The sequence below is a fragment of the Chionomys nivalis genome, chromosome 4 (genome assembly GCF_950005125.1).
Source record: "Chionomys nivalis chromosome 4, mChiNiv1.1, whole genome shotgun sequence".
Lineage (NCBI taxonomy): Eukaryota > Metazoa > Chordata > Mammalia > Rodentia > Cricetidae > Chionomys > Chionomys nivalis.
Genome location: NC_080089.1, coordinates 15075877 through 15310387, shown reverse-complemented (window position 1 = coordinate 15310387; position 234511 = coordinate 15075877). Strand labels below are relative to the sequence as shown.

At 44.7% G+C, this 234511-nt stretch overlaps 5 protein-coding genes and 1 pseudogene across 8 annotated transcripts; 3 read left to right on the top strand and 3 right to left on the bottom strand.

Moving 5' to 3' along the window:
- Window positions 1-72517: 72517 nt before the first annotated feature.
- On the top strand, window positions 72518-74645 carry Izumo1r (IZUMO1 receptor, JUNO). 2 transcript variants are annotated; one of them, XM_057768628.1, is made up of 4 exons: window positions 72518-72655; window positions 73250-73438; window positions 74097-74232; window positions 74369-74645. In XM_057768628.1, exons 1-4 carry the CDS (start codon window positions 72518-72520, stop codon window positions 74635-74637), a joined length of 732 nt encoding a protein of 243 aa, XP_057624611.1. In that variant the 3' UTR covers window positions 74638-74645. The 2 variants fall into 2 exon arrangements, with proteins under 2 accessions (XP_057624611.1, XP_057624612.1); XM_057768629.1 differs by having other exon boundaries at window positions 73250-73453.
- Window positions 74646-118171: 43526 nt separating this feature from the next.
- Window positions 118172-129321, bottom strand: Gpr83 (G protein-coupled receptor 83). Its single transcript, XM_057767898.1, has 4 exons — window positions 128597-129321; window positions 124011-124136; window positions 122204-122337; window positions 118172-120716 (listed from the first exon to the last, which is right to left on the bottom strand). Exons 1-4 carry the CDS (start codon window positions 128978-128980, stop codon window positions 120092-120094), a joined length of 1269 nt encoding a protein of 422 aa, XP_057623881.1. The 5' UTR covers window positions 128981-129321; the 3' UTR covers window positions 118172-120091.
- A 2346-nt stretch (window positions 129322-131667) lies between these two features.
- On the bottom strand, window positions 131668-133148 carry LOC130872649 (39S ribosomal protein L32, mitochondrial-like; annotated as a pseudogene).
- Mre11 (MRE11 homolog, double strand break repair nuclease) lies at window positions 132459-203045 on the bottom strand. 3 transcript variants are annotated; one of them, XR_009057019.1, is made up of 21 exons: window positions 202912-203045; window positions 202168-202280; window positions 200632-200764; window positions 197031-197191; window positions 192125-192212; window positions 190612-190753; window positions 187781-187895; window positions 184265-184450; window positions 182901-183072; window positions 179608-179688; window positions 178887-179013; window positions 176760-176863; window positions 175481-175654; window positions 173340-173402; window positions 166516-166735; window positions 165192-165257; window positions 162506-162564; window positions 161235-161299; window positions 154626-154701; window positions 149554-151904; window positions 132459-132486 (listed from the first exon to the last, which is right to left on the bottom strand). XR_009057019.1 is itself a non-coding variant. In XM_057768203.1 (20 exons), the coding sequence occupies exons 2-20, from the start codon at window positions 202185-202187 to the stop codon at window positions 151848-151850; spliced, it is 2109 nt and encodes a 702-aa protein (XP_057624186.1). In that variant the 5' UTR covers window positions 202188-202280; window positions 202912-203045; the 3' UTR covers window positions 148830-151847. The 3 variants fall into 3 exon arrangements, 2 of the variants coding, with proteins under 2 accessions (XP_057624187.1, XP_057624186.1); XM_057768203.1 differs by lacking the exon at window positions 132459-132486 and having other exon boundaries at window positions 148830-151904; XM_057768204.1 differs by lacking the exons at window positions 132459-132486; window positions 202168-202280; window positions 202912-203045 and having other exon boundaries at window positions 148828-151904; window positions 197031-197172; window positions 200632-200736.
- A 103-nt stretch (window positions 203046-203148) lies between these two features.
- Ankrd49 (ankyrin repeat domain 49) lies at window positions 203149-208048 on the top strand. The gene is made up of 3 exons (XM_057767601.1): window positions 203149-203191; window positions 204831-205177; window positions 206230-208048. Exons 2-3 carry the CDS (start codon window positions 204920-204922, stop codon window positions 206689-206691), a joined length of 720 nt encoding a protein of 239 aa, XP_057623584.1. The 5' UTR covers window positions 203149-203191; window positions 204831-204919; the 3' UTR covers window positions 206692-208048.
- Window positions 208049-217442: 9394 nt separating this feature from the next.
- Window positions 217443-234176, top strand: C4H11orf97 (chromosome 4 C11orf97 homolog). The gene is made up of 4 exons (XM_057768632.1): window positions 217443-217704; window positions 220729-220833; window positions 231553-231678; window positions 233771-234176. Exons 1-4 carry the CDS (start codon window positions 217581-217583, stop codon window positions 233773-233775), a joined length of 360 nt encoding a protein of 119 aa, XP_057624615.1. The 5' UTR covers window positions 217443-217580; the 3' UTR covers window positions 233776-234176.
- Window positions 234177-234511: the final 335 nt, after the last annotated feature.

Genomic DNA, 234511 nt, shown 5'->3' with positions numbered 1-234511 from the left:
CTAAAGGTGTTTATTAGCTATAGTAGTTCCCTGGTAGATTGTTGGGGGTCACTTATAATATAATTGGTAAATAATGATATTTTGACTTCTTCCTTTCCAGTTCATATCCCCTTGATCATCTTCAGTTGTCTTATTGTTCCAGATAGAACTTCAAGTACTATACTGAGTAGATATGGAGAAAAAGGGCAGCCTTGCTTGTTCCTGATTTTAGTGAAACTGCTTTGAGTTTATTTTCATTTAATTTGATGTTGGCTATCAGCTTGCAATAAATTGCCTTCATCATGTTTAGGTGTGCTCCTTGTATCTCCAATACTTTTATCATGATGGGTGTTGGATTTTGTCAAATGCTTTTTTTTTTCTTGGCATCTACTGAAATTATCATGTGGGTTTTCATTTGTTTGTCTGTTTTTTAGTTTGTTTATATGGTGGGTTACATTGACTGGTCTTCCTTTGTTGAACCATCACTGCTTTTCTGGGATGAAGCTTACTTGGTCATTGTTAAGTTTCTCTGCCAAAGCAATAATCCAAATTAAACCAAATCCGACCAAATTAGGAAAAGCCCAGGTTTAATGGGTGCCAGTGCTCCAGGGTGGTCCCGGGAAAACATGGAGATGGGGAAAGGAGAACTGGAAGGATCACATGTTCATTCTCTGGGAGGCAGTTTAAATAGCCTATGGGAGTGGTCTTGGTCCTCCCTGGGGAGGAGTCACCATTTGGTAGGCTTTCTTGGAGGTAGAGTCTGGACTATGACCACTTCCAGGGGAAGGGGCTTGGAACTTTCCATCAAACATTTTAGACTCCTTGTATATATGGATGCCAGGGAACTGGAATGACACTTCCAATTAGTCATGATGGATGATTCTTTTGATATATTCTTGAATTCATTTTTTGTTGGGGACCAGCCTTAGCAAAAGCACCTCTGTACCAGAGGGTGTTCCAGTCAATACTGAAATTGTCTTGTTTAATTTTCCATACACTTTTATACCCCAATACAAAAGGGAAGAAGGCAACAAAAGACTTTTTTTAGCATGATACAAAGGACAACTCAAGCACTTAATTGCATTAACACTTTGAATCATCAAGTCATTCTGTTGTTTAGACAGTGAAGCCACCATAGACCAAGTATCCCAAAGGCAGCCACTCCCCAGGTAACCTCATATTACAAAAGAAGGAGCAAAAGTACACTTGCACATCAGGATGGAAATAGGCTCACATTTTGGGGCCCTCAGGTTTTTGAGTATTTTATTGAGTATTCTTGTATCTATGTTCATAAGGGAAAATAGTCTATAATTCTCTTTCCTTCTTGAGTCTTTGTATAGTTTGAGTATCAGGGTAACTGTGGCCTCATAAAATGAATTTGGCAATGTTTCTTCTGTTTCTATTTTGTGGAATAATTTTAGGAGTATTGGTGTTAACTCTTCTTTTAAGGTCTGGTAGAATTCTGCACTTAAACTGTCCCTGGGCTTTTTTTTTTAAGTTGGGAGACTTTTAATGACTGCTTCTATTTCTTAAGGTTATAGATTTATTTAAATTGTTTTTCTGAGCTTGAATTAACTTTGGTAGTGGTATCTATTGAGGAAAAAGTATCCATTTCTTTTAGAATTTCCAGTTTCGTGAAGTACAAGTTTTTAAAGTATGACCTAATGATTCTAAGGATTTCCTCAGTGCCTGTTGTTATGTTCCCCGTTTCATTTCTGATTTTATTAACTTGGATATTCTCTCTCTGTCTTTTAGTTAGTTTGAATACGGGTTTGCCTATCTTGTTGATTTTCTCAAAGAACCAACTCATTTTTTTAATTGACTCTTTGTATTGTTCTCTTTGTTTCCATTTCATTGATTTCAGCCCAGTTTGATTATTCCCTGCCATCTACTCCTCTTGGGTGTGTTTATCTTTTTGTTGTTGTCCTACAGCTTTCAAGTGTGCTGTTAAGTTGTAAGTATGAGAGCTCTCCAATTTTTTTTTAATGTGGGCACTTATTGCTATGAACTTTCCTCTTAACACTGCTCTCATTGTGTCCTATAAGCTTGAGTATGTTGTGTATTCATTTTCATTGAATTCTTGAAAGTCTTTAATTTCTTTCTTATTTTTGTCTTGACCTAGTTTTCATTCAGTAGAGAATTATTCAGTTTCGGTGAGTTTGCAGGCTTTCTGTTGAAATTCAGCTTTAGTCTGTGGTGACCTGATAGGATACAGGGAATTATTTCAGTTTTCTTGAATCTGTTAAAACCAGCTTTGTGAACGAGAATGTAGTCCGTTTTGAAGAAAGTCCAATGAAGTGCTGAGGAAAGGTATGCTATTTTGTGTTTGCGTGAAATATTTTGAAAATATCTGTTGTGTTCATTTGGTTTATAACATCTGTTAGCTCTAGTGTTTCTCTACTTAGGTTTTGGCTGAATGACCTACCTGTTCATTGGTGAGAGTGGGATGTTGATGTCTCCCACTATCAATAAATGATTTAAACTTTTGTTGCAGTATATTTTATCATACTGTGTGAAGATATGTTGCTGTTTTATGTTGCCTGCCTAAGGCACCTGATTGGTTTAATAAAGAATTGAATGGCTGATAGCCAGGCAGAAAAGGATAAGTGAGACTTCTGGGGAGAGAGAGGAACTTGAGGGAAGAAATCAAGACTGAGAGATGCCAGCAAGACACAGAGGGAGTTGGACATACAGAATGGAGGGAAAGTAAAAAGCCATGTGGCAAAATGTAGATAAAAGAAATAGGTTAGGGGCTGGAGTGATGACTCAGTGGTTAAGAGCATTGACTGTTCTTCCAGAGGACCTGAGTTCAATTCCCAGCAACTACATGGTGGCTCACAAACATCTGTAATGAGATCTAGCACCTTCTTCTGGCCTGTAGGCATACATGGAGGCAGAATGTTGTATACATAATAAATAAATAAATTTTTTTTTAAAAAAAGAAATAGGTTAGTTTAAATTATAAGAGCTAGTTGGGAGCAAGACTAAGCTAAAGGCCAAACTTTCATAATCAATAATAAATCTCCATGTCATTACTGGGGAGCTGGCAGCCCAAAAGAAAGTCCAACAAGAAAGACCTGCTCCAAACTTTAGTAATGTTTCTTTTACAAACATGCAAGCTCTTGCATTTGGGGTACAGATATTATGAATGGAAGCATCATCTTGTTGACCTTTTCCTTTGATGAGTATGAAGTATTCTTCCCCATCTCTCGATTAATTTTGGTCTGAAGTCTATTTTGTTGGTTATGAGAATGGCTACACTAGCTCGCTTCTTAGCTGCGTTTGCTTAGGAAATCTTTTTCTAAGCCTTTACTCCGAGATAATTGTTGTGCCCAAATCCGTGAAATCCTTGCAAAAGCCAACAAGGAGACCGAGTAAAAACAAAGAGCCTTTATTTTATGCAAGTTTGCAAACTCGGTTTCTCTGCATGTCCAGTATATTGGAATAAACGGAGAGCCCCAAGTTCAGTTAGAATAGGGTTTTATAGTAGTAGAGGTAGAGTTGAGAGGTTTCTGAGGTTCAGGACCCTTGATTGACTGACATTTGTCTAGGGTGTCCTGTGAGTGTGTGCTGGCAAGTGGTCCTATCTACAGCAGTTGGAATGTTAGGCATTTTCTTTGGATGATCTGTTTTTGGGTGGTGCTTAGGTAATCTTAGCTTGTGGCTTTTCGGCAACCAGACACTGTTTCAGGGTAAACTACTGAGACCCAGGCCTCTTATTAAATTTATCGATGGATGAATCCTACTCCGGCAGGTGATAATGGTTGGAAGTAAAGAATTTCCTTGGGGGTGACCTGCCCATACTTAGCTTATCATGACTGGCTCCCACATTTCCCTCTTCACAAGCACTGATGACAGGACCCAACCTTGGGTCCTGCTTGCCCCTGGCTTTAAGGAGGCATGGAACAATTTAAATTAATAAATCTATTAATTGACAACTCTGTACTTTTTTTTTAGTGTATCAACAGGAACTATAGGTAGTTATCTTGTCCCCCATGCCAGGGAGTTCCCCTTTGTCTCAGCCTTTTAACCTGTTTTGGGCAGGGGGCATGGGACAATGTGTTTCTTTCTGCAACTACATCAAGTTGACATTAGGGCGTTGTTACCCAGGCCCAAGTAGGTTGAAAGGCTAGTCAAAGGTAGGGAGGAAATTCAGGCAATGGGGCACTCATCAGACTTCGTTGAAGGAACAGGGAGTGTTCGTATCAGCTGGACAGGTCCACATCAACTTTTAGGAAGTTTAGGGCTCACTGCCATTCAGAGCAGGTTGTAGTCAGCAACTGATGCTTAGATGCGTCTGCCAGCCAAGGCTATGGAGATAAGTTTAACCTGGGAACAGAAAATAAAGATTAGAAAAAGAGCAGATAAAAGGTGTCTGTAAACAGAAGGAATAGATTCATACCTTTGAGTCTAGCAAAAACTACAGATTTTGATTAGAAGCATGTTTATTTTTCTGCTGTCTAGAGAACCATGTATGGTTTGGACAGAGATGCCTTTGGCCTGATGAGAAACACCTTTAAGTTCATATTTAAATGGCAGCCAGAATAGATCTAAACTCTTGAGTTTTTGACCCTCACAGTAAGTAGTCATTGCTCTATCAGTTCATTAGAACTATACCATGGGGGGGGGGGAGAATTAGAAACATTTTTGGTATCTTAACCTTTATTTATGTCTTAAGTCAGTTTTTAGACCCTCAAAGCTTATGAACTTTTATATTCTCAGACCTTAAAACATTTTTTAATGAACTAACAAGCTGGCTGTACCTTTGTGGAAGAATCTGGATACTTTTTGCTATTAAACTGACATTATAACTGCCCTAGCCATTAATACTATCAGAGATTTCAGAAGGATAAATAAAGTGTATCTGAGTACAGGCCAAGTAGTTTCTGAATCTATTAAAAATGACAGGGACCAGAGTCCATACACAGTTAGTCATACCCAGGTCTCCATAGCATTGGAGGCAGAAATATCCAGAACAGCAGTCTTACTGTCTCAGCCAGGCCCATAAGGTGAACCTTTTCTTTTCTGTGGAAGAGGGACATGGAAAAGACTGACTTTATTTTGTCTAGGCAAAAGTGGTGCTATCAATTCTCCAAGGTCCTGCTGTTTGTCCACAGTCTGGACTGGGTCCTGGCAGCAGGTGTTACACTAGGGCATCTCGCCCAGTGGTCAGCGTCATCATAATCCAGGTGGAGACTCATGGTGTCCCATAGCCTTCTTTGGAGACCTTGGGTTACTGCTAGGATCTCGGAGTCTCTGTCTAATATAATAAGATTTTTGATCATTATTTTAAATGCCATGTTCTGCAGATCTCTGAAGTATGAGGGCTGCCTAGGTATGTCTGCTTAGACAAACTTTGTTTCTCATTATTTGTCTTAAGTTTGACGTTGAAAGCTATACAGGGAATTAAATAAGGCTTATTCCTGTAACTAATTATATCAGTACTTTAAAGATGACTGACTAACTTCTATTTTTTTTTTTTCGAGACGGGGTTTCTCTGTGGCTTTGGAGCCTGTCCTGGAACTTGCTCTGTAGACCAGGCTGGTCTCGAACTCACAGAGATCCGCCTGCCTCTGCCTCCCGCGTGCTGGGATTAAAGGCGTGCGCCACCATCGCCCGGCCTAACTTCTATTTCCTAACAGTCTATAATAAGTTAGCAGCTTTTACAAGACTAGAACTCCACACTAATGATTTTGTATTAAAGCTAATAAAGAAACTGAATTAGTCATTCCAAGAGTAAACACAGAACAAGTTTGTATCTAGCTGTTAATGCTGTCTCCTGCAAAGGCAAAGAAGAGGCCCCAGGGTGAAATGGGAACAGGAGGGCGTCTAAGAGCTAGCATTGCCCTAGGGCAAACTGAGACTCAGGTCTCCCTTCCTGCTGATCTATAGAATCCATCTTGGCAGGGGTGTCCAAGTTGCCCTGGGAAAGCTGCTCTAGGTCCTACATTTCCCCCTTCACACATACTGATGACAGGACTCAATCAGAGCTCAGGGGGGTCATACGGGAACTTCAATACCATCAGTTGAACAATATTGACCCATTCTTGAACAGTCTGTTGATAAGAAGAAGCAAGATCATTAGAGATCTGTTAGAGGAGACCAGCTGAACAAGTTTTCATCCAGCTTCCCTGTGAGCGTTCTGTTCTCTGTCATTAACAGGGCCATTGAATCTCTATTTACCCCAGAGTGATTGACATAGAAGCAACATTCTTTCCCCAGAAGAGGAGGTCCAAACCTCTTAGTATCAATACAAAAATTTATGACTCAGTTTACCCAAATAGCTTAAACCTAGCAAAATTAGCAAAGATAAGGAGGCTAAACATACACTTTTAAGTCAATAGACCTTGAACAAAGAAATATATTTTTAAATCATTAGTTAATATTTTAATGCTTTTACCTTTTAATATAGCTTTCTATGTTACAGTGATCCTCTCATTACAAATTTTTTCTCTTGTTATTTTACAACTGCAGTTTCGCCTGTGCTGTGAATCTCAGTTTGAACATCTGACATGCAGGTGGTCCGAGACTATCACCGAACAACAATCTCTAAAAGATTGAGATTCATAGCCTTGGACACTATTCCAAATCCTCTACCAAACTGCTTAGGTCATGGTCTTCTGCAACACAAGAAAAGAACAATTTTGTTTCTGGTTAGCTTTTGGTGCTTATGGCTCTGATCCTAATTTTTAGTCTTTTATTTTAAGTTTAAATATTAACAATATAAAACATAATATTATGCAAAAATCTATTTCAATTCAAACTATCCTGGAGATTTGTGAGGCCCACTCCACATGGTCACCTTTAGTCAAGATGGTGTTGAAGTCATGTGGCATCCATTTTTTTAACTCTAGCAAAATGGCAGTCCAAAATTTAAAATGGAATTATGTCTTATGGTTTTTCTTAAATTACCCATGTATAGATTTTAAGTAAATAAAACATGGGTCTAACAAAGGAAGAGCCATAATCCAATTCAAGAGTCAGCTGTTCAATAAAAAACAGCATATAGCAGTTTTAACATTATCTATACCGAAAAGTCATCTGAATTTATGCTAACCCAAATCCAGTAACCAGAGCTCAGTGATAAATTTCTGAAGTCAGGCCCGTAAATGTGACCACAGCAGTGATGGGCGGCAAAGACAGCAAAAATAGTCAGACCATTTCTGTCTCAGCTCCCTGCTTGCAAGAAAACTTAGACAAACTTTTCAACAAAACAAGTGCGTTTAGTATTTGCATGTATGAGAAACCAGTGCAAACATAGTTCACATCCCCTTTTGACCTTTTATAACTTTTTATATACCTTTAATCCATTTTCCTCTCTTTATTTTTTTAGTCTCCTGCTTTCTCCCTTGCTTTTCAGATGACACACCAGAGTCTCTCTTGCTTTCTAGACAACATAAAAACTCTTACTGAAGTCTTTCTTGTGGTTTCCCTCAGTGGTTTATGATATATTATATGACTACAATATTTTCTTGCATGAGATTTCCTGTTCAGTGTAACTTTGTAGTGTCTAAACTGGCGGGATGCTGTAACATTTGTGTTGGGGATACCTTCTTCTTCGGAGTGCTAACACTTACACTCTCCTTTCACAATTACTTGTTAAACAATTGTTATTCCGATATGGTTTCCCAGTCTTTATTTGACTGGCAGACTCTTTATGATGCAATTTAGCATGTTTCTTGGCTCCCTTTTGATTTCCTGTCAGCAACTGAGTAGCGGCGGTTAGGCCTACGCTTGTGGGTGAGTGTTTGAGGCTGTTTCACAAATAAGCTAAGCCCGACAATCTCACAAGTCCATACTTAGTCCTGTTATTAACTGAACACCTCCTAGGAGACCAGCCCCACTGTCGCCAGGAATACCATGGAAAAAATGAACAAGAATGTCTGCCTCTGGGGACTGCATTTTAGTTCAGAGAGTCATAAGGTGCAAGGAAAATGACCAACAAATGCCAAACGTAAAACACTCCACAAGTTAAAGTCCTGTCACTTGCATTGACTCTGGCAATATTCAGAGACTCCCCAAACCACCAACTTGCCATGACTTCTGTGAGTGACACCCTTCTAAAAAGGAAGTCAGTCACCTGGGACCCCAGTACTCTCTTGAAGAAGAGAACAAATCATGAGCTCCTGGGAAGGACCCCAGCAATGCTTCTTTGAGAGGAAATACCATGTTTTAACCTTCGGGGCATTTTTGTCTTGTTTTGTTCCCCTGTCTAAGTGTGATTTCTGAGGAGGCAGTGTCTGGAGGATTTCCTGGTAAGGCGCTGTCTTGCTCTTCTCTCTCAGAAGCACATCAGTTGCCCACTGAGATGCTAAGTTTCTCTAGAGTTGTGGATCCTCCCAGGTCTCTGCCTGAGGAGCAAGATCAGGAATTGGAGGGTGGGTTTTCCACTGCATCTTCACTGGGAAGATGTTGAGTGGTCACCAGAGAAAGGTTCTAATTTCCAAAGCCTCGAGTACTCAGAAGGGTCTTCTGCATACCCTGGGCAGAGACTCTGGGGTCTTCAATGAGCATGCTGGCCACAAAGTATCCTTGTAAAAAGAGTCTGCTTTTGGGGAACAGTACGCACCTAGAGACTGACAACTTCATCATCGGCCCGAAGATGTCTGGAACAGGAGAGATTGTGGGCCCCTCTCTCAGGAGAGCAGAGCTGGGTCACTATGGCACCTTCACACTGCTTTTGGTGACACTTCTGTGGAACCTGAGCTCTTTGGGAGTAAGCAGGAGGAAACACATAAACCTCAATTTCTTATTTCCAGTTGGAAACACTCCCTTCAGAGCTCACACACATTAAGGGAAGGTCCTATGGGGGTGTTTTTTACCCCCAGAAGATGGAGTTATCACAAAAAAAATGATGTCACATGCAAAAGAAGGTGACAATGCATAACATCAGGATACTGCAAACAAACCCATAATCAAGAGCAAGAGGGTGGGAGGAAGGGGGTAAAGAGAGGAGGAAGAGGAAGAAGAGAAGGAGGAGGAGGAGCAGGAGGAGGAGCAGGAGGATGAGAAATATAAGGAAAAGGAGGAAGTAATTGGTTCAGACTCAGGACTGGAAGTGCAGCCACAGAGGGCAGTTGTATTTCTGTCTGTGTGTGTGAATGTTTTCATTGACTGAGCATGGGAGGAACTGGTTTCTGGTTGAGATTTAAAGACTGCATTACAAAACAAAACTCACGCTTGGTGCCACTAATTGGGCCAAAAGCCTGTAGCTGTCTAGATCATCCATCCTAGAAGGAAACCTACTATTTTTATTCCAGTAAATGGACATGATAATAAACTACCCCTAAATACTTTTCTTTATGCTCATAGAAGCCTCGTTTGCAGTAGATAGGAAGATAGAAGCCTCTTTGACAGTAGATAGAGATTAATTACCAACCAAGAGTCAGAGAATTGGAGACCATGGAGTGCTCATTCTAAATGGGACATCTGTATTACAGTTCTCTTCCTGAAACAGAGGTCGTCACTGACAGAGAGAAAAAAAGAGTCTAAGAGCCAGAGGTAGCGAAACAGTTTCTGCTTGATGTGTCAAGGCTGTCGTATACAAACACACAAGACCTGCCAAAGTCTCTGCATGGATGAGGGAGGAGCTCAAGAAGCCCTCTCCCATCTGAGGCTCTAATGGTGATTGGTGGCTGCTCGGGGAGGAAAAGTCAGCTTTCTTCAGGGATTCAGGACATGAGAGACCCACGCCCCTGTAGAGGTGCCTACACCCACGCCCCTGTAGAGGTGCCCACACCCACGCCCCTGTAGAGGTGCCCACACCCACGCTCCTCTATCTGTGCTTACACCCACGCTCCTCTATCTGTGCCCACACCCACGCTCCTGTAGAGGTGCCTACATCCACGCTCCTCTATCTGTGCCCACACCCACGCTCCTCTATCTGTGACTACACCCACGCTCCTGTAGAGGTGCCCACACCCACGCTCCTCTATCTGTGCCTACACCCACGCTCCTGTAGAGGTGCCTACATCCACGCTCCTCTATCTGTGCCTACACCCACGCTCCTTTATCTGTGCCTATACCCACGCTCCTGTAGAGGTGCCCACACCCACGCTCCTCTATCTGTGCCTACGCCCATGCTCCTGTATCTGTGCCTACACCCACGCTCCTCTATCTGTGCCTACACCCATACTCCTGTATCTGTGCCTACACCCACGCCCCTGTAGAGGTGTCTACACTCACGCCCCTGTAGAGGTGCCTACACCCACGCCCCTGTAGAGGTGTGGGCACAGATACAGGTAGCCTACAGGTGGCCTACAGGTGGCCTGTAGAGGTGTGGGCACAGATACAGGTGGCCTATACCCACGCTCCTCTATCTGTGCCCACACCCATGCTCCTGTAGAGGTGCCCATACCCATGCACAAGCAGGCAGCACCAAATGGAGTTGATGGGTTTTAAAGAGAGAAAGCCGTGAAGTTGGAAGAGGAAGTGGTGGGATATGAGAGGAATTGGAGGGGAGAGGCCAGGACGTATTTGATTAAAAGTACACTATTCACGGCCAGGCGGTGGTGGCACACGCCTTTAATCCCAGCACTCGGGAGGCAGGCGATCTCTGTGAGTTCGAGGCCAGCCTGGTCTACAAGAGCTAGTTCCAGGTCAGGCACCAAAGCTACAGAGAAACCCTGTCTCAAAAAACCAAAAAAAAAAAAAAAAAAAAAAAAAAGTACACTATTCACATGTATGAAATCCTCAGACAATAAAAAGGAAACATCTATGTTATGCTGTGGTGACCCACGGCCATAAAATCTTTCCATCACTACTTCAGAACTGTGATCTTGTTGCCCTTGTGGATGGTCGTGTAAGTATCTGATCCACAGGATATCAGATAGGTGACCTCCAAAATGCCCTGACTCGAGGGTTGAGAACCACGGCCCTGGCATGTGGAGGCAGAAGCCTGGCTGTGAAGACACAGCAGATGTGAGAGCCTGAAGAAGACAGTGTGCAGACTGGAGAGGGAAATTTCTAGCATGGTACCCCAGCCCGCTTCTGGGAAAAGCAGTAATTGGAAAACCATAATTGCGACAGCACACTCTGCAGGCACACAGACAGGGGTGCGTGAAGCTTTCGCTCTTCCTTCTCCCCCCGCCGCTTACCCCCCTGCTCTGCCTTGAGGAAATGAGAAAACAAAGAGGTTGGCAGGGCAACCAAGGTCTTCTTAATCTTGGAAACTTTTAAATCTTGAACCTTGAAAACTCAAAGCCTCCTTTCCTACTCTAGCAAGAAATCAGAGGAGAAGAAACGAGCTGAAGACAGTACTGAGTGTACCCTAGATGTTTAAGATGTATTATTTGTGAATACGAAGGCTTAGTGTGAGTTATGTAAACAGATTTGCCCGGCTTTGAAGAATAGGCAGTAATTGTACTAATTTAGCTGGAGCTATAATAAACATTTGCATCATTTGTATATGGTTCCTGCTTGAAATTTTGCACTACTGAACAGCACAGCAATTGTTCACGGTAGGCATTTAAAAGACGTATTCAGTCAGTATTTTATTATATGTTGGCTATGTGTTGCTGTGCTGTGTCGTGGGACAATAGATGCACACACCTACCAGCATGCTCCCTGCCTGCGCTGCACTTAGATTTGAGAACTTGTAGTAGAACAGTCTATAAAAAGGACCCAAGGGAAGCATCAGAGCAGAGGGAACAGTGAGTGGAAGGGCACAAGGTTTAGAAGAAGAAGGACGGTCCCAGCAGAGAGAGCGTTGTCTTCAAAGTCCTAGACAAGACGTCCAGGGACCAGTCTACAGAAAGCGAAAGCCACTGTGATGGACGGAAGGGACATTGGTCAATTAGCAAGAGGACAGGATGAGGCAATGCCCAGGTTCCAGTCCTGGCCTCGTTATCTCCATTGGTAAAGTCCTGACTTGGGGCTCACACTCATGCTGCCCCTTGTTTGAGGCTAAATCTCTGCCTTGTTGCCACCAGTCTGTAATGTTCTGTCAGTCACTATTGTTAAAGAGATTTTTCAGGAGGGAAATGTAAACAAAGACTCTTGTCCGGGTGTAAGCTATGTGCAGAGGTGAAAGAAATGTAAATCAAGACTCTCCCCCGGGTGTAAGATATGTGCTGAGGTGAAAGGTTTTCTTCTGTTCAGGGAGAAAGCAGTTCAAATGGAAACCCGAAGAACAAGTGCACCGTGAGTCAGGAACACACAAGTGCACACGTGAGTAGGGGAAGCTGAGGTGGGTTTTGGTCACGGAAGAGGGAGGTCAGACAGAACTTGCTTGTGTCTAAGTACTGTTTGGCATGGCTACGGCCCACAGCCTTGTAAAAAGAGCTTGCTTTTGATAGCAGTGGGAATTAGTGGCCTGGAAGAGGCATCTTCTGAGCAAGGGCAGCTCCACAGACTCAGTTGCTCCTCTCCTGGCCTTCATTTCTTTGAAGATGGTCATCGTGTTCCTTGACAGCTTTCCTCAGTACAATCAGTTGAAGCTCCCTCTGGTGATGTTGAATGATATACTATCCCCTCTCCTCTCTGTCCTGGTTCCCTGTCGACAGACTCCACCTCCCATCAGCCCCCTCCGTCACATCAGCCCCCCCTCAATACGACAGAGAGATTTCTTTTTGTAAAAAAATAATTTATTTATTTTTATTTTATGTGCATTGGTGTTTTGCCTCATGCATGTCTCTGTGAGGGTGTTAGATCTTGGAGTTATAGACAGTTGTGAGACTTATTATTTATGAAAGCCTGGCCTTTAGCTTAGGCTGTCTCAACTAGCTCTTATAACCTAATCCATTTATATCGATCTACATTCTGTTTTGTGGCATTACTTCTCTTTCATCTTGCACCTCCTGTTTGCATCTGGCTGGCGATTCCACCCTTCTTCTTCCCAGAATCCTCTCTGTCCCTGGAAGTCTCACCTAACCTCTTCCTAGCTATTGGTCATTCAGCTTTTTATTAGACCAATCACAGCAATGCATTTTCATATAGTGTACAAATATCCCACAGCAGTTCCTCAGCTGAGGCATCAGCGGGTCAATGAACAAACAAGAGCTATTTCTCACACTTCCGGGGCTGAGTCTAAGCTCACAATACTAACAGATTCTCTGTCTGCTGAGGACCCACTTCCTGCTTCACAGGACACTCTTCCTTGTATCTATACGTAGGTAGTGGGAGAAGCTGGGGTTTCCAGGGAGTTTCACCCCAAAATATGGCACTCTGGTGTTATGCTTTGGATTTTAAATGTCCTCCCAAAGCCCATGCATCACTGATTAACTTTCTCCATATGGATTTTGGATGAAGGGATACATTTGGACCATGGCACTCACTTGTGAGTACCAATCAACATCTTAACACCTCCATCAAGGCGTGGCAAGGTCTTTAGAAAATGATTGTCATGATTGTGTTTGGTCTCATGAATGAATTAGGCCACTTATGATTCATAGCTGAAGGGCTTTCAGACTTTGTTATGAACAATTTCTTTCCCTTTGTATCCATATGTTTATTTTTTAAAGCTATTACACATACACACACACATACACAAACATACACACACCAGATAGGAAGCAATCATATTAAGCACTCATGACTTTTTTCTTTTATTTAAAGAATACTATCTAAATTAGCAGTCTCTTTAGAATTTTCCATATGTAAATTGTGTTTAAGTCCTTGTAATCTAGGACAGTAAACATGGGAAAAAAGCAAAACAAAACATTATTTAAAGGAACTTGGAAGGTGATCATATTAGTTTCGTTGCCATTGTTCTTGAGTCTTGTTACTCTAACTCAAGATTAAAACAAAGCCAAACATTAAGATAAATAGAATAAAATAAAATAAACCATCTTAGAGGTCAGTGTTGCCTCCTGAGTTTAATAGAAACTAGATACAAATGATAAGCAGAGGACTTGGTAAGACTGAGCAGCTTTATGGGTGCTCCCTTCTCAGAACGATGTCCATATCCTAACTAACCACGTTCCCCAGTTAAAGGAGGCTGCCAGATGCCCTGTGCCAGACTTAGAGATGCTCATGTCTAGCTGTGATGTCAACAAACGGAACCTGGATTTCACTCAGGTTTGGCTCATGTTGTCCCCGCTCTGGACATGCAGCGGGTGCCTCGGTGGAGACATCCCTTGCTGCTAAGGCTCTGCCAAGAGGCTTCTACAAGACTCAGATAAACAGTTTCTGGTCCACAGTCCAGCCAGCTACAAAGTTATGCTGCATCTCATCAGACCAAACTTATGTTAACCATGACGTCGGGGACCTTTCCTCATCAATCTTGTCTTTTGTTTTCCATGAGACTACAGTAGAGGAAATCAGGTGACTTAAGTCAGCAGATGAAAGGCTCGTGAACTTGCGAATCAGACAAATGGCATCTCTGCAGCTCTAGAGTGTAATCTTATAGTAGACGACGATGACCAAAAGAAAAAGAAAAAAAACCACATCATCATTCTCCTTGATACCTATAACAAAGCCTGCCAAGGATTTTCTCCCCTATTCTCTTCCTATAACAAGGGCAAAACTGCCAGAGCTATTTTTCTAACTGTGCTCTCAGTAGAAATTGCAGTACTCATATGACCAGCTCCAGAGATACTCAGTGACCACCAAATGGCTGGTTTATGCTCTGGACCATTGCCATCATTTGAAATTCATTGTGGCTCCTTAGAGACACCCTCTCTGCTGCCCCTCCATTGTGGAACTTTGGTCAACTCAAAGCACCTAAGAGTGATCATTAGCCCTGAAATCTCTAGTAGAGGTTAGGGTGACCTCTGGGAGGGGGAAAGAGAGATCAGGATTTAGACAGACTCCTAAATCTGTAGGTAGGCAGACAGAAAGAGGGGTCGTGGCTAGGTAAGAAAGGTGGTGAATTTCCAAGATGGTCAGCTTTTTCCTTACCTTCCTGACTTGAAACAAAAGCCTGGTAGCTTAAAACAAAGGCCATGTAGGTTTTTGTCTCCCGCTAGCAGGCTCAACAAGTTCAAGGACACACCCACAGCAGCTCTGAGGAAAACTCTTTGGAGGCTTTAGAACCCCCTGCTCTTGAGAAGAGACTATAATTTTGTGGGTTCCTGAGTCCCACTCTGCTTCACAGAGAATCTTTTTCTCTGTGTGTTCACTGGATGTGTTTGCTTCCCCAGCCTTCCTTCAGCTGTGATTCTCTTTCAAATGATTGACATCTCTCCGCTGTTGCTTGTTGCACTTCAGATTTTTCCTACCTGTTAATTTTTAAAATTTAAACAATATATCCTGTTTACCATTTTCTCTCTGTTTACTCTTCCAAGTTCTTCCCAACCTCCCCTCCTCTCTGAATCCATTTCCTTTCTGTCTCTCATTAGGAAAGAACAGGCTTCTAAGAGATAGCAACCATACATGACAAAATTAAATATACTAAGAAGACAAAAACTATCACATCTAGGCTAGACCAGGCAACTCAACAGAAGAAAAAGGGCCCCAAGAGTAGGAACAAGAATCAGAGACCCACTCATTCACACACTGACCAGATGCAAAACCCCTATACTGTATAGTTCCAAGACCCCAAAGACTGTATCACTGTTACATTATAGCTTAGATGGCGCCACATGTTTGTGGAGGAGGGGAACATTCAGATCATTCCCTTCAATATCTCAGTGACACCTTAAACATCATAAAATACTTAAAGACTGTCTTGTTGAGCTAATTTTAAGCAAACTGAGGCTTCAAAATTAAATTTGGAATGCTTCATTTTTATTGATTTGTCTTTCAGCTAGCTGAATTCTTTTGTCTTGATGTCTTGTTATATTGGACCCAATTTCCTATCTTCCTGGGCACAAAACTAGGCATATCTCCTGAATTTTCTGTGGCTATTGTGAGATCATATGATTATGCTCTTGCCCAGGAGAGACAAGAAGTAAGGTGCATTGCTTCTGGGCAGACACAGGAAGAGATACATTTGTCAGTGTCTCTGTCTCTATCTACCAGCTGAATGGGAAAAACTCTGGCTTTCATGAGGAGTATAGATTCCCAGTGGGAACACGTGTGGGTCACCACATGTTGGTGCTGAAGGATGCTGGGCATGCCATCCCTCTGAACTGCATGAGAGAGAAAGGTGAAATTGTATTGTTCTAGCTGACGGAAGCTTAAGTCACACTGACTACAATGAAAAGAAGCAGTGGCCTTTCTGGTCTTGAATCTCTCTACTACCTACTTTCCTTGAGAAACCAACAAGGGTTCCACAATTTCATCCTCTTTCAGAATGGTGAGAAATATCCTGCTAGGAGAGGAGCATGGTCACTCAGGTGAATCTGAGCTCTCCTGAAACCCTCCCCTTTATTTGTCTACATCCTCTAGCTAAGTTAGTCCTTCCATTTCTGGCTTGACTTCATTCTTAGCAGAAGGGAATACATAGATCTGGAACTTGTGTGTTCTCTCTGCAATGGCAATGCTATAGCATCTGAGAATCATTCTTTTCTTTGGTAACAAGACACTACACATGTGTCTTCCATTCTGCTGAGTAGCAGATCGAGCCAGCTTCCTGACATAGGTCTAGAGCAACAGGCCTTTTTCATTTTTTTCAGAAGATTTTGGCATAATGAGGCAGGAGGGAGAGCCATCCCTAGCACCTGCATCTTTCATAAAGGAAGTCCAACACTGACCTGACCTGAGGTCCCATGCTTGATAATTCAGTTAATGGAATCTTAAAATCATTGCATTGGTGCTGTGACTCACATATCTTTATTCTCTGGTAGGTCACATTGACATAACATTCTCATGCTAACTGGCCCTCAGGAAAACCACCGCTGAGAGTAGTCATTTCCTAAGCACAGGTCGCAATTAAAAGCTACCAATGAAGCCAGTCACTCGGCACTCATTCATGACAACCTCAAGAGCTTTTAGTCTCATAGTCATTTAGTTGAATGGTAGAAGCATTGGTGTGCTTGCTACAATACCTTGGTTTCAATTAATCCAACAATGCTTTCCATTTTGTTTTTTTCCAGGTCATTTATTGTTTTCTTGTATCATTTGAGGTACTTTATGTAGGTCACTTCAAATATCGCCTTTCAAATACAATGTCAACCATATGTTTATAGATTTCACATTGTCTTGTGCTGTGGGAACTTCTTCAGCCAATAGCCTGGCCCACTTTGGTCGTGGTCTCATGTACTATAAATGCAGATATAAAGCATGTGTGGGTCTCTTAGTTGCTGGATTTGATTCCAGTTCCCAATGCGCAGAGAGGACTACCAATCACTACTCTTTCTATGAGTTTGTCCTCAGATAAATAAACCTTTGTCATACTCCATTCCAAGCTATTGTGGAACTCTTTTGTATGCCAACAAATTGGTGCCCAAGGTGGGGTATGAACCCATGATCCTGAGATTAAGTGCATGCATGATATAATTAAAAAGACTTTCAAACCTTGCCAAGATAGGGTAAGATGGTTTTTCAAATTTTCTTGCCTCTGAAAACGGTCTGTAAGTTTGCCTTAGCCAAAGTTGGTTACCCCAACATTGCAAATGAGACTTTGGGTGATTGCCCAGGTAGTTGGTTATCTCTGTCATTTCTTGCACCTTTTGCAAGTTGCTTGTTTGCACTTCCTGTTTACTCAAGTGATATTATTTTCCTTCTCAGGCCTTTGATGAGGTTGAAGACTAGATAGTCACACTTATTTTCTTCTCATAACTAAGCCAAGCCATTTTTAATATAAGACTTAGACATTTTAGGATAGGATAACTATTGAAGCATTTGGCATATGTTTCTTATTTGATGTTGTTCATGTTGGTTGTAATTCTAATTTTTATATATGCTTTTGCCTCTTCCCTGGACAATACTTGATATTTGTTATTATTGTGTATAATTTTGTACTAGGTTTACAACTCTCTTATTTAGACAAAAGGGGAAGGCACTGTGGGAACTCCTTCAGCCAATAGCCTGTGAGATACCCACCCACTTGGGGCTTGGTCTCATATACTATAAATGCAGGCACAGGACCCTTTGGCTGATAAATTGATTCCAGTTCCCAGTTCACAGAGAGGACTGCCAATCACTACTCTTTTTATGAGTTTATTCCCAGATAAATAAGCCTTTGTTATACTCCATTCTGGGCTATTGTTGGACTCTTTTGTACACCAATATTCTCCTATTTTTATAGAAAGTTCTGTAGACATACCCATTGTATGTAAAGACATTAAGTTTCTGACTATTGTATGCTCAACAATATGCTACTCCCTGCTGGAAATAGACTACAGCTCTGATTTTCTTTTCTTTTCTTTTCTTTTCTTTTTTTTAAAAAATTTAACTTCTTTATTGATTCTTTTGAAGTTTCACATCATATACCTCAATTCTGCTCATCTCTTGATCCCCCCATATACCCCTCACCTCTGCAGTATCCCCCACAAGACAAAGTAAGCAAGCAAACAAAAGCAACCCCCTCCAAATCAAGCCAAAATGAAAACAACAATGATGAAACCCCCTTTGTTTCTCCTGTCCTATCTCTCCAACACCTCTTCATTCATTCTGGTGGCATTTGGGGGCCTCAGTGTGTCATCTGTATACCCTTTTGTCCTATCAGCTTTACTAGCAAATGCTCATTAAAATGAGTGGTTGGTCTGGTTCAAGTCCTCTGGTTTCTGTTACAGCATCATCACTGGAGCCTCACCAAAACTCCTTTGGGATGTCCTGTTGCTACCCTGAGTCTTGGAGATCCTGCAGGTATTGTTTCATAAGTCTAGTCCCTTCACGAGCTCCAGCAGGTCCTAGATAGGGTAGATGCTAGGGTGAGCCAACCCAAGGCCTGGCTATGGGCCTGAGGGGTATCTGAGTCAGTCCAGGCCACTGGGGCCACCCTCCTCAGCCAAAGGGGCAGGGTCAACTCCCCTACTCAGGGTTGGTTCACCCTTGCCCGTGATGAGGGGTGGGGCCATATCTCCTTAGTGCAGGGGAGCAGCTCTCTTGCTGTAGTGCCCATTAAGTGGCAAGGCCAGCTTTCCCAGGGCCAGCGAAGGGTGGAGCCAGCTCAGCATGACCCTCTGATTTCATCTTGCATGGTTCCTTCTGAGGTGACATGAGCCACAGACCTCACTCACCTGCAGCTGTGCCATGGACCCAGACATGGCCCATGGTAGCAGCTTGGATATGGATGACATCCTGACTCTGGGTGGAAGCAACAGCCCCCTCAGATTAGGATGGTTCTGGCAGCCTCGGGTTGTGGTCCCATCCTGGGCTTCTATGTGATCTTTGGTGGCAATACAGTACTTGGACTTCAGCACAGCCCCACACCCTGTAAGACCATGAAACCAGACATGGTCCTCGACAGCAGCTGGGTCTGGATGTCACTACTGTCCCAGATGGCATTACAGGCCACTCAGATCTGCACAAGCCATAGCAGTAGTATAGCCCCTGGACACCAACATAGCCCTTGGTCTGTGCTGCCTTCCACAGTACATCAGCACAGACCCCAGCTGCAATGCAGCTGTGCACCCTAATATGGCCCTCAGCTGCAGCTCTGACTCAGATGTTATCATGACATTGAGTAGCAGTGTGGAGTTCACAATGATTCAGAAACATTAGGCACCTACCCCACATCTTCTTTTGCATGACCTTTGCCCATATTCTCTTTAGTTATGAGAAGAACATTTGGTTAAAAAATTGACAAGACCCCAACTGTGCCTGACAGTTCTGTAGCCTGGTCTGACTGTGAAACCCCTGGCAGTGGGACCAGGATCTGTCTTTAGTGCATGCATTGACTTTTTAAAGCCCATTCCATATGGTGGATGCCTAGACAGCTCTGAAAACTCCCAACATTCAAATCCAACTCCACGAAGTCAGACATTAAATCATATTCTTGGGGAGGAGGCTGTGGTACTGATATTTTCAGGAAGTTCCTCTGAGTGTCTTTTATGTGCAGCTGAGGTTAAGAATCACAGCTCTAAGGACAACCTTACATTGGCTGCTCAGCAAAACAGCCCTACTCAAACACCACCCGGAATACAGTCTCCCGTAGTGACTGTTGTACTGTATGTCTTAGTCGTGAGCCGATTGTCCCCTGCAGCCCTGGTTTGACCTCTCACCCCTGCCAGACTCTCCAGGGCCTTCATCTCATCTTTCCTTGATCCTCCTAAAGACTCACCTGGCTTTGTGTGATGTGATCAAAGCTCTCAATTAGTTCAGGACATAGGAGATTTCAAACTTATTAAAGTCAGGGCTGCATCTGCGTCCAGGTTGGTGTCTGAGGGCTAGGATGCATGCAGATTCGAGTGACCTGCACTGCTGCTGGATCTGGGAGCCACACAAATATTGAAGATGAGGCCACCAAAGTTAGATGAGCAGAGGTAACTTCATCCCATCACCACGGGGTACCAGAACGTCTAACTAGTTAGGGACATGGGCACGTCGGGATCTAACTCCATGACCCTGACCAGAGAGAGTAGCCCCTTTTAAAAGCAATAAAGCCATAAGTAGAGGCGTCAGGGGTGATATAAGAAAGAATTTTTACAATTTTTACTTGCCTCATCTGCCTATCACCCCACTGGGTGATGATTCTATCCTAACTCATAAACTCTTTCCTGAGAAGAAAATATCAAAAGACCCTGGAGGTAGGAAGGCAAGGTTTTGGTTAGCTTTGAAGGACCAATGATTCTCTCGTCATAAGAGGCTTATATAGCTGTAGAGTCAAGAGGCTAGGGCACCTGCAGGCTCTTTGCCAAAGGAAATGTTCCCACCTAAGGGAGGGGAGGCAATGAAGTATTTTACTTCTTGATTAAGACTTGTTCCGGGCCGCACAGTAGAAGAACTTATGTTTTCAGAATTAATGAACACATAAGGAACACCCTATGTTCTTCTATGCTGAGTTAGATGATGTGTCCTGCTATCCAGTGTCCTAGATAACTTCAGCTGTCAATTTGACAGAACCTAGAATTATCTAGGAAGAGAATTTCAGTTATTTATTACCAAGACCATGGCCTATGGGCATGTCTGTGAGGGACTGATGTGGGAGTTCCCAGCCAACCATGGGGAGCTACATTCCCTAGGTAGGTGATTCTGAATTGTACAAGAAAGCTAAAGGGGTATAAACCTACTTGTGAGCCAGAAAGCAGCATCTTCGATGGTTCCTGCTGTTCTCCCATGGCTGTGAAGTTACGTGTTCAGAGACAATGTTGCATGGAATCACAAGCATGTCAGCCTTGAAGCTCCTGGCTTGATGGACCTCAGTGATGGACTGTGCCCAGGATTATAGGCCACACAAACCTTTCTCCTGCTGTTTCTTATGGGCAGGGGGATTTATCACTGTGACAGCAAGGAAACTAGGTCATCACATAGAACACACAGGGCGTTTTCAGCTCTTTTCCTCCTTACATCCTTAGCACCTCTGTATAACACTGGGACCAGTTGCCGGAAATGCAACAGGATTGGCTGCACTCTTTGGAGCTCAAGGAGAAGTGGTTGCTGTCATTAATTCAGCATTTACAATAGCCTGAGCACCTAATAATACATTTTAGATTTCTTTAACTTTTAATTATGTGTTTGTGTGTGTGTGTGTGTGTGTGTGTGTGTGTTTGCATGTGTGTATGGTGGGCGGTGTGTGTACATTAGTGCAGGTGCTCACAGAACCAGAGGTGCCAGAGCCTTCTGGACCTGGAGTTACAGACATCTGTGAACTTCAGACTTGAATGCTGGGTCTAGGCCTAGGGTCCTCTGTAAGAGCAGCAGGAGCTCGTAAGAATTGAGCCATCTCTTCAGTTTGACTATGCTTTTAGGGTCTTGATATTCCAACTAACTCTTGTAAGTCCAGGCCCCAATGGTTTCTGTAAGAACAGATCCAGAGGTGTAAATGTCAAGTCTAGGTCTACCAGGCCCAGAGTTCTGATCTCTCTGTATCCATCTGGCTGGTATTATCCCCTATGACTGACTGTAGCTCTCTATCAGAACTTCTGTTCATGTCAGAGAGTACAAGCCAGGCACTTTAAAGATAAAACCAAACATCCAGGGCTGGAGAGATAGCTCTGTGGGAAAAGTACCCACTGGAGGCATGACCTGGAGGCTTCTCCAGAACCCATAGAAAAGCCTAGTGGGGCAGCAATCACCTGAAACCCCAGCATACTGGTGATTAGCAGCCAATCGGTGAGCTCCAGAGCCAGTGGAAGATCTGGTCTCATAAAGTAGAGAACAACAGAGGAAGACCCCCTGTAACTGGACTTTCTCTGCCCCACTAGCCAACTCCACAGTAATGACACAGAGACTTCTCATCAGTCGTGAAAGCTTGGCCTACAGCCTGTCGTGTTTCCTCTGCATCTAGCTGGCGACTCCCCCTTCTTCTTCCCATAATTTTTTGTCCTGAAAATCCTGCCTCACTATTGGCTGTTCAGCTATTTATCAAACCAGTCACAGTGACATATATTCACATAGTGTAAAGAAATATTCCATAACAACACCCAGTGTCAACCCCTGGCCTCCACATATGCATGCACAGCACACAGACATGGACACATACGTATAATACACACACACACACACACACACACACACACACACATGAGCAGTCTTTTGCTTAGAATAATTCTAAATGTTCAGAAAATTTTCAGAGTAAAGAGGGGACCCACAAGTCCTGCTGTGGGACAATGGTTTATACCATGTCAATTGTATTTTAATAAAATGCTGATTGACCAGTAGCCAGGCAGGAAGTATAGGAGGGACAATCAGGCAGGGTGACAAGAACAGGAGAATTCTGGGAAGAGGAAAGCTTGATCTGCAGTTTTGACCCAGCCACAGAAGAAGTAAGATGTGACTGCCTCGCTGAATAATGTACCGAGCCACATGGCTAACAATAGACAAGAATAATGGGCTAATATAAGTTATAAGAGTTAATAAGAAGCCTGAACTAATGGGCCAGTCAGTTTATAACTAATGCAGACCTCTGTGTGATTTCTTTTGGGACTTAACGATTGTGAGAACCGGGCAAGACAGAAACCCCAACAACAAAGTCCCTCAGCTAGTTCCCCTAGATGAGAAGATCTTACTTTTGTCAAGGCCATGACGCACACCTAGGCAATTGCTATGATCTAAACTTGGTGTTTGTAGAGTTCGCCAGGTTCCCATGCCTGGTCTCTTTCTGATTCAGAATCCAGTCCATGGGACATGACTCTTACTGTTTCTCTGGTCTCCTCTCACAGAGAGGGCTTGTGTGCTCCCTTCTCACACCAGATTGTGTAGAGTGCTCAGTGTATGTCAGGTGCTGAGAATGGCAGAGACAAGAACTAGACAAATGGTGGAGAGAAACAGTACACAACAGTCACCAAATGCACTGTGCCTTACATCATTGATACAGGACAAAAGGGACACATAGGTGACGAGGTGGATAGTCACCTAGTGTCACAGTGTTTAAAGAGGGATAAAAGGAGCCATGTCAGGCGATGCATGCCTGTCATCCCAGCACTTGAGGGGCTAAGGCAGGAGGGTTGCAGGCTAGAGGATATCCTGGGCTACAGTCTCAAAAAACAAACCAACACAACAGTTTAATGAGGACGTGGTTAGGGATGACATCACAGCCATGTGTGCGAGCTTTAGAGGAAGGAGGGGCAGAGAGGGCACGGAGAACCTGGAAGTAATAAACAGGGCGCAACTGGTGAGAGAAAGGACATGTTTCCAGGAGGGTCTGAAGTTCGGGCTCATGCTAGGAAGTGGTAGAAAGGTAGTTTGAAATCAAAATTTTCATGAGTAGCATAATAAGACGTGCTCACTCGAGTGAGCTGCAGCTGAGAGAGGACTCAGCAGGTCTAGTGCTGGCCCTCATCATACTCTGCAGGGCTGGGAATAACACGCACACAACAGTTCCTAGCTACAACATGGAGTCCAAGTGTGTCTTTATAACACAGGATCTAAAAGTGGTCCTCTGTCCCTGTGAACCCCTATCAGAAGGACCAGGTTGAAGAGAGGAAGAAAAGGGAAGAAAGGGGAGGGAAGGAGAGAAGTGGGGGTGGCAGTGCATAGGAGAGGAATGGTGGGGGTCATGAGGGAACCGCAAGACTAAGGAAACCTAAAGGCATGGAAATCATCTATATCCCACTTTCAGTGATGTCACATGATGTACAACTGTCAAAAATCACCCCCCCCCGGAGAATCTGAGATTCATACATCTCCAGGTTCGTGTATTGAACCAGACAGGACCAAGAATCCGAGATCCATACATCTTCAGGTTCGTGTATTAAACCAGATTGGAGGCCGGGTGGTGGTGGCGCACGCCTTTAATCCCAGCACTTGGGAGGCAGAGGCAAGCAGATCTCTATGAGTTCGAGACCAGCCTGGTCTACAAGAGCTAGTTCCAGGACAGGCTCCAAAAAAACCACAGAAAAAACAAAACAAACAAACAAACAAAAAAAACAAAAACAAACAAACAAACAAACCCCAAAACAGACTGGAGGTGGCTTCTAAAAGATCCTGGATTCCTGGAAGTCACATCTTGGAGTAATGTCTCACCCTGAAATGTGGGCTAGACTTGGTGACTCACTTCCGGTGGTCAAATACAGCAAAATGGATGACCTGCTGCTTCTAGGATGAGATCACACACTGACTCACCCTCGCTCTGTCACTGTGTTCTTTGCTCGTTCTATAAGGGCTCCTTGTGAGAATCCTGTAGGGACTCAAATGAGGAGATTGGTGCGCTGGACAACAGCCAGCAGGAGTTCAAGCCTAGAGTGAAGTTTGAGCCTTGAGCTGAGGACCCAGTTCCCAGTGGTGTTCTGGTTGCAACATTGTGAGAGACTGTTGCGGGATATTCATTAAAGATGTGTTACATTTGTTAATCCTGTGGAACGTTTGTTTTAATGTTGCAAAGATGTGTTGCCTTGTTTATGTTGCATTGGTTTAATTATGTGAAACTGTTTCTTTGCCTGTCTAAAACACCAGACGGTCTAATAAAGAGCTGAACAGCCGAAAGCGGGGCAGGAGAAAGGCTAGGCAGGACTGGCGGGGAGAGAACAAATAGGAGAAATCTGGGAGGAGAAATAAGAAGAACAAGAACAAGGAGAGGAGGAGGCTAGGGCCCAGCCACCCAGCCAGCCATGGAGTAAGAGGGAAAGTAAGGTATAAAGAAGTAGAGAAACATAAAAGCCCAGAGGCAAAAGGTAGATGGGATAATTTAAGTTAAGAAAAGCTGGCTAGAAACAAGCCAAGCTAAGGTTGGGCATTTATAAATAATAATAAGCCTCCCTGTGTTTTATTTGGGAGCTGGGTGGCAGGCCCCACAAAACAGCAAAGAGCCAAAAGGGTAAAAGATTAAAAAAAAAAAAAAAAAAAAACACCAAGAGATCTTAAGTAGTTTTAACCCAGCAGGGTTGTCCCTAGTTTCCAAACACGGGAAACTGTGGTGTAAAAACTATGCTTTTCAGCCAATGCACTGTATGGCCATTTGTCCCGTGGCAAAGAATAATGAGTGTGTGAGTGGAATTATATTTAATGTTTAAAATGCTATTAAAGGGCCAGCAAGAAAACTTACTTGCCGTGCAAGCTTGACCACTTGCGTTCGAGCTCCCAACCCCCCATAAAGATGGACAGAGAGAGCTGGCTTTGCAAACCTGTCATCTGACCTCCATACATGGCTACAAGTGTACCCCGCCCTATCAGGCACGTGTACACAATAATAAATAAGCTAATTAAATGCTGTAAAGGGAAGGTGAAGCACATCCTTGTGGCACACGCCCCTGTTCTCTTCCTGTTCCCAGGATCTGCTTCAGTGAGCTGCCTACCTCAGCTCTTCCTTGGAAAGCCTTCTTCCAGAACAGCGATTAGATCAGACAAAATCACTAGGAAGCTTGAAAGCATTTGCAAGCCTTTCACGGGAAGGGAGAGAGGGTCTCTGCACTCCCAGCTCTGAGGGGTGGAGCTATCCAGTAGTCCTCCCCTTTGTCCCAGCACCCTCTGCATCCTCACCTCCCTGAACTGGTGGGTGAGGGGAAATACATCCTCCCCCAGCATCAGTCTAGCAGGAGAGACAGAGCTTTAGAGCCCACCAGCCCTGGCTTCTCTTGCTTTAATAAATCCTGAATTCTCTTTGAGGTTTTTGGGATCTTATCTGCGGAGCAAAGGTAACTGTGGTATCGCCTTGAGGGCAGAAACTCACAGCAACCAGCACAGATTCATCTCTGCTGAAGGTCCTGCAGAGCCTACTCTCCAGCTTGTGGTGTCCTTGCAGGTGTGAGCACTTTAGGAAGTTGGGATACATGGAACTTTTCAGGTCACACAGGGGCGTGCCTTTGGCAAGATATGGGGACCCTAGTCCCTCCTTTCTCTTTACTTTTTAGTTTCCCTCAGCTTTCTCCTCCACAGCCGGTGATGACAAACCACTCTTCATCAGGCCCCAGAGCAGTCATGCTAGCCAGTCAGGAAACCTTTGAAGCTGCGGTCACAGCAAACTTTCCATCTTTTTAAAATGGATTACCATCTCAAAGGCATCGAGGAAGAGAGGAGCCTGATTCAAAGGGAAACATTATATGGTGTTCTGAAGAAGAAAAAGAAAATAAAAGCCCACAAGGACAGAAAACACAGCAATGGATGTGAGGCTGGAGGTGAAGGAGGGACCACAGGGGGGTGTGGGAGGTTTGGGGGACAGGCTGGGTTGAACCTTGGATGTGCTTGTCACAAACCGCACAAAGGAAGGCGGATCTTGCTATATGTAAACTGTACTTCATAAATCTGCCTTTTTCAGTAATAAAGGGTTGCGTCCTTTCTGTCTTAGGACAAGAAGGTTGGAGGATGGTAACAGGTTAGGGCTAACCTGAACTACAGAGAGACTGTCCCCCAAAATAATTAAAAAATAAAATATAAAATAAAATGATGGCAGAAGTGTAGGGTGCTGACACCTCAGTTCTCCAGGACTCCTCACCAAGGCAGCTGTGTACATGTGTGTCAGATGTCTGAGTTTGCCAAGGCTAGGCACGGCGCTACTCAACCCAGACTTGGTTTGCCATACCCTTTCTTTCTCAGCCACTAAGTCTGTTGCCAATGCCTCCCCACCTGTGTAGAAGTGTGGCTTTGGACACTCAGCTCAGCCTCCAAAGGATAAATGACCACTGTTAGCTTTAGGACACGAAGAGCCAGCACGGTTGTCACAGTGCTGAAATAAAGGTAACAGCCTACCCTGGTTCCCAGCATCGTCATCAGTGAAGGATTCTGGAGACACAGTGTTTTTATCCATCATCAATGTCTGCATGAGTTAGGAGCACTTCCATGTATTTCACTCGAAGCCAGTCAATATATGTCGACATACTTCAGAGCAATGCCCCACAAATCAAATCGATTTCTTCTAGGCTGCCTCCCTACATAGTGAGGCACCTCCCCACCATCTTACTGGGGAAACGAGGAGGTGGACTTGTGAGCTTTTCCTTGAACCAAAGGTGAGAAATGAACAGAATAGAGCGAGGGAGCCTATTAATCTTCTTAAAGTTGCTTCAGGGATGGTCCCAGCCAGAAGCCTTCATCTCCATGGAAACCACCAAAAGCAGTTGGGACAAAAGGGACATGAAATCAGAGCAAAGAAAGGATTTGCTATATTTTAAACAAGATTGAATATAAGGTTGGCTGGCTAAAATGTCTGAGGATCTTCCAGGCTTGGGGGCGAAGCCCTGAGTTACCCAGGACCAGCAAAAGCATCTTGGCTTGGGAGATGGCAGCTTGCCAAGACATTTTACCCTCTTCAGCCTTATAGTTTGCTGAAGGGATCTGAGCAGGATCGTAGGAGTGTGGAAGCCAAAGACCCAAGCATGAGACAAGAAAAGGAGGAGGAAGGGATGTGGTCTGTCTCTGAAGCTCCACAGATGCCCTGTGCTTGTCTCCACAGTGACAAGGACCATGCCATTGCAATAGCTGCTTGCTTCTCGTGGCCATCACAAGATTGAGAATAATGGTATATGGAGGACACTGTTGTATAAGACTCACTCACAGCTTAGCCTTGCTACTACCATAACAGGGGTAGCTGACCCTTACAAAATAGCCATGATGGTCAGACCTGTGGGGCAGCATGCCAGGAACGCTCTCGGTTCTTCACACGTTACCTTCTTCTTGCTGTGACAAGGCATCAGACAAAAGTGACTCAAGGAAGGGAGGGTTTATTTTGGCTCACAGTTCAGGAGTTCACAGTCCACTGTGACAGCATCAGCAGTTAGGAAGCAGGTTCAGAAGGATGCTGAGCTCAGCTTGCTTTCTCCTTTACTCAGGGTCCCAGCCACTGGTTGCTACTGCTCACATTCAGGGTGAGTTCTCCTCAGCCAAGCCTTCCTCTTAACAACTTCGTGAGCACACCCAAAGGTGTGTTTCCGTGTGATTCCAAATGCAGGCAAGCAGACAATGCAGATGGACCATCATCCCTTTCTAAATTCTCATTGTGATTCTTAGACCCAGTGTACAGTAGAGCAGTTGGAGCCATAGAGGGTTGAGAGGCTTACCCAAGGTCATGCATTGAGTAGGTCTCAAAGCTGGGATTTGAACCCAGGTCATCTGCTCCAGACAATGTTCTTCAGCCTGTACTAACATATTCAATTCAGGCCTGTCATAGTGTGTCCTCACCCTTCTTTCTCGTTATCTCAATAATCTCACCCCCCTCTGCAGTTTCTGCTACCATGTAGTTCTAAGTCTGTATAAGGCCTGAAGAATTTCATAAGGTCAGTTTCCTCCTGGTAGCTGTTGTCCGTGTCTTCTGTACATGTGTGGTATGGGGGGAGGGAAGAGAAATATAGTCTTTCTATTTCTTTCACACATGCGTGTGCATGGATTCTATTCCTTATTTTCTCCTCCCTTCAGGGTACAATTGACCAGCAAAAATGTCCCTATTCTTTGTCCCTCTACCCAAAGTTCTCAGATTCCTGCATTGAAAATGAAATCAGATTTTTAGAACAAATCCCCATGGGAGATAGACTGGCTAGGCCAGGCTTTAATTTCCTTGGCCAGCCGAGCAGGACCAAGCCTTTGTTCATTCAGACTCCAGTCCTGTTATCTTTCATTTTCCCAAACTGATAACAACAGTACATCTGGCTAACCCACAGGCTAAAATTGACACATTTCCTGATAAGATTTAAGGTCTTAAAGTCTCATAGAAATGTCCCCCATGCCTGAGCAGCTTCCTTCTGCTTCTCTCTAGAGTCTCTTCCACCAGGAGAAGATACTCTTTGAAGGGTGTTAGAGAACTCAGCTGGACAATAGCAGCATTCCATGTGTTAGTGCTTACCTATTAACTTCTCCCCAGACACTGCTTGCTGGGGGATTCCTGAATTAAGCTCATTCCTAATTCATAATTCATGAGTTCAAGCTATACAAACCCACACCGATGTGCTGGGGACTGAACTCTTGGTCTTTCTGAACAAGAGTGACTTAAAGTCAGTGTGGCAAGCAGTGCCATAAGACGAGTGACAGCAAGCCAGCTGGGGCAGGATGGGGTGGGGGAAGGCTGTGTGCACACAGCTACAAGCAAAGCCATGAACTGCCCTAGGAGAAGCACATATATGCAGGGAGGAAAGCAAGAGCTGTGCAGAGCCCAAGGCCCCTGAACACAGACCATGACTCAGGACCACTCTCCTGGGAGCATGCATTTGAAAACTTTCACCATGCAATAATTTTAATCTTTTCTTTTCTGCTTATTAGCTAGCAAGTGTCTAAACCCTTTTTTTAAAAAAAGTTGTATGGACATTGGAATTTCTCTGTAGATTGTCTAAGTTTATTTTATTTAGTTAATCTGTGAATGTGTTGAAATAAATTAAAGTCAGTTTTTGTGTTCCTTGTTGCCTGTGATACTCTTTGCCACAGAGATTTTCTAAGTTCAGTCTGATCAGATTTAATAATGCTGTGCTTTGGGAAGATACCTTCCAAGTCTTGAAAAAGCTCCAGGAACTGTCCATCGCAACTTGAGTCTCATCTTCAACAGCATTACACGATGTCTTCAAGGACATTTTTAACCCAAAGTTCCAAAAACTTTCCCTGTTCCTCCAGTTCTAAAGGCCAATCATGTTAACAGCCACACTTCCTACCAATCTTCTGTCTTAGTCCTTTTCTTATTGCTATGATAAAATGCCCTGACAAAGCCACCTGAGAGAAGGGGGTGCTGAACTTACAGTTCCACGGAGCACAATCCATCAGGAAGGCATGGTGTGGGGGCAGAGGTTAGCACCAGGAAAGACAGAGGAAACAGGAAGCCAGGTTGGGCTATCAAGTCTCCAAGACCCACCCCCAGTGACCCACTTCCTCCACTGAGGCTAGACCCCAGCACTGGTTCCACCCTGTGGGTCTTGGCTGATTTAGGGGTTGAAACACAGATATTTACATTATGATTCATAACAGCAGCAAAGAAAACAACTTTATAGTTGGGGTCACCACAATATGAGGAACTGCATTAAAGGATCCCAATATTATGAAGGTTGAGAATCATTGGAAAATCCACATCCTTCCCAAAGAGTGCCACTAATTAAAAACCGAGTGTTTAGACCCATGAGCCTGGAGTGAGGGAATGGACTTAAGGAAAACCCTACTGTATGGTATCTCTGATGAGCTGTCGAAGTCAACTGATAAAATTCTATTTAGCATTGGTTTCCTTTTCCTTTTTCCTTTTTTTTTTTAAAAAGTTTTTTCTCTTCTTTTGTTTGCTTGTTTGTTTTTATCAAGACAGGATTTCTCTGAGTAGCCCTGGCTGTCCTATAACTCAATTTATAGACCAGGCTGGGGTCAAACTCACAGAGATCTGCCTCCCAAGTACTGGGATTAAAGGGGTATGCCATCAACACCAGGCGTTTTTCTTTTTCAGTTGTTTTTATGCACAAGGAATAGTTTTACTTGATGGGATTTAATGGAAAAATACATATGATTTTTAAAAAGTCTTTTTGATGGTTCTTAACACAAATGTGAACTAAGATGGCTCGAATGAGTACCAGCCTGAGCAATCATCCACACGCAGCCATGACTTCTGACGTCCACACCGAGTTTGTTTGGGACACTTGATAAAGAAGCACCTTCTTACCTCAGATACCAGAGTACACAGCACACCGCAGCAGAGCAAGAATCCTTTCTGCTTCAGACAAGATCTACTTCAGGGGAAGTTCCATTCAGGGTTTGCACACACAGATATTTCCTGAGCAGGAAATGACTTGAGTTGTTGCGATGCAGCTGCCTCTGAGCCATCAAGTGGCCACAGAACTGTTAGTTATCACTAAACCTTTGGTTGCATTCGTTTGATCGATCCATGCTGGGTTGTTGTACTCACTGGGCTGTGAAGTTCATGGCCACACAACTGATTTGACATTAGATGAATTCACAAGGAATGAAACTCTTTTCCTAAACATCAGTTTCTCCCTGCAGTGAGTTTCGCTTAGAATGCAGAGGGACTGCTCACAGCCGGGTAGCACATTCTCTATCTGCGGGGTTCATTGTTTTAAGACAAGAGACAGTAATGGGACAGATGCCACATAAACATCTGGCACAAGCGACGATGATGGGACTGGTGCCACTTAAGCACCCAACACAAATGTACTTGGCTTTGCCAGTTTTATCTCCTAGATAAAGAATTCCTCCAAAAGTATGACCAAGGAAGGTAAAATGTTCAACAAGTCTTCTAGAACAAACACCTTTCAGAAAGAATCAAAATGCAGTATTACTTCACTTTCTTTCCTTGTTCTTTCAGTCTGGTTTGGGCTCTTACATTTTTTAAAAAGATTCACAATTTTGTTTTTCATGTTGTTGCTTCTTTCGTGTTTTCTTACTTTCTTTACCTGGAATGGTCCATCTTTTCTTCACTGGACATCTCTGTTTCCCCGGGCCACAGGGAGACAACTTCCAGTGAATCACTTCTGGGAGGTGACTCTGGGAACTCTCGTCCAGTCTCTAAAGATACAATTAGGTGACCACCTAAGTGAATGAACTTATTGCTCAGATTTGTCCTTTTTCACGACAGAGAAGTATTCTCTGGTGTGCAAACATCGCAGTTTTTGCACATGGCTTTACCTATGGACGGATATTTTGGTTGCTTCTAGGTTTTTGCTGTTATATATGAAGCTACCCTGAGAACCTATTATAATGATTATGTGAGCTAGAGACCTTGGCAGGGTGAGAGCCCAGAAGCCTCAAGGTGCCCTGTCGTGCAGACCCAGCTTAAGTGAGGAGTTTATTGAGAGAAGGGGGAAGGAGAGGGAAGAGAGAAAGAGACAGAGACAGAGAAGGACAGAGAGACAGAGAGATGCACAGAGAAAAAGGGCAAGAGGAGGAAGAGAGAGAAGTAGGTGGAGTTTTGCCTTTTCAAGAGACAGGATACCGGCTGCCCACCATGCAGGCGTGATGCAGGGACAACAGCAGAAGAGAATCACTCTGCACGGTCCCCAAAGGGAGCGGCCAGATGTGCCAGGATGCTAACACCTGTAGCATGTGTTCCTGTGTTCAGGATACTTATTTCTCTGGCAATTAGAATTTGTCATTTAAACCATAAATATATGTTTAATTTTGTAATAAATGCCTACACTGTTTCCAAAGTGGAGATACTATGCTAAATTCTGACTAGCAATGAGGCTTGCAGTTTCTCCACCTCCTTGACAACACTTAATATTGCTCATATTTTTTTTCTAAAAAAAAAAAAAAACCCAGCATATCACTATGTAGACTAAGCTGGCCTCAAACTCAGAGATCCTCCTGCCTCTACCTCCTGAGTGCTAAGGCTAAAGGCGTGTGCCGCCACGCCAGGCTTGCTCATGTTTTACATCTTGATCACATGAAGTGACATCTTGGTACAGTTTTAATTCCTGTTCCTTGCTGGTTAATCTTGATCATATGCTCATGTGGATGTTGGACATTCATGTATTTTTTTCTTTGCAAAAGGCTAAGATGCTCTTATATCTCTTTATTTGATGAAATTTCTACGCAGGTAGTTTGTCCATATTTATGTGCTATTTTCTTACTGTTAAGTTGTAAGAATAACCTAATCACAAAGAAGTTCTTTTTTTCTCCATCTGGACTCTTGCTTTGAAATGTTTCTGGTATCTGCCAGCGTGTAGAAGACAGTTTTGATGAAGGCTAGTTTCTCTATGACTTCTTTCCTCTTTGCCCTACATAGGGAAGAGTTTTCACATGTAAGGCAGTGAAAGTTGTTTCCTGCATTTTCTTCTCAAGCTTCATAGTACAAACTTTTAGATTTGGGTTCATCACTCATTCCCAGGTAATTTTTAAATTTTTGGGAGTTTCATACATGAGTGTTATAGTCCCAATGTTTCTACCCTCTTCTACCCAGATCCTCCCATGCTCCCCTGACTTTCTCTCAAATTCATGACCTCTCTTCATTAATTAGTTCTATTGTAATTTTAAAATCTCCATGAAGAGAAGTCACACCATTTAACAAGGCTCACATAGGAGGTTCATTTGAAGAAGAGAGAGAATGGGTAGAGAGGGGAGTAGAGCGGGGACAGACCAGTCCCTGGAGACAAAAGTGGCGAGAGAGAGAGAGAGAGAGAGAGAGAGAGAGAGAGAGAGAGAGGGCAAGACCCACCTTTTAAAAGGGAATGTAGAAATGTGCCCAGGAAGTGCTCTTAGTGGCTGCAGTTGAGGATGTATCCTGTCAGGACCCTAAGGGCAGGCCAGTGCACATGCCTGAATACTAATAATTACTGGAATGCATGTATGTACCTATATATGTAAGTATGTAGGTAAATAGGTAGGTAGGTAGGTAGGTGTCTATGTATATATAGCCTGCTGGGTCCCTTCAGCATTGCTCATATACGTATGTGTTTAGGGTGGCCCTTTGGGTCTGGGTAACCTGTCAGGGTGCTCATCCCTAGAGAAGACTGCCTCTCCCCCCCCCCCCATTAATTGCTGTCTAGTTCTGTATTGCAAGGGTCAGTCAAAGAAAGGGGATCACTCCAAAATGTAATTCAGGCTTTAACAACAGCCGCAAGGGAGCCAGCTCTGATGAACTGACTCTTGACTTTGCTAAAGCCTCCTTTATTGTTACACAAATTATACCTGTAGCAAATCGATTTCCAAACCAAAACCTCTTATCTGGAGTTGCTTGAAATAACCATTTACCTAAGCAATTCTCAGTCAGGCATGAGACCTTCTGGTGTGCCAGGCACTATCAAGACTAAGTTATATAAAGACTCTGTAATTCTCTCAAAAAAGCAACTCAGATAACAACCCCTGACATTAAACAAAAAGTAGTTTAAAGCTTAGGTTTATGACTCCTGAATTCAAACCAGATGCAAATGCTCTGTGGAGTCTCTGACTACAGAGCCTGTAGCCCTTCATGTGATGGGATTGCTGTGAGAGATTTTCCCTATCGGTGTTGGCATATCATGCAGTATTGCTATTATTTTTGAAACTTCATCAGTACAATGTCTCAGTCATATATAGAAGACACTTTCTCCAGCAGAAGTCTGTGGGGTCCTGGGGTTGCATAAATAATGGGTATCAGACCACTGAAGTCTATTAACCAGAAGCAAACTTTATTCTAAACACTATAGGACACAAAAACTTCTAGCTAGCTAGGGCCACAGACAGAATTTGGGCTTCTGACTCGGTGACAAAGAGAGGTGGTTTCAAGTCTCTTCATACAGTAAAAACCATACACCAGGTAGTGGTTAACGGAACTCTTACCATTTTGAGGTTAGGCCTTGAGTCACATGACATTCTGAGATTCACAGATTTTGATGACAGTATGTCAGTTTTAGATATGTGCGAAAGCCTGTGGCTTTCTGGACACAGCCACGTTTCCCCGTGGCTGAAAGGAATGTAGGGCTGAGGGCCATGTAGAGTAACTGCTCAGGTGAACCTTTGTCCACAGCAACTGTCAGCTTCAAATTTCCTGACGTGTAGGGATGTGTTCTGGCTCTTACAATCTTTCTACCTCTCTTCCATAGTGTCTCTTGAGCCTGACGTGTAGGGATGTGTTGCAGATTCATCAGCTGGGTGCGAGCATTGCTGTCTGTTATTCTCCACGTTTTGACAGTTGTAGGTTTCTGCAGTTGTCTTTATCTGTGGAAAAAAATAGCTTTGCTGGTGGAGATGAGAGCTACACTTACCTGGAGCACAAGAATAAGTTTTTAGGATGCAGTTCGAAACAATACCAGTCTGATTATCACTTTTAGGCATATGCCCAATGTTTCAAGAAAGTGGTATGAATAGGTTCTTCTCTAGGAGCTGTGTTCTCAACAGCCTCGAGTTGGCCAGATTTATAGTACCAGCTCCTTTCAAATCACTTCTATTTGTCAGGCCTTATGTCCAATTACATAGCAGCTGGTTACCCTCAATGTGTAAGTGACCCTGATGGGTGCACAAAAAAGTACTTGTATTGCTTTTATTGATTAATGGATAAAGAAACAGCTTAGGCCGATGATAGGATAGAATATAGCTAGGCAGGAAAATTAAACTGAATGCTGGGAGAAAGAAGGTGGAGTCAGAGAGATGCCATGTAGCCCCTGGGGGAGAAAGGCACCTGCATGCCATTACCGGTAAACCACGAGCCTCATGGTAACATATAAAATAATAAAAATAGGTTAATTTAAGAAAATGAGCTAGCTGAAAATATGCTTAAGATACTGGCCAAACAGTATTGAAATGAATATAGCTTCTGTGCTATTATTTTGGGTCTGAGCTGCCGGGAAACAAACAAGCAGCCTCCACCAACAAGGGTGTGGCTACTTAATATTCCTTGTGGGAGGACCCTCCATTGATATCTCTTAGTAGGCTGAGAATTATTTATAAGTAGGCATTGTGAAAACAAATTTTTCTTTGTCTTTTTCTTGTAAAGGTATAGTGATAAAAGTCTTTTAAGTTGATAACTATAGGAAGCCACTCTTTAGGCAATAGGAAAGGTGAAGGAATTCCAGAATGTAGAAGCCCATTGGTTGAATCACTTTATTAACAGCTCTTAGATCTGTTACCATTCTCCATTTTTCAGATTTCTTTTTAACAACAAATACAGGAGAATTCCAAGAGCTGGTTGATTCTTCAATATGCTGAGCATCTAGTTGTTCCTTTACCAGCTGTTCTAAAGCCTGCAGTTTCTCTTCCACTAAACGTCACTGTTTAGAAGCTAAATAAGAAGGTGAACCCAAGGAAAAACATATAGGCATCCTCCTGAACATTAAACTTCATCGGGCAATGAAAGGAGACAGAGACAGAGACCCACATTGGAGCACCAGACTGAAATCTCAAGGTCCAAATCAGGAGCAGGAGAGAGAGCATGAGCAAGAAACTCAGGACCGCGAGGGGTGCACCCACACACTGAGACAATGGGGATGTTCTATCAGGAACTCACCAAGGCCAGCTGGCCTGGGTCTGAAAAAGCATGGGATAAAACCGGACTCGCTGAACATAGTGGACAATGAGGACTACTGAGAACTCAAGAACAATGGCAATGGGTTTTTGATCCTACTGCACGTACTGGCTTTGTGGGAGCCTAGGCAGTTTGGATGCTCACCGTACTAGACCTGGATGGAGGTGGGTGGTCCTTGGACTTCCCATAGGGCAGGGAACCCTGATTGCTCTTTGGGTTGACGAGGGAGGGGGACTTGATGGGGAGGGGGAGGGAAATGGGAGGTGGTGGTGGGGAGGAGGAGGCAGAAATCTTTAATAAATAAATAAATTCATTAATTAAAAAAACTGCAAAAAAAAGTCACTGTTTAACCCATAATGGTTCCTTAGTTAACCATTTTAAAGGTAGGGCCATTAGTACCTCTAAAGGTTCGCTAGTTGTTTTGTGGTTTTGTACAGCCTGCATGGTTGGTGACTGTTTTTTATAGTACCTTATAATATCCTTCCCAGAAACATGAGTTGCTTATGTTCCATTTCTGATGCTGCAAGAATGTTATTCTGGGTATTCCATTGCTGCAACAGATCATGACCCCATAGATTCACTGGTATATTAGCCACATATGGCCTCTGCCTTCCCCTCTGTCCTTCTTGTCCTATACATTCAACCCACCTCTTGCTTTGTTTCACTTGAGTTAGGGTTCCACTTCCTAAGAATTGAATATCTTCCTCTTGAAGAGGTCAATTCAGATGCCAAGATTCTGGAGTAATAATAGTCACATCTGCACCCCTGTCCAGTAATCCTTCAATTGCAATGTTATTTATTCATACTCTCAGCTTTGGTTTTTGATCACTTACGGAAGTCTGCCAAAATATATGTTTCCTGTTTTCTATTTGAATTTTTGATTCATCCTCCATGTTTATTCTATCATCCAGAGCAGTGTTTTTTTTTTTTTTTACAACAAGCACTGGATTTTTTCAAATTTTCCTGGGGAGGTGTATCCTCCACAGTGACTGGGAATGACTGGACCACTTTTGACCTGGGGGCATACAAGATGCCCCCCCAAGGAGTTTCTCCATGGTAACAGGTTGCCTTGATTGTATTTTCTTGATCTACATTCATTGGTCCAATGTTGGCCTTTGCCACATATTCTACATAATCCAGAATATTGAGACCTTCTGTTTTTGTCATTCCCAGAGGAGACATTATTTCTAGGAATGCCTCATCTACAATTCCTTCGCAGATGTCCTATTCTACTACATTTAAGACATTTGGTATTTTGATGTCTCTTCATGCCTCCAGAAACTGCTTTTCTTACCCATGCCTCAGTATTATAGTCACATGACTCAACATTGATTTTGTTCAGGATCCACTGGTGTTGATATGACCTTTAAAGGTCCAAGTATCTTTTTGCATTCTAAGTTGGCATTTTCAAAAGCCAGATATTCAATAAGTATTCATCTAGCTTCTAGATCTGTTACCCCTATTTGTACAGCTTTAATTAATCTTTGTAAAAAGTCACGAAAGAGTTCTCTTGGGCCTTTCATGACCTTCATATTCAATTCAATTATTCGCCCGCCCAGATGCCAAGAAAAAAGAAATGAAAACAATCACGGGGAAGACATTTTCATCCCGCTAACGCTTGGGAACTGAGGAGAAAGCTCTGTTGATGGAAGGCTGGACCACTTGCTACTGGATAATCGTAGCCCTTCATGTTGCACCTCTCCAGGTTCTTAAGGGATTCTCCGTTTGGGTTCCATTTTGTACGAGTTTGGCAAATAATCCGCAGAAACGAGCTGTGCTTGCAAGGACTTCATAGTTCCCAAGAATTTAAGAGAAAAAAATTTCCACTTGATCAACTTAATTCCCTTCTTTTATTTTTTCCTCCCTCACTCCCCTTCCTTTTCCCCTTTTCCAAACTGTTTGCTTTGCAATATGTTACTGGTAATGAGTTGCAGATAATGCAGTCTTAACTTGTTTTCTTCTAAGTATTTGTGTTCAAAACTCCTGTATCTAAAGAAATATGGTTGGGGTCATTAATAAAGAAAATCTTTCTATCTTAAAAAAAAAATATTCTTTCTAGTTTTTAAATCCTGTTCCAAGCATTCAAGGCTGCTGTATGGCATAGGGACAAGATCTGTTCATTATAAACAACTTGACTCTGTGGATCAGTATAACGGCCCTCACCAAGAATTTTATCTTGGGAAGCCTCCGATCCTTTGACTCTACCTTGCTGTTCTAGGGCTTTAGCCTCCTCTCTCCAAAAGCACTTCCACTGTAACTGTGTCTCATCTTCTAGCACCACTGAGACTAATTAAAGTCAAACATGTGGAGTAACCCTATTGCTTGAAGCCTATGTTTTTATCATCTCCCTAACAAATGGCAATGCATGCCATAAGATACTACTGCTTACTTAATATCTCATAGATCCTTTATACCTATAGCTTCCCATTTATATCCTGTATATCCATTTGTGTATTGAGTATTTGCTGGCTTTTCAGAAGTAATAAGAGGATAAGTAGCTGAAACTCCTGTAAGTCATCTCTGACTCTGAGAGGTACTGGTGATGCTAAATCCTTTGCCTGTACTTCTTCTCCTTGCTTACCAGTTCTGACAAGAACCTCAGTCAATTCAAATCTTTTTATCACTGTCTTCTGTAAAGCCTGAATCTCTTGACCTGTGAATATTTCCAATGAGTTTATCAAATCAACTAATTTCTGGTTCTCATTCTGCACATGTAATTCCAAGTTTATAAATTTTTCCATTAATGATATCTTCTCATCCTTAGAGATTATTTGGATGGTGTATAGATTGTCTTCCTGGAGGGATGTTCTATCTGCTAGCTTATCATAACTTTGTAACAGATTTTGATTGTAAATTTCAACAGTATGAATTTTTTAGATAATCTCTCAGTACCCTTTTGTAGGGTTTCATAACCCATTGACATGGATTGAATTTTGCCTGTCAAATTAAGGTTATTATTTTCAATAGTATGAATCCTATCAGCTAAAGACTCTCTTTTTCCTAAAAGCTTTTTATTTTTGACTCTGTTAGCAAACCATTTCTTTAAGGATATAATATGAAGAACAAAGTTAATAGCCTCCATGATGACAAAAATATATGTACAAAGTAGCTCATATAGATCTTGCAGAAGCAGAATTCCATCCATAGTAGAATCAAAAAAGTTGCTAAATTCCTATATGGTGATATTATCTGCAATTATCTTGGGGTTGGTTTACAATTTTCAAATTTATTTATTTATTAATCAAATTAACTTACCTCCATATTAATTTTTGGAAAATGTTGTAGGTGTAATACCCTTGATTGGTCAGCAGGTGTCACAGTTGTGGCAGTAAGGCAGGTCCTAGATCAGTACCTGAATTACCTGAGACTTAATTATTAACAAATTTAGTTAATTACTTAAGAGCAGCATATTCATATATGGAGAAGGTTTGAGTTGGGCAGAATATCAAGGAACTCAGAGCTTGCAGGCAGTCATGAACCACAAGGTTACTGGCTGGAGTTTGAATCAGGCATTCACAGATCAGAACTGGGAACACAAGCCAGAGGAGCCCCTGCTCCCAAGCGGGCCTGGCAGAAGACAGAGAAGCCATGGAGAATTTTAGGCAAAAATCCAGTTGACAGCAAGTCAGCCACTTAGGTGGGACTAAGCCAATCAGGTTGGGTGAAGGGAAACTGCCAAGTCACCACATGGCCAGCCAAAAGGTGTGCAGTTGCATGCCAGAGGGGTAGTTCAACTGTGGGGAGGGGTAGTTCAGCTATGTGGGGTTGGAGAAGGCTGCAGATGGGGGTCTGGATAGGGTCCAGCAATGGTGTGGACTCTGGCCATGTGGGCACCAGTTTATTGGCATGCAAAAGAGTTCCACAATAGCCCAGAATGGAGTATAACACAGGTTTATTTATCTGGGGATAAACTCACAGAAAGATTAGTGACCTGTAGTCTTTTTCATGTTCTGGGAACTAGTACTGAATCCAACAGCCAAGGGGCTCACACACAATTTTCATCTGCATTTATAATACATGAGACCATGCTCAACGTGGGCTGGCATCTTAAAGGCTATAGGCTGAATGAGTTTCCACAGCAGTGGTCCTATTGTACCATTATAAATATCCTGGTGAGCTGGACATTCTATTAATATATAATCCATAAAAATTATTAATGAAGCATTTTGCATTCTTTTATACTAAATATTTGAAATCAGCTCTATGCTTAGTGAACATCTCAGTTTGAACCAGTCACATTCTGACTCCTGGGTGCTTCATGTGGACAGCAGCTATGGTTTGTGTGAAGGATGCTGGCCCAACGTTCTCAGGTGTATTTCTATTCACTGAATTGTAATGTGTCTGTGTGTAGTATGATGCACAATGAAGTATATATAGATACATACACACACTACACACACATGTATGTATAACTAAGTAAAACTGAGACGATGATACACAATGGATATTCCATGTGGTCCAATGTAGTACTTTGAACATATATGGCCCCTATAAGCTCATCAGAGTAGCACCAGTAGGTGTGGTTTATTGGAGTGGATATAGCCTTGCTGGAGGAGATGTGTCACTATGGGGACAGGCTTTGAGGTTTCCTCACAGAGTACCACCCAGTGAGTCAGTCAACTTCCTGTTGCCCCTGAGTCAAGATGCATGACTCTCAGCTCCAGCAATACACCAGCCTGGCGCTGCCACTCTTCCTGCCATGATGGCAATGGACTAAACCTCTGAAACTGTAACCCACCCCTTCAATTAAATGTTTTCTCTTATAAGAGTTATGGTGGTCATGGTATCTCTTCATAACATAAAAACCTAACTAAGACAAAAATTGGTACCACACCTGGGATATTGCTATGATGGGCCAGGTCATATGTTTGTTTGGAGGAATTTGGACTTCAGTATTTTGGGTTAGGAAAGCAGTGGGGTGCTTTGAGCACTGCTTAATGGGGCATACTAGTGGGAGCATGGAAGACAGTGGTGCTGAGTGTGATCTGGTGAACTGTGGGGCTCACTCAAGAGGTTTCAGAGGAGAAGAATTTTAGTATGTTGCCTAGACATTTTTCTTGTGATATCTTGGTGAAGAAAGTGGCTGTCTTCTGTCCTTGTCCAAGTTTTGGATTAATTCCATTGGCAGAAGAACACAGATTTGCCAATGCCTTGTTTTTAAACTTCTAAAACTAAGAAACAACAGATTTCTGATATTTCTAAGCAACAAGTTTGTGGCACACCACTAAGGTGGCCTTAGGAACAATGATTACTTTTTTATTGACTTGAATCTATTGAATTCTTCCTTCCATTCTTCTTCATCCTTAAATGTCACCTTATCATTTCTAATTTTCTCTTTAAAATGTTGCACTAATTTTTTAAAATATTTGTTTATTTATTATGTATACAATAGTCTGTCTGTGTGTATGTCTGCAGGCCAGAAGGGGGCACCAGACCTTATTACAGATGGTTGTGAGCCACCATGTGGTTGCTAGGAATTGAACTCAGGACCTTTGGAAGAGCAGGCAATGCTCTTAACCACTGAGCCATCTCTCCAGTCCCTGTTGCACTAATTTTTAAAACCTAAAATAAAATTCTTTAAGTCTGACTAATAATATTTAACGGTGCCCTTCTGTACAAAGCTTGAATTCCTCAGCATGGCCTTCAAGGCCCTTCGTGTTTCAGATGGTGGCTTCTCTTCAGTCTAATGCTTAGTGTGTGTTCACATCTGGGGCTGTTTGTACACCCTTCACAGTATCACTCCAACATGAGATACACACTGTATCTTGTCCACCTAGTGAGCTGCAGCTTTTCCATATCAGCCATCAGATGGGAGCTCACTGAGAAGCCTTTTCTAACCCCTTCCCTACAGCCCAGGCAGGGTGTCATATTTCTTCCTCTGCAGTGCACACACAGCACCAGACACAGTCAGACATCCCTGACAGCAACACCTCCAGTGGCTGTTTGGCAGGAGACATGCCACTTTCATTTCTATATCCTCAGGATTGCTACACTTGACCCATGCAGACGCCAAGTGAGTATCTGTTGAGTGAGTGAACCAATGAGAAGGCAGAGAATGATCTTCAAAGTCCACATTGGATATTCAACTGAGAAGCCCTTGAAAAAGTATTATCCAGCTAAGGTCACATGATCTTTGATATTTAAAATTCGATGTAGAAAACAAATCAATTTTTGTCATTTGATATAGAGATGGAAATAAAAAGCAGCATCATTTCAACCATAAATCCTGACCTTTAAGTCATACAATGAATGATGCCTGCTCACCTGAGATATCTCTGAAACATCTTTACTTTGGCACATAATCTGTTTGGAAATTTCTAGAACAAAGAGACAGAGACTATGTCTTCACTCCAGGTTAATCAGACTTGACTCTGCCTTCAAAGAAGGAAGCAGGGTCCTCCATGTCACTCCTGAAAAATGTCCGTGTTCACATATGGCTTGGGGGGAGGGAGCGTGGGGTTCTTGAGGACTTTACTGAACAGAATCAATTAGGAGGATGGCACTTCAGAGGCAACGAAGCACCTACAAGCTCGCCACTGTAATGGGCTTTCTTCTTTGCTTACCCAACCATGCAGTCACCTATGTGAGATGAATGTCACCTGCCAAGGGACAATCTTCCCCATCAGAGGAAAAGCACCTGCTGACATTGTGTAGATGAGGGATTTTTGGCATAAGTGGCTTTCAGGTGATGTCTCCCTTTATGAACTGACATGTCTTTTGCACCCATCCCTTCCATTGCTGTCTTTAGACCTGGGGTGAGCTACTCCAGGGAGGTGATGGAGATTCCTAATCTGTCTCTCTCTGTAGCCAGACAGCATGTTCTGCCCAGGGCTCTGGTTGCCTTACATGGACCATCACCTTCCTCCTGCCTACCTGGCCCCATCAATTTCTCCATCTATATTCTGGCCCCAGACCCTCTTTTGAGACAAAAACTTCAAGGCTTTCCTTGAGAAGAAACTTCCTGGCTTTGAGTCAACCTCTGTGGAAGCCCCTGGCTGGTCGTTAACTTGGACATGCAGCTAGCTTCCCAGAGATCTCACTTCTCCTTCTTAGGTATGATTTTCCTTTCACTGATGTGCAAGGATCCTCAGATCAGACAGCTGCCAAGCAGTTTAGATAGTAGAGGCTTTCAACAATGGGGTGATCACATGTGAGCTATAAGTTGGTAGTTAAGCGATCTCTCCCACGCACCATGCTTCTGGTAGAGCTGGGGTAGGGCTGAGTGGATGGGCCCTCGGTAGGGTGCCCCTTGTCTTCACTGCCTTCTACATCCACTCAACAGTTGTCACTTTGCCCTTGACAGGATGGCCATAGCACTGTAACCTGGGAACTCATCACAGAGATTTGTGTGAACTTAATCCTTTGTGAATCAATCTAGCGGCAGAGGGCAAGAGCAATCAGCAGTACTGGGCAGAAGGCTGAGAATGTCCATGAGCTGTGGAGAAGGCAAACTGTGACTGTCTCCATCATGCCTATTGGATGGCATGAAAGCGTCAGATAAACACCTGATCAGAAATTAGAAACCTGAGGCCAGAGAGATGGCTCAGCAATTAAGAGCAAGGTACGCTCTTTCAGGAGATCTGGGTTCAATTTCCAACACCCATATAGAGGATAATAACTGTCTGTAACTCCAGTTTCAGAGCATCTAACATCTTCTTCTGATCTCTGTGGGCACTACATGTATGTAGTACATGTATGGGTAGGCAAACACACATACAATAATAATAAATTTTAAAAACTAAGACATTAGAAATCATCTAGAGCGACAGTTCTCAACCTGTGGGTTGCATACATTTGGGCAGTCACGTATCGGATATCCTGCATATCAGATATTTATGTTATGACTGATAACAGCAGCAAAATTATAGTTATGGAGTAGCAATGAAATAATTTTATGGTTGGGAGTCACAACATCATGAGGAACTGCATTTAAGGGTCCCAGCATTAGGAAGGTTGAGAAGCACTGTGGTAGAGGGAACCAGCAAACATGAAGAGGAGACTCAGAGCGCTGCTGGATGAAGACAGATCCTAAGCACTGGGCATTAGAGACTCAGAGCGCTGCTGGATGAAGAAGGAGGTTCCAAGCACTGGGAGTATTTATCCTTAGAGGAAAGATGAATCTGGGTACCGGTATGACTTCCCTGTGACAGATGAGTGGAGTCATCACGCGGGCTTCCAGAGACAGAGACTGGCCTCAACTGGATGTTATAAGGAAGATGTTTCTAGCTCAACAGAAGGAAAGATGCTCCGACAATTCAGGATGGATAATCTCACACCATCAGCCACTTACCGAGCAGCTCTGATGTTGTAGACACTGAATGAAGTGTTTCATATGTTTTATTAAATCTGCACTTTCAGTCAGGACAGCAAACAGCTCTCACATGAAGCCCACTGGGATAACAGGAAGGAATCATCAAATGAAATCCATTTACAATACCCTGAGGGCCACGGAGGCCTGGGGCTGGATGAGTAAACAGGGAGTAGATTTCCAGGGCATACAGGGCAGGCAGGTGTCCCAGAACAGAGGGCTTTGCTGGAAGAGCACCCTTCAGGGAAAGAGGCTGCAGAGGCGGGAGTTGTATCCCCCATGGGGACTCAGAATTAGCAGGAAAGAGATTAGGGAGAGAGGTGGAGCCTAATCACTGAACAGTTTGGCCACTTGCTCAAGCACATTTCTGTCCCCTGGATTTTCGGGGACAAGTCACCTCCCGGCAGCCATGGACCTCAGTTTTGGGTTTTGTGACTGATCACAGTAAAGCTCCTCCTATCTTATATAGAGAGCACTGGTGTTCTTGTCCGGGCTCCACACACCGTATGTGGTCACCTTTCACCTAACAGCTAACATACTGTGTACATACGCAAACAGCTCCCAGCCAACCCTGCTCATGGGGACAATCACCTTGCTGGAGAAATGATGAAGGACTCATGTCAATTGTCCCCCCAAACAGCCTTCTCCTTTCTTTCTTAGTGCATCAGGATCATAAGCATTTTGAGGAGCAATACCCGATTGATAGAAGAAGAGGGACCAAGATCACAAAACAAAATAGAGCCAAAGGGGCTGGAGAGATGCCTGCAGGCATGTGAGCCTGAGCTCAACACTCAGAACCCATGCCCAGAAAAACCAGGCTTGGTGAGGGAGAGACAGGCGGATCCCTGGGGGTTGCTGACCAGCCATCATAGTCCACGTGAGCTTCTAGCCAGTGAGAGACCGTGTGTCAAAGCCAAGGTGCATGGTACCTGAGGAATGACAACCGAAGTTGTCCTGTGGTTTCTATGTGATTGCACACATGTATATAAATACATGCATGCACACCAAAACAAAACAACTGTTCAGAGTTTGGAACAAAAGCTTAAAAAGAAAACCTACTATCAGAAGAAACATGTACGATGAGATAAAAAACACTTAAAACCACTTTTATTAAGAATCTCACAAATCTGAAGTGAGATATCTGTCTGTGGAACATGAGCAGGCTGCATTAAAAATGGGATATTTAGAAAATAATTGCTTTGGAATTAGAAATGTAATTTCTGCTATAAAAATTTAATAGCTGCACTAGATAATAGAATTAAGGGAAACTGTCAGGAGCCTGAGCAAAAGAAAGGAGTTCTAGAGAGAAGACACAACAGGCTAAATGGGGTCTCAACATCCGCCTAGAAAAGCAGTCTAGGGAATAAAAAGAGCATCAAGGTGAAGAGAAAAGGACACAGAGAAGGACGGGTGTCTGTGGTATAAAGTATCTCTGTCGGAAGCTACACAAATAGGGGGTCCGTAGATGGCTTGGGGGAGGCATAGTGCTTACTCTCTGTGCATGTGGGCCAGAGTTAAGATTCACACCCTTCACCAAGAGTAACCAAGACTGGGTGGGCAGAGACAGATGGGCAGGGTGAGTCTCACCGGCTAACCCATCTAGACAAAATGACAAGACCCAGATTCAGTGAGAGACCATGTGTGAACATAGGTGGAGTGATGGAGGGAGGCATTCAGCATGAGCCTCAGCCCTCCCTGTGCATATTCATGTGTGCATGAGTATACTTCTTGCACATGTGCGCATACACACCTGTGAAAATAAATGAAAAATAGATTCAATTATGTAAATTTTCACATAGTTTCTACTTCCATAAGGAAAAACAAAAGCTTCCTTAAGCTCATACAGAACGACCCTCTCCCAGAAGAGCAAGCCTTAAGCTGGTGGGACATTGGAGCTGGTGGTGGAACCAGCTGGAAGTGCTGAGAGAATGACCTGAGCTGCTGCCTTCCCAGTGCTGACTGTCCCCACGTGTGCTTCGAGATAAGGTGGAGACACACGGAGCATCTAAGTCCTCCATAGCGGAAAGCTACAACTGACCAAATGAAGAGGCCCAGAAGGAGCCAAGGCCTGCAGCACACCCAGGCAGAACACAGCTCCGGGGCCTTCCTAGTCCCCGGGAACTGCTGTATCTGGCTCAGGTAGCACTCCATTCCAGAAGGCTCTGTTGATGCCTTTGTCCTCCTCCTTTCTCTAGTGCCTTTCCCAGAAGCCTACTCAGAACAAAGGAGTGGTTGTAAGTACAGCATGTTCCAGAATGTTCCCTGAAGGGCTGGGTGAACCTGAGCTGAGGTTCCCATGAGTGCCCTCTCTCCAACATGTGTACGGCTCCTTCCCTAAGCCAGCTCTGCCTCAAGACAGTAAGATAAGGGCTTGTTTGAGGATATTCAGGTGTCGGGGATGAGCTCCCATGGTCTTTCCAAAACAAAACAAAATAAATTTGGGATTTACTTGGAAATTGAACATTGAAGCTCGAAAAGAATGTAATGAAAAAGGAATTATTCTGAGAAAGCAATAAAAAGGCCAACTAGAAGAAGATGCATAGGAAGCTTTTGAACAATTGGTTCAAGTGAGAATTTAAATAAAAAGACTCCAAGAAACAAGTGGTCTGAAGCCTTGGAAGCATGTAGTTATTTACTAAGGAAGGCACATTTTTCTCTCGATAAAACTAAAAGGAAGAACCTTTCAAAACCAAGGAAAACACACACAAGAAAGACCCACACAAAGGAGCAGCAAAGAAAACAGCATGCTTCTGACTAGGTGGGATTCAACAGAGTCCATTAGACTAGTGGCATGGGATTTTCTAAGTATTTGGCTTATAATAAGCTTTATGTAACTATAACATTGGCCGAGATATTTTGCTTTTGGAACAAATCTGCAGGCAAAGCAGGAGAGACTTAGTTCTAAGTGTAGGGAGGGGTTGAGGAGAAGTCAGCACATAAAGTGCCTGCTGCCTGCTTCACAAAGTTTGAGTTAGAAACTTGGGTGGGTGTGGTAGTAGCCTGTAACCCAGTGGTTGGGCAGAGACAAGAAATTGCCCAGAGCAAGACAGTTGACCAGAGCAGCTCAAAGGAAGAGTGAGAGACCCTGTCTCTATACATAATATGGAGCGTGACAAGGAAAACACCTAGGGCAACCTCAGGACACACAGCATCATGTGTTTATATACTACTCACACAGATATACACACAAAGCCATAATAAAAGTACAAATAGAATTCAAGTGGTGCAATCTTATAAAAAATGATTCCCTGCAAGTGACAAGGTGGAGGCAGGAGATGGGCCACGGCTCGGGGGGCTGAACTCCTTACTCCTTCTTCCCCAGGACCTGCTTGCTGTCTCATCTCAGGTGCCCTGGTGCAGAGCTAAGATCTGAGTGTGCTGTGTGCTGGTTTAGTCTGCAGTGACTCAACAGTGCACTGCACACTCTCACCTGTGAGTCGGGTCTCGCCCGCACAAGCTCATAGGATCTCAATGGGAACAGTACCAGAGGCCAAAGCTCACCCTCTGGCAGAAGGAAGCCATGGGCTTCTAACTACAACTACATTGAAAAACATTTAAGATTCAAGTCCTTTATCTATATCACACCCCACACCCCCAAAAGGCTCAGGGACCATTGCCAGAGACGGGGTGAACAAACTGTAAGAGCCAGAGGTCAGGGAGGACCATGACAAAACTGTGCCCACTGGACACAACAGGGCCTCCGCATTCATGAACACACAGCCGGTTGACAGTCCAGCATGGGGTAAGGAGGATCTCAAGAGCCTCCATCCCTCACTGAGGAGCTATTGACAGCTGATGAAAGTCAGATTTCTTTAAGGTCGTGCTCCCTGGTAAATGGGCCACACTTTGGGGGGTGACCCATGAGCATATGAGCTGAGTACAAGCAGGTCTTGGTGAAGTTCTCTAAAAGAAAGGAGGGCTGGAAAGACGGCTCCGCAGTTTAGAACATTGGATGTCCTTCCAGAGATGTAGGTTAATTCTTAGTGCCCACATGGTGTCTTATAACCATCCATGACTCCAGTTCCAGGGGATTCAACATCCACTTCAGGACTCTATGGGCACCAGGTATTCACGTGGTGCACATACATACATACTTACAGGCAAGACATTCGAATACATAAATGAAAAAAACATTTTGAAGAGGATGTGAAGTTGGGAGGGGATTGAGGGTGGATCTAGGATTTAGGAAAAGTGATGGGAGGTGAATATGATCAAGGTGTACTGTATGGCATTCTCATAAAACAAAATACACTGTATACACATGACAGTCTCAAGAAACAAAATATACTGTATGTATACATGACATTCTCAAAAAAAGACTAGAATATTTTAAAAAGAATTTAGTTTCTTAGTCTGTCATGCTCAGATCGCAGGGTCTCCCCCCAAACCACCAAGGAGTCTGAACTCATACACAAAAACAAAGAGCCTATATTCAAGCTTAAGTTTGTACCCTCCCTCCGTGTGTTCAATCCAGCAGTACCAAGCTGGGGCGGGTAGGGTTTTTCTTTGTTTTTTTTGTTTGTTTGTTTTGTTTTGTTTTTATCATAGTAGAGGTTGGGGGTGAGAGGATTTTAAAAGTTTAAGATTCTGAAGCCGGGTGGTGGTGGCACGCGGCCTTTAATCCCAGCACTCGGGAGGCAGAGGCAGGCGGATCTCTGTGAGTTCAAGGCCAGCCTGGTCTTCAAGAACTAGTTCCAGGACAGGAACCAAAAGCTACAGAGAAACCCTGTCTCGAAAATCAAAAAAAAAAAGTTTAGGATTCTGGATTGGCTGACATGTGTCTAGGGGTGTCCTGGTGAAAGGGAATGGGTATGTGTTGGATTAAGGCATCTAGTGATCCTCTCTACAACATTTGGAACCCTAGGTATTGCCTTTGAATCAGTAGGTATTTTCCCTTGAATGCTGATAGGCCTGTTCCAGAGTGGTCTCAGTTGGTGGTCCCTCCTGGAACCATGTGTTGCCTCAGGGTAGACTGAAACTCAGCCCTACTCTTTGACCGGCTTCTATTGAGCCTGTCATGGCAACAAGGTAGCCAGGCTTCCCTGGGCCCTACAAGTCCAATTTATAGAGTTATGAACTTTTCCAGGGGTCAAGCAGAGGCCCCAAGGGTTTAGACAGAGCCAGTTTCAGGGAGATCAATGCAGAAGGACCTAGAAATCCTGAGGTGGGTCAGCAGTGAACCAGGAGTGAGGGTCAGGATGAACAGAACAAAGGGGCAGCTTCGAAGGCCAGCTTGGTACAGTGTAGAAGCCAAAGGAATCTCAGTGAAGGGTTTTAAAGTTAGGCTGGTCCTGGGCATGTCTGTGAGGGATCTTCTTAATTGGTCTGATTGCAGGAGGAAGACCCACTCTGAATGTGGGCAGCACCATTGCGCAGGCCAGAGCCTGGACAGAACAAAAGGAGAAAGCCAGATGAGGACTAGTATACGCACACACGTTAATTCCTCGCTCTCTCCTCCTCACCCTTGGCAATACAACCTGTTCTCTCAGGCTCCTGCCACTGTCATTTCCTGCCATGATGGGCTGCAATTGCAGCTTTTGTCCAGGAACGTTTTGTAGCAATAAGATCCCCCAGCAGGGAAATGAAGGTACGAGGTGGATGGTTCAGAGGTGGCTGTCAACGGTTGAGGACAGATGTTCAGCGGCACTACAGAGAGGTTAGGGGGCTGAGGGGGCTCAACTTCAGAGTCCGTAGAGCATGCAGAACCTGACCTGTGACCAGGAAACCATAAAAGCACCCCACTGACTTATGAATGCTCCTTTGAGCTACCTAAGTCTTGGAAACCTCAGCTGTCTTCATCTTTCCAGCTGGGACTCTCCAGGGGTCATTTCTGCCCTTGGGGGCAGCTCTGGTTCACAGCTCCTGCAAACTGAAGGGAAAAGGTTTTCCAGATTTACCCACCAGAAGCAGGAACCACCCCACTTTCCTCAGAGAGCCTCTGAGGTGCCATAGTGGCCCTTATCTGCAATCCTGGCTGCCACTTAGGAGGTGGAGGCAGGAGGATCAGGACTTCAAGGCATGCTATTCTATACAGCAAGTTCAAAGCCAGCCTGGACTACAGGAGCCTGAAAACAGCAAAACAAAGAGGCCTAACTGTCAGAGTCCTCCCACATTGGCCTCTCCCTTCCCGTGCTAGCCTGACACGCCGCATGAAGACCTGGGTTCAATTCCTAGCAGGGGATAAACCAAGAGCTGTACCCTTAAAGGAGAGAAAACAATTAACAAGAATATTGGCAAGCCCCTCACTGGGTTGTAATGAGGAATTATGATGCTTACGACGCAGAAAGTGCCTGACTCAGCGTGGGATACATGGTACAGAAGGTCGTGTTTCCCAGGAGATGCACAGCCGCAGTTGGGTGAAACAGTCTTGCCTTTGTTTCCCAGTAGAAAAATGATGAAACTCCAAAAACCAGCTGTCTTCACAGTCTAGTCCAGCCAAGAGTCTTGTCAGCAGCTGTGTGTGTTCAGTGGACCAAGGCTTTCAGGCAGGTGACTCTCCTGTCTGTCACATGTTAATCTGTGGCAAGAACTTGAAGTCCCTTGGGGGTTCCTCTTCTATCCCCCTTGATTGTCCTGTTCGTGTCTCTGTGCAGGCAGATGCCCAGAGAGCACTAGGTCCAGAATATGGTGGTTTTCTATCTAGCTCCAGGCTACTTCCCTGCACTATTTCATAAGCACTCACTAACCCAGCAGAACCTGCACCCCCGACACACACACAGGCAAACAAGAGCTCCAGCTGCTGCTTCTGCTCTGGAGTCACCTGTGCCCCCCCCCCCCCAGACTTGCAGAGACTTCGCAGCGTGTGAGAGCAGAGAAAGCCATGGCTCCTCACCCGGGAGATGCCTGGGAGAGAAGACACTGTAGGAAGTCTGCTTCTTCCTTTCTATTCTTGTGGCAGTCTATTTTTAGAGATGCCAGGATTTCAAACACATGCTTTGGCTAATAATGCTGACAGTTTAAATACCGCATAGTGCTTAAGGCAAGATTTGAATTTATATAGAATTTGATATCCGTTTGGTTCCACAATTTATCAGTTGTGTGACCCGGCTACTTAAATCTGTCTCATCTAAAGTTTGTCAGTTAGGTTACATCTAAAAATAGGTAATCAATGTTGTTGGCATAGGCTGTATTAACTATTAAATGTAATGATATTTGTGACATTTTTAGCAATATAATAGACTTTAAAGTAGTGTTTAATAAACTGTAGTTATTATTAGCAGTGAAATTTATACATTTCCAAGTTGTTTGTATCTTATTCTACATGAAATTATTTTTAATGCCATGCTGTCAAATATAAAACTGTTATTTCCACTAGACCTAATTTGCTTCCACAGCACAGTTATTCTTATATTACCAACTGTGTACCAAGACACAGAGCTAAACCTCCTCTGTGACCACAGGGGCGTCTCAGATCACAGAGATTTTATTTATGGTCATGTTCCCCCTGAAAGGACCCTCAGCCCAACCTTACAGAGCTGTGGAAATACATGAGTCTTCTTCATACACCCAGAAGCCAGGAGAACAGTTTTAACTTGCTGAAAACTCCTCAATAAATTACACTCTGGCTTACAACCTCATTGAGGAGTTTTGAGATCGTCCAGCTGGGAAGCAAATAAAAGCTCAAAAGAGCCTCTAGGGAACCTCCCCAAAGCTCACACCTCCTGGGAGGCACCAGACCGAGAGTCCCCATGATGCTGCCATCAGAGGTTAGCAGAGTGGCAGCTGATGAAGGCCGCCCTGCCTGAGCTCCAGGACACAGAGCAATGGAAAAACTGCCAGGCACAGCTTCAGTGTGAGCAGCACAGAGGCCCTGGAGCCAGGCATCACCAACTTCAACAGACTTCTAAAGCGCTGCTGCTGTTGCAGGACAGCAGGGACTAGAGAAAACTATACCAAGATTAACATGGGAAAGAGGACAGAAGACTGGAAGCCTGCAGGAGAAAAGCCCTCTACACAACCAGAAGGGGAGAGGCAGGCACCAGGCATAGGTCGATCAAGGGCTAGACTCGCTGTGTGGCGGGATCTTTTTCTACTCTGTCCTCAGTTTATTAACCACTCCCATTCATAGGCATGCTTTTCTCTTTCTAGTTGACTATCGACTTCTAACCATGGTGCACTCCTTTGTTATGTACCGTGAGAGCCAAGAATGAGACGCTCCCTGAATGTGGTCTTTGCTCAGCACTAAACTCTTTTCCTTTCTTTTTTTGGGATACTGGCACAAACCTACGCGTGCTTCCCTAGACACACGGGCCCTTTTCAGGGTTTCTCTGACCCCATGCCTCACTGAAGAGGCAGGACTTTTTTCCTCCATCTCTGCCCCTCTAGCAGGGATTTTAAACTTGCCTTTGTTATTGTTTTCCTCTCCAACTTTGATAAGACTGTTGTTGAGTTTCCATCTGAGTTGACTTTTTAAATTCTTTTATTAATAATAACAAAGCAGTCTGTCTACAGTACCAGGCAGTCTCCACACATTATTCCATTTATTCCCCGTCGACTGCTGTCTGGCATGTGGGGATTGCCACCAATTTACAGATGGAAACCTGAGGCCCAGAAGGGTAACTTATCAATGGCCAGACAGTCAAGGACAAACCCACAACTTCAGCACCCGATTTCTGATCCCCCATGCTTCCTCCTTGGCTAAGTGATCCATCACTACAAGCAGTCATTGAGATAACCTAGCAATGACGCTTTTCACGCATCCTAAACACACATATTGTAGAGAAAGAGACCACGTATATAAGACTGTCTGCCGACCTGAGGCCTGTAGTTTTTATGATTGCATGTGGAGAAGCCACCAAAGCTCTTCATATCCCTGCTACAATTACACAGTCCCCCCAACTCTACCCTCCCCTGTCATTGACATTTCGGGCTGCCTTTGGCCAAAGGAGAGGAAGCCATTAGAGATGGTATTAAAAACCAATGGCCAAAAAGTTACAGAGAATCACCAGGTTTGCTGGGCTACTTCCCCATTGCAACTTTCTTCACAAGGACAGATTATAAAAACATGGAAGATATCATAACGAGTATTATGAAGGGGTGCGGAAATCAAGATGCTAACTGTGGGACATCCCTGCAAGCCTCATGGTCTGCAGTAAAATGATACAGGGAGGCTGAGGATGAAACTCGGCTCAACAAAGCAGTCAGTGGTGGGTCAAAACTTTCGGAGTCTGACATCAAGTTATTCATTTCTTACACATTTAAACTGTAAAACCTGGGGAAAATGTTTCCACGTGACAATAATCACAACAAAGCTTTAGGCATGGCTGCATCAAAGCATCCTCTCTTTAGCAAAGGGCCTGTGTCCTTTCCCACAAGAATGGGCTCTATTGACTGAGAAACAGTGCTCAGGAGTCTGCACCTAGGGAGGAAGGGGTTGTAATAAGCATAATAGCAAATTCTTTTCAAAGTACATGAGACCTCTTTCATGAAGATGAGCTCGATTGATTGCGAGACAATGCTCAGGATTCTGGGGGATCAGTAAAGTCTGGCTTTATAGAATTGCAGAGATTACCAGGTATTAACATATCCATTTCCAGCCTTCTAGGAAAACAGGTGCCAATTTCTTCTGTCAAAGAAAAGAGCCTTCGTGTTTAATGATTCTGGCTTCTAGTGCTATCTGTAAACTCATGCCCTCTACAGGAAACTGTCATGAGTCAGCATCCTAAGTCACACACAAAAAGAATCAAGACGAGGCACACCCAAATCTCTTTCTCTTCCCCCATGCACCCTTTCGTAGGGGTCTTGAAGCAAGAGTGTCTGTCTCTTGTGAGCCTCAGAGGGTTAGAGGAACCGTGAGCTGTGGGGAAAGGGATGAGAAGGAAGTCATTGTTTGCTAAGCTTCCAGGCCCACAATAAACATTAATTTATTGAATCCTTAAATGATTTTTTTAAAATTACACATATCTGTGTCTCTGTGCATCTTTTTGCATGTCTATGTATGTGTCTATATCTATATGTGTGTGTATGTGTATCTATCTGTGTTTGTCTGAGGTTGTCTCTGCGTGTATGTGTGTGTCTCTGTATGTGTGTGTATGTCTGTATGTGTTTGTATGCCTGTGTGTGTATATGTCTGTGTATATGTGTGCATATGTCTGTGTGTATCTATGTCTATGTGTGGATGTGCTTGTGTGTCTGTGTGCCTCTGTGTGTGCATACCCATGTGTAAGTGTGAGTATACCACAGCATGCACATGTAAGTCAAGTTGTCAAACTGACGGCAAGCGTCTTTGCTGACTAAACCAAATCCCTGGCCCTTAATGTTATTAAGTGGACTTTAAAGCCAGTATAATTGACCAGGCACTATAGACGAGGACACCAAGCTCAAAGAGATCTAATCAGTTTCCCAATACCACATGTGACACAAGCAGAATCCAAATCCAGTTGGTGATACCAACACAGCTCAGGAAGGTGCCACCCATGGAGCTGACATGGGCTGAAGGCTGGGCTTACACTGAGCAGTATTTGTTTTCTTAGATTGGAGTCCATGCATCTGGGTCAACGGCTGGACCAGCCAGTCGTGCAGGTCATTCTCTGTGGTAGAGCTCACCCTCTGCAGAGTTATAACCCAGGGCCGCGGAGGTCACACAACAGCAAAGCACTTGGTGGCTGTTGCTGCGCTCCTATGTTTAGTTGTTGACAACCTTTCCTTCATCCCTTGTGCTGCGCGCTTGTCACTTCCTCCTTGGTGGCTGAAGTAGTGAGAAAATGTATTTGAGTCTGGCAATAACTTGCTGTAGCTGTTTCAACTCAAATCCACCATGTTCTCTGCCCAGCTGACCTGTGCCCTCCTACTCTGGGCTGGTCGGATTGGGTCATAGCTTCCTTCCACTTTCAGCCCATCAGAGAGGCAGATGAGGCCCCTGGACCACGGCGTCACTCCTCGTGTGTGTGTGAAGCTGTATCCTGCACACAATCTCCCCCCACCCAAAGCTGAGCCACAGCAGACAAACAGCTTATGTCAGAGTGGAAGTCGACACCAGAGCCCAGGAGGTCTGCTTACTCCATCCTCCCCTGGGGATTACCTCCCTCTTGAAACACAGTTCAAGCATGTCCACCAAGAACATTAAGTCCCCAGTCCATAAACGTTCGACTTGATGACAGCCCTCCAGGCTTTCTGGAAAGCAGAGCCGAGCATTGTCACCGTTGCTTCTCCCTGGGACACTGCCAGGGCCTGCTCTGTCTGTGTAGGACAGGTTGGGGTGTCTGCTGTGCCTTCATGGAAATCTGAGGCAGACATGGAGCAAGCTTGTAGACACGTGACTTTAGGAAAACCCACAGAGCGTCCCTGAAGCACATTCAGGGTATGCGGGGCAAAGGCGATGAAAGGCTGGGACAGCACCTGCAGACCTCTATGGTTCCCACGTAGGTGAAGAAGGACAAACAGTGCCGGCATAGGGCTGCTTAGCCTGCCCAGGCCCCTGCAGTCTGCCTGACTGCTCAGTCACTAACTATGGATTCTTCTGTGAGCTCCACCCTGGCCACAGCACCCACCCATCCTTTCCTTCAGTCTACAGTCAGCATTTTTATCTCTAGAGAGAATTTGGGGAAGCCCCATCATGGGCTGGTCTGTGCCTGGTGAGTGCTAAGGAATTCATGAAAGCCAAGCTGCTCCCTTCTTTTCTTTCCTATAGAAAGCCAGCAAGTATTCAGCTTATATCTTGCCTGAGCTTCGCATCTCCCTGTTCAGAGTCCCCTGGGAAGTGATGGTCACTGATAACACTTACTCTGCCCTTCAAGTGGTAAGCAGTGCCTGCTTTCTTAAGTCATTTTTCTTCTGTCTTATAAGAATGTGGGCAGATAAGAAATCTTAGCTATAGGGGCTTCTGCAAGCTGCCTGATATCACATTCCTACTGTTGAGAGGGGCTTGAGACTTGGATGCAGGTCAGTGGACCCAAAGCCCCCTTCTTAACCACCGCACCATCTACATAATGAGGAAGCAGTGGCCATAGAGAACATGCGAATGTGGATGATGCTTTTTCTGCTCTAATGATGGGATTGTAAGCCTCCTGGAGCCGTCTCTAATGGAAACCGGTGAAGTTATTCATTCCTCACTGCAATCATTAGCAGCCATTGTCCAAGTCAGCTTGGCTCAGTCTCTGTGAAAGGAAAAAAAACACACTTTTTCCAGAGGAGATGAAGGCAGAATCCAATGAGAACAGTGGGAAATTGGATGTTCTGGGAATAAAATCCCTTTTATTTTCTGGTAGCTTTCGTAAGGAGAGGGAGGGCTGAGCCAGTGCTCAAAGAGGAGCTGGGGTTTGCAGAAATGGAGGAGATGCTGAACAAGAGGGCTGAGAAAAAGCAGTCTGAGAAACAAAAAGAAAAAACAACTGTCAAGGGGTGAAATAGGCTGGGGACTGCTGTGTACATGGCCTGAGAGGAAACAAGAAAAGGCAAACAGCTAAAGCTGAGGTGGAACAAGAAGCAAGGCTTCAACTACAGGGCTGGGAAGAAAGAGAAGCAAATGGAGCTGTTCAAATGCCACCCCTTCCTCCTCCTTCTCCTCTTCCTCCTCCTCTCCCTCCTCCTCCTCCTTCTCCTCCTCCTCCTTTTCCTCCTCCTCCTCTTCCTTCTCCTTTCCCTCCTATTCATCCTCTCCTTCTCCTCTTCTCCCTTTTCCTCCTCCTCCTCTTCCTCCTCCTTCTTGTCTTCCTTCTCCTCTCCCTCCTCCTCCTCCTTCTCCTCTTCTTCCTTTTCCTTCTCCTCCTCCTTCTCGGCTTCCTTCTCCTCTCCCTCCTCCTCCTCCTTCTCCCTCTCCCCCTTTTTCTCCTCCTCCTTTTCCTCCTCCTACTTCTCCTCCTCTCCCTCCTCCTTCTTCTCCTTCTCCTCCTCCTCTTTCTCCTCCTCATTCACCATTTCCTCCTCCTTCTCCTCCTCCTCTCCCTCCTCCTCCTCCTTCTCTTCCTCCCCCTTTTCCTCCTCCTCCTCCTTCTCCTCCTCTCCCTCCTCCTTCTTCTCCTCCTCCTCCTCTTTCTCCTCCTTCTTCACCATTTCCTCCTCCTCCTCCTCCTCCTCCTCCTCCTCCTCCTCTTTCACCTTTTTCTCATTTTCTCTCACTCTCACTCTTTGACCTCTCTTCTCTCTCTTCTCCTTACTCTCTCTGTACTAGACACATTTAAAATATGATTTTACTCTGAAGCACACTGTAGTTTGAAGAGTAGCATAATAAACAGAGAAGCAAACATATCCCCACTGTGTATTGTCAAGAAGAATTAAGAGCCCCTGGGTGCCATAAATGCAATCCCTCTTATGACAGGGAGGCTTATGAAATGTATTGCCACCTATATGTCCAGGCAGAGCTACTGAAACCCAGGCTGAAGAGAGAAAGAGAAGGGAAAGAGAGAAGGGTGAATGTTTTTGTTACTGTTCTATTGCTGTGAAGAGACATCACGACCAAGGCAACTATTATAAGAGAAAAACAGTTAATTGGGGCTGGCTTACAGTTTCAGAAGTTCAGTCCATTGTCATCATGGAAGAAAACATGGTAGCATGCAGGCAGACACTGGAGCATTAGCTGAGAACTACATTCTGATCTTAGGCAGAGAGAGAGAGACAGAGACAGAGAGACAGAGACAGAGAGACAGAGAGAGAGACAGAGAGACACAGAGAGAGAGAGACAGAGAGACAGAGACAGAGAGACAGAGAGAGAGAAAGAAACTCTAGGTTTGGGTTTCAAAGTCCATTCCCAGGGATAGACTTCCTCCAACAAGGCCACACTTCTTTATCCTTCTAATCCTTTCAAATAGTGCCACTCCCTGGTGACTAAGCATTCAAATGTATGAGCCTATGGGGCCATTCTTATTCAAATCACCACAGAAAAGAAGGAGAAATGGACAGAAAGGAGATTTAAATACCATAGCTGATAAGTCACTGAGGCCAATTTTAAATACAGCATATAGCATACCATCCTGAAAAGCATTTATAAATGGGTCACTCCGTAAACATAGTTAAACCACCACAAGTCGGAATGGCATGCCTGTCTAACCCAAAGTTTATGCTAGCAATTAAGCTGTGTGTTACTGTGGTATTGGGTATTGTGAAGGGAAAAGCCACATGGCTGCCTAGAGGAGTGGAGCCCTGGGGCTTCCACTCAAACCCACCCAGAACATCTCTGTAGCTAAGCTTTGGGTTTCCCCTGGGATTTCGTGTGAAGAATAGGGACACCTCCTAGAGAGCGATTTGTTCCTCTTGCCCTTCTTGTTACCACATTGTCCCCTAAGTTAGTCTCTGTAAAATTTACAGGCTAGTTACTAATCAATAAACATATTAAAATGAATTGGATTGACATTAAGTGTCTGGATCCCAGGAACAGTCCACATTGCCTAGAAAGCCCCAGTGCCCTGTGCTGATGAATGCTGGATTAACAGTGTAGATAGCTATGTTCTCTACATGTCCCCCTCATCCACGCAGTGTGATGCTCCTCATCCCCTCTGTGAGAACCAGCTTACTATCCCAGATGCACTGTTTCCTTAATCCTGTGCTGTTCGTTCATGTCTGGCTGCCTACTCAGAGTGGTCATTCCAGTTGGCATCTATACAAATGTCCTGCACTCAACAAATGTGGATCTGGATGACACAGTAGGACCTGTATCACCTGATGTGCCATTCTGGTGGCTTTGCTGGATTACTCTGCCAACTCCTGTGTCATAATCCTATAAGAGATGCAACACTGAGTCTCTGTTCACGGTTCTGAATCAACAAAGCCGACAATGACTTTAGCTCACACGTGGCAAGTGGAATAAGGGCTGGACTGTATCAAAATTCAAATATCTGACCCCATCAGCCTCTCTGGTTTGTTGTTGCTTCTGAGAAAGGGACCTATAGGTCCTCAAAAAAAGGAAAATGGGGACATGTCATCTCCTTGTCCAACCCATGTACACACTTGTGTCTCCTCTGTCTCTCCCCCATGCCCAGTGTACACATGCAGGTACATGTTTTGAATGTGTGCACAGCATGTGGATGTCAGAAGACGACCTCAGATCTCATTCCCCCATTCCCACATTTTTGTCTGAAGCAGGGTATTTCATTGGCCTGGAACTTTACCAAGAGGGCTAGGCTAGGTGAGCTCCAAGGGTAAGCCAGCCTCTACCCCACACCTTGCCATTGCTGAGATCACAAGTGCATGCCACCTCGTAGATTAGAGATCCTAATTTGAGTCCTCATGCAAGCAATTTACATCTAAGGCATCTTCCCAGTCTGTGTGTCTCTCTTATCCCTGATGGCCCTACAGTGTTAGGTCATGACTTCTCATCACCCTGATGGGGGATTATGCTTCAACTTGCCCAGCTTTCTGGTTTTTAATATACTGGGCACAGTGTTATGGATGTAGTTGATTCTAGAATGGTCTTCTCTTAGACCATCACATAGTTCAGTCCTGTTGATCATTATGGGTAAATACCTCCTCCCCAGAAAGACCTTGTAATCCTCAAATGGAATCAGTTGCAACATAAGGAAGCTATCATGACATCAATGTCTTAGTCAGGGTTTCTACTGCTGTAAAAAGACATCATGGCCATGGAAACTCTTATAAAGGAATACATTTAATGAGGCAGCTTACAGTTCAGAGATTTATTCCATTATCATTATGGTAGGAACATGGTAGCAGGCAGGCAGACATGGTGCTGGAAAAGTAGCTGAGAATTCTACATCTTGCACAGGCAACAGGAAGTGAACTGAGTCACTGCATGTAGCTTGAGCATATATGAGACCTCACAGCCACCCCCACAGCAACACAGTTCCTCACATAAGACCATACCTTCTGCAAAAAGTCACAACTCCTAGTGCCACTCTTTATGAGCTTATGGGGACTAATTGTATTCAAACTATCATAATCAACTATTTGATCTTTTATTTTTTGGTTCTGAGAGTTGAACCCAGAGCCTGGTACATATGAGCAAGCTCTATACCACTGAGCCACATTCCCACCTTTCAACTGCCTAACATGCTACCACATATCATTGTTTTTCTGTTTCTTGCAGACCCCCTAGCTTATTTGAAACTCATCCACCGGAATGCACATGCAGTGGGTGAAAACAGTTTGTTACCCAGTCCCCTCCCTTGTATTTAGTGCCTAAGGCAGCACTTGCTACATGGATAGAATTTATGCAGTTTTAATAATAAACAATCCATGAGACAAACTGTGATCTGCATTTTCTTTTCCTGCTCCTTCTGGAGAGAAATGAGAAGATGGGTCAGGCAGGGGGAGAGAAGCAGAGGCACTGTAATTACAGAAAGATAGGGCTGACATCTCTGTTGACAGTGCCAGTCAAAGCACTAGTACACTGGGCCCAGCTGCATTTGACTCTCTCTGGAGGAGTTCTGAGTGCTAACCAATGGGCAGGCTTCTTATGGAGTAGGTGTGTCTTTGGGCCAAGGGAAAACAGCTCTACCATTCATTCACCCACAAAGACCTGGCTTAGGACAAAGGCCTGGAGTTCTGATAGGTAGCCCCCTCGCACTTGCTCAGCTGGAAAGTTCAGACTGTAAAGCTGGGCGGGGAATGTATTCTAAAGAAAGTGTGTCCCAGGAAGTACGGGGGCGGGGGGAGGCTCATTTCCAAGGATAATGAAATGTATGCCCTGACAATGCTGAAGCATGAATGGGCAGCCTGTATACGGCTGTTCTGTTGAACTTGTCCATATTGGGTTTCATGGTCTAAGTTGATAAGGGTGATTCTTCCTCAGGAGGGCACCAGATCTCAACACACATGGTTGTGAGCCACCATGTGGTTGCTGGGAATTGATCTCAGAACCTCTGGAAGAGCAGGCAGTGCTCTTAACTGCTGAGCCATCTCTCTCATTTCTGATACCTGAACTCAAATGGAGGCCTGGGCCAGGCAAAGTGGCAGTGATGTTTACAGAGAACTCCAGTGACTCAGTGGCCTCATTCTTTATCTGTCCCACTGTGGGGGCTGCTTGCCACTGGATCCCATTACTATTCAGATTAGGAAGGCAGATGCTGAGAATTAGCAGAGAAACATGATGTATCTAATGCCTTTAGCTCAGAACCCACAGAATTTTTTTTTTTTTTTTTTTTTTTGGTTTTTTCGAGACAGGGTTTCTCTGTGGTTTTGAAGCCTGTCCTGGAACTAGCTCTTGTAGACCAGGCTGGTCTCGAACTCAGAGATCCGCTTGCCTCTGCCTCCCAAGTGCTGGGATTAAAGGCGTGTACCACCACCGCCCAGCTCAGAAAATTATTTTAAGAAAATAAGCAGAAAAGAAAAAAATTACAAAATAAAAAGTCTACTAGGATTGAAATGATGAGTTTTGGGGTCTTCAGAACAGGGAGCAGAATTAAAGAAGCTTCTTACAAAGGGAGAAGGACTGGAGGGGACAAAGACCAACAACTGTTTTTCTAAGCTTTTGCTTCATTGAATATTGAACAAAGCCTTCAGCTATTTTATTTTGAGACTATGCCATCCACCTTACAGACTTTTGTTTCCTTGGGTGTGATTCCAAAACTAAAGGGAGGCAGTTGAGCTACAGAGATGCTGCAGAGGAAGGAGCATTGTGGGAGACTCAGCCCAGAGCAGAGCGTGTGATAATGGGCTTCATAAATACTAGTTAAGGAAATCTTCCTCTAGCTAAAAATTCTACTGTGAGTTCAGACAATTTCTTTTTCTTTCTCCTCTTTATCTTGATTCTATCTTCTTGATTTCCTTAGCTCAATAGAGCAACAATTCCAGCCAGCAGAGGTCCCGCTGCCGGGCCCTTAAACAAGCACTTTAACAGAGCTCTTACTACTCTTGCTGGTGGTGGCCTACACTCTAAATTTCACAGACGATTATACTACCAGGGAGAGAAAGAAAATCAAAGAAATTTTGCCTGTTAGTAAGCCTTTGAATACAAGTGGCAGAAATCCAACTTGGAATATAGGAGCCTTTGTCCCCCAAATGAATCTTTGCAGTATTGGATGTCCCATAAGAGGGTTGGGAAATCTGAGGTGCTTCTGGGTGTTGGGAAGTGACACCAGGAGCCAAATGCTGTCAGAATCACCTATACCTGATCTTTCTCTTACAATCATTCTTTCTCTTTCATATTTTCTTTTGATACTAGGCAGACATGAACATAGTTTTATGAAAGGTAAAGTCAGTCAGGCAGTCAGTATCAGTCAATGATCTTGTCAGTCAGAATTCATTAGTGTTACTCAGGCATTGAAGTTAGTCAAATATTGTCAGTTATTGTCAGTCAGTCAGTGTCATCAGGCTGTGTCAGTCAGTCAGTGTCAATCATTGTCAGTCAGTCAGTCAGTCAGTGTCAATCATTGTCAGTCAGTAATTGTCAATCACTGTCAGTCAGTGTCAATCATTGTCAGTCAGTTAGTGTCAGTTATTGTCAGTTGGTCAGTGTCAGTCATTGTCAGTCACTGTCAGTCAGTCAGTGTCAATCACTGTCAGTCATTGTCAGTCAGTCAGTGTCAGTCATTGTCAGTCAGTGTCAATCACTGTCAGTCAGTGTCAGTGACTGTCAGTCAGTCACTATCAGTCAGTCAGTGTCAGTCAGTGTCAGTCAGTCAGTGTCAGTCATTGTCAGTTAGTGTCAGTCATTGTCAGTCAGGATCAGTCAGGGTCAGTTAGGCAGTTGGTGTTAGTCAGTCAGGGTCAGTCAGTGTCATCAGGCTGTGTCAGTCAGTCAGTGTCAATCACTGTCAGTCAGCCAGTGTCAGTCATTGTCAGTTAGCGTCAGTCATTGTCAGTCAGGATCAGTCAGGGTCAGTTAGGCAGTTGGTGTTAGTCAGTCAGGGTCAGTCAAAATAATAACTGGGCTCTAACTAGGAAGGTGATGAAAATAAATACAAAGGAGGGAGAAGGGTGAAGCAACAGAAAGGATGCCCAAAAAAGTCCTAAGGAATCATACTCTTAGCTGGTTACCCAATCCCAAATGGTTAACCTTGAAAACATACACTCAAGTAATATTATACTGACTGGGTAGCTTATACTTATGTATTAGGAATATCAATATCTATATCAACTTTTATAGATATAGACATATATGTATAAATATGTATGCATAAAAAATAATTAATGCAAAAGAGACTGTGACTCTTAAAGGAGCAAGGAGGTATATATGGAAGGGTTTGCGGGGGGGGGGGGAGCGAAAGTGACAATGATGTAATTACTATAGTTTCAAAAAATAAAAAAATCATCGTAAGTCTTAAATGCTAAAGGAGAATTCAATGCACCTTTCCTCCTTTTAATAAGAATAAGAAGAACAAGAGTTTTACAGAGAGATTTGTACCAAATGGAACATTCCATTGTTCATGACTACATTAACAACACACAAAATATCTCATGGTAACAGCTACAATAGTTTGATTTTAAAATGGGACAAAAGCCCAGACAAATGGATCCACAAATCATCAGAGCACACACTTTTCCTTAAGCCATATTTAATATCCAAATAAAGCCAACCAAGGGCTATTTCCAGTTAGGATGACACGGAAACCCAGTGGACACCTGGGAAGGCACTGGCCCTTCCCAGGGAAGAAATACAGACCCACGAGCAGCAATCCCCCTTTCCTCTGATGTCTGCCAGCACAAACACTATGATATCAACTAAACCATTACGACAGTTTGGTGGTAAATTTTGGTGGACACAAAACTAAGCAACTTGTTTCACCTCTCCAAGGCCACCTGTAAACTGTATTTATAATTTCTTTTGTTAACACATCCATTCATCCAGCAACCATGGTGCCAATCAGTACTGTGTTGTACCCACCACACATCATTCATATATGACCCAATCTTTACTCCCCAGGAGGCAGACAGGCAAGGACATCACAGCCACTTTCCCTTTGTGCCTGACGTGGGTAAGGCAAGGGTGTTTGGACAGACACAGCCCTGCTCCTTCCAAAGGACACATTCACCCATTTGTGGAGATGGTTTCATCAGACAAATTCCAGATTCAAAACAGACCACCATGCCAGGGACTTCCCACACAGCTGAGGATATGTGCCTTGCTTTGTCTTCAAGAACAGTTCAGCAAGGTGACTCAATGGATCCTCTTATGCCCTGTATCCGTGGAAACCAGACACCCCACTGGGTTTGAGCAGAAACACAGAATCCTCAGCTCAAATATAAGGGACACTGAGCAAGTGAAAAGTCTGTCTTCATAAACGGAGTCATTGAATATTTATAACCATTCATATTTTCTGGCATTTTAAGTCTCATAACAACAAAAAGCTATTCAAGAGTTTCAGGTCTCAAAAGATGCTCCTGCAGAGTCGAGGATCACAAGACTCACTTTTCTAGGAATGGAAACTACTTAACGATTGCTCTACAGGGTGATTTACCCACAGACTCTTAGCGAGTTCATTTCCAGCTGTCCTGTCGTCTATGCTTGCCATGAAACCTGATGAAGTGAGTTCAGTCTCTGGAGCCCACATGATGGAAAGCAAGAACCAACCCTTTGCAAGTTGTCCTCTGACCTCCACACTCATGCTGTGGCAGTGCGCATACACATAATCAATCTATCAATAAACACACAAGTACGTGTAAATTTAAAAATCTTTACCATTTTATTCTTTTTGTTTGTTTGTTTGTTTTTTGAGACAGGGTTTCTCTGTAGCTTTGGAGCCTGTCCTGGAACTCCCTTTGTAGACCAGGCTGGCCTCGAACTCACAGAGATCTGCCTGCCTCTGCCTCCCGAGTGCTGGGATTAAAGGCGTGCGCCACCACCGCCCGGCTTTTTACCATTTTATTCTTATAAGCTACAAAATACATTGTGAAATTTCTCTGTCATTTACCATGTATAACAGAGACATAAAGAATAAAAACAAATCTGAAAAGGTATGTATTTACTTTCTTACCCATGAAATATTAGCTAATTCCATTCTTCAAACTTGAAATTGTGTATGTGCCTAAGGAAAAATAAATGAGTCATTTGCTGAGCTGTGGAGATGAACCTGATAGCTCCTCCCAGAGACAGGTTCAGGGTGCATTGAGAAGGCAGGGACAGAAAGGCACTTAAAAGTAAAAAGCAGGAACTCTATAGGCTATCAACACACACACACACACACACACACACACACACACACACACACCATGTACTGTGGCCAAATACAAAAGATTGGCTATCTGAGAACTTTTGCTGGTAGCTTCTTGGTTTAAAAAAAATAAATCATAGGATCTTTTGTACAAAAATAATCTCTTGCTCAGTTAACAATATTCACCGTGCTTCCACCAGTAAAGCTGCTAGGTTGGCAAGCTGTCTAGTGCCCAGGAGCTCAGAGCCCAGAGGCCAGCACATCCACCTGTGCTTGCTCAAGAGCAGAGTGGCTGGTTCATAATATAGGTAACACTGAGGGCCACGGGAGTATCAGGAGGACTCCTAACTCAGATGTGGGTTTCTCCAACTAAGTCCTGGAAATAAGGAGTCAACTGAAAAAAAAAATGCTGTGGGTACATCCAGGACAAGAAAGGAATTTCCCACGTGGAAAGGAATCACATGAGGACCCAATAGAAAGTACCACAGAGAGCCCATTTAGTCGTACTGTGGGATCCTGTCTCCTTATACTAGAAGCACAAGGCTGTGGCTTTGATCCTAAAGCTAATACCTAAAGCTCAGGTCCCTGGGATGGTAGAGAAGGTGAGTAGAGGGAGGGTATGGAGGTGATAAGGGTCAGCCTTTGGGTGACCATGCCTAAATGGGGCCACTGGGCTGTTGACAGTGGCTTTCTGTCCTGCCCGGTTCCTCAGAGGCTTACATTAAATATAAACTGGTTGGCCTATTAGCTCAGGTTTATTAACTAACTCTTGCATCTTAAGTTAGCCCATAATTCTTGTCTGTGTTAGCCATGTGACTTGGTACCTTATATCAGTGAGGCATTCTCATCTTGCTTCCTCTTGGTCTGGGTGACGACTACAGACTGACTCTTTCCTCTTCCCAGGATTCTTCTGTTCTGGTTGCCCCAACACTACTTCCTGTCTGGTCAGTCGCCCTGCCTATACTTCCTGCCTGGCTACTGGTCAATGAGCATTTTATTAAAATACAAGTAACAAATCTTAACAAAGTACAAGATCATTGTCCCACAGCACTGGGCTGAATGTGCTGTGCCCATCTGAAGTCATCCCAGTCTAGCATCACAAGTGTGGGAATGTTTCAAGATCCTCAGGAAAAGACTCGAGGATGGAACTTGGAAAAAATGTTTCAATGGTGCCACACTGATGGGTTAGTGCCCCGTCCAAACACATTTTAGTTTCGAGTATACTACGCTGGCAGAATAGAACCTTTGCTATACAGAATGTCCAGGGTGGTCACAAAGGAGGTTGCACTAGGGAGGGTCAAAGGCAGGCTTTCTGAAGAGTAGAACACCAGAATGGAGCCCTGTAGGGCAAACAGCTGGTGAAGAAGCAGGGTCAGGTTTTCCTGGCAAACAGCCTTGCAGGTGCAAAGACAGAGAGCAGCATGGTGAATGCATAGGATGGGGATGGGAAGGGAGGGGAGGTTTCCATAGTAACCAGTGTCTGGACCATGTTAAAACACTGACATACAAAGGGAGAAGAGTCCATAGTATCTATAGGCTTCTGGGGAGTAGAGGAAGGAGCCCCATTAACGAGCCCAGGAAAGCAGATTGAGTGGGAAAGTGATACGAGAAGTGGGGTTTGAGGAGCTGGGAGAAGAGTGGAATGTCACTGGGGGTCTGGGAAGATGAGATGTTGTTGGGGGCTGTGGACCCCCCAGACCTGATTTCTTGTAAACAACTTGTCTGCAGCTGCTCTGAGCAGAACAACTTGTTTTCCTGTGTTTGCAGCTGCTCTGAGCACAAGACAGGGGAGTGGGTTCTGGTGGCGGCAGCTGAAAGCTCCCGAGAGCTGGGGCGTGGCCAGAGCACTATGTAAGCTGCCCCCGAACACAATAAAGGGGGCATTCTTGTATCAAGGATGACCCGTGTCCCCATGTCTCTTTGTCTGTGTGTCTTTGTGTGATTATATCTCCAGGCCCCTTTCCCGGCTCACGAACCATACCACAGTATGGCATAGCTCATAGCGCGTAGAGTAGACACGGGCTTTACAAGATATTATGGGCCAGGAATTGAGAGTGTGGCTTAAGTACCCATACACAGAAAATCAAGAAGTCATGCTGGAGGCCAGAAGGCCCAGAAAGATGGGAAGAGGCCCTAGGGCAGGGCTCATGGGAGAAAATGGAGTGTCCCAAGGGATGAGGATGCTGAGATGTGGGTGGGAAACAAGGAGAATATAGAGTCCTGTGGAGCAAAGATGAGGCAGGGGGATTACCTTAGTCAAAAGCTACTGATACGGGTCAAATGAGTTCTCAAGCCTTGCCCTTCAGATCATCCTTCTATTAGAACGCTGGTGTTTTCCATCTGCCGTCCCTCTACGCGAATGCTCTTCAGTACCTGGTAGGCTTCACACTCATTTCCGGTTTGTGATTAGACCTAAAGCATAGCCGTTTTCAAGTGGTGATGAGAGGCCCAGCATTAAACAGAGAATGAGTGTGTGGGGCGAGGGAGGAAAATTGCAGGAGAGGGCAAGGGAGGGAAGGAGGAGAGGGGGAGAGGAAGGGGAAGTGAGAAGAGGGTAGCGTGATGAATGCGGTGGGGGACAGAGGAGAATCGGAACAGAGGAGGACGGGAAGGAAGAGGAAGTGAAAAGGAGGCTGGGGCACAGCTCAGTGGGGACATGAGAAAGGCTCTCAATTCAATCCTTAGTACTGCAAAAAAAATTAATAAGTAAGTTGTCTCATAGTTTGAATTAAACAAAAAAGAAGGAAGAAAGGATGAAAGGAGACAGGAGAGAAACCGAGGGAAAAGGATGGCTCAGACTATGAAGAAAAGGAGAGAGGGATGGAGAGGAGAGAGGAGCAGAGAGGCGAGGAGGACATATTAAACTAGAGAACCGTCTGAACCAGTGCTGATGCTGTTCTCCTAAGACAGTCTTTATGGACTGTCCGCTCTAGATCAGGCTGTGTCTGCACGACAGTCTTTATGGACTGTCCGCTCTAGATCAGGCTGTGTCTGCCCGGCTGAGTCCTGACGACAGGTAGGGGAGGCTCAGGTTGGCTGGTGTCCATGGTGGCAGAAGGCAGCTTTGAGAACAGAGCTAGAAAGGGGACAGAAGACCCAGGAAAGCATCTCCCCAGTCCCCGGGACCACGGAGCTTCCTGGCTGGCAGGGGAGGAGCAAGCTGTTCCTTCTGGGAGCCAGAACTAAGAGGAAATCCCAACACTGAGGTTGAGCGGGCAATGAGAGCATAAGGCAAGGAGTCACCTTTCGGGAGCAGGACAGTTACAGATTTAGAATAATCAAATGTTCTGGAATGTGGGGGCTGGCAGCATGACTCGGAGGATGCAAGCGTTTGTTATGGAGTCTGACAGCCTGAGTTCAATCGGTGAAACCCAGGTGGAGGTGGAACCAACTTTACAAAGTTGTCCCCTGACCTGGACACACATTCGGGGGCACCCATGCCACACCCACTCACAACACACACAAACACAATCATAAATTCTAAAATAAAAAAATGGACCATGGAGTAGAATAGAAAAGTAAATTGGGATTAAAAAGGGCCCACGCACCACGGAGTCTTATCTTAATGTATACAAAGATTTTAAATGTGAGAGGACTAGGGATGTGTTTGAATTACTCAGAAGCACGCTAATTTCCTGCTTTGAGATGCTCATGGAATGTTCTTGATATCCCTCAAGAACGAGATGCGCGATTGGCTCAAAAACACCCTCAAAGGAAAAGGGATTGTGTGAGATCAAAGTGATAGGTCAGGACTCACTGCAAAATCCTCTCAACTTCCCTTCTGTTTGGAAGGTTTTGTAAGAAAGCCCTGTAGAGTTTATCATCCTAGCTCTTGCATGGATATTGTCTTGGAGGAATCAGGGAGCCAGGTTGGAGCATCCAAGTGTGACTCTGGCTGCAGGGAGAAGCAGGAGGGCATTTGGATGGACAAAGGAGAGTTGGATGGCGCTCTCAGCCCAAGTTACAAACTTGTTAAAGACCTTTAATTATTAAGAGGATGGGGAGCGAGCTCAAGAGTTAGAACCCTGAGCTGCCTATAGGCCTTGCTGCTGTCTCTGACTTCCGAGTCCCCTGGGGAACCCTAGCTTTTCTGTCTGTCTTCAAACTCAGTGCTTTGGATGACCTGGTAAATGGTGGGAGGACAGGACAGCCATCACCATCCAGCATTCCTTGCGGCCCCAAAGGAGAGAGACTTCAGGTCACTCCATCCACTGTCCTCCTCCCCACATCCTTCAGAATAGCCCGAGCCCACCTCACCTCTTCCCCTTGCCATCTCATCATTCTGTTGTTTTCAGCTGCTTTTGAGTGGCTCCATCCACAGCCGGCCCCGATTTAGCAGCCTTCGGTCAGAAACAGATTTCTCTGGAAGGCTCAGCCACAATAAGGCAAAATGAGCTCTGCTCAAGGACCTCAAACTGCTTCTCTAGGGACAGATGCGGGGCTAATGGCTCTCTTGAAAGGCAGCCTCTGCAGTTGCCCCTCCCTCCCTCCGCCTGCATCCACGCTGGCTATAATTTCGACTCATTTCCTACAGCTTTGTCTTGGCGGTGGCTAGCCAGTTCCTCCTTGTCCCTGTCCCCTCCCTGTGAAGGCCAGTTTTCCATTTCAGTAATGACTGTGTGACTCATTTCTGGATTCTTGCTCTTGCCACATGCACAGCCATTTAGAACTTAACGTTCAACACCATTCTCTTACTTGTCAAGGCTTGCTGCTCCTTGGGCGTCTATGAAGAAAAGGACATGCGTGCCTGTCTCTACCGCCACTGTGGACACCGATACAAAGAGACCCACCCAGGAGATATGCCTTTCCATCCAGTGTCTGACTCTCAGCTCTGCTGAAGACAGTATGTGGAAGTTGGATTGGTGACCACACTGCCCGGTCCCTTCCCCCCAAATGCCAGCACATAGCTCCCATTCACACACAATCTGACTGTGGCATCTGACTTCTTTTTAAAAGAAGACTCGAGACCTAGACAGTTCGTACCCCTCAGTCCTGAAGGTCTCCCCCTCACTTGGTTCATAAGTGTTAGCTGTGAAGTCAAACAAGCGTAGTCCAGATCCCAGTTCATTCTCTGAGCCTGTTTCCCCTACCTTTGAAAGAGCACGCTTACTTGGGGGATTCTTGCAGGCAGTAAGTTAGACTGCATGCCAGTGCCTTAGCCTCCAGCCCCATGATTAACCCTTGGGGATGCTCAGTACTCAGTACCACCTCCCCCACTCACTTCCACACATGATCAATATGCTTTGCATACTGACTGGAAGCCGAATGTCACTGACTGTATTTTGTCTTCCTCGGTGGAAAACACAAGTGTTTGTTTTTATTTTATTTATTTAGTATAAAACTCAGTGAATTGACTACTTCTCCTTTGGAGACAGAACATAAGAAAGAAACAAAGATACGGGCATCACCTCCAATGGGACCTTTGGGGCCGAGGTCACAAACCACACACTGTGCAAATGCATGCTGTCCCTGTGCGTGCCTAGGGCTGGCTTTTGTTTCAACTTTGCTGCTTAAACCCTTGGTTCTCCAGGACTCCTGCTTTCTCCTCGCGCTGTGTGCTCTGCAGCTGGCTCCTGATGCTGTGAGAGGTACCAGGTGGAACAGAACAGGGGCGAGGAAGGGAGCTTCAGAGAACAAAAGATAGAAGGAAAGCTGCTAGGATTCCCCTGCGCCAAGACCTTCTCGTGACCTCTCTTCCCCAACAGTCCCTGCCAACAACTCTCATCACAGAGCAGCAGAGAAGCTAATCAGCCCCAGGTTCTCAGGGGTTAGAAGCAGTGCTGAGAGGTGAGCTTGCTGCTGGCTGCAGGGATCTCTGGTTTCTCCACAAGATAAACCCTTGGTTGCTCGGCGGCTGCTCAGCTCCAAGCCTTGCTGCCCTCTGCACCTGTATCTTGTAGGAACTGAAGAGGGATATAAAGGCAGCGGGTGGTGAGGCCTCAGCCTGCACCGGGAGAGCCCTGCCTTGAATGTGAGTGTAAAAAGAATGCCCAAAGGGCTGGAGTCTCCCCTCCATCTTCCCTTCCTGGTCTTTGAGAATTTTTGTTCTCTTTGCAAACTTGGAGCTGACGCTGTGGGGGAGAAGAGTCTTGGATTTAGAATTGAGAATGGGTTCCTCAGTAAAGTCTGGGTCGCCAATCCCTAGGATGTCTGGGGTACTCAACTCAGGCTAGACTGCCTATGTCTAGGGCAGGTTTCCACTAGACCTAGGGGACAGAAAGAGGAGCTGCGAGGTCCCGTGTGGGTGAGCTGAATGGTGCATTCCTGAAGCAGGGTGCTCCTTGGCTACAGCAGAGAGGAATCTCCCTGTCCATCCCCCATCCCTCTACGTTGCTAATACACCCCAGAAGAGAACTGGGAATGAAATATGATAGCAGAATTCCCAGCACTGGCTGGCCCCAGCCTGATGCTTAGGGAAGCATTGAGATAGATGGGGCTGGTTGAAGTGAGCTTCTGCTCTGAGGAAAGGGCTCTAGTTGAAGGGACAGGGTGGGGATAAGCTACTCTTAGGAGCTGTGGGCCTGGTGTGTGCCCTTCCTAGGGAATAGAAGTAGGATTGGCACTTGATGGCTTAGGCTTGCGTTGGCCGCCCCACCGTGTTCTTTGGTCACAAGGAGAATCTGCTTGCTTACTGGGGACTGGTACTTGGCCAACAGACTGGCTGTGGGCTGGGATCAAAGCTCTAGACTCCCAGTCCATACATCACTGAGTTAGCAGAGCTGTATCTAAGTGTAGAAGGGCTTGGAGCCGTTACCTACCTGCCCTCCTCTTCAGAGATTTTTTTTTTTTCCCGTTTTCTTTTCTTTGCCCTGTTGCTGGTTTGGTTTCTGCATCTCTGCAATGGTTGGTAGTGGGTATCAGATCCAGGTATGATTTCACCTGCCCTGACATTCTATAATGCTGCTCTACACAGAAAGTTCTAAGAGCAGCCAGAATGTTCCAGCGACCTAAGGAAGCCTTGGCGCCCCCACGCCATCTTTAGTGCCTGGTGTTTTGGAGGGATTGGGATGGCTGTCCTCTATCACAGGCTTTTCTCTGCAGCAGGCCATGGCACAATGGTGGCAAATCCTCTTGGGATTGTGGACGGTCATGCCCACCTCGTCAGGGGACAAGCCAGTCAACATCTGCATGAATGCCAAGCACCACAAGCGAGAGCCTGGCCCAGAAGACAAGCTCTACTTGGAGGTACAGGGACAGGAGATGGCCCAGGGGTGGCTTCTTAGGTTTATGAAAGAAGGAATACAGGCAAGGTGGTCCCTGTACTCCATCAGCCCTGATCATCTGGTTCCTTAGTCTGGATTTCTTTCCTGAGCTGCTCTGGTCACTTGGGAAACAGGTCATGCGGTGATCCCAGAAGCCCTGTTGACCAACCAAGGGTCAGTGCAAGCCTTCCTGCCAACGTGTCCTGGCTAGACACAGGACTTAGTGTGTGTCCTGGTCGGTCTCCTAAAGACAAAACAGGGCTATGGGAAGAGGAATGTTCCTTCTACCCATCATCATAACCAGGTTCCTGACTCTCCATGGGACTTCTTTCTGTTTGCTTTCCTGGATTTATTTCCTCCCTGGAGCTGACATCAGGAAGCTATGTTCTGTGGCAGGTAGACAAAGCAGAAGAGGTCAGTGGTCAGATGCCTCCTGTTCTTCAGGGCCATGTTGACAGATACCAGAGTCCCTGCTCTACAGAGGTGTTCAAGATGTCCCTTCTCCTGACACCTTCTGCCCAAGGCCCTCAACCTCCACCTCTTACCCACTGCCTGCCGCTTCTTCCTCCATCTCCAGTGCGTTCCCTGGAAGGACAATGCCTGCTGCACGCTCACCACAAGCTGGGAAGCCCACCTGGATGAGTCCTTGCTCTTTAACTTCAGCATGATGCACTGTGGACTGCTGACCCCCATATGTCACAAGCACTTCATCCAGGCCATCTGCTTTCATGAGTGTTCCCCCAACCTGGGGCCTTGGATCCAGCCGGTGAGCAGGCGGGAGGCAGACCCGTGCAATTCCCTTCCATTCATCCTAGGCGAGTAGGACTAGGAGATAAGAGCAGAGCCAGAGGCCTGGGAAAGGGATGAAGAGGGAGCTGCCTCTGTCCCTGGAGGATAGCATGGGGACACTGTCTGATGTGGGCAATAGGATGAGATGCACCTGAGTGTGACTTCCAATCCCTACTTACACACTGGATAGCCGGGGACAAATAGCCACTCAGCTTCACAGTTCTCATTTAAATAATAATAATAATAATAAATACCTCAGACTAGGAGATGGCTCTGTCAGTAGAGCACTTGCCACACGAGCGTGAGGACCCGAGTTCAATCCTCGGACCCCATATAAAAAACTAGGTGTGGAGGTGAGCTGTTGTAATCTCAGCACTCCAGAGGCAGAGGCAGGTGGGTCCCCGGGCTTGCTGCCAGCCAACCTAGCCTGCTTGGTGAGCTCTGGGAGTGAGAGACACCGTCTCTAAGCCAACGGGGACGGGCCCTGAATAACAGCACTGGAGACTATCCTCTGGCCTCCACTCAGACACACACACCTGCACGTCCAGAATGCGCACACGTGCACAAGAGAAAGAATAATACGCAAGGACCGTATAAAGGATTAGCTATCTCCGCCTCTCTCTTCCTGCACCCAGGTGGCCCCGAACAGGCAAGAAGAACGGGTTTGGGGCGCGCCACTGTGCTGGGAGGATTGTGAGGAGTGGTGGAAAGACTGCAGCTCATCTTTCACTTGCAAATCCAACTGGCATAGTGGCTGGGACTGGAGTCAGGGTAAGTGGACTGACTGGGTCCTTGGGGGCCATCAACCTGGGTGAGGATGCAAGCCTTCTTCTATCCCCCCATGATGATGGGGACATGGAAGAGAAGGGACAATGGGAAGTGAGGAAACCATCCTCAACCCCTACAGGGAAAAACCGCTGCCCGGTACAGGCGCCCTGCCGCCCTTTCTCGGATGTATTCCCCACCCCCACTGATCTGTGTGAGAAGATCTGGGGCAACACATTCAAGGCCAGTTCTGAGCACAGGAAGAGCGGCCGGTGTCTGCAGAAGTGGTTTGAGCCCACCCAGGGCAACCCTAACGTGGAAGTGGCCCTCCACTTTGCCGGCTCTGCCTCAGCCCGGGAGCTGTCTTACAGCCTCTCAGCCTTCTCTCTGTACCTGCTGCTCCATTCCTGAGGGTCCCCTCTCCTACCCACATCCCTTGATCCTGCCTGGTCCTGGCCATGTCCTTCCTCAGACTGTTCCGGGTGAGAGCAGGCTGGTGCCTGAACTTCCCGTGCATCCAGGGTCCCCTTCACTGCTTGGCTCTGCCTCCACTGGCCAGGACGGCTACTGGTATCCAGCAGTCTAAGGTGACTGGTTTTCCCTGCCTTTAGGAAAGGTACTACTAAAGGACTTCCCGCACTTCTCACCATGTCCACACCCATGCTGTTTGCCACACAACAGGCAATACTGACAGCCAAGTGACCTGTCCTGCTGTGGCACCATCAGTAAAATGACAGGGAAACTCTCCATTCCATGTGTCACTCTGTTCCAGTCCCATGAGTACAAACCCAAGATCTATAAAGAGGGAGCTGATTTGTCCTCAGTAAGATTTTAATTTGATTACTAATTTCCTTGATTATTAATGGGGTAAGGATTTTTAAAATATTAATTGGTCATTTGGAATGTTTCTCTGTCACACTGTGTGTGTGTGTGTTCATCCCTTCCCTCTGTCTCTCCCCCTCCCTTTTCTTGAAAAATACTCTCATGTATCCCAGGTTAGCCTAGAACTCAAGGATGACATTAAACTTCTGGTCTTCTTGCATCCCACCGTCCAATTGCTGGGATTGTGCACATATGCCACCACCCCTGGTTTCATGCTGTGCTGGAGAGCTAACCCAGGGTTCTGCACAGGCTAGGCAAGCACTCTACCAGCTGAGCCACATTCCAGCCCCTCCTCCTCTTCCTCCACAGTCACAGCATTCTAGTCTTGAACTTTGGACCCTTGAGCTCTGTCTAAGCTGACTTTTCCACTGTTATTGTCCTTTCCCCCAGTTGAGAACCGAACCTAGGGTCTTACGCTTGCTAGGCACACACAAGATCTTTCCGCTTGCTCTGGAACATTTGGTAATTCTTTTGGTCTTTGTGTAACACAGATTTGACTTCTCCCCCATGGAGAGGAGTGAGGCACTGGACTGGATGATTTAATTTACAAAACCAGGAAAGGAGGGACATCCAGGAGCCCCATTTACTGTATCATGGAAGGAGCAATAGCCAGCAGAATGAGACAGAAGCGCAGAATTAACAGCAGAAGGGCCATTGGCTTCAAGTCTCTCCTATGAGCAGACTCAGTGTGGATGTGCACACTAGGGGTCTTTCAGAGCCTGAAGCTGACCCCTCCCAGCACCAGATGGTGACTTCCCTGTCACGTGTGTGTGTGTGTGTGTGTGAGAGAGAGAGAGAGAGAGAGAGAGAGAGAGAGAGAGAGAGCAGGAGATTGTCTCAAGACTGCTGGTTCTTGTCTGACACAAACTCTGTTCATCAATAAACTCAGCATGCATCCTTCCTGTGCTTGCTTATTTATGAAACAAATGTGTCCCAGGAGAACACTAGAATCACGAAACCAAGCATAGAGCTCAGTTGATAAGAGAGGACAGATGGCAGCAATGGTGGGAACAAACTTGTATATGGGATGTCTGGAGGAAAGGACCCAGCTAGACGGGTACTGAGAGGGCTTCACCGAAGCAAGACTTGAATTCCTGCAGACAACAGAAAGTTCTCAAAGCACGGTGAGGCAAAAAGTATATATGCCTTCAAAATTGCATATAGGGAGACAGGCTTGGTGGCATGCACCGTGGCATCTGAGGCAGAAGGATTGCTGCAAATTTGAAGGTAGCCAACATATAATATAGGAACACCCCTCCTCCATCTGTCTCTTCAGATCGGAGGACTATGGGAATGCAATCTGAGGGAGTCTCGCTCATACAGTCAAGAGCTTAATGATTTCTGAAGTGTTTTTAGATATAACTGTAAAATTCACAGGAGTAGAGAGTTAAGACTGAGGTGAAGAAAACAAGACCCGTCCTGTTAAATAGTCAGATGGCCACTTGCTGCACAGGAAGTATTCTAAGCGTGCAGCATGTCATTTGAATTTCATGGAAGCCTTGATGCATGGCCCTTGTCTCTGTTTCTCGGATTAGAACATGGCCAAGTATAACTCACAGCTCCAGCAGACCCTAAATTCAGTTAACCCCAAAAGTTCCACCTGATTTCACAACTTTAGCCTACATTCCCAGTCCTAGCCAACTTCTATTTCCAACTGACCCCCATCTCCAGCTGACCGCCCATCTCCAGCTGACCGCCATCTCCAGCTGAAACCCCATCTCCAGCTGAACCCCCATCTCCAGCTGACCCCATCTCCAGCTGATCCCCCATCTCCAGCTGAACCCCCACTTCTCCAGCTGATCCCCCATCTCCAACTGATCCCCCATCTCCAGCTGACCCCATCTCCAGCTGATCCCCCATCTCCAGTTGATCCCCTGTTTCCAGCTGAACCCTCCTTCTCCAGCTGATCCCCCTTCTCCAGCTGATCCCCCTTCTCCTGCTGATTCCAGGCTCGAGTTTGCACTGACCATCCTGGCCTCCAGTGGCCTGAAGTGGAACCGATGTTAATAGGGGAGCAAGGGTAGAGATGGGGGACAAACCCAGGAGAGTTCATGGTGGCTAAGAGAGACAGATTCCTGCCCTCTTTTACTTTTGGGATAGTGGACGTTTTCATCAAAAGAGAAGAGAACTGTTGAATTTCAAATTGTTTTGACCAGGGAGCCAGCTAACACACATGGGCCCAAGGACTTCCAACACATGCTCAGAGACCCAGCCACCCCACCTCCCTCTACTCCAGGCCTATGGCTGAAGGTGCCCACTCATGACTGTTTATCTACACAGAGTTCATTTTAACACCTCTCTTCCGCTATACATTCAGGCCACCTTGTCACACTCTGTCCTGCTAGCTTCTTGAATTCATCTTCTACTCTCTCATTTCAGCAGTCCATGTTTAATTATTTCTAGTAATGTTTTCTGTTCCCTAGTTTCCCACAGACTGCTGTTTTGGGTTTTGTGGGTGTAATATCTTCTCAAGTCTCACTGAAGATCTAATTAAAATTTTTTTCAAAAGCTTGGCTCCAGTCTCTAAGAGACGCACTTCCCCCAAGGTTGCTCTGTTCTGTTCTCTGATGTTTTCCGTGCACAGCGGCAGGTTTTCCAAGTCGGGTGACTTTGGCTTTCTGTCTACATTTAAGAATGAAGGCTGGGGTCATTTTGTAAAGCTGATTTGATTTCCTGCATGGTTGTCTATATGCCGCTGGGAAATTCTAGATGTGGCCTGGGGCTGTCCGCTGGAAGACTCCACTTAAGAGCACAGAGAGGAACAAAGGTCACCCAGAAGGGTCCCAGCAGAGGCTGTTCATTCAGGGCACGCTATGTAAGATGGTTGCAGCTGTTATAGCTTGCATTTTGGCAGGGAATCGAAGGCTTTGGGTCTGCCCTGAAATGTGTGCCACTGGCAGGGGATGCTGGACATGAGGTAGTCTGAGTCCCGTATGACCGGGTGAAATAATATTTGGATTTTAACTACTTGGTTCCAATTGGAATCATGGATTTAAAAACCAGGATAGGCCTGAGGGGTGACCCAGTGGTCAAGAGCACTCAATGTACAATCATGGGGTCCAGAATTCACACCCCTCCACCTACGGAACAAGTCAGGCACCTCACAAGCACCTTTAATCCTAGCTCAGAGGGACCCCAAACCCCTCTCTGGCCTCCGTCTATTCTCACGTGTGTACATGCCCACATACATGTACTCATACACCATCCCCACCCACACAAATCATGAAAAGCTAGGGAAATTAGCAGTTACCCATCCGGCGCTTGCTGCTTGTGTGACAGGAATGCAGACGTTCTGAAGAAACACTGTGTCCATCCTTCTGTCTATCAGACTTCTGAAACTGATCACCACCAACATGGGATTTCCCTAGGAACGGCATGCTGGGAGGAGAAACAGGCTGTAGCCTGATGCCAGTCCCAGGAGGAACTTGTCTCCTAGAAGGAGATGTCACACAGTTCTGACACCTTCACAGATCACCATGTAGGGAAGAGCGGAGCAGAGACAAGAGTGTGTGGAACTACTCCTTGACCGTGACTTCTTGGATGCTTCCTGCTCTCGGTTTAAACCGAAACCTCGTGCCAGGGCTGCAAAGGCGGACTTGGCCGAGAGGTGTTACGGGGCCCCTCTGCTCTGAGTGCATCTCCTTCCGGGGACTCTCAGCGCATCTGTCTCCTAAGTGGCCAGGTGAGGAGAAGACAGGATTCCTGTCCTTGGAGACTGATATTTTAGTGAAAGGTTGTGTAAAAAGGTAATAAAACAATGTTTAAAACCTTCAAGGACCCTTCTTCCTTCTGTCCCCTTTCCTCTTTGGGCACATAACACCATCCAGCTCAGTCTGTCTGGCGCTGGGGGCAAATCCTCAGGGCAAGTGGGCGGGCGAGACCTCCTTTGTTTCACTGGCCCGCCTGCACCAACCAAGGTAGGCGCTTTGTTTACGAACTGCCCAGCCTGCACGGAGATCTGGTCTCGGCACCAGGAGAGACAGCAGTGCGGTGAGTTTGTGACCAGCGGCGGCGGAAGCAGCCCTGGACAGGGAACTCTGAAGTTCCTCATCCCCCTCCCTATACTCCCTGGGCTCCCTGAAGGGGCTCTATACCCCGCATACTGCCTCTCTCTTCTTGTCCCACCCAGCTTGCATCCAGAACCCTTCTTCCTTCTGCCCCCTTTCCTCTTTGGGCACATAACACCATCCAGCTCAGTCTGTCTGGCGCTGGGGGCAAATCCTCAGGGCAAGTAGGCAGAGGAGACTTCCTTTGTTTCACTGGCCTGCCTGCAACAAGCAAGGAGAGACATCACTGGAGCACCAGGAGAGCTATCACTGCAGAGAGCCATCACTGGGAGGGTACATCAGTAGGCAAGGAGACCTGATCCGGTAAAAGAAGATCCATAGGGGAGCATTCGGAGAAAGAGATGGGCAGGCGCCAATGCAAGAATTCACCTAACAATCTGAAAAACTATATGAAACCACCAGAACACAGCGACCTCCCAACAGGAGGACATGAACACCTTAATCATGAAGAAGTAGATAAAATTGACTTTATGAAAGTGATTGACGCCCTTAAACAACATGTAAAAAATGCCCTTATAGAAATGGATGAGAAGTATAACAGAAAGTTTGAAGAATTGAGTAAATCAGTGAATGATACCCTAGGAAACCAAGGAAAAACAATCAAACAGATAATGGAAACAGTTCAAGACTTAAAAACTGAAATGGAGGCAAAGAAGAAAACACAAAAGGAAGGCCAGCTGGACAGGGAAAATCTAGGTAAATGAATAGAGACTACAGAAGCAAGCATAACCAACAGAATACAAGAGATAGAAGAAAGAATCTCAGATTCTGAAGATACCATAGAGAAAATAAACACGCTGATCAAAGAAAACAGCAAGGCCAACAAATTCTCATCACAAAACATTCAGGAAATATGGGACACAATAAAAAGACCAAACCTAAGAATAATAGGAATAGAAGAAGGAGAAGAAGCGCAGCTCAACGGTCCAGAAAATATATTTAATAAAATTATAGAAGAAAACTTTCCCAACCTAAAGAAAGATATACCTATGAAGGTTCAAGAAGCATACAGAACACCGAATAGGCTGGATCAAAAAAAAAACATCCTCTCGCCATATAATAATCAAAACATAAAGCATACAGAATAAAGAAAGAATACTAAGAGCAGCAAAGGAAAAAGGCCAAGTTACTTATAAAGGTAAACCTATCAGACTTACACCTGACTTCTCTATGGAAACCATGAAAGCCAGAAGGTCCTGGATAGGTGTACTGCAGAAACTAAGAGACCATGGATGCAAGCCCAGACTACTATACCCAGCCAAGCTTTCGTTCACTATAAATGGAGAAAACAAAATTTTCCAGGATAAAAACAAATTTAAACAATACGTAGCCACAAATCCAGCCTCACAGAAAGTAATAGAAGGAAAATCACTAACCAAGGAGTCCAACAATGACCACAATATCTCAGACATCTAATGACCCTTCACCAGCGCAACACAAAGAAGGGGAACACACAAAATTTACAACTTAAAAAATGACCGGAGTTAACAACCACTGGTCATTAATATCACTTAATGTCAATGGACGCAACTCTCCTATAAAAAGGCACAGACTAAGAGATTGGATACGAAAACAGGATCCAACATTCTGCTGTTTACAAGAAACACACCTCAACCACAAAGACAGGCACCTACTCAGAGTAAAGGGTTGGGATAAGGCTTATCAAGTAAATGGACCTAAGAAACAAGCAGGGGTGGCCATACTAATTTCTAACAAAGTTGACTTCAAACTTAAATCAATCAGGAGAGACGGAGAGGGACATTTTCTACTCATAACAGGAACAATTCATCAGGATGAAGTCTCAATCCTGAATATCTATGCCCCTAATATAAAAGCACCCACGTACGTAAAAGAAACATTGTTAAAACTCAAGGCAGCCATCAAACCGCACACATTAATAGTAGGAGACTTTAATACTCCTCTCTCACCAATGGACAGGTCAATTAGACAGAAACCTAACAGAGAAATAAGAGAATTAATGGAGGTAATGAATCAAATGGACTTAACAGACATCTATAGAATATTCCACCCAAATAGGAAAGAATATACCTTCTTCTCTGCAGCTCATGGAACCTTCTCAAAAATCGACCACATACTCGGTAACAAAGCAAACATCCACAGTTACAAAAAAATATTAATAACCACCTGTATCTTATCAGATCACCATGGATTAAAGCTAGAATTCAGCAACAATGCTACCCCCAGAAAGCCCACAAACTCATGGAAACTGAATAGTCAACTACTGAACCATACCTGGATTAAGGAAGAAATAAAGAAAGAAATTAAACTCTTCCTTGAAGACAATGAAAATAAAGAAACAACGTACTCAAACCTATGGGACACTATGAAAGCAGTCCTGAGAGGAAAGTTCATAGCACTAACTGCCCACTTAAAGAAAACAGAGAAAGCACACATTGGAGACTTAACAGCCCACCTGAAAGCTCTAGAAAAAAAAGAAGCAGACTCACCTAGAAGGGGTAGAAGACTGGAAATAATCAAACTGAGGGCTGAAATCAACAAAATAGAAACACAGAAAACAATTGAAGGAATCAATGAATCAAAAAGCTGGTTCCTGGAGAAAATCAACAAGATTGATAAACCCCTATCCAAACTAATCAAACGGCAGAGAGAGAATTTGCAAATTAATAAGATCAGAAATGAAAAGGGGGACATAACCACAGACACAGAGGAAATTCAGAGAATCATTAGATCTTACTACAAAAGCCTGTATGCCACAAAACTGGAAAATGTAAAAGAAATGGACGCTTTTTTAGATAAATACCATATACCAAAGTTAAACCAGGACCAGGTGAACAACCTAAATAGACCTGTTAGTCGTGAAGAATTAGAAGCTGTTATCAAAAACCTCCCTTCCAAAAAAAGTCCAGGACCAGATGGTTTCAATGCGGAATTCTACCAGAACTTCCAAGAAGACCTAATACCTATTCTCCTTAATGTATTTCACAATATAGAAACAGAAGAGTCATTGCCAAATTCCTTTTATGAAGCTACAGTTACCCTGATACCAAAACCACACAAAGACCCAACCAAGAAAGAGAATTACAGGCCAATCTCACTCATGAACATCGACGCAAAAATCCTCAACAAAATTCTGGCAAACCGAATCCAAGAACACATTAGAAAAATTATCCATTATGATCAAGTAGGCTTCATACCAGAGATGCAGGGCTGGTTTAACATACGCAAATCTATCAATGTAATCCATCATATAAATAAACTGAAAGAAAAAAACCATATGATCGTTTCATTAGATGCTGAAAAAGCATTTGACAAAATTCAACATCCCTTTATGATAAAAGTCTTGGAGAGATTAGGGATACAAGGGTCATACCTAAATATAATTAAAGCTATATACAGCAAGCCGACAGCTAATATCAAATTAAATGGAGAGAAACTTAAAGCCATCCCACTAAAATCAGGAACACGCCAAGGCTGTCCACTCTCTCCATTCCTCTTCAATATAGTTCTCGAAGTTTTAGCAATAGCAATAAGACAACATAAGGGGATAAAGGGGATTCAAATTGGAAAGGAAGAAGTTAAACTTGCATTATTTGCAGATGATATGATAGTGTACATGAGCGACCCCAAAAACTCCTCCAAAGAACTCCTACAGCTGATAAACGCCTTTAGTAATGTGGCAGGATACAAGATCAACTCCAAAAAATCAGTCGCCCTCTTATACACAAAGGATATGGAAGCAGAGAGAGAAATAAGAGAATCATCACCTTTCACGATAGCCACAAACAGCATAAAATATCTTGGGGTAACTCTAACCAAGGAAGTGAAAGATCTATTTGACAAAAACTTTAAGGCATTGAAGAAAGAAATTGAAGAGGATACCAGAAAATGGAAGGATCTCCCTTGCTCCTGGATTGGGAGGATCAACATATTAAAAATGGCAATTCTACCAAAGGCAATTTATAGATTCAATGCAATCCCCATTAAAATCCCATCAAAATTCTTCACAGATCTTGAAAGGACAATAATCAACTTTATATGGAGAAACAAAAAACCCAGGATAGCCAAAACAATCTTATACAATAAAGGAACTTCTGGAGGCATTACCATCCCTGACTTCAAACTCTATTACAGAGCTACAGTAATGAAAACAGCGTGGTACTGGCATAAAAACAGAGAAGTCGACCAATGGAATCGTATAGAAGACCCGGATTTTAACCCACAAACCTATGAACAACTGATTTTCGATAAAGGAGCTAAAAGTATACAATGGAAGAAAGAAAGCATCTTCAACAAATGGTGCTGGCACAATTGGATGTCAACCTGTAGAAGAATGAAAATAGACCCATATCTATCACCATGCACAAAACTCAAGTCCAAATGGATCAAAGACCTCAATATCAATCTGAACACACTGAACCTGATAGAAGAGAAAATGGGAAGTACCCTACAACATATGGGCACTGGAGATTGCTTCCTATGTATAACCCCAGCAGCACAGACATTAAGGGCAACATTGAATAAATGGGACCTCCTGAAACTGAGAAGCTTCTGTAAAGCAAAGGACACTGTCATTAAGACAAAAAGACAGCCTACTGACTGGGAGAAGATCTTCACCAACCCCGCAACAGACAAAGGTCTGATCTCCAAAATATATAAAGAACTCAAGAAACTAGACTTTAAAAGGATAATTAACCCAATTAAAAAATGGGGCACTGAACTGAACAGAGAATTCTCAACAGAAGAAGTTAAAATGGCCAAAAGATACTTAAGGTCATGCTCAACCTCCTTAGCGATCAGAGAAATGCAAATCAAAACAACTTTGAGATATCATCTTACACCTGTCAGAATGGCTAAAATCAAAAACACCAAGGATAGCCTTTGCTGGAGAGGTTGTGGAGAAAGGGGTACCCTCATCCATTGCTGGTGGGACTGCAAACTTGTGTAACCACTTTGGAAATCAGTTTGGTGGTTTCTCAGAAAAATTGGGATCAACCTACCCCTGGACCCAGCAATACCACTCTTGGGAATATACCCAAGAGATGCCCTATCATATGACAAAAGCATTTGTCCAACTATGTTCATAGCAGCATTATTTGTAATAGCCAGAACCTGGAAGCAACCTAGATGCCCTTCAATGGAAGAATGGATGAAGAAAGTGTGGAATATATACACATTAGAGTACTACTCTGCGGTAAAAAACAATGACTTCTCGAACTTTGCATGCAAATGGATGGAAATAGAAAATACGATCCTGAGTGAGGTAACCCAGACCCAAAAAGAAGAACATGGGATGTACTCACTCATAATTGGTTTCTAGCCATGGATAGGGGCCACTGAGTCTATAATTTGTGATCCTAAAGAAGCTAAACAAGAGGGTAAACCCAAGGAAAAACATATAGATATCCTCCCAGCTATGGGAAATAGACATGACTGATGGGCAAAAAATTGGAATCTTGGGGGTGGGGTGGGATGGGGATGAGGGGTGATGGGGAGGGAAAAGTGTGAAGGAGAGGATGAGGGGAACTGGGGAAATCGGGGTGATTGGGGATAAAGGAAGGTTGGATAGGGGAGCAGGGAAACTCATACCTTAGGTAAGGGAGCCACCTAAGGGTTGGCAAGAGACTTGAACTTGGAATGGCTACCAGATGCCCAGGGCAATGTCCCCAGTTAGTTCATTGGGGCACCTGAGGATAGGGAACCCGAAATGAACCTATCCTATAATCATACTGATGAATATCTTGCATATCGCCATAGAACCTTCATCTAGCGATGGATGGAGATAGAGCCAGAGACCCACACTGGAGCACCGGACTGAGCTCCCAAGGTTATAATGAGGAGCAGAAGGAGAGAGAACATGAACAAGGATGTCAGGACCATGAGGGGTGCACCCAACCACTGAGACTGTGGGGCCGATCTATTGGGAGCTCACCAAGGCCAGCTGGACTGCTACTGAAAAAACATGGGATAAAACCGGACTCTCAGAATGTGGTGGACAATGAGAGCTGACGAGAGGCCAAGGAGAATGGCACAGGAACTTTCATCTGGCGATAGATCGAGAGAGAGACAGAGACCCAAATTGGAGCAACGGTCTGAGCTCTTAAGGTCCAAATGAGGAGCAGAAGGAGGGAGAACATGAGCAAGGAAATTAGGACCACGAGGCGTGCATCCACCCACTGTGACAGTGGAACTGATCTATTGGGAGCTCTCCAAGGCCAGCTGGACTGGGACTGAATAAGCATGGGTTGAAACTGGACTCTCTGAACATGGCGGACAATGAAGGCTGATGAGAAGCCAAGGGCAATGGCACTAGGTTTCGATCCTAATACATGAACTGGCTTTGTGGGAGCTTAGCCTGTTTGGATGCTCACCTTCCTGGGCCTGGATGGAAGTGGGAGGACCTTGGTCTTCCTGTAGGGCAGGGAATTTGGACTGCTCTTCAGTATCGAGAGGGAGGGGGAATGGACTGGGGGGAGGAGAAGAGGAGTGGGGATGGGGGAGGGGAGTGGGGGGAGGGGGCAATGTGTGGGAGGAGGGGGAGGGAAATGGGAAACGGGGAGCAGTTGGAAATTTTAATTAAAAAAGAATAAAAAAAAAAAGAAAAAAAAACCTTCAAGGACTATAGACAAGGACCTATAGGGAAAGGATCACGGGGGACCCTGGGAGGGTAAAGCCAGTCCTGGGCAGAGGATGCATCCAGAGCTGAGCACAGGTCAGTGGGGCATCTCTATGGAGATGGACAAAGACAGAAAATATTTAAAAGGGGTCTCAGAATGAAATGCTTCTGACTCAATTAGCACCAGGCTTTGGCCGTCTGCTGAGGTTAGACACTCAAACTTGGGCCCTTGGGGGCTTTCTGGCCACAATGTAAGGTCTGGGCAGCTGTCCTCATGGCTGACTTTCCGAGTTCACAGCCCAGACAGCTTATCTTTCCTCAACCGTATGGTGAGAATAAACTTCCTAGAGGGCCAAACTCCACCCAAGGGTGAGATTCAGAAGGCTGGGAGGATTATTTTCAGGGTAGGGACACTTTATACAAAACCTAAAAGTTGGCACTAACAACAGAAAAAGCTAAGGAGATTAAACCGCTCCCGCCTCTCTGAGCCCCACATTGGTCCAGAGAGGCTGTGGCTGGTGGAGGATGCAGAAGCAGCTGCTGCTTGTGATGCTGATGGGCTCCGCTCTCTGTCTGCTTCAGGCAGGAAGGGCCCAGCACTTAGCAGGCCCTGATTACTCCCATTCAGTGGCAAGCTTTGGGAGGGAGGAGCAATTTCTCCTAGGCTAGAATCTGGTACCATAACAAAAGCATCAGCAATCTGGATCAGATCAGAGACCAGAACAAACAGGCAGAAGATAGTTTGGTTCAGCTAACCCTTGGTGGACATAAGTCATGTTCACCTCAGAGTAGCACAATGGCTGCAGGAAGTTGTGGGGTGCAATGGGGTACAAGGGGTTCATTAGTAAATATTTACTGTGTTCAAAGCCCATTTCCCAGCTCTGGGAAGCTGGGAGTACTTCCCAGAATATTTGTGTAACAATTTTAATCAGTGCCCATTCAATAACACATAGCATGCATCATGAATTGTTATCCAGGAGAACAGAGCTCTGATCCCTGAAAAGCTGAATCTGATCAAATAGAAAAAAAATGGGAGTGTCCAGTGGTTGGTTAGATGTTGTGGGCTCAGAGGACACTGGGGTGGACCACTGCCTTATCCTCGGAGAACTGGAGCAGAAAGATTGTCATTGCTAGTCGGAAGATTCCGGCCCTAGAAAGAGGTGTGACACCCTGAATGGCCCTAAACGTCACTAATGATAACTCTCTAAGGCTGACTCCAAAAACCCTTTGCACAGCTGTGGCCAAATGCCTACCTTGATATCACACAACACCGGCACCCTCAAAGCTCACGCCCAAGCAGAGAACCAGAATTTGGTTCCCAGCACCACCTCAGGTCACTTCTAACAATGCTCTCTTCTGGCTTCCTCAGGTACTGCACTCATATGGACAAAACCACACACATATGGCCACAATTAAAACTAAAAAATGAAGTAGAAAAAACAAACAAACAAAAACAAACACCCAGTCATGTTACAGAATAAAAGGCCAATAAACATCATGCTGTTTTAGACAAGTTGAAGAGTTTGTGTAGGGTCACATTCATAACTGTCTCTAGGTGCATGCGGCTTGTGGACTGTAGGCTGGACATGCCTGCTAGCAGGCTTTCTTGTATAGAGCAAGATGTATCACTGCCTTCCTACAAGACTCAATTGCAACTGTCAATCACTGGGAAGAGACAAAGTCCTTTGGAAGAACTGCTTGTTCTAGGAATTTTAGAGAAAGTATAGACCTGTGTAGAATGCCAATAACCAGGACTCTTTGGTTCCTGTCCATTCGTTCCCCCTTGAAAGTCTGCTGTACTTGGCAATAAAATTGCCTTATCTTCTATGTTCCCTCTGAGTTCCTTTAACCAAGAGACATAAGGAGCAGGGAGGCAAGTGGAGCACAGCCAAGGACACTGGTGGGAGATCATGGGTCCCTGCTACAAGGAAGGAAAAAGATGTCCACAGTGCCTCTCTCCTATCTGCTCTCAAAACCCTCGCAGCAAGAAGCATCTCCGAGACATCATCGAGCATCACTAACAATCCCAGAGCGCTGGTAAGGAAACGCTGTAGCCTACGGTGGTATTTCTCTCCACATCATGCCTTGGATCCCGCATCCTTAGCCTACCACATTTCATGGTGCTTCTACCTCATGCTGGGAACATTCACACATAGTGTGCCCATCTGTGCTCCTTCTGTTTTAGAAAATGGTATACTACCCAGACAATCTCTGTCAAAGCTGCAGGAGATGAGAGGACAAGCAACCAGGGCGATGGACAGGTCAGAGTCACTGGCTCTTGAAGCAGGGGGTGGGTGCTCCCGTTTTTCTATCCTACAAATCATGCTAATTGAATGCCAGGAAGAAGGGGTCTCCATGCCACTTCCTCTCCAACAGGACCACTGTTCTAAGAGAACATCCTTCTCGACATCTTGCCTGTAACGAAGTCACTTCTTCAGGCAGGCAAATGAGATCTGCTGAAACCTTATTCCTGTCTTGTTGCCTCCCCTGGGTGGGGATGGAGAACTAAGTTCATCTTCACTGCCTGTGGTGGTTAATATTAGTCCACTCGACAGTATATAGACTCACTGGAGAGACACACCTCTGGGCAAGTCTATGAGCTGTCCTGAATGTGGGTGGCACCATCCGATGGGCTGAGGTCCCAAACTAAATAATAAAAAAGAGAAACAGAGCTGCAGCCAGCTCTCTCTTCTTCCTGACTGCGGTGCAATGTGACCATGTGGAGGGCAGAAAGTCCTTGTCTCTAGGTAAACACTGGGGAAGCCAGAACGTGTTAAACACCCTGCTTTCACCTCCACAGGGAGAAGACACTCGGCAGTCCTCCCAGAATAGTGTGTGTGTGTGTGTGTGTGTGTGTGTGTGTGTGTGTGTGTGTCACAACCTGGTGATCCTTTGCTACCTGTTCAGCTAGGCTCCACTACATCCCCCAGAATATTATATTTGTTATCCCAGACCCTTTTACCCTAAATCTTGATCATTGCCTTTAAGTCCATTAAACCCATCCCTGGGAGGATGTCCTTTGTACTTTACAGTCTAAGGGACTTTTTTGTTATCTTACAGTCAGGGATTGCCTGTCTTCCACAGGCATTATATTCACCTCAGTCGTTCTCCCTAGATCTTTATCTTGAACATGGTTTTGAGTCAACAGCACTCATCTTCACGGAAGAAGCCAGGTGTACTTTATAGAGAGCTTCAGTGCAAACATTACACACAGGACAGAGTTAATTATCAGAAAACTTTCTTCCAAAATGGTTCTGTGCTTAAATGTGGCTAAAATAAAGAAACTAGTGTCAGGCTCTCAAAGTCTTGGCCAGCACTGGTGCCTCAGTTGGGCTGAACCCAGTTTCATTCCTGTCTCTTCAGGGACTGGTTCTCTGCTGGCTGGAAAGCCTGCAGGGAACCCACACGTGTTGGGCACCTCATGCCGGCCACCGCAGCTCCCCTGCCACCATGGACTGTGCTCTCACAGGGCCAGACAGAGTAAAGCCTCCCTTCCTCCAGCTGTCTCTGTCGGGCATTTTGTCACCGCTCTGGAAACGTGACCGATACACACCCCAGAGTCACACAGGGCTCAGATGAGTGGAATCAATTAACCTGGTTTGTCTTTGGAATAGAATGGAGCCTATTTTCCAGACCTTCAGATGTTTTTCTGTTCTCACTGTCCTCTCTCCTTGAGCACCAAACACCCTGGCCCAAGCCTCCCTTTAGGGCAATCCCTCCCTCATGCCCTGGCTGGGCATTGTAGGCCATGATGACTGTCAGCTGCTTTCTCTGACTTTAGCAGAACAGCTTTTGCTATCTGTGGCTCTGCTAGGAATCATGGTGGGAGTAGGAGCCTTGAGACGTGGAATACTGGAGGACATGACAGCAGGAGGAAGATTCCACTCAGCTGCCCGTGATGCCCGCAGCACCTGAGATAGCACACACTTTACCACCTAGAGGACTCACACTCTCCATATCTCACTGTGAACAATTGCAGAAGACAGTTTCTTCTCTGGGGCTGTTTCTTAGGAAGGTGGGGACAGACACCACTCAGGTTACAACCCAGTGCTTTCTGTCACTGTCTGTCAAGGGAGAGTGTCGTAGTTTCATTTGAACCCATGTTTCTCTTTTGAGCCCTTGGGATTCAGCACAAAGAACAGGTTACCTCATTCCCCAGTCCTCCTTCCCCTCGCTATGAATCAGTTGAAGGCACAAGTAAGAAGCAGGCTTTGTCCTCCTAAAATGACCAGCAAGAAGCTCTCCAACACTAGGTGGAAACAAAGATACCCCCAACCCCAGGGGCAAATGAGAACAAACAGGCTGTTTGCTCAGTGGTTGTCATGGCAAGGGCACAGCCCCCACTCCTTGCCAATTGGCAGAGATGCAAAGTCAGGCAGAAGTGGAAAGTCCCACCATTTACGGAAAAAACTATGGGGACCCCTTCAGCATGCTCGGATTTGAGTTTTCTGGGGAAGTCGGAGTCAGGGTGATGGAAAGTGGGGGTCTTATGTGATTGATCTGTCTCTCTGGGTGGGGGCCTTCAGGGAAACAAAGAGTAAGGAAGCTGACATCACCAACCTAGGACCGGAAGTACAGAGCTGTGCTCAGCTTCCAGCTTGGTTGTTCCGATTTCTCATGGTTTGGGGGATGGGGGTACACAATCAGCCATAGCATCAGATAACAAAGTACTCCTGACGTTTGTGACTTAAGCCATTTATTATCCTACATTTTCCCTGGGTGAGAAATCAGAATGTAGTTCAGCTGATCTTCAGGTCAGGGTCTCTGGCAAGGATGTTGTCACCAGGTTCTGTAGTCATCAAGATGCTGAAAACAAAGATAGATGTGAGCAAGGACACCAGGGACCATAAATGTCCTTGGTTCTCCAGCCAGAGACGCTGGAAGGCAGTTCTGACTCCTCTCCTCCTGGAGCACCCTTGCTCGGTCTATAGGTAGTGTTATGATTGACACACCAGTCCAGACACTATCTCCCCCGGATCTCTAGATTTCCCTAGTTATGGCCCATCTCTTAAACAATTTTGGAGTTACCTCCTCAGATGGCAGAAAGTTACCACAGCAGAGGAGACTCATCAGGAGAAAGCTGTGGTATCTGCGTGATCACCATAATGATGAGGACTCAAGGGAAAGCTACGGTGACCTCCTGGTGGTGGCGATAGGGCAATTCTTCTTTCCACAGTTTTCTGGGATTCCTTCACCTCTTTGCTTTTCTATCATTCTTGACTTGTTGGCACTTTAAATTCTACTCGTCAGACAGGGCAAACGATTTCCTATCTGGAGGACCATACGATACCACAATAAGAGAAAATAAGGGAAGAAAGGAAGGTAATTGCATAAACAGCATTAAGAGCTGTTTGGCCTTGGATAGAATGTGACTCATTTGCTGTGCAAAAATCACTCCCTGGAATGAAGGCTGGGTACAGTAAGTACACACTCTCCTATTTTTGCAAAGCCAGTTGTGTTTAGATGTCTGTAAATTAACCTCTGCCCGCAAAACATCAACACACATTAGCACGTATTGTAATCTCAGCCCTCAGAGTTTGGTGCTGTGGTCCCCACCGGTGAATGGAGAGTTGCCAAGCTAGAGTCAAGGTCCCTAAGTGGTAGAGCCTCCCTTCAAGAGAATGTGCAGGGTGCCCATACATGTCTATTTCTCGTCCCCAAAGGCACGAGTCTGTTTAACAGTTAGAATGGCAGACTTATAGAAAGCACCTGTCAGGATGGGTTCAGATAAACAGCAGAGATCTGCCAACGGTCACTCAGATAAAATGAAGGCGTCCATTCCCAGGTCCGTCCAGCACCTCTGGGTTTCCTCTGTCTCTCAGAACAGTATACTGGACAGCAAGTACTGTTGGCTGCTGGCTTCTGGGTCTCAGCTCTCCAGTCTATAGATAAGAAATCAGAGTCCAGGATGGCTGAGTGACTGGACAGACGTGTCTCAGGTAGGTGACCGCTGAGTTTGAAACCAGGCATTCCATTTCATGGCCTTTTCTGAATGTGCCAGCAGGTCCCAGTAGGTCCATCTTGCCAGCAATCAGTTCTGTGCCAGTCCTGACCTGGGTCTTCACTCATTCACCTCCTCACTAACACAATAGGTTCATTTCATTCTTGCCTGAGTTTTTAATGGCTTTGATGATAGAAGTGACAGCCCCTACATGAGATGGCTCAAGTCAGAGTTGACAGAGCATCCCAAAGTCACTTGGGAACTTGCTGTTTGACATGGATGTCTAACTTCTGACATTCCGGCTGTTTTAAATCAAGTGTGCTAAGTGAAGTCTCTGTCTCTTCCTTAGCCTGGAGCCTGCCATGGAGACGCTACAACCCTGGGAACTTCTGGATGGAAAATCACATGACACCTACTGAACAAGCATTCTGAAATCGCAATGGCAGGTTTGCACATCGCAGCTCAGAGGAGCTTCTCGTGCCAGGAGGGGATACCCTGATTCCCCAAGGACAGAAACTCTGTGTCTCTCATCAACCTCACACTGCATATCTGTCTGGGGAGATAGATCGGTCAGTAGAATGCTCACGTTACAAGCATGAGAACCCAAGTTCAATTCCAGGACCCACCTTTTAAAGACTGGGCAAGATGGTACACACATGTAATCCCAGCACTGGGGAGACAGGTGGGTCCCTGGGCACACCTACACACATGTATTCACACACACATACCTCCACACAAATCACATGTATGCACAGACTTGTGGACACATGTGGACACACGTGCTCACACACTAACACATACAAAAGCGTATTTAGTGAGTAGAGGCCCTTCTTGAGTTGTGTGATTTTTTTATCAAGCCATCCAAGCCTGAAACCTGCCTGTGGCAGGTGCAGGTGGCAGGTGGCCTAGGGGCACAGGAACTGGATCTCACATCTAAAGTGGGGGTGATCCTCACTCCAGGAAGCTCTGTTGCCGTAAGATGACTAGATGCTAGGTGCCTTGTCCAGGAGAGGAGAGTCCAGCCAGGTCCTCTGGCCTGGGATCCTTTCACTGCGGGGGCAGGATAATGCCCCTCCCCTCCACGCTTGTCGCACCACACAGCAGGAGCTCGTATCTCTTAACTCCCCAGAACTTAATCATCATCTCTTTGAGGAAAACGATTGCGCCTTTTCAGTTTTACTGCCGCCATCTGTGGCAGATGTAAGTACCCATACTTAATGAATTAATAGCTAAATGGCTGCCTGCCAGGTGCTCATCACTCAGGGCGCGATTTCTGCCCATGCCTCCATCCCCAGCCCTGTTGCCTGCACAGAGCAGAGTAATTGCTCCACAGAAGCACCGCGCTCTCCCAGGTGCACTGTGTTCTGCTGGAGAGCACAAGCTGCCTGCTGCACAGCAGATTTCTCAGCCCCGTGCCTGAGGAGGAATGGTCTGTTTGACTTGCTGTGGCCCGTTGAAGGGCTGAGCTTCACAGACCCGGGGCGTGTCTCAGGAAGGAGCTGTTCCCTGCAGAGTTCTTCCTGGGCTTTCTGTTGCTTTCCAGAAATGGACCAACTCTGTTTATAATAAGATCAGGGAGCACAAGAAATCAGGGCAGACAGGATGCCTGGCATACAGTAGGGATGGCCAAGTGATAGTTAGACAGTCCCTCATTCAATCTTTCTGCTTTCTACTCCCCTGGCACCACTGGGCAGGTGTGGGCCTCTTCCTGCCACCACTGGACAGGTGTGGGCCTCTTCCTGCCTCTACTGGACAGGTATGTGCCCCTTCCTGACACCACTGGACAGGTGTGTGCTTCTCTCTGGAGCGGGTAGTCAACTTAACACATGTCTGAAAATGGAGAGCCCAGTTTAGACATTTTAGACTATTCTGACCTGCCCCTTTAGGAGTTGGGGAAGAAGGCATAGTTTAAGGAGCATATTCTCTCTCTCTCTCTCTCTCCTCTCCTCTCCTCTCCTCTCCTCTCCTCTCCTCTGTTCCATCCTTCTACTCCCCCTCTCCTTCCCCCCTCCTTCCCCCCTCCTTCCCTCCCTCCCTCTCTCCCCGCAGTGCAGTGATCTCTCCTTTCTCTACTGGATAGGGCTCTGCTTTGTGCACTGCCGTCCCACATCTCTGCTCTGTGGTCATTTTCTTCACGGTGGGCTGACACCCTCATTTCTTAGGTGGTGAGACTCCTGATCGAGTCCAAATGCCATCAGAGCTATTAGAATAGCAGGGTAGAGCTTTAAAGAGAGACAGTACAGACGTGTTTGTCAATACTCTGTTTCCCAGACATTTAACAAATAGTCCTTCCCAGTGGTTCTGGGCTGCACACACAGCAGCAGGTCTTCCTTAAAGATAAAACCTAATTTCCTCCCTCAGGCAGCAACAGACTGAGTAGGAGAGTCAGGCAAGCAGGAAGGAGTTTGCAAAGTGCCTTAGAAAACTAGGCATCCCTGCTTCCACAGAAGAAGGGCTCCTATGGTGACCAATCTTCATAGCAGCCTGATTGGCACCCAAAGCATCTAGAGCCTTAGAGATTCACATCTGTGGGTGTGTCAACAGGGGCATTTCCAGATGGAAGAAGACCTATTCCAAATGTGGGCAGCACTGTGCCATGCCACGGGATCTTGGAATTAATAAAAATGGTCAGAGGGAGGCATAGAGACAGCTGAGTGGGTGAAAGCCCTGGTCACATGGCATGTCCGCTGTGGAAGCTCACTGTGGATGGGGAGGGCGGACCAACAGAGATCCACACTCATGTGCATGGACACAGTAATAAGACATTTTCAGTCAGGTGTGGTGGTGCATACCTTTAACCTCAGCATTGCTAAACTAAAGCCCCTTTTGAAGTCACTTTCTGTCGCATCAAGACTAGGAAGAACCAGGATTTCTAGCCTGCTCTCAGGATGTGAGGATGTGATCCCGATTCAACCCTTAACAAACAGGAGGTAAGAGGGTCATGCTGCTGCTGGAGCCATGCTGGTCGGTGGCCTGGGCTTCCACCTGGGGTGATAGTGTCCTCCAGACCTGAGCTGCTGCCGAGGGCCGTGTCTGGGTCTGTGATCCAGCGGCAGCTGGGGTCTCTGTTGATGTCTGTGGCCTGTGCCACTTCAGGGGGCCGTAGGGAGCATTAGTGATGGAATCAGAGGGCTGTGCTGAGTAACCAGAGACTGCATTCATGTTTCCTGGCCGCCCAGACCTGAATAATCACACAGAAACTATACTAATTACAACACTGTTCGACCAAATAGCTTAGGTGTATTCATAACTAGCTCTTATATCTTAATTAATCCATTTCTATTTATCTGTGTATCACCACAAGGCTGTGGCCTGCCAGTAAAGTTCTGGTGTCTTCTCCTTTGGCAGCTACATGATGTCTCTTTGATTCTGCCTACTCTATGTATCTCTGTTCGAATTTCCTGCCTGACTTTACTCTGCTAAGCCACTGATCGAAATGGTTTTATTTACCAACCAATAAAAGTAACACATATACAGAAGGACATCCCACATCAATGCTGAGCTGGCCCTGCCCACCCATTCCCATCTGAGGCATGCGGCCCCAGGGGCCAGGACTGACCAATTCAGCTACCACCCAGGCCCACAGCCAGTCCTTGCATTGGTGTGCACTAACATCTACCCCATCTAAGACCTGTTGGAGCTTGTGAAGGGACTGGTCCTGTGGAATGATACCCGCAGGATCCCCAGGACTCAGGTGGACATGGGACATTCCAGAGGAGTTCTGATGAGGATACAGTGATGGAGTACCAGAAAGCAGAGGCCTTGGACCAGACCAGTGACTCATTGCAATGAGCATTTGCTAGTAAAACTGATTGGGCAAAAGGGTTCACTATGTGACACACTGCTCCCAATGCCACCAGGATGAATGACGAGGTGTTGGAGAGGCGGGAAGATGGAGGAGCAAGGAGGTTTTTGTTTTGTTTTTTTGTTGTTTGCTTGTTTGTTTTGCTTTGTTTTTGGTTTTTAGTTTTTAAAATGTTTCTTTGGGGAGCTCTTCAGATGGGAGGAGAGGATGTGGGGGACTGAGAGGTAAGCAGAATCAGTGTGCATGATGTGAAAAATTCCAAAGAATCAATAAAGAAATTATGCTTTAAAAAATGAGAAGGCGTGCAAAAGTTAATCAAGATGAGATAAACAATTTAAATAGACCTATAACCCCTAGTGAAATAGAAGCAGTCATTAAAAAATCTCCTGAAAGAAAAAAAGGAAGGAAGGAAGGAAGGAAGGAAGGAAGGAAAAAAGAGAGAAAGAAAAAGTACATGCCAGATGGTTCCAGCACAGAATTCTACAAGACTTCCAAAGAAAAGCTAATACCAATACTCCTCAAATTAGTTCAGAAAATAGAAATAGAAGGAACATTGACAAAATCATTTTAAGAGTCCACAGTCATCTTGATACCCAAACCACACAAAGATTCAACAAAGGAAGAAAATTACAGACCAATTTTCCTCATGACCATAGATGCCAAAATACTCAATAAAATACTGGCAAACTGAATCGAAGAACACATAAAAAAATTATCCCCATGATCAAGAAGGCTTCACTCCAGTGATGCAGGGATGGTTCAACATAAGAAAATCAGTCACTGTAATCCAGCGTTTAGGCCGGTCCTCTGGCCTTAACTCTGGCAGACTTCTGCAGCCCAGGCACAGGCCTCACAGTCAGAAGAACAGGTGAGTGGCCCATATGCCAACTGAATGGCCCCACTCCCTAGATTCAATTCCCAAAGACAAATTCCACTGCCCCTGACGTCCTGCCACACCTCTGTCCCCTCCTGTTTCTGTGCCCCTGGCCCCAACTTGGGCACACTTCTGCTCCCCAGGAGCAGACCATGCCATTCAGAAGAACAGGTACAAGCTAAGCAAGCTAGAAAAACACATAGGTGAACTCAGGCAGAGACTCCATGATGGACTGAAGACCACACCCTGCCAGAACCACAGAGAGGCAGCACGCCAGTGGACCTCCTCCACTCACGCAGTGTCCCCAATCCCCACTCCCTTCCTCATCACCATATCCTAACTCCCAACTCGGGCAGAGACGCCTGCTGCACAAAGGCCAAGGTAGCCACTAGAAGTCTAGTTCCCAACTTAGACAAAGACTCCCTACTGGACCAGAGGTCACACCAACCCTCAGAAATCCAGGCCACAAAAACCAAAGACCAAACAAAAACCAAGGAACAAAATACCCATCCAACAAAGACAAACTCAGAAATCAGCATCAAGGCCTATAATCATCCCCAACCCAGATGCATAAATGTCAGAGTAAGAACACAATCACCAGAGTCAGGGTAAGATGGCACCACCAGAACCCAGCTACCCTACAACAGTGAGACCTGAATATTTCAACATAGCTGAAGCCCAAGAAAATGACCATAATCCACCACATAAACAAACTGAAAGGAAAAATGATGTGATCATCTTACTAGATGCTGAAAACACCTTTGACAAAATCCAACACCCCTTCTTGGTAAAAATCTTGGAGAGATTGGGGATAAAAGGGACATACCTAAACATAATAAAGGTAAATTATAGCAAGCCTATAGCCAACATCAAATTAAATGGAGAGAAGCTCAAAGCAATGCCATTAAAATCAGGAACAATACAGGATTGTCCACTCTCCCCATATCTGAAGCGATAAGACAACTGAAGGAGATCAAGGGGCTACAAATTGGAAAGGAAGAAGTCAAAGTATAATTTGCAGATGATATAATAGCATACATAAGAAACCCCAAAAATTATATCAGGGAACTCCAACAGCTGATAAGTGGGTAGATACAAGATTACCTCAAAAAGAAAAAAAAAACCCAACAGTAACAAAACATAACAAAACAAGATAAAGTAAATGAACAAACAAACAAACAAAAAACACAGTAGCCCTCCTATATACAAATGATAAATGGGCTGAGAAAAAAAATCAGGGAAACAACATCCTTCACAATAACCATAAATAATATAAAATATCTTGGGGTAACTATAACCAAGCAAGAGAAAGATTTGTATCACAAAAACTTCAAGCCTTTGAAGAAAGAACAGACAGGGATGTTGATCAATGGCATCAAATTGAAGACCTAGAAGTAAATCCACACACCTATGGACACCAGCTTTTTTGATAAAGAAGCCAGAAACACACTGAATAAGGAAGCACCTTCAACAAATGGTATTAGTCTAACTGAGTGTCAGCATGTAGAAGAACGCAAATAGGTCCGTATCTATCACCCTGCACAAGACTCAATTCCAAGTAGACCAAAGACTTCAACATGAAAGCAGATACACTGAACCTTACAGAAGAGAAATTGGAGAATAGCTTGGAATGCACTGGCACAGGAGACACCTTCCTGAACAGAACACTGATAGTGCAGGCACTAAGACCAACAGCCAATAAATGAAGCCTCCTGAAACTGAAAAGCTTCTGAAAGGCAAAGGACACTGTCAACAGGATAAAATGGCAGCATACAGACAGGGAAACGATCTTCACCAACTCCACATCTGACAGAGGCCCAATGTCCAAAATATATAAAGAATTCAAGAAACTAGACATCAACAAACCAAATAATCCACTTTAAAAAATGGGGTGCAGATCTAAACAGAGAATTTTCAACAAAGGAATCTCAAATGGCTGAGAAACACTTAAAGAAATGTTCGACATCCTTAGCCATCAGGGACGTTCACATCAAAACCACTCTGAGATTCCATTTGTACCTGTCAGAATGGGTAAGATCAACAGCACAAGGTAACATCTCATGCTGGAAAGGATGTGGACAACAGGGACACTCCTGCATTGCTGGTGGGAGTGTAAGCTTGCAAAGCCACTTTGGAAATCAATATGGTGGTTTTCCAGAAAATTGGGAATCCATCCACCTCAAAACCCAGCTATACCAATCTTGGGTATATACTCAAAGGACACACCATACCACAAGCACACGTACTCAACTCTGTTCACAGTAGCTTTATCCATAATAGCCAGAAACTGTAAACAACCTAGATGTCCCTCGATTAAAGAGCGAATAAAGAAAATTGTAGCACATTTATACAGTGGAGTATCAATTACTCAGCTATTAAAAACAATGACATCATGAAATTTGAAGGCAAATGGATGGAACTAGAATAAAAACATCCTGAGCAAGGTAACCCAGACCCAGAAAGACAAACATGGTATGTACTCACTTACAAGTGGACATTAGCTGTTAAGTAAAGGATAATCAGGTTACAATCCACAGACCCAGAGAGGCTAAGTTACAAGGATGGCATAAGAGGAGACACATGGATCTCCTTGGGAAAGGGAAATAGGTTCTATTTTGTGGGTGGCCTGGGGTTGGCTGGGGATGGGAACAGGAGGAATCAGGGTGGGGAGGGATGGCAGGAGAGTGTACTAGGAGAGATGGCTAGAATTGGAGGACCATGTGGAAACCAAGGCAGTGGAAACTCCCTGGAGTCTACAAGGGTGATCCTAGAGAGAACTCCTAGTAATGGGGATATGGAGCCGGATCCAGCCATCTTCTATAGCCAGGAAAGGCTTCCAGCAGCATGACTGCAACACCAACCCAGCCACAAAACCTTTGACCTGCAATCTCTCCTGTCTGCAAGGTGTGCTGGGGTAATGGTGGCTCAGAACCAAACACTAGGCTGAACTAGGGAAAGCCCAAAGAATAGGGAGAATAAGGATTATAGGAGCCAGAGAGGTGGACACCACAAGAACACAACGCACAGAGTCAACCAAGCTTGGCTCGGAGGGACTCAGAGACTGAAGTGACAATCATGGACCCCGTATGGGTCTGAACTAGGTCCCCTGGATATCCCTTATAGTTGTGTAGCTGGGGGTTCTTGTGGGACTCCTAACAGCAAGAGTGGGGTGCCTCTGACTCTTTTGCCCACCCTTGGAACCCTTTTCCTCTTACTGGGAGGTCTGTTTTTTTTTTTTTAAGGGAAATGAAGGAACAGAGGTTCTGGAGTAGGGGGAGTGGGGGAGATCTTCAAGGAGTGGAGGGAGGAGAAACTGTGATCAAGATGTAATGTATGAGCAAAGAGTGAAAAAAAAAAGAAACTAGGCGGTAAAGAAGTAGAAGAGCCTGGTTTGGCTTCAAGGGAAAGGGATGAGTGGTTGCTCCCACACAGAGGCGCCCTGCTATCCAAAGTCCAGAGCATTTAGAGGATTTCAAGTCTGGCTTAGTGGGATCAAAGGCAGGAGGACAGGAAAAAGCTCTTGTAGGCACAGAAAGAGTCTAGGAGGTCCAATAAGGGCCTGTGGGGTCTGGCTTTGAGCCAGTTCAGCACAGCATAGAAAGCCATTGGAAGGCTACAAGACCTGTACAGGAAGGTCAATTTAGGAACCACTGGTTCCCCAGGGAAACAAATGAGGTTCCATGGTACAAACTGAAGGAAATACTCAGGCTCGGATTTGTGCAATTGCCCCTTACACTCTACCTAGCATCCTACTGACTTCGAAATGGTCCAGCCCTGGTGAAAAAGATGAACCAGTGCACAGATTTCCGATTGTCTGCATGGAAGTCGAGGTGAGAGCCTCAAGCTAAGACACAGCACTCACTACATAGAAACACTGACCTCTCCCGTAGTCAGCAGAAGAGCTCACTCCTTGGGATGGTAGTCTCGATAGGCCTTGGCCAGCATGGGAGACAGAAAGATGCTTTTGCTTCTGGTGTGTGTGTGTGTGTGTGTGTGTGTGTGTGTGTGTGTGTGTGTGTTTGGGGAAGGGGTAATCAAAACAGATCTTGGCTCCTCAGCACAGGTCAGAGTCTAGGAGCCATGAGGTCAAGGACAGCATCCATCTATGCCCACTGCACAGGTCAGGGTCTATGCTTCTTAGCATTACCAGCATGCTCTGTAGGAATGGTCATCACCCCTAGTTGACTTGGCTACTCTCTAAACCAACAAGCTCCAAGCTTGAAAAATAAAAAACCCTAAGAATTCCCACACAAAGAGAAAATTAAATACTTGAGAAAAATAAAGCCTCCCAGGGTTGTGAAAAATAATTGCATGCAGTGTTTGTCTCTCAGCTGGTGATGCTGTTTTGGAAAGGCTGTGCAGCCTTTGGGAGGTGGGGCAGAGCTAGGGAAGGGTGGAGCGGTTCAACGTACAGCCACACACTGTCTGGCCTCTCTCTTCTTCCTGGCTGCTGATGACATCAATCAGTCATCTCAACCTGCTGCTGCCTCTGCACCATCAATATGCTCCTGCACCATGATGGACCTTCTCCCCTCGAACCATGAGCCAAAATAATCCCTTTCTTTCTAAAGCTCCTTCTTGTCCAGTGTTTGGCACGGTGATGAATCCTAATAACCAGTACAGAGTGGGGAACCTGGTGGCACAACGCTGGGCACAGCTGGCTTCCTCGGTTTATTTGCCTTCTCCTTTCGTGAACAAAGTCAATGGTCTTCTATCGATAAAGGCCACATCTATGGCATAGCTATTGCCTAGTGCAAGCACTTCTTCTGTTTTCTTTAGTCCTTCAGCAGCCCCGGGGTGCAGAGAGCGACATCGAGGCTCAGGGGAATCCATCTGGCTGCACACAGACTGGAGCAGGTTGTGATGAAGGTGAGCCTTCTCTTGTCTGGCCCTAGCAGGGCACGATGCCCACCCTGCTGTCTCCTGCCTCTCCTGATTCCTGAAATGCAGGAAGAGACACGTGGCTAGCTGTCGCTTCTCCACCGAGGACTCCTCCCAGAGGAGCACATCCAAGGACAAAGAGGCTCAGTGTCCCTGAGGAAGAAATTCCAGGTCTTCAGACTTTACCCAGGGACTGCTCTGAGCAGCCTCCTCTCTGCAGAATAGAATTGCTTCTTGCTATATTTTCAATTCACTGCTTCCTGTTGAGTTTAGTTGGAAAATTAAAACAAATGAAATTAAAGTGTTATTTTAAAATCTTACATTTCCATCCTTCATCAAAAACAACCCCCCTTTCTCTCAACCTTGGCAACAGAAATTCATTTCTTCCCTCCAAGAGAATCCCCAATTGGTAGAAATAAAATGTACTTTTGAATAACAAAATAAAATTTATTCATTGCTCAAAAACCATTTTTTTTCCTCAGGGATAATTCATGGAAAATGGTCTATTATGCTTTCCTGGTGGCTGGCTCCCTGTGTGTATGATTTTTGCATTGCTGCTTCTATTTTCCCATATGCTAAAGTTTGAGGGTATCGCCACATTCCATGGCCCCCCAGATATGTTTCTTTCTAGTTCTGGGGTGATCTACAACCAACTAGTCACAAATAAATTTTCAGTATGAACTTTTCATTATTTTACCTTCAAAGACAAGAAAAACAAATTGCCCTGTCTCACTGACATTAGGCAGTCGATCCTTGACATTTTTTAAAGGCTACTCCCAAGCCTTTGACAAACCTCTGCCGCTAACACGTAAAAACATCCACACTGCTTCTTGATTGCCCTCCAAGTCATACTCGATCAAAGGGCATGCTTCCTGTCTGCGAGCCCCTCATGAATTCTCATTCTGCCTAAATTGAATGCCTTGTCAACGTCACAAATTAGAGACCTTTCTGGCGTTCCCCACTCGGGCTTCTCGTCTCTGACCAAGCACATTGACTTCCTCTTGAAAGTCAGCATAGATGCTGTTTGCCCACATTCTCAAAAAGGGTCCATCGAAACAAGTGGTGGGAATGTGATTAATGAAAGGGGAACAGTAGACAAATTGTTCATGAGACTACCCATTACCAGACAAATTGTGGTGCTCACAAATTCATCTGCTGGAGCCCTCACTTCCAGAGTGACTGATGATGGGCCTTTAGGGAGGCAATTATGCTAAAGCCATGAGGTAAACCATAGACAGAAAGGACTCGCGTCCTCATAGAAAGAGGCAGAGGCTCAGGTTCTATCGAGGAAGGTCATGTGAGGACACAGACACATGCCTACAAGCCAGGAAGAAAGGCCTCATCAGATGGCAGCTCTTATAGCTTCCTCTTGGACTTCTGGTCCCCATAACCACAAAAAAACAAGCTTCCATTGTTTGAACCCTTTTGTGTCTCATCAGCCAGAGCAGACTAATCTAACATCACTAAACTTTTTACCAAAATCATTTAACCTACAGAAGTAGGAAGTGGAGAAAGTTTGATGAGAAACAGGTTTGAAAAAATTAAGGAAGTGGAGGAGGGGCTATTAGCGAGCTAGCTCAGGTTGCTGATAGGTCTTTGATTTCTTTTCCAGAGCAATTTGAGATTATAGTAAAGTTGTGTGGAAAATATGAAGATCCCTCATGAACACACACACACGTACACACGCACGCGTGCGCATACACACACACACACACACACACACATACATACATACATATAGACTCCACCATCACCAGCATCCCGGTCTACATAGTTCTTTTGCTCCAATTGATGAACCTGCATAGACATTTCATTACCTACTAAATCCATAGCTTTCATTAGGTTTTATTCTTGGTGATATACATTCTATGGGTTTGGACAAGTGTATCTAATATAGATTTAGTGTTATAGTATCCTATACATCCTGATTCAAGCACGGAAATAAGACTGCCTCCAAGCAATGTAAAAATTTAAGCCAAACTTATCATTAGAAATGAGGTCAAATTCACGGTGGTCGCCAATGTGCACAGCCCAAGTGAAAATAATCTTAAAGCTTCATTCAAATGGGTGAATAATGGAAGGGTTGGGTCGGATAAATCCTTCCAAGCTAATGAATAGAAGTCAGGGAAACAGGCAACAGAGGGAGCTAATCTGATTACATGGATACCACTAGAGCAGTGGTTCTCAACTTGTGGGCCCCCATCCCACAGGGGTCTAATGATCTTTTCACAGGGATCACGTGTCAGCTATCCTACATATCGAATATTTATATTATAATTCATAACAGCAGCAAAATTGCAGTTATGAAGTAGCGATAAAAATAATTTTACAGTTGGGGGTCAGCACATCATGAGGAACTGTATTAAGGGATCGCAGCATTAGGAAGGATGAGAACCACTTCTCTAGAGAAATGCCAGGCAGCAGAAGCCACCCTGAGATGACCTACCCATTGCAATTAGCAAAAGAGCAAAGAGGCCATTATCATAAATACTCAAATAATTTAAAGGAAATGTGTTTATTAACAGATGGATGGTTCTGCAGCAAAACAGAAATTACTTTGAAATCTCAAATGGGAAAAGTGGGATTTACTTAATGGTGACTTTGAGTGGTCAGGCCATGCCTCTAGAGAAACGATGACTTGCAGAGCACAGCTGAGTGACCAACAGAGGGTTGGGCTGGGCGCGGTGGGGCAGGATTGCAGACCCAACACTCAGCAGGCTGAGGCTGTGGTGCTGATGGAGCTATTGGGGAGAGCCTGAGCCCAGGCAGTGCTCACATCCCCAGTAGGCCAATTAAAGCTACAAGTAACACCAGATAAAGGAAATTTATTCAGTCGGGCCAGATATTTGAAAGGAAAATTTCAGAAGATAGAAGACTGCAGAAGGACCCAAACCCTCGGCTTACCATTAAAATGTGCCAACAGCAGAAACTTCCAGGGGCCAGGCTCGACGGAGGAGGAGTTGGGAGCTGAAAATTTTAAGCAGAGAAATCTCAGTGTCCTAAGGCAGCAGAACTCCACTGCATCCTGTCTCTTCTGCAGATAGCAATTACTATTCATCGTATCATATTAGTTAATTATTCTTTTTACAGAAAGAGAGAAAAAGAGATGCCAGCCAAGAATTAGGTATGTTCCACCACTACAAATCATGCTTTGGTCCTTGTGGCCGTGTTCTCACACACACATAAACATGGTTCATCTCAAGCATGCCAGGTCCTTATCATTCGTAAACCACAGTGAATGTGGTGTACCCATAGAACAAAGGAGAAAACCAAACAGGTGTGGCCACTGACAAAAGCCATTTAACACAATTCATGACCCACAAGAAATGAATGGGACACCTTTAGTGAGAGAGAAGGTGTCTAAAACAGTATCAGGCTCAGTAGTGAAAGACGGAATCCTTTGGCCACACACAAGAAACAACTCAGGAAAACTCATGATAAGGCCACTGTGAGCGTGTGTCTAATTCTGGTCCAGGGACCATAGGAGGTTGAGTGAATTCTGACCCCACTGCTTTGGTGGCGGAACAAGAAGAAAGCCGCTGTGGTGGAGTCATCTCAGTGAAGACTGTCCAAGTAGGGTCTATCAGATGTAAACACAGGTTCCATGGACAGAGAGCGGAGCCCAAACTGGGTTGGGGAAAGTCTAGGGGATCTTGTATGGGAAGTTTGTGAAAAGGATTCCTAGTGAACCAGAGGCTGAGGAACAGTGTTCCAGGGACACAAATGTTTGTTTTCTGCCTGTGCATAAAGAGGACTCTGCAAGAGTCTCTAAAGAGTCACTCAAAATATCCACAAAATAACTATCTGCCCACAGCAGAGAGGATGAAGGCACCCCATCATATAAGAGCCCTGTCTCCCTTCCCCCTTTTTGGCTCATTTATGACTAGGGATCGAACAGTCAAGAGTATGTTGAAGGGTGTAAGAGGAGAAACCAACTACATCCATGATCCAGAGAGGCCACAGCTGCAGGCATCAGCAAAGGAAGGAGGACACTTGGCTGAGGATGAAGATCACAGAGCTGATTCTTACCCTCAGCATTTTAATTTCTGAACTTCAACATTTGAAACTGTATATTTGCCTTACTATTTACTTAAGAATAAAAATAGGAACAGTGCTTACAACATGAAAAATACTGTGCATTAAAGAAAATACTGATAAGTCAGACTTTGTTCGGAGCTAGCATTTCTGTTTTGCAAAGGCCGTTAACGGAATGATCATCTGATAATGGGTCAGAGCTGAGAACCTCAGGATGAGCTCATGTGAGACTCAGTGCAAACATGGGTGCAGAAATACTCACAGCTAGTGCTTTGCCTGCTAGAGGCCTTAGAAGCAATGACATCCTAGTAAAAGGGCACACCTAGCATGTCAATAATTGATGCCTACATTTTTTTTTCCAATCAATGGAGCCAGTCCTCCTAGGAAAATAGATAATTCTAGACAAAGGCAAGAAATATGCAAGATGAGTCACAAGCATATCACAGTTTCAGAGATCAGCAAAATTCTAAAGCTGATCCAAAAAGTCACATCCCAACCTAGACCAATGGGAGCATGCCAAACAGACATGGGGCCTGAGGAGAAGAGTTCTAGAAAAGTCTGCAACTACTTAAGCAGTATAATAAATGGACGGCATTGCTACAACCCAAATAGAAAACAATTGCACTGTCTCTAGAGATAGGAAATGATGAGGAAGTAGGAGAAGAGATGACTCTTCCAGGAAGCAGAGTTGTAACTAATGCTTGCAGCCGCTTCATCTTCTCGGAGGTGGAGGGTAACTGGTGCTACTTCACGTGAACTGCACCTAGTAATTCTCTTTAAAGAGACACTGTAAGAATGAATGGGACATAACGAAGACTGCTGTCTCCGTCATTGTTTTTGCTATGAAAAGACACAACTTTTATAAAGGAAAGCATTTACTTGGGGTCTTGCCTACAGTTCTGGAAGGTTAGTCCATTATAATCATGGCAGGGAACATGGTGGTGGGCAGAAAGGCAGAGTACTGGACCAGTAGCTGAGAGTCACACATCCTCATCCTCAGGCAGCGGGCAAGTGGGGTCTGGAGTGGAAGTTTGAAACAAGGTATGTCCTATTCCAACAAGGCCACACCTTCTAATCCTTCCCAGTAGTTTAACAACTGGGAGCCAAGCATCCAAATAGATGACTTTATGGGCACCATTCTTCCTCAAACCATCACAGTCGCAGTGGGAAGCCCTGGGAGCAGAGGCTCAGCGAGACAGCCATGATTAGGATTGGTAGTGATGATTCACATCCAGTGTGCAGCTTTGGTTGGATGTACTGAGAACTCATTTTGGGTCTTTCTCCAATGAAATCATGAGGAATGTCATAGAAATCCCAGTCAAGTGGCATTCTTCACAAGCCCTCAAACAGTGAGGTCATGGAAAACAAGGATAATCTAACACTGCTCTCCAGGAGGCTAAGAATGTAAATGCTATATGGTGTTCTGGTTGGCTCCTGAGATAGAAAATGGTTGTTAAATCCGTAAATGCAAGGCATGATATCGCAGGCCTGCAATCCCAGCACTCAGGAACCTGAGCAAGAGAAAACCTGCAGAAGACTGTCTCAAAACAAAACCTCAAGGAACGTGGAGCATAGACTTGCTAAGAGCGACATATCAATATTAGATCTTTAACTGAGACGCATATGATGTTGGCATTCAGGAAAATTAGTTATGGTATATAAATGAGAATGAACTGTACTAGTTTTATAATTTCCTGAAAGCCAAAAGTTTATTTTTTTAATACAAATGTTTATTTCACAAAGACGTAAAGCCTCTCCATATAGGTATGGGGAAGATGACATAATGAGTAAAACTTAAAATTATGATAAAGCAAGACACTAAAGTTAGAGCAAATCTCAGCACTATTCATCAACATTGTTAATCCACTCATCGGGGCATCTGTGAGAACCTGGTGCCTCCAGTCTACAAAAAGCAATTCTCATCAAAGATGAATGAGGCAAAAGTCACAAAACACAAATCCACCTTCTCCAAGGAGAGCAGGAAAACTAGCCAAGGAATGATAACTACCAACTTGATCACTCAGTGATTTAACACAGAATGATTGTGATGTGGGATTCCCCTCTGTACACTGTGAATATCGTTGGTTAATAAAAAAACTGTCTTGTGCTTTGGGTCTGTAGCAGAGATTTAGGGGAACAGAGCTAGGTGGAAAAATTAAACTAAATGGTGGGAGAAAGGAGGCAGAGTCAAAGAGAAGCCATGGAGCAGCCGCTGGAGACAGATGTGCTGAAACTTTGCTGGTAAGCCATGACCTCGTGGTGATGCACAGATTAATGGAGATGGGTTAAACTAAGATGTAAAAGCTAGCAAATAAGAAGGTAGAGCTAATGGGCCAAGCAGTGATTTAAATAATAAGTTTCTGTGTGATTATTGCAGTTCTGGGTAGCCGGGACATACAAGCAGTCTCCCCTCAACAAATTGCTGCCAATGTGGTTGACTAAAATCCACTTAAAATCCACTTGAGAGGGCTTGAAAAAGTATTCTAGACACAAAAATACAGAGTTTAAGACAGCTTCTTGCTGTTTGCTGGTGGCGTGCCACAGCTCTTTTAAGAGAGGTTTTCTTGACTCAGCAGCAGCAGAAAAAAAGTTGTGGTTTAAAATGCTGGCTTTCTGGGCCATGCTGCTAGTGCAACCTCTGGCTCTTTCAGGAGACTGAGCATTTCAATGGGGTTTGTGAGCAACGTTCTATGGCTTACTTGGTAGCAACATGGACCGGCTGTGTACCTAGATATGGGGCAGTGTGCATGGCTCTCAGAGGCAGTGAGCAGCTCCACCATGCTGGGATGGGTGGGGAAAGCAGGCAGTGCCATATTTCCCCTAGCAATAACACAGCTTACATCTTTAAGAAGCTCTCCTGGACAGTAAAGAATTACAGATACACAATAGGACAGATTCAGACATAAAAGACCTCTAAATGGGCCACAGTGTTGGATAAATGTATGTGGGCTTGGGAGAGAGAAGAAAAAAATAAAGTATAGAGAGTTATAAAAGGAAGTAAATGGTTTAAAAAAAAACACAGTCTTCAAAGAGACAGAGTAAATATTAAAAAGTAATAGAGTAAAAACAAATAAACCACATAAAGATGGACTATATGCAGAGAGTCTTGATTATGTATATTATTGTGTTTTCTTTGAATTTTTGCCTGTGAAGGAGCTAAGTAAGAGAGATATTTCATTGTATAGGCTGTTAAGCTAAACCAGCATGTATATTATAAAGTATCTTGTTTTCAAAATTTGGGTCTAAGAATATGTTGCTTTGGAAAAGAGGTTCTTCTTTTGTTTCCATAGAAGATGAGAACTTGTGGATTTCTTCCAAATTAATGTAGTTTGATGGACCAATCTCCCCTGAAAGGTTGCCTTGTGTTGCAAGGAGAGGGCCACTTATTCATCCCAGCCTCCCAGCTAGCCCCAAATAACAACACAGAAACTGTATTAATTAAATCACTGCTTGGCCCATTATCTCTAGCCTCTTATTGGCTAACTCTCACATCTTGATTTAACCCATTTATATTAATCTGTATATTGCCACATGGCAGTGGATTGCTGGGAGAGATTCTAAACGGCATCCATCTGAGGCAGAGGATCCATGACTTCTCCATGACTCTGCTTTCTTCCTCCCAGCATTCAGTTCTGTCTCCCCGCCTACCCAAGTTCTACCCAATCACCAGGCCCAAAGCAGTTTCTTTATTAACCAACAAAAGCAACAAAATACAGTAGGACCACCTACACCAGCCTTGAACACCCTTCAAAAAATTACATCACCCAATAAAAAGCAGGAAACAGATTGGAGAAGAACTATGCCCATATTCCCAAATATTGTTTATAAATGCTTGTTTACATTTAAAGGAGGATATACTATAGCGATTTGCATTGGTATAGATCTTGATTTATTGATACAAATTTAAGGTCAATTTTGTTTTACTGTATATATACTATATACAAATATATATATATATATATATATATTTCTGCTCTTGATTACAGTATTGTGTTTGTGCAGCTCATTTACAAATGTAATGTATAATTAAGAAATATAGGTTAATAGATAGTCATCTATACTAGTCAAGCTTCTGGTCATGTTAGTTAGATTTTCTAGATATACAGAGATGTATTTCAGATGAATAAGCATTCTTCAATCCTTTCAAAGACTACAGAATATGGCATTTAAAATGTTTAAGAACTTAGGACTTTTCATGACATGAGACACATCTGTTATTAGCAGCATCAATTACTTCAAGAGGAAGATGGGCATCAAAGAGGCTCCTTATGGAGTTGGCTAGCCATTTGGGCAAAAAACTGCTATTGCCTGGATTGCTCATTGATATACAATATAAATTGGACATTCAGGACCCACAGTGAGATGACTGTTGAAGTTGCCTACAGAAGGTGAGATCGTCCTTCGGGGTTCCTGCTTCATCAAAGAGTCTGCTAGACATTCTGCAGGATACAGAAGAAAGTGACTGACAAACTGCCAATACAGGCAGAACTGTCTTATGAAATTTCCTGCTTCACAGAAAAGTCTGGGATATTATGGGCCTGTAGGCTGAAGATGGATGCCCCAATGGTACAGAAGAACTTTGGGTGACTGTCCAGGCAGCAAGATGTCTCTATCAATTCTACAGTTTTGGAAGTTGTTTACAATGTACTTAGGTAATATTATATCCTTCTGGAGTCTTTGATAGAGTTGAAGAATTGATAGTTATAGTTTTCCTTACTTATGATAAAAGATAAAGTAGATATATGTAATTTTACTATGTTAAAGTTAAAACCTTCCTTTCCGTTTAAACAGAAAAGGAGAGGCGATGTGGGATTTCCTCTGTATGCCATGAATATCATTGATTAATAAAGGAACTGCTTTGGGCCTATAGCAGAGCTATAGGGGAACAGAGCTAGGTAGTGAAAACTAAACTGAATGCTGGGAGAAAAGAGGCAGACTCAGAGAGAAGCCATGTAGCCCTGCCAGAGCCAGATGGAGCTTTAGCAGGTAAGCCACAGCTACATGGTGATACACAGATTACTAGAAATGGGTTAAATTAAGACATAAGAGTTAGCCAATAAGAAGATAGAGCTAGTAGGCCAAGCAGTGATTTATTTAACACAATTTCTGTGTGATTATTTTGGGGCTAAGCGACCAGGAACTAACATCCTCCTCCAACATGACTAAACTGTTGCAAGGGATAAAGGGGGAATATGATCTCTAATCGAGGAAAGGAAAGAGAAAGTATAGACACAGTTCACAAATGAACTGTGTAACACCGATTCTGTGTTACACCCTCGGTACAGTTCGTGCGCCATTGTACCGTATGCATACGCGAGTCGGGCAAGGGCCTGGAGATTGAAAGAACACACAAAGAGACCAGGGTCATTTGAAAGGAGATCAGCCAAATGCCGTTTATTCAGACTTGGGGAAGTCCTTAAGTATCTAGCTGCTGCACAAGGACCCCTGCCCAGGCAGGTGGGAAATTACCATATTAACATTGGAGTCAATGTCCTACAGCTAACCACCAGGCGGGGCAGGGAGAGCACAGAAACAAACAGGATGCTTAGTTAGCTGACCATAAACTGTCCACGCAAATGCATCCCAGGAACATGGGCAGACCCGGGCCCTACAGAACTGTGTAGCAAGGGGCTGGAGGTGGTGCAGCAGGTAGAAAGCACTTGATGCTCTTGTAGAGGACCAGATTCCAGTTCCCAGCACCCATACTGGGCAGCTTATCACAGCCTGTAAATCCAACTCCAGAGAGCTATGATGCCTCTGGCCTCAGTACCTCTCCTCTTACACATACACACACACACACACACACACACGCACACACACACGCAAACATGCACACACGTGCACAAACACGCACATAGCACATACACGCAGATACATGCACACACATAGGCACATACACAAAAATCTTAAATAGATATGTAGCTATACTAGGAATATAAAAAAATATTTAAATTTTAAAAAACAAATAAGGGGACTGGAATCTGGTAAAGAAAATGAATCAAAATATTATTAAAAATTACAGAGGATGCAACACAGAAACAAACAAAAATGGAGAGCATGACAAAGAAGCGAGGCATCAGAGAGGATCTGGCTCTGCTAGTGAACCAGCACCTGGAGGGAGGCAGAGGATCGTGAGTTCAAGGTTATCCTGGGCTGCAAATCGAGTCTGAGGCTAGCTTGGAATACATGAGTCTCTGCCTTTGAAAACTAAAGAACAATAAAACAAACAAGAAAAGAAGTAATGAAGATCTAATACAATACAGAAAATAACAAGAGCTACAGAAGAAAAAAACAGGAAGAGCTAATATTTGAGGTGATGTTATCAAGTGAGTTTGAAGAATTTATTAGAAAAGACAAATCCTCAGAGTGGAGAATTAAACAGAGTTCTAAACCAAATAAACTGAAGCAAATAACACATCCACATACTTAGCAGCAGAAGTCCAAAATGTCAAAGATAAAGAGATACATAGATAAATAAATGAAAAGCTGCCTGTGAGGAAGCTGGCAGACATGGTGCATGAAATAAGCCTGGCACAGAAGCAAAGCTACAGCTTGCTGTCCCTCGTTTGTGGCATCTAAACACTGGACTCATAGCTGCAGGGCACAGAGTGGTGGCTGGTGAGGGACACGGGGATGTGAGAGAAATGTGATGTCCATTAAAGGGGACAGAAGTCCATGTCAGGGTGAAAACACCTGGAGACCTGTCACACAGCACGGTGACGTCAGTTAGTACCAGCATACTATGGCCCTGTGGACCTGAGACCTGTTAAAACAGTAGACAGTAGAGAAAGACTCACCACACACAACTGATATCTATGTGAGGCCGTATCTACAGTTTGGTCGATTATCTTTAAATAAGATTAGAAAATTAAAAAACAAAGTAACATAAAACACTCCTACAAACGAATGCCCCTCAAGCAGCTGACCCTTGTCAGCTTCCAGAAGCAGCACAACCAAGTCCTTCCTCTCAGTGCTAGGGATAAGTAACATTCAGCTTTGTGGACACCGTGCATCCCGCGTGGCAGATTTCCGCTGTTGTAACAAAGTCCCTGAGACGGTCAGCTTACAGGAACAAGCTCATTTGAACTGAGTTCAGTCCATTGTTGGCTGGCCTGTGACCGTCAAGCCTGTAGTGAGGCTGTATGTCAAGGTAGGAGTGGGACACGGTGTGGAGCAGAGCACAGGGAGAGCAAGAGCAGGAAGGAACTGGGTGCCCTATGTTCCCAATGACCTAACTTTTGTCTGCTAGGCCCTACCTCCTAAAGGTCCCCACTTCCAGAGAGCACCAGAATCACTAGGGTCAACCCTTCGACACATGATCTGGGGACACAGATGGAAACCATAGCATATTAAACCGTCATTCTAGAATAAAAGGCCCTCCATAGCATATTAAACCGTCATTCTAGAATAAAAGGCCCTCCTCCTTCTGAAGCAAGGGTCTTGCTATGACCTGAGGTAGCCTTGAGTTCTCTTTGTAGCCCAGGTTTGCCTTGAATTAACAACCTTTCTATCTCCCTTTCCCAAATGCTAGGATTCCAGGCATCTGTTACTGTGCTGGTAAGTCTTAAACTTCCAAAGAAATTACTTTCTATCCATCTCTGTCCTGTCAAACGTATCAGATCAGTTTATCTGATGCTCAGTTCCACTTCTTTCTTCTCCTATGGAGGCCAGAACTACAAAACAAAGCAAAATCCCAGACCCTGTGTTCTGACTCGTCATGCCGTGTTCTGGAATGGGGACAGTCATGAAGTTTAGAGAGCAAAGTGAGCTGTAGAAAGGCAATGCTGTGTTCAGGTCAGTGGGCTCTTCCTGCAGACAGAACCTGCATCATGCATGGTAGCTGCGACAGAGGCTTGCTCTCCAAGAGCTGAGTGTTGGTCAAGCAATGCAGTAACCGAGCACATCTCCTCAAGATGCTTCTGCCTGTGTAGCTTCCAAACCTCATTTTCCCATAATCCCGGAAGTCCTGTGACCTCTCTGAGACCCTGTGACAAAGAGCTTTCAGATTTCAACTTTCAAGAGCATGGTGTTATAGCTTTTCCTTGCTGTGATAAAATACCCATGAAAGATAATTTAAGGAGAAAATATTTGGGCTTATGCTTGCAGTGTCTCTCCCCGGCCCTCCGCCATGGCCACTTGGTTCTGTTGCTTTGGGGCCTGTAGTGGGGAAGAACCAGGAGCGCATAATAGAGAGAGCTGCTCCCCTCTTACCATCTGAAGCTAACAGCACAGGTACAGCCCACACTCTTCAAGGTTGTGTCCTTAGTGGCATTCTTTGTCCAAATGACCCCACCTCTCCAATGTCTGCTGCCTCCCTGTGTCACATGCAGCTGTGAACACACTGCAGACTTAATCCATCATAAGATCTGAGTGCTCATGACCTAGTATCACCTGTAGACATCGCTGCCCAGAGGACCAAACCTCCACCACAAGTCAGTCTTCAGGCCCAAGGTGTGTGTGTGTGTGTGTGTGTGTGTGTGTGTGTATGTCCCACAGCAAAACCACTGGTAACAACAGATTTGTTTTCCATGTGGAAGCAGCCTATAAACTTTCAAGAAAGTTGCCTTCTTTCATGGGTTTTGAAGGCATTGAGGAACAGGATGGCATTGCTGGATGAGAGGGCACTGGTACCCATGGCACAAAGGGTTAGCAGCTTTCCTTCTGTCTGATTGGATTTCTGAGGTCATGGGAGCAGGAGAACTGGGCTCCTTTGTATTCCCTGTGTGCCCATGAGTCTGTTCTGGGATCCGAGCTGCCTAGCATAGTTGAAATACTAAATAACTGATTCCAAGCATGAGAGCAGTTGGCACCAGGTTGAAGTCCCCTAAGTCCCTGCTCTCATGAAAACAATGAGCCAATGCCACAGTACATCCTTGAAGAACCACAGAAGCTAGTTAGTGCCAATATTCATTTTTGAGTAGCGTAGAGAGAAAGGAAAACAACAGGTTTTGCAGCAGAAGCTAATGGAACCCTATACTGGTAGGCAGGACTATGGCCCTCCCCCAAATGCCCACCTTTCAATGTCCAGGTCCTGAGTGCATGTCAGAATGAGGGAAGTTATATTCGTAAATGGATTTAAGATTTGGAGTATCCTGGATTACCCAGGGGGGTAGAATACAAGCACACAACCCTGAAAACTGGTGAGGGAAGATCTCAGAAAGAGTCCAAGGGAAATGTGGTCCCAGAAGCAGCTCAGACGCAATGCTGCTGTCTTCAAAATTGGAGGAAGGAAGTCAAGAGCAATGCACATGGCCTCTGGAAGCTCTCAAGCCCAGCAGAAGACAGCGTCCCATGCATGGCAGACTTTGCAGCCCTGGAGAGCAATTTTGTTGTGTAAGCCACTAAGACTATGGTAATTTGTTATAACGGTAATTTAAAACTAATTCAAATGCCTTCAAAATTGCAAGAGAAAATGATTTTAATCCATTACCTAAATTCAGACACACTACTGAATAAGTATGAATTTAAGCCCATTTTCAGACAAATAAGGTCTAAAAAAAATATGAGCTCCTAAGCACCTTTTCTTGGGGAAGATGTAGTCTTTCAAAATAAGAGAACAGACCAAGACAGAGGACCCTAGAAGGTGCTGAGCTTACCCGGTAGCAGGTAGGTAGAAAGGCAGCCCTCAAGAACAGATAGGGTTATTAGCCTGTCAGGGTGGGGACTTGAAGATGCCATGGGAGGTCTGACCGCACAACATAGGCCAGGGGGAGACTTGGTATAACTCTCATGAAGCTCACATCACACAGTGGGATTTTAACTACTGTGAAAGATCGGGGGAGAGTTAGCCACAGTGGCACAGAAGTCAAGAGCAGAGGCAAACTTCAACTCCAAGTGAGGAGGCTGCTCTGAGAAGAAAAAGATGATTGCCTATCCTTGTCATCATGACAGTGAGCTCTCCTTGCCTATCAAAAACAGTTTTACTAATTCTTTGAGAATTTCATACCTCCCTACACCTCCCTCTAACTTTTTCTGTAAACCATCGAATCCAATTTGTACTTCCCATGTACTCTTGGATGTGGGGCCATGCCTGGAGCAGGGTCGACCAACAAGGGCTCACTCTCCCTCACCAGCTGTCAGTCACCAACAACTTTTCAGCTGGGAGCGGGACTTCCCGACTCCCTCCTCCTCCTCACGGGGATTCTGTCCAGTCAGGTCCTGCACAGGGCTTGTGCAGGATTTCATCTGAACAGCTGCCTCATGAGCCTGGGAAAACCCTGTTCCTATGCAGCCCTCAGCCACCTCCGCCTCTCCCAACCTCTCAGGCTCTTCTTCTGAGAAGATCCCTGGGCTTTAGGAGAAAGGGCATGGTTTATCTAAATATTGTAATGATCCAGATATGGGTGTAACATGATTGGAAAGAACAGGGTAGAAAAGTGAAGGCCTGGGCTGTTGGAGGAGGAGGCTGCTTGTTGGTTCCCGGGCGCCCGGCTAGCTTAGGCCTGAAATAACCACACAGAAGCTGTATTAATTAAATCACTGCTTGGCCCATTAGCTCTAGCTTCTTATTGGCTAACTCTTACATATTAATTTAACTCATTTCTATTAATATGTGCATTGCCACGTGGCAGTGACTTAAGGGGCAAAGTTTCAGCATGTCTGTCTCCTGCAGCTCCATGGTGTCTCCCTGGCTCTGCCCCCTCTTTCTCCCAGCATACAGCTTAGCTTTCCCTGCCTAGTTCTGATTGTCCCTGCCATAGGCTCAAAGCAGTTCTTTATTCATTAACCAATAAAAGCAACACATAGACAGAAGGACCTCCCACACCACTCAGCCTGTGGCTCTCTGTTTTCATTGGCTTGCTGTTTGGGCCTTTTATTGGTGGGTTTAGTGGTGTGCAAGCTGCAGGATGCTAACTAGATTTATTGCAGTCCTTGGTCTATAGCACACTCTAAGCAAGAATCCAGTGTGACCTGCTCTTTGCTATCTGGTTAGTGATTTAATTAATTACTTTTAATACTATGATACCCTACTGCCATAAACCAGAGCGAAAACCTGTAGAAGAACCCATATCTAACACTGTGGTCCATGTCCTGTCCTGACATCAGCTCTTCACCCCAACTGTGATACTCAATGTCATGAGTCTCATGTATCTGGTGCCTTTACTGTCTCCTCATATGCAAACTGAGCATCTTAATTCGTGACCAATCTGACAGCATTCCCTGATGGACTGGAAGCAGGTGTATTGTAGAAGTTGTTGAAACCAACCACTTTGCCCCTTCATAGCTGTCTGTGAGACTATTTCCAACAACCCAGGAAAAGACTCAGCCCAGACTTTTCTCATATTAAATACCACTGCTTTGCACCATTTTTCCTCTCTTCCCAAACTACTGCTTGAAATTGGCCCCAGAGGGTATGTGGAGATGCTAAAGATGTTAATGACTGGTCTCTGGCAGCATGAGTCTGCTGCCTTCAGGCTTCACTCTGAGACAGGCCTGCATCCTCAGTGAGCCTTCTTCTCAGATTCCTCGGGGGTCAGGCAGCCATGGTGGGCTCTGCATCAGTTACTTAGTTACTTTGCTTGTTGATGTTGCCGGATGCATGACACAGTAGCTTGAGGAAGGTTTGTTTGGTTTCATAGTTTCAGGATACAGCCCATCATGCAGAGAAGGCTGGGCGGCACATCGCTCCATGGTGGTGAGAGCGGCTTGCTCATATCTCAGCTGATAGGGAAGCAGAGAAGCGGATGCTGGCCCTCCACTAGCTTCCCCTTTCCTCTCTTCAATCAGTCCAGCCCACTCTCCCCGGCCTACACAGTGGATTATGCTGCTCACCTCAGAGTGGGTCTTCCTTCCACAGTAAATTCTCTCTGGAAGACCCTCATAGACACACCAAGAGACCCAGGATGGTTACTGACCTTGGCAGCTTGCCAGAGTCTTATGGGTACCTGCAGCATGGGGATGACTCTTGCCAGGTCTGTGCCCTAGAGGCAGCCATGCCATGCTGCCTGACCCCTGACCCACTGACCCCTGACCCACTGACCCCTGATCCCTCAAGTATTTCCCAAACCATGTAAATCAAGCCCTAGTTTTTAGGGTTGCTAACATATTTTGCCCCCCCCCCGATAAAACCTTGCCATTAAAATATTGGAGAATATGAGATCAAAATAAAAACACAGGCTTCTTTGCTATACTTTCACAGAACTTGACCTCTTAGATGGGGATACTTTTCAGTTTAGACTGTTGTCTTCAGAAAGCTATTTACGTTAGCTGAGCCTCAGTTTCCTTCTCTGAGACACAGAAATACTGATGTCCATCCCATAGAATGCAGGGAGAGAGCAACCATGAGCTTAAAGTCCCTGCCATCCGCTGCCTGAGGAAGCGTCCACACATCCGAGTTCCTATCTCTTTTGTCTTTGGCTTTTCTTTTCTAGGTCATCAGGTCCCCGTCATTGACCTCTGTCTTTAAAACTGACTGTAACCGTCGCATGAGATGGTACCAGGGTGTTTCTCTATAGTGGAACCCCAGGCCTAGTACAGCGTCAGTCACAGCACGCCCAGGGGAGGCAATCTACTGGTGCCACTGGGAGCAGGCTCCTGCAGCAGCTCTGTGTCCTTCTCAGTCACCAGAGACAAACGTTGCTTGGGGTCCAAGCATACATCACAGATGTGTCACCCCCAAAGAGGGCAGGGCAGCTCCTGCCAAAGAGGCAGGGTCTCTCTGTTCTCTTCGCTGTCTCCACGCCCAGACTTCCTAAGCTAAAGGTCTGCGCTTTGCATTGAGAATCTCCTTGTACTCTTCATGTAATCCATGCCAATCCCTGTTTTTAAGGCCACCAACTGTGACACGGTCACCCATCCAAGAAACGCAGCCGGCACACGAAGGAGAGATTTTACTGAGCCTAGAGAGATTTACAATGAAGCACACTTTACAGCAGATTGGAAAAACTCAGGCTTCACAAAGACAGCGCTCACGATTACCAGGTGCGTTTGCTCAGAAGCACGCAGGGACCCAGGACAGGGAGCAGATGGGTGCCAACAGGAGGCCCAGACCTCAGGGCTGACTCTGTGAGGTGGCACTAGCTCTAGCTGCCCGCAGGGAGGTGCGACTAAAGATTTTTCCACAGTTCCCAGGGGAAGACACACTGTAAGTCCCTGCGGTCTGTCCTCAGGCTCCAACATACCCTGACTCTCCTGACTCTCTACAGCTAACATCACAGGGATCAGGACAGACACAGAAGCTGTAGCCCCCTAACCCACTTTAAATTTAGAAGTCTTTTACTGTCCTCCCCAAATCATTTTTAAAAAACTGTATGTATATATAATCTTGGAAATTTTCTAGCATTCTCATGAATAGATTAGTTTAAGAAATTCCCCTCACTCACTACAAGGAAGCAGCTACAACCAAGTTGTGCTTCAGTTAGCAACTGAGAGTTCTAAATGAGACTTGGATGAGACCCTCCTCCCTCAGACCTCAGCGCCACAAAGGTGGAGCTTTCGCTTGTCTCTGCGATGAGACGGGAATCCGAACTAAGCACAGCTGCCACAGAGCTGCCCTGGGCCTGGGGGGGTGGCTAGATTCTGTCCCACCCGACGCGCCACTCTCTGGGAACAAATGCAAGATGAGAAAACTGGCTATCTGGAATGAGATTTCTCTGACAAATGGGCCCTTAAGGAATAGAGCTGCTTTAGGAAGCCTGTAGGTTTTGGAAAATGACAGATGAATTTTTCAGGTGCTGTTGACAGGGAATCTTGTTTCAGGAATTGGTGTGAAAAAAAATTTCATCTTTCAGACAACAAAGAGAAATGTCCTGTCTAGGCGGCTCAGGCAGACGAGGTGTCAAAGCACAGTTATTCCAGCTCATTGGAAAGCAAGTTCCCTCATTACCCGTGAAAGCAGAACCTTCTCTCATTTCGGGGGACAGGGGGAAGGGGTCCTACCTCCCAGTGCCTTGTACCGCTTCTTTTGATGGCTACCGCCTAAGGGAGAGCCAGGCCCCACCCACCATTGGCTGCAAGATGGAGCCAGCCTTTAGCTTGCCCTCCCCTTTTCTCTTCGGTTATGCTGAGGGACCCCACTCATCATGGGGGGGGGTTCAGGAGTACTGTGACGTACCTCCATTTCTTGCTAATTATTAAAGTCTAAATGGACACACAGAGTTCAGAATTTTAAAGCTACAAACATGTACACACAGAGGGCAAAGTTACAAATTCATGGCACACTAATAGGCATTTTTACAGATTGATGGGCTAACAGGGTGATCTTAATTCATTTCTGTACTTTTCTGAACATTTTTTTCCTGAAAATAGTAATGATAAATAATTTCTCTTTATTTTAAGAAGCCAAAATAGGTCCTGTCTGGTCATGGATAGAGTCACGGCCATTGAAGATGTGTGATTACGCTTGGTCCAGTGACTTCTGAAAGCTTTTGTGCCGTTCTTCCTGGCTAGTGAAGCTGTTTTCTGGGCACGTGGATCAGGCCCACCAATAGCTCAGATCGCCTGTGGGTGTTCAGTAGTGGGAGGGCAAGGTGGCAGGTGCCGGGCACCTGGGGGTGGACTGAGTCAGCTCCTGTTGGAGCTGAAGGGGCTCTCAGAGCTCTCTCTCTCTCTCTCTCTCTCTCTCTCTCTCTCTCTCTCTCTCTCTCTCTCTCTCTCTCTCAGATCTGGGCACAACACCTGTGGCACCTTCTAGGTGGTTTGCACATCAGATTGCGGGGGAGTGAGGGGGGCGCTGGACAGGTTTCTAGGAACCCAAGCATCTCACTGCTTCTGTAGGACTTTCCGACACTGAGTATCGAGTCAGTGGTGAGAGGACAGAGCCCTTCCCCACCTCGTCCCGCTTCCCCTAACTCATGGCCACAATGGGCTCCACGGAGGACAGATCTGTCTTCCCAGACTGGATCTGGGTAGAGGGCAGGTGGTGACTGGCTAGCGGAGCCCTCCGGCCCTGGCTCTTCTCTGCCCACGCCACCCTGAAGGAAGGAACTGGGGAGGGCAGCCTGTCTTCCTGAGGCTTGGGTGGCCTCTGGCACATGCTCAGCAAGGCCTTGAGCTCCACCCGGAAGTTCTCATTGAGCCAGCAGTAGATGAAGGGGTTGTAGCAAGTGCTGCTCATGGCAAACCAGTGGAAGGCAAAGTAGAGGGCATTGTTGGTGTGGATGGCCTTGCTGGAGAGCAGGAGGACGTAGCAGTTGAGGGGGAACCAGCAGAGGGCAAAGAGGACCACCACGAGCACCAGCATCTTCACGGTCGTCTTCTTCTTGCGCCGCAGGGCCAGGTACTGCTCTGTGGTCACGTCGCCAATGGTGTTGCACAGCCACAGCTTCTTGGCCACACGGGCATAGGCCACCGAGATGATGAAGAGGGGGAGGAGGTAGAGCAGGATGAAGGTGGCCAGGTCCAGGTACTTCCAGAAGAGGTCAGCCGGCTCTGGGAAGTCCGGCAGGCAGAGGGAGCGCACAATGTCCTCGCTGGACCAAGAAGAGGGAGGGAAAGCATAAGATGGGGACCGGGCAGACTGTGAGTGGGGAAACCAGCATTTCCACTTCCTCCCTACCCCAGGCTGAGCACATCTGCTACAGATGTTTTGACACTGTGGCCTAATCATCCCATCATGCTTCGGTCTCCCCACAAGGTAGGGCCTTTAATAGAGGTAGGAAGACTTCAGACTCCGTGTTTCCTGAACCTAGCATCATGTCTTGCACAAAGTGGGCCCCGCAGAATGAATGAATGGACAAGGAAGGAAGGAAGGAATGAAGGAAGGGAGGGAGGGAGGGAGGGAGGGAGGAAGGAAGGAAGGAAGGAAGGAAGGAAGGAAGGAAGGAAGGGAACAGCAGTGTTTCTGTGCAGAAAGTCAGCTCCTTCTTAGAGTCCCCTTTGTACTCAGTTCTCATCCCAAAGGGAAACCCATGAATCTTTAAAACAGATGGAGGTAGGGAGACTATGTGGGAAGCAGGCCTCTAGAGTTTCTGTGACTTCTTAGCTTTTCACACAGGCTAGGAAGAAACTGAAGGAGGGGTCAGCTGATTCCCAGGAAACTAGCTGAGCCAAATCAAAACCCCACCCCACCCCACCCCACCCCACCCCTGAGCTCACGGTCTGTGCCTATGAACTGCAGGGGTGTGGTGTGAAGGTAGTGAGTAAGGTGTTCAACTCAGATCTCAAACGCTAGCTCCCTTCCACGAGTCTGCATGGAGACAGGCTATAAGGAAGTAGATTGTAGTTTTTAAAGAGAGTGTGGGAAAGAAGGAGTTTCTGGTGAGGACCAAGCTGGGTCTTGGCGGAGACACCTGTCTCAGAATCCTGCCTCAGAAGCTGATGCTCGTGCTTGTTTTGTTTCTAAGTTCTGCGAGACTTGGAATCTTGCTCATTTAAAACAAGGCAGAGGGAGACCCATCTCTGTCTGTGTGAGCACAGGCCTCCTGGTGACAGAGTGGATACCATGTCTGTCTGTGTGAGCCCATGCCTCCTGGTGACAGAGTGGATACCATGTCTCTCTGTGTGAGCCAGCGCCTCCTGGTGGCAGAGTGGAGACCATCTCTGTCTGTGTGAACCAGTGCTTCCTGATGACAGAGTAGAGACCATCTCTGCCTGTGTGAGCCAGCGCCTCCTGGTGGCAGAGTAGAGACCATCTCTGCCTGTGTGAGCCAGCGCCTCCTGGTGGCAGAAGCTGATAACAGCTGCCTTCTCCTCACAAACTGGCTAAAGAATAAGACAGAGCTAAAGTTGAAAAGAGCACAGGGAAAACAACAGAAAGACTAGGCATGGGCTGAGAGATGGTAAGAACGAATCAGTGAGGCCGTAGGCAGTGAGGAGGTGTACCTACAGCTACCAGGAAGAGTCATATCCAGGGGACTCTGGCTGACTCCCTGTGACTGTGGTCCAGGTCCGTTCTGGAGAAGGCCAGTAGGTTACAACCTCCCCTGAGCCCCAGGCTGCTCCTACTGACACGTCTCACCTGTACTTGAAGGTAAACAGTTTCTGGCAGATGGCATGTGGTAGTGAGAAGAAGGTGGCCATGACCCAGATGACAGCAATGTAGATGACACCCTTGGTGATGGAGATCCGAGGCTTCAGGGGATGCATGATGACCTGGAAAACAAGCAAAGGGTGTCTCCACTGAAGTCGGAAGCAGGTAAGAATCCAGGTGGCCCCTGAGCTCAGCTCAGCTCCAGGGGGTCACGTGGGCTCTGTGACTCCTGGCAGTCCCAGGGCCTCTTGGGAGTGAGAAGAGCAGGGTAGGGGTGAGGGGAGGGTACAAACCTGGTAGAAGGGACCCCAGGCTCAACCCCACCTCCTGGAGATCAGTGGTTCCAGACCCTGGATGATATGGCAGGTTCTGACCATGAGGGGTAATCTCCTGTCACTCACTACAGAAGTGTATTTGACAGCACCTATTAAAGCCATTCCTAAATTCCAACACAGACTGGCTTCCATGCATCTTGGAATTGATATTGTGTGGCAGCCAATCAACTCTTCTAAGAGGCTTAAATAAAGATGGACATTAACAGCGTTCCATTTGTGATTGGGCCCTGTGGCAGAGGTACCCCAGGGCTCTGATGGAATTAGTAGGGGTTGACCAGAGGTAGCTGTGTGCAGACTTTTCTCAGCTGACTTTGATGCCTTTGTACTGCATGAAGATTTGATTCTAACATGATCATGGCATTTTGGAAATAGAGATATCTCAAATTTGGACAGTCCATGTCTCTTCTGATGTGCAAACCCCTTCAAGAAGATTCTTATAAAGCTGTCATCCAGAGGCACTTAGATGTGGCTGGTGACATGAGACACTGGGTCATTTATTCCTCCGAGACAATCATTTCTCACAGCGTACGATGCTTTTAGTGTGGGTCTTTGAAATAATTTTTCTGTTGGCCCTTATGCTTCTCAGACCATCTCAAAGTAAACCTTGATTCTCTCTGTCCTAAAGATACTTGCCTCGTGAGTCTGCTTAAATTATCACAGAACAGGACAGTCTAGCGGTCAGAGCATGGCTTGGAGCCAGACAGATGTTGGTCCTCATTTTAGCTTGGTCATGTGATCATGGGAAAGCTGTGTATGTGCATTTCTGAACCTGTTTCCTGACATAACATGAAGAAGAAGGAAGAGGGGGAGGGAAAGTAGAAGAGGCAGCAAAAAAATAATTTGATGGTTGGGGTCACCACGACAGGAGGAAGTGTATTAAAGGGTCACAGCATTAGGAAGGTTGAGAACCACTGAATAGTCAGCAATATGTGCTCATGAATCGTAGCATTAACAAGTACCTGGCCCTTCCTAAATGGATGCCCTTGGGTCCTCTTTGAGTGCCTACCACCCGTGGGCATTGCCCCACATACTCACTCCTGTGCTACCACATCCTACATGCTCCTGCCATCGGGACACCCTGGCTTGTGTTCCTTCTACCCAATCTGGGCCAGAAACTCCATCTCCTACTTGAAAGCTTTCTCTGACCTGTAGTTACTTGCTTCTTCCTTTCCATCTGTAATTCTCTGGGTTTGATTTTCTACCACCAAAATAATTCGTTAAATTTAGAGATGGGAAATGCCAGCAGTGAGTCTTCACTTTGACAACAAAGGGGAAATAACCTTTTGCAACTACCAAAGGGTTTAATATCCCTTGTGTCCTTGCCGGAATTGATCAACAAGGAGACAAGTGCACAGGCTGACAGCTGGGCTGAATGAGTCACTGTCGTGAGAGCTTTCCCTACAGACACCAGGCAGGCATAGTCAGAGGGGGAGGATGGTGCCAGGAGTGGGTGCCCTCACCTGGTGACGGTCCACGGCAATGGCTGTCAGTGTCAGTGCTGAGACATGCAGAGAACAGTACTGGGCAAAGCGGCTGACATGGCACATTCCCTTCCCAAATACCCATGTGCTGTTTACAAAGCGAACCTGCGGGTAGAATACAGACATCAGGGGTGAACAGGGTGGATACAGGCATCAGGGGTGAACAGGGTGGATACAGGCATCAGGGGTGAACAGGGTGGATACAGGCATCATCAGGGGTGAACAGGGTGGATACAGGCATCATCAGGGGTGAACAGGGTGGATACAGGCATCAGGGGTGAACAGGGTGGATACAGGCATCAGGGGTGAACAGGGTGGATACAGGCATCAGGGGTGAACAGGGTGGATACAGGCATCAGGGGTGAACAGGGTGGATACAGGCATCAGGGGTGAACAGGGTGGATACAGGCATCAGGGGTGAACAGGGTGGATACAGGCATCAGAGATGGATAGGATGGATAGGACACAAACGTCAGGGATAGACAGAGTGGATAGAATACAGATGTTGAGGTGGACAGGATGGGTAGATTACAGACATCAGGGGTGGACAGGTTAGTAGAATACAGATGTCAGGGATGGGCAGGATGGACAGAATGCAGACATCAGGGATGGACAGATTATCTGCAGGTGCCAGGATGGATAGACCTTGACTGATACCCAGCTCAACCTCAGTGGTCTCTGAAGAGCATCTCTTCAGGAGGCCGCTTAGCTCTCCCAGTCAAGGAATCTTCCAGCTACTGTGCCGTTAGCACACAGTACATGGCTTTCCCCAACATAACCTATTCTTGATCATTGTCTTCACCAAACCCCAATCATGGCCCTGGGCCATCAGGATCAGAAGAGCTTGGGGAAAGTGCGGGCTCAGGAGGCTAGCCTTTCCACAACTATTCATTGCTGTGCAGCCTTAGCCGATAAACTCTGTTAACCTCAGTTTTCCCTTTTGAAAAAAAAAAATGGTTTCAGAATACTTACCTGAAAGGCTTATTGCAAAATCTGTAAAGATGGGAGAAACTGCCCAGCAAATTGTTAGGAGGTGATTATGAGAAATTGGAAGCTGACATTTTGAAGTGTAATAAAATTCTTGGCTGAATGGAACCTGGTCTAACAGGGAAACGTTTCCAAAAAGTCACAATATAGCATTTTGACTGTGCTCTGTGCTTAGAAGGTGTGTGTGTGTGTGTGTGTGTGTGTGTGTGTGTGGTGTGTGAAGGATCCAACACAGAGTAACACAGTGTGCAAGCGACCCACCACTGAGCTACATTCAGCCTCACGTGCATGACGATCTTGCAGCTGACCACCTGAGCGGAGACACCTGGAAAGGTGAAGGTTAGGGTGGGGAGAAACGGGACCCTTGGGAGGGACAAGGTCCTCCTTCTGCAGCATGCAAGGCTGTGCTCACTCAGACCTGGAGCAGCTCCTATGAGGAGGTCTTGTCCAGGAGAGATGGAGCATCAGTTCTGACCAAGGCACACCTGATCTGGGAGGGGACTGAATGTAGAGAGTACCCCCTAGAGGGTCAGACACAGTGCAAATGAGTCACCAGTGGGAGTGGAGTGGGCAAGGGAAGAGATCGACAGCAGAGACAGGCGTTCTCTCACGACTTGGATTGACAGAGTTTGCCGCTTGCTGCGGTCACCTTAGTGGCCTGGTAGGTGTAAGGCAGATCCGAGGAAGGGCCAGCCTTGACAGATACACAGGTATGCCTCTAATTGGTATCTGAGGAGCATCCTCTCCGGAGGCTTCTTAGCCCTCCCAGCCAAGGAATATTACAGGCACTGTGCTGAAGTATGGGCCACTGGGCTTTCCCCAGCATAGCTGATTCGTTCCCACTCTGGGGTCTCCGAGTCTTCTCTCCTGCACCTGTGAAGCAGGCTCACACTTTCTCACATGAAAATCATGCCTGGTAGAGAGCAGGTGTAAAGTGTGTACAGCACGCCATACTTAGCCAGCACCTCAGCCTCTGAACTGCCGTTCTGACTACACAGGATGTACTTAAGGTGAGCGAGGACTCACATACGTGGAGCCTAGGACAGCGGCCAACAGCTCTGGATCAGGGTCTGTTGGGAAATGAGGAGTGAGGTGTTTGCCTGGCCTGTGTACAGGACAGTTGGGTCGAGTTTGGCTACCTCTCCTCAGGGAAACACAAGACCCAAGGCTTTGCCCTATGCCCTGGAGGAGCCATTGAGGTTACAAAGCAGGTCATCTTTAACCCCTCTGCCTCCCACCCACAATCAGCAAGAGAGCAAACCTAAACTTCCGGTGGGACACCACCCCTTCCCAGCTCCCAGAAACTCCCCACTCTTGATCCTGCCACCATGGGTTCAGGTGGGACACGGCTGCTGGCATGTGGGACTCACCCAGACGAAGACAGATGCTTCAGGAGGCCCAGGCCTGACACACTTGCCCCAGCCTCTCTTTCCGGCCCACCCCACCTTCCCTTGCCCACTCTGATGTGTCTTTGGTTCCTGCACCTCCACCTTCACCCGGTCACTCGGCCATCTCGCAACACAAGGTGCACTTCAATGGCTCCTCCTTCGGGCTTTTCCTGCTCCCTCTCCACTGTGTGTACTGGTCATTCATTTCCACCCAGAAGTTCTGGTTCTTGTACAGCTGTTGAAATGTCACAACCTTTGCAGAGTCTCCTTTGACCTCTGCTGAATCAGGATAAAGGCCTGCCTCCTCCAGACCCCACTGCACTGTCTGCATGTCTCTGTCTTGGGAACTACAAGCAAGCGTTTATTATTGTCTCCGTGATCAGAGAACCAGTCTTCATTCTGGCTGCAGTAAAACGGGCTAGGAAGAGGGGCCCAAGAGGAGGTTACTATCACCAAGCAGTCAAAGGCAATGCCTCTCCGCAGTGAGAAGGCAGAGGGCTTTGAAGATCCCAGTTCTCACCACCTGTGTGCACAGAGCAACACTCTGGACGCTCAACAGGAGCTTGGCCTGGGGAGGTTCCGTGGGTCAGGTTCAAAGCCAGGCTGCTCTATTTTGTCATGTAGGAAGGGCAGAGCCCCTTCTCACAGGAGGTCCCTGGGTCACTCAGCTCTCAGCTTCTTTGTCCCTTCATGTCTATATCCATCCGACCCTGCAGCCCGCCTCTGAACAACAGCGACGAGGCCCTGGAACCTTGCAGCTCTCATCGGAGACCCACCCCAGCTTGCCCTTTCTCTGATAAGAAGGCAAGGGAGGAACCACAGAGAGCCAAGATGCAGCTTTTCTAAGGATCAGCAAGGCACAGAGCATTATCGGGACGCCTTCATGTCCTTGGTCAGTGCCTAGGGGACCCTGAGCAGCCACCGATCGAGCGATTGGTTAGTATAGGCTGAGGGAAGTTGGTGTCTTGGAGCAGTGGGAGCAGAACATGAGTCAGGAGCCCCCACTCCCACTGGCGACTTAGTGCACACGCCAGGGAACGTGAGTGAAAGGAATCAGTTCTCCTGGCTCTGCAGGTGGCCATGGACAAGACCTGGCTTTCTGTGCCTTGGTTTCCTTATCATATTATGCCAATATGCTCTCAGAAGAGAGAGTGGGAGAGAGAATGGGAATGTTTCGAAGATGGAAAATTTGGAAGAACATCACATGGACAAGTGGCTGCAATGATCCATCTTTTTCTGTCTTCATTTGTATGTGAGGTAATAGATGGATAGATAGATAGATAGATAGATAGATAGATAGATAGATAGATAGATATTCATTCTGCTTGGCTAATAGCCCTAATAACACATTATTCCATACATTGAAAGGGATGCAACTCGCTGTAGAGATGAGCTGTCTGTCACTGGGACTGCTCAGCCACACCCTCACTATTTCAAACCGTCCATAAACTCCCTGGTCACTAAGGGGCAAAGCAGCACCTCTGCTGAAGAGCAGGGGCTCAAAGAGGGAGCCACTTGCTTACCCTGTGCAAATGTCCCACACCCCAGGCTCCAGGCCACCTCCATGCTATTCCCTCCCAGAACAAGCGTCCAACAGGGCCTCCCCGTCAAGCCACCAAGGGAACACAGCTGAACCCACCAGCATCCAGAAAGATGCTTCAGGCTCCATCAACAATCGACAGCTGCTGTTCAGACAACCCAGACAGCAGCACTGGGAATGGGTGGGAGGCAGGCTTTGCACAGACTGACTTGAGGGACAAGAAGTGACCTAATAGCCTCTGCTAACATTTCAGGGACCCGATTTATTGTTTGCTCATTTCAAATGCTTGTGACCAGGTAAGTCACACAGTGAATGGGCAATCCTTTAGAGCCAGCTGCAGACACTCGACTCATCGAATCAGTGCTATCAGCTGCAGAAACTCTGGCCTGGAAAGGAAGAGGGAAAAGAAAGAAGGGGAGACAGAGGAGGAAGGAATATTGAGGAGTGACAGGAAAGAAAGGACTCTCAAAGATTAGGACATGAAGACAAAATAAAAGCTGAGGTGACCGAGGATAGGAGGTGGAAGGAGGAGGGTGAGGACTGGAGGTGGTGAGGACCTGGAAGGGACAGAGAGACAGGAGGAGAGAGAGAGAAGAGAGAATAGACCCATGCATCAGGAAAAGAGAAGCCCGGGGAGGGCCTGTCCTTACCAAAGTGAATGGTGTGTTGAGCAACGTGATCATGATGTCTGCCACTGCCAGGTTGACGATGAAGAGGCTGGTGGCAGAATGCATGCGCTGGTTCTTGAAGATGACATGACAGACTAGGACATTGCCGAAGAGCGAGAAGACAATGATGAACGAATAAGCCACGATGAGAAGGGCTTTCACCGTGGGGTTCTGGGACTCGGCCCCGTAGCGTCTCCTGCCCACGAAGTTCTGCCAGTCCGAGAAAGTGTAGTTTGTCCAGAAGTGCGAAGCATTGGTCCCAGTCAGGGATGCCTCCATACTCGGATGCTCAGTGACGACCTGCGGCTGCTCTGTGCCTAGCACGGAGGACAGGAGAAAGAGCAGCAGGACAGGAGGGACCATCATGCCCAGCCACTGCGGTTCTGGACGCAAGGGTCAGACTCCCCGCCGGCTCGGTGCGTGAAGGCTGGGCGTGGGGCGCTCAGCACACCGGGCTACAGGGGTGCGCAAGGCAGAAGGAACCAGGGCGCGAGGGGCGCGGAGCACAGAAGGAGCCCCGACCTCGGAGAAACCTGGACCACGCCGGGTCCCGACTGGAAAGGCCACCGAGATCCGCAGTGAGTCGGGACCGCAGAGGGAACTCCGAAATGCAGAGGGACTCGGATCCTGCTGACTGCCAGCCGCCTCTGTCACCCCAGCCCTCGGTGGCGCTCGCCCGTTCTCGCAGCACTTTTATACCTCTGCTCTCGCAGCGGCCAGTGCGCCTCCGCCTATAGGGCTGTGCAGCGTCTCTTCGCTCCGGTGACGCGCTCAGCTCCAGCCGCCTCTCTTGCGGCACCGCAGTCCCCAGCGCAGCCTGCGCCGGCCCCTGAGCACTGCAGCCCGGACTCGGACCGCCCTCCCTCACGCTCGCCAGCTTTCTTTCTGTACAGTAAATCAGGGAACAGGTGTAAGCAGCCTTGGGGACTATTTGGGGTCACATTGCAAGGCCGGGTTTGTGCAGTCCAAGAATCCACCACGTTGGTCTCCACCTGATCTGTAGCCTTCGCACATTCCCAATACTGAGGTTGTTCCTGATCCAGGTGGATCCTGGGATGCAGCAAATCCTGAAATAGACCTGGAATATTTCCTCTCTAGCTAAACCTTAGACTCACTGCGGGCCTAGTCAAGGCCTGTTGGGAATGTGACATGGTTGCTGATGTCTTTAAAGGAAACTTCAAACACTTCTTGATACACCCAAGAAGCAGAAGGAATAGAGTTTGGCTCTATATACACTCCTCTGGAAAATAGTTGCTTCATTACCATAGAGTTCCGAAAGCTGCCCTCTCTCAACCACCCACCCTCCTGCTTCTCCCGTGAGACTTTTTTTTTTGGGGGGGGGGGGATTTTTCGAGACAGGGTTTCTCTCCCGTGAGACTTCTAAAATTTTGTTTTAAAAAAAAATTATAGTTAGCACACAAAGTAGCGGTTCGCTGTGTGGTTCGCATGGGTATATGTTGTTGTACTTCAGTCCTATTCTTTGCCTGGCTTCTCACCCTTCTTTCCAGTACCCTTCCTCTGGCAAAATATTTCTTCCCGCTTTCAGGCTACACATGCTTTGATTGGCTCTCTTGTTCTTCACTGTCCCTCCATGAGCTACCCAATCTTGATAGACAACCCTCAGCTCCTCATTCTGTCCGTGAACCCCTGGAGATTTTCTAGTGTTGTCTAACTCTGGTAAGCAATCTTCAGGTTGAGACTGGAATACAGATGTCTCCAACACAGGCGCCCTCGGGGTTTTCACTTGGACCCTGAAAAGCAGGCCCCTCCCACCAAGACTTCAGCCTCTCTTGGGTGGACCTTTTCCAGGAGCAGTGAGGGTTGCTCCTGTGCACTCTCACTGTGGCTGCAGGGACACAGACCAAACTCTCTTGCTGAAAAGCAATTTGAAATGGGTCTATTAAATGTCAACATCGTAAAATACAAGACGCACATCCCTGGGTTGGAGAGAGTCCGGGAAGTCTTTCCGTGGTGACCGACACTTAGGAGACAGTCGCAGCAGAGGCAGAAGTGGAAGGATGGAGTTCTCCATGGGAACCATGCGCTCCCAGACGTGGAGGAGATCGGCAGTGATATAGGTGGTGACTGCAGCTACGAAGAGAGGGCAGGGACCCAGACTTAAGGGTGTGCTAGGATAGGGACAGTTCCCTTGAGAGTGATGGCAACGAGTGTAGAACGTGACATGATCTGATCGCATTTTGCAAAGGGCACTTCAGCAAGTGGGGCATGCAGTGTGAAAGGCTGTGGCTTGAAGCAAGTCTGAAGGTTGTCCAAGTGACCTGGGAGTGGAGTCGTCATTTTGCCCTCAAGGTGCTGGCAGGGGGACGAAAAAAGGATGGCAGATTGAGGGAGGAATCAGGACGACTGTCAGATTTTCAGTTTGGTTGAAGCCCAACACAAAACCCATCAAGGAGGGCTGGAGAGATGGCTTAGTGGTTAAGAGCACTGGCTGCTCTTCCAGAGGACTTGAGTTCAATTCCCAGCAACCATGTGGTGGCTCTCACCATCTATAGTGGGACCCAATGCTCTCTTCCAGCATAAAGTTGAACATGTAGATAGAGCACCCATATCCATAAATGGATAAATAAATCTTTAAAGAAAAATAGTAAAGATGTTTTTTTTCTTTATATACTGGAATTTATTAATCCCATTTAAAAAAAATTCTCCAAACAATCTCACAAACATCTACAATGACACTGGAATGTGATTAATGTAAAGTAAGAATTATTACTATTATTTAAGGAAATTACCACAGTATGTTCCATAAAAGCAAATCTTTCAAAGACAATTTTGCTAAAACAACAAAGAAGAAAGTCTCTCTCTCTCTCTCTCTTTTTTTTAAGACTGGGTCTCACTTTGTAGCCCTGGCTGGCCTGGAACTCAAGATCCTCCTGCTTCTACTCCTGAATGCTGGGATTATAGAAGTGTGCGATGGGCCTGGCCTACAACCTTTTCTCATTGATACAAATATCATTTCAAAAATCCGAAAGAATTCAAACAGTCCATATAATTAGCTATGAATTTTATTACTTTTTTATGTTTTGGTCTGGGGAAATTTTAGGTTTAATTAAGACCCAACAGCATTATAGAAACACACATATTAATCCACTACGCCTTTGCATAAATATTGAGTTTATTCAAGAGACACTCTTCAAATTACTTCATTTAAAATTAACAGCTAATAAAGTCAATTTTTAAAATACATTGATATGAAAACAGGCACAACATAAAAGCAAAGACTCCTGATTTTAGAGACTATGAAATTATTATTTTTTAACGTCTTCAATATCAATTCTGGGTGAACCAAGATGGCCTCTTCGTATTTCGTTCAATAATCCTCTTGCCCTGATCATGCTCTCTGATGGTTTCTCTCCCGTGTACAGTACCACAGTCTCTACAGTTGGGGCTTTAAAGGGGCCCCCTTCTTGAGTCCATATTTGTTGTCTGATTTGTGTTATTTCCTTGTGTACTTTCTCATAGCAGTAGCCACAGAGAACATGTTTCTGCTTCAGATGGCCACATTCAGGGCAAACGTCTATATTGTTCTTAATTTTAATAAGCTTCCAGGAGTTTCTTCTCCTACACCGGTTAACTTCAATGGAGCGTCTGTTTTGGGGAGCTGCCATCCAAAAGATACTATCTAAAAAGCTGGAATCCTCTTTGTTTCCACTGGTGTCGTGGGCTGGATCTGTGAGTATGGATGGACCCTGGACTGCTAATGCTGGTGCCCACTGGGGACTGGCAAGGCTGTTCCAGTTCTGCCTTAGTCGCTGCAGCAGCTCCAAGCACCTCCGGAGCGGTCGGGGACGCGCCGGCCACGGGAAGGACAGCAGCAGCAAGGAGATAGCATGTTTCTCACTGGAGAGGGATGCCTGCTGGGCAGTAAAGATGTTTTAAAAAATAAAGATGCCTCCTTTGGTCTCAAGCTTCCTTGGAATTTTAGCCCACATTTCTCCATTATTTTATCAGAAAGTTCCAGAAAATATCTTACTTTCACACTGCATTCACCTTTTAAGCCACTGCATTTGGGAGTAGCATGGTGAGAGGAGGGGTCTCCCAGCTCTGCAGATGAACCTTGTAGGTCCTACAGGGCTAGCAGGTTAGAACAGGGGGATTGTGTATTTGATCACAAGGGAAAGCCATCAGACAGAATAAGTAACAAATGCTTGGTCAAAGCGGGTTTGAGAAGCAGAAGGCCCTGGGTAAGTCAGTTTTGGTGCTGGGAGACAGAAGCTGCACTCTTGTGCTCCAGAGAGATAGGAGATATTGAGGATGCCAAGAGCAGGCATGCAGTTCAAGCCATTTCCTCTTCCTTAAGTAGACAGTATGCACACAGCTAGGCGGGACCTCAGAGCACTCCAGGGTCCACACTTTACCCTGGCCTTTACCAAAGTGAGAGCTTCCCTTGTCTAACTCCACACCAAGGCTGAGTTACTCCATCTTTCTTCAAAGGCTTATTTGCTAATCTGTAAATTACCATCACATAGAGATTAGGGGACACAGGAACTGTTCTTACAGAAGGAGCCAACTCCATTTGTGCATTCTGAATAAAAAAAGTCAAGGATGTGTGTGTGCAGTCAGAATGTGAAAAGGGCCCTTACACTGCTACATCTCTAGTCATAATTACGCAATCAAACATGCCCAAGTGCAGAGTCTAGGGTTCACTTTAAGCTGTCTTGAAGAGTCATAGGCCATCACTTTGCAAGTATGTTTTGACAAAAACTCATATGACACCACACAATGATTCAAAGAGGTGTTTCTAAATTATAACAATAAAAACATTAGAAAGTGTAAACAAAAAATTTTAAAAAATAGTTTTCGGAGAATCACATTGTGGTGGTTTGAATAAGAATGGCCCCCAATTCAAAATATATTTGAATAGCTGGTCAGCAAGGAGTGGCACTACTTGAGAAGGATTGGGAGGTGTGTCCTTGTTGAAATAGGTATGGCACTGTTGAAGGAAGAATGTTGCTAAGGGTGGGCTTTGAGGTTTCAAAAGCCCGTCAACCCCAGTGTCTCTCTCTTCCTGCTGTTTGCAGGCCCAGATGTAGAACTCTCAGCTCCTGCTCCAGAACCATGTCCCCACCATGATGGCAATGAACTAAATGTCTGAAACTGTAAACATGCCCCAAGTAAATGCTCACCTTTGTATGAATTACTGTGCTCATAGTGTCTCTTCACAGCAACACAACCTGAAGACTAAAGTTGTTATTAGGAGTGGGGCTGGCAGGCTTGCTGTGACAAGCTTGACCATGCTGCTTGTTGGTAGAATGTGGACTTTGGGACTTTGGATTAGGAAAGCAATTGAAAACTTTAAACAGAGCTAAATGGACCATACTAGTAGGAGTGTAGAAGATAGTGATGCTGAGAGAAATGTGGATTATGATGACCTAACTCAAGGGGTTCTAGAGAATACTAGGAAGTGGTTTACAGACTATTCTTATGATATTTTGGCAAAGAAAGTGGCTGTTTCTCTCTCTTGTCCTAAAAATCTTCCTGAGTCTAAACTGAAAAGTTTTGGGTTATTGGTGTTGGCAGAGGAGATTTCAAGACAGCCTAGCATTGGCTCTATCATGTGGTTATTAGTGATCTCTTATGCAGATGTATAATGACAAGGAGCAAGCCGAGAAAGGAAAAATACAAAATACACAGTTTGGGGAGAAAAGGAGCACCAGGAAGTGTAACAGAGCTAAATCTAGAGCTAAAAGAGGTAAAGTTTAAAGAAAAGCCTGATACCAAATGGAATAAAGAGAGTGGTAACCTCAGGGCAAGACTCCACCCAGTTGGTTTCCAACTTCCAAAAGGAATTTTAAAAAGCTTAAACACTGAGGGAAATAATTAACAACAGAAAACATGCTGATGAAATTTACCGGGGGGGGGGGGCACATTCCAGCCCCAGCAAGCACCAGAACTTGGCAGCTTCAGACTTGTAGTTCTGGCTTTAGAATCAAGAATACAAGGAAGGGACTGTGGAATCTCCCGTTGAGGCTAAGGAAAGCTACTGAGGCCAGGCATATGTCAGGGGTGCCCCTGCACAAAGATCTAGAGAGGCCATTGCCTGAATCTGGGAAAGTGAAGCCTGGATTGTGTTGGAGACTCCAGGACGTTGGAGATGCCAGACCTGTGAAGGCCTGCCAAGGAGAGCTGCTAGCAGGGAACAGAACCAGCCCAGGAGAGAGAAGCATGCTGTAGCCAGCACAGTTGAAAGGAGTTAGAGATCTAAAGATCTCTTTGGCGTCAAATATGAGATGCAGACTTTGGAGTTTCCGTGGCTGGTTTTCAGTCTTGGTTATTTCCTCATTATGCTCCCTTTTGGAATGGTAATATATATTCTATACCATTGCATGTCAAAATATGTGATTTTTTATTTTGACTTTACTGGGAGTTGCAGTTAAGAGAATGCCATGAGCCTCAGAAGAGACTTTGAACTTCAAACTTTTAAACAATGTTGAGAAGGTTATAGACTAGGGGGACTTTTGAAGTTGGACTGAATATATTTTTGCATTATGATATGGTTACAAGCCTATGGGGAACAGGGGGTAGAATGTGGTAGTTTGAACAAGAATGGCCATTATAGGCTCATATATTTGAATGCTTTGTCATCAGGGAGTGACACTACTTGAGAGGGATCAGGAGGTGGGGCTTGTTGGAGTAGATGTGGAGTAGATGTGGCCTTGTTGGAGGAAGTATGTCACTGAGGGAGGCTTGAGGGTTTTAAAAGCCCATGTCAGATCCAGTGACTCTTTCTTCCTGTTGCCTGTAGATCTGAACGTAGAACTCTCAGCTATTTTCCAACACCATGCTTGCCTGCACACCACCATGCTCCCTTGTCAGAATGACAATGGACTAAATCTCTGAAATTGTAAGCAAGCTCCAATTGAATGCTTTCCTTTATAAGAATTGCATAGTGTCTTTTCACTGACTAAGACACACATCAGTACCCCCAAGGATATCATGATGCCTCTTCAACATCAATGCCTTACTAAAAAACTCAGGTTTAAACTAATAACACTATTTCCAGATCCATCCCATATCAATTGGTGGCAGAGGAAAGAACAAGAAATCGGCATGGTTCCAGGTGTGTGACAGTGACTTGGTTTGTCTATGTTGATGGATTAGAATCCACTAGAGGGACAAAATCATCATGGTGTCTGTGTCTGTGTGCATATGTGTGGATATGAAAAGATATGTCTTAGGTACTTGTCTATTGCTGTGATAAAACATTATGGCCAAGGCAATTTATGTAAGAAACTTTTAATTTGGCTTCATTTCAGAGGGTTAGAGTCCATGATGGTGGAGCAGTAGCTGGAGCTCACATCTTGATGCACAGCCACAAGGCAGAGAAACACACTTCGAAGCCTGTTCCCAGTGATACACCTATTTCTTACCAAACAGTTCCACCAACTGGAGACTAATTATTCAAATATATGAGTCTATAGGAGTCATTCACACTCAAATCACCACAGGGGACTTACTGTATTGGCTCATACGACTAGAGGTGAAGCAAGAACCTGAATAGCTGCTTAGTCCAAGAAGCTAGAAGCGTCAAAATACAGGAACTAATGGTATAGCTCAGTATGAAACTGAAGACCTAGGACGGTCTGAAGACGTGCTGTCTGGAGTCTACAGTGAAAGGCTGAAGAAGTGAGTCTGATGTCCTTAGTGATGGCTGTGGACCAGACACACTCACCCAGGAAGAGTCGAGTTACACCTGCTGCCTGACATCCTCTTGTAGTTCTATCCATCTGGGTGGTCCAGCCTAACGAATGTCCCTACCCACATGCAGGCCTTTCCACATCAGGTCAGTGGCCATTTCAGTCCTCCCTGGAAACGCCACCACAGACACACTCACCAGTGTGCATCTTCCGATCCAATCAAGCTAACAATCACGATTACCCGCCGCAGGTGATAACATTCTTGAAAAGGAACCAGATAAGCCTGAAATACCAAGTTCTGCTGAATAAATGCTCAAATATATGCAAAAAAGTTATATAACCCCCTGACAAGCAAGACACTAGGGCAAGATTATAAGAGTATACCTAGCATACGGAAAAGGAATTATACCTAAGGCCTGCCTATAGTTTGTGAACCCAAATTGAACTGGTTGTGGTTAGAACATTCCACTTGGAGTGAGTCTTAGTTGGCATGGAGATTGCTCCACAGACCAAACTGGTCTCACATGTGTGGGGGATGCTTCTGCCTCTGCCTCCTGAGTGTTATAATTACATATGTGTGCCATCATCTGCATTAATCTGTGATATAGTAATATATAAAACATTGTAGGTGTATGAATGGTGCATGTGGGAGAGGGTTCAGGGTGCCATGGCATATGTGTACAGGGCAAAGGACAACACTGAAGAGTTGGTTCCATCCTTCCACCTTTACTTGGGTCCTAGGGATAGAACTCAAGTCACCAGGGTTGCATGACAGGCATCTTTACACACTCAGTCACCTCACAAGCCCACTCTCCACTTCTATGTGTAAGTTTTATAAATGGTGGCATGACTCTTGGGCCAACTCCCATCAAACTACCTACTCGGTAAAGTAGCATAAGCTGTATACATCCACAGCATGGCCCGGCAGTTTCCAGGGTACCATCATCTGTGATCTGTAGTAGGAGCCCGCTTGTTCATTCCTAGCTGTTCAGTCCCAAAATAATCACACAGAAACCATATTATTTGCAATACTGTTTGGCCAATAGCTTAAGCATATTTCTGGCTAACTCATATCTTAAATTAACCCATCTCTATTAATCTATGTATCACCACGAGGGTGTGGCTTACTGGGTAAAATTCCGGTGTCTGTCTCTGGCGGAGCTACATGGTGTCTCACTGACTCTGTCTTCTTTCTCCCAGCATTTAGCTTAGTTTTCCCCACCTAGCGAAGTTCTGTCTTGCTATAGGTCCAAAGCATTCCTTATTAATCAGTGGTAATCACAGAATACAGAGGAGCAACCCACGTGATTGACTTCTCTTGATTCAAGCCTATCTTTGGGTAACCCCAGGTACCTCTATTGATTTAGCATTCCACCACTCACCAAGACTCAAAACCTGTATCTCATTGGCCATCTCTCTGCAAAGCCCAGACCTGTACTTCACACTGATGGCTGACTGGCCATTTTCCCCTGAAATACTAGTTCTCTTAGCAAGAAGCTGCAAACTAGACTCATCCTCTCCATCTTTCCCTTACTTTCTAATAACTCTCTCTTTTCCAATCTAACCGAGTGAGAATTTAGGGTTAACTGCATCTCATCTATTTCTTGAAGCACTTGAAAATGCTGTTTCTACCTCATGACCTCTGCCTCTGTCACTCAAGAGCCAGAAACAACCTTGTTCATTTTGCATGTGTGCATGCGTGTGTGCATATTTGTATACATGTGAGCACATGTATGGGGGCCAGAAGACAACCTTAGGTGTCATTCTTCTGGCTCTATTCACCTTGGTTTTTGAGACAGGACCATCTTTCTCTGGGACCCGGAACTCACCAAATAGGCTACTTGGACAATAAGTCTCCAGGTCTCCTGTGGTGAGAATCAAACCAACCTTTCTATGTGAGTTCTGGGGCGCTCACGTCCCCACACTTCCATGAGCACTTTGCCAACTGAGTCATCTCTGTGACCCAGTTCCTCTCTTCTTCAAGACCAGTTCTAATGCGGCCTCTTCACTGAAGAATCTCTAAACCCCTTTCCCACCAGAAGGACAGTAGGAGAGGGCCCCCAAATCACTCTGTATGATGACACTAACACAGTAGGGGAGGGCCCCCAAATCACCCTGTATGATAATGCTAACACAAGATCTCGTCTCTTAGTTCCTTTCCTTGTTGTTATCTTGCTGTTGCTACACATCTGTCTTCCCACTACAGTTTTCTCAAGACAAGAACTGCCTTATTCCTAATACCACATTCAGTGCAGAACCCAAGTGGAGCATATCCGGAGGCAGGCTGGGTACCAGGATGCAAACTATCATTTCTGATACTTCGTCTGTCATGAAGGACCCTGTACATTAAGGACTCAGCAGTTAGGAGAACATGCTACCTATGTAAGAGGAGCAGAATTCAAATCCAAGCACCTATAAAAGCTATGGATGTCTGGCACCCCAGAATGGGGAGATGGAGACAGGAAGATGGCTGGGGAGCTGGGAATTACTGGCTGCCAGCTTAGCCAAAACAAACAAACAAACAAACAAACTCTCAAACAAGAAGTTAACCATGAGTTCCAGGTTCATTGAAAGACACTGCTTCAAAGGAGTAAGGTAGAATGGCAGAGGACGTCTGGCTTCCTGTTGAAGCCTCCATGATTATGTATGAATGTGTGCATATGCCATATACACGGACACTCCATACATGCATGCACCAATGCATATACCTCACAATACATCACACACATACACACTTGTACATAAAAAAGTTAAAGAGCTCATAAACTTCCACTTTCTATAAATGACGATTTTCGGATTCTGTTGCTAATGCTGGACATCTCTTCACTAGAGCTTGGATGGAGCAAAGACACAGTCCCTCTAAGGCCATGGAACTGGGGTTGCAAGGAATTACAGATTTCAAGCTGACTGAATATTTTCTCGGCATACGCTCTAATTTTATGCTAATTGCCATTGAGCTATTTTTCTGCTTCAGTTATTCCTGCTGTGTGCTTTGTTTCAAATAAAACCTTCTGAATGTGAAAGAGGATAATTAACCAGGATTTTTAAGCTACTTGAGTAATATTGCGTTTTTCAGAGGAAGAATAGCGATTAAAGTGTTTTTAAAAATGCCAAATCAAAATTTTGTTAAAGCTCTTTCTAGGTGGGGCTAGGATGAGTTAGTGGGTGAAGTCACTTGCTATCAATCCCAAGACCTATGTTCAGCCAGGGGTCCTGTTCCTACAAACTGTTATCTGACCTTCCTGTGGCTCTCTCTCTCTCTTTCTCTCTCTGAACAAATGTAATTTTAAAAATAAAATGTTTTAAGAAGATGTTCTAGAAATCACCAGTGGATTGGGAGATGTGCAGCCATCTCCTGAAGATGAAGCTATAACTGTCATTCGAAAGTTGCTTTTGAAAAAATGCTTTAATAAGACTTTTAAAAACTACCATTTGGGGGCATTAATTCTGAGTTCCAGGAAGCAAAACTTGTCTTTTTTCACATTCATTTTTATAAGACTCATGCTATGACAAAGACTAATTCCAACAATTAGACTTAGGCAGTGGACTGGCAATGGCCACTATGGGCTTGGAGTCTAATGACCATGGTTTAGAGTTAGGAAAGGCTCACCACGCAGCAAACGTGCAGATCAGAATGTGAGTCAGATTCTGGCCCACCAGGCAGACTATTCCAAAAATTCACTTGACATTTTGAAAGACTGTGATTAAAGGGTAGAGTAATGAAATATAATTTAAGTTATGTGAGAAAAACAATACCATTTATATGACACCTAGTGGCTTAATTGCTAAATAAAAATTCTGAACATCAAGTGAGTTCCACAAAGCTGCTGGACCTCGGGCTGGGCTCACCCCACCCTCTGGGACCCGGCTGGACTCACCCTGCCCTCTCCTCCTGGACCCCCGGCTGGGCTCACCCTGCCCTCTCCTCCTGGACCCGGCTGGACTTGCCCCGCCCTCTCCTCCGGGACCTGGCTGGACTCGCCCTGCTCTCTCCTGCACACCAGCCTTGTTACATAGTGTAGCAGCCGGCTCTATGTGGCTCCTCTCACAGCTTTCTTAAGGGCAAGCACCGGCTCCTGCCTTTTATACCATAACTTGGCTTGATGCCCAGCTCAGAGTCAGCTCTCACTAAACACTTAATGTAAGAATACAAGAAAACACAGACGCTGTTAAAAGAAAAGCATGCAAAGTGTCCAGAGAAACCCAGCAGAGCCACTAACTTCACTCTCCCTCCTTGAGAGCAGACGGTGTTCGGCAGGAAGTATTGGAATAAAGTCCTCTCTGCAAGCCTCTGTTGTCTGTGTACTAAAAGCCTCTTTTTCCTACATATAAATGGAATTTATGAAAAAAAGAAAACCCCAAGAAATACCACCAAAGTTCATAAAACAATCCCAGGGCTGGAGAGATGGCCCAGTGGCTGCACTGGGGAAGATAAGTCCACTCTTCAGCATCCATTCCTCTGTAACTCTGCTCCAGGGGACAGTGCTGCCCCCTTGTGTCCTCCCCAGGCACCTGCACACTTATCACTAATATCTGGTGCTCTTTTAATGTTTTTTTTACATATACTAGAAATGTAATTTTATCTGTTTTCTATCAGAGTTAAAATTATTTTTAATCATTCTCCCCATTATCAAGTTTTTCTCGAAGGTTTTAATTAAAAAAATTAAAACTTAAAAGAAATTAAAATTTTCTTTTAAATGGCTGAATAAGCAGGCAGTGCACACCTCTAATCCCAGCACTTGGGAGGTAGAGGCAGGTGTATCTTTGTGAGTTCAAGGCCAGTCTGGTCTACAGGGCTAGCTCCAGGACAGCCAGGGCTACTCAGGGAAACCCTGTGTCAAAAAAAAATGGCTAGACAGTATTTTTATCTTGTGAAATACTGTAGCATAATATAGTTTTCACTGTAATGAATAATCCTTGGTAATGTTTTTATATAATCTCTCTAGACTTGTTATATGAAGACATACATTTCTCTTCCAGTTTCATTCATTTTCTTCCCTCTGGTCTAGATTAGAGGATAGGATAGAGTCCAAAACATAGAATTCTACATAGGGGAGATGAAATGTTCTACAGTTATGATAACTTGTTCAATTGCCTGGTAGGAGGCCAAATATATATATAATATATATATATTATATATATAATATATATGGGGTATATATATTCATACTCTCAGCAGTAGCAGTGTAGGGAGAGGCTGCTCATCCACGAAATAATCACACAGAAACTGTATTAATCAAATCACTGCTTGGCCCATTAGCTCTAGCTTCTTATTGACTAACTCTTACATATTTATCCCATCTCCATTATTTTATTATGAGGTTCATGGCCTACCAGCAAGGTTTCAGCATATCTGTCTCTGGTAGTGGCTCCATGGCTTCTCCTTTGACTCTGCCTTCTTTCTCCCAGCATTCAATTTAGTTTTCCCTGCCTACCTAAGTTTTGCTCAAGACAGTTTCTTTATTAACCAATGGTATTCATAGTATACTGAGGGGAATCCCACGTCAGAGCAGGAGAGAATGCCTCATTCACTTACCCTACCCAATACTTCATCATTGGCTGATTCAGCAAAATGCATTGTAACAGGATGTTTTTATTGATTCCAGGCTCTAAAACCCTTCCTCACCCATAAGCTAATGGTAAGATAGCTAGTCAGTGAGACCTGGGTGTTCGCCTTCCGGTAATTAGAGTTGTGTGATTCATCCAAGTCAGTTTTGGAGTACTACTTCCCCTTAGTCAGTAAAAATATCCACCTTAGTGAGCTTTGTGGTGATCTAGGGCAGGCCTGGCTCAGAGGAAAAACACAGAAAAGGTTTTAGTTGTTTAGACTAAAAGCTGAGGGTCACTGATGGATATTTTCCTAGTGCTTGGGGCACAGCTGGTATTCAATACTGAAGAACAAAACTGTACACTCATTTTTCTTAGTTACAGTTTCTATTGCTGTGAAGAGACACCATTGACCATGGCAACTCTTATAAAAGAAAACATTTCATTAGGACTGGATTATACTTCAGAGGTTTAGTTCATAATCATCATAGTGGAATACGATGGCATGTAGGCAAACTTAGTGCTACAGAAGGAGCTCAAAGCTCTGCATGATTCTCAGGCAACAGGAAGTAAACTATTACATTGGGCATAGCTTGAACATAGAAGACCTCAAAGCCCAGCCTACAGTGACTGACACACTTCCTCCAATAAGGCTATACCTACTCCAACAAAGCACACCTCCTAATACTGCCACTCACTTTGGGGGTCATTTTCTTTCAAACTACCACATTCATGCTATGGTTTGCATCTGAAATGCCTCCCAGAAGCTCCTGTGTGGAAGGCACACAGTAACGTAACATGCGATCCAAGGTGAGTTTCTAGGGATTGGGAGAGATCCATCTTCATCAATGGATTAACCACTGGTGGCTTCAGATCTTCATGGGAGATGGCAGAAATTCTAGGAGGTGGGGCCTGGTTACAGGAGGCAGAACCCTGAGGGACAGGCCCCTGGAGGATATATTTTGTCCCTAGCCTTTTCAGTCACCATGAAATAAGAATTTCCCTATCACACAAATCTCCATGTTTTGCTTCTAAAGAGGCCTAAAACTATGGAGCCAATGGGCCATGGGTTCCAGGCTCTGAAACTGTGAGGGGAAAATAAACTTTTCTTCCTTCATATTTTGTCAGTGGTGGGATGCTCACAGACAAGCAAAGCTGATGTGCTAAGTTGAATTTCACTGCTGACAAAGTCCTAGGCTGGTTAGCTATTTGCATTTCCAGTCTTGTTTCACCTTCATACCCTTTTGTTATTCAGCCAAGCAATGCCACGAACTGTTACTCTTTGAATACAACCTCAAACCAAGACTAATACTTCATATCCAAGAGTTTGATCTAAAGGAATGAGGTAGCCATCTACAAACATACACATTTACTGTTAATCCCAAAGATAGGAGGGAAAGGAGCACTGACCCAAATCATCATGGCCAAACTAATTTGAGCAAGTGATTAATTAAAGCAAGCCTTTAATTCATGTGCACAGGCTGCCTCCCCCTAAGATGGGGTTCAAGAGGTCAGCACTGGATATAAGGAAGACAAGTTTTTATAGCTCAGGGGTAAAGGGGTTTCCAATGGAAGATTTGGTGGGCAAAACTGGTGAGGTTACAGGAGCAGAATCACAATGATAATTAGTCCTAATGATCTCCTGAAACAAAGACATAGTTGCAAGATGGGCATAACAAGGTAGTCATAACAACAGGTAGTCATAGCAACCTTTTGAAAGAAAGGTATGATTGCAAAATGGTTATAAACAACTTTTTGAAACAAAGACGTGTTTGCCATTTCTGGAACAGGCAGTTCAGAACCATTTGTGGTTAAGGTTACAGGTGGGGGATAGGCCAATTCTTGAGAAACAGAGGTTTAACATTTACGAGAATGAACCTAGTTTGTCTTTATTTGAAGATGGCTTGTAAGCCTAAGATGGAGGCAGGCTGGTTCTTCAGAATCCTTCATGCTTCTAGCTCTTTTTAGGTCGTGTAGAATATCACACATTTTTAATATTTAGGGGAAAACCAATAAATGTAATTTCAGGAGAACAAATCACAGAAACATCCTGTGGAAAAATTACCATTAAATACATTTTTAGTGGACAGGCACATGAAGTAATCTCAAGAATCTCTCAGACCTTACCAATTACATACTCTAAACCAGCTAGACACTGCTTACATCTTCAACACTTGTGAGAACTCGAAGAGATAACCAGTGGTTCCAGTTCAGTGTTTAATATGAAGCCCATATCATCTGAAACACCTCTCTCCAAGACACAGCCCTCTCCTTATTCACCTTAAATGGGCCAGGCTCTGCCTTTAGACAGGACTCAAAGGAGCTTTGATTTTCTTTTCTGTTCAAATTTCCTTTTGGATTTGAGGCTAACGTTTTCTGTTATAAGTCATGATAGGTTATGGTACAAACCTCAGTGGACTGGAGGAAGTGCAGCCATATGGGAAGAATGGAACTGGTGTGGTAGCTTATGTCTGTAGCAAAGTTTTTAGTCTAAGGCTGGTCTGGGCTACACTGTGAGACTTTGTTCCAAAAGTGGGATGGGGATATGGAAGAAGCTAGCTGAGAAGCAGCATGCATCTGAGTCCTGACTACACAAACAATGTGACCATCGGCCTCAAGTTCTTGCCCTTATGCTTCTTCTGCCATGATGGACTGTAGATACTCTCAAAAATGGGTCACACTAAACCCTTCCATCTTCAAGGTACCTTGAGTCAGGTATTTGATCAGGGATAAAAATAACTGATACATCAAAGTCTCAAAAGAACAGGGGAGGCTGCAATGCTTCACACACTGGAGGGAGGGAAGGACAGCAAAGCTTCACACAGCTGGAGGGGAGGGAAGATGCAATGTTTCACACAGCTGGAGGGGAGGACAGCAATGTTTCACACAGCTGTAGGGAGGGAGGATGGAATGCTTCACACAGCTGGAGGGAGGGAAGATGCAGTGCTTCACACAGCTGGAGGGAGGATGCAATACTTCACACAGCTGGAGGGGAGGACAGCAATGTTTCACACAGCTGGAGGGGAGGACAGCAATGCTTCACACAGCTGGAGGGAGGGAAGATGCAATGCTTCACACAGCTGGAGGGGAGGATGCAATGCTTCACACAGCTGGAGGGAGGGAAGCCCGACAAGATGTGGCTATGAGAAACTACATAATTCTCTCACCTGGGCTGTGTTGCTAACAGGCAAATGAACATTCGCTGGTCATAGGCCAGGCATGACCAGGCAGCGTTTCAGAGGGAAATGGATAGAGCCCAGTAGGGAAGGAATGCTGCTAAGCCCACATTGTCAGCTTTAGCCCTGGAAACACACTATCTTCTTTGTCAAAAGAGATGTCTAGTAAACCCTGGGAACAAAACCAAGGCTTAAATTAAGCCAACTGCAATTGTCAATAGCTATGAACCATAATAAAACTGAAATACATGAGATTTTGTTAAAACCTTCTATTAGGTCACAGTAGTACAGTAATTATTAAATGTATTTGAAAATGTAGAGTCTAGAAGTCCCAAAGTAGCTTTTAAGAATAAAAACCAAAGTAGCAAAGAGTAGTCTTTCAGTTAAGCACTCATTATAAAACCACATCAGTTAAATGTAATTAATTTCCAACAGCCCGTGAAGAAGGAATAGCATTTTCAAGCGTCAGTGTATACAGGCACTCAATAATAACTGAGACAGGCCAGCAGCACACAGGAAAGTGTGGCCATCTCAACACACGGCGCCAGTGAGCCATTTCTAAGTAAAACAGAATGGATGCAACATGATCCCTACCTCACACCACACATAAAAACCAATTCCCAGGTAAACAACAAAATGTAAAAAGCAAACTTTAGATAGACTCCTAGAAGGCAAATAAAAGAATTGTGGCTTTATGGTAGGGAGGGTCTCCTAAAATAGAATGTAAGAACATTAATCATTAATAAACTAAAATGCAACTATGAAGTTAAATTGTAAAGAAGTAGGAACAAGAGATAAATCTGATTATATTAAACATGAATTATTAGGGGCTGCTGAGATGGGTCGCCGGGTGACAAGCCTGGGTTCAATGTCCAGGACCCTCACGTAGGAGAACCAACTCCTGAAAGCTGTGCTCGGCCTTCTGTGCACATTGGGATAGGCCAGGGCTTTCTGAAAAGGCTCTCAGAGCACAGAAAATATTCCCAAGAACTCATAAATGTGATTATAAGAAAATGTAATACTTTAAAACATGTTTGGCACCTTTAGCCATCAAGGAAATACAAACTAAAAGGGCTTTCTGATTCCATCTCAACCAGTCACAACGGCCACTACCAAGAAACATGGACGAGCGTGTGGGAAAGGGAGCCCTCACTCACGGCTGTGTGGCACTGCAGCGCTCAGCGGAGGACTCTCAAGAACTGAAATCCAAATATTGCATGGCCAGCTGTGGTCCAGAGACTCCTGAACATTCGTGTCCATTGGTCCACAGTCACAGTAACCCGGGAAGAAATCAGCCTGGGGTCTATCAGCAGATGAATGGATAACAAAAAATTTTATCAGCTGTAATTTTTTCAGCTGTAAAGAAAAAAGATTATGACATTTATAGAAAAATGATGTAACTGGAAACAACTGTTGGGTGGAATAGGTCAGAAAGACAGCTGCATTCTCTCTCATGTTGAAGCTATATTGAAAGGTGTGGGCATGGGCATATTTGTGTGTCTGTATATACATGTGTGTATGCATGTGTGTAGACCATGCCTCGACAGGATATCAGAAAGGAGGAAGAGATCTTCAGGGAAGAGAAGTTGGGCAGTGGAATACACATGTTAAGAAGGCTTTAGGGACTAAACAGGGAGGGAGGGGAACAGTGGGGAAGAACAAATGAGAATGCAGGGTAACAACATATATGAAATGCCATGATGAAATTCCTTACCCTGCAATCTAGAAAAAACAATAAACTATAGAAGTAAGCAGAGTGTGGAGCTCAGGGACAGAGCAGCTGCATGGCGTGCACGGCCTAGGGTCCGCACTGAAGAGAAGTAGCCGACACTGATGACACCTTCACTCCTTTAGCGTCAAGTGAGGCAGTGGGCTTACATACAGACTCACTGAAACATACACCCTTGCAATTGGCAACTCTGTAAGGGGAATTCAAGAGACATCAAAAGCTCTTGGACTACTGCCATTTCAAAAAATAAATTCGAAAAATCAGGAAAAGCATAAGATTATCAACAATATTAATATACTTTTATATCAAATGGAAACTAAGATCTCCCCTAAATGGACAAAAATATGACTGAGCAAACTCCTGAGAAAACCAGAAATGGGCCAGACACTTAGTAAGCTCACTCATGAGAATCAAGACTCGGCTGTACCAAGAGCTGTTCGCCACTGCCAGATGGGTTACAAACTAAGAACACTGTTAAAGACTGGGAGGTGAAGGGCACACACAGCCACACACGGCTGCTGTAGCCTCTGTAATGGGAATTCGGCAATACGGGGCAAAACAGTCCCTGCATTTATTCTTCCATTAAGGGACCGAACTTCTAAGAACTTTCGCTAAAGAAGTAACTTCAAAACCTGTGAATACGCTAACACAACACTAACATTTATAACGATAAGAATCAGAGCTATCAGAAAGCACAAACCGAGGACAATAAAATAAACTACTGGTATTTAAAACTAAGTGTATAGCCAAAGCTATAAAAGTAAGGGACATCTGTATAAGATAAGAAGCAATTTCCAGGGCATAATACTCAGACCAAAAAAGGTTTCAGTTATAGCAAAAATCTTCTGTGTACCAAAGGAAAAAAGATAAAATAATTCTAATTATTTTGGAAAAAACACAGAAAAGGCAAACTATAATGGAGCTAGTTAATGACAGGTCACAGGTCGGCAGAAAGGGGTAAGGAAGACCTGAGTATATATTCAGTGGTTCAGAAGTTGAGAAGTATGCTAATGTTTTTATAAAGCCAAAAAAATAAAATGAAACCCTAGAGAGAAGTACGCTGTGAGGGAGCCACTGGGGGCAGCCACTGTGAGCAGTGTGCAGACTGTAGAGCCCATGCCACTGTCACACAGAGGAGAAAGCCTTGCTTCCCGAGAGAACCCCAATGGAAGGGACCGGAAAGCAAGTGGAGAGCTACAACCGACTCCGCAAAGATCGAAGTCATACACGCACCTACTCACACACATGGATCTACCTGTAGATATATACACTTGAATCCTATTCAAGAGAGAAGCAGCTGTCTCACCCTACTAGCTATGCCCGTCCTTGTTTGTACTTCCTGACTCTAGGAAACGTGCTGAGTCAAGTATCCGCCACCAGCACTTCAAAGGCATTCGCAAGTAGAGGACACTAAAGACCGTGCCATGGGAAACACTCCCTTTCAAATGGGCTGGAGCAAGTGTGAAAGCAAACAGGCCTTGTGACAGTTCAGCTGTATTAGAGATGCACAGCAGCTGACAGAACAAAGCGTGGTCTGGGCCACCCCATGAGAGAAGCGACGCTCCACTGCAGCTACCTGACTGTGCAGTGCCCAGGGCCCTTCAGAAACTGCCTTCACCTCTGACCCTCAGGTGCCACACACCGCACCCTTTCATTTGACACACACTGGACAGCGGCTCTGAAATCACCTGCTGGAAACAGTGTGGCTCATCCTTAAAGCAGGCGATGGTACAGAGGTCAACAAGGCAGATGTGGAAAAACCAGGACTCCAGGGTGAGCCATAGCTTGGCAGGAGGTCTCTAGAACATCTGGCTGAAGGGTGGGTGCGTGTGACAAGGAGTTAGAACCAAGTGCCTAATGCCGACAGGTGGTAGCTGAAGGGAGGGACACAGTGAAACATACATTTTGGTGTGATTTCAATGTCTGCACCCCAGAGAGTGTAATGAGATCTAGTAAGCCGCAAGGACACTCCTAACAGCAACAGCCAGTTATGCGCCCGGCTTCACAAAGAGCAAACTAAAACTGTGGAAGTATCAGGTCCAACACACATTAAGTTCAATATGACTGAAAGGAAGACAAGCAAGGGTGAAATGTGGGTACTTTTTATTCAATAAAAATAAATCTTTATAATTCTTTTTGTAATTTTTGTTTGTTTTTCCAGGCAGGATTTCTTGGTATAACAACCCTGACTGTCCGAGAACTCTCTCTGTAGACCAGGCTGGCCTTGAACTTACAGAGATCCACCTGCCTTGTCTCTTCCCAAGTGCTGGGATTAAAGGCATGCACCATCACCACCCAGCTTCTTTTGTAATATTTTAATGTTAGCTCTTAAAGGCCTCAAAACACAACCTGTACTTAAATGTCTGACAGATACAAAAAAAGGCTCAATTTAGAGGAAATGCTCTTTCTAAATAGTCTACCTTAGAAACTTTTTTATCATGCCAGGAGACCACTTTTACTCAATTTTTCCAGTGAAGGATTTTTTTTCCTTTATGAAGGCATCCATTCTTCTTAAACCTTTACATATAATTCATCAAATGAGCCATTCTATGTAATGGGTGGAAACAGGTAAAAATCCAGCCTGCACACACAATCAAGGATAATCACAGCTCGGAGATTCGCTGTGGAAACACCTAAGTGCACCGGCAGCAGAAGCATCCCCTGCAGCTGGAACGCTCTGCCCTGCAGCCACGCTGCTTCCCACCGGCTGCGGCAGCAGCTCCTCCAAGGTCTTACTTCATACTTTAAGGCACAGCTTTTCTATAATTTTCTCATCAGCAATTTTAAAAGTTCATGAAAATAAGTTTTCTATGTTCCTGAACTGAACCTTACCTGCCTAGAGGTTTGACTTGTCAGTAGCTAGAGGCACCGTGCACTCTCCACAGGTACCCACAGGAAACACTGCCAGGGAGAGATGGACTCTTTGGTTAGCACGAAGGACAGGTCTTCCTTCATTGAGGGCCTATCGCATCCTACATGAGCAAATGGAGTGCTCAAAAATCATCTGGAAGTCTGTTGGGAGCCAGCGGGTTCCAAGGCATTCTCAAAGGACAAAGCAAGCCTTGCTGCGTGACCTTGCCCAGAGGCAGACTTGGCAAGGTCTAGGCTGGGGCTGGGACCAGGTCCCTGAAGGAATCAAGGTTTCAGTTCCTGGGAACTTATCTTTTCCCTCTGAAGAGCGAGGAGTATACATTCCAAGGCTGCTGCTCCTCAGTCTGAGGCACCTGAGCTAGCCTGTGTTCCCCTTGTGCAACATGGCTTCATTAGCTTCTTGCTGATTCAGCTCATCGTATGACAGGCTTTCAGCTGTGTCCCATCTTCTCCCAACAAAAACTGGACAGAAGATGCACTTCTTAATAAACTTGCTTGGCATAAAGACGCAGCTTTGCAAGACTTCCTGAGTCCAACTTTCCTATCACCTTTATTTTCTGAACCCCTTTGTACTTAATATACTGCTCGGGTGTGATACATGCTGCTATATGAACAGTGCCCAGGATTCTACCTGCCGGGGCCTCACTTCCCCTTGCAGCTATCAACATCATTTCACACCCTAACCAAGGTTGTCAGTAGCAGAACAGCCTCACTAAACTTGTCTGCAGGGAGTTTTGTGAGCAAATCCTCATGGTCACTCACCTAGAAACCTCCCTGGCACAGGAGACAAGCCAGCAGCTGCCCACTCAGTGTGAGGCAGTGCCACCTCCCCACTCGTGTCCCCCACAGTCCCACACTGCTCTCCTCTCCTCTCCAATCCCAGAAAACCTTGCATTTAAAGTGATGGAGACGTAGGATCTCACAGGCCAGGCCTTTGGCTGTGAAGGCTCTGCTGGCAATCCTGTGCTCCCACATGACGGAGCATGTTCTAAGCAGCTCAAGAGTGCTGCACTGTGATTCCAACTCGGACCACTTCAAGACACTGTGGTCCAGAGGCACTGCCATCTGCCGGGCTCCAATATTCGGTGAGTTCCAGACAGGATTAATTTGACGGTCATGAACACTGGTGTCTATGAAGAACGCCAGGGTGCTGTGCCAGCAGGACCCACATGTTCTCAGGGGTGCTGAGCACACTAGCCTTATGAAACTAAAGGACCAGCAGCGGTGTCCCACTCATCCAGCATGTGGGTGAGGGAATGAGACTATCTAACTCAACTCTGCAGGGGAAATGTTTTTATTTCCTTCCTAAAACAAATATGAAAACATAAACTTGACATAAGCTGTTTCAGTCAGTTTTTGAATTGTCTATTCGGAGATGTTTTCTAGCAACCAAAGCCACAATGAGGCATTGCCAGTGAGAGAGCCTGGCACCGGCACTGGGCAGCTGTATTTCAGTATGTCAGCCTGACCCAACCACAAAGGTCAGCTGGCCGTCCTGCTTTAAAAAAAGCTTTTCAATATTTTTAAGACAGAACATTCTCTAACCCTCTTCTACCTGACGGGTACATGAGAGAGAAAGAAAACGGCACAGATCAATACTGCTCAATGGGAACAGAACCTCAGTCTGCACTACAGTGTGAACTAGGAATAAATGTACTTAACAAAGACCTTATACCAACCATTGAAACACAAAGCCCTCTAGCCCGATTCTTAGTGGCTGATCCTCTAGTGCAGAATTCCACACGCGGTGACAAACACAGGCTTAGGCTGCTCCAAAAAAGGCCTTGCTTTCAGAGATTCAAGAAATAATTAGGACACGAAGGGGCCAGGTCTGTGAGCTCTCTCATCAACTCTGCTAACTGTGGCAGTCTCTGATCATGAGGCAGCACAAAAGAACGGAAGGTTTGTCTCTAATCTGCACTCCAGAAGAGCATCTTAGCAAAACTCTTACAAGCAGTAAACAGTTCCGTCAGCAAGTTAAGGTTCTCGTCACGGCAACACATCCCCAGACAGCGCCAGCAGCCAGATTAAAGACGACAGAGAGCAGCATCTCCTTACCACTGAGCTAGGAAATGCCTTAATGGACTCCCATGGAGGAAGCAATTTAAAGTATAAACCCGATACACTAGTGTCCCGGTCAGCAGACTTTTCAGACTCCTTGTTAACAGCACAGTTAAAGCATCTTCAGCTGTAGTGACGGCATGCAGGGCTTTGATTTCTTCCTGGATCATGATGTTCATGTTCCACTGAAAACATTATCTGCGGTTTCTTCTCAGAGAACTACTGCTCATGAAAGGGTCATCGTCATCGTCCTGAAATGACACAATTCTCTGTGCATTATAATAAAAATCTACTGGGTCTTGTGTGAGAAGGCATGTATCTATAAAACACAGTGCATACAGTTCTCCCAGCCACAAACCTTAATAAAGACAAACAAGGTACAGGACCCAGGACAGACACTATTCAAGTCATTTCTATTCCCTCTGTGAAGTTTTCTCATGCACATGATTTTGTTCTTACTGTTATGTGTATGTGTATGCACACACATGCACGCTGTGTCCTGTCAGGACAACTTCATGGAGCTGGGTTTCTCCACCCACCCTTTGTGGGCTCCAGGGCTCACACTCAGCTGCCAGGCTTGCACAGCAGCAGCTCCACCCACTGAATGTCTTGCTGGCCTCAATTACACTCATCACCATGTTTGCCTTCTTGGATATTCAACCAAGAAACAAGGAAGTCCCAGGGAAAAGCCCCAAGTCTGAAGGACCGTGGTTCCTGTTTCCTGTCACCCACTTCGTAACAGAGTACACTGCTTTCAGCCCAATGGAGAAAAGAGCTGAGCAAAGCGGTCTTTCTGCTTTTGCAGGAAAAAGTATGAGATATATTTCCAGTGTTCCCAGGCCAATAGGATGTAGGCTACAAGCATGGTAAGAATAAATATAAATATCAAACATTAACTAAGAATTTAATGAGAATGAAAACACCTGGAAAGATGGAGTTGGAAAGATGGCTCAGAGGCTGAGAGTACCGGCTGTTCTTTCAGAGGTACTAAGTTCATTTCTCAGCAACCACATGGTGGCTCAGAACCATCTAGAAAGAGACTTAGTGCCCTCTTCTGTCATGCAGACATACATGCATGCAGAATAGTGCATACATAATAAATAAATCAATCTTTAAAACAAGGAAAAAAAAAGAACTAGCTGGATTTGGCGGCACAGATGTGCCATCCCAGCTGCTAAGGAGGCTGAGGTGGGAGGGTCATATGTTCAAGGCCTGTCTAAGCTACAGAGAGAGTTCGAAGCCTTGGTAACTGTGTGAGGCTCTGTCTCAAGGGAAAGAGAAAAAAAATGCTAGAGTTATAGCTCAGTGGTTGAGAGCTTGCCTAGCATATGCCAGACCCAGGGTTCAAATCCAGTCATAAGGCAAAAACAACTAGCAAGCCTTACATAAAGCCTGATTATATAATCTGATGAAAGATATCAGTAGATGGATTGTTCTTTATAGCCACGTATTCAAAAGATAAGTGTTTATAAATTTGATTCCATTAGGATGTTAGTAAAAGCAAGTGGTTATTTAGTATTAGACTTATGACATTAACAAATCCATGTCTTATGAAGTTCTCTAGTGAGAAACGGATGCCTTGAGGATCACAAATTTAACTGTTTTGCTGATTCACTTTCTCTACTATCAAAGGCAGGCCTTGTTAAAGACACAGAAATGAAAGCTGGCAATGTGCCTCTAGTTCTTCTCCGTAGTAGCAAAAGAATACATATACATTTTCTTTTCTTCTGTGTGTATGTTTTCTTGTGCTCAAATGCATCTGCTCATAAGCCCTGGAGTTCCCGCATCCCCACAGCCCAGGACTGGGACATCAGGTCTCGGGTCCTCGTGCTTGGGCAGCAGGCCATGAGGCCGTCCTCTCACCCTTGGGACACTCACTTCCAACTGCTACCCACGGACAGCAGATGTGTGTCTGCTTCCCTACTGGCAGCAACAAGTCACCACTCAATAGGAAGACTGCACTCACAGCCGAGGTGCAGCAAGCCTAACAAGCAATTGCAAACCCACAGCTGAGACACAAGGAACACGACAGCAGCAGCAGAGCGGATCCTTGGAACACAAAGTCAAGGCACACACATACATCATGGACAAACACTAAGAGCGGTTTGCAACCACACAAAATTAATTGGGAAGTCCATGACACAGGGATGTACAGCAGACACAGTCATAGAAGAGAGAGCACAGTAGTGAATGCCAGGGGCTGGGGACAGAAGTAAGGACACTGGGACGTGTTTAAGGGACACACGGTTTTGCAACAACAACAAAAAAAAATTCTTAAGGTCCGTTTTACAACACAAATCTATTTAATACTACCAAGCTTCATTTAAAATGGCTAAGATGTGATTTTTATGTTATGTGTTCTCACTAAATTATATTAAAAAAAAAAAAAAAACTAAATGAAAGTGAAGAGAGGCTCAACGAAAACATCTTCTACAAAGCCTGCAGAGGTCAGTGGCAGCTGTGTGGGAACGGGAAGGCCAGGGTCTGTGTTTCACAGCTATGCCCCTCTGCATTAAACAACAGACGAACACAGGAGAGGCACGTGCACTTCGTCCCGCCCCTTGTGAGTTAAAGCCGTGAGAGCTGGGTAGAGACCAACACTATCCTTGCTGAGTACCTGTGCCGAGCTAGCATCTGCCCAGGCTATGAAACACGGTGGACGCAGGGAACATTTCACCAGCGTAACCTGAAAAGCCCTACACCAGCATCACCCCACTCTCCAAACACAAACAGCAGAAGCTAAAAGAAAAAACCACCCAGCTCTGATCCATTAATGGGACAAATGAGAGCAGAGAGAACTTTGTGCTTTATAGGTAATTACACTGACGGGCACTTATGATTTCCAGCATGACAGGTCCTGGCTACCACGGCTATCACGGAGTCTAAAAATAGAACCTACAATGCTTAGTGAGTGCCCCCACTTACATCTCTACACGGTTAAGGTAAGAAAACGCCAATGACATGACTATTACCTCATCTGATTCAAAGTCAACCCCCTTGGCAGTCTGGCTCTGGGACATCCGTTTGCTAGATGTTGTGCCCGGCCACCTGAGGAAGAGAGAAACAACAAGTGTGAATGAGAACGTTAGAAAAATGCACTCCTAGTTACGTGTTAAAACCCACAGCAACCGCTGAGTACAAACACCACACGGCTCCCTCCCCTCTGATGTCTATAGTAATTTTCTGTATCTGTGAGCACTAAGGGATGATATACCACATATAAGAACTGTGTGTGTCTGCATCCTACAAGCTCTGTTTCTCTGAGAACAGCACTGTTTCTCTACAGTAAACATTGTCTAATAAAGAAACAAAACCTTAATGGTAAAAAAACCAATTCCTAGGCATGTTACCCCCTTTGCACCTAAATTTCCTCATCTGTCAAATCGGGAAATGTTTATTTCTTAAAGAGCTATACGCTTACCACCAGCCACGGTCTGACATGTCACACCACCCAGGCGCTGACACACATCACTGCTGTGGGACCGGCTCCTCCAGAGCTGCAGTGCGAACACATGTTCCCTTCACAGCCACACCGAGGATCTCGGGACAAGCCCACCGCTCCGCAGAGCATCTCCACCACAGCCCACGACACTTGCTCTTTTCCATAAGCACTCACAATCAAGGGAATGAATCACAACTGTCACACAAAATTATGAACTAATTCACTCATCCTTAATGCAGCTGTAGGTGTTCAATCCCTTCCAGGACAATTTAAGTCACCTAAGTCTGCAGCCTTATCAAAATCTGCAATGTCCCATCAGACCTAATAGAATGTGAAAGCAGTTAAATGTTAAAATACAAAAGAAAAGGGGCTACAGATAATTTTCTTTAAAAAAAAATACACACATGATGTATGTGCACCACACGGATCCTCTTGGAAGTAAAGTTACAAATGACTCAAGAGCGAGCCAGCATGTGGATAAGAGGCTGTTGGCAAGGGCGCCAAGGACACTCAACTGTTGAGCTATCTATCCAGCCCCTTAATCATCTTCTTAAGTAGAAATTTTTATTTATTAATTAAGTTTTAAGTGAACAGTATTTGCCCAAAATGTTAATACATAAAAGAAAACAGTGATTCAAAATAGTTTAATAAATATTCCAAGTGAGTCAATTAGGAACTCCAGAACTGAGTAAGTCTACAGCAGTCACTTAAGTGTGCTAGAGTAAGTTCATGCCAGTCAGGTCTATGTCAGCACATATGTATTCAGAATAGGTCCAGCCACATCAGTAATACAGAGGAAGTCCTGCCAGACACATAACACTCCAGAGTGAGTCCAGTCAAACACACAAGTATTCCAGAGTAATTCCGCAACAGCCAACATGAGCACTAGAAGTCCAGCCAGACACAAAAGTACTCCAGAGGAAGTCCAGACATAGAAGAACTTTAGAGCAGTGGTTCTCAACCTTCCTCCTTTAATATAGCTCCTCATGTTGTGGTGACCTCCAACCAATAAATCTCTCATTGTTACGTCATAACTATAATTTTGTTACTGTTATTAATCATGATGTAAATATCTGATATGAACCCAAAGAGGTTGTGATTCACAGGTTGAGAACCTATACTCTATAGACAGTCTAGCCAGGCATACAAGTACTCTAGAGGAAGTGCAGTCAGAAACATAGTACTCTAGAGGAAGTCCAGTCAGACACAGAAGTACTCTAGAGGAAGTGCAGTCAGACACATAGTACTCTAGAGGAAGTCCAGTCAGACACAGAAGTACTCTAGAGGAAGTCCAGTCAGACACACAGTACTCCAGAGGAAGTCCAGTCAGACACAGAAGTACTCTAGAGGAAGTCCAGTCAGACACATAGTACTCTAGAGGAAGTCCAGTCAGACACATAGTACTCTAGAGGAAGTCCAGTCAGACACACAGTACTCTAGAGCAAGTCCAGTCAGACACATAGTACTCTAGAGGAAGTCCAGTCAGACACAGAAGTACTCTAGAGGAAGTCCAGTCAGACACACAGTACTCCAGAGGAAGTCCAGTCAGACACACAGTACTCTAGAGGAAGTCCAGTCAGACACACAGTACTCCAGAGGAAGTCCAGTCAGACACATAGTACTCTAGAGGAAGTCCAGTCAGACACACAGTACTCTAGAGGAAGTCCAGTCAGACACACAGTACTCTAGAGGAAGTCCAGTCAGACACATAGTACTCTAGAGGAAGTCCAGTCAGACACATAGTACTCTAGAGGAAGTCCAGTCAGACACACAGTACTCTAGAAGAAGTCCAGTCAGACACACAGTACTCTAGAAGAAGTCCAGTCAGACACACAGTACTCTAGAGGAAGTCCAGTCAGACACAGAAGTACTCTAGAGGAAGTCCAGTCAGACACACAGTACTCCAGAGGAAGTCCAGTCAGACACAGAAGTACTCTAGAGGAAGTCCAGTCAGACACACAGTACTCCAGAGGAAGTCCAGTCAGACACACAGTACTCTAGAGGAAGTCCAGTCAGACACATAGTACTCTAGAGGAAGTCCAGTCAGACACATAGTACTCTAGAAGAAGTCCAGTCAGACACAGAAGTACTCTAGAAGAAGTCCAGTCAGACACACAGTACTCTAGAGGAAGTCCAGTCAGACACACAGTACTCTAGAGGAAGTCCAGTCAGACACATAGTACTCTAGAGGAAGTCCAGTCAGACACATAGTACTCTAGAGGAAGTCCAGTCAGACACAGAAGTACTCTAGAGGAAGTCCAGTCAGACACACAGTACTCCAGAGGAAGTCCAGTCAGACACACAGTACTCTAGAGGAAGTCCAGTCAGACACACAGTACTCCAGAGGAAGTCCAGTCAGACACACAGTACTCTAGAGGAAGTCCAGTCAGACACAGAAGTACTCTAGAGGAAGTCCAGTCAGACACATAGTACTCTAGAGGAAGTCCAGTCAGACACACAGTACTCTAGAGGAAGTCCAGTCAGACACAGAAGTACTCTAGAGGAAGTCCAGTCAGACACAGAATTACTCTAGAGGAAGTTCAGTCAGACACACAGTACTCTAGAGGAAGTCCAGTCAGACACAGAAGTACTCTAGAGGAAGTCCAGTCAGACACAGAAGTACTCTAGAGGAAGTCCAGTCAGACACACAGTACTCTAGAGGAAGACCAGTCAGACACACAGTACTCTAGAGGAAGTCCAGTCAGACACATAGTACTCTAGAGGAAGTCCAGTCAGACACATAGTACTCTAGAGGAAGTCCAGTCAGACACATAGTACTCTAGAGGAAGTCCAGTCAGACACACAGTACTCTAGAGGAAGTCCAGTCAGACACACAGTACTCTAGAGGAAGTCCAGTCAGACACACAGTACTCTAGAAGAAGTCCAGTCAGACACAGAAGTACTCTAGAGGAAGTCCAGTCAGACACACAGTACTCCAGAGGAAGTCCAGTCAGACACATAGTACTCTAGAGGAGGTCCAGTCAGACACATAGTACTCTAGAGGAAGTCCAGTCAGACACACAGTACTCTAGAGGAAGTCCAGTCAGACACATAGTACTCTAGAGGAAGTCCAGTCAGACACATAGTACTCTAGAGGAAGTCCAGTCAGACACATAGTACTCTAGAGGAAGTCCAGTCAGACACACAGTACTCTAGAGGAAGTCCAGTCAGACACACAGTACTCTAGAGGAAGTCCAGTCAGACACACAGTACTCTAGAAGAAGTCCAGTCAGACACAGAAGTACTCTAGAGGAAGTCCAGTCAGACACACAGTACTCCAGAGGAAGTCCAGTCAGACACATAGTACTCTAGAGGAGGTCCAGTCAGACACATAGTACTCTAGAGGAAGTCCAGTCAGACACATAGTACTCTAGAAGAAGTCCAGTCAGACACACAGTACTCTAGAAGAAGTCCAGTCAGACACACAGTACTCTAGAGGAAGTCCAGTCAGACACACAGTACTCTAGAGGAAGTCCAGTCAGACACAGAAGTACTCTAGAGGAAGTCCAGTCAGACACACAGTACTCCAGAGGAAGTCTAGTCAGACACACAGTACTCTAGAGGAAGTCCAGTCAGACACACAGTACTCTAGAGGAAATCCAGTCAGACACATAGTACTCTAGAGGAAGTCCAGTCAGACACACAGTACTCCAGAGGAAGTCCAGTCAGACACACAGTACTCTAGAGGAAATCCAGTCAGACACACAGTACTCCAGAGGAAGTCCAGTCAGACACATAGTACTCTAGAGGAGGTCCAGTCAGACACACAGTACTCTAGAGGAAGTCCAGTCAGACACAGAAGTACTCTAGAGGAAGTCCAGTCAGACACAGAAGTACTCTAGAAGAAGTCCAGTCAGACACACAGTACTCTAGAGGAAGTCCAGTCAGACACACAGTACTCTAGAGGAAGTCCAGTCAGACACATAGTACTCTAGAGGAAGTCCAGTCAGACACACAGTACTCTAGAGGAAGTCCAGTCAGACACAGAAGTACTCTAGAGGAAGTCCAGTCAGACACACAGTACTCCAGAGGAAGTCCAGTCAGACACACAGTACTCTAGAGGAAGTCCAGTCAGACACAGAAGTACTCTAGAGGAAGTCCAGTCAGACACACAGTACTCTAGAGGAAGTCCAGTCAGACACATAGTACTCTAGAGGAAGTCCAGTCAGACACAGAAGTACTCTAGAAGAAGTCCAGTCAGACACACAGTACTCTAGAGGAAGTCCAGTCAGACACAGAAGTACTCTAGAAGAAGTCCAGTCAGACACACAGTACTCTAGAGGAAGTCCAGTCAGACACACAGTACTCTAGAGGAAGTCCAGTCAGACACACAGTACTCTAGAAGAAGTCCAGTCAGACACACAGTACTCTAGAGGAAGTCCAGTCAGACACACAGTACTCTAGAGGAAGTCCAGTCAGACACACAGTACTCTAGAGGAAGTCCAGTCAGACACACAGTACTCCAGAGGAAGTCCAGTCAGACACATAGTACTCTAGAGGAGGTCCAGTCAGACACACAGTACTCTAGAGGAAGTCCAGTCAGACACATAGTACTCTAGAGGAAGTCCAGTCAGACACAGAAGTACTCTAGAAGAAGTCCAGTCAGACACACAGTACTCTAGAGGAAGTCCAGTCAGACACACAGTACTCTAGAGGAAGTCCAGTCAGACACATAGTACTCTAGAGGAAGTCCAGTCAGACACACAGTACTCTAGAGGAAGTCCAGTCAGACACAGAAGTACTCTAGAGGAAGTCCAGTCAGACACACAGTACTCCAGAGGAAGTCCAGTCAGACACATAGTACTCTAGAGGAGGTCCAGTCAGACACACAGTACTCTAGAGGAAGTCCAGTCAGACACAGAAGTACTCTAGAGGAAGTCCAGTCAGACACAGAAGTACTCTAGAAGAAGTCCAGTCAGACACACAGTACTCCAGAGGAAGTCCAGTCAGACACACAGTACTCTAGAGGAAGTCCAGTCAGACACATAGTACTCTAGAGGAAGTCCAGTCAGACACACAGTACTCTAGAGGAAGTCCAGTCAGACACAGAAGTACTCTAGAGGAAGTCCAGTCAGACACACAGTACTCCAGAGGAAGTCCAGTCAGACACACAGTACTCTAGAGGAAGTCCAGTCAGACACAGAAGTACTCTAGAGGAAGTCCAGTCAGACACACAGTACTCTAGAGGAAGTCCAGTCAGACACAGAAGTACTCTAGAGGAAGTCCAGTCAGACACAGAAGTACTCTAGAGGAAGTCCAGTCAGACACATAGTACTCTAGAAGAAGTCCAGTCAGACACAGAAGTACTCTAGAGGAAGTCCAGTCAGACACAGAAGTACTCTAGAGGAAGTCCAGTCAGACACAGAAGTACTCTAGAAGAAGTCCAGTCAGACACACAGTACTCTAGAGGAAGTCCAGTCAGACACAGAAGTACTCTAGAGGAAGTCCAGTCAGACACAGAAGTACTCTAGAGGAAGTCCAGTCAGACACATAGTACTCTAGAGGAAGTCCAGTCAGACACAGAAGTACTCTAGAAGAAGTCCAGTCAGACACACAGTACTCTAGAGGAAGTCCAGTCAGACACAGAAGTACTCTAGAGGAAGTCCAGTCAGACACAGAAGTACTCTAGAGGAAGTCCAGTCAGACACATAGTACTCTAGAGGAAGTCCAGTCAGACACAGAAGTACTCTAGAAGAAGTCCAGTCAGACACACAGTACTCTAGAGGAAGTCCAGTCAGACACACAGTAGTCTAGAGGAAGTCCAGTCAGACACAGAAGTACTCCAAAGTTCCTACTACCGTCTTCACGTGTTTGGCACAGCCCTGTGTACAGAAATCACAGAAAAATTTATATACTGAAAAACAAAGCCAAAATCTAGAATTAACAAAAGCATTCTCTATTACCGAGGAGACAATCTTTCAAGAAGAAAAGAGCTGGGTAATACAGACAAGGGGACATGAATCACAGGCTGTTTTTCAGAAGAAATATAGCAATGCTGAATCATTCTATTTTTCATTTCTACATACTTTGCTAGATGGAAAGAATTCTATTCATCCTCTCTGGCATAGATAGATGATTTGCTATAGAACTCTGGATCATTGTTGCTTTGGTTTTTGAAGGAGGTAGGTCCTAGGCTTACCTTTGATCAGCCTTGGAACTAGTAGGAAAAATGTCATCTTCATCAGACTCATCCACCTCAATAGTCTACAGAAGGGAGGAAACAAAGCAACAGGTTCATCCCAACATCTGAATTAAGTAACGGAATATGAAGACACACATGAAGATATGTGTATAGGCAAACTACATAAATGCTCACAATTACCACAAACTCAGCCATGTGTGCGGCTCAGCGGTAGAAGTCTAGCCATGGGGTCTGATCTCCAGCCCTGGGAGAAAAAGATAAGCCCAGGCTGACTTCCACCAAGATCCCTCTCCCTTCACAAAAGGTATTCACTGTTCCAAGCCCACTCTCTTCTGGCAGTTCCCGAGTCAGGGCCCCTAAAGGACACAGGATGCTGAATGACAAACACAAGCGCTCATGCACCCCTGCCCAGCAGCCTTCTTCCTAGGTTCTGAAAACTGAACCTTCTGTGTTTCAGCTTCAAGCTTTTCCTAAGTAGCCCAGCCTAGTTTCAAACTTGCAATCTTCTGGTTTCTGCCCGTTGAGTGCCAAGATTACTGATTTGTCCTACCAAGTCCTCCTCTCAGCTCCACCCTTAAATAAGGCATCAGATCAGGAAGTAGCACGTAGGTAGGTATTGAGTGCTAAGAGCCAACAAAGTTGTACGTCATCCTATCATGTTCTGTGTTTTGTGTTATTGTGACACTTGTAAGGCATGTGCTATGCTTTCCCCTAACTAAAGTCAGATGAGGAGGGAGCCAAGTCCACACTCCAGAGGAGCAGCATGCAGTGTCAGAGCTCTGCTACACTCCGTGCAATGCACAGGAAGTGCCTTCAGCAAGCACAACTGCCTGCATAGGAAGAAGAGTCCTTGCCTGGGTCGTAGGATACATGGACTCTGACAGTGAGACAGCCATCAGACCCATTCTGAATTCTCTTCCAGAATCCCAGGGGGCAGCAAGGCCATGTTAAATGTGTAACAGGACACAAGGATCCCAACACTTCGGTCTTTAGCCCACACCGCTATGAAAAGAGCATCTCCACACCAGGAACACACCTCTGTGTCAGGGTTTAAAAGTCAGGCCTTTCACTGCTGCCTTGAAAATGCTAGCATACCACAGAACTAATGAACTTCCAATAATGTGAACCACTGGGCTTTGTTGTTGGCTCTAAAGAGCCTAAATAATAATCATTCTCTCCCCAGAGTTGACTTTCACACTTTGTTCCCATTAGGAAGTCCATAACTCAGAAACAGATTATTAAAATCAAATCTCTAGCAGTTTTCTTACCTCTGAGTAATTCTTAGTGGCAATGTTTCTGGAAGGCTGCTGTCGAGTAGATTTGAAAGCTAGCATAAAAAAGATGAAATGCTTGTTACATAGTTCTTAACTAACTCAAGAGCTCTACTCACTTTTCAGCTGGAGGACTTTAAAGCCCTATCTAATAAAACCTGGAATGATCGATTAGAAAACCATTTCTACATTCTGGAATATACACTTGAAGCACCCAGAGCCCACCTATTCATCTCCCATTTCCCCACCATGTTCTAATACAGGAACAAACAGAATGCCCCCACATGCTTGCATTAGGAATGCTTTATAAGCATATCTGGACGCTGAAGTCTTATCCCTCAGTCAAGTGACCTACACCAGCCCTCCCGCCCTGCCAGCCTCACAGCTGTGCAGGTTCCAGAGGCCTCACAAGCTCTCACTCCTCCCCTGTGGCTACACTGGGCACATGAGAACACACCAGAGGGGAATTCTACAAATCATGTATCTTTGACACACTCATAAAAACTTTTCTTATACCCTTACATTTTGCTTTATAGAAACCTGAGGTCTGGCTAATCTGTCTCCTTGTCACGTGACATAGAAACACTAGTCCAGCACCTGGCTGAGGTTTGTTGTCTCCTCAGCACTGTCACGTGCTAACACCAACCATAGTTTCTTCAAGACAACCTCCACTCTAAGAGGGCAAAGGCAGACATTAAAAAGCCAAGGATTCCTTCGAGCGGGGCCTTTCTACGGAGCCCAACATTATTACTGCTCAAGCTTCCCACCTCAGATTCCTGTCGGATCCTGTGCTGTCTGAGAGGAAGGTGAAAGGCAGACACCCAGGTTCCATCTGCTCTCTCATTCATACACCCCCCACCCTACTTTCTAAAATGGAAAAACAGGGCAATGAACAGAAAGTCGGCGAGCACAGTGATTTCAGAGAATGCTCTGTCGGTACTTACTAACAGTCCCCAAATCCTGAGGTCCTGGAAATCAAAAAATCTTTCTTTGGATTCCTAGTGGACAGCAAAATGACCACGGAATGCTTATGATGCCAGGTAGCGTTTATCAGAAGACTCACTGCTTTGTAATGAAGGCCATGTGCTTTGGTAATTCAGGGGTCTGGTTTGGGAGCTGGGCCCATTCTGACTAGCTAGCTAGCAACCACTGCCAAGTTACTTGGCTTATCCAAGTCTTAATTTCCTCACCTGGAAAACAGTGCCAATATTTCATGCAGAAAACTGCTTAAAGGATAAAAAGTGCTTATGCAAATTGCTTTGGCAAGTGCCTGCAGGAGGCAGCACCCATCCACAGAGCTCTTTAGCATGAAAATGAGTGGCTCACGGCAGTAAATCACACAGAAAGGCAGTGGCCGTCCTCTGCTGACTAACTTCAGTGGAGAAACATCTTGCTGTCAATTCTTATTTATAGCATGTAATCTTTTCCCAACAGTAAACAATCTTGTGTTCTATAGAGCTCACCTAATTTCACCTGCCCACTGCGCTGCCTAGCGTGGACATCTAGAAGTACAATTTCAATGATGTATCTTCCTGGGTGCTGACAGTCAGTACCTCCAGGTAAAAAGACCACATGCATATATGTATGTAACAATCAATGAAAAAAGAATTTGAAAGAACATGAAGAGGTATAGGGGAGGGTTTGGAGAGAGGAAAGGAAATGATAAAATTATATTCTAACAAAAAATAAAAGAACTGAAAAGACCATGAGAGATAAAAATATGAAGGGGGAAAAAACCCTCACCAACTTAATGCAATAAAAACGCCCTGTGTATCTATGCTAAAATATCAGTCATGTCTAGAGAACAAAGGAGACTGATGGGAAAGAGGAGGTGACAAGGGGGTGGAGGATGGGGATGTGCTGATCACCCAGACAGGAGTTCCAGAGCACAGCAGAGTATCTGAGATGACAGCTAAAGCTTTTCTAGACACAATGAAACACCTCTATGAGCTCAGAGAATACTAAACAGGATAGAGAAGAACACCACATTTAGATTTCATCTGGCAAAACTGCACAAGACCAGAGACAGCATGCTGAAGGAAGAGGACACTTTAGCTTAACTAATGGCTGACACCCTAACAACAGCGGAAGCAGCAAGAGTCTCTAGTTAATTAAGCTGAACACACACACTCAAACACTCTTTGTATGTCCCTGTTTCGTTTTTTATAATAGTAACAATATTTTGTAAGAGTCTACTGATGCAGCCGGCATTGGGATCTAATTGTTTTATCAGCCAGATTTATTACCACAGCTTAGTCCCTCATGTACACTGAGGAAGGTCCCAGCCATTCCATTAGGTAGCTAATTTCTGCCACATGCTTCTCTCATCCTGGCCCACCCTCGCTGCCCTCATTTCTCTGTATCTGGGAATCTCTCTGTCAGAAGATAAGTTATACTGCAGAAGTTAGCAATTCCTTAAAAAAGTTAGGAAGCGCCAGTAACTCTGATGTATGGAAAGATTTCTCAGTTTTTCGTTTTGTTTTCTCAGTAGTTTGGAGATCTATAGGGTTTGGCACATGCCAGGCCACAGCTCTTCTGCAAAGCTGCGTCTGTAGCCCTAAGAAACATCTCTGCGGAGTAATTTACTGACTGCAGGGAATGCAATACAAGTGAGAGTTTCTAGTGAGGCACCTCTCGCCTTTCCGGGCTGGGACTCAAATGTGTCCCTACTGTCTGTACTCACCGTCTAGAATGGACATATTCCTAGTCGTTGAGCATCTGCCTCGCATAGCCATCTCCAGCCCAGTGTCTGCAAGCAGAATCACAAGGTCAGTAACAGTCCCTTGGCAGCTAAGTGAGTACATGCAGGAAGAAAAGTTCAGTAAACCACACAAAAAGCCAGCAGTGTAGGGGAAAGAGACCTAGAGACTAAGGATCAGATTTCAGACTATGCTCGGTCACACTGGTTCTCCATTACAGCTTGAGGACACACACTCTAAAAGTAAAAATGATAAAATAATAATAATAATAATAATAATAATAATAATAATAATAATGAACAGATTCTTCAGAGCTCTTTCTGCTTGTTTTGGAGATGGGTCTCTCTGTGTAGCCCTAGCTGTCCTGGAACTCACTCTGTAGACCAGGCTGACCTCAAACTCACAGAGATCCACCTGCCTCTGCCTCCCAAACACTAGGATTAAAGGTATGCGCCACCACACCCAGCTCTTCAGAGCTTTTATATGATGCCACAACTTATGTTACCAGCTCATGTTCTCACAGATAAAATATTTTTTAAAAATTTCTTTTATATTTATGTATTTATATATATGAATGTGCTTATGTAAGTTTGTGTACGCAGGATCCTGCAGAGCAGAAGAGGGCATAGGATCCCCTGGAATTGCAGTTACAGACAGTTGTGAGCTGCCATACAGATGTTGGGAACTGAACCTAGGTCATCTAGAAAAGCAGCCAGTGCTCTTAGTCCCTGAGCCATCTCTTCAGTGCTGTCCTTATTCCATAAGGACAACTAAGAACTGGTTCTAGTGGCAGCTTTATGGGCCACACCAGAAGTGCCTGAGTAGCCATGTTCTGTCACCTGGCCCATCCCAGAGCAACAGCGCCAGCAACGGCAGCTCAGCTGCGACTGCCCTTACACATAAGGGGTTGAGAGCAGCCTCCACTTTCAAACAAGCTCATGGAGACTATGAGCATGTAAGCATTGTGTCTTCTGATGGCCTCAATATTTTTATGTATCTTCATGATCTGGAGCTGAGATTTTCCTTCCTTCATTCACATCTGTGAGCGAATACACACAGAAAAGTGCATGGTAAGTTGTGAGTCACAGCTTACAAACAACTGAAACCCTGCGTCCATGTGGCAGTCACCATTCACCTGAGTCAAGGGTGCATGTCACAGCTACCTATGACACATCACAAAAAGAAGTCAGCAAAGAATTGTTTTAGAAACAAAAGCTCCTAATTCAATTCAGACCAAAGGACACAAATTGCAACTTTTCTGCTAGCTTTGCAAATCTCAAGTGTTGAGAGGCAAGGATGAGTGCTGACCTCGGCCCCTCTGAGACCTTCCTCTGGGCGCGGTGCTCTGCCCTCTGCCTCCTCTGCGCCCACGGCCTCGGCCCCGGCCTCTGCTGGGCACTGCTGACAGGCTGTCATCCGAGTCATTTGCTGTCGTCTGTTCCATTATATCGAAACTCGGGTCATCGGCGCTGAAGGCTGAGGCGGAGTTCTCTGACTGCGATCTGAGGGCCCGGGCCCTGCTCATGGCCTGTGCAGCGGGGACAGCACATCAGTAGATGCAGCATCCTACCCCCCACTCGTGCAGTCACATGGACATTCACCAACCCACTCATACTGTATGCCGGACAAGTGTAAAGGGGCCGGTCTAACAGTCAAGTTCCTAAACTACAACCTGCAGGAGACCTAGTACAAGGGTCACCAAGAAACTCAGTTTTGTGGTCAGCACTTTCAGAACCAGCAGTGCTGAAGATTGCTCCTTACCCTACACAATGTTTATAAAAAAGACAGACACGAGCTTCTTTTTTACAAAGAGCTCAGAAGAAGAGAGGGAGGAGGAGGAAGAGGAGGAGGAGGAGGAGGAGGAGGAGGAGGAGGAGGAAGAAGAAGAAGAAGAAGAAGAAGAAGAAGAAGAAGAAGAAGAAGAAGAAGAAGAAGAAGAAGAAGAAGAAGAAACTTTCAAAATAGCTCTTATCTCTGAGCAATGAAATTTTAGGGTTCATTTATTTTCTTTCTTATTTTTGAGTAACATTTTCCCTACAATAATACCTTTATACTCAGAAAAACATGAATAAGTAACCTTATAAATTGTTACAAAAAGGCTTCTAAGAAAGAATTAACATCTTAGAACCAAGAATACACACTTTCTTCATTTTGTAAGAATTATTTAGAAAAGACAAATTTGAGATTTAACCAAACATTCTACCTCTAAAATAAACAGATTTTTCATTAATGATAGAATGAAAGCAAGCTATGCTCAAGTATCTTCACTGGATCAGACAAAAATGGAAGAAAGGGAACAACCCCAAACAGGTTTTTAATAAAGTAGCAAATAATTCACACTCACGAACACTGCCTCTGAGGAGTGGTTAGAAATACAGGCATCTACAGGCGGCTAGAAACTGCAAGTGCAGAGATTCAGCTCCCACAATTGCAACAAACTGACTATCTTACCCAAAAAACAACATATGAGCCTAAGAGTAGCAGACCAGAGGATTCTTGTTCTCCAATAGGACACCACAGGCAAGGAGAGGAAGGACTATTTAAGGCAGAAGCAGGCAGAGTAAGAGTGGGTGGTGGGTGAAGCTGCAAGATATGGGGTAGAAAGGAAATAGGTTAATTCAGTTTCCAAAAAGTTAGGAAAGGACTCAGGAGATGGCTCAGAGTTAAAGTGCCTGCCTCACAAACATTAGCATCTGAGTTGAAGCCCCAACAACCATGCAAAGGCCATGCAGTGATCCACACTTAAGAGTCCAGCACTGGGAAGGCCAAGAAGGGACGATCACTAGGGACTCAAGGTCAGCCCAGACTAGGGACTCAAGGTGAGCTCCAGGCCAGCAAGTGGTGCAGTCTTGAGGGGGGCGGGGATGGGAGGGAGTGGCTAGGGAGATGACTTGCTTGGTAAAGTATACAGCACGAAGAGCTGAGTTTGGTCTCCAGAACCCACACAAAAAGCTGGGTGCCACTGCAGGTGTCTAGTATCACAGTACTGGGGAAAAGGCAGACAATCTTGGGAGCTTGCTAGCCCAGCAATCAGTGCAATCAGTGAGCTCGAGGTTCAGGAAGAGACCCTATCTCAAAACATCAGGCAGAGACTCATAAAGAACACTCTATGCTGAGCCCTGGCTTCCACATGCAGCACCGAGAAAAGACATCCACGACTGTCCTCTACACACGCCCACAGCTGCACACACAACGCCAAGATAAAGAGGTGACTCGTGATGCAAGTCTTGGAAACAACCTAAGAGACCAAGAAAAGACAAATGGTGTCAACAGTCTAATTATCCAAAAAAGTTTTGAGCAAATTATTTCCATCCAGAAGCTGGAAAGATGGCTCAGAGGTTAAGTGTGCTAGCTGTTGTTGAGGACCTGGGTTAGGTTCTCAGCACCCACAAGGTAATTCCCAACTGTCATTAGCTCCATTTTCAGGTAACAAAACTCCCTCTTGTGGCTTACCTGGATACCAGACAAGACTGTGAGTCACAGACATATATGCAGGCCAAACTCCCATACACAAAGTTAAAAAGGCAAACAAAATACCACCATCCAGACACCAAGAAAGTTTAACAGGTGAGCCAGTCAAATTTCCAAACAACACTATAGTGATGTTTTATTTATGCTTCAACAAATAAACTTGCCTAAAGATTAGAAGGGCAAAGCTAACCCACTAGAGGTCAGGCAGTAGGGGCACACACCTTTAATTTGGGAGACAGAGGCAGGTGGCACTCTGTGAGTTCAAGGCCACCCTAGGCTACACAAGATCAATGCTAAAATAAATCCAGATGGTGGTGGCTGACAGACACCTAGTTAATCCTAGTACTGGGGAGTCACACCTTTAATCCCAGCACTAGATGGAATATAAAACGGGAGGAGAGGTTCAGGCTGCTTAGTCTGCTAAGTCTGTGGTTGTAGAGGCAAGACTTCTCTTGGCTGCTTTGCTTTTCTGGTTTTCGGGGTTGAACCCCAATATCTGACTCTGGATTTTTATTATTTATGCTACAGAACAGAACTCATTGGTATTTTAGCACTGCTGAAGCACAGAACAAGTGCCCAGTTCTCCCAAAGCCAGCCCAACAGGATGCAGACACAGCACTGAACACATAAAGGGAAAACAGCAGAGTCCAGGAATACCTGCGAGACCGGCCATATAGCTGCAGGATTCGCAGAGCGACAGGAGGACTGCTGGCGTGGGCACACGAGCACAGCTCACATGGACAGAGGGCAAAGAGGAGCCACATTCTCCTCCCTAGATGCCAAGAGGCTTTAACTTTCCACTAGTGCTGATTTAAGCCAACAGTCTTCAGAACAGGTGAATATTCATTCTACATGTCAAAAAATACTAAGTACGAAGGGGAAGGAGAGAGGAAGAAGAGAGAGGAGAGAAAAGGAGAGAGGAGAGGGAGTTACCCTCCACCCCACTATAAGCAGGTGCTCCATATGAATACTCTAAAAACATTAAAAAACTGCTCACTGGGGATTTAGGTCAGTGGTATAGCACTTGTCTAGCATGTGTGAGGACCCAGGTTCAATACTCAGCTCCAGGAAAGGGGGTGGGGAATGCTCACTGTTAAGAAAGGAAGCATGAATCAAACACAGTATCAAGAAAGAAGGCCTTGCCCCTGAGATGCGCAAATATCAAATCTATAGTAAGACAACATGAGAGGGCCCCAGGGAACATACACTCAAGGATATCAGTGATTAGAAGGCAAGCTAGTACCACACCTCTAAAGTAGCAGCGATGGCCAACAGCATCTAAAACCCTGAAGTCTGACTGTGATGCTTATTTTTGAGTGACCACCTATCTTTTCCAAATTTTCTTTCTTTTTCTAAATACCATCTTTATTTTCATTTTCTTAAATATTATAGTCAGTGTTCTAGTTTATCATTTCTGTGAACAGCTTGGAATTTACTGACTTTAGGATTTATTTTTCATCTCAAACTAAAACTCTACCCATTTTGTACCCTCAAGTCCCTGGGGTCCCCTGTTCTGCTCTATTCCTGACTAAATAGCACATACGGCACACAGATGAAATACTACATTGTCCATTTGAATTGGCTCTTTCCCTCTCAGTGTGCATTCAGACCTCATGCATATTGAACATGTGTTAGACCGTCATGATACGCTAATGTTCCTTTGAAGGAGGATATATATCCATGGGCTATTGATAGACACCTGGCTGTGTCTAACTTGGCTACTGTCAATCATACTCTAAAAGCACTGGCATATGAGCATCCACTTGATATTCTACTTCCGATCCCTTGGCTGTATACTTAAGCTGGAGTGTATGAGGACTGGACAGTAATCCTGAGTCTCCTCTCTCTCAGGAGAGGTCACACTGCTCTCTTCCCCAGGGGCACCAGGTCCTCAGGTCCTCCTACCAGGAGGTACTGGGTTCCAAGCTTTTCACACAGGTGCCAACACTCACACCTGTTCTTTCCTGTACGTAACCCCATTCTCTGTCCCTGGGTTTTATTCTTGCTTCTCAAATGTGTGTGCCATGGTTCTGCATCATGAATACTTGGAATCCTAAGCGCTGATGGAGCACTTGAAAACCTTTAAAAAGATGTATCCAAGGCTTTTATCCATTTTTAAGTTGCTGTTATTGTTGAATTTTTAGAAGCCTTTTTAATGCAATGTAGACACCAACTCCTTGAATGTAAATTCATAAGTATTTCCTCCCACCGTGAATTCTCTGTTCACTCTGGGGGCTCAGCATCATGTTTGGAAAGGGTGTACCCATCCCGTCTAAATTCAGACAGGACCTAAGATTTTATAAGCCAGAGAATCAAGGACTGTGTGCAGACTAAGAATGGCCTTATATTTTTAAAGGATTACAGCGTGTAGGATGGAGATCATGGCAGCCTTAAACCTGATCTTTACTGGTCCTGGCCATGGATTTCCAAGTCAGCTTGTGCCTACAGAAATACCTGAGTTTTCCCCTCGTGAACAAGAAGCTCTACAGGATGTATTTTTTTCCCTCTAAATGAAAGAACTTCCATTTGTCTGTTAAAATAACTGAAGCATGGTACTAGAATTCATATTCTGAGCTCAGAGATTCTGACAAAGCTGTGAATTACATCTTGGGAAAGTGTCAACTTTATTACTCAAGTCCTAAGTAGGATGCTGAGGCTGAAAACCCTGTCAGAACCCTACAGAATTCTGGAAGTGCTTACTGCTATGTTTAATATGCTTTTCAGATTTCACCCACAAAGTCACACATATCGACAGTATGGTCATTGTATCATGAGGTCAGGCCCTCGTGAACTGATTAATCTACTCCTGGGATTGATGGGTTCCTAGATTACACAGGAAGTGGCTGTTAGGAAAGAAAGCCAGCACACTAACTGCCTGTGCCGTGCCATCTGACACAGAGCACTACAGGAACACTCTCATTACATGCTGGTTCCATGTTCTCCAGCCTGCCCAGCTTCCGGTACAATGAGCTCAAAATTTCTATTCTTTTTAAACTATCTGGTCTCAGACATTTTGATACAGTAACTGGAAACAGAATAAAAAGCCCAGGAAATCTTGTTACCTGTAAATGTTGTAAAAACATAGCCAAGTTTTAAGTTTATTCCTCTGAAGGACTCCCATTTGACGCATTACATTCCCATATAAAGATTCACAATCCCTTTTATTTACTGATTTTTGATGGTGACAGGGATGAATCCCACACCCTAACACGTGTTAGGCAGGCACTCAACCACCGACCTATGCTGTCAGCCTCAGCTCTTATAAGAAATTAAGGTTAGTGGCTTCAATCCCAAAGGACTCAATGTAAAAAGTATTCTTATTATATGTTCAGTTAAAAGGGCTAATCAAAATTAATCAGTTGATCAAAGAACTTTTCTAAGAATCTTTCTAGCACGGTCTTTTCTATTTTAAAAGCACCTTGTAAGATGAACGTTGGGATCTGTGAACCCCCCAGATCCTGAATTTCTGGTAAACAACTTGTAATGCTTGCAGCTGCTCTGAGCATGAGACCCTAAGGAGTTCCTGATGGCTGGGGAGTGGTTTCTGGTGGGTTTGGTTGGGGTGTGGCTGTCAGTTAAGGATCCCTATATAAGCTGCCCTTGGACACAATAAAGGGGGCATTCCTGTTTCAAGGATGACCCTGTCTCTGTGTGTCCCTGTGTGTTTAAATCTCCAGCCCCTTGCCCGAGGCTCGCGAATGGTCCTGTAGTGCAGGCTCTGCCCTACAGGCGTAGTACCATAGTACACGTAGTCCAGGCGGGCACGACAGATGAACACAAATGGGATAAATGTGAGTGAACCAACCCTAATCAGTTGTTTTTTCCCTTAAATTTCAGAACACAGCCTACAAAAAGCACAGCAGGTGCATCTAGGCACATGACTCACGCTAGTTTTGATGGGCTCAGAAGTTTCCAGTTTCAGCTATTCAGTGGCTATGAATAATCTTATGGAACCCTGAGAAGACACTGGCTGGCACCAAGTCAAGACTTAGAGGCAGAAACATGTTCAAATTCCAGTACCACCATATGACCCTGAGTCCAGTCTCAGTGTCCTCAATTTGTAAAATAGGACCCGATAGCACAAGCACAGAAGCTATCAAGATAATTAATAAATACCTTCTCCACACACACCTCACCTACTGCTCAGGAAACTCTTGGGGTCACACACCAGACCTCTTTCATACATGTACTCCTAGTAAAACGCATGATGCTCGCCACAACAGCTTCAGAAACTGCCAACTGAAAGTAATCTAGATAAAACCTCGGGAGCCAATAACATGTGAGACAATCATAATACGATGACAGTAACACACACACCCAGAAAACGAGAATGTGCATTTTAATCATGATTTCAGCAAGCACCAGGCAGAGAACTGCTTCCATAAGCAGTCTCAAATCTTCCCTTTCTGACATCTAGGAGACTAAGGATTTCAGCATTACAACTCAGAAATAATTCTAGATGTCATTTTCACTACTGAGGACTCTGTGAGTCTGCCCCACCACATTCACAACTTTTACTTCAACAAGAGCGGGAGGCAGAACAGCAATGACAGCCACTTACGAGAGCTGGGCTCAGAGTGACCGCTGTCCAGATACACCCACTGGCTCTTCTGGCTCACAAACCAAACTATGGACAAAGCACACTATTGCCGAAAAATTACCTCTCGAACTTCATCGTCTTCTTCATTGGTGTTTCTCTGTCTGCTTTCTCTGAAACGCCGGACCTAGACCACAATAAAGAAAGTCAGACACTGTGTATGTTCTCACAGCAGAGCCACCCAGAGTACTGGTGGCAGATAAACAGAGTCATGGTAATGTGGTTGTTTTGTGGTCTGTGCATCCATTAGCACTCTACTGGGAGAGCAGCACAGGGAAAGGGTGCTTTGCCTGGGAGATCTGTTCACCATACACAGGGAAAGGACAGCAAGGAGAGGAAAGGCTTGGGAGAGACTTATAAAAAGTCACCACCAAAGCCAAGAAGCTGGATGAAATTAGAAGGTGGGTAGGTAGATGTAGCCCTGGAGAGTCCAGCTTAAGAGGATGGAGAGATGAAAGTTACCAGGAAAGAAAATTCTCCATTAAGGATGGAAGAAAGCAGGCCTTAAGTATGGAATCATGTAAGACCTGTAAGTTAAAAATGTCTCAGGAGCAGACAAAATGTCACAGGAGACCTTGACGAGGACAGCTTCACTTCACTAGAACCTTGATTCAAAACCAGCATGGGAGCCAGGCATGGTGGTACACATCTTTAACCTCAGCACCCAGGAGGAGGCAGAAGCAAGTGGATACCTATGAATTCTAGGCCAGTCTGGTCTACATAGTGAGTTCTAGGACAGCCAAGGTCACATAGAGAGACCCTGTCTTTAAAAAAAAAAAAAGACACAGTAAGGAATGGTCCAGAACACTGTCATTCACAGATAACACAGGTGGAGGAGGCAAACTAGGGGGCAATGAGGCAAACGCTAGATGCGTTTTAATCCTCACAACTGTGGAGATTCTGTTATTCATCCATTTTACAGATAAGGCACAAAGAGCCTAGAGAATGCAAGGGCCAGCACACAAATGATAAGGCTTTCAACTCTGAGCACAATGTGGTCCAGAGGCCATGCTCTTGGTTACTGTGACACAGAGACACACACAGTGCAGCTAAGGAGTGTCACTGAAGACAAAACGACAACTCCAGCACATTCCAACGTGCGACTCTGCATCCTTACAGTCCTGTAACATTATCCTGAAAATACTTTTCCACATCTTTCAAACACACTTTTTGTTTATTTGAGACAGGGTCTATGCAGTCTAGGCTGGACTGAAAATCATTATGTACTGAGGATGACCTCCAACTCCTGATATTCCTACATCCACCTTCTAAACACTGGGGTTATGAGCATGCATAGCACCTGACCAAAATCCTAATAAGTAATAGCTATAAAAACGTCTAGGTTGTCTACATGACAGTGCTCAATGAAACTGAGTTTCCCAACTATTGCGCACTGAGGACAGCATTAGCAGGACCTACTCTGTGCACTAGTTTTTATCTGACTGCCGTCTTAGGACACACCCTGGGGCCGCACTAAGGAAAGCACCTCCTCAGGCCCCACAGTGCCCACAGCCGTGCTCCTTGCATGAAGCCTCTCCAGCAGGGAACTTACTACCAGCTTTCTTAAGTCAAAGTTGACAAATAAAATCCATGTAATATTAATGGTCTTGGTTAACTGTGATTAAATACTGTGTTCTCAAGCTTGCTAGACATTTATACTTCCTTGTGAATTCCCTTTTCATGACTTTTGTTCATGGCTCTACTGAAATGTTTAATATTTTCTAAAGCTCACATATTATTTGAGTCTTTTAATATTATATTGAAAGTGTTAGTCTTTTCTTTTGTACATTCATAAATATTTTCTCCACATTCATACCCTTTAATTTTGCTTTTTGACATACCAACATTTAAATTTCAATGTAGTCCAATGGAAGCTTTTTCTCTGTCGCTCCTTGATATGCGGAGGGAAAACACGCTCCAGGTAAGACTCAAAACTCAATCAAAACAAATGAAAAACGCGAGACAGCAACAATTCTTATGATGCAATCGTCACTCTGCAGCACTCTCAGGAGCTCGGAAAGACGCTTCCTCAGGACAGAACAACCTTTACTCAGCACCCGCCACGTGTAAACTCCTCCGGGTGCTGCTAGACACTGTCTAATTTACTCCTCATTTTATCTCCTCAATTTTATAGATGAGGAAACCAAACTAATCAGACTTAAACAGTCAATCAAAACCAAACAAAACACAACATCGGCAGCTCACCTCTTCGTCAATCTTGTCTTCCAGAGCATCGATGTGGCGTTCCTTCAGAAAGCGCTGTGTTTTCTCCAGCTGGTATTTCACTAATTCTTCAATGGCATCCTTCTCTTCCTTATCCACAAACTCCTGAACTGCTTCCCCCATCCCTCTTTCTGTCAGCAGTGAGAGCTGAACATTCTGCAGGAGAAAACACGCTGTTAGGTGCACAAGTGCTATGTTCCTCAGCCAGGAACTCCCAAGAAGGAAAACACAGTCTGTTAAGGAAAAGGATGTGCTGGGGTCAGCAGGCAGCACTTAGCCAAGGGCCAGAAAAATGGGAGAGGAGTCAAAGAGAGTTAGTTGTAACTTCAGGGGTCTGAAAGGCTGTGACAGTCCCCAGAAGAAGCCATGAAGGATGACTAGAAACAAGGTGAAACCATTGGGCGAGGGGAGAGAATGGTTGTAAAAATTTTGCCATGTCACTCTGGGCCTTGTGACTGTTTTTTATGGTGAAGAAGTCTGAGGCTACAGATGGTACTGCGGCTCCTCATCACCTGCTATAAGCTATGGAGATTACTGGGTGTGCTCTAGGCAGAAGAGGGAGGCCCGGCTGGAAAATGGACCAAGATGCAACACTGCTGGCTGTGTGCATGGACAAAGGAGACCCAGCCAGGATATCTGAGAACTGCAAGAGACTGAGGAAGGTTAAGAAACAGACTCTCCCTACATGGCCCTCCGACACCTGGTTTTCAGAGCAGAGAGACCAGTGCCATTTCTGACCTACACAGTTGCCAGGTAGCAGATTTGTATGTGGGATTTTTTGTTTTGTTTGTTTTGTTTTTTCTAAACAGGGTTTCTGTGTAGCTTTGGAGCCTGTCCTGGAACTCACTCTTGTAGACCAGGCTGGTCTCGAACTCACAGAGATCTGCTTGCCTCTGCCTCCCAAGTGCTGGGATTAAAGGCTTGCACCACCACCGCCCGGCTCAGATTTGAGTTTTTTAAAATAAATGCAACTAAAGAAGTCCAAGTAGTTTTACTAGCATATGGTTGCTTAGGTTTTAAAAAAAGTAACTAAATTAAAAATTACATTCAAACATAAGCTAAAATCTCAGATCAAGACAACAAAGACAGGCAAGCCACACACCAGTGAGTCCTGGCAACAACAGCAGCAGTGTTCACAGAACACTCTGGTGTACTGGCTACTGCACAGCCACCGGGGAGTCACTTCACATACGAACTAAGCACACACCACACTAAAGTCTGCTGTTGGTCATTCTTAAAGCCATAAGCGGTAAGGAACTACCTTCTCCGCGGTCTGGAAATACTGCTTCACCAAATCTTCTACGCGGAGTGTCGTTCCTTCTGAAGCAGGTTTTGTGATGAGCTTCCCAAAGTTGATCTCCTCACCTACAGAAAGGGGCCAGGGAGAAACAGTGCTCTTCATAACACACTAAAACAACTAAGCTCTCACCAATACTTCGGGGGCGCCACATAAATTTTGAAGCAAAAAAAAAGGCCTCAAATTTGCTAATAGCCTTGATGCCATTTGGAGTTCATTTCTTTTTCCACACGATCCATATGCATTTTTCCCATCTTTAAGGACCATGGCTATTGCCATTGTTCTAAGACTGTCCCCATAACCCTTTCAGGAAGTACGAGTCAAAACACTCCCCCAAGAACAGAGATATTACTCGCTTCTTCTTTCACCAATGACAGAAAAGTGGTGGGCAGAGCTTCCAGGGCCCACGATAAAGCACAGCAGTACCCAACAGAGCCACTGGTGTCACCACCACACACCCACCCCAGTTCCAAGGACAGTGCCTCTTACAGACTGGTAAGATACATTTTATTGACTCTCAGCCCTGAGCACCTGTCAGCACTGTGTGAGAACGGTAACAGGAAGTGTGATTGATGCACTTCAGCTGACTTCCTGTGAGGGCAATTAACAGAATGCAGCAGAAATACAGCAGTGCCACTGACGGTAGAGACACCGCCCAGTTCACGGCATCTCCTGCCGGGGGACAAACACCTCTGTGAGCTCCAAGGACACTAACGCTACCTTTAATTTCCATGACTGCTCTGCACTGGCCAGACCCGGTGTGAAGGCCATTTACAGATCAATTCCAGCTTTGGAAATGAGCAGTCTCAACAGTGGAGAATTATTAATTTATACAATGTCACATATGTAATAAGTGGCCAAAGTAAGAGATTTTCAGTTAAGACATATGCAGGTGGCATCATATCTACCAAACAATTCAAATTTAAATTAAAAAGTATTCCCAGCCCAATCTACTGGGGATAAAACTCAAGCAGGGTGAGGTTCTTGTCAAGGAATCAATAAGAAGTGACAGATTAAAATTTACATCTAGAACCCAGCTCTTGCCCGTGCCTTTCCGAGTCCTACAGCAGCATGATATGGCCTACACGTCAATATCTGAAAGATGGCTTCAGGCTGAAGTCACAGCATTTGTAAATTACTTTTTAAAAAATTTTTCTGATTTTTTTTCTCAATGTGTATGACCATTTGTGTGAATTTATACTATGTACCATGCATTAGCAGTGCTTGGAGGCCAGATGAGGACACTGGATCTCCTGGCACTGCAGTTATAGACAATTTTGAGTCACCATGTGGGTGCTGGGAATTGAACCTGTGTCCTCTAGAAGAACAGCCAGTGCTCTTAACCACCGAGTCATCTCTCCCAATCCATCATTCTTATTTTCTTCCACTGCTGGAAATCTTACTAGTTATAAAGGGTAGGGCCTCTATAACGAGCATGACTGATATTTGTTATGAAAAAGCATTATTCAGTTGATGACTTTGTTTTATAGCTAGCAGGACACTAAGTGTCTATAAAATTTAACTGGAAATGAACTACTCAATCATCAAATATACCAAACTACAGGACACTTTTGACTTCAATCTTCCTGAAGCATTGTATGCACTAAGTCAAAATACTTAAAACTGCAAAAGTTGAAAGCACGTACTGTCAACCCATGGCAGGAAAGATGTGCTGGGAAAGGCAGATGCCTGGCGCCTGTGAGTGCTGTGACTAGCACCACAGTGTGAAAGGCTGTGTTTGCAAACAAAGCCTTCCTCCAAGCCTTCATTCATCCCCACTGCTTTACAGACTGAATACAGCTGGGTAGGACAGTGCAAGCCTGCAGACCCAGCACTCAGGACACTGGGGAAGGGTCTAGAGTGTGAAGCCACACTGGGCTACAGAGCAAGACCTTGTCTCCAGAAGGAAATAAAACAAATAATCAGAAAATACCCCAAATGCTCATTTTGAGAAGATAAAATATTCCCTTGCCATTTTTTGTCTAACACTACAAATACTAAAATGTCTACTACTATCTTCATTTATTTTACCAAAGACTGATTTACACAAATCCTGCTAGAGCATTCTTTAACTTTAAGTAACCAGCTTACCTGTCTTTCCCTTTTGTTCCCTGTGCCTGAAAAAGTGGATGACATCTTTGGGGTTAGCAACCCGATCCACAAACTTCTGGCTAAAGCGAAGAACATTGAAAGGTTCAAAGCCTCCACTGTAGTCCACCTGGAAAGACAGGAAACAGTGCCAACTTTTGAGAAATACAGTTTTTTTGGCATCTAAAGTATTTATATCAATCTAAAAACTCAATGTTTTTACATTTGCAAACTCATGTTCTATGTTAATGATTATGATGATGTTAAACCATTTGTCCTATTGACAGAATAACACCAGAAGGTGAAGTTTACACAAACACACTTCCTGTTCAAGAGAACAGAGCAATGCCATCCCGACGCTGAAATGTTCTCTATCTCCTGGGACAGCCTAGGTGCACAGCATGGGTACTATTTGAAAACAAGGTGGGACTTCTAATGTTCTTTGCTTTAGCCAGAAGTTTGTGGATGGGGTGCCCAGAGTGGAGCAAGAGAGCCGAGCAAGGACAGATCAGAAACAGATCATTTAGGAAATGACAACAACTATGAATAAAGTAGCAAACCTACCAAACTCACCTGAGATGGAATCAAGCCTCAGGCCTTCCCACTTCTGCCTCTGCTGGTGCAGACTCTACGCTAAGCATTTAACTTACTACTTTTCAGAAAAGCATGTGAAGTCTGTGTTACTATGAAAACTAGTACAGTTTAATGAGTACAGAGGACCTACCCGTAGTCGTATGAGAGGCTTCTCTGGCTGTAGAGAATTCCCCAGTCGCTCCCGCTCAGCATTTTCAAGCATTTCTTCAATCTCAAAATAAAAACAGCAAGTGTTCAACTTTGTGCAAATTGGCTCACATAGTTTACATTACTGCTGCTGACTGACCAGCATACTCCATCTTACAGATGGAAGCCATTCTGTTATAAGGTCAGAACAAGTTCATTATTATTTGCTGCAAAATTCAAGTTGTCCATGCTTTAGCCTGTTTCTGGAATCTGCCATGCTTCCACCCTGTGGATTTGACTCATACCTCGAATATACCCTGATTAAGATCAGATGTTCTGCCAAATAATTTTAAAATATTCCACCAAGTTCCTACATAACCAAACCTCTGGAAATCCTCCATCCCTTGAAAACCCCCTCCTATTTTGGAGACGATATAAACCCTTCCCTTCTGTGTTCAATTCTGATTTTCAAACCCTACTTTAGGGAGATAGCCCTATCTGGCAGAAAATAAATCTTGCTTAATTTGGCCAAGGAATTTGGGTAATGGTCTTTATTCTCAAGGGTGGGATTAGCAGCACAGAATTCTGCAGAGCAGCTCCACAGCGCCTTGACTTCCCATCTCACCGACAACATCTTTTAAACACACCTTGTGGTGCCAATACCATCCCTTAATATTTTTCTTTTGCAAACATTCTCAGCAATTTTTCCATCTCTAATGTAACTCCTTCACAAGAAAATCTACAACATGGATTCTGTTCCAATTTCTAATCATGTTTCAACACGGGTTCCCTTGCCTTAACTTTAAACCAAATAAATTAAGGTTTCCAGTGGCATCATATAGACTCTGCAGAAACCTTGGAATGTTTACTTGGAAAAGTTCAAGTAAACAAGATGAGTGTTTCCAATATCTGAAGTTGCCTCATGCTATACCAGGTCAAGCTTATAAAATCTCAGAGATCCAAAAGCAAAACACTTGTCCTACATTGCTCCAGAGAGCAGAGCTGAAAGAGGGTAATTCCAACACGTCTTCCTAACGGCTGCAGCTGGTTGTCAGCCTGAGCTCTTCTCCGAGTCTGAGATTTTCTAATGCTGCCCTGCTCTCCCTGACTTCACCTGCCACATCCTGGGATTACAGGCTTGCAGCACCATGCTCGGCTCCTCAGCAAGAATATCTGGTGCTGCTGCCATAGCACACGCAGAAACAGAGACTTGAAACGTAGGTAGCACAACTGAGAAAGTGGCATTGAATGCCTTACAGTCTACAGTCACCTCTGCTGGTGACTACACTACTGGACACAGAGACCTTCAAGGAGATCTGCTCAGCCGAGTCTCAGTTCAGCGAGCATGCACGGAGCACCCACCAGCCAGACAGCAGCACAGAAAAGCTGGGAAGATGGGCATGGCGGCACAAGTGGGTCTGCACATTCCAGAGGTGCAAAGATTGAGAGTTTGAGTTATTAGAGTGAGCTCCAGGCCAGCTTAACAACAGAACAAAGCTGTCTCAAAAGACAACAAAACTTAACAAGTGGCTCTGTCCTCACAGTGACGATAACAATGTAACTATGGTCCGTATCAGAATGCCCAGGATGCGTACTGCTTGATTTCCTGCTGCTAGGAACCACTCTTCTCTCTGGATTCTTATAACTCTCCTTAAGGGTGGGGCATGCTGGAAACCTGGCACCTGAGAGGGACAGACAGGAGGTTCACAGCAGAACCACCTTCCAGAATACCCAGGCCTCATGCCAAGAACCTGTCTCAAAAAAAGAAAAGCAAAGAAAAACAACAGGAAAAACGTGGAATTTAGGAGCAGGGGTTGCAGTGCAGCTCAACCAGAGGTGAGTTAAACCCTCAGAGGACATTTCACAGCCTGTTTTATCATGACTGTAGGGAAAGGGATTGTGATTTTATATCAACTTGATACGGTTAGAGTAATCTGAGAGGAGGGAACCTCAAACAGAGAAGCCTACACTCCTAGTCAGCTGAGTCTGAGAAGCCAGTCACCGTGAAACCTGCACACACTAAAGCTTTTCAGGTTACACACAAGCCATACACGTTGCTCCTGCAGCTGTGATACTGGCCAGTTGCCTAATCGGAGGTACCAGGCTAGCCCACTCAATGGTAGAAACAACTGTATAAAGAATAGCATCTGCATAGCCCTGAAGTCAATTCCTGAAAATAACAACAAGGAAGAGGGGGAAACAAAGGAAGAAAGAGCAAATGGGAGACAGAACCTAACCACACACGGCACTGAATGGATCAGATGACAGCCTTCGACACAGCATACAGCAGCAGTCGGTATGGATCATGACCATCATCCCCATTTCCGACCTTACACGAGACTATAAAGTAAAGCCAAAGCTGACAGAGTATGGACTGAGCATGTCAGCATGTGAGGCTAGCAAGCTGCCCGTTTACATGTGATAAAATGCACAGCCCAACTACAGCAGGGCTCCCAGAACCTCCACAGAGGCTGAGAAAGGGAGGCTGGGTTTTATTTGGAGTAGTTTTCAGGGTGGGAGGTGTGCAATGGAGATGAGAAGCATGGGACCATAGCGTCCTCCCAGCTCCAAAGTCAGGGTCTTCAAAAGGCAGATGAACCAACTGTAACAAGGATGAAAGTGAGGAAACTGGATGTGTATGCTCAAAAGAAGTTCTGGGAGAGTTAACTAGCTTCTCTATAGCTAACATCCTTCTATGTTAAAAAAAAAAAAAAAAAGCCTTTGCAACTAAATATTTAGCCCCCAAAATAAATCACTTTGTACTTCCCTCTCTAAGGCCCGGGAACACTGATAAAGAGGTGCAGAGACCTGTGAGAGCCAGAAGATAAGAATGGCTACAAGACTTCACCTGTGGGCACGACACTGCAACCATGAACTCACTGCAGTCACATCTGGCTGCTGGCTGCACAAGACCAACTACTGGATACCGATGGGTTCTGGAGAAGAGGCAGTCATCTTCAATCATGTACTCACTGATGCTGGGCCCACCAGGCACCAAGGTAAGGGAGCCGGCCCCGTTTAAACTCAATGACTCACAAAACAGATACAAAAGTGGAAAAGATGTCTTTGTGGGGAGAGGGGGGCTTCAACGGTGCAAGGGAAAGAAGGGGATGTTATATACATGTATGAACTTGTCAAAGAACAAATTTAATCTAAATAATTACACTTAAAAAACAAAAAGACGTTGGCCTCATTTCCCAAGTGCCAGTGGTGTTGCAACTTCATAGGTCCCTCTGCTCTGCTCAGCGATTTCTCAGACAACACAGACCTCCCTCACAGCTGTGCTCAGAAAGTTACCTTCTCCAAGCAGAAGCTCTGGATGGCTTGGGTCACTTTAGGGTTGTCAGGGTTGAACAGGCTTGGGTGGTTAGCCAGAACCACATCCTCCATGAAAAACTGTCGAACTGTGCGGAGAGGCAGCTTCTGCATGTTCATCTTCCTCCCTTTAACGCGCAGCAAGCCCACGTGTCTATACAGAGGAACCAAGAGCTCAGGCATAGACATCCTCAGGAAGACGGATGCATCAAGCCCACGTGTCTATACAGAGGAACCAAGAGCTCAGGCATAGACATCCTCAGGAAGATGGATGCAGCAAAGCTAGCAACCAGGTGTGGCGCACATGCCTGTGATCCCAGAACCCAGGGGACTGAGGCAGGAAGATAGCAAGTTAGAGGCTAGCTGTGATCCTTTCACAGACAAATAAAAGGCTCCATTTTTCACTTAGTAATTATAAAAGAATACTCTTAAAAATACATGTTTCTGTTAATTTAATTTTTTATAGTAGAAAATGGCAAACATTCTTCTTTATAAGGATAAAATGTACTCTTCCATCATCTCCTGTCTGAGCAGATACAACTTCATAATGAAACAAAGCTGACAAAAGTATAATAAAATGCTAACCAGATCATGACAGAGCCACAGAGAAAACCACAAGTACACACTCCACTGCCATGCTCCTTATACCACATTACCATAACCATCAGAATCTCAGCGGAACCACTGGGTGAGACCTTCTATAGAAGCTCAGTTTAAGTTGTTGGCATTTTGTGAACTTACAGAAAAAACATTTCCCCATTTTATTGTGGGTAAAGAAATGCATGCACAGCAAAGTTAGAACTTTGGTAGGGAGCACATTTTACCCAATTCTTGGATTTTACTGTGAAGCATTTTATTAAATTAATTAAAGTATCTATTTTCTAGATGTCAAAGTGGACTATGGATATCTGTACTACTTCTCTTAAAGCAGCAAGCGCTTGTTTGTTTGATTTTTTCACTTTTTTATTTACCTAGGAATAAATGAGAAGAGGTAGGGGGAACCTTCAAAACCAAGAAAACAATGCAACTACAATATCCAACCTTCACACACAAAGTGACCTTCAGGGGAAGAGAGACGGCTCAGTGAGTTAAGCACTTGTCTGTAAGCCTGAGATCTGAGTTTGATCCTCAAACCCAAGCCAACTGGAAGAGAGCTGGTTCCATGGCATATGCGCATCCTCACACCTCCCTCCCTCTCTCTCTCTCTCTCTCTCTCACACACACACAGTAACAAATGAAATCTAAAAACTAGGCAAGCTATTCTCTGCTGTCAGACCATGGGTGTGGGGTAACCAGCCTACAGCATGGATTTCTTAAGGACTGACTTAGAATATGTAAGTACTCACTTCTTCACAGCTTCTCCAGGGGAAAGGGAAGTCACGACTGAGCTTCCAGGCTGAGACACATAGAAGAGCTGCTGCTCATTTTTGGTTGGGCCAATTTTACACTCGTGTTCATGGCCCCAGATAACGAGGTCAATGAAGTCATCCAAAAACTGCTCTGGGATGAAGTTGGTACTGCCGTGTTTACTCCTACACCGAGATTTAAGAGCAGAACACAAGTTCACAGCAGTGGGGAAGCATTTCATCTCAGGTCTGCACAGATACACATACATTTACATATATATACATTTCATCTCAGGTCTACACAGATACACACACAGCAGTGGGGGAGCATTTCATCTCAGGTCTACACAGATATACATATATCTTGACAGAAACTGCCCAAGAAATGGGTATTCTATCGAATTTCAGAGCACAGGTTTATAAATTTGCAGGATATGATCAAACCAGAGGCCTGACTGGAAGCACAGGAAGGAGAGGGCAGAGTTTACAGAGAGAATATTCTACTTTGGGCAAGTCAGGAAAACCAGCTCTACCCACTGAAACCCACAAGTGGTCCTGACTGCACACCCCACGAAGCAGACAGATTTTAAAAACTGAGTTAAATCTAAACTTGTGATAAAGAACACACTCCTAAGTGTGTTCAGTGATGCTTAACTTCTACTGGCTATAGAAAGAAGGAATAGGGACCAGAGAGATAGCTTAGTGGTTAAGAGCACTGGCTGCTCTTCCAGAGGATCCAGGTCCAATTCCCAGCATACACATGGCAGCTCACGACTGTCTGTAAATCCAGTTCCAGAGGATCTGATGCCAATGTACATAAAATAAAGTTAAATAAATTTTTAAAAAAGGAAGGAATAAGGTGGTTATTTTAGCAGAAGACACTGAAGTGCAATGACCTTATCTGAAAGCTGTGCTTTTAGAATGAGCAGGCCTCTGAGAGAAAGGATCCACCTGGGAAGAGCAGGCAGTGAGGGTGCTACAGAGAGAACAGCAAGGAAAACTGCAGCTACACTCAGGGAAGATGGAAAGCAAAGTTAAGAAAGCCGTGGGCCTTTGTGTTTCGTATGTCTTTGTGTGAGTCAAGTATGCAGGATGTGAGGAAAAGCAGGACACACTCAAACATAGCACGATGCCATGGTGCCTTCAAAGAGCACACAACCCAGCCTGTGAGAGACTGCAAAGTCTCCTGCTAGCTTCAGTATCCCTCCTACTGCAGCAAGAACCGAGCTGATCACTATAAAGTGGAAATAAGTCAAATGCAAAGGGTGCCTGGCACATGCCCAGCTGAGCAATCCTGTTTTCCAGATGAGCAGCAGCAGATGTGTCTAAGAATGAAAAGGGGAGAAACAAATCACACCCAGTGGTGAGAAAGAAGGCAGGAATGAAGCAGGGCAAATCTGGGAACCTGGCATCCTGACTAGCTATGGCAGGCCATGGACTGAAGTTCACGGACACTGTACTATAGAGGGAAATGTGCTCCTCACAGAGATACAGGTGTGCACTTTAGTTACACAACAGGAACAAACAGGACAAAAATGTGTTCAGAGATGGAGCACTTGCTGAGCAATGCAAGGACCGGGTTAGATCCTTAGACACACACATGCATGCACTTATAATCTGGGCTTCTTTCAGGAAAAAAGTCACAAATATGCAAAAGACAAGACACAAATGGACTACGCGGATCTGGATTAGATTGGAATCAGCATGAACTTGTGGCTGTGTTTTTGTGCGCACACATACAGTTGTTCACATGTGTTACTATTATTAACTCTGTTCAACCAAGATGGCTGAGAGGTCCAGCATCAACAAGCACACCCAGAGCTCACACAAATGCTAGCTCTAAACACTGCCAACAAAAGCAGTCAGAATTCCTTGGTGAAGTGGTTGAGGAAGGGTAGGAAAATACAAGACTGAATTACAGCATCTTGTGAGGTCAAGAACCTAAGGCTACGTTCAACAAATAAACTAATAAACACAGACAGCTGCCCTCTCTCTTGTTTTTCCTCTCCCTCTTTTCCCCCGCTCCAAGTCCTTGATATAAAAACATAAATAGGAAAATAAACGAGGAAGGGTCTGGTCTTTCCTACAAGGAATCCCAATGACCAAATATGGCAAGAACAGAGGTCAACAAACAGCACAAGTCTTACACCACAGTGCTAACTACTAGACACAATCACCTTGCGGGCGAGTCAGTCCATACAGTACCGTGGGAAACAAGGTATTCATATGGTCAGAAAGCGTCTTCCCTCAACACTAAGCTCAAAAGAGAAAGTGGGAACCGCACTGAGGAGCAAGCTGTGGCCTACTTGATCGCACGCGAGTATCACTGTCTTCTGCAGCGAGCTGTCACACACCAACCCTCAACAGGGCTTTCCACCTTCCTTATGGCTTAATCTTTGTGAATAATGGGTTTTCCCTCCACCTTTCCCTGTGCAGGGAAAGGTGAGGCAGAAAACAAAATGCTCGGCAGTGGTGTAAAGGTTCAAGGAACCCTCGCATACCAAAACACACTTGAGACCGTTTCAGACTCCTAAATCTACCTCCTGAAGCCTTGCACTGACCCAGCACTAGCCTAAATGCACTCAAATACACCGCATGGTCAGGCCCAAATCCTGGAGTCTTCTTCAAAGACTTCCTAGCTCTGTTTCTCTCCCCTTCCAGCTTCCTGCACTCACTCCTACCACCTCACCTTACTTTTACACTGTAGCAATCACAGGACACACCACGTTTCCTCTAGTTTCTCTTCCTCCCGATCCATCGTGGACTCTACCAACAGATAAACTACCTACAACCATTAGCAAAAGACAACTGATCTAGGCGAGTGTGGTGGCGCACGCCATTCATCACAGCACTCGGGAGGCAGAGGCAAGAGGAGTGCCAGGACAGCCAGAGATGCTATACAGAGACACCCTGTCTTGTAAAAACAAGAACAAACAAAGCAAACAGCTGCTCTAGCTATGTTTCTGGAAAGGCATTCACACACACTGAGAGGTGTAGAGAAAGTACTCACTGCATCAAACTTTATAAAGCAAAAAATGTGAAATAAAATGCTCACTGACAGAAGAAAACTACAACTACAGATCAGTAACAGGAAGGATGAAATTCAGTAATGTAATATTAAACCCTTACTCACTGTCCATGACACACAGCAATTCCTAACATACTAGGTATCTTCTATGTATAATACAGTCCACAGTAAAGCACATGGAATGATTAATCCACAACCCAAACAATGTTTCCTAAGGGATATGAGGAAGCAGATGGGATGCTACAGGAATGGCACTGGTCCACGCTTCGCTGCATCAGTGTCTGCTATGGTCACTCTTGTGTCTCCCCTATTCGGGGCACACACTCTTTCACGGTTATTAATCCTCATGAACTGGCTTCAGCCTGAAGTCGCACAAAGCAGTGGGACTCCTCCTGAACCCACGCTGGTGATGTGAAGCAGTCAGGCTTGTAAAGTCCTGCACAAACAGATCCCGAGAACCTCAGTGCTTTACTTCAGAGTATCTTTACCTGTTCTGATGAATCACAAATAAGTTAAACCACGAGTTCTCGTCTTCCTTCGGTCTCAGCATGGTCACTTTTTTATTGACAAACATCCGATAGAGCCTTTCATCTGGAATGGACCCTGGGGAGGGACACAACACTATTTCAAACGTGTTTTCCGACTGCGGACTTCAATGATAAACAGGCTTTCCGTCTAAATTATGCATTTCTCACAGGACTACATTTCTCTGTTCAGATGTGTATCTGAATTCTGGAATCGCATGTATAAATGGTATTACTAACAGTGCCCCAGGTTCATGGACAGCAGCACTCAGTCGCATTTAAAGAACACTTTCCACTTTGGAATTAGGGTAATATGTACAGAGAAACGAATGCATTTCCTATGCTTACATTCCCACTAGGACGTCTAGCAGCACCATGTGCCCTCCCTTCACTATGAATGTAAAGTAAACGTGCTTTTCAGCTACGATATACCACACAGCATGCACAGAAATGAACACTAAAAGGGATGAGATTTTCTAAAACACGTTTTAAAGTTTAATACTACTATATATACTGAGTGTGTGCTTTTTAATAATTTAATGATTCTAAGTAATTCTTCCCATACGCAGAGGTTTGTCTTGGTCTGGGTAGACGACACCAAGAAAACAGGTAAGAAAACAGCACTAAGTTGTCACCATTATGTTAAGAGGAAAGGTCAAGACACGAGCACAGAGAATAACTGTGGAGCTGGAGAGGGTTAACCAAGGCTGCTACTTCACATTAACTAGAGAAGCAGAGCCAGTGACTGGACGCACAGAGACATCCAGATGTACAGAGGAGACAGGGAGTGGACACAGGTCAGGCAAGCCCAGCATACAAGGCTGTGCTGGCAGGAAAACCTGCACGTAAAACACTACATATGTTGGTAAAACCTGAAGACACAGGCTGAGGGAAGGGTAACCGCTGAGTATGTTGTCAATGCAAGGGAACAGGGACCCCCACTTCTGCTCCAACACCCACAGGGCTAAGAACTGTGGGGCGCACAGGGACAATAGGTTCCAGATGGGCATCACTGAAGGGAGAAGGTGGAGGTGGGACTCTGAGAACTTGAGCACAAAGCTCTTCTTTAGGTTTAGGATGGAGCAGACACCAGTTAAGGAGGACAGAACAGGATGGCTAACTCAGGAGGAAAATGGATCACTGAAGGGGCTGCCCCAGATAACAGAGAAGACACAGTTCAATGTAAGAGCAAGCCATTTTTCTGGAGATACAATGCCCAATACTGCAGACACTAAAACTGCTAACGGGTTTTTCAAATTGTCTATCCTTTCCATGTTCTATCTCAGATTCAGGCATAAAGCACAAGAAATGGACTTCACACATTATTTCTAGCTTCAAAAATACTTGAGAACAGGGGCTGGTGAAACGGATCAGCAGTTAAGAGCACTGACTGCTCTTCCAGGGACCCAGGGCTCAATTCCCAGCACCCACAAGGCAGCTCACAACTGTAACTCCAGTTACAGAGACTCTAACACCATTATACCAACGCACATAAAATAAATTTTAAAAACTAAAAACGTATTTGAAATATAAAATATACAGAAACTTCTAAATGTGTTCCTTAAAAACAGAGCTTAGTTTTTCATTCATGTATAATAAAGTCTAGCAAAAAGGCGTTCCTACAGAACACTAAATAAAAGGGAAGAAGCCAGGAGTAGTCGTGCACATTTTTAATCCCAGCACTCAGGAGGCACAGGCAGGTAGATCTCTGAGTCTGAGACCAGCCTGGTCTACAGAGTGATTCCAGGACAGCTAGCGCTACATAGTGAGACCCTGCCTTGAAGAAACCAATACAAACTGAAAAGAAAAAGAAATGGAAAACAATGAAATTAACAAAGCAGTGTGTGTGTGAGCACGCGCGCGCGTGTGCGTGCGTGCGTGTGTGTGTGTGTGTGTGTGTGTGTGAGAGAGAGAGAGAGAGAGAGAGCATTGAGCATGCCCATGAGATGGGCAGGCTGAGACAGAGGTCAACCTTAAGTGTCATTCTTCAGGTGCCATCCACCTTACTTTGAGGACAGAGCCTCCAACTGGTCTATAGTCTCCTGATCTGGCTATGCTGGTTGCCCAGTGAGCCAAAAGGATTTTCCCTTCTTCACTTCCCCAGTGCTGGGACTATAAGCACATAATAGCACACCCAGGGTAAAGCAGATTTCTGAATCTGCTTTAATAATAAGATGTCAGTTGTAGAATAGATGCATATGTGAGCCACTAATGCATGAGATACATAAGTAATTTTCTACCAGTCACATTGAAACAAGTAAAATAGCAAAATTAATTTTAACATATATAATCTGTTACTACTGGGTCTTCCTATCTCTCATGTCTAGTGTATTACAACTCAGAGTAGCCAGATTTCAGTCTCACAAACCAAAAAGGCCAGTACCACTGTACTAGACAGGATGCTCTGACCTCTTGTAAACTTCGATGATACCAAAATGCAGTTCTGCTAAAGAGCTTGCCCTTCTATCACCCAGCTTTATAAACATGACTCTAAAGAAAATTCCAAAACAATAAATAGGATGGAAGCAGAGTTTTTGTTTGTTTGTTATTTTCTGCCAAAACTGCCATTAAGTATGAATAGCTACTGGTCCTTAGAAATACCAAAACTATTTTTACCAGAGCATTCCACCATCTTTTAGAGTTATCAATAGGGAATAATCACAATTGTCTGACTTCTCCCCCTTTGGAAGTCCCTTGGGTCCACACCAGCTATGAAACTGTATTTGCCGACTGTTCACACAATTATCGACTGAAGGGGACAATGGAATCCCATCTGACCTAAGGCCATCACCTACCTAGGCCGTACAGAGCGAGTTTAGTGCTTCCTTTCTGCAGCAGAACTGGACTAATGTCAATCTTCTCCACAGACATTGACCGTCCAAAGTGATTCACAAACCCAGCACAGCTTAAAATATCCAGGGCACAGAGGGCATCTGCCTATACAAAAGTTTCAAAGAGCATTGAGTTTGACCACAGAAAAGGATGGTCTGGATGAGAATCATCCCACCGGTCTACAGTCTGAGTGAGCATCACACTCCCACATCAAAAGCACACTCTGAACAGGGCAGTGGTGGCGCACGCCTTTAATCCCAGCACTCGGGAGGCAGAGGCAGGCGGATCTCTGAGAGTTCGAGGTCAGCCTGGTCTACAAGAGCTAGTTCCAGGACAGGAACCAACTACGGAGAAACCCTGTCTTGAAAAATCAAAAAAAAAAAAAGCACACTCTGTAGACTACAGGATAAGTGTGTCTTACTCACAAAACTTGGGATCAAAGTGCTTTCAGATTTAGGGTTTTCTTGACTTTAGAATGTTTGTGCAGATCTTACACCAGGTGAGAATCCCAAGGTGAAAATCCAAAACCTAGAATGATCTAAAACCAAAAACTTCTGCATCTCAACTTTGAGGTTTTCTTGTTGTGGCACTTTTAACTAAATACTTTTTGAATTAAGAACACTCAACCCTTAGTTACAGAAACAAATTACAGCAATGTCTTCTGAAAACAAAGTCCCAATGTTAAGCAGCTGCTACCTTCTTCCAGCCAGACCACCAACAGCAGCTAAAAGCGTACAGCAGAGGCAATGCTAGTGTCTCATCAGTATCATGATGCCCTGGCCACTCAATCCCAAATCAGCTGTGAAGTAAGTGCCTTGAAATCCAATGGAGTTTTGTTTTTGGGGGTACATATATGACCATAGACTAATGATTTATAGTGACAGGAGAAAACACAAAGGTACTTTGTATTGGGATGGCCAGTCTTCATATCAAGCCGGGAATAAAATAATTGAATCTAGATTTAAAATACTCAAGAAAAAGATCATTTTTTACAGTGAGAATCCAGGAGATCAAGGACGCTGAGGAGCTCTAGGTAGGCAGTCACCCCTACTCCCAGCTAGTCACTGTTAGCAAAATCCGAAGAAACAAAAGCAAGGCCCCAGCAGGCCCTGGATCAGTGGCTATGATTCCAGCTACTTATAGGCTGCGGCGGGATCACAGTCAAGGCCAGCTTGGGTAACTTATGAGATCTTGTCTCACAACAGAGTAAAAAGAGGGCTGGGGATGGTAGAGCTGCCACCTGGCATGTGTCAGGCCCTGGTTTCCACCCTCAGTACTGCAAAGAGAAAAACAGCACGCTCTCTCCTGCAACAATCCTCACTCCACATTCAAAATCAAACAAAGAAATCTAAAAACATAAACAATAATAAATTGACTTCATTGCTCAATCTGACTGCAAATTATTAGGGAAAAAAGGGATGATGCTTTGCACTAATCCAATGTCATTCTGAAGATTCCAACAAAGTGTGTAGTTACCCCCGTGGGATCATCATGGTTGCCATGGATACTAAACACCGGAATGGAAATGTTGAGATTGCCATCTTGATAGTTCACCCATGGAAACCTCGAAAGAAAACAAAGTGAAAGTCTCTGTAAGGGATAAAGTGGTTTCCCTAAAACATTCCTTCCAAGCAGTTACGCACTAGGCAACTACAAACACTTATCTGCAGACAATCCTAGTCGGTGCAGGAAATAAACTGCTGGATTAAAAAGTTTGAAAGTATAAAGTGTACGAATATCTAAGAACAGACAGCTGATAACTGGGAAGTTAACAGGCCTCTAAAATGTCTAACCGTTTGTATAAGGTTCTCCTGATAGCTCAGAGGAGGGGAGAAAACAATACGGGCTCATATAGTGGTGTTGCTGCTTGGGGTTTTGGGATCCAAAACACCAAGAACATAGCCTATCACCAGCTCCACTGTCTCCCCATTTGCGATTTAGTCCCTGTCCATCCCTTCCCCCAGCCATCAGGCTCCTCTTCTGTGACAGGAGGGTGAGCCATTTCTATTATGACTCTCAAAAATTTTATCTATGTGTAAAAAAGTACATTTTTTTCCTTCTTACATGGTAGGACAATATGGCTTTCTGTCCCTGCTTAACCTACTTTGAACTTTCTACAGAAATCTTGTATGCAAACAGCTCCCTTCAGTTTTTGCCAGCTGCATGGCTTACTGCCCAGAGCTGAAGCAGGTCCTCACACTTAGACTCTGTCTGGTCTTGTTTTCCAAGTGATACCACAGGGAATGTGTACCAGGGATTGTTCCTCAACCTCAGCCACATGGTTATTATCAACCCTTTCAATCTACACCAGCGGGTCTGAGCTCTGCCATAGTTCTAATTAGCTAAGGATCTTTTAAGAAATATCATCGCCCATGTCACACTCCAAGAGACTCAGCAGTTGGCATGGAGACTGGACATGAGTACCTGGGAGCCCTAGGTAACTGCAATGTGCACTGAGAACCGAGAACTGTCTGCCTATCCAGTGTCCATGAGAAAACACTTCAGCCTTAGAAATGAGACAGCCATTCTCGACAGGCATAGCGCTGTTTCCATTTCTGTGCACTATGTATACTCTCTGCTTACATTTTATAAACTAATGGACTTTCTTAATCAACAGAAGGAAATATTTGTTTAAAAATCAGCCTTAATTTCTGTTGAGTTGCAAGTACTCTTCCTTAGTGAACTATGACTTTTAAGTTTGCTCTGGAATTCTTTTGGTGTAAATATATTTATTTTTAAGAAGACAAATGTATCAATCTTTTTTTTCTATCTCCTGTGATTTTTACATGACATCTCAAATAAATTCAAACCACAAATAGTTGGTATGAATTGTATGAAAGAGTGGGTAGCTGATTAGTGGGAAGTTAACAGGTCTCTAAGATTTAAAATCTTTGTAGAAGTCAATCTTTACAGCAAGGAAAGAGATGCTTTTACAAAGTCCTCTACCTACAGACTTTCTTTCATACTTAATAATTCCTCATAGAACTTTCACTGAATAACAGGTATTTCCACAAGGCGTGAGCTCTCACCTCCATCAAAGACTGCCTGTCTTTTACACGAGGCTCTTTCTGGAGTTCCTAGTCTGTGTCACCTCTCTGCCAGTTCATGAGTCACATTTTTAATTACTTATAACATGATCAGGCTATTTGATCTTTCCTTATTTCAGAATTTCCCTTCTGTGCCTGTCCATTTTTCCCATATGACATAAGAAAACCGGAACAGGAAAGGAACCAGAATGCAATGGAAAGAGATGAAGTAAAGTTAGTGTTCATATCAAAATAGAGAGTAAAAAGATGAAAGCATTGAGGAAAAAAAATGGGAAACTATTGTTTGAAAAGTAACAGAGTCTGGCAGGGGTGGCGTAGGCCTTTAATCCCAGCACTCAGGAGGAGAGGCAGACAGATCTCTGAGTTCAAGACCAGCCTGTCTACAGAGTGAGTTCCAGAACAGGCTCCAGACAGGCTCTGTCTTGGGAAAAAAAAAAAGAAAAGTAACAGAATTTCTGAAAATAAGACAGGTGGGGGGAGGCACACACTTTGAATCCCCAGCACTTGGGAAGCAGAGGAAGTCAGATCTGTGAGTTCAAATCCAGCCTGGTCTACATAGTGAGATCCAGGCCAGCCAAAAGTATATAGTGAGACCCTGTCTCAAACGTGGGAGGGGGGGATGAATTTCCTGAAATTACTAAAAAAAAATTCTTAGATTAAAACAGAGGAGAAAGGACTGGGGACACAGCTCAGCAGTAAAGTGAGCCTGGCATGGGAGGTTGTGGACCAACCTCAGCATCACTGCAGGAACAAGTGGACAGTAAAGCGTATGATGGAACCCAAGCAGATAAAGAATTCAACCCGCAGCCAGAGGCTGAGGTAACAAACGCCTCAGTCCCCGAGCGCTTTCCTCAGGCTGAAGACTACTCTAGGCAGTTTTCTCGCTAGCTCAATCTCCATAACTTATGTACCTAGCACGAGTAAGGAAACGATGTAGTCATGTGACCATTAAAGGGCAGAGCCATGCTCTAAACTGACACCATCCAGAATATATGCGCTTTGGGAACTGGGGAGACAGGCCAGACAGTGCCTGAGCTTGATGCATGCCCACACAATCCTCCTGCCGCTGTCTCCAAGGTGATGGCATTACGTGTGAGCATAACCACATCCAAGGAATCCATGTGTTTAACCACATGCTTCACTGGCTTTCCAACAACTAAACTAACAACAGATTCAACAGCAGTATAAATTAATTAATTAATAAGTAGGAGCTCATCACTCACATATGTCTAAAGAGAAACGACTTCAGGCTGGGCAGTGGTGGCACACGCCTTTAATCCCAGCAATCGGGAAGCAGAGGCAGGCAGATCTGTGAGTTCGAGGCCAGCATGGTCTATAAGACCTAGTTCCAGGACAGGCCTCAAAGCTACAGAAACCCTGTCTTGAAAAGCCAAAAAAAAAAAAAAGAAAAGAAAAAAGAAAAAGAAAAAGAAAAAAAAAAGGGAAATGACTTCAGACTTCAGAGAGCAGGTAGTCGTGCATGGTTGTGCACACCTGTAATCATAGCTAGCAGAGACAGAGACAATGAGGCAAGAAACCATGAGTCTGAGACCAACAGGGATATGTAGAAAGAAGCTATAGAAAATAAAGGGGCTAAAAAGGAGCTCAGTGACAAATACCCGTGAATACTCGGACATTCCTCCCTCCAGAGGTAGATTTTAACCCTCTCCCATCGAGTATGGGCTGGCTTACGGACCCACTCCTAACCAAGGGCAATGGAAAGAAAAACAGCTTTGCACTGGAGAAACCTGAAGACATCTTAGCCTAATGACTAAGGTCAACAACATCAGTGAAGTCTTGGCGAGGTCACGTACATCTAACACAAGGCTATCAGAAAAGCCCTTCGCTTCAGTGATAGTCTTCCCTAGCCCACAATCCCTGTCCAAAAGAAACAAGAGAGAAAAGCAAATGAGAGGTGGTCTACAAACGCTAGCCAGTCGGTACCAGGGCCATCAAAGACAAGGAAAGAAGAGAATCTGGCACCATGATGACAAAGAACACATTTCACTAAAATATACTGTGGTGTCCATACAGTACCGAAAAGAAGACAATGGCTTGGGCTGGGGATATAGCTCAGAGATACAGTATTTGCTTAATACACACAAGGCCTGGCGTTTCAGCCCCAATGTAGGCAGATTAAAAAAAAAAAAAAGATATCTTTACTATAAAATGTTGTAGATTAATATAAGGCCTACATCAAAACTATATCTGGCCACAACAACAAACCATAAACACAGCCAAAAGAAAATGACTAAGGAAAAGCCTAAGCCTTTTACTAAACCAAAAAAACGGCTTAGTAGCTAGCATATATAAGCAACTTGCACAAATCATGTCAAAAAAGATTTTTAAAAAAAAAAAAAAAAAAAAAAAAACCACTACCGGGCAGTGGTGGCACACACCTTAAAATAAATTTTAGCACCTGGGCCAGTCTGATCTACAAAACAAGTTTAAGACAGCCTGGGCTATTCCAGAGAAACCTGTCTGGGCGGAAGGGAGAGAGGGAGAGAGGGAGAGAGGGAGGGAGGGAGGGAGGGAGGGAGGGAGGGAGGGAGGGAGGGAGAGAGGGAGAGAGGGAGGGAACCAAGTTTTAAAGTAGAAAAAAACAAAAGTAAACAAACTCGAGAAGAAAACAAAGAGGATTAGAGATCTAAGATAAACTGAGGTCCAACATTAGTTCAAAAATAAAAATCGCCAGGCAGTGGTGGCATACGCCTTTAATCCCAGCACTCGGGAGGCAGAGACAGGCAGATCTCTGTGAGTTTGAGGCCAGCCTGGTCTATAAGAGCTAGTTCTAGGACAGGCACCAAAGCTACAGAGAAACCTTGTCTCAAGAAACAAAAAAAAAAAAAAAGAAAGACAGAAATACAAATTAATGATATACAGAAAATTCAAAGAACTGCATTTGCTATGAAAACTTCCTAGAATAATGGCAAAAGAGCTAATGTTGGTTTCATCAACATGACACAATCTAGAGTCACCCAGGAAGTCTCAGTGAAGAATTGTCTACTGGCCTACGAGCATGCCTGTGGAAACATTCTTGTTCATGGTAACTGATAAGGGAAGCCAGACCACTTTTGACTAGCTGAGCAGTAAGCACGCATGTATTCATTCTCTCTCTGCTCTTGATTGTGGAAGCAACTAACTGCTTGAAGTTCCTGCCTTGGTGTTCCCATAACGGTTGGCTGTAACCTGGAATTGTAAGTCAAATAAACTCTTTTCTCTTCAAGTTTCTTTGTGGGGTATTCTGTCACAGCAATAAGAAACAGAACACAGACTTATCTATTATACAGAAACCATGCCCAAGGAAATCTTTCCTCAAACGTAAGTACACTTACCTACTGAAACCAAAGTTGACTGATTGGTCACTGATGATCTCAAACTGCACGGGCCGATCACCCATACAATACTTCCTAAGCAACTCTAAACAGCTGTGCAGGGTTTTCCTCGAGGGCTTGTTTTCATGGAAAAGATCACCACCTAACAAAATAAAATCCACCTAATCAACAGAAAACAATGTTATAATTGGTAAGTTTAAGGTAAAAATTGTTTAAAGCACAGAAGAGATAGAAAAAAGATTTCATAGCCTGATGTGGTCACTGAAGGCCTCTCCTTTCAGAGACTAGCCTTGGCAACATAACTGCTCAATTTTTAAAAACGGGAGAGAACAACCTAGTGGTGTAGTTTGGCCTGCCATAGGTGACACCCATGGTTCAATCACAGCACAAAGACATGGAGATAAACAGAAAGGAACAAAGATTGCTACCTTTTAATAATTCAGAAGAATTATTAAAGAAATATAGATCTCTATGGCTGCACTAGTCAAAGGAACTTTAGTAAATCAGATTCAGGTTCAGGTTTAATGAGAGACTCTCAAAAAATAGAGTGGAAAGAACTGAGAAAGACATCCAACCTCAGCTGCTGGCCTTTGCATGCACACATGAACACATATACCAACATGCAAGGATTTAGATTTTAAAATAAATAGTAAATACAGAAAAAAGTCTGAAAGACAAATATAATACACACTTGGACAGGCCTCCTGAAGTTTCTCTCACCCCAGGGAAAGAATCAGCTAAAACCAGCACATTCATCCAATTTCTAAGAGTCCCACAGCTGCCTATATCCTTTCAAGGTGCAAGTTACAGAGTTTGAAGCCACTGGGGAAGACCAAAGTCTTAATCTAAACTTAGATTAAAATTCAATGAATATCTTACTGCTAGCAGAAGGACAACAACCTTAGAACCAAACTGAGAACATGTCACAGCATAAAGGGTTAGAGGAAGGGCACCTAAAGGTGAGCATTACATCACCTCTCTTCAGTGGACTTAAAGGTGGGCATTACATCACCACCTCTCTTCAGTAGACTTAAAGGTGGGCATTACATCACCACCTCTCTTCAGTGGACTTAAAGGTGGGCATTACATCACCAGCTCTCTTCAGTGGACTTAAAGGTGGGCATTACATCACCACCTCTCTTCAGTAGACTTAAAGGTGGGCATTACATCACCACCTCTCTTCAGTGGACTTAAAGGTGGGCATTACATCACCAGCTCTCTTCAGTGGTCTTAAAGGTGGGCATTACATCACTTCTCTTCAGTGGACTTAAATTTGGGCATTACATCACCACCTCTCTTCAGTAGACTTAAAGGCGGGCATTATATCACCACCTCTCTTCAGCAGGCTCCAGTGCTGCTTGGAACAACTGCTTTCCTCCCCTTCACTGTCTCTCACTCCCATCGCACAGGACAGAGGACACTGCTTTGCCCCCTTTTCCAGCGGTGAGTGGCTGACAAAGCGGGAGCAAGCACGTGATTATCTCGGCAGGCACACTGCTCTTTCACTCTTATGTCACAACTGAAGCATCATTCTGGGGACGACACGGGCGCTAGGAGCCCCTGGGAATTTTAGGGCAAAGATCAACAACCTGGGGTGATTGGTACAGAGTTCAGCTTTCTTAGGTATTACTAAGCAACAGAAAGACTCCACTGTCACAGAATCTCTCCCATACGGGAACACAAGTAAGTGATGGGTAATCAAATTAATCATTTTACATAAGATCATTACAAAAAAGCAGCATAATGTCACAGAGTGCTCGGAGGTGTAAAGGAAAGCCTCTTCAAAAAGGTAAAATATGGTGACAAGTGTCTATAAGTCAGCATTTAGGAGGGGGAGGACCAGAATTTCAAGGTTGCCCTTAGCTACATTATGAGTTCAAAGGCAATATCAGCTATGAGATCACCTCAATAAACCCCTATCCCACTCCTCCCCCAAAAATTAAAATGTGAAGTGAGAAGTCAACCCTGCCCTAATCCAGGTGGTAAATCAGAAAAGTTGACCTATAAGGTCCCAGTGAAGAACACACTGGTGTGGACCAGGCAGGGCAACCAAAGATCCTGAGCCCTGGGAGGACCAGTGTCAAGTTACAAAGATCCAGACACTTAGGAGGAACTGTGCAGCATTCGTTGTAAGGATCCAGAGCCCTGGAGGGGCAAAGGTCAAGGTACAGCCTTATATGTAAGTCTGAATCTAGATTCAGACGAAGGCTGTTAAGATTTTGAGTACAGTGACAGGATCTACTTATGGTATCAAGTTTGCTTTGGCTGACGGCACATAGGAGGCAAAATGTGAAGTAGAAAGACCCCTGGGAACTACTGCACTGCAGGACAAGAGAGACAGAAGCTACACCGGTACTGTTATGGGCCTACCAGGACAGCGGAGGGTGGTAGAGTCAGGGGCTGAAGGAAAACTGCTGGGCAGGCAGGACACCCTCCTGGACTCTGGGGAAAGTCATCCACCTGCTGGGACACACCCCACTCCAATCTCTACCTCTATCCTGGTGTTCTGTCGGAGTTCAGCACCCCCCCACATGACAGTAAGGTGGTTTAAGAAATGCCACCGTCATCCACCTAGGTTCAACAGATCTGATTCATTTCCAAACCCTGCAAATTAACATATGTACACCTTCTCTTTGTAACTTCTCACATATTCACTTTGTCTTTTTCAGTTTTTAAAAGCATTAAATGCTCTCCAATGTCAGCTGCTAGAAGACATTCCACTGCACAGAACAAGAGTCTGACATTTGCAGCACCCCTCATCAATACAGTTCAAATGCTCTCAGTTCTAGCCTTTCGGCATTTTTTTTAAATAAAGTTCTCATTCAAGTAGTTTAAGCTAGCCTCAAAGTCACTGTAGTAATTGAGAAGGACCTTAAACTTCCTGCTCAAGCCTCTCAGTGTTGGGATTAAGATGTACCACTGCATTCAAGCTTTATGTGGTGCTGGGCATCAAACCCAGAGCCTTGTGCATGGTACACAAGCACTCTGCCAACTGAGTTACATGCTCAGCTCTCTTCAGTGCACACATGACCCGCAAGTGAGCCAAACCAGTCACCTAACATACTCCATGCTGTCTTATACCTGTGTCTTCATTTCTGCTTCACACTGAAAGGCCATTCTGTGAGCCTAGAATTAAAGGCTGCTTCTCCTTCAACACACATTAAATGTCACCTCCTTGACTAAGTTCATGTGACTAGTCTCATCTTAACTCCAATCTCCTCTACCTCTGAAGTCTTAGGAAATGGCGCTTCTACGGGCCTGTTTCCACAAATAATGTTGTACTTGAATGTTTGGGATACTTGTCTCAAATTCCGGTTGGTTATATGTTCTTTGAACACTAACAGTCATCTTGTTATTAAAGGCAGGAATCACAACAGGTTGTTGCGTCGTTAAATACCCCATGTTTCTAAATTTGAAGGTTATTTGTCAAGGCAATTTCTGCTTAAATTATGAACACAAAGTACTCAAATTTTAAAGTATATTGACATTTAGCCAGAAAATGTGAGTGTATGAAGTTTTGCAATCAACTCTAACTTAACAGAAAAGAGGCTGTTACTCAAGGAAGTACAGAAGAGCACACACAAATGTAACCCAAGCTCACTTCATTTTCCAGGGCAAGTCTTAAAATTTCATCAAACGTCACAAATGTGTCATTTCCTCTAACTGCATCCTTCTCCATAAACCCAAGGTGGATATCAGTGGCAACCAGGATTTTAAATGTGTCTTCATCGTCACTGTATGAAAAAACAAAATTCAATGCTATGCATTAAAAGGATATTCAAGCAAATGGAGAACTAAACATAAAATAATAATAGCAACTATAAAGCAAATCATTTTCTAGACTCAGCCTTGGCATGAAAGTTTGTAGTACTCAACAGATCTTTAACGTCATGGCTCTCCGTTTCGATTAAACACAGAGCAAAGGTGAGTGGCATTTGTAGGTGTCTGCTATGAAAATTCATAGCCTTGATACAGTTTTTTACACTCTCAGATCTGTTCCCCACTTTGCTAAATAAAAACTCAAAAGGCTTTGCTCCCTTGCTATTATATGACTGTACACTTTTCTGAAAAAGTCATTTAAAAGTCTTCCTCTAAATTTAAAAGAGCAGATTTATACGCATATAGTATTGCTTACATTCCAAACCCTGAAAATATCTGCCTGACTCTGCTCTTTACAGAGTTTTCCAATAATAAATTTGACCAAGTCACAAAACAGAGCTGTTCAAATCCAAATGAAATTTGATAAAGGTGTTTCCATGTGAACCAGCAGCTTAACTGTTATTAACACTCACTAAACTTAGCATTAAGTTTAGTTCTTTATGATACTTTCATAGTTAAGATGTAATCTCAGTCCCCACAGGGGAAAAGGCAGGCAAAGTCACTATCTCTGGAATACAAGAAGGCCAGACACAGAGATAACCTACTCACCACACTAGCAGGAGAATCAAGACTACAGGGCATAAAAAAGCCAGGCTCTCTTCGCTGGACCACTAGAAATTCAAAATGTATTCTGTACATAACTGCACAACCCAGAAGCTCCATCAGCTGCACGCATGGGGTCCTGGATGCCCTACAAACTTAGTTCACAGCTACACCCTTCCAGACTGTGTGTATTTTCACATAAATTCTCTCAGACCTCAAAGGAGCATTATCATTCTAGCTAAGCAAACAAACAAACAAACAAACCAAACAAGGCTAGTCCAGGGAATTGCTGACCTTCCTAACACCACACAGCAAGTTTTGATGGAGAACTTGAAACCAGAGTGGAAGATTCTACCCATGTTCAAGCACCCCCCCACACACACACCAAACTTCTAGAGTTCTTTTATTGATTTCCATTTCGTTCAAATTCATTCTAATTTACTCAATATTAAAGCAACTTCCTCTAAAAGATTATTTATAGACTTAACAGTTTAAAACAAATCAGAAGTGAGTTTTCTTGCATGGCCATATAATTGCTTAACACACTCCTCCACAGCTCCCGACTATCTCTCTGCTAAGAAGCATACAGGATGAGCTTTTAAGCACATCAGGCATGTTTTTGGTGACATTCTATTCACTATCAAGTTTTGTTGCTGTTTTTGTTAAAGTGTCCAGTTTTCTCTTAAGATCATCACCGTTAATGAGTCAGTCTTACAGTGGATCTGTGGAGCTCATTTTTATGGTAGAGCTCTTCTGGGGCCAGGTTCCTCTCCAAGTACGCTGGGGGTCTGTGTTCAGGTATGTCAGAGAAGTCACCCGATCCAAATTCTAAAGATAAATATTAAAACACACATTTTATAAAGGGTACACATATTTCACCAACGGGAGTTCAGTTGCAGGGTAGGCTTCTTAAACAAGCACTGGCAATTTTGAGAAAGGCTAGTTTTCATCTTCAACACTTACTGCAATTGTTTCATGACCTAAGGGTAAGTCACATCCTCGAATGAAGCCCTAACTGCACTATCATGACTACTTCTCTCCTGCCTTCCTCATGAGATTAGTGGGTAGTAAATCCCTGGACAGAGAGGATCAGACGTAACTCTTTCCGTGCATACATTTAAGCTACACTACCTAGGGCTTTGGAGAAGAGGCTACCACATATACTCAACATTAACAGGGCTTTAATGGGGCAGCCCACATTTAAAGCCAGAATAAATAACCAAGCACGTGGTCTGCGTGGAACGACTCTCAGAGCCAAGGTGACAGAGTGGTGACTGCGAAGGCGGCGCTGCCACCGCGGACGACCCCTCCACTCGAGGCACTCCGGGTCGGAACGCAGAGCCCGCACCCTTCCCGGTCCACCCGGCCCACCCGGCCCTTCTTCCTCAACGGGCCCAGGAGCTAGGGGCTTCCGCCGTGGACCCCCACGCAAAGAGAGTGAGGCCTAGGTTACCCCAACCTGGACTCGTCAGAGCCCACCGGCGAGACCACAGATCATCTCCAGCTGGGGAGAAACAGAGCGGGAGTGCCCAGAACAAGAACACTGCGAGCGAATCCTGAATTAGGCGCGGGACAGCCGCCGCCGTACTTCTCGCGAGATTCACTGGTGACGCCGGCGTCACATGTCCTCCTTGCTCTCTCATTGACTAAAGAATGGCTCCGCCCCTGCAAGGAGCCAATCATCGGCAGCGGAGGGGCAAACCCGGAAGCGATGCTCTCGGCGAGGTTCTCGGTGGAAGGTGAGGCGAGCGTCCGGAGCGGCGGGGCGGGCGACTGTGGGTGGCGGGCCACGTCGTAGGTAACGCCGAGGCAGCCTCTTCGGTGTGGGCATCGGAAGCCCTCCCGCTAGACCGGAGAGAGGCCTTTCTTCCCTCTTCCCCTGACGATCGCCCCAGGATCCCCGGTCACCACTTGTGCCTTACTTTGTGTGCTGAGAGAACCGTGAAGAGTGTGGAGTAAAAATAATGTGGAACGTTGAACTAAATCAGACCCCAGAAGGTCCTGATGCTGATGCAGGGCATCTTGTCTTAAACTGTCAGAGTCTCAGCTCAGTCCTCTGAAATGGGACGTGGGGCTCCATCTCACTGAGATGAGAATTGGAGCAGTTCGTATCTCTCTAAAATGGAGTGTTGGCTTTAAGTTAGGGAACGCCCTATTCCTCCATAATGGTATGCATAAAGTTTTATGCCTTAAATCAGGAGATACATCTGGGTTTTATTTTTAAATATACCAAGACAGTTATATGTAGCTTACATCTGGAACGGTAAAGTCAGAGTTAATGTGAGTTTTCATAAAGAAAGGTGTGGGAAGGGGGCTGAGATCTGTGCTGTGTTTTGGTATTGACATGTTAAGCGTTTAATGAATTGACGTGACATAGTAGTTTTAGAAAATAGTTTTAAGATGAAAGGAAACCTTTAAAACTGCAAGAAAATAGTTCTGATCGCTCTCTTAAAAATGACAGACCGATCAGACCTTAGAAACGTCAGTGGGATTTTTATATTTTACAATACAGCTATAGGCCCTAGGACGTTGCTGGTCATGATTTTGTTGCTCTTGTCACTAGTAATGAAGCCTACTAGGGCAACAGAATGGTGAACACATGAAATTAAGTAGAAAAACACCATGAGGAGTATGTGTAACTGATGAGTTCTTAGAGGCCATTCAAAGCAAAGTTAAATGATAGGTCTTAAATTTAATGATACAGATAGTTCTTAATACAGGTTACATACAAACGGCACAAAAATCTGAGCCGAAGATGGCCTATTCTTCAAAGGTTGATGGCAGAACAATGTAAGACATAGCACCTAAAGGAATAGACAGAGAAATATAATCGCCTCAACGGAGAATGAAAGTTGTAACATTTGAAAATAGCAATGAAAAATGGCAAAGTTCAAAAAATATAGTTAAGAAACTGATAAATAGTTTTCAATGCAACTTCTCTTTTTCTTAATTGAGTCTTACATTCTGGTTAACTCTTCAAGCTGATGTCAGTTTATAAAGTAATATGGCAGGCTACCGTAGTAAACATCTCTGCCCACAGGAAAACTTTAATCTCTTAGTACTGGGTGAATCACAACCCTTCTGTGTACTGAATGTACCTATACTCCATCTGTCTTAACATACCTAAATTAATAGATTAAAATTAAGATAGTTATTACCATTTATATAGTAAAAGGAAACATTTTTTATAAAAAATAAAAACTATAAATGATCATAGAGAACAGAAACCTCTGAAGTCCAGTAGTTAATAAATCTAATGGGTTTTAGGAGAGAACACCAAAGACAGTATGGCAATTTATCTGTCTTGTTTGCAAGGTTGGTATCCTGTTGATGATGCCTAGTTACCAATGTCTAACATTGTTGTGTTTGTGTTTTCAGATTGGAACGACCAAACAATGCAGATGTAATCTGTCTCTAGAAAGACTGTCCCCTAGTGCTTGAAATGCTTTTTTAGAATAGTATTAAAAATGGAAAAAGAAAAAGTAAGGGATGATGAAACACCAGACCCAGAAAACTCTTGGGACTTTTCTGAACAGTTTAATCAGCTTGAATTGTTGGAAACCCATGGACACCTGATTCCCACTGGTACGCAGAATCTCTGGGTAGGCGATTCTGATGAAGAGGAGGAGCAAGAAGAAAAACATGAAGAATGGTATCAATTGCAAGAGAAAAAAATGGAAAAAGATCCAAGCAAATTGCTTCTTTGGGCTGCTGAAAAAAATCGGGTAAAAAAAAGAAACTATATATATACTACTATATATAGTATATATACTACTATATATAGTAGGAAAAGCATTTGGTTTGGAGCCCAGATACCTGGTCCTGACCTCTATATCTCTGGGCATATTCCATCATTTCTGGTCCTTTTAATTTCTTGTCTTTAAAAATGGCAGCTTAATACTTGTCTCATTTATGTAGGAGTGTCAAGTGAAATAGTATATATGAAAATGTACACTACATTATAAACCGACTAGATGTCGGGAGGTTTGGGGGTAATTATAAACAACCCTCTAATTAAATCACTAGGATCACTCCACAGGTGAGTGTTGCTAAAGGTGGGTAAGATGGAAATTAACTTAGATGACCGGTCCATCAAGTGTCTAACTGCTCTGTTTACTCCTCACAAAGTCCTATGAGGAAGGCCAGGCAGATTTGTCATCCAAACATAGTACCCAAAAATCAATTCTTCCCACTTGACCATTTGTGCTTAGTTTGCTAAGTCCTCCCATGTGTGTCGGTAAACTGAAAACTGAGAGGGTTTTACACTTTATGGTTCTTTTCAATCCCAAAGCAAATGCATTCTGTCAGAGGTCCTTGATGCCCAGCAACATGACATGTCTCTGAGCTTGTCTGGAGGAATTGAGCTCTTTAGTCTCTAGGTTGCTTTAGCATCACTTTATTCTACTGTTAAAAGAGGTTTTTTGTTTGTTTTTTGGTTCCTATGCCATGTAGATTGATATACTGTTATAGGAAAGTTAGGTTTGCTTTACAGGTGAAATAGAAAATACAGTTAAACCTTTTGTTCATCTAGGGTCAAAGCATTGGACAATAAGCATTTATTAGAGTGGGTTAAATGTGTGGTGTGATATTCAGAGAATCAGATTCTTGAGATGCACCAGAGTGTGATGGGCTGTAACTTGTTCAACATTAATCAGTTACTGTCTCCTCCTTTTAGGGAGAATCTTGAAGTCTAAAGCCACTGGATGATGTAATTGCCTTTGTCGATTGTTTTGCTTTGAGTTGGACTTTTTTAAAGTTCTCTTCCTTTTTTCCTTAGCTTGCTACAGTGCAGAGGCTACTTTCTGAGAAGGCCACTGAAGTGAACACTAGGGACGAAGATGAGTACACCCCTCTTCACCGAGCAGCCTACAGTGGACACTTAGATATTGTTCGTGAGCTGGTGGCTCAGGGAGCAGATGTTCATGCAGTGACTGTGGATGGCTGGACACCACTACACAGTGCTTGTAAGTGGAATAACACCAGGGTGGCCTCTTTCTTACTTCAGCACGATGCAGACATCAATGCCCAAACAAAAGGCCTCTTAACCCCCTTGCACCTTGCTGCTGGGAATAGAGACAGCAGGGACACCCTGGAGCTCCTCCTGATGAATCGCTACATCAAACCAGGGCTGAAAAACAACTCACAAGAAACCGCTTCTGATATTGCCAGGAGGACAAGCGTCTATCACTACCTCTTTAAAATCGTGGAAGACTGTACCAACTCTTCACCTCCGTCTTAATGGCTCTAGTCATTTTCTTAAGCTTCAAAGTACCAGTGCCTCCTATGTATGAGATGTAAAATATCCCCATATACAGAGAGCAGATGTCTCACTACAGAAATTTTGTTGGATGAATCACAGTTTTCTTTCAAGTGACCTGCCTGACCTTGGTGTCAAAGTGTATTTGAGAGGTGTTTGGATGCAGCTGTGGTGAATGCCACAGACATTGTGATTTTTATCAGAGGTAATTTTAACTGGACATGGGTAATAGAGAAGCTAAGGATATTTTTTGGTGCTGATCCAAGAGAAAAGTATTTTTAAATATCCCATACCCTGGGTCTTTGTTCAGTGTTCAGCATATTGACTTGTATTTTTATAAGCTAAGATAACTCTAAATTTTCATCTTCAACATACTGGTGCAGTTCCGCTGTCTTCTCTGCATCTCCAGTTGCTTTCATTCTAAACAAGAAACACTAACAAATTTGTGACTTACATCTTCGTAAGTTCAAAAAATAGTGAAACATTTAGGTGTATTTATTGTAAGATGTAGGCCATTCTGAGGAAAGCAGTTAGGGAGATGTTTAATCCTTGAGTGTTTTACACTGCCTCCCCCACCACATTCCTCATAATCCTGTGGACAGTCCTACCTCACCCTGGTCAACCCATGTGACCCTTATTGTTATGGCCAGTCAGTGTCACTTTGACATGCACAAAACTGTACCTTGGTCCAAGAGGTTAAAACTGCCCTCCGAAGGGTTCACCCGTCTCTCTCTCCCCCTGCTGGTGTGGGCACTACTTACCTAGACTCAGTGAGTTCCAGGAAATGTCCACCACTGCCCCTCAGCCCTCATTTTCTACAAGCCATGACAAAGGCAAAGGGACACAGCATTGTAACAGTGAGGAGTGATTATCATATGGGACCAGAACAACAAGTGGCTCAGGCTTTCTTACAAAAACCAAACAAACAACAAGAGATAAAATATGGGTAGTGACATAGCATAAATAGAAACAGAGTAGAAACTGACAGTGCAGAAGGCGTGAATTCTTCTTTAACTGGCACAGAACTTCACTGGATCTGTGGCACGTTTGTTCAAGTTCAAGCTGCATTAACTTTTCTCTTCCTGGTGCCTGCAACATAGTTTGTGATGGACTCCCTAGCCCCTCTGTATTCCCAAAGGGTCTTCTCACCACGAGAACTCGAGTCCAAGGGAAGACCACGAGGGGCTCATCCTCATTGTCAGAGTCAGCTTAGACTCACCCAGGAGTTGGCCTCTAGCGTGTCTGGAAGGGAATTAATAGAAAGGTTTAACTGAAGAGAGACTGTGTGTCCAGATGTGTGTGGCACTGTTGCATGGGCTCAAGTCCCAGATTAAATAAAAAGGAGAAAGCAAGCTAAGAACCAGCGTTTGTGTCTGCTTTCTCACTGGGTACAGTGCAGCTACTTCACACACACTGCCTTCCTTCCCTACCACCGTGACTGCCTCTTACACCTAACACTCAAGTGTTTGGTCACAGCGAGAAGAAACACAGCTGTCCTTTCCAATGTCATTTTTAAATGTCGACCTAACTTCGTTTTTTGGGCCAGCCCAAAAAGTCAGTCGACTGAGATTCAATAGTGGTTTAATCAGGTGTGTGGAGCTGAAGGGAGGAGTCATGTGAAGAGCATGGCTGCTCTTCCAGAAAATCCAGATTCAGTGTCCAGCACCCACACAGAGACTCACAACCATCTGTAACTCCAGTTTAGGGATTCAAAACCCTGTGCTGGTTTCCATGGGCATTGCATGTACCATGGGGTACACAAACATGCAGACAAAACACTTATCTTTAGGTATATGTATATATGTAACAATTTATTAGAACAATATTGGATTATCTCTTGAAAACAAATGAATTGAATTATATGACAGTCTCAAAAATTAGGATAACTTCAGAAGATCTAGGATAACTTCAAAAGATCTGGGACTTAAATGTGCCCTTGTTCTTAAGTGTCCCTGATACAAGGGCTTTGGAAGGAAGTGGAAGGCAGCTTTCTTTTAAGTCTGTCTGAGAAAGTGATAGAAAGTGACAGAATGAACACATCTCAGTAGACTGTTGAGCAAGGCGGCATAGTTACCTGATGGTCAAGGAGCCTTGACACTAGCATTCTTGGAAATGGGCTATGTATCTGCCTTTGTGTTGCCTTACTGTGTAAATATGGGGCCAAAGAAGCCTCTGTATTTAAAATGTTTAATGTTGGCTTTTTAAGCTAGAGTTCTGTGTAACCCAATTGGCTGTCTAGCCAGGGATGATAACTGGTCCTGCCTCCACACTTTTCTTATTCCTAATAGCTGGCCTGACTGCCCTTGACAGAGAGCAGTGACATACAGACGCCCATTCTGCTTGTTACATGCTTAAAAGAGAAGTCACATTATTATTATTCAGTGGAAAGAATTCATAGGCCCACAACAAAACTAGCTGAGCTTGCCTGACCAAGTCTGACAGTTCCAGAGAGCCTTCCAGCCCACAGCCTAGCAAGTGATGTGATTTGTGGAGTTCTTTACTAGAGATCGGAGGGCATTACTTGTAGGTGATGGTATCCCACTACCATGGTAAAGAGGACCAGAAGCAGCCTAGAAGCTGCTTGAGACAGCTCTCTTATCAAAATTAAAGATTGGCAATCACTCATGCACACGAGGAGAGATTGATAATCTGACAGGTAGGTTACAGGCTATCGGCACCCTACCTGAAGTGGCTCTAGGAAATGTGGAGCTGGCTATTCTGTAATATGGCCCCCCAACTCATCCCCGGTCCTTTAGGGGATGGTATACGTCTGCAGGATTCCTAGATGAATGTGTATGGCAGAATACCTCCTCTGAATCAACTTGAGATCTGGTAAAGTTCAGCAGACAGAAAAGATTCAGTATGGACAATTGGCGATTTTAATTCCTGGAAACTTTCCTTTAAAACCTCAAAATGTTACCTCTGAGAACCTACATAGGGCATCAAAGTCAATGCTATTTGCATAGAAACATAAGCCTCATAAGTAGTTTTAAGATTTTTTTTCCCTAAGAGTCATAATAAACTAAAGGAAACGACATTAACTTCTAAGAAAATATATATGCAAACCAACACATCTAAAATGCCCATTTTAACATGAGATGCATATTTAAAACCTGATAGCTCAGTTGATTAGGGACAATCTGGTTCCTGGGACAGATCGGTGACAGGAGAAAACTGACCCCCACAGGCTGTTCTCTGTCCCCCACACATGCACATGGCAGCACACACATGGATGAATGATGAAGAGATACAAATGCTATTTTTAAATTGAGATATTTTGCTTTTTATCGTACATTTTCAAAGTGTAGTTTGTTTTATAGCAAATCTTGATTCACACTAGCCACACGTGAATGCTGGCTGCTGCGTGGAACACAGGTCTAGGTGCCCACCAATCTCGAGAGCAATGGTGGCTTGTCACCCCCCGGGGGTCGCATGTCAGATACTTATATTATGACTCATAACAGTAGCAAAATTACAGTTCTAAAGTAGCAATAAAATAATTTTATGATTGGGGTCATCACAACGTGAGGGTCACTCATGCACACAAAGGGTCACAGCATTGGGGAGGTGGCGAACCACCGCCCTGGAAGCTTTGCAGGTTGTAAATGGACAAACCTGAGATTAAGCCCTGGTGCCACTTACATGTGACTTCAGGTCTCCCTTTACCTGTTGAGATGTTACAAGGAATGCATGCTTATTCATTACATTGTAGTTGCTGCTGCCACTACTTCAGGAAGACATGCCCTTCCCATCCTGGGCTTTTGTACCCTTGGAGACTGACGATAATTCTTTCTCGCTATAGTTTTCTCTCACACATTTCCAGTAAAATTAGCAGCATAGGGCTTTTCTCAATAATTCAAGCAACTGGACTTTTTAAAATTCCTACCCCGGTTTCAAAGGTTCCAGCTATGTATCAAAGGTTTCTTCAATAAAAAAATTGGAATAAGCAAAATAAGAAAAAAAACAAGAAATAAAAAAAAATTAAAGGAAATAATTACAAAAACTGGAGAGAAATGAGACTCTGAGAGAAAATGCACCTATGGGGAAATGCCAGGTCGAATGGGTTATGGCTCATTCTGCTTACATCTTCCTGAAGCACCCCAAATTAGTTGCCTCCTTTTCCCCCCTTTTTAGGATGGGTTCCTATTAATACTGAGCAAATAAGAAAAAAATCCATAAAAGCATTCATTTCTGGTTCATCATCTTATCCATTGAAGATTCGGGTTCATTTAGTGTCCTCATTGTGGACCTAATGACACGGCCACTTCCTCCAGTCCATCTCATCACTGCGGCAAGTTTTGTAGGTTCGAAACCGGCTTACTGAAAGGACTAGCTCTCACGGTCCAAAAGCAAGCTGCCACCTCCTTTGTTTTGCTTTCCTTCCTTTGTAAGTGCAACGGGCTGGCTCGGCATTTCATCTGAGAGGCACTGTAGATGAAACTGGAAAAACTGGAGAATTATATTGAGTTCAGGAAGGACCCGGACCCTTTGAGATGCCATGAGCTCCAATTTCACACGCAGCTACCCTAACGGGAGTGGTTTATAATGAAAGCAGAGGGTCTGGGGAGGTGCTTCAGAGGGCACCCGCATCCAGGGCAAGCAAAAGGAGCCGAGTTTGGATCCCCAGAATCCGCATAAAAGTAGCATAATGGCACACACCTGTCACCCCACACTAGTAAGACAGGGTCAGCAGGGGCCCAGGGCTCACCGTGGCCAGACTAGCAGGGGCCCGGGGCTCACCGTGGTCAGTCTAGCAGGGGCCCGGGGCTCACCGTGGTCAGTCTAGCAGGGGCCCGGGGCTCACCGTGGTCAGTCTAGCAGAAAGGCTGTCTATAGGTTAAGTGAGACACTGCCTCAAAAAATAAGGTAGAACATGATACAAGAATATACCCAAACTTGACTAATTGGACAAGGTCACACGCAGGCACACATAAAATAAAAAAAGAGACCTTTCTTTCCTAGGTTGCTTTTTGTCAGGATATTTTGTCATGGCAACAGAAATAAACTTAGGACAACCATTATATACTTTAAAAATTAGTAATCATTTTTTATATTTCATTGCTGAACTCATTTAAATACATTCAAACACAAAGCTAAAATATATAGGAAAAGAGACCTGCCCAGTACGAGGTGTTATTTGGGAGAAAATATTCCCTACTCCTAATTTTGGTATCTGGAAAATTTAAGTCAAATGAGTTTAGTTTTAGAAAATTCTAATTCCTGTGGTTTAGTGGAGATCATAGCTACATATGATTTTTAATAGTTTGCACGATGTAAATGCAAATTTTACTATATAGCTGAACAAAGTTGCAATGAAGTTTCCAGACGTGTCTTTTCAAAAAAGAAAGCTAAAATATTAACTGACCGTAAGTATATGTTACTAGTTAGTCTGCTAGTACACAGAATGGAATCTATACCCTTTAACATCATCTTACAGTAGGTTGAAGACATAGAAAATCAGGAAAAATGCATTTACTTGTAAAGGTTTAGTAGGTATATTTTAAGATTTAATTTTATTTTGCAATTGTATATGTGTGTGTGAGGGTAAGTGCCCAAAGAGCCAGAAGAAGCCAGAAGAATGTGTCAGATCCCCTGGAGATTTGACAGTTGTGTCCTGCTGACTGAGGTGAGTGCTGGTACAGAGCAGCATACATTCTAAACACCCGAGCCCTCTCTCCCAGAACCCAGGCTTTAAATATGTATGACCTGGAACCACATGTGAAATATCCATTTTATGTAGGTCACAAATGTGTTAACTTTATCTCTTCTCTACTTCCGTGTAAAATTCCATGCTATTTATCTTCTATGTAAAAAATTCCCCTTTTGTCGTAGTTGTTATGAGAAGAACATTTATCATAAGGCTTGTAACTGTTTGCTCAATTTGGAAAATAACCAGGCCAGCTTAAAGATAAACAATTATATTTTTAATTGTTATAAGGGGAAACTCACGCCACAAGAATGGGAAGTCCGAGTTCCGCTGCATCCCGCTGGAATCACCCAGAGAGAGTGCACCTGGTCCATCCTAGTTTTCTTCCTGGGCTCCAGGTAGCCGCACCTTAACTAGGTTCCACTTTTTAAAGGTGATTGGTTAACAGAGCTTCCTCCATCAAAGACTAGCCCTCTTAAAATATCAAGTGCATGAACAGAACAGCGTCTCTACCCACAGGCACAGTGCTGCCCAGTAGACATTCAGAATGCAGACATTTTCATAACCCATGCATGATGCACAGTGAACATCTCTCCTCCCCTTTCCCCTCTATGTCCCACCCTGGAAACTGCATTCCTACCCCGCACCAATGAGCTTACTTGTCTTAACCACCTCACATAAGTACAAGTACACAATAAGAAGCAATTTTCACTTTGTGGCATAGAAACACAAAGAAGTAAAAGTCATTGCAGTGAAAAACAGCTGGTGATTTTCGGACCTGGTTTTAACATTAGTAACAGAACAGCAGTGGGGTATTTGTGAAAGGCAGCCATCGACGGAATAAAGCCGGAATACATCCAGATGAGTTAACAAGTTGACTTTTTCCCTTCAAATGACTATTTCTCTGGGGGGGGGGTGGTGGTGGTGGTGGAAGAACTCATTTGTACACAGCAGGACAAATTCTAGATTTGCTTAGCAACATGGTCAACAGTCGGGTTGCAGAATGGCTGGACAGGAATCTCAAGGCTGGTTGGAACTTTCTACCTGTTGATGATGGTCGTATTTAAGCAAGCTTGACTTTCAAGTTATTTGCTTCCATAGTCCTTTGAGCAGGATATAGGTCTTGCGCAGAAAGCATATTGTAATTACATTTGTTTCTTTACATGGTTTCATGAGACAGACCCTCCTATAGGCCAGGTTGGCTTGACCGCATGGTTGTCTGCTTCTGCCCATGGAGAGGGCTGGAATTACAGGTATGGGCCACCACCCCCGTTTTCAGTGAGGATGATTTCTGCAGGTAGACATCCAAGAATGACTAATTTTGTCCTTTTATTTTTCTATAGCAAGTACGATACATGATGACCTCTTCCAAGTTCTAAAAAGTGTATTTTCGTGGAGGCTTTTGGGATCTTGTAAGTTACCAAATAACTGCATTTTACCAATTCACTGGAGTTTTAAAATACCAGGCAAAAAAAAAAAAAAGCACTTCTAAGGAGAAGTGTTCCCCTTGACAGACAGATGAGGACATTAAGACAATTGTCCTCCAAATTTAATCCACTTGGAAACATTCAATAAATTTGCTATGATGGCTGCTTACTATAGAAGGAGGATTGGTGGAGTCTGAAACTAACTTAAGACTGTAGGAACTGAGCTGAGACCCTGAAGCAAGCATAGGATATACTTCTCTGAAGAAACGCAACAGCAGGAAGCCCCCCATTACTTCGTCAGTGTTCAAAACCTAAGCAAACAGGTAAGAGCTCTTGAGATTTGTTGTAAAACTAAAGAATTAAACATACAATGTTAAATATATCCACCTAGATTTATACTTAATACTACTGTCATGTGATTTAATATATTAACTTTGATAATACAATAGCCTTTTTTTTAGCTTACACTTCCACATTGCTCTTTTTTTATTTATTCATTAAAGATTTCTGCCTTCTCCCCGCCACCACCTCCCATTTCCCTCCCCCTCCCCCATCAAGTTCCCCTCCCTCATCATCCCTAAGAGTAATCCGGGTTCCCTGCCCTCTGGGAAGTCCAAGGACCACCCAGCTCCATCCAGGACTAGTTAGGAGAGCATCCAAACTGCCTAGGCTCCCACAAAGCCAGTATGTGCAGTAGGATCAAAACCCCATTGCCATTGTTCTTGAGTTCTCAGTAGTCCTCATTGTCCATTATGTTCAGCAAGTCCGGTTTTATCCCATGCTTTTTCAGACCCAGGCCAGCTGGCCTTGGTGAGTTCCTGATAGAACATCCCCATTGCCTCAGTGTGTGGGTGCACCCCTCGCGGTCCTGAGTTCCTTGCTCGTGCTCTGTCTCCTGCTCTTGATTTGGACCTTGAGATTTCAGTCCGGTGCTCCAATGTGGGTCTTTGTCTCTATCTCCTTTCATCGCCTACATGTTTTTCTTTGGGTTCACCTTCTTAATTAGCTTCTCTAGGATCACGCATAATAGGCTCAACGTCCCCTATTCATGGCTAGGCCCAAATATGAGTGAGTACATCCCATGTTCCTCTTTTTGGGTCTGGCTCACCTCACTCAGGATAGTGTTTTCTATTTCCATCCTTTTTTTTTTGTTGTTGTGCTGGGCTATTAGATTAGGTCTTTGGTTTTGTCTCCACCTAGTGGACATTTTGGTCTTTTTCATTAAACTACAAAGAGGATAAACCAAGTACCCCATTTTTACAGCTAAAATAACATATTGTGTACTTTTTTAACCAATAATTTATACACAAAAGAATTTGAAGTGGCATACACATATTGTGATTGGAAATTTTAAGAGGCAAAGCCATAGAAGAGAAAAGAAATAAGCTACCTAAATTAATGCAGCTACTGCAACCAAAAATTTACCTCCAGGTTTTTGATGTTGGGGAAAAGAGGAAACAAGAATTGTGTGATTCCTTATTATTTAATCAAATAAATGACATTGTTTTTTATGAGTAAAATTTCAAACAAGCTTTTGTTTTATAACTAAAATATGCTTAATTGTTAGCTTGTGGAGATATACCACACACACAACAAAGTTTAGAAACCTTGACAAAATGTACAAACCTTGTAGCTACCCTCAGATCAAGATGCAGAATACAGCTGGGGTCCCTAAAACCTGCTTTACACCCCTCAGTGTTTCCTTAAAGCTAGCCACTATTTTTACCTCATCGTCTTTACTTTTTATTACACCATTGAATAATTTACAATGTGCAACATCACATCTGCGGGATTCTCCTACATTTCTACATAAAGGAGTTTGCGCTTTTTCCTTGTGATGTTCTAAGAACACAATGATTAACAGGTGCACCTTGTTTCTAATTCCTTTATGAGTCTTTGGGGCTCTGGTGAATGGTGTCGCTGGGAGCACTCTACTGTGTGGCTTTGGTGCCCTGCTCCCCAGTTTAGTACATGTCTGATATTAGGACTGTGATATTAGAACATTCCTCTTTAGTAAAAGCAGGAAAAACAGCTCTTCAAATTAGTCACATAAATTTACACTTCCGTTTTTGACAAACTCTCACTGTGCTGCCTCAGCTGGTCACAAACAATCCTGCCTAAACCTCCCTGGCCAGCTCAGATGGCACTCAACAGTAAAGGATGAGAGCCCAGCTGCCATGTGCCCTCCAACCGTTGCCACTGCTGCGGAAACTGTTTCCTGTTTGTTGGTTTAGCAGCCAGGCTAGCTTGGGGGAGGTAACAGCTCCTTGCCGTTTCCATTGCTTGGCCTGGTGACAAATGTGTGGGACAGTGTCTCAGTGTCCCTCAGCTGTTGGAATCTCATCTGTCGTGTGTTTACTATACGCCAGAAGTCAAGGTTCAGGGTTTTTTTTTTCCAGATGCACATCCAATTTTTTTTATTTTTCTTTGATTTTTTTCGAGACAGGGTTTCTCCGTAGCTTTTTGGTTTCTGTCCTGGAACTAGTTCTTCTAGACCAGGTTGGCCTCGAACTCACAGAGATCTGCCTGCCTCTGCCTCCCAAGTGCTGAGATTAAAGACGTGCGCCACCACCGCCCGGCTGCACATCCAATTTATATAACATCCGTGCCAAGAAGGTTCTTCTCTCTCAGTCGCACCCCACACCCACACCCACTTTTGTTTATATCTGGTGCTCATACATGATTATTCTATCCCACCAATGTGGTTTAATGATTACAAACACGAAATTAACAACCAAGAATAAAAGTGGGGGCTGGGCTTTGGTGGCGCATGAACTCGGGAGGCAGAGGCAAGCGAATGTCTGGGCGCAAGAAATGGCAGGTGTGCAGGGCACACGTGTGCAAAGGTTTGTTCTGGAATTTAAAGATGGAAGTCGGGCGTGGTGGCACACTTCCTTAACCACAGCTCTTGGGAGGAAGGTGGACCTCTTGTGAGTTCAAGGTCAACCTAGTCTGCAAAGAGAGTTCCAAGAGGGCTAGGGCTACACAGAGAATCCCTGTCTCAAACAAACAAAGAAGAAAACAACAACAAAAACCGGAAGAATAAAAGTGGTTGCAACTGGGATTCAGTGAAGACAGACATATGGGGCAGGGTGGGGGGGGGGGGTGGAGGCGGAGCCCGGGGCGGGTGGAGTGTATCCTGAATTTGTTAAGAGACTTACCGAATTGTTTAACTTTCTAAAAAAGTAATGCAACTTTTTAATGACTTTTTTAAAAAAGGAGATAACCGCTGCTTCAAACAAACTCGATTTTCTGACTCATTTTTCCAATTCTGTAGGTTCATCACCTGTAAAATCGGTGACTTTGTGCGCTGACACAGACCGTGAGTATCGAAGTGGTAAACTACAGTTGTTTAGTAATTTACAGCTCCTAAATTGTGAATTTATAGTACGGAATCACCGGTCCCGGGCCTGTGGCCCATCCCAGCACTCATACCTTCCCTGTCCCAGCTGGTGACCAATTCTTGGGGCTTTGGAGCAGACTTTGCTGAGTCATACCCCAGTTTTGTGGCCTTGGACACTTTCCCAAAACTTTGTGGCTCTCGGTTTCCCAGTCACACAACGGAAGCACCTCTCTTGAGAAACCGGGTCCTTTGAGTGGGTCTGTATCTAAGGAGTCGCAGCGCCTGACTGCACGCGGTGTGTCGCCGTCACTCGGGTCCTAGGAGAAGTTAACAGAGCCCTGGAGGCCCGGAGCATCCGCGGTCACTATGGCAACCTCAGACGCCTCGCGTTCCAGAGCAGCGGGTGTCGGAGTTGAGAGGCCTGGTGGGCCTGGGCCCGGGAGACCCCAGTAGCATGAGGAGGCAGGAGGCGCTGGTGGGGATGGCAGGGACGGCAACGGAGGCGGGCCGCGACGGGGAGCAGCCTAGGCCCCCAGGGCTGGGTCGTACCGGCGGCCCCCAAGAGCCCCGCCAACCATGTAAGTTCAGCTCCAGTTTCAGGCTGTGGCCGTGGGGCCCTGGGGCTGTGGGGCTGTGGGGATCAGTGACAAGGCTGAGGACCCCAGGGAGGAACTGGATGGAGACCTGAAGATTTCTAGGGAAGGGGTGGAGAGCCGCTGTTTGGCAGAGAGATAAAGACGCTGGCAGAAAGCACCCCTGATCTCTTCAGGCCAAGGGTGTAGAAGGAAGTCTTTTCCCCTTCATCACGGACTCCTGAACCCAAGCGCTGGATATCACCTTCAGCTGAGATGGTTCATAAAGGCATTGATTTTTAAAGGGACCGTGAGCGCCCTAACACAGCTGTCAGGAATGATGGGTGAAAACAGGGCCAAGGAGGAATGTGAGCAGCTTCCCAGGTGCTGCTCAGGGCCTCTTTGATTGCCTCTCTGGTGAGGGAGCCTCCAGAAGCTCTGGCTAATCCCCAGAGGCAATCAAGGAGGGGGTGTCATTCCCCAGGTTCCATCCAAATTTTATGGCTGATCTGAAAGTTTTTCTGCAGGACAGATTAGACTGGCTGAACGACTGACTGGCTGGCCAGTGAGCTCCAGGGATCAATATGCATGCCACCACACCAGGCTTTTCTTAACATAAAACATAAACAGTTATTCTCACCCACAGGTAACTGTGAGAAAAAGAAACACAAGTAAGATGCTTAGGTTAAAAAAAAAATCAGTATTAGCTGTTGTTAGAAGTCAACAAGCCTGCCAAACCTTACTCCAAAACAAAGCCCAGAGCTACAGGGGTCTCTGCAGCCCTTCCCCTGCCCCACTGTCCTGCACATGACAGCTTGTTAACCAAATCAGTGGAGCAGCTGAGACACAGTGTGTGGACTTTTTCTTCTTTTCTCTGTCTCCTGTCCCTCTCCCTCCCAACTGCCCTTTCTCCTCCACAGTTTGCTCTGTGGATTCCGACTGCCACACCACAGTCTGCCAACGAGCAGGCAGCTCTCTCTCTGTGCTAAGGTATCAACTTAGCCTCCTTCCCTGTCAAGCCATTTCCTGTGAAGGTCATGATTATTCAGAGAAAGCCTAAAACAGGATAAAGTAAGGCTGCTTTCTACTTCCATGAACCCCAACCTTTAGGAAACAAGAAAAAGAACCCAGATGTGTCTGGTTGTACCTTTTCTGAGTCTTCACCATCAGAAGTGGGGCAGGGTTACTACCCAAAGAGCTTGTCACCTTTGGGCCAGTCTGCACTCAGTTCAAGTACACTTCTGCTCTCTGTTGGTTAACTGGGAGCGAGAGGAGATGCCTGCCATATCTTCGTGAGATTAACATCAAGTCTTAAATATCTAAAGACTTTGCTTGAGTTCTCCACGGCTCTTTGAGTTGTGACAGGAAGCCCTTGTTCTCTGGTGGTTGAAAGGCTGCGTGGACAGACAGGTCTGCAGCAGCCCGGTGCTGTTCTACCTCAACACACCTCTGCTGTCCATCCCTTACGCCAAACTCGGCTCTAATATTCCAATGGGTGGAACAGAAGGACTTCTGCCTTTATGTGTTGATGGCCGGCTTTAAGAGACAGATATTAAGCCACCATTACACAGCAATTGTATGCAAATATGCAAATGAAACAATAAATGAAACAAATGAGAAAAGAAAGGCTACTAGGCAAAAAAAGAAAGAAAGAAAGAAAGAAAGAAAGAAAGAAAGAAAGAAAGAAAGAAAGAAAAGACAGTTCTAGGCTGCAGAGCAGGGACCGCTTCTCTAGGAACCGAATGCACTAAAGCAAGAGGGGCAGTTACTTCAGCAAAAACTCAGGAGAGAGACTGGTCAGGGAGAGGGGACATGCAAAGGTGGGATCAGGTGAACTGGCAATGGGGCACTGAGCACAGAGAAGCCAACAGTGAAGTCAGTCTGAAGACACACCCCAGGTCCTTTTAGGGTTCTGTTCTCTGGAGAGAGCAGAAAGAATGCTGCAAGGCACTGGGGACAAAGGCCAGCCCTGGGCTGGGGCAGCAGTGAGAGATGGGGCTAGCCTTAGAGGCCACAGAAAATCCTGGACCTTAATCTGTGATTCATGTCTATGGATCTAATCCCTTGTTTATTTTCAGATTAATTTTATTATTTGTTTGTGTGTGTGTGTGTGTGTGTGTGTGTGTTTGAGAGAGAGAGGGACCACAGAGTTCAGAAGAGGGCATTGGGTCCTCGGGGGCTGGAGTTCCAGGCTGTTGTGAGCTTCCCTGTGGGTGTCAGAAATAGAATTCCAGTTCTCTACAGGAGCAGCAAGCACTTGGTTGATGAGTCATCACTTGTAGTCTTATGGAAGGAAAGCTAGGGATGCCAAGGAGGTGAGACTGGGGAGGCTGGCCTAAACACTTGCTGTGCAAGCATGAGAAGACTGAAATCTGAGTGTCCTCTCACCTCCACATACATGCTGGAGCATATTGATGTTATACACACACATACTCGTGCATGCACGCATGCACACACACACACGTATGCATATGCGTGCACATGCACACAAACACACACACACATCTGTACTGTAAGATCCAGACACAGATCTGTCTTACCCTTTGCTCTGTCCTCGTCCCCAAAGGAAATGTCAGGAACAGAGCAGGTCTTTAACCAGCAGTCACACGGTGGTGCAGGCCTGTATTCGCAACACCAGGAGGCTGAGGCAAGATGGTCTCAGGTTCTACAGCAGGCTAGGAAACACAGGAGGACTTTGTCCCAAAACAAAGCCAACATCCAGCCCCATACCCTTCCTTATTAATAACTGAAAGCTCTCGGAGGTCATGAGGATGTTTCACGTATTTCCTCATCATACCTAAGAGAGACCCCTGAAGCTTACTCCCCACCCTCAGGAATTACATGGAAGTATAAAGTCCTCCAGAGCAGAAGTTGTGACAAAAGAGATCATCCCAAGAAAGAGTCTGCAGGGCAAGCTGTCTGCTGTCTCTAAGGAATGGCACACCAGTTTTTAGAAAGCTATTCATATAGGAATAAGTGCTGGAAGGCTGGGCAGGGTTGGTGATAAGTCAATTGTGAATACCTTTCCAGGGAAGACATTTTTATACTGCGAGCCCCATAAGAGAATCAAGGAGGTTTTGGAAGAAGAACTTTACATCAAGAGGGATGAGTGCCACGTGAAAAGTCCACCTGCAGGTAATCTTAGCTACAAGGAAGTATGTTTGCTAAATGACTGTGAGGTTGTTTATTTGCTGGCAGGGTGGTTAATTTATTCGTGATGAAATGATAACTTACACCAAGAGAAGAATGTTCCTGGGAAATCATAAAACTTTTTTTTTGCCTCTGTCCAAATATAGCACTATGTAGTGTAAAGTGAATTAGATCTTCAATACATGTTTTTGCTGTCCATACTTGTGAATGGTGTTCTTTCTAATTAATAGTAAGTAAGTAGAACGTTTGCACAAGCCTGGGACATACAGTAACATCTTCAGATCATCAGCACAGATTTGCAGGGGAAGCAGAGATTCCCAAATGTTACATTGTTTCGCTTACCTAGGAGCTTGTTAAAGCAGCTTCCTGGCGGGGAAGCCTTGAGTACCAAGTTCTCAGGTGATTGGCATTACTCCTCAGAGACCCTCCCTGCCAACACTGTTCCAGCAGTGTGAGCCACTGAACTAGGTCAGATCTCCCAGGGATCTCATTTTAGAAAAACACAGTTCTTGAGTGACGCAACTGGTCACTGATAGCTCTCGGGATAGTTCATGTGATGCCTACACTTCCTCACAGACATCATTCTCAGATGACTGGCACCTCGTGTCTATGATTCCTTTCCAGCCAGGATCACTGAGAGACTGTTTCCAGCTTTTCAAATAATCAGGCTTTCATTACAATGTTACTGGGGCCCTGAATTTGCTAGAGGAAATAACCTAGGTCAGCAAGGTGGGGTAAAGTACCTGCTGTGAAAGAAAAAGCCTGTTGACGTCGGAAGTTCAGTCCCTGGAACCCACAATCCCTAAAGTTCCTGCATGGTCCTGGTGTACCATACCCTGACAAAAGTGACGTCAGTGGAGGAAGCTTACATAACTCTCAGTTCTGAGTCAGTTCACAGTGAGGACATCAAGGCAGGAACCTGAAGCAGCTAGATACATCCACAGTCAAGAGCAGAGAGAAAGCGCCTGCATGCATGCCCACTGCCCAGCTTACCCTCTGTAGTTGAGTCTAGGACCCTAAGCCCAGGGGATGATGTTTCCCAGCGTGTGGCTGGGTCTTTGCATGTCAATTAGCATAATTAAGACAATCTTCCACCCACATAAAAATCAGGTCGACCTGATTTTAACAATCCCTCATTGAGATTCTAGGTTGTGTAGAGTTGACAATTAGAGCTAATCATTACACCATAGAAAGGTGGAGAAACAACCAACTCCACAAAGCTGTCCTGTGCTCCGCATGGATGCTGCAGACACACACCCATCATGCACACATACGATACCAATAAAAAGTAAAATAAATGAAAGAATCATGAACCTCGGACTTCAGGGTTCAGGGACCTGGTTGTCTTCTGGGTGGACTGTTCTGGAAGGTGGGGCTCAGTCCCTTTAGGAGTTTCTAAGAAGAGATGCTGGCAACCTCAAGGCATATCATCCAGACTCCAGCCCATTTACGTTTCTAAGTAGCCGTAGTGTTTACTTTGGGACTGACTGTATCACCAATGACACAGCGCATCTTCAAGAAAAGCTTGGCGTCTACTCTCCACACTGTGAATAGATGTAGAACAGCCTGCCCAGCCTATGTGCACTATGTTCTTGGTGATTAAGCAACTTTTTCCAGAGTTATTATAATAGTTTGGATTCAGCTTTATTGTTTTTAAGGATCACATAGAAGCTAAATAACATATTTGCCATTCTCTGAGGAGGAACAAGTGTTGTATCTTTCTTACGGAGTGCATTTGACTGTGAGACAGCCTAAGAGAAAAGGAAATAAATATTCATTTTTCTCAGTGTTTTCAAATATTCACTTAGCATTCTGTTGTCTGGGTTGCATTTTTATAGCACCCAACAGAGGGCACCCAAAGGGATTATTTTACCTAGAAAACTCTCTGAATGTTTTAAAGGGCACCTCCAGGATAGGGAACTAGCACCCAGAGAGGGTGACAAACTCTTCCTGCCTGGCAGCACTATGGACAGCCCCTAACTAGCCACTGGGCCTTCTAGCAGGGAGTGCAGGGTCACTGATCTTTAAATTCCCGACAACAGCCATAGCTACTCCTTCCCAAAGACACACATCGTCACAACAGCCCAGATTCTGCATCCAGCTTCCAAGTATGCAGTAGGAGCTCTCTGTGGACACTAAGAGTGAGTTCACGTGGCAGGTTGCCTCGAGCCTGTACTCATCCTTTGGCCCTCCTCCTCCCTGTTATAAGTACACTGTGGTCCCCGAGAGTTTGAAAACATTTCCAGATAGCAGATAACTGAAATCCAAGTGGCTGTACCAGCTTGCATTCCCACCAGCAATGTTCCCTTTACCCCACATCCTCTCCAGCATAAGTTGTCATCAGTGTTTTTGATCTTGGTCATTCTTATAGGTGTAAGATGGAATCTCAAAGTTGTTTTGATTTGCATTTCTCTGATGACTAAGGATGTTGAACATTTCCTTAAGTGTCTTTCAGCCATTTTAGATTCCTCTGTTTAGAGTTCTCTGTTTAGGTCTGTACTCCATTTTTTATTGGATTATGTGATCTTTTGGTGTCCAATTAATTTCTTGAGTTCTTTGTGTATTTTGGAGATCAGACCTCTGTGTGATGTGGGGTTAGTGAAGATCTTTTCCCATTCTGCGGGCTGTTGTTTTCTCTTGTTAACTGTGTCCTTTGCTTTACAGAAGCTTTTCAGTTTCAGGAGGTCCCATTTATTAGTTGTTTCTCTCAGAGTCTGTGCTGCTGGGGTTATATTTAAGAAGTGGTTCCCTGTACCAATGCACTCAAGTGTACTTCCCACTTTCTCTTCTATGGGGTTCACTGTAGCTGGCTTTATGTTGAGGTCTTTTATCCATTTGGACTTGAGTTTTGTGCATGGTGACAGATGTGGGTCTATTTTCATTCTTCTACATGTTGATATCCAGTTATGCCAGCACCACTTGTTAAATATGCTTTCTTTTTTCCATTTGATATTTTTTGCTTCTTTATCAAAGGTCAGGTGTTTGAAGATGTGTGGATTGATATCCGGGTCTTCTATTCAGTTCCATTGGTCCTCCTGTCTGTTCTTATGCCAATACCAGGCTGTTTTCAGTACTGTAGCTCTGTAGTAGAGTTTGAAGTCAGGGATTGTGATGCCTCCAGAAGTTCTTTTATTGCATAGGATTGTTTGGGCTGTCCTGTTTTTTTTTTTTTTCCAAATGAAGTTGAGTACCATTTTTTTGAGGTCTTTGAAGAATTTTGCTGTGATTTTGATGGGCATTGCGTTGAATCTGTAGATTGCTTTTGGTAAGATTGCCATTTTTACTATGTTAATTCTGCCTACCCAAGAGCATGGAAGGTCTTTCCACTTTCTGGTGTCTTCTTTAATTTCTTTCTTCAAAGATTTAAAGTTCTTGTCATACAAGTCTTCCACTTGTTTGGTTAGAGCTACTCTGAGACATTTTATGCTGTTTGTAGCTATTGTGAAGGGTGTTGATTCTCTGATTTCTTCCCCAGCCCTTTTATCATCTGTGTACAGGAGGGATACTGATTTTTTTTTGAGTTAATCTTGTATCCTGCTACATTACTGAAAGTGTTTATGAGTTGTAGAAGTTCCTTGGTAGAATTTTTGGGATCACTTATGTAAAATATCATATCATCAGCAAACAGTAAGAGTTTGACTTCTTCTTTTCCAATTTGTATCCCCTTGATCTCCCTTTGGTGTCTTATTGCTCTAGCTAGGACCTCAAGAACTATATTGAATAGATATGGAGAGAGTGGACAACCTTGTCTTGTTCCTGATTTCAGTGTGATTGCTGGGAGTTTCTCTCCATTTAGTTTGATGTTGGCTATTGGCTTGCTGTATATTGCCTTAATTATGTTTAGGTATGTTCCTTGTATCCCTACTCTCTCCAAGACCTTTATCATAAAGAGGTGTTGTATTTTGTCAAATGCTTTTTCGGCATCTAATGAGATGATCATGTGGTTTTTATTTTTCAGCTTGTTTATATGGTGGATTACGTTGACAGATTTTCATATGTTGAACCATTCCTGCATCTCTGGGATGAAGCCGACTTGGTCATGGTGGATGATGGTTCTGATGTGTTCTTGGATTCGATTTGCTAGTATTTTACTTAGTATTTTTGCATAAATGTTCATGAGTGAGATTGGTCCGTAATTCTCTTTCTTAGTAATGTCTTTCTGTGGTTTGGGTATCAGGGTAATTGTAGCCTAATAAAAAAGAGTTTGACAATGTTCCCTCTGTTTCTATTGTGTGGAATAATTTGAGGAGTATTGGTATTAGTTCTTCTTTGAAAGTCTTGTAGAATTCTGAGCTGAAACCATCTGGTCCTGGACTTTTTTTGGTTGGGAGACTTTTGATGACCGTTTCTATTTCTTCATCAGTTATAGGTCTGTTTAATTTGCTTATCTGCTCTTGATTTAATTTTGGTAAGTGATATTTATCCAAAAAGTTGTCTATTTCCTTTAAGTTTTCCAATTTTGTGGAGTAGTTTTTCAAAATATGACCTGATGATCCTCTGTGTTTCCTCTGTGTCTGTTGTTATGTCCCCCTTTTCATTTCTGATTTTGTTAATTTGGATATTCTCGCTCTGCCTTTTGGTTAGTTTGGATAAAGGTTTGTCTATTTTGTTGATTTTCTCGAAGAACCAACTCTTTGTCTCATTGATTCTTTGCATTGTTTTCTTTGTTTCTATTTTTTTTTTTATGAGACAGGGTTTCTCTGTAGCTTTTTGGTTCCTGTCCTGGAACTAGCCTCGAACTCACAGAGATCCGCCTGCCTCTGCCTCCCGAGTGCTGGGATTAAAGGCGTGCGCCACCACCGCCCGGCCTCTTTGTTTCTATTTTGATTTCAGCTCTCAATTTGATTATTTCCTGCTGTCTAGTTCTCTTAGGTAAGTTTGCTTCTTTTTGTTCTAAAGTTTTCAAATATTCTGTTAATTCACTAGTGTGGGATTTTTCCAGCTTCTTTATGTAGGCAGTTAGTGCTATGAACTTGCCTCTTAACACTGCTTTCATTGTGTCCCATAAATATGGGTATGTTGTGTGGTCATTTTCATTGAATTTTAGGAAGTCTTTAATTTCCCCCTTTATTTCTTCCTTGACCTATTGGTGATTCAGGTGAGCATTGTTTCATTTCCATGTGTTTGTGGGTTTTCTGGAATTAGTATTGCTGTTGACTTCTAGTTTTAAAGCATGGTGATCTGATAAGGTACATTGGGTTATTCTAATTTTCTTGTATTTGTTGAGGTTTGTTTTGTTACCGGGTATGTGGTCAATTTTTGAGAAGGTTCCATGAAGTGCTGAGAAGAGGTATATTCTTTTCTGTTTGGATGGAATATTCTATAGGTGTCTGTTAAGTCCATTTGATTCATAACATCTGTTAGTGCCCTTTTTTCACTGTTCATTTTTTGTCTGATTGACCTGCCCAGTGGTGAGAGGGGAGTGTTGAAGATTCCCACTATTAGTGTGTGGGGTTTAATATATGATTTAAGTTTTAGAAGTGTTTCTTTGACATATTGAGGGTGCCTTTGTATTTGGAGTCTAGATGTTCAGTATTGAAATTTCCTCTTGATGGATTTTTCCTGTGACTAATATCAAATGTCCTTCTTTGTCTCCTTTGACTGATTTTAGCTTGAAGTCTATTTTGTTAGATATTAGCATAGCTACACCCGCTTGTATCTTAGGTCCATTTGATTGGTATTTTTTCCCCAACCTTTTACTCTGAGATGATGTCTGTCTTTAAGGTTGATACGTGTTTCTTGTATGCAGAAGAGTGATGAATTCTGTTTTTGTATCCAATCTGTTAGCCTGTACCTTTTTATAGGTGAGTTGAGTCCATTTACATTAAGGGATATTAATGACCAGTGGTTTCTACGTCCTGTTAATTTAGTTTTCGTCATTGGTGATGTTAATTTGTGCATTTTTTTTCTTCTTCGGGATTTGCTGTAATGAGATCATCAATTGTCTGTTTTTGTTGGTGTAGCCATCTTTCTTGGGTTGGAGTTTTCCTTCTAGTATTTTGTGTAGAGCTGGGTTGTGACTAGGTATTGGTGAAATCTAGATTTGTCATGAAATATCTTTTTTGTCCTTCTATGGTGATCAACAGTTTTGCTGGGTATAGTAGTATGGGCTGGCGTCCGTGGTCTCTTAATATCTGCATAATGCTTACCATGACCTTCTGGCTTTCATTGTCTCCACTGAGAAGTCAAGTGTAATTCTGATAGGTCTACCTTTATATGTTACTTGGCCTTTTTCTTTTGCAGCTCTTAATATTCTTTTTTTACTCTGTATGTTTAGTGTTTTGATTATTATGTGGCAAGAGGACTTTTTTTTGGATTCAGTCTATTTGGTGTTCTGTAAGCTTCTTGTATCTTCATAGGCATATCTTTCTTTAGGTAGGGAAAGTTTTCTTCTATGATTTTGTTAAATAAATTTTCTGTGCCTTTGAGTTGAACTTTTCCTTCTATACCTACTATTCTTAGGTTTGGCCTTTTTATGGTGTCCCATAATCCATAAATATTTTGGGTTAAGCTTTTGTTAGATTTAATGTTTTCTTTAACTGATAAGTTCATTTCCTCTATTGTATCTTCAGTGCTTGAGATTCTCTTTTCCATTTCTTGTATTCTGTTGTTCATGCTTGCATTTGTGGTTCCTGATCTTTTTCTCATGATTTCTGTTTCTATAATTCCTTCGGCTTGTGTTTTCTTTATTTTTTTCTATCTCAGTTTTCAAGTCCTGAGTAGTTTCTTTTATATGTTTGAGTTCTTTTTCTTGGTTTTCTTTAAGTGATTTGCTGATATCTTTCAATTTTGTGTTTGTTTTTTCCTCCATTTCTTTATGGTAATTTCTAATTTCATCTTTAAGAATTTCAAATATTCTCTTGAGATTATTTTTTAGATCATTTTCTTCTGGTTCATCCATATTTGGTTGTTCAGGTCTTGCTTTTGTAGGGTCTTAAGGTTTTACTGGTATTGTGTTGCTCTTTGTGGTGTTGTATGTGATCTTACCTTTTCTACTCATCTTTTCCTCTAATAGGTGTGGTTGGGGCTGTCTGGGATTCTGTTGAATAGTCTTCTAGGTGCCAGTGAATCCAAAGCGCAGATGGTTGTTCCTTGTGGTACAGTCAGAGTCACAGTTTTAGTTATGCCATTGGTTATTCCTGTTCCTGGAGGTAGCTCAGTGCTCCTGTGCTTTGGTTTGCTCCCTTGGAGTTTACTGTCTCAGGCCTACTTTGGCCTAGGCTGCTGGCTTTGATCTGTTTCTGTAAATCTTGGTCTGGCTCTCCTCCTGCAGAAGTTCCTGGCTTGGAGTTGGACCTGTTGTGGTGGAGATCGCTGACTCTGGATCTGGTCGCTGACTCAGTCCTGATCTGTCCATGTCCCAGGACTGGGTTTGCTCCTAGTGGAGCTTGTTCTAATCCAAATACTTGAGTGGAAGCCATGATAATTAAGGAGTTCAAAGTCATCCTTGGCTACACAGAGGGTTTGAGGCCAGCTTGTGTTATATTAGACCTGGTCTTAAGCAACCAGAAAAGGTGGGCTGGAGAGATGGCTCAGCTGATAAGAGCATTGACTTCTCTTCCTGAAGACCAGGGTTCAATTCTCGACACCCACATGGCAGCTCACAGCTGTCTGTTACTCCTGTTCCAGGGAATCTGGATCCTGTAGGCAAAATACCAATATATATGAAGTAAAAATAAATATTTTTTAAAAAACAGAAGAAAAAGAACTAAAAAGGGGGCTGGAGATACAACTCAGTCATAGAGAACTTGCCTAAAATACACAAGGTCCTGCCTGGGTTTGATCCTCTGCCCCCCAAAGTCGTATCAGATCTGTGTATCTACAATGTATACAATTTAACCCCTTGGGTTATTACATACCAACTGGCAGGCCAAGGGCCTAGAAGTCACTGAGCAGAAATTACAGTCACTTGAAGTTTTGCTTTCCCTGGTCAAAGCTCTGAACATGTTTACACGGGGAAGTATGGCTCCACTGTCTTCCAGACCCTCCCACTCATCACTCAGTCCACACACAGCCAAGAGGATCAAAAACATACTTTTAAAGATAAGTTTAACTTCCCCGTAAAATCAACCTGGAGACTGGCTAGATTCTCTAGGGGTTAGGGAAAGCATGTGTGGTCTTATCATTTTTCAATTTAGAATAAAAATGCACAGAAAAAGGTCTCTGAATTGGAATGATCAAGGACACGAGGAAAGAAAAGATCTCTAGGAGGTACTAGGAGAGGATTTGGGTCTCTAGTGCCTGCTACTCTTTTCCCTTCCTATTGGGCATGCCAACTCTGAGGCCTTCCTGGCTCCGCCCCTGCCTTGTCATCCTGCTACCTTCTTAAAAGTGCCTGCATGCCTGGAACACAGAGAGGTCACTTCCCCCAGGAGGGGAGCTGCCTCTCAGGCCTTCAGTGCCTTGTTCTTCTCGAGTATTTCAGCTCTGGTAACCTCTTCACCCAAGTGTCTCATCAATACATTGTTGTCTATAGCTTCTCTCTCTCAGCCCTCATCTTTGAAAGCAGTGATCACTTATGCACAACTGTATTTCACTTTGAGGTTTTAACTACTTCTTAGCATCTGCGTGTATATTCTGAGTGTTTTCTGTTCAGCTGTAACCTTCAGTGCACCTCTAGGTGGATCAGGAAGAACAGAGCCAAAGCTGGACGGTGAACACTTTGCAATCCAGTTTGCTGTGGCTGTCTGCAGAAGCCTGGCTCTAGAGCCTACACTGCTTTCCACCTGCTAGGGCTTCCCGCCACCACCGCCGCCTCCACATAGGGCAAATCTCGAGCTGTTTTATTGATCTCTCACAAGCTGTCTTCACCTGCATTTGGGAGCAGCGGCTGGGAGGAGCAGCTCTCTCTAGACAGGACAGAAGAGGAAACTGGCTTGAGAGGGAGGAGAGATTTAGGTGAGATATGAAGAACCGTTTTAGTTTTGTAAGATCTCAACAGGAGGCGATTGTAAAGTCTTCCTCTAAGGACCTAGAGAAAGGACGGCACTCATCTTGATTGGCGGCTTCAGCTACACACACACACACACACACACACACACCCTGCCAACTGATGTAGCACTCAGCTTGGCAAGCCCTCCCGCTGCAGCCCTGGAGTCTGAGGTCTGAGTTCACCCTCAGACAGCAAAGTCCCTGTCTTTGTGAAGACCATAGCAACTCTCTGTGTCCATTTCATCCACATCTGAGAAGAGCCTTCCAAGGTGGGATTATTAGGCCCACTTCAAATCTAAGGAGCTAGACACAGTGGGTTAAAACAACTTGCCCAGGGCTTACGGTTGGTGATGGGCGAGCTGGGCCTGAGGCCCCACTCTGTTCTGAGCCCAGAGATTGCACTCCTCCTTCCTAGGCATTATTTACAGCAGAATCTTTTATGGAGGGACCAAGTGTCGCGAGGGTGTCAGTGAGACTACTCTGGGTGGGAAGCCCTGGGTCTGTGAAGAGTATTCAGCAATATAATTTACATGCTCAAAATCAGACCAAGAAGCCATAGCAGCTCACCTGAGCTCACTGATTCAGTCAGCGTGGGTTGCGCCTTCCTCTGTAGTTAAATTGTCTTAGGGTTGCTGTCTCTGTGATAAATTCCATGACCAAAGCAACCTGAGGAGGAAAGGGTTATCTGTATAACTCTCAGGTCACACTTCATCAGTAGGGGACGTCAGGGCAGGAGCTGATGCTAGGCTGTGGAGGGATGGGCTTGCTGGCTTTCCCATAAGCCCCAGCGCCACCTGCTCAAGTTTGGCACCACCCACAGTGAGCTGGGCCCTCCCTCACCTATCACCAATCAACAAAATTCCCCCACAGTCCATCTTCTTGGCTGAGGTTCCTCTTCCCAGATGACAGGCTGTGTCACACTGACATAGAAGTAGCCAGCACAGAAGTTAAGGAAATCCCTAAACAGACAATTTAGGATGGATTCAAGCACAAAGTGCTGACAATGCTACGGCATGTGCTGATGTGCAGACATTCTCCTGCCACCTGCCAGGTGACAGTGCAGACCCCATTTCCCAGGGGCTCAACACTCTAACAGCAGGAGCCAGTGAGCGCCCATGGAATTTTAAGACACACCTGGAACTTTAAGACACACCTGGCTCATGGTTTTTAAGAGATTCTTCAGTCTTGTAAATGGTTTTCTTTTTTTTTTCTTTCTTTTTTTTTTTTTTTTTTTTTTTTGGTTTTTCAAGTGGATTTCTCTGTGTAGCCCTGGCTGTTCCTAGAACTCACTCTGTAGATCAACCTGGCTTCAAACTCATAGAGATCTGCCTGCCTCTACCTCCCCAGTGCTGGGATTAAAGTCGTGTGCCACTGCCTGGCTGTGGTTTCCTCATCTGTGGAAATATTTCTTCTTATTGAAGGAATTAAATTAGAATCAGATATGGAAAACCGAATATTATGCAGAATTTGTTTTATTTATTCTTGATTCTTTTGTTCTGCAATATATGTTACTGTATTGACTTTTTATGTCTTTGTGGAGCCTTGAGCTTAACAGCATGTTGTGGTTTAATTCCACGCAGTAATAGATGGATGCATGAAACATATTAAAGATTAAATAGATGAGAAAGTCCTAGGGTGGCTTGATTAAGTCAAATATACCTTTACCTGATGAATTGAAAGCATAATCATCAAGGAAAAGACGTTTGAAACGCTTCGTGCTGGGAAGGGAACGCCCCACTCACTCTCACTGCCTTGTTTTTAACATGTTCACAGTGGCCCTGGATGGGATTTGGAGCATCAAGAGGAACCTGCCTGTGGGAGGCATGATGCCAGGACAGCAGAGCAGAAACAGTTCACTCCCCCAAGCCAAGTACTACTCGAGGCATGGAGGACTGAGAAGTAAGACCCTGTACCCTGGACTCCCACGGGTGCCCCAACAAGCGCCCCAGGGCTAAGAACCTCAGCTGAGTCGGCCTCCCCAGCTTGCTTCTGTCAGGTCACACTTTGTCATCCTGGGACTCAAGCAGTCCGGCTAAGCAGCATACCTCTACAGACACCAGAGAGTTCACACCTAGGCTTACACGTCTATTTTCTTTACTTCTTATGCACAAGAGTTTCTTGTACACAGCCAGGCCCTCAGGAGGAATCATGTGCTTTCCCATCTTCTAAATGTGATGAAGGTGAGGGAAAGTCTCCTGTCTGCATCCTGTAGTGTCTCCTTATTCTTGGCACATGTCAGCTGTGGTGTGCTCTTCAGAAGACAGAAGCTTGGAGACAAGCCGTGCTCATCCTCCCTTTCCTAATGTCCACGTGTCATGTATCTGCAGCAGAGTGTGGAAGAGACAGGGCTCTTGACACGGCAGCGATGCACAGCTAGTGTGGGGACCATGGAGCTGGCACATGAGTTCTGAACATCTGTCTACACTTGGGAGGGGACCCTGGGGGGAAATAGCAGCACACAGAAGCCAAGCATGGTGTCCTTTTCCCCCTTTCCTTTCTCTCTTTTCTTTCTTTTAAAAGATATTTTAGAGGTGTGTGTGTGTTTGCTAAGTACCCACAGAGGTCAGAGGTCAAAACACGATTAGCTGTTTTGGAGCTTGAATTAAAGGCATTTTATGATGTAGCTGTTGGGATCCAGACTTTGGTCCTAGATTAGACTAGTGCACACTCTTACTCTCTGAGTCGGCCCCAGTGTCTGTGCTCTTAACTGGGATAGGAATCATCCCAGAAAATGCTCTAAACACCATTGTTTCAGATTCCTAGCATTTTATTTAAGCATTACACCAACCGTAAGGAATAGACACAACCTACCTTTCAGATGAGGACACCAAGGCACAGAAAGGCTGAAGAATTTACCTGGTCTACTTAGTATTAAGTGGAAATGCTTGCTTTGAATCCAGGAAGCTCACTCCAGAGCCCGTGCCCTCCACCATGAAGTGCTCCTGTGCCCAGAGCCCAGACACTGGGATAGCTACTGATCCTAAGGGACGTGTGGGCACAGCACAAGCGCCACAAAAGCGGAGGCTGGGGAAGGACTTGTGGGACATGAACGACGCAGGTGCTGAGAACTGAGACATAAGATTAAAGGACGGAAATCAAAGGAGAAAGCCATGGAACATGGGTTGGCAATAATAAAGCAGTTGCCATTGCTTACCACACGTGAGGCAGGACAGCAGGCAGTTCCCATGGCTGTACAGCTCACATGTGGAGCAGGACAGCAGGCACCCATAGCTGTACAGCCCATGTGATCAAAAGTTGAGGATGATAAGCTCCACCTCCCTGGTAAAAAACTTGGTGGTAGGAAGGACATGGTGATGCCTGCTCTGAGAGCTAGTGGAGTGGAAATCACCAGCCTATGCCCCTCTGACTTCCAAGACTGTACCGTAACCACTGGCCATCCTTACAGAGATTCTGGTCACTGGATGGCAAGGTGGAACCACCAAATCACACAGTTGTGGTTAACCAGGCTCAAATGCCAGGGCTGTGGCAAGGCAGTATTAGATTCTGAGAGGTGAGTCCATTTACAACCTGCAGAAAAATCAACGCTTTTAAGCAACCTGATTTAACCTGTAATCCCCGGAGCTTGCTGGCCAGCCAGGCCAGCAAAATCAATGGGCTCCAGGTTCAGGGAGAAACCCTGTCCCAAAGAATAAGGTGGGGTGATATGGGATTCCCCTCTGTATACTATGAATATGTTCTATTACCATTGGTTATTAAAGAAGCTGTTTTGGCCAGTGGCTTAGTAGAGTAAAGCTAAGCAGGAAATCTGAACAGAGGTATAGAGAGAAAGTAGGAGGAGTCAGGGAGATGTCAGGTAGCTGGTGAGCCGGCCTCAGGAGCTGGACCGTGGTTTCCTGGTTATAAGGACGCATGTGGCTTTCCCATTCTGCTCTGCATGTGAACCACTATGAGAATTCAGTCTACCCAAACTTAGAGCGAAATGGGGTTAGAATTAAACCCATTTGCTCACATGTTCTTTTCCTCACTCTAGGATAAGATGGACACATCCCTCCACAGAGATGGACCTGGCATTCTCCTAATGTCCAAAGACAGAAGAATCTTGAGCTTGTTTCTCAATTTAAGATAAATGGAAAAAAGTTTCTTAGTCTGTAATACCAATATACAAATCATTCCAAAGCCATAAAATACTATTGGGAAAATGTGCTAAGAAAAATATACTCATTTTTAGATTTCACAGTTGTGATGTATTAGCGTCTGTTCAGCGTATTCTATTAAATGAATCAAACAAAGGCACAGCTCTTCTTCATTTCAAATCAAACATTATAAAACTGAAACTTTACCTATAGTGTAATGGTTAACCCGGTTCCTGTTTGGTATAGAGGTGATCCGGACATGGGTGACACGGAGCAGAACACACAGTACCTCCTGAGTAGTTAATGAATGACCAATCAAAGAGCTTAGGCCAAAGACAGTTATTTCTTACAAAGGGTATTGTTTCTTTAGAATCTCCTTACTAAATGGTAAGGAGCCAGGCTACCTATCTATTACAGATACATGAATAAATTATATATAAGTATACATATATATTCTTATGAGTTTAAAAAGAGAAAAGAAAAACCCTTCCACTCATTTCATAGAAGCATACACATGGCATGGAAAATGGAAGATAAAGAAATGTGAAGCGGGACAGGGGAGATGGCTCAGCTGTCGAGAGCACTTGCTGCTCTTACAGACAACCCAACACTCTTACAGTGGCTCATAACTGTAATTC

Bases quoted from the DNA above. Each gene is read 5' to 3' on its own strand.
- Izumo1r (XM_057768629.1), top strand. From the start codon at position 72,518: ATGGCACAATGGTGGCAAATCCTCTTGGGATTGTGGACGGTCATGCCC. The intron at 72,656-73,249 runs GTACAGGGACAG...CTCCATCTCCAG, and splicing joins AAGACAAGCTCTACTTGGAG to TGCGTTCCCTGGAAGGACAA. The intron at 73,454-74,096 runs GCAGACCCGTGC...TCCTGCACCCAG, and splicing joins AGCCGGTGAGCAGGCGGGAG to GTGGCCCCGAACAGGCAAGA.
- Gpr83 (XM_057767898.1), bottom strand. From the start codon at position 128,980: ATGATGGTCCCTCCTGTCCTGCTGCTCTTTCTCCTGTCCTCCGTGCTA. The intron at 124,137-128,596 runs GTAAGGACAGGC...TTCTACCCGCAG, and splicing joins TCAACACACCATTCACTTTG to GTTCGCTTTGTAAACAGCAC. The intron at 120,717-122,203 runs GTGAGACGTGTC...TTCTTGGTCCAG, and splicing joins CTGTTTACCTTCAAGTACAG to CGAGGACATTGTGCGCTCCC.
- Mre11 (XM_057768203.1), bottom strand. From the start codon at position 202,187: ATGAGCTCCACAGATCCACT. The intron at 176,864-178,886 runs GTAAGCTGGTTA...CCCTTTCTGTAG, and splicing joins GGAACAAAAGGGAAAGACAG to GTGAGGAGATCAACTTTGGG. The intron at 173,403-175,480 runs GTGAGCTGCCGA...ATTGTGGTCTAG, and splicing joins AAGACAAGATTGACGAAGAG to GTCCGGCGTTTCAGAGAAAG.
- Ankrd49 (XM_057767601.1), top strand. From the start codon at position 204,920: ATGGAAAAAGAAAAAGTAAGGGATGATGAAACACCAGACCCAGAAAAC. The intron at 205,178-206,229 runs GTAAAAAAAAGA...TTTTTTCCTTAG, and splicing joins GGGCTGCTGAAAAAAATCGG to CTTGCTACAGTGCAGAGGCT.
- C4H11orf97 (XM_057768632.1), top strand. From the start codon at position 217,581: ATGAGGAGGCAGGAGGCGCTGGTGGGGATGGCAGGGACGGCAACGGAG. The intron at 217,705-220,728 runs GTAAGTTCAGCT...ATACCTTTCCAG, and splicing joins CCAAGAGCCCCGCCAACCAT to GGAAGACATTTTTATACTGC. The intron at 220,834-231,552 runs GTAATCTTAGCT...ACATGTTCACAG, and splicing joins CGTGAAAAGTCCACCTGCAG to TGGCCCTGGATGGGATTTGG.